A 288,358-nucleotide genomic window follows, 5' to 3' on the forward strand; every position below is an offset into this window, starting at 1 on the left:
AGAGGGACAAAAAACCTGCCAGGAGCAACGCAGGACTATAAGAACTGGGGCGGGGTTATCCCCATCTGGCTCTAAAGGCTTTCTATTAGAATTTACATAGTCCTGCCCAGGAGCACGTGACAAGGATAACCCAATGAGATACCTTGATTGCAGCAACCGAGAACAGCCAGAGATGCAGATGAATTGTGTCTGGCCCAGATAGTGTTAGAGTGTGAGTGTGAGAGTGTCTGTATGTACGGCTAATAAAAAGTATTCACATTAATGAAAGGAGAATGCTGGCTACAATCCAGTGCAGTTAATGCACCCTTAAAACCCACCAAAATCAAAAGGTACTGTTAACTTTATTTGTATTCCTCAATTCCAGCCCAAACCTACACTCTTCAGAGGGAAGACAGATGCAAAATCCCATTCTCTATCCCAACACTGACTGGCAGTGTTCAGTATATATAGCCAGAGTTCCAGATAATTCACAGTCTCAGCTGCTGGATCAGCATACATGGTTTCCCAGTCAGCTAAGCATATGGTCCCTAGGTGGACTGGCAGACATCTGTTTACTCGAATTCCTAAAAGGATCTAAACATTGACCCATCTCATGAAGCTAGCGACCATAATTTTATCTGAAGTAAAACATTGCCTTTGACACATCAGCCCTTAGAGTTGCCTTGGGGGTGTTTGTAGTCCAGTTTTACACACCATCTCAACTCCCTGCAGGAGGCACTTGGGCTGTGAATAGCAACTCGTCAAGAATTCTGAACAGGATGTAAATAAAAAGCTTAGGGCCCAAAAAGGGATTTTCATTCATAGTTTTCAAAGTGGCGACTTTAATAGTTTACAGCTTTCAAAGCAGCAACTCTACAGACAGCAGGAAAATAATATAAATGGTGGGAGAATGTAAAAAAAGTTTTCAGTTCGTTTTCAATTTCATCCAGCTTTTACCTCACAAAAGTTACAGTTCTCAAGAAGCAGCATAGAGACAAGACATATATAATACCATAGACTGTGCAATACGGGCAAGTATTTTAAATAGGCATTTTATATACTCCATGCAGCACACAGAAAGCCCTTGTGAACTACTGACATTAAAAGTGAAGCTACAAGATGCCCAAAGATAAATGATCAACAAAAATCAGGCCGAGCTGTCATCTCTTCAGCAGCACAGGGATAATGCTAACTGTATTGTTTGCTCTGGAAGTGGGGGGCAACGTTTCTGGAACCTTCATTCTCCTGTGTTGTGATTAAGTCTATAATGGCTGTCAGCACTGCAGTGTCCCTTGATTTAGTATTGTTCCAGTCCACAGGCTGTGGGTTTTCTATTTTCTCTTGTAGAAGGTCATCCAATTCTTTTCTTAAATCCTGTGAATAAAAGGATATTAGTTGGGAAAGAAACTAACAAAGCAAGTTTTGACATTATTCTATTTCTCTGCCACAGTGTCAAAACTTAATACCTATTGGAAAGAAAGTGTCCTAGTTTCTTTTTTTTAAAATTCTGTGTCCCACTAAGAATAGGTGTCTGAAAGATTTCAAAACTTAACTAGCTACATCCTTTTCTGCCAACCAAGCTTAATTTAGCACTTTTAAAAATCTAACAGCTTCTGAGAAATATCAAAAAGAACTGTTATCCAAGCTGTCCGGAGGTTTTTTGGTTTTTTTTAAGGACCCAATTTCAAGCTAAACATTTAATCTTTGGAAGTTTGAGTATAATGGATGTAATTGCTACAACACTATAGAAAGCATATGTTGATCAGCATCCCTGTTCAAACTTCCAATTTTCTATTCTATTCTAGACAGCACTTTTCATTGTAAAAAAAGAGACCAAGAAAACTGTAATATCTGAGATTTCAGAGTTAAAGCATTGGTTTTGAATAGCAAACCAATAAATTTACCATTAACTTAACCAAGAAAGCCGTTAACCATCTAGGTTAACTACCTAAATGAGCAAAATAATTTACCATGTAAATTCTCCCTATTTACCTTTACCACCACCACCACCGGACTAGGCCTGGATTGGTTGTTTCATTCTGAAAAGAATTCGCAGCTTGATATTAACCCTCTGGTACTTCTGTACCGCTCATCAGAGGGGAAAAGGTAACAAATTGAGTTCTACCATGTCTGAATACAGCCTTGGAGATTCCTTTAAAATCCCCATTCTTTTTGTGAACAGGTAAAGTAGGCCAACTATAAATAAATGCAGTACATTTCAGTTTGGTACTTTTTTGCCTGCAGTGATGGAGAGGTGAGTTAGAAAGCTTAATAAGAGGCTGAAACCTTTTTCCAGATGAACTGCTTGAGTAGGCCTTATGTGTGAAAATCTCATCTATGCCTATGCCTGAGGAGAGCCAGAGTGGTACAGGGATGTGCAAAAAGGTTCATACTCTGACCAAACAAAGCATTGCATTGGCAATGCCGGTCTGAGTTTGAACTGATCGAGCCAGGTTCGGCTTGCACAGGTTCAAGCCAGTTTGAAGGTTCTAGAGTCCATTTTAGATGTTGTTCTCCATTTTGTGTGACTTGTGTTGCTTGATTTCATTGGCTGAAGCTCTTGTTCCCCTGATTGGCCAGATGAGTCTGGCTCTCTGGTACGCTCTGCACTGTGCCAGTGAGAACTGTCACCCTATTGGCTGGGGGGGGGGCCAAAAGTGGGGGTTCCCAAAGGAGGAAGTTTCAAATCCTATTTAAAGCCAAGCCTCTGGCCTAGCAAAATAATTCTGGCTGCAGTCTTCTTTGGCTTCCTTCTGGCCTGGTATTGCTGGTGGTGAGTCTGCCTGGCAGACCCGGTTTTGTTTTTGTTAGTTTGTTCCCAATCTCTTACTCCCTTCTGCCTGTTTTTCTGCTCCCCACCCCCATTCCTTCCTGTTCCCCCCCCCCCCACCCCTGGTGTGACTATGATGTGTTTGTCTTCTCCTGCTGTTCCCCCCACCCCCAAGTGAGTGAGTGTCTCTGTGTGTGTGTCTCTCTCCCTGCTCTCCTTTGGGCCAGGGAAGAGAGAGAGAGAGACTCTTGGTTTCTCTGGAGTAAGTGCCTTTCTTTGTTAATCCTTTTCTTGCTGTACTTAGCACACCGCCTGCTCCATAGTCCCACTCTCTCACCCCCACAACTATTTTTCCCCTCCAGCCTTTTTATTTAGCAATAGCAATAGCAATAGCACTTACATTTATATACCGCTCTATAGCCAGAGCTCTCTAAGCGGTTTACAATGATTTAGCATATTGCCCCCTAACATTCTGGGTACTCATTTTACCGACCTCGGAAGGATGGAAGGCTGAGTCAACCTTGAGCCCCTTGGTCAGGATCGAACTTGCAACCTTCTGGTTACAGGGCGGCAGTTTTACCGCCGCACCATTTATTTAATCAGAGTTTTTACTTTAATTTGTTTGGGCAGGTGATTAGCTGCAAAGCTTCTCCTTCTGCCTTACCCCCCAGGCCCCTGCCTCGGCTGTGCTTGCCCACCCGTACTGTGCCAGCCTGCCACTGGTCCAAAATTCCTTCGTTTTTCTCTTGACCAGTGTGTGGGGCAGAAGATCTCCAGGACAGAGGGGGTAAGTGATTACTTTTTGTTGCCCCCTTTGTTCTCTTTATTTTCCTTAAATAGGGCCTCCTTTCGTGTTTGGGGAGGTATATTTTCTGTGTTTTTCCTTTACAGGTTGTTGCTTGTTTTCACAGGTTCCCCCTTAGTTGCCCCCATTGTGTATTTTGTTGCATTGTTTTTTATTGTATTGTATTATTGTGGGTGGAGTGGGTGGGTAGGCTTATTTTAAACAGGGTTTTCTGTGGCGAGCAAAGCTCACAGCAGAGTGGCAGGCAGAGGCAGGAAGGGTACCCAAGCTGGTGCAGGAGGCCAGGGTGGGGGGCACGGGGTCCCAGAGGTCCCCATCAGCAAATTCTTTGGCCCAGGTGAGGCAGTGGCACAAAGGCTCTCCTATCCGGAGGAGCCTGCTGCCAGCCAAACCAGATCCTGGACCAGTGGTGGGCCCATTGGGTGGTGCACCACCAGGACTAGCGCCTGGTGTGGAGCCTGGCGGTCAGGGGGCTCTCCTGTGAGAGAAGCTGCTTCTGTGGCGAGGGTGGAGGGCAGGGCTTGACGGCCGACAGTGCAGCCAGACCTTCCCTCCCTCTTGTGGCCCCTCCAATGCTCCTCTCACCACTCACTGGGCCACCCCTGATGATGCCCAGGTCATGGCGGAGTCCAGTTCGGGGTCCTCCCAGTCTGGCTCCGAGGGGGGAAGGGGACAGCCCCTACTCCAGTGAAGCTGGACCCTTCTTCTTCCACATAGGGTTGAAGGGGAGTGGGTGACAGCAGTGGGTGAGCACCAGCAGACCCCCTAGGTCCGCTGTCATCCAGAAGGCCCAAGATGGCATCCAGGACATCAGAAGCCACCCAGAGCAGTGATGTTTGGTGGCATTTTGAGGTCCCTCAAGATGCCCCAACTGCTACTCACTGCGTCCACTGCAGGGCACAGATCAGTCAGGGCAAGGATGCTAAGCATCTGGGGACAAGCTCCATGTGGTGACATGCAACAGCATCACCCGGATCTTGACTGTGCTGGCAGTGCTAGTGCACCTCATGTGCCAACAACTAGCGCTGATAAGGGCAGTGCGCCAGCTTCCATGAAGCAGGGCAGGCTGCCAGTCAAATGGTTGATGCATTCATCGGGCAAGAAGCGCCCCGATCATGTGGAGCCACGTCTCACCCGTCTCATAGGGGAGATGATGGCCACTGATGACCAGCCATTTCAGGTGATCGAGAATGCTGGCTTACGCCCAATACTTCAGCTGCTAACGTCTGACTACACCATCCCATCAAGGACCATGTTCAGCCAGAACATGGTCCCCTCCCTCTACAGGCGGTGCAGGGAGCTCGTGTCAGCCATGCTGCGTGAAGCACTGGCTGTCACCAGCGTGCATTACACCACTGATCTGTGGAACAGTGTGAGTGGGATGCATGCTGCTTTCCTGGTCCTGACTACCCATTGGTGAGGTCCGGAAAGAGGGAGGACCTCTAGTGCTGTCTCTGGCTCCAGCGCATCCCATACTGCATTTCAGCACAGGTGGGCCATCTTGCATGCGGAAACCTTGGATGTCAAGCACACCAAGGAGGAGGTGGCAGCCGTACACGGGGTCTGTAAAAATGTGGGTCTGTAAAAATGTAGGTTTGAAACAATGTAGATTTGACAGTATGTAAATTTTTGAATGTGTTGTGTTGTACATAGTTGACTTGTGGGCGGGCAGGGGTGTATGTGTGTGTGTGCACAGTGGGACTGCCAAAATGTATATTTGTAAGTATTTCAGAATGTGTAAGTATGTGCTTGTGTAGATAGAAGTGTTGTGTGCATGAGTGTATGTGTGTGCATGTGTGGAGGTTTCTGTTGTGTGTGGGTGGATGTCAGTAGTAGTAGAGATTGGTTTGGTTTGTGTAGATAGTTGTTGGTGTGTAAATATTACTGTATAGCTGCTGTATAGATGGATTTTGTATATATACACTTGTGTATATATGTATTTGTTAAGTTTGTTTATTAAGTGTACGCACCTCTCTCTTTCCCCTTTCGTTTGGTTCTGCTGACACGCACACACACATACACCAGACACGCATACATCGGCAATGATGAGTAAGTGGTCTTCTGCCACACCACATCATGTGTGGCCTCCACTGACCGGCCTCTGAGCCGAACTTTCCTATCCCTTTAATTTTTTCAGAGCCCCCTTCTCTTTTCCCTCTTCAGTCTAGCAGCGCACATACACACATGCACACTGATGATGACTATGTGGTCTGGTGCCACCACACACCTGGGGCCCCATGTGGCCTCCAGCAAAGATGTGGTGGACCAGTCACTCAGGCGCTTTTCCCCCATAGGCAAAACACATGCATTTCACATGAACAGAAGTGCAGAAGAACCAGGTGTGTGGCGTGCGTTACTTTTAAGTTCACCATCAGCGTGGTGGTGTGTTTTGCCTTTCCCCTCTTTCTTTGCAGTTTGTGTTCTGGGTTGGTTTTACTGCCTTGTGCAGTCTTGTTGCTATGTCTAATTTGTTAGTGGCTGTTATTGTGGTCTGTGGTGTCTGGTTTGGTTACCTTGGTTTTGCAGTTGTGCAGGCACAGCAGCAGGTCTGTCTCTTTGGTGGTCTTTTGGTTTTCAGCTTGGTATATTTTGAGTTGTGTCACTGCATGTTGGTGTTGAGGCCTGCTAGGGGCACAAAACCAGGGTGGTTGGTAGGCACCCAAGGGTGCCAACTGCCACCCGAATCCCGAAGCAATTGGGCACTCCTGTGTTTTTATGTGATTTTTTTTTAAAGATTTTTTTCCAATTTTTGCATTTCTCCCATAGGGAGAAATCTCCCATGCAGATTTGAGGCAGCGCAGCCAGCCTAGTGGGTCTGGGGGCACGGCAGGTTGTGCCACAACTCCCCACAGGCAGCCCCAAACCACTGGGGTTCATGGGGATTTTTTCAGGAATTTTTTTAGTTTCTGTCTTTTTAACAGTCTATCTCTATCAGAGTAGCTTCTCTGGTCTGTATATATATGTGTATGGAGAGATCTTCATAGGGATTCATTGAGAGAACTCATACAGCAGCAACACACACACACACACACACACACACACACACACACACACACACACACCAGAGAAGCTACTCTGATAGACTGTTAAAAGGCCAGAAACGAGAAAAACAATTCCTGGGGGGGGGAACCATAAACCCCACTGGCTTGGGGCTGCCTGGGGGGAATTGTGGCATACCCTGCCATGGCCCCAGACTCACTTTGGGGTGCCCTGGCACCCTCCCAAAGGAGGAGAAAATGGAGCTGCCTCAAATCCCCATTATTCTGTATGGGAGAAATGCAAAGATTGGCAAAATCTTCAAAAAATCATTAAAAATTGCAGGAGTGTCTGATTGCTTTGGGGTTCAGTGGGTGGCCTACCACTCACCCAAGTTCTGCATAGAGAATAATGGGCTGGTTCGAGTCCCCATTATACCTTATACAGAATCTTTTAGAACCAGTTCAAATTGGGTTCGACGAACTGGGGTGGGGAGGTTCCGAGCAAACCTACCCATCCTGGTTCGAATTCGAACCAAACAGGCCAAACCGTTTTTGCGTACATCCCTAGTGTGGTACCCTGGTAAACAACTGGATTAGGAACAGGGGACCTAGGTTCAAATCCCCACTCAGCCTTGAAGTTCACTTGATGACTTTGGGCTAGTCACTGCCTCGCAGGCTTACCTATCGCACAAGGTGGTTGTGATGATAAATGGAAGGAGAGAATTTTGTATACTGGCCCTGAGCTCTTTGAAGGGAGGGTGAGAGAGAACTGTAACAAGTATACTATGCCCATTTTAGAAGAGGGCCTCAAACTTCAAAGCAGCCACAAAGCAAAAAATACGTTCATTTAAAAATATATATACTATTGTTCAAAAACCACTTGGAGAAAAAAAATCACAATCTGGAAAGAAAGTGGACAGCACACTCACCTTCACTAGCTGTGCTATTCTTGCTGGAGACTGAAATACAATCCATTCATCCACAGCAATTGTATCCTGATCTTTGTCCTTCTGGATAGAAATGTCTCCTCCAAAGAACAAGAGGCAATATGGAGAGACTTCTGTGCAATCGTACAGGTATATCTATAATGGGGAAAACATTTGGCACAATATAAATTATATGCTAGATGACTAGCATGATTCGTGGCTTTACACATAGGATTATACCGGTACCTCAACATTTCTTGCTTTAAATGTATGTCCACTTGCTTTTACTCATTGTGATGTGTTAAGTGTGGTGGTACATCAAGAAGATTCAGTTTCTAGTAGATCTTCTTAACACACCAAATAATAGAGCGCTGAGCAAAGATGTTTCCAATATAGTACTAAATACAAGTTTATATACAAGCTAAAATAGTTAACAACATGAATAGCCATAAAAATTAAACCCACCCTCTTCTATTTCAGGGGCTACATTTCTCATTCTCCTCTCTTCCACTTCTTAGTGGAGGAAGGTACAATGAGAAGTATCACAACTAAAGGACAAAAGTGAAACACACATAATCTGAAATGAAAATCATAAGAATATCACTCTGCACAGCAGGCACCTATACAGAGCTTAGAAGGAAAGAAACTGAGTAAGCCACAGATTTCAGCATCTGTCAGTCACCATTCACTATCCCCACAGAAAGCTTGACTTTGTGCCACTGATAACTGCAGTTAAGTGAGGCTCTTTGGAGTCGAACCTAGAGTAAGGATGGGCTTGCTGAAAAAGACCAATTCCTACCAAGTGGAGAGAGTGCATAACATACATACACAGACATGCTTAACAGGTACTAAAGAAAAGTTCACTTACGCTGCTGGTTCTCATTTTCAAATGATAAACAAGCCAGTTGTAATGAAATTCTGCCTCTTCAACATTTACAGATTTGGGATGAATATAAACAGTTCCATCTGTTTTAGTGGAAACTTTAACCCTTTAACAAACAAGCAATCATAATTCAGATACAAGTAAGCAAGATGCACAGAGGTTTTTTCAAAGGGGAGTCCTCAAAATTACATTACTGCAATCGTTGTGTTAAAGACTAACCAGTTAAACCACAAGCTGTTTGCACAAGAATTGAATGCAACTGGACATGAGGTCACGTTAAGCACTAAACTCCTTTCAAATATCTGAAACTATTGCCATTCAAACTGACGAGCACATTAGGTTCTTTAAAATGTGCACAGTCGTCCCTCATGTATCGCGGTTTTCCCAATCGCAGATTTGAGTATCTGCAACTGGGAAATTGTGACCCTCCTCACCAGCCGTGACCTGAGTATCTGGTTTGGCAATTAAAGAAACACTGGGGTCATTTGGGGTAATTCCAGGGGAGGGTGGTCCGGGGGGGTGGGATTCCATTTCTAAACTTTTTTTCCAGTCAACCATAATTCCTCTAATCCCGTTTGCCATTGAAACCAATGGCTCATCAACTGCGAATTTGCCAACTAACTGCAAGGGTTTCCGGGAAAGGAACCTGCGCAGTTGGCGAGGGACAACTGTATGAAAAGACTTATAATTTCAACTCTCCTGTGTGTATACTGTTTAATTTCTATATATATTCTCCAAGAAATAAGATACAACATTTAAACAAAAATAATCCCAATGATGGGAGTGTGGGAGACATTAAGAAGACTCTATAAAAAGCATGTCAATTTGTTTTTTGAAAGCCAATGCATAAAACAACTATGGAACATGCATATTTGCAGGCCATTTACTCAATCAACACTCCTTTAGAGTCAGGAGACCATTGAAAGGGAGCAACAAAGCTACATCACTGAGAGAGCTGTCCAACTTAAGTTTTCATTTCCAGCCCCACCTGGTGGCAAAACTACACCAAGGCATCTTGCTCAACTGAAGTCGGGATTACCAGTTTCCATGTTTATTGTCTTAGAACCATTCATCAGACGTATTTTCATTTGTGCTTTCATCAGGAAATGAAAGTAAATAACTGCTGACACATTGCACAGTGAAATGCAGGCAGTTGGAGCACCAGTCCATGTGAGTGAGTGAGTAAACTCACTCACCCTGCTGAGGAACAGGGCAGTTCTGCTCAGACGGTAAATTGCACAAACATGGTTGGCAATGCAATGCCTGAGGAACACGTGTATCAGCGGGTCAGGGGTAGCGGTAACACCTTTTTAAACTGCTGCTGTGCGGCGGGAAGGGCTGCGGAGGCGGCCGCAGCATTCGTAAGTGGCAGCAGAGACAGCAGCAGAGACTCCTTCTCCCTCCCTCCCTCCCCCCCCAATGAAAGCATGGGCCCATGCAGCCCATTTCGAACCTCTCTGAGCACGTGGCCTGAAATGGGGTACAGACCGGCCCGTACAGTCATTTCAGAGGGAGGGGGGAAGAAGAAGGAGTCTCTGCTGCTGCCTCCATTAGGGGTGTGCATAAAACTAACAGGTGTCCCTGCTAACTTAGAAAAGAGGCACCTTTTAACATGGTGATTCTCTTTATTTAGTAGGGGGAAGAGTAACTGGCCCTATCCACCCCCAGCACAGTACCTCCAGTGACTGTTGCTAGTATCTATCTTATGTTTTTTTTTTAGATTGTGAGCCCTTTGGGGACAGGGGTCCATCTTATTTATTTGTTATTTCTCTGTGTAAACCGCCCTGAGCCATTTTTGGAAGGGTGCTATAGAAATCTAAACAACAACAACAACAACAATATTGATAACAAAATTCTGGCATCCCAGCTCCTTGGGAAGGACCTGATAAAACAAACCAGTCAATAACACCTGTCTGACTGTGCAAACAAGAAATAATAATAATAGGTATTCCTGAACTACATGAAAACAAGAATCTGAGAATAAAACTTTCAAAACCCTTACATCTTCCTCTTTTTGCTGAAGTTTGCTCGGATCTTTGCAACCTTTGGATATAAACCAGCACAGATAACAGCTTTAAGTAACTTCTCATTTTCTGTGGAAGAGAAAATGGCCAAATGAGGCAAAATTCACGAAGAAAAAACTGAATCAAGAAAAAACACCCACGGCATTGTTCCTCTTCTACATTTACCTGAATTAGTATTTGATTTGGGATCTCTGGGGCTTCTACTATTCACAAACCCAGCTGCAAGGAGATGTTCAGCAAACTGTCCTTTCATGTTACGCAGCATCTGGAGATTAACGCAGATCCACCAATAAGCTCTTACAGGAGTTTCAGACAAAAAAGCCTTGTTTTAAGAACACTTTCTGCCAGACAAAAATAACTCTCTTACCTGCAAAGTGTTTGAAGAAAGAAAATACTCCCAGCAATAATCCTTCTCACACCTGAAGCCGCGTCGCTGAGCTTCTTCCCAACCCTGGAGACAGAGAAACATGTTCACTATAGATCCTGCTAAATATTTCAAAGTGTTAGAAAAACTTGCACTATTGAGAATGAGATTACATTTTCTAGACTAGATGTTCTGATTTTTCTTTTTTTAGCTGAAGCAAATTCAACAGAGCAAGCAGGAACAAGAAAGTATTGTACAGTACATTAAGCAAATGGAATAAAAATAGTTAGAATTAATTATTTATTTTAAAAAGCCTGGAGCACAGTAATGCCTTGCATAAAGCTTACATATTTATGCCAACACATCCAGATTAGAGTAGGGGAGTGTGCAGAACTGCTTTGCACAATTCGGTCTGAATCTGGACTGGACCATGGTCCGCAAACCGTTTCGGTTGAACCAAGCGGCTGGTCCGGTTCGTCTGACCAAACCAGCTCGAACTGGTTCGAGTGACTAAAGGGGAATCCAGTGAGGATTCTCCTTTGCTTCCAAAGGGAATAAAAGGTGACGGAGGAGCAGTGAGAGAAAGAGAGGTGCCTTTAAAACTGAAAGAGAAGGTGCTTACCAGCAGGCCTGCATAGCACTCCCCGCACCCTCTCAGTGGCAGTGGCACACAAACGGCCTCCGCGCATGCATGGAGACCATTTGCACGGTCAGCGTGTTGCTGATCATATCGCAAATGGTCTCTGGCCATTTAGTTTGCCGCTGTGAGGGTGGCTGGAGTGCCTCACAAGCCTGCCAGCAAGCGCCCTCTTTCAGTTAAGCGGTGCCTCTCTCTCGCCACTCCCCCACCTCCTTTTATTACCTTTGGAAGCAAAAGGGAATTCTCACCAGATTCCCCTTTACAGGCGCTCGAACCAGCAAACCAGTCTGCAGACGAACCAGGTCCAGTCCAATTGCGGACCAGACCCCTTTTGCCAGGGCCAGTCTGTGATCGAACCGGCCCAGTTTGCTGTGGACCGTTTTGGCACACCCCTAGATTAGAGTGAGTGAAGCAGTACAAAGGTGAGTGCAGAAAAATAAATTTATCTTATTTCTTCTCCCATCAATTGTAAACTCATAACTTCTAGAACTACAATAACTAACCCTAGTCTCCAAGTCAAGAAGGAAGGGAACCTCATGGGCTGTAAACTGGATGAGATCCATGACTAAAGTTAAGTGCATTTATTATAACTGTTTTGAATGCATTACAAAGAAATTGATACAATAAAAGCTTGGAATCAAATCTAATCTATTCCTAATGTGGAAAAGTTGCCTCCACTAGTTAACCAACTATGGATTGCTAAATGAACAGTACCGTGAAGATCTCATTTCTTTGTAATGCAAGTTGGTCTAGGTAACACCTGAAGTCTTTCTTCAGGTGGCAGCTTTGTTTCCACTGTAAATCAACCACACATGGTCAACTAAAGCACACCTACCTTGAAAGCATTCACAACGGTAAGGTGATCACTTTTAGAGTTCTTTGACAGTTCCTTTCTTCTTGCATCTGCCACTTTTTCTTTACCCTTAAAAGGAAGAGGGGAAAGTCAAACAAATCTCAGTGACTCAAATACAGCACAAGGACCTGCTGACTCAAGACCAGGGAGCCCATACAGTTTCTAGTAGCCTGAAAACTGAGGCGGTTACTGCTCATGAGAGAGGCACCACTAAGCACTGGTGCTATTCTTAGGAGTCACTGAAATAGGGATGTGCACAAATTGCAATTCAAAGCAAGGTTCATAACACATCCCCTGCACCTTTAAAACGGAGGAGAGCAGATGCATACTTGCTCCTCCGCCACTTGCCACCCCTTCCTGAATCAAAGCATTCCTCCCAGCTATCTTCGTGCACAGTGACGCCCTCCCTCAGCTGCTCCCATGCGACGCTGGCCTGCACATGGCCATTGCGTGGGACCAGCTGGGGGCGAGTGCCACTGGGATGCGAAGATAGAGGAGTGCCACGATTCAGGAAGTGGTGGCAAGCAGCAGAGGAGCAGGTATGCACCTGCTCTCCTCCATTTTAAAGGTTCAGGGGATGTGTTACGCATTGCACTTTGAATCACGATTTGTGCACATCCCTACACTGAGGCTCTCCAGCAGTAACACAGTTGAAACTGTGTGGGTGCCTCACTCTGGAATCAGCACTGTATGCAAATCTGTATTTTAAAAAAGTTAAAGTTAACTGGCAGCAATACTGTCAGGCCTACAGAAGACTAATTAAAAATTAAAGTTGCAAGTTTAGCTCTGTCTTTGGATACTTTACCAAGGGAATGAAAAAAGGGTCCTTGAAGCTGAGGCTGGCTGCAATGGTGAGAACAGGATCTAAGCAACAGAATAATGCTCCAAAGAGAATCATTTTTCCTATATGTGGCTCCACTGGTAATCGGGCCAAGTGGACTCCAAGGGGAGTCAATTCTTCTTGTCTGTCCAAGGCATTCTGTTAGAAAGAGGACATGCATACGGGGGGGGGGGGGGTGGAGAGTAGAGGAAAGGAAAAATTGAATGGGTTGCTAACAAGAACAGCATTTCCAACCATGAAGACCAATGGCCCACATCCAGACTAGTACTGTGCTATAAAGTAATGAAAGACGATACACACCTCTAGGTGGTCTGTGGTGCTCCACAATGCTGCACAACTGCCAGCAGAAGAACTTCTCTGGGACATATATGCAAAATGTTGTGCAACGTGTCAACATCTTCCACGAGCACAAGCACTAGTTTGCAACAGCAGTGCCTTGCTTGGTGCATCATCACTGCGCTGTGCCCCTTATGCTAGTGCAACACCGGTCCAGCTGTAGGCCACTGCCTTTTTTGAAACAGCAGCCGTAAAAAATATTTAAAATTTCCATATGGCTTGTACTCAAATAGCTGCCACCTTTATGTATTTATTTCTATCTACTTTCACCACATATCGTACTAAAAATAAAAGCCCTTTTCTGAAGTTATGTCTACTGTATAGAGCCAAAGTGTGGCGGGGCAGACAGGGGAGTGCCAGCTAGCCAGAACCCATACCCCATGGCCACAGCCCACCCAGGTATCCCTACATTCACTGCCTGTCTGTAGAGGTCACCTCTGAACAAGGGACAGATCTTCTCTGCAACTTAGAACCCTGAACGGCCAGGGGTTGAAACAGGTTTACCACCTGAGAGTAGGGGTGGAGCAGAGCTGCGGTCCGACACTGTGGGGTGGGTTCCTTTAAGGGAGGGGGAGGGTTTACTTACCCCCCCAGCGCGCATATTCTTTGTAGTATTTGGGGCGGCAGGATACCTCCCTGCCGCCCCTTCTCCCACTTAAGTGCAAAAGGCTTGCCGGAGCCTTTTGCGCACACGCACGTGAGCTTCACGTCTCTCCGACGTGCACGCGCGTCGAGGAGACGTGAAGCTTGCGGGCGACGTGCGCGTGCACAAAAGGCTCTGGCAAGCCTTTTGCACTCAAGAGGGAGAAGGGGCGGCATGGAGGTATCCTGCCACCCCAATTACTACAAAGAATATGCGCGCTGGATGGGGGAAAGCGGCGGGAGGGGTAAGTAAACCCTCCCCCGCCCTTAAAGGAACCCACCCCACCCGAACCAAACCGGCCAGGTCCGAACTGGTCCGGACAGTCTGGAGGCCTTTAGAATGGCCTCCGGACCGGTCCAGACCTATCCCTACCTGAGAGGTACCACCCACGTCAGACAGGACTAGCTGTCATGTTCCCATTCACCCTCACAGGCATTGACAGTACAACAATAGATGAAACATCTGAAGGCAGTTAAATACTTTCTACTTATGTCATCTCACCCCGTCCTTCAAATTTAAAATTTCATATTTCATCTTAACATGATATACTTCTCCCTCAAAATTATAGCAACACACACAAATACACACTAACTAAAAGACCACCAAGGTTTCACTAATAATGTATGAGGTGTTCAAACCTGTACAGCTTCATACTTCACCACCATATAGAAGCATTCCCTGCACATAGAAAACTACAGTATGTTGGGGGGAAAGGTTCTATAGCCCAGCCTGCTCCCAGACAATCCTGTTTTCTAGGTGTAGGGATGTGGAGGATAAGGAGGTTCATGGCCTACAGTCTGAAGTGGTACAGTTAAGACAGACTTACCACTTCACATACTATTTATAAGAATTAGGCCAAAATATATAAACCGTGGATGGTTACACTATGTCAAAGAAACCCAAATTCTGTACCTACAGTTAAAACACTAAGCTTGTTTCATAGTGAATAACTCAGGCGGCTGAGGAAGGCAATTGGGAAACACTGGAATCTTGTTCATCACATTTCTGACGCTTCAAAACCATGGCTTGCCTTTCCCCCCAACTCAGGAAACATGAAGGCTAGGTACTTGCTTGCTTTTCTCTTTTAAAAAAGCATGTTATGTACTGCACCAGAAAATAGAGTTAATGGATGCCCATGCATATCAGCCATGGGCAAGATACATTCAATCCTGAATATGAGAACTGGTTACTTTTATTTCTACAATGTATATCACAATGCTTCACAGTGAAGCTGTTAAACTGCTTCAACGACAATTAATAACAAGTTGTTCTAGTAAGAACCAATCTGCCTATTTTCACTACAACTGGATTAAATTTGGTTCAAATCGAGGTCCACAAGTTAGATCTCTTGTGCCCCAAATGTTCACACTTCTGCCATCTTGGATTGGGGTGGATGACATCATTACAATCTACACCATTGAGGTGTCTCTGTGTGTCACTCACTACAACTGTACCAAATTTGGTTCAAATCGGTTAGACAGGTCTCAAGTTAGTGCATTTGTGATTTAGACTAATCAATTGAGTATTACAATATAATACCAGTTATAATGGTAGATACATTATCTGCCTTATAAGCTAAGACCTTATAGAATTTAAATATTTGGAAGTAATTTCTGTAAGAAGCATCCCAAGCATTTGGTAACTGCTCAAGCATTTTGTAATTGTTCAGTTTTAATATCTGAACAGTAAAGTACTATGACTTGTGGTAGAGACATACATCTCTAGGTGATAAATTCTGAACATGTTTATTAGTGTGGGGGTAAAGACAAATTTACCAGTTGCATGAGATGATTTATAGACAGTAACACAGCATCACGTGATGGTGGATCCAAAAGCTTGCTCAGAAAGTGAGCAATTCCTCCAAGCTTTAAAATCTGAAAGAAAACCACATTCACACTTGTTGATTATACATTCAAATCAACCTGCACAACATTAAACAATCTTTATGACTTGCAATTATTACCATGAAAATTTTACTTTTTCAATCAGAAATGTTTAAACACACACAACAGATTAGTAAATTAACTTTTAATTGTGTGCTTCAGAAAGTGACTTTTATGTTTAGCTGATAACAATGGGTTCCTTCAGTCAGTATAATGATTGCTATTTATTTTACTTTGTCTTATTTATATACTGTCTTATATAAAATCTCAGGACAGTTTACAAGCTAACTAAACAGAAACTAAAACCTAAAAATCATATAAAAGATTAAAATTACAATAAACCCTTAAAACCTTTTAAAAATTAAAATTGTATTACATAATCAGCATATTATTTTAAAGTGGTTGTTTTGAGGATAGCAAACATCACAGGTGGACATTAAAAAGGATAGCAACAAACTAAGGCCCATGTTCACATGTACTTTGCTAATCTGGATGTAAATAACTAGTTTGCATTTGCCCTGGAAATCAGAATTGTAGACCACTGTTCCCTCTAAGGCATGCTCACATGCATGCGCTCACAAGTTTTCTGATGTCTACTCAGTTAATTTTAGATTCTGCTCAGGTTGAATTAGGAAGGCCTCACTCTGAATGTAGGTGTGCACACAGTGCCTTGGTTCATGACTCATTCTGCACAGAGATGAAAAAAACTAGGAGTGACCACTGTCGCAGACTAGGGTTTAATCCTGTTTTGCAAACCTGGTTTGTAGGGGAGAAAGGAATTAAGCAGAGCATGCAAGGGACAGAGGAAGGAGTCCAGAAATGTAGGGCTTGCTCCCATAGTGCCAAATTGCAGTATGACATTACATGTGAACATATCTGTACTTTAATATCTTGTATATCTGTACTTTCAACCCCACAAGACTTATCATAAGCATCACCCTCAGATGGGTCACCAAGTCCTAAAGTAGAGATGTGCTCCAGTAACCAGAAACAAATTCTAGTCAACCTCCCCCCCCCCAAAAAAGTGAACCAGTTCTGTGCACTGTTCCCTCTAAGGCGTGCACACACTCACAAGTTTATGGATGTCCGCTCAGTTCATTTTAGATCCCACTCAGTTTGAATCAGGAAGGCCCCACTCTGAATGCATGTGCGCACACACTGCCTTGATACTGCCACCCAGAACAAAACTCATTCCGCACAGAGATGACAAAAATTAGAGGGACCACTGGTTCTGTATACTCTTTACAGGTGCATACAGAAGGTGCCTCCATCCCGTTTTTGGTTACTCCTCCCCTCTCCCTGTAGCCACCCACAGCATATCCCCCATGGCTGCCAAAGGTTTCTCAACACTAAGGAATATCTTTGCAGTAGTGCTCCTCTGGATGGCACCCAGTAACAGCAACATCTCAGCAACCAAAGTCCTTCAGAAGGGTTGAATTTTACACCGCCATTGAAAGGCGACACCAGAGCATCAGCTCCATGCCTGACTGAGAAGAAAATTCCACAAGCTCGGGGCTACCCTGCAAAACTGAACAGTAGCGGTGCTCATAAGCAGATATAGCACCACGCACAAGCAAAGTTTCCCATTGCTAGTTATACAGTAGAGATCATTGGCTGAGCCCAGGGAGTTCTACCTGCTATAAGCTGCCAACAGTCCCAGTGAACACACAATCTCAATCATAACCACTTTGGTAAATTCTGAATATTTATGCAAAATAGTTTATTTTTAAAAAGCTACACCTACAGAACTAGACCTTCCAATTCATCCAATACCACATCTTACCTTGATCTGCAAACAGAGTTCTTCCAAAGGCGTTCTCAGGACTTCTGGCAATTGATAATCATCCAGCAGGCTAGCACGCAGACCATTGAACAAATGATAGCACTGACCTGGCTGGACTCTGCAAGAACATAAATATTTCCTATTATATGCTTTCTTCTTTAACAGACATGTAATAGTTAGGAGGCTTTATGAAGTAACTACTGGCTAATAGCGTTGTTTCTATTAAAAAGCAGTGCAATCTTTTAAAAATGAACACCACTCTGGTAAATGCCACGGTGAGAGAAAGAGACTTAAGTTCTAATGCTATGATCCACCAGGCCCTCAAGGAACAATTATGAACTGGTGCAACGATCAGAACAGCATCACCACAGAGGAGCAACAAGGTGGGGCAGTGTGGCCAAACTAGTGCTCGCTTCTTTCTAAGCATGTCACAGGAATAGGAATGGGAAGGACCAAGGCTAGAGATAATTCTCGACATGTCACCCAAACATATTTCAAGCTACCAGAAGAACTCCCCACATCACAGCAAGCTCATTTGCCTGGCATAGCCCAATAGCCATTTACAAAGGGATTGCATCCAATGTGCACTAAGCCTAATAGGCTTCGTCCAATTTTCCTTATTCAGGATTCCACATTTACTACAGCCAAGTCCAATCAAAGTGCCCAGTCAATGTTATATGCATTTTTAGAGTCAAGACAAATTACAGTTTATATCAGATTCACCATAAGTTGTTTTTCCTCACTTATCAATGCATTCAACTAGCAAAAGTCTGAAATGAGTTTATATCCCAGGGACTAATCAAAGACGATACAGGATGCCTGTGTGGAAAAATATTAAGCAACTCCACAAAGAGCTGTGGAGTTTTAAAACTCAACAAAGCAGTTTTCACTTACTCTCTCTATCTATGTATTCTGGAAATGATATTCATAGAAAGGTGATGCAGTTTTGAATTATTATTTTTTTAGATGGATGGACGGACAGATATCACCACAATGAGTAATGCTATTAAAAATCCACAAGGCTTTATCACCATGATTCAAGTTACTTGTGCTCTGAGCAAGTGATTGGAAAGAAGAGGGAGGGCTAGATGGGAACACATGAAGGGTGCAAAGGCCTCTTGTTTCCTCTGCCACCCCCTCACACTGGCTGTTTGCATGTAGAAAGGGCTCAGTTGTGCCATATAAGAATCTCCATGTGCAGGTTCTGTGCCCACCTTGTGAATGGATCATGCCCTATAGGTATGTTTTGCGGAGTCCGATACTAACTAACGTTACTGTTCTTCCATTCACCAAAACAACCCATCTATCCCCTAATCAAATAGCTGATTACTTCCTTCTTTTTTAAGCATGTAGGAGAGAGATCAAGCTACTGAATCTCTAGACCTTCTAAAAGGAACGTAAACTTCACTGTGGCGTAATGTTTGCAGGCTGAGGCCCATGCTCAGAAGCCGGAAAACACGAAACGGAGTTTCTGACCAAGTAGGATTCTAGCACATGACTCAATATATTTGTCTTTGAAGTGTACAGCACACTGCTCAAACCTCAGCTCTACAGCTGAGGTTTGCCATCTATGAAAAGGACAATGACAGTGCTAGGAAAACCAAACAGCACCAAAATTACTGCAAGCAAATACAGTAGCAATCGAGAAAGGTTGAAATTCAAGAGAATAAGCTATAAAGGGAAAGGTTAAATGTCTGGAAGGTATGCCAAAGCTATTTTAACATTGAATGTCAGCATAGACACACTGGTAGCCATTACTCTTACCTCCCTGCTCTTCCTTTCCTTTGCTTGGCATTTGCTTTGCTAACCCACTCGGCAGCCATCGTGCTAATGTTGTTCTGTGTATCAAAGTTGGTTTCCTTTATCTTTCCTCCATCTATAACATATACCACATCATCTATGGTGATGCTACAGAAATGGGATGTGGAGATAAGAAATCAGCTTTTCAATATCAGAGACACTTTTAGCAGATTGAGAAGTCAACCTAAGAAAAACCTTTCCCCTCACAAGTTGCCCTTTCCTAATGTTATACAATTAAGTGTAAGAACAGCAACTGTTAATTGCTACAGTCCTGCTATTTGCTACTTAACAAGAATAGATTTGTCAAGCAATTAAAAAGCTATTAAACAACCAAAGTGGTAACCTGGCTGAACTGCTGCATGAGACCCTCCCACCAGAAGTATGCCCAAAACTAAGACAGTCAGAAGACACACTGGACAGACTATTGTTCTATACAAACTTCTACTAGTATTTGGTCTTTAATACTATGGCATCTTCCAATATGTGGCAAATCCTTGGTGAGCTGATTGAATCAGCATCACTAACTTGTCTCACTGATTTCAGTGGTGCTTAGTCATAACTAACTAGTCTAGGTGCTACTGGATACAGTAATACTAGAGACTTTTATTTATTACTTTTAAAAAATCAATTAAAAAAATAAGAATTCTATATCACTCTTCATTGGTGTTTCCAGGGGAGTTACAGAAAAATAATAAAATGATCTCATCATAACAAACAATAACAAAGCCACAATTCAAAACAATAGATTAAAAGCTTCTGTTAACACTGCTAAATGGGTACAGAGGCCCAGTTTGAAAAAGATGGTTGTCTGCTATTTTGCAGAGGGATAGCAACTGTCCCTCTTCAGTTCAGCATAGTTGTCTTTCCCAGTGGCTGATGCTGGCATCTCCCTTGTGTTTCCTATTGGATTGTGAACCACTTTGGGACAGACAACCCTATTCTCACTCCTCGCTATGTAAACTGCTTTGGAATAAATGCGTATTCTAAATAATAATCAACACCATCATAAATTAAAAGGCCACTTAGAAGAACAAACCAATTTTTTAGTGGCACCAAAAAGAGACAACAGCGTAGATGCTATGCCAGCTTTCTTGGGGAGATAATTTCACTAGCGGGACACCACAACCTCTTCTCAGTTCGTATCGGCATACTGATGTAGGACCAAGCGTTCCTTCAGACACTCAGATCCTAAACCATATAGGGCTTTAAAAGGAGAGTGCTGGCACTTTGAATTGTGCTTTGAAATGGAATGGGAGCCAGTAGAACTCTTTAATTACATTAAACTTGCTCACATGGAAGCAAGCCAATGGTCAAGGGGAAGAGCAGGCACCCGCCCCCAGTACTGCCTTCTGGATCCACTCTGACCTGGAAGGCTGCACCCAAAACATGGTGCTGGGGAACACCTGCTCTACCCCATGACCATTGGCTTATGTGGTGTTTCAGGATTCTGTTCTGTCCCCAGTGCTGTTCAACATAGACATGAAACCACTGAGAGCGGTTATCAGCAGCTCAATTTATTTAAATCATGATGTCCTGAACTGATGCCTGGAGGCCATTCTAACTGAAACGTAATCCAGATCAGACAGAGGTGCTCTGCATCCATAAAACTGATAACAAAGTAGTGAGGTAAATCTGCTCTTAGATTTACACTTCATCTGAAAGACTAAGTCCATAGCTTGGTGGTTCTCCTCAACCTGTTGCTGTTCTTGGAAACCTAGGTGGCAGCAGTGTTCAAGGAGTGCCTTTTACCAGTTTTGGCTGATGCACCAGCTGCAACCCTGCCTAAAGAAACCAGATCTGATCTCTTACCCAAGCATTATTTATATCTAGACTGAATTACTGCAATCCACTCTCAGTGGGGCTGCCCAAAGCAGTTTCCAAAGACTGCTTTGGAAGCTTCAGTTGGTTCAGAATGCTGCTGCAAGGATGCTAGTTGCTACGCAAATTGACACCTATCCTGTGGCAGTTTCACTGACTGCTAGTTTGCTATCACGTCCACCACTGATGCAGATTCAGTTGGTAGGGACAGGTCCTTCTCAGTAGTGGCCCTTCATCTTTGAAATGCCTCCCAGAGGTGCTTCGTCATTCTCCCTCCCTGTTACATTTTAAAAAGAACCTGAAAACTATTTTTAGAGAAGCATTTAAATTTGGTTTTAATTGGATCTCCTGTTTTAATTCTGTCCATTTTATCTTGTTGCCATTTTTAAAATGTCTGTTTAACTGATGTGTTTTTATTGCAAGTAAGCTGCCTGAGCAGGAGTGAACTGAAGGGGCAAGAGAGAAATATTTTAAATTTCTATATACATATATAAAATGGAATTTACCTCTAAGCAAGGATGCTTAAGGTTGCATATTTTTAAAGCACACCCACCCCATATCTCTTCATTTTCCCCTTATTACAGTTGATAAACTGGGGAAGCACTAAAGCACACCAGCAAAGGAGTGATCTCTCCTGGCAGGCTTGTACTGACTCACTTCTTCCCTTCCTTCGAAGGGTAAATATGAAACTAGACAAGAAAAGGGGCATATTAGACATACTTTTGCTATTCCACAAACCACCAACTGACAATCCAACTTTAAGCTTAGAAACATAGCCCAATCTTGTATATCCATTCCACACTAAACTCCTAAAACTCTGATTATGAGTCAGAAAGAAGCCTCAGTGTATATATTTACTTTACTACTTCTTCCATTATGAAAAGGGATCTTAAGAACCTTAAAGTTTTCATTAAGAGAACACATTTGCAAAAATTGTAATAATTATTCAGTATAGCTTGAAAAAGAAGAAGAGGATGACCAGCAGCAAGGTGGATGGACTTGATTATGACAACAGTGAATGCACCACTAAGACCTTGAAGGCCAAGTTGAAGACAGATCATCCTGGAGAGAATCTATCTATGTGGTTGCTAAGAGTCGACACCAACTTGACGGCACTTAATCAATCAATCAATCAATCGCTTGAAACATAAACAAAGATTTACCTAGTCTCAGCAATGTTGGTTGCAATTACAATTTTACGGACTCCAGGGGGCGTCTTTTTAAAAACCTAAAACAAAAACAAAAACGGAGTATGCAAAACAAAGTGAGAGAGAGAGAGAATGAAGAGGTTCTAACAATCAATGCACACTTACCCAGGAGTAAGCTCTGTGAAATACAATGGCTTACATCCTGACTAAACTACTTGAGGGAAGCACAGTAGTTTAGCCAGGATTTAAATTAATTAGTCCTTTACAATAATTTCCAATCAGTACTATCAAGTAAGTCTGGATGTCAGCCAGTGGGACCTACTGTGTGTAAACACACACACACCCTGTAAGAAGCTGTTTTTCATCCTAAAATTTGTTTACTTCTGTCAGTTAAAACATTCTGTCAGTTTAAACATGTATCCACACACTAGTCCAATTAAGACAACCCTACTCCCCGCCAAAACCAGTAGGCAATTTCTCTTTGCTCCCAGGGTTCTGAGAGCAGGGTTCTCAGGGTTCTGAGCCCTTGCTGAAAAGGATGGGTAACAGAACATCAGCTGAACAAATTTGTAGCTTACATTCAGATACAGATCCTTATGTTACCCAGCATGTGGCTCTGCTTGCCACAACTGCTAAAAAGACTAGAATTAATGTTTTGAAGTCTATAGCTGTAAATTGTAAGGCTCAACTGATCTGGTTTTTTTTATCCTGGAATGAACAGACTCTTTATTTTAGAATGCACAATTGAAACACTGTTTATGATTATTTTATTTTAGTTTTGGAATAGAAGCATTGGTTCACTTTCCGTGAAGGCTTCTTCTTGCTGCTGGAGCCGAGGACATCTCTGAGTGGGTTATCTTTCCCACGTGCTCCCAGTCAGGATAAACTGAAATTTGTTACAAGCCTTAAGAGCCCAAGCAGGATAACCCCACCGAGTTCTTTTAGGCTGGATGTGCAATTAGCACTTGAATGTATATAACTATATAACAGATATGCAAAGAGAAAACATTCATAGAATAAAGCATGAACAAGAGTATGAAGGAACAACCCCAAAGAACAAAGTGTAAGCTCGTGTAATTCCCAGGAAACCTAGAGCTCGTGTAATTTTCCATGGAGTAAGCCAAGACACTACCTGGGAGGGCTGAGATGTCCTTGGCTCCAGCAGCAAGAAGAAGCCTTCATGGTAATTGAATCAATGCTGCTTTCACTACTGCCTGCAGCCAAGGACATCTCTGAGTGGAACATACCACAGCTCTGGCCACAACACTCTCTGGGAGGGAGCGTCCTTGCCTACTCTGGGGAAGCACCTGCTGAAGAACCCTATGACCGAATGCTGCCTGGGAAGAAGCATACAAAATGATTTTGTGCTTTGTGAAAGTCAAGGGCACCTTCCATGTGGCAGCCCGGAAGTTATCCCGCACAGGAACATTTGTTGAAATGGCAGAAGATGTGGCCGCCACCCTCGTGCAATGTGTCAGGATGTGTTAATGGGAGCGCAGATGTAGAGACTCGTACACTAGTGAAATACAAGCGCATATCCACCTGGTAATAGTGGATGTTGACACTTGACTGCCCATAGGTGCTGGTAGAAAACTAATGAACAAAGCCTCTGTATGTCTGAAGCCCTCCGTAGATCTCGGATACATCTTGAGGCATCACCGAACGTCTAATTTGTGCCATTCCCGTTCCTTCGCATGTACCGGACTAGGACAAAAGGATGGTAATACGACATCCTATGACTGGTGAAAAGATGTCACCTTAGGCGGGGAAAAAGGGGGGGGGGTCCATTATGAGGCACACTGAGTCAGCTGAAAAGATGCAAACATTTTTGTGAGTGGACAGAGCATGTAGCTCGGAAAGCATGCACTCCGAAGTCACCGCTATCAAGAAAGCTGTCTTGTATGATAGAACTCTCAGAGGTAGGAGCGTATCAGCTCAAATGGCGATGCTGTAGCACTCAGTGTGTAAATTCCAAGAAGGGAACCGATGGACCACCATGGGTGATAGAAGTGTTGCTCCCCTCTGGACTTTTTAGGTGTGGATGTTTCAGTACGTTCCCCCTAGAAATCCCTGAGATGATCCCAGCAAGTGATGCAGCCTGTCGCTTCAGCATGTTAGCTTTGAGCCGCTTGTCCAAGGCCTCTTGAAGAAAAGCTATGAGATGCTTAATCATCACTGTGCCACGGGGAATGGAATGTCTGGTTGACCAATGCAGAAAAGCTCTCCACATGTATTAGCACTTTGTTGAATCCCATGTGGAAACCAACAATATTGAGGTCATACTGTCTCAATATTCCCCACTCAGTCTCCAGGTGGCTAGCTGTAACCAGCCTGGATCGTGATGCTCTACTGGACCTTGATACAGTAGGTCTGCAAACACTGGAAGAAACCATGGTTCCTCCATTGCCATGTGAAACAGTTCCAGTAACCATGGTCTCCTGGGCCAGTATGGAGCTACAAGAATCACCTGGGCCCTGAGCTGGCAAACTCTGAGTAGGAAGCGGTGTCGGAGGGAATGCATACAGAAAGCTCGATGGCCACTGTGTTGACAGGGAGTCCACTGCCTCAACTTGTGGGAATTGAAAATAAGTGAAGAACCTGGTGAGTTGAGTGTTGACAGCCGATGCAAATAGGTCGACTTGCGGCATCACGAAGCATTTCGTGATTCTCTGGAAAACCTTCAGGTTGAGCGCCCACTCCTCTGGTAGTAGCTGCTCTCAGTTCAGCCAGTCTGCTATCAAGTTGAGATCTCCCTGGACATGGTACGCCATGATTGAAGCTAGGTGACTCTCTGCCCAGCACATAATCAGTCTGCAGTGATCTTGACCTAGTCCCACCTTGCCTGTTTATGTGGGCCTTCGCAGTCATGTTGTCAGTCCTGAGCAACACGTGTTTGTGGCAAATTATGTACTGGAAAGATAATAGGGCAAGATGAATAGCCCTCAGTTCCAACCAACTGATAATATGTAATGAGTCTGTCAGGGACCATCGTCCCTGGGCTGACGTGCATAGACAATGTGTCCCCCACCCCATCTTGCTGGCGTCCATTGTAATGATGACCCAGGGTGGGTCGATGAACTCCTTTCCCCACTGGAGGTTGTAATCCATCATCCACCACTGAAGTGACTCTAGAATCTGGTGAGGTATAGACACTGTTATGTTGATCTTCCGTGCCATAGGATTCGGAAGGGGAAGCAGGAACCATTGAAGAGCTCTCAGGTGAAACCTGGCCCACGGCACGGAATCCAAGGTAGCCACCATTAAGCCGAGAGGTTGCGCTAAGGATAGCAGCCTAGCTTCCCCAGATCATATTACAGCTACCTCCTGTTGTAATGCTTGTAAGCATTCTTCTGGCAAGAGCTTGTCCTTTTGAGTATCTATTTGTACGCACAGGTGTAATATTTGGTAGAATGGAGTTAAGTAGCTCTTTTCTCTGTTTACGAGGAACCCGCGTTGGTCCATTGCCTGTAGGGTTAGCTGCAGGTCCCTTGAGGCTGCTAGAATAGATGGAGATTTTAAGGGGAGGTCGTCCAAATTGGCAAAGATATAGATGCCCTGCTTGACAGGACAATGTGATCTTGGTGTGGAATGGAATCTGCTGGCGGGGAGTGGTCCTCAGGTCTGTACAGTAGCCTGTCACAATGGTAGTTAAAACTCACTGGTCTGTGGTCGTTATTTACAATGTCTGGTAATAAGCTGACAGGCACCCCGCCACACTAGAGGTAAGTCATTGTTGTTTCCGAGTACTAATCAAGCTCTAACCCCCCGTTGTCTGTTCCACTGGGGCGTTGAGTCGTGAAGTCTCTGTCCCTCCCCCAAAAGGAGGGTTGGAACAACTGAAAGGTATGAAACTGAAAATGGAAAGGCCTCCTGGGAGGGGGACATTCCCGACAACATGGAGCTGGGGGTAGAGGCACAATTTTACGTTTGTCCTTTGACTCCACTAATACCACCTTAAGGGCCTCCTCTCCAAACACCTTCACACCATCATAAGGAACTGCAGCCAGATTTGAGGCACTGGCCCATACATAGATGTATGGGCCAGTACCTCAACTATGAGCTATGCCTTCCAACTACAGTTGCAGTAGAAGCCCCGGAGACAAACTGTATGGCATCCCCCTTCTTGCCCTTCCTGGCCCTTCGCGCCACTCCCTTTGAGGATGCCAAGGTGTCCCATATCCAATTCTACCAAGCAGGGGGAATTTATTGGGAAAAGTCCATGACTGGTATTGAGGAGGGGGGAACTGCCGGGGGGGGGACTAGCCGTGACAAGGAGGGATCTCACCGGTGTTGCTGAAGCGTCCCTCTGCGTGGTTAAAACTGCACCCCTTTTGCTCCCTGGCGGTCCGTGGCCAACAAATTAGAAGTCAGTGAGGCATGTCCTTGACTGGCAACGGCTCCCGATGTTCCTGCCAAAGCTGCAGAGCCATTAGCGCTCAAGGTGGGGAGAGCCTGTGAGTGCTCCGAAGAGCTCGGCAGAGGTGGGAGTGAGGTGGATGCCTGGCCCACACTGTCTGGAACGTTCTCCTTGTGAGCTCTGACTGAGCTTCGGGTGGGCTGGGCAGGACCCGGAACAGCATCCTCCATTTCTCCCTGGCCATGTGTTGTGGCAGTAATTCGGGCCGCAGGAGGCGGAGAGCCCGGGCTCTAGTAGAGAGTGGGAATCCTGTCCTGTTCGCTCCTGATGGGAGTAAAATGTGCCTGATAGCCTGATGCCGCTTTACAGGCACACAGAAATAAGGTGGAATGTAGAGAGTAAAGCGTTATTTTTAAAAAAATAAAAGAAAGAGCTAAGAATGAAATATATAGCTGGGGAATAGGCTGGAGTGAAGATCAGTGGAGAAGAAAAGTAATAGCTGTTAAAGGTGGAAATCTGAAGAGAGTAAGAGCTAAGTTATGGAGGTTTGCCTAGCAGCACAGCAGGACTAAAAGAACTGGGCAGGGTTATCCTGCTTGAGCAATTAAAGCTTGTAACAAATTTCAATTAGTCCTGCCTGGGAGCACGTGGGAAGGATAACCCACTCAGAGATGTCCTCAGCTCCAGGCAGCAGAGAAGTACAAGTTTTTATTTTGGAATTTATAATCTTTTTATGAAAATGGTTGTATGCAATGAACTTTAGAATCATAAACAAAACCTGAACACATCCTCTCCTTGCATGCCCAATTAAATGCAAAACCTCCTTGTTTGTTAAACAATCCCAACAAACCAGCATTATCAAACCATCTGTGCTTTCTTGGAGTGTCTGGACTGCGTCAATGTTTAAACTGCACTCCAGAACAACTAAGCATCATTTGATAATTGCAACACAATCTAGAATTAAAAAGTCAGGACAATGGATATAATCTTTAATCCCTTTAAAGCAGATAGACTGCAGAGTCAGGTAGATTCCTTGTTTAAACAAACATGATCTCCCAGTACAGGCATTGTGTTAAATACTTCAATTTAAAAAAAGTTTTAACTGTTTTAATGTTTGATTTTTAACTGCAGCTTTATTTTTGTCAACCACCACGAGACATTTGTGGGTGGTGGTATAGAATGTCATATATGCATATATTGTGGAGAGAGGAGGAAGTCTTCGCACTGCATGCAAAGACTTCAGGGGTCTGAACATACCCTTGCTAGCAGTTTCAGGAAGTAATCAGTTAACACAGCTTTTGCACTCACTGCAATTTAGTTAAAACACTGCATTCAGATGTAGAGCAAATCTAATCTACATCTGCATTCAGATGTAGAGCAAATCTGAAATTATATTATATATATGCAAATATTAAAATAATTTACTTTCAATTATACTACTTACCTGGGTCTGGTTAACAGTAGGCATCAGTGAATGCAAAGGTATGATGATGAACCTATCTGAAAATAGAAGATAAACATCATGATGCTTACATTTATTTATTTAGTTACAAAGCAGAAAAACTAGAGCTGAAAACTAAGAGGTGGCATAATTGTACGAACCATTATTGTTAGAACATTTTCTTCAAGTAGACTATAAGTGCTTTCTAGATTGCTTATAAACAATCTGAAACAAATTTGGCACATTTTTCCTTACACTAAAGCTGCTAATCTTGTGTAATTTTGGCAAGATGTAATTTTGTTTGTGTAATGTCATATGTAACGCCATGTTTACAGTGGTGACTTTTGCACTGGTATGCTTTTTAATAATCTATTAAACCGAGTGATTTCCCATCAGTACCCTGACACAGTCATCTGTTCCATACATTGACCACTCAGTGACTGCCAGCACCCCAGTTTCAGCCATTATGTCCCTTTAACACTGCATGTGCATTAAAACATGGAACGTGGGACTAAGACTCCAGCAGCCATGCAAAGGACAGAGAAAGGTGCAAGACAATGATAAGAGGGGCAGAACCTCAAAGCACCAGCTGGAAAGGTTCAGCAGAATTCTATGGACACAGAGAACGTAACCTTCCAAGACTACAAAAGCTAGAAAAATGGCCTGGCAGCACAGATATAGTTGCTCACCACTAACACACTTAAAGCAGACATCTATCTGCTGAAGATCAGATACTGTGGACCAGTGGTAGGCAACCTTGGCACTCCAGCTGCTGTGAACTACAACTCCCATCATCCCCACCCAATTTATTAGGGCTGGGTGTGATGGGAGTTGTAGTTCAACAATAGATGAAGTTGATAAGTTTGGGCAACAATTTCTAAAGGTAAAATCTAGACTACAATATACCAAAATAACACTTTTAAAAGTAACTTTAAAAAGATTATATTTTACCTGACTTAAACATAACTTGAGACATGAGAAGTTCATGTAGAGTGCTAATGTTGTCCCATCCAGGGAGAAATACCAATATTGCACCTTCCTGCATGAACACAGGGATTTTTAGAAAAATATTAATGCATAAAGTCCATAAATATAGGATACATCAATTTGCCAAGTTGCCAAGTTTGCCAGGTTGTAAAAACACATTCCTTTACCAGTTTTGCAATTTGAAAATTGTATGCTGATCAAAATTCAAGGTGCAAAATATAAATATATTTTTCAATATAAAGCTGGCCAACCTAGAGTTTTTCAATATGTTCCATAAATGCATACTTGGAGGCAAGCCCTACCTCCAAAGATGTATGCTCTAGTGAGGAAAAGCATTCACATCTTCCCTTTAAAGTTAGCTGCAGTATTTTAAATGTCTGTATACAAATCGTAGAAAACTATTTGCTGCGTTTCTTATTGTTTTGTTGTCAATGGAGTATCGTAATGCACTCCTGAACTTCCACCACAGTATAGCTAGAATGGGGAAATAAGGTATTGGCCATCAGCCCTGTTTGCAACATTGCAGTGGCCCTACCAGATAAACTGAGCACTCTTTACTAGAGCAAGAGCTGCAGGACGATGGCTATGGGTCTCTCACAGCTTAACCAACAGTGTCTTCATAGAACTCAATGTTGTATGGGAACAAAATCAAGAGATTGTTTTTACCATGTTTTTGAAAATGCTGTATGAATTGATGTGTTTGTACCTCTAATCACCAAAGAACTGGTCTTAGTAGGAGAACAACTTATTTTGACTTTTAATCCCAGTTACTTCATATACTTCTTTGAAAACTGCTTAGGGAAAGGCTGCAAAGATTCCAGGTGCATATTTCACTAGGCAATTTTGTTTAAAATACATTTCCCTCTACCAGTCCTGCTTGGAGCAGACACCTAAACCAGGTCGGACTGGGGAGGTCAGAGGGTGTCGGGGATATTCCAACCCCAACCTAGGGAAGCCTAGATCTGGTCAGAGTTATCCCAACCTGTTCGGAGGAAACTGGAGCTCTTTGGAGCTCCAAATGCTGATGAGAGTTTAGCTTCCCACCCACCCCAATTGTGGCTTGGCCCGGGGTGGGGGTGAGGGCAAAAAACCTCTGCCTTCTATCTGTCTGTCTGTCAGCCAACCCGTACATTAATTTCTATCTTATACAAACCTTTTAAGCCCATTTTTAAAACTGACAGTTTAAAAAAGCGGCCAATTACCAGGTTTCTCCCTGCAATTCTCTAGCGTTACATCACTTCCCCTGCGATTCTCTGATGTTTCCAGGTTTCACAGGGAGTATCCCAGTTACCTTTAATAATTAAGTTAAAGGTTGGTTGTGAAAATACCCGAACCCGATCCCAACCCAGACATTCTGAAGGGTCCACAGGACCCCAACCCTGACCTTTACAATCATGCACAGCCTTAACAGGCATGATTCAGAGAGTTAAGCTTTTTAGAAGTCTCACTGAGGCAAGCTCAGTCATACTTAATATCTATTAAAGTCAACTGAATTTTAGAATAGTTAACTTTGGCTGGATTGTGATCAATCTAATTTGAGGCTGGAAGGAATTAAAGGGTCTACTAACCAAATTGATACTCACCTCTTCCTCAAGAACAATATATCTGATCAGTGCCGCAATCAAATCAAGATCAATTTTATCATCATCCATCATTTCTAATGCTTCGATTGTACTTTCTGAATACCTAAAAATCATACACAAATATGATTTCAAGAGAAAAAAAAGTGGCATCATACAAGCCAATACAAAAAAATCACACATACAGCTTCTCATTTTATACAATGAGGGGAAAAGAGATAACTGATAAAATTTTGGAATGCCAAATTTCAAGTAAGTATCTAATTGTTATAAGGACAGGATAACAGCAGAATCTACAAAGAGGAGAAAGCAGCATGAGTGAACCCATTTGCCAAATACAGTACAAAGCCCTTGAGTCTGTTACACAGGGAAGCTGCTGCTACTTCCAGAAAATGGAAAATTCCTAGCTCTGGAATAACATCCTGACTAAGGAAGTGCCAGTGTATCTAGCAAGAGAATCATAACGGGGCTTCCAGATTAACTGCACTGGTGCACAAGGGAAGGGGTAATCTCCAAAAACCTTTCCTTCCCCAGAAAGTCCTCTGTACCATCTGAAAATATGTCCCTGAGGGCTAAACAGCTTTCTGGGGGAAAAGAGGCCATCAAGAATTGCCTCTTCCCTGGTGCAACCATGTGGTTAATCTGGAAGAGCTGTTATTCTGATCTTCGTGCAGAATTGGCACTTTCTTGGTTAGGATACCAGTCAGTATATTCGAATAAAAATGTTGCCAAGTATTCACATATTACTAAGACTACTGCTATTTTTACACAGAATAGTGTTGACATTTTACAGTCTTATACATACAGATAATTGAAATTTGGAAGCTGCATAAATAAAACAAGTACCACCTAATGACGCAGCAGGGAAATGACTTGCCTAGCAACCATGAGGTTGCCGGTTCGAATCCCCACTGGTATGTTTCCCAGACTATGGGAAACACCTATATCAGGCAGCAGTGATATAGGAAGATGCTGAAAGGCACCATCTCATACAGCACGGGAGATGGCAATGCTAAACCCTTCCTGTATTTACAAAAGACAACCACAGAGCTCTGCGGTCGCCAGGAGTCAACACCAACTCGATGGCACACTTATCTTTACTGGTAAGAACTAGTCTGCCTACTTTCCTTTCACTATAATCTTAACTGATATTTACCATCTTCACAAGTTAGCCCTCTTCCACCTCAAACATTTATGCATTCACTATGTCGAATCGGGGTAGATGACATCATCACAAGGGATGCCGTTGAGGTGTCCCTCGTTGTCACTAGAACTGTTCTAAATTTGGTTGATATCGGTTCCCACTTGCACCTCAAACATTAATGTGTCCGTCATCTTGAAGGGGTGGATGACATCATCACAAACTATGCTGTTGAAGTGTCCCTATGTGTCATTACAACTGTACCACATTTAGTCCAAATCAGGAGATTCACAAGTTTGCCCACTTGAACCTCAAATGTCTGCCATCTGCCATCAACATCTGCCATCTTGAATTGGGGTCAATGACATAATCACAAATGGCACCATCGAGGTGTCCCTTTGTGTCCATAAAACTGTTCCAAATTTGGTTCAAATCGGTTAGGCGATTGAAGTTAGCCCACTTGCATCTCAAATGTTTACATGGCCGCCATCTTGAACTTGAGTGGATGACATAATCAGAAGCTACGCCACTGAGGTATCCCTACAACTGTACCAAACTTGGTTCAAATCGGTCCAGGCACTGCAAAGTTGATAGCAACACATGCACGTGCACACACACACACACACACACAGAGCTGGGTGATCTCATAAGCTTACTTTCCTTAAGGAAAGTGAGCTAACCGTCATCCTACCTTTCTGTCAACTGCTTTAAATAATCTGGCCATCGTTCATGATAGATTCCTTCTTTCTCTTCCTTTTCCTGCCTGCTTACACGCCCCTGCAGAAACCTTTTTTTCCAACGTGATCGAGAATCTGTATTTTCTGGAGTGTACCTTCAGAAAGAAAGTAGTAAAATGTTACAATTAGCTATAAAATTAAGTAAAGGCCAAAAGTAAGTAAGATAAATATCACTGTGTCTTCTCAGGCAGAGAGGAGCAAGGAATACAGGTGGCCCAAGGAATTACTTATACAGGAGCAAGGAATTACTATACAGATGGAATCTGCACGAGTTCCAATCTGGGGTTCCCACAACCACAAACAACAAAACTGGTCCAGGGGTTCCAACAGGAAAAAGTTCTAGCAATTTCCAGCCTGTTCTGGGCCTCTTCCCCCTGTTAGAACCCCAGGACCAGCTGGGTGGGGTTCGGCTGAAGTTCGAGCCAAACTTCAAGTGAGAGCCAGGTGAGAGCCTTCAAACCGGTCAAGTTTGATGTTGAACTAGCTCGAAGTTGAGCCAGTTCGCAGCACATCCCTAGGCATGAGAGGAGAATCGATTTTCAGTGGATCATTAAAATCATTTTTTAATTTAAACTGAATTTTAAATTGCAATTTAAATTAAGTACAGTACTGAAATTATCAGAATTAAAAAATGTGAATTTTTAATTGAAAATAAAATTTAATCAAAATTAAAATTTAATTTATAAAAGTGATAAATTAGCATCTCATGAGGGCAGCACAATGCCACAAGAAGCGCCAGAAAATGGCTCCAAGAATCTCCACAGGAATGGCTCCAAAAAGGCTCCACAGAAATGGCTCCTGAATGCCCCCAATAACGCCCTAAGGATACCAAATGCTGTGAAATGCTACCCAAAATGGCTCTTAGAAGCACAAAAAACTCTAAACATGCAGACCAAAGCACTCCACTGTCCTCCTGAAAACTCCTCTCACAACCCATGAGCAAGTGCAGCAAGAGCACATCCATGTAAGGGCAGAATTGCGCTGCCAAAAACCATGGATATGTGAAGCTGTTTACTGATTGTTGTATTGAGTATATTTGTTACTCCTATTTCTGCTGGGCAATGGCCATAATAAAATTGATGATGATGATGGATATGTGAAGCCACGTACCATGGATAACAAGTTCGGGTATATATTGCCCGACTGCAGATACATGAAACTGAGGGTCAAAACGACAGATAACGAGGGCCACCCATATAGCCAAACTATACATTTTATTGCCATAGTGCACAAAGGAACTAGAGGGCTGTCTATATACTAACCGTAGCTTTTCAATCACATCTTCCAAAAGGTACTCCTTGACAGGATAGGTAAAGCCAGGAATATGGACCATAGGACAATTGTCTGTCATAAAAAAGAAAAAAAACACATCACTGGCACACTTGCACACAGTCTGCAGTGTGCAAAATGTCAGGACATAACATACAGCAATTTGAGGACAGGAAGCATCTCTAGAATAAAGCATTGTGCTACATTGTTTTACTGTTTTTAGTAAGCAAAAAACCTGTGTGTAAAAAAGAGACTATGCTGGTTTAAGCATATTTTTAAAAGGTGTATTTTAAAAGGCATATTTTAGCCATTTTAAAGGCGTATTTTAAAATGGATGTTCCTGCAAGCTTAACTTCTTTGGCAGGGAAGAAGCAGATCACCAGAGCGAACATAAGCTTCTTTTCCACAGCAAAGAACAGCACTGCAAGCTTCCCAATGCAATAGTATCCAAACGTTGCCAATTAAGGACTAGTTCAACTTGGTAGCAGCCCCTATGCAAGTGTCTTGGGAATGCAGGGGAACACATTTATATGGAGGGGCAACACAGGTGAACCAACATTTCCATGCAGTGTGTATGCACAATGAGTATGACTAAATAAAGTGTGCCGTCAAGTCAATTTCGACTCCTGGAGCCCACAGAGCCCTGTGGTTTTCTTTGGTAGGAAACAGCAGGGGTTTACCATTGCCATCTCCCATGCAGTATGAGATGATGCCTTTCAGCATCTTCCTATATCGCTGTGCCAGGGGCGTAACTACCATTAGACAAGGGGAGGCGGCTGCCTGGGGGCCCCCACGCCTTGAGCCCCCCCGGCAAGTCACATGACTCCCGAACACCTGCAGAGCTTCGGTGCAGTGGAAAAGCCAACCCCAAGTTCGAAGCAAAGTCGGCATGCATGCAGCAAAGTCCTTGTCTGCAGAAGCAACTCTTGAGCAGGGAGCGCTCTTCCCCATGGGAGGGTGGAGGGACGGGGTTAAAGCGAGCGAGTGGAGTTTTCTAGATAAGCTGGCATAATGGGGATGTGAGTGCACTATATATTGTGAAGTGTGTGTGTGTGTATCAGCAAGGGGCCCATTTTAAAATTTTGTCTCTGGACCTACTCCAGCCTTGTTACGCCCCTGCGCTGTGCATATGTATTAGACTAGATGGGCCTTGGGCCTGATCCAGCAGGGCTGTTCTTATGTTCTTAATTGTTGTTAGCCACCCAGAGACATAGGTTTGGGTGGGGTTTATTTATTTATACCCCACCCAAACTTATGTATAAACTAATAAACTTTATACCCCACCCAAACTTATGTATAAACTAATAAACTAAACCCAAACTAATTTATACCCCACCCAAACATATGTCTCTGGGTGGCTAACAACAATTAAGAACATAAGAACAGCCCTGCTGGATCAGGCCCAAGGCCCATCTAGTCCAGCATCCTGTTTCGCACAGTGGCCCACCAGATGCCGCTGGAAGCCACAGGCAGGAGTTGAGGACATGCCCTCTCTCCTGCCATTACTCCCCTACAACTGGTATTCAGAGGCATCCTGCCTTTGAGGCTGGAGGTGGCCCACAGCCCTCCGACTTGTAGCCATTGATAGACCTCTCCTCCAATTAAAACATATAAAAAGTTAAAACAGTTAAACATATAACACATATAAAAGTTAAAACACAATAATTTAAAAACCATAAAATTAACAAACAGTATTTTTTAATTAAAAATCTGAGAAGGCTTGGGTAAAAAAAGGGTTTTCAAATGTTTTTTAAAAATAGCCAGAGATGGGGAGGATCGTAACTCAGCAGGGAGCGCATTCCACAATCTTGGGGCAGCAGCCGAGAAGGCCTGTCTCTGTGTGACCACCAAGTGAGTTGGGGGTAACTGGAGACGGACCTCCTCAGATGAGGAGTTCCTCATAGTCTGGGAAACATACCAGCGGGGATTTGAACTGGCAACCTTCTACTTGTTAGTCAAACATTTCCTGACTGTGCCACTTAAGGTGGTTCCGAGTGTGATTGTAGAGTCCTGAAAAGTTCTGCTGTGATTGTACATCACAGTGGCTGTATGTAATGCCTCAACATTGTGATGTCAGTTTACACGATAGTGCCCAGGAGGAGTGCAGCAGAGGGGCTCTGTATGCTCCCAAAGCACTTGCATAAGAATTGCCCTAAAGTGTGTACTGGCCCTATGGCACCATTAGTTGCAATTGCAGAAAAAATCTTTATTGCTACCAAGAATGTATCTGGCAAACTAGGCTCTGGCCCACAGTATGTAACACCACAATATTGTAACTAAACTTAAAGGTCCCACAACACTTATTTTTGTCGCGAAATTATGCATTAAACTACCAACAATCCAGCAGTGTTTTCTTCCCAAGTTTGCTAAAAGGAAAGAGTATCACTTCACTACATCACCACCAACTAGGCAGAGAAATAAAAGTCTAATTTTCCTCTTTAGAAGTACACTACTGCACTGTGAAAACCTGCTATATCCCTGACAGAATACAGGGTTTTTTCCACAAGTCTAAAAAGCATAGATAATTTCACGCACCAAAATATTCGGAAAACTTCTCAGCATTCAGGGTAGCACTCATCAATATTACTTTCAGGTCTAGTCGTATACTTAGGAGATCTTTAATAATGGTCATTAAAACATCTGATTGAAGATTTCTCTCATGGATTTCATCAAGGATTACGTGACTAACACTGGATAATTGCCTATAACAAAAAAATGTGCAGAGCTGATAACCCCCATGTTTATCAGAAACAATACATTAATAAACAATTAGAAATAAATGGAAATTAGTGGGCATGGCAAATGCAACCATTCGCAGCAGCAACTGATTCACGAAATATATTCATTATCTGTTTTCAAAAGAGAAAGAGACATACTTGTCTGACTGGAGCCACTGTAGGACAATTCCTGTTGTGCAGTACAAAATTGAACCTTGTCTCCTTGGTAACCGGCTGAAAGAGATCCATTAAGAATACTTTAATACCCCTTTTTGCTGCATTTGAAAAATTACTGAAAAGCCAGAAGGTGGGCACATACTTTAAAGACCTATAATGACAGTCAACATACCTTCAAGCAACAGCACCACTACTCACCTATTAAGAATCAGAAACCAATGTATGGTTGTGCAGAATGAGCATAAAGACATGTTACCAGTAGAGGGTATTGTGGATGGTGGGGAGAGAGAGATAACAATGCTTGATATCTCTTAGTTGCCCCATTCTATGAATCTTTGCATATGCAAACAGCACACGTTATTCCCACTAGTTAGACCTTGGTTGCTCTCCATTTTTATACATATGTTACAGCCAGGCCTAACCAGACAGCAACTTAATAGAATAAATATTGTAGCATAAGCTTAAAGAGAGAGCAGTCAGATCTAAATTCTTAGGACAAATAATTCTGAGAGCTGGGTGATAAAACTAAATATGGAAGCCAATACAGCCAGCAATTCTTACAAGTCAGCATGACCCATTTGCAGAGGAGTGATTAGCAACTGAATCACGCAAGTTGCCACTCCCAAAAATGAGTTTACTATATAAAACTCTTCCTATATAGCCTCATTGCAAGATGCTATCATGAAGCTTTCATAAGAGCAACCTGCAATGTCCCTGTTCAATGAGCAGCTGTGCTTACAAAGCTGCATTTAGGGCTAGTCATTATTCCAGTCCTGCTGCTACACCACTAAAGGTTATGCTGCTGCACCTGTGCAAAGAGCAGCACAGAAAAACAGGTTGCTCACCTGTAACAGATGATCTGGAGGTGATCCGTTGTATTCATAAAGAATGGGTTCTGCGCCTGCGCAGGGACCTCGCGGACCGATTCACTAGCTCCTCGTGCCGCCTCCAACTGCCCTGCATGTGATCGTGCCTTCGTTAAATAAGGCAGTTGGGGCGTGTCTTCCTCAGTTTCTGCAGACCGCCAGTAATAGTTATTCGTACTGACAATTTCTTCTGCTACTTTGATCCCATTGCCTTGATTCTGTGGGGAGGCTGGGCGGGTATTATGAATACAACGGATCACTTCCAGATCATCTGTTACAGGTGAGCAACCTGTTTATCTGGATAGTGATCCGTTGCATTCATAAAGAATGGGTGATTAGCCAGCTCCCAGTTCCGGCGGCGGGTCATCAAGGCAGGACTCTTTTAAGAACACTATGGCCAAATTCTGCATCTTTTGACTGCCGAATGTCCAGAGCATAATGCTTCACAAATGGATGACATGTTGTCCAAGTAGCCGCCTTATAGATATCTGGCACTGGCACCCCCGCCAAATTCGCAGCCAATGCCGCATAAGCTCTTGTAGAATGTGCTCTTATAGATCCTGGCGGCCTTATGCTTTGAGAGCTGTACGCTAGCCTTATAGCTCGTATGATCCACTGAGAAAGTCACTGTCGCGTAACCAATGAGCCTTTAGCTTTTCCCCGATAAAGCACAAACAATTTGTTCGTTCTCCTTATCGATTTAGTAGCCTGTATATAGTGCAACAATGCTCTCCTCACATCCAAAGAATGCATCTTTACTTCCAACTGTGTTTGAGGGCCCTGGAAGAACGCCGGTAGCACAATATCCTCATTTATATGAAAATCTGTGACCACTTTAGGCCTGAATTTTGGATCCAAGCGCATTATGACCTTCTGTGGGTAAATTTGGGTATAAGGGCCGTCAGCACGCATCACTGCTAACTCACTTACCCTACGAGCCGACGTCACTGCAACTAAGAACGTTGTCTTTAATGTCACTATCCTCAACGCAGCCGCTGCCAGAGGTTCAAACGGTTCCTCTGTCATTGCGTTCAAAACTAACGTCAGGTCCCATTGTTGCACAGGCCGCCTAACCGGCAGGTACAGGAATTTTTTACTCTCGGGATGCGAAAACACTGTTGTACCATCCCAGCCCTTATGCTCTGCCGATATCGCCGCTAGGTACACACGGAGAGATGCATTTGCCAAACCAGACATTTTCAGGTCATCATATACAGTAGAACCTGCTTGACCATCGCTTTCCTTGGGAAGAACCCCTTCTGCCTTGCATAGACCTTGTATCTCTGCCATTTACTTGTATAATTGCGCCTGGTCAAGCGCTTTCTACTATTAAGTAGTATTTTACTCATTAACCTATTTGCCAAGCTGTCAACCTCAGCGTGTGAAGTTGAGGGTGTAATATCAACCCCCAGTCCTGGCTTAACAAGTCCGGGTAATCCGGAAACCGGTGATACCGGCCGCGGGACAGCTTTAGCAGAAGCGCAAACCATGGTTGCCTGGGCCACCACGGAGTCACTAGGATCCCCTTCGTCCCATCTTGGAGTATCTGTGACAACACCCGGGAGATCAGTGGTTGAGGAGGAAACATATAGAAAGGGCCCTTTGTCCAAAGATGCTGGAACGCATTGCCCAGTGAGTTCTCGCCATGTCCTGCACACGAACAAAACCTCTGACATTTTCTGTTCACAGCAGTAGCAAACAAATCTATCTTTGGCCAGCCCCATTTCTTGAACACTGGCCATAGGTAAATTTTGTTTATCCCCCACTCGTGATGCTGGTTCAGCTGTAAGCTGAGGCTCAGCTCGTCCGCCTGGACATTGTCTTCTCCCCTGATATGCAACGCCATGGGGAGTATGTCGTGCGCAATACACCACATCCAAAGACGCTTGCTCAGTTGACACAGGGACCGGGACACTGTCCCTCCTTGCTTGTTCAAGTATGCAATGGCGGTTGTATTGTCAAGATTTATCTGCACCATTTCTCCCTGCAGCTGGGGTCTGAAAGCCTTCAATGCCAAGAACACAGCCTGGAGTTCCAGGTAATTTATATGCTTTCGCCTCTGCTCCAGGGTCCACTGTCCCTGGACCTGATGATGGCCACGGTGTGCCCCCCAACCGCAAAGGGAGGCGTCCGTCGTAACCCAACGTGATGGCGTCCTGGGTTGGAACATTACCCCGTTTGAAGATTGTTGCGCTGGATCCACCATTGAAGTGATTCCAACACATAATCCGGGATGAGCAACAGCTTCTTCTGGTTGTCTAAATTTGGACGAAAACTGCGCAGGTACCATAACTGAAGGTCGCACATGTGTAGACGGATATAGGAAGCCATCAACCCCAGCAGCCTCTGAATGGACTCTGCCAGCTGCTGCGGCATCCTCTCGAACAAGAGTACAAGGTCTCTGATCTGCTGGAATCTGGACTCCGGCAAGTACGCTCTCTTTTCTTCGAAATTCAGCACCGCACCTATAAAGTCCACCTGCCTTTGCGGGATCAATTTCGATTTTTTCCAATTCACATTGATTCCCAACGTGCTCAGGAGTTGTAGGACCAGCTGAATCTGAGAAGTAACTTTTCTCTGTCGCTGTTCACCAGAAGCCAGTCGTACAAAGAAGGATATAACATTACACCCCTTGTTCTTAAGAATGCTACGATGACTGCCATCACCTTTGTAAACATGCGTGGGGCCGTAGAGACCAAACAGCAAAAACATGTACTGGTATGCTATATCGCCCACTGTGAAGCAAAGGTACTTTGGGTGCCTCTCGCGGATCCCCACGTGAAAATAGGCGTCCTTCAGATCCAGAGTGATCGCCCACTCTTCGTTCGCCAGGAGCTGCAGAATTGCCTGCAAAGTGATCATTCTGAATTTCTTCGTATCCACATAACAGTTTAGATCTCTTAAGTCCATTATCACCCGTATCCCGCCATCCTTCTTGGGGATTTGAAAATACCTGGAGTAAAACCCTTTCAGTCTGTCCATCCACGGCACTCGCACTATTGCCTTTTTCTCTAGTAACATCTCTACCTCCACTCGCAACACCTGAGTTGACATGGTGTACTTCACACCCTGAAAAGCTGGCAAAGCTTTGAACTCTATCGCATAACCAAAGCTTATGATTTTCAGTATCCACTGATCCGATGTTATGTTGTGCCACGTTTTGGCATGGCGTGCCAATTTGATGGAAACATTGGCTAACATGAGGCTGGTGTTGGGAGCCTCGGGTACTGAACTTGGTGTTACTATGTGCTTTTGCTGTGGATGGACCTGCACTTCAAAGAGACTGCTTTGACTGTTCCTTGGTTGTCTTTTGTCCCTTTGACTTTTGGTAATAGGGCTTATTCCTTTGGTAAGGTCTGTTCTGTCTCCTGTACTCTTTTCTATCCTGTTTATAAGAATAACGTTTTTGTTGCCTTCCATAGGAACGACTACGGGATTACTGACCAGTCGAAGATGTAGCTGCCATGAAGGACTTAGCTGTGAACTTCATCTTCTTCCACAATTCCATTGTCCCGTCCGTTGACTCCGCAAATAGTCCTTTCCCATCAAAGGGGAAGTGCTCTATCTTATCTTTCATTTCTGGTTGTAAATTTGTTGACCTGAGCCACGCATGGCGCCGCAAGGTAATGGCTGTGGCCATGGCCCGCGACTCAGTCACAGCCAGATGCTTAAAAGTACTAAGCAAATGCCTAGTAACTACAGTCGTTTTCTCATAGGTCTGTGCCAGCGCCTTCTGCAAGTCACCAGAGGACATTGAGGACGAGTCCTGGAAGAACGTGTCCCAGAGATGGTGCGCGTATCGTATCATACAGGCAGAATAATTCGCTATTTTGACAGCAAGACTAGAAGTGGAATATACCCTCCGCCCCAAAACATCGAGCTTTCTACCCTCTTTGTCGGCAGGGGTAGTGTGACACTGACCACCCTTCGTTGATGCACACTCCACCACTATGGAGTTTGGATCTGGATGCCTTACAAGATAAGTGTTCTCATCCTCTTGCACCCGATATAAACCTTCCCACTTTCTCAAGGTGGCCGTGGATGTCCTCAGAACCTCCCACGCAGACTGTGCCGCCTTCGATATAGCTGGAATCATTGGAAGGGATACAGGGTGAGTAAGCTTTGCTTTAGCCATCATATTATACACAGGATCCTTCAGATCCAATTCTGGCAACTTAATCTCTAGGCCTAAGGCCTCCGCCATCTCCCGTATTTGTGCATAGTATGCTTTTAACTCCTCTGTGGGAGAAATGGAAGTCTTCAGTGCTACCTCCTCAGGCGGGTCCGGCTCACTTGGTTCAGGCAAATTACTGCCGTCAGTGTCAGATATACATGAGGTGTCCATGTCACTGCCTCTACTGCTCATAGTATCATGCGCAGAAGTAACACTACCCCTAGGGACAAGGCCGATAGGGATTTTAGGCAAAACCCTCTGGTGATCTTTGATAACCATCTTTGGACGGCTTGTCATTCTAGCCACTTCCGATGGCGCTTGCGACTCCAATGGACTAGCGAGATGACAGATTCCCTGTTGCGCCTTCCAAATCTTGTATTCAGCATAGTCCGGCGGGTAAATCATGTCCGGGCTATGCCTGAAGCCACAAGAATGTGTGATGCGACCAACATCCAACGACGTGGCTGTAGATACATTAGCCGAACGCGCCAGGACAGGTATAGGTCTAGGCAGACTGTGCCGCTCAACCGACGGGGTAACCAGATGCCTAATTGGGTTCGTAGCAGCAGAAACAAGTCGACTCGACTCCCAAGGCCGTAATGGCGCTCTCAATGGAGACAAGGATGGAGTCCTGGGAACTTCAGCGGAAGTCAACTGTTCCAATCCCTCAACAGCAGCAAAACCTTGAAAAGTTGAGCCCAACGGCGTGCCTTCACAAGATTCCAACAGAGCCATCAGCGAAGTCCTAGCCCTTGGTAAAGCCATTTCCTCTTCCAATACTGCTTCTCCAAAGTCCATAAAGTCTTCTGGCCCATAAGCCTCTCTAGGCATCACCGCCGGAGACTGAATCGGAGTTCGTGCAGGAGTCAAGTCTACTGCCGCTCGGTGTCGTACCGCAGATTGCACTCCCCTCGATGTCGAGGCAGTCGATGTCGACACGCACAGAGCACCCGGTCCTGCTATGGCTGCCGATTCCAGAGCATGCTGCGCTGTTGATGTCCATAATACAGGTTCCATTGATACCGAGTCGAGCGCTGTCGATGTCGATAATGCTGGTTCCATCTATACCGATCCCGGCATCGATGTCGACCTCGGCGCCACCGTTGATGCCGAAATGAACGTTGATCTCGATGCCGAGGGTGACCCGTCCGACGATGGCGAGCTCTGCAGCACCCAAGGCAACGGAGTTATCTTTAGAGTAGTGTCCCAATCCTCCGCTTCAGCTTGCAAACCTGTAGGCAAAGGGGTTCTACTACGAATATGAGTCTTTTTGGACTTCTTCCTAGGTGGTGAGGAATTGCCCTCCTCATCCGTGGAGGAGTAATGGGCCTTCTTGTGTTTAAGCAACCTGAAACCTTTGGGAGGAGACAGCATAAACGCCTGCTCCGAAGTGGCTTTAGACTGCGCAGTTGCAGAGTCCACTACGGGAGGTACCGATACGGAAGACACCATCTCGCTCGACACCGACCTCGACATCGAGGGTCCCGACACCAAAGGTCTCGGCGTCGGGGGTCAAAGCGCGTCTTCGTAAAGTGCTGCTCTCAATCTCAGTGCCCGATTTTTCAGAGTTTGTTTAGAGAAAGAGCAGCAGATCTTGCAGTTCGCCGGGTTATGCTGCTCTCCCAGACATAGCAGACAAGCGTCATGGGTATCTGTAGTAGGTAACTTTGCTCGGCAGTTAGTACATCTCTTAAACGTTGTTTTAACCGCCAATTTTGACGCCATAGTTCGAACCGCCTCACGGCTATCCTAAGCCCGACGGCTTTATCTTTTCTTTTCTTTTTACTTTAGGGAAAAACAAGATACCAGTCCTTTTAAACAGTCCAATGTCTAGCACCAAAACGTTGTTCCGAATCCGTTCCAAGTCGTTTGCCATAGTATCAAGTAAAACTTCCGAGGAGCAATCTGATCCGAGGTTTAGACGCAATGGCGGTCTAAAAGAAACTGAGGAAGACACGCCCCAACTGCCTTACTTAACGAAGACACGATCACGTGCAGGGCAGTTGGAGGCGGCACGAGGAGCTAGTCAATCGGTCCACAAGGTCCCTGCGCAAGCGCAGAACCCATTCTTTATGAATGCAACGGATCACTATCCAGATCTGAATGGCTTTGCCACATCATCACAAGGCATGGCAACTACGGGGATACAACCCACTGCCATCTCCAGGGATAAATTTTCGATCCAGGTATTCAAACAGTATTATTTCCACACTAAAAACTGTCCCAGAGATAATACATGATTAATTCAAAATTTCTTTTGACATATAAAAAGTTACCCCCACCCAAAAAAATCCATACCTTTCAAGACGAATTTGATATCCTGTGCTCTTTCCATTACCGCACATTTCGGCCCTTTCTGCTGCTACTCTCTCCGCCACCTTCACATTAAAGAAAAATACCCTAATTTTAAAAATCTGGGTGCTTTGTTTGTGAACACAATCACTATGTTATTGCAGAACAGATTTAAAGTGCAAGGAAAAGATTCAGATTTCCCTTTGATACTTACAGAGATAGCACTGATCCTCCTAGGCTGGGTACATACAATCCGGCAAGAAGACCCCTTCCCTCTCTCAATATAGTCATCCAAAATGAACTGAGTAACTTGAGTCGTCTTTCCGCAACCAGTCTCACCACTTATAACAGTTACCTGACTACTGTTAATGAGGCTTACAAGTTCCTGTTTTTAAAAGGGGGGAAATGGAGAACATATCAACTACTTTGTTGTACATAGATATGAGGTCACACATTCATTTTTCTATGAACTGAACTATTAAAATAGAACTGAAAACTTGTCAATTAAGACAGACATCTGACATGTAAATTATTGTTTATGGCTTACCATTTCATTCAGCTTTTTCAGCAACAGAAGTAATCTCTGACATTTTCAATTCTGACTTGCTCTAGAATGCTATACATTTACTGATTACATTCTTATACCACCACGCAAACTCTCATGGCACTCTATATACCCAAACTAGCCTAATTCCTTCTATCCATCTCCAGGAATGGCACACAAGATGGCAACAGAGTGGACTTGTTAACCTTCTCACTACAGAAACCCAAGATTTCTGCCTAGTCTAGCAGAGTAAGATTCTTATAAGAAATCAACATCCATGGAAAGGTTTAATCTCATTCCTACTCTTGGTATTAAAAACTGCACATCTAAACAACAATAAAGGGTGGACTAAAACATTTTCACACATGCATTACTTACAAGCAAATAATAAAAACCTGACACAATAGCTCAATTCAGATGTCACACAAACCCATGGTTTAATTATTATTTTTAGCATGGCAATCACAAGAAGTTTTCAACTTTTCTTCATGGTTTAGAACAAGCCTTAACTTGTTATTACATCTGAATCCAGCAAATTTGGGCTTGTTCTAATCACAGTATGCCAACAAACCATGATACAAAATCAAGACTGAACTGGCTTGTTTGCCACCTGTTCTAAACCATAAATGAAAGATGAAAAATCCTTCCTCTTTTGTGCAGAGAAAGGAGAGTGCATGAGCCCAAGGCTCACAATAGTCATGTTAAGCCATGGTTTCACATGGCACCAGAACAGAGCCAACAATATACAATAAGGTCGTTCTCACAACCAAAATCCCTGGTGGCTAGGGGGAGAAGCAGGAATATATCTGCATTTCCCCACACACAAGCATATTGTCTCTAGCACTCCACCACGCCTCTTGCCCACGTGAGCAGTATGGCGGAGCTTACTGCATTGGGGACCTGGAGGAGCAAGTCCCACAATATGCATTGTGTAGGCAGTGGAGTGTCTGCCCATGGCAATGCTGCACCGCCTGGCCACTCTAAGTGGCACTCTATGGTTTTAAAGAAGATTGGCTGCTGGAAGCTGCAGCACACAGCCCTGATCACACAAACAATCAGGGCTGCCAAGTTAAGATGGGGCTTTGCCTCTTTAATCTGCTTTGGAGCAGCAGGGTAGGAGGCTCCACATAAGCCTTGCTATCCAGGTTTTCCCACTCCTACACTGCTGCTGGTTGTGTGAACGATCTTAGTTTGTTTGCTGACTCTGCATAGGTAGCATGAGATCCAGGCAAAAGAGCATACTTTAAACAGGAAAAATCCAAAATTTAAATCAAGACTAGCATCAATGCAATAAATGGCTGATTTGTGTACCTTATGAACACCTTCCTAAAATAAGCCACAGCAAAATGGAACTAGAGCAAACCATAAAATTTGATCACAAGCTCCACGTCTGTTTTTGCTAGTTTTCTGTCTCATCTTAAATCTTTAAGTCTAAATCTAACAGCTAATGAATTGATATCTTAAATCTGAATTCATAACTGGCTAAGCATGAAAAGTAATAGCTCTGCTTTAAACAACTGAACTGACTTAATCCAATGTCATATCACTATATGCTCTTTCCTTCAAACAAACAAACAAAAAAAAGGTCCTCTTCTATGGATTGATAACCTGGCCTTACCATATTCACTCAGAAGTAAGTGCTGTTGAAATCAATGGGGCTTACTTCCAAGTAAGGGTGCACAAGATGGCAGCCTAACAGCTCACTGCTGAGATTTTCTTTCATATCTTAGTGCTCACCTGAGTTAAGGTGAGCACTAAGTTAAACCTGTATTGATCAATTATGTTAAAGATCAAAATACAGGCAACATAGATAATTTAAAAATATGTATTTACCTTTCTCATTCCATAAGAAGGTAGTTTCTCACGAAATTTCTGCAAAATAAGAAGATACCAAGCAAAATAGAAACATTACTCGCAGATGTAAGGAGTTTATTTTATTTATATACCATCTGACTCCAAAGGCTCTAGGCAGTTCGCAAAAGTTTAAGACGACAATAGCACATAGTTTCCTAGTATCAGCGATGAACATTTTCAAGTACAGCTCTAATATGGCACTAGTTTATTATGCAACATGGTCAAATTAAGCCTATGAGAAGTGTTCCCTATCCTCCTGGTCACACTTACCCAAGAAAGCCACCTCACAGTCGAAAAATCCAATGTGACCAGCTGCAACACAGCTGCCTTTTTCACCAAAGGAAGTGATGCTCAGAAGGAATCAGCACTGCACCAGCCTTTAGCAGTTTTTGCCAATGCAAGTCCCTTGCTTGAGAAGAAGGTTGTAACATACATATGACTCTCACTGAGCACAGTGTTTCCTGTAAGAGGGAATCCCAGATGTTGTTGACTACATCTCCCAGAATCCCTAGCTGCAGTGGGCTTTGGCTGAGGATGCTGGGAGTTGTAGTCAACAACATCTGGGATTTTCTGTTAGAGGGAACACTGATTGTGCATTTTTCTTACCTTCTATAAGGACAAAAATGGGATAGAAGATGCATGGTTGAGTGCGATCTTGCCAACCAGGTCAGACTGGGCTGTCTATTGCACTGAACAACTCAAATTAAATCATAGTTTATTACACTGTTCTTAGCTGTTTTAGGTACTAGGTGTAATACAGCACTCAGGACCTCCACATGTTAACGTTTTTAAAAACAATTACACATAATTATTAATGTTAACCAAAAGTATTTCTATAAAGTCTAACAAGAGGTGACAGCAATAAATATTTTTTAAATACAGGAAAGTTGTATTTTCTTAAACTGAGCTGATTGTTATACCTTCATTTCAATATATCTGGAATCAAATTGTTTCTTTTTCAATTCTTCTTTGAGTTGCTCATCCAAATCAATATCTGGCTTATTTTCTTGTAAAAGATATGCTGAATCTTGATCTAGGGACATTTTCTCCAAGATTGGTCTAGGCTTTTCAGGAGCCTTCTCCACAACAGGTTTTTCCACAACAGGTTTTGGTTTTACAGGAGCTTCCTTTGTGTATCTGGAACAGATCTGAGTAATCATTAAGTCTTCCAACTTAAAGGAATGCACATTTTAGTAGACATTTTGATTTTTATAGTTTTGGGCTACAATCCTGTACATAGCTATGACTACATACATCCTACTAATCTTACTGGCTCCAGGAAATAGTTACTCAAATATCAATTACCAATCTACTTATCTGCTTGCTCATGTTTTCCTACCCCATTCATGTTATGGCCCTTTAGAGCTGAATCACCAAATGAGTTGGCGGTAACTAGAGACGGACCTCCTCAGATGACCTCAATGAGTGGTGGGGCTCGTAGTGAAGAAGATGCTCTCTTAAATGCCCAGAACCTAAGCCATTTAGGGCTTTATAAGTTATAACTAGCACTTTGTATTTTGTCCAGAAACCTTTTTGTTGACAGTTTAAAACCAGAATACAAAAAGATCACCACTACCAAAGCCACCACAGTATAGTTATTAGATGCTGAGACAGACATCTGGAATACCAAAGCAGTAATAGCACAAGCAGACATGCAATGCCAAGAAAGCAGGACAGGTGCAATCTGGCAATCAGTTGCTCACTTGGCAACAGCTCCAGCCTATTCAGGATGCACAATCAACTACACCGTAGGACTTCAGTATACCTAGTTATGCAAAGGATCAGTAGTATCATTTTTAAGTTACCAAACATTTTCAAGTATAGTATGTTCAACTATTATGTAAAGCAAACTACTATACTTAGGTTTAGACAACAACATACATAACCCTCTAATTACCCTTCCTCATCAGACCACCAAGACATGGCTTCTTGTTCTTTTTCATTTTTGCTCTGGACAGTGTTCAGCAACTGCACAATCTGTTCTTCTCTGCGCTCATCCATACGCACCACAGCTCTCTAGTGTGGAAAGAAAAGCACATTTTGTATAACAAAACTTAAGTTTTCCTCACTACAAAACTGGAAAAAAGTCTTAACCATTTCCCAACAAAAATGCATAGCAGTGCAGTGCCATACTCTGCAGCTGACATACCAGGTTAAAGACAGTGGCTCACATACCGTACAAAGAGCCACCAATCTAGCCACAAGAGTGCTCACTGCTTCCGAGTCCATTTAAAGCCCTGCCAACGTGGCTTGCAAAGGCAGGGAGGCTCCACAGCAACTAAGCTTCACAGCAACTAAAGAATGGAGGAGCAAACCCGCGCTGCAACTCCTGCTGGGAACAGGAATGGGGCAGAAGTGCAACGATGTACTGCTCAGTAGCCACCAAGCCCCCCCACCCGCCCCCTGTACCTTTCCAAGCCACACTGGTGAGTTAAAAGGGACTCCGAAGCAGTGTTCCTGCTAACAGGGATTCAAAGATTTTGTTGACTACAACTCCCATAATCCCCAAACAAAAGCTATTGAAGCTGAGGAATCTGGGAATTGTAGTTAACGTCGTCTGGGAACCCCTGTTAGAGGGAACATGGGCAGTGAGTGTGCCAGTTCTTTAGATCAGCAGCTTTGCACAGTGCGGGAGCCATTAGATTTCTCTTTCAGACCTTTGAGTTACACAAGGGGAACCAAATACTCCCTGCTAAAAACATGTAGAGTGTACCTCTTCTGTTAACTTCTCATTTTCCCTATACATGTGAGAATGATTAAGAGTATTTAATTCTAAACACAGTTTTGGTACCATGCCCCTAACAGCCACAGGAATGGCCACTACAAATGGTAGAAGTGGGGGGCCCTTAAATCATATCCAAGTGAGAAAGTCGTCCACATGACTTGCTAACACAGCGTTCTTAGGGAGAATATGCCATGTGGTGATTTTTCAAGATTAAAAAGGAGCAGATTTTTTTAGCCCGAGTCTGATGTGACAAGACTATGTAGAATATCAACACATTCTATTTAAAGTGATCAAAAGAGTGTGAGTGTTGCACTTGAACTTGGGAGCCAGATTCAAATGTCAACTTAGTGACATTCAGTCATTATTACTCAGTCTAACTCATCACCTCACTGGGTTGCTGTGAGGATAAAATTGGGGAGGGGGAGCATCTTGTCCATCACATTGAACTCCCTGAAGAAGGGCGAGATAAAAACATAAGCAAGAAGAAGGAGAACCAAAATATAAACCATGGACAGCTTTTTTAAAATAAAGAGCAGCAGACTAAAGTAGGCTTGAGCCCGAAACGGCTCAGCCACATTTCGGCGGGGGCGGCTCCTTAAAGGCCAGGGGAGGGTGCACTTACCCCTCCTGCCACTTTCCCCCTGCCAGTGCCCCAATTTTACTGAAACCCATGGGGCGGCAGCGTACTTCCCTGCCGCCCCTTCCCCCTTTCGTCGCCATAAATCGCCAGAAGTACTGGCTGCACACGCATGCATGGCAGACGGGAGTACGTGCAGCTGGTACTTCCGGCAACTTATGGAGACGAAAGGGGGAAGGGGTGGCATGGAGGTATGCTGCCACCCCATGGGTTTTGGTAAAAATGGAGCGCTGGCGGGGGGAAAGCGGCAGGAGGAATAAGTGCACCCTTCCCCGCCTTTAAAGGACACCCCTTCCGAAAGTTGAAATGGCCTCGGCTTCCGAAACATTTCGGAGGCCTCTACAATGGCCTCTGAAATGTTTCGGACTCAAACCTAGACTAAAGTCCCTTAAGGCACACCTGTTTTCTCAGGCTAATTAATTTTAAATCATAATTGTTTTAATCATTTTATCCTGTTTTTATTTTGTATTTTAACTTATGTACACCACCTAGGGATGCACATGTCAGAGAGTGTACAAATATGATGAAATAAAATAACTGCAGTCTTGAGTTTTTGTTTCTTGCACACAGAATACACAGTCCCTTAAGCCCTTTACACAAGCTTGAGCTGGTCCTACACACATTCATGCATGCATGCATGGAGGAGCACTGCAGCAACAACAACTTCTGTCTGCCATATATGTGCTGGCAGATTTGCAACATGCCCAAGCACATACAATGCAAATGTGCCAATGTACATCAAGGGCTCACAACCTGGAGTCGCATCCTACACCCACAATCCATTGGGCCCAACATCTACAAAAAGCTTAGCATGAAGGACATGGGCTCTTTCCAGATTAGACTCTACCACTGGGATCACGGCATATCTGCTAAGCGTGCTTCTGTACTTCCTGTGTTGTAACCCCATAGTCCCTATGCTGTCAGCGGGGTGCCGTTCACATTTCAGATGCCTTGTTTCGGATTTAATTGCTGCGATATAGTGTTAACAAGTTATATATCTTTGCCTCATAACTTGGCAGGCACATTTTAACATGGTGGTTCTCTTTTATTTAGCAGTGAGAGAGTAACTGGCCCTATCCACCCCCAGCACAGTACCTCCAGTGACTGTTGCTGGTGTCTATCATGTTTCTTTTTAGATTGTGTGTCTTTTGGAGACAGGGAGCCATCTTATTTTTATTTCTCTGTGTAAACGGCCTTGAGCTATTTTTGGAGAAATGGTACAGAAATTGAATAAATAAATAATGTGTGTCACAAAAAGGTTGCTGTATTTTCCCCATTGTAAGATTTTTTTTATTCTGGAGATCATTGCGAATACAATCCTGCCAAGATGAAGCATTGATCTTGTGGTAGCAAACATGACTTGTCCCCGTAGCTAAGCAGGGTCTGCCCTGGTTGCATATGAATGGGAGACAAGAAGTGTGAGCACTGCAAGATATTCCCCTCAGGGGATGAAGCCGCTCTGGGAAGAGCAGAAGGTTTCAAGTTCCCTCCCTGGCTTCTCCAAGATAGGGCTGAGAGAGATTCCAGCCTGCAACCTTGGAGAAGTCGCTGCCAGTCTGTGAAGACAATACTGAGCTAGATAGACCAATAGTCTGACCCGGTATATGGCAGCTTCCTATGTACCACGCTTGTCCCAGGTAATCTGGAAAGTGCCCTGGTCATGTTGAAATGCAACGTGTGAACAAAGACGTTGCAAAGACGAATAAACAAGTCAAATGTGACATGGGAAAAAGCCAGGGAAATTTGTCTACTGGTCACAGAGAGGGCGGGGGGGCGGGCTGCAGCTCCTTGCCAAGCACACCCTCCGCGAACTCGGGAGCCTAATGGGTAGACAGCCAACTCTGGAGAGCTCAGGCCATCCCTTGGGCCAGGGTAGCAGATGAGCAGGATGGAAACCGTGAAGCCGCCGCCGCCAGCAGCCTCCTCTCCCTGCACCCACCTGCTGCCGCTCGGCCTCTTTGCTCTTCTCGCCTTGCCTGCGCGCGTACCACAGGCCAATCTCTCGGCCCTTCAGGTGGGGAGGGGGACGGCCCCGACCCCCGCCTCTTCCCCCGCCGCCGCCGCCGCCGCCGCCGCCTCCCCCACGGCCGGTGGAGGTGGATGACTGAGAGGAGCGAGGCCCGGCCCCGCGGTTCCAATCCCGTCGGTGCTCGTAACTCATGTTGTCACCGGCTCTAGCCACCGCAAGCGAGGAAACCGGCTGATTCCAAGAGCGCCCCGGAAACGGAACCAGCGACAAACACAAACCGGTCCGACCGAAAGCGGTCACTTCCGACCTATACCGCCAGAGACTGACGCGCAGGCGCGCATACACAGGATGACGTAAGCTCCCCCCCTTCCTCTCTCTTACAGGAGGGAGAGGAAGGGGGAAGGGGCGTCCATTGGAAGAGCCTCTGGGGAAAAATAAGTGGCGGCCGCGGCAGGTGCTGGAGCACGAGCGGCAGCCTTTGTCCGCCTGCAGCCAATCAGCGTCCTAGAACGGGTTTTGTCTCCGTTACGTAGTGGTTAGAGCGTCCCCCTTCAGAGTTTAGTGTTTAGGGTTCTGGTCCCGCTTTTGGCTGGTACGTTGCCAGTCTTCTTCCCATGGTGCTGAAATCCAGAGGCTTTTAATTAATTAGACATTCGGCCAAATGAATATCATGTTGCAGAAGAAGAAAAAATATTCATTTATTTTTAATCAAATTGATACAGCTTTCCAGCAGCTTCAGGTAAAACAAGCTCCCTCCTTTGCACAGCTTCCCCCGACCCGCCGGCTCCAGGCAGCTTTTGTAAATTCTATTTTTTTAATTAAAAATAATAATATAAAGAAAGATAATATAAAAATATGTCTGTAATAGTAACGTAAACTACCTGGCCCGTTTGTTACGTAGCACACCTTGAGGGGCTGTTTCCCCCTGTGGTCCACATGGCACCTTTAAAGAGCATTAGTGATATCTGGGGACTGAACTTAAAACCTTGCCATTCACAACAGATCAGCTGCTGGGGTAGCAACGTCCATTATTCGTTTTCCTGCTACACTGGCTTATTGTTGGTTTTGTTAATGAACTGTATGTTTATTTTGACTGTAACCCCCTTCAGTGCTCTCCAACTGAAAAAGCTGAGATAAAGATCCCAAAATAAACAAAATAAAAATAGTGTGGTGGCAATTTAACCTAACAGTTTTCAACTTTCTGCTAATCACAGAAGCAGGAGGCGCGGGGGATGAGGTCTCATGTTCTGGCCACTGGAAATTTTGCCCACGACCCCCTTCTCTTCATATTCTGATTCCCACCCCCCAGGCATTGTGGCACAAGCTTTTTCTTAGTTGGGATTAAGCCCCTATCGGATTCAGTGGATCTGAGCAGCCAGGCCAGCTCTATCCAGGTTTACCACAGTATTCAGTAGAACTTTATTCCATGGAATTAGGTGTAGGATTGCACTCTCCATCCCACACAAACCATTTCTCAGCTGCTTGCTTTAATATATATATATATATATATATATATATATATATATATATATATGTTTTTATAATCTGAGTCATGTTTACACAGAAGTATGTCTCATTGCTTGCAGTGCATTAGACCCCTGCTAACTGAGCAAAGAGGCATTTACTCTTTATTTAGTAAGGAGAAAGCAACTGGCCCTATTCATCCCCAGCACAGCATCCCTCCAAAGGCTGTTGCTGGTGTCTATCCTTTTTCTTCTTCTTAGATTGTGAGCCCTTTGGGGACAGGGAGCTATCTATCTATCTATCTATTTAAATGTACTTTAACTTTTGTTCAAAAGCGGAATATAAATGTTTGTTGTATTCGTATCTGCACAGAAGTGTGCTTAGAGTTGCAGTCTTTAACCACACTGTATGCATCTTTATTCAGAAGTCTCACACATAAGAGTGAAGTATACTTAAGTTAAAGTGCATAGAATTGTGGCCTAAGACCCTGATCCTAACCATGTTTACTTGAAAGTAAGCCTTATGGAGTTCAGTGGGATTTATCCCCAGGTGCAAAAGATTGTCGCTGAACAACATAATGAGCTGGTTCACACAGTTGTTCGAACCTAGGTTTATTGGGGGTTATGAACATTAACATGCTTTGGTATGGGTTCATACAATCACACTAATGTTGGTAACCCACATTAAACCTAGATGTGAATGACTGTGTAAATCAGGCCAATCTTATACCGAATTAGGCATTCCTAACCCACTGGGCTTAATTATGTTTCCCTTTTTAGGAACTGGCAGCGACTAACCAGAAGATGATCTTGGGGTGATGGCTCAATGGAAATATCAACTCAAGTTTGCAGTACTGATGAAGAGAAATTTTATGCCAGATGGGACACATGCAGTGTTTTTTGCCAAATGTATGTCCGATTGGACACATGCTGCCTTTGAAGACTACTTGGAAACTTCTGTTGGTCCATAGTGGTGTAGGCCTGAACCAGACCGAAGCCATGTTACCTTTGATATATTCTGTCTGTGTAAGGGGGGCCTAGGGGATTCCTTATAAGGAGTTGCTTTTCTGTGCCAAGGAGGGCCAGGAGAGACTAGATAAGAAGGTTATGAGGTATTCACCTAAAAGAATACATGCGCAGAAGTTAGCTGGAAATTTACAGAAAGTCCAGACAAAGGAAAAGGGGCAGTACCTACGTATCATGTTCTAGGTTATAAATATGTCATGCTTGTAAATGAACGGGGTCTTGGACTTGAGCGAGAGCTATCCAGGACCTTTGCTACTATAGAGCAAAATAAAGCCTTTTACATCCTTCTCGGCTGGTGAAGTGTTTGGCAACTGACCCAGAAAAGAACCTCTCTTTGTTGGGGTACAACAATAGTACCAATTGCTAGACTATTGGCTGGGATCAAACATATGGGATATATCTCAACAGCAGCATCTTTGGCTACTGGTCAACGTCCAAGCATAATTCAAAGAGGTGTTGTGATGAAACGGTGGTTACTCTTTGCTTTCCTGGGATCTATCCTCAATAGAGAGATCCCAATCTAGGGCTACACTGTTCCTTCCAGGTAGACTGCCACCAGTTGAAGACAGCCACTGACCAGGCTTAGACATGGCTTTAACAACCTAGAACTGTCTGGCTTGGGACTTGTACAACACAGTAGGGATGTGCAAAAAATTTCGGACACAGAACGATCTGTGCCCGAAACAAAAAATTTCGGGTGATTCGGGGCCGAACCGAATCACCCCCGATGTCCGCCGATATTTTTCGGGCACGAGCCGAATCACCCGAAGTTCGGGCACAAAAAATTCGGGTGATTCGGTTCACGGTTGATTTTTGGTGAATTTTTAAAGTTTTAGTGACTTTGGGGCAGTTCGGGGGCATAGCATGGGATCTGGGCAAAAGGAGTGGGGTGGGGTGGTAGTGCCTAATGGGTGCAGGCTACCACCCCAATTTCAGGGGGATTGGGCCAAGGGCTGATTTTTGGTAAATTTCTGAAAATTTCATGTCTTTGGGGCAGATTGGGGCAGAAAGTGGGGCCTGGGGCAGAATAGTGGGGTGGGGTGGTAGTGCCTAATGGGTGGAGGCTACCACCCCAATTTCAGGGGGTTTGGACAAAGGGCTGATTTTTTGAGAATTTTTGAAGTTTTAGTGACTTTGGGGCAGTTTGGGGGCAGAAAGTGGATCTGCCCCAAAATAGTGGGGTGGGGTGGTAGTGCCTAATGGGTGGAGGCTACCACCCCCATTTCAGGGGGATTGGGCAGAGGGCTGATTTTTTGAGAATTTTTGAAGTTTGGGTGTCTTTGGGGCAGATTGGGGGCAGAAAGTGGATCTGCCCCAAAGGAGTGGGGTGGGCTGGTAGATAGTGCCTAATGGCTGGAGGCTACCACCCATCCCCAATTTAAGAGTGATTGGGCAGAGGGGGGAATTCTGGTGAATTTATTTTTATGAGGTTTGTCTTCATAAGGTGAAGTGTGCTAAATTGATTACTTCCTCATATTCATAGTAAGTGTGAAAAAGTGAAAGTGGGGTCATGAGAGTTGTTTAATTGAAAAATATCTCATTTGCTATGATAGAATGAGAATTCACACCTCAGAAGTTTTTTCTGAGGTGTGAATTCTCATTCTATCATAGCAAATGAGATTTTTTTCAATTAAACAACTCTCATGACCCCACTTTCACTTTTTCACACTTTCCTTTACTATGAATAATATGAGGAAGTAATCAATTTAGCACACTTCACCTTATGAAGACAAACCTCATACAAATAAATTCACCATAATTCACCCCTCTGCCCAATCACTCTTAAATTGGGGATGGGTGGTAGCCTCCAGCCATTAGGCACTATCTACCAGCCCACCCCACTCCTTTGGGGCAGATCCACTTTCTGCCCCCAATCTGCCCCAAAGACACCCAAACTTCAAAAATTCTCAAAAAATCAGCCCTCTGCCCAATCCCCCTGAAATGGGGGTGGTAGCCTCCACCCATGAGGCACTACCACTCCACCCCCACTATTTTGGGGCAGATCCACTTTCTGCCCCCAAACTGCCCCAAAGTCACTAAAACTTCAAAAATTCTCAAAAAATCAGCCCTTTGTCCAAACCCCCTGAAATTGGGGTGGTAGCCTCCACCCATTAGGCACTACCACCCCACCCCACTATTCTGCCCCAGGCCCCACTTTCTGCCCCAATATGCCCCAATCTGCCCCAAAGACATGAAATTTTCAGAAATTTACCAAAAATCAGCCCTTGGCCCAATCCCCCTGAAATTGGGGTGGTAGCCTGCACCCATTAGGCACTACCACCCCACCCCACTCCTTTTGCCCAGATCCCATGCTATGCCCCCGAACTGCCCCAAAGTCACTAAAACTTTAAAAATTCACAAAAAATCAGGATTTTGCCCAATCCCCCCAAAATTGGGTTGGTAGACTCTACCCATTGGGCACTACCACCCCACCCCAAAATTTTGCCCCTGGGCCCCTTTTTACCCCCCCCGAATCTATTCGGATTCGGATTAAATCCAAATCCGAACCGAATCAAGGGTGATTCGTGTGACCCAGATTCGGGCACAAAACAGAACAGGGGTGATTCGGTTCGGGTCCGAGCCGAATCACCCGAAATCCTGAATTGCACACCCCTACAACACAGCTCAAGCACTGTACAACCCAGCTCTAGACAACAATATATTATACTGGAAACAATTCAACAGTATGTATGTATGTATGTATGTATGTATTTATTACATTTATAAACCGCCCCATCAAGAGGCTCTGGGCAGTGTACAATAACAGTAGCAAATGACCTTACGAGGCACATGAGGAAGTGTTTTGCAAGTAACCCTCCAGAAACTGTTAAATCAGACTGAAGCCACTTCTAAGTATATGAACTTTATTAGAAGCAAAGGTTGCACATAGAATCAGGAATTGGGGGGAAATAGGTTGAAACTGGAAGTAAAGGAAGGCACACAGGAATTCAAAAGAAAATACAAAAAGCATTAACTAACTGACTAGCACTGAGTTTTACCTTCGTCTACGAGGTGATTCTCACAACTGACAAAAAGCGGGCTAAGGGAGCCTAGCCGGCTTTTTGGCAGTCGTGTGCTGCCATGGGAGCCGAGCGGCTCCCGGCAGCAAATCCCCCAAACCACCCCTCTCCTTTGCCCAGGTTAGCAGAGTGAGCACTCCGCTAACTGGGATTACTGGATCGTGTGCTGGTGCAGCAATTCATGAGGAGACGCCCGACCGGGAGGCCAAAAAGCAGCCCCTGGCTTGGGGGTCTCTCCAGCATGCCCTGCACTCATGCTGGAACTCCCAAGCCCCCGCTGGCTCCGTGACAGAGCCGGCAGTCATGTGGGCGGCCGCTACAGCCGCCCAGGGACGGTTGACTGATCGTCTGCGGGGAGAGCGGGCTTAGCCCGCTGATCGTGAGAAGAGCCTCAGTCAGTAGGCAAGTCCTTGGCTGAGGGGGTGTTAATTTCTATAGCTTCTCCCCAGAACACCCATTTGCAGATGGAAAAGGGTGAACCCTGGCCAGGCCTTTGTCCTCTAGCTTTAAAGCCATGATAGGGTGAGCTGGGCCCAGTGGGTCTTACACCTGTCCATAGTTCAAAGAATATTCTAATTACTTCCTTCCCAGGTGATGAGATGCAAAGTGTCGCTATCTCCTGTGTCAGATAAGATTAGGGAATTGGTGGAGGACGTGTCTATTAGATGTTGTGGAGTGATGCTCTCCCTTCAAGATGATGGAGGTTTGCATTTTGTCACAGGTGTGTTTCACCTTTAAATCCCTATAGGACACAGAGATCTAAAGGACTGCTTATTATTTATTTTATTTTTGGCGGAACTTTTGTTGAAAAGCAGTATATAAATATTCATAGTAGTAGTAGTAGTAGTAGTAGGTATATCCCATTCTTCCTTTGAGGAGCTCATGGCAATGTACATGCTTCTTCCCCATTCCCAAGTATATACCCACCAGGACCCTGGAAATAGGGCAGCCCTGAACATAAGACAGCTTCCTATGGTTAGGAACATAGGAAGCTGCCTTGTACTGAGTCAGACCATTGTATTATTGGAAATATTACCAGTATTATCTACACCAGGCCTGCTCAACTTTGGCCCTCCTGCAGATGTTGGCCTACCACTCCCATAATCCTTGGCTATTGGCTACTCTGTCTGGGGACTATGGGGATTGTAGTCCAAAAACAGCTGGGGGGGGGGCTAACATGAGCAGCTCTGATCTACACTAACTCTCAGCCGCTCTCCAAGGTTTCAGGCACACGGTCTTTCCCATTCCTACCTGGAAATTTCTGGAATTGAACCCAGGATCTTCTGCATACAACGCACATGTTCTACCACTAAAGGGCAAACTCAGAGTTCCATGTTTGCAATTCTCCAGGTTTTTCCAACAATAAGCAGCTTGTGTTGCCTGATCTGGATGCAGCCAGGGGTGTATCTAGGGGTAGGGCAGGCAGGGCACGTGCCCCGGGCACCACTTGAAGGGGGGGGGTGCCATTTTGTAAAATTAATTTTTTTTAAAAAAATGGCTGCCAAAAACAAAATGGCCACCGTGCATGCTCAAATGGCCTCTGTGAGGCTCTAGGTCATGCCAGGCTTTGCAGAGGCCATTTGAGCATGCGCGGTGGCCATTTTGTTTTCAGTGGCCTTTAAAAAAAAAAAGATTATTTTTAAAAACGGCCACTGCACATGCTCAAATGGTCCCTGTGAGGCCCTAGTGGCCAGCGGGTTGAGGGGGAATATTTGCAACCCCCCCTCTGCAGCCTTTAGGAAGCCCCCCAAAGGGGCTACAGGTAAAAATAATAATAATAATAATAATAATATAAGACACTGTACACATATTGTACATATGTACAGAGAATCAGGGCTTGTGAATACTGAGCTGACGCTTAAGAGCTAGGATTGTATTCATTTGCTCTTACTTTGCTTCTTGTGATAAGTGAGTTAAATGTGATGTCTTGCTAATATGGCTATTAATGGTGAGTTTGTCTTTGAATCAGTGTGAAACCCTTAATATTAAGGCCCACTGGGAATTTCTTGCTCTCTTTCTCTCATTTTAACTGTCTTTCTGAAAGACTAGAATATATTCCAAGCAGTGACACAGTTTACTCTGCATATCCTTTAATTATTTACAGAGTATCTGGGAAAAGTCAAATTCTCCATTGATTTTTAAAACTTATGTAATGGTGATGCTACAATGCATAGTAGAGAATTAGACAGGCACTTCTGTTTAGTTTTCTAAGTACATCTCCACATAGTATTTGGGTATTTCATGAGCCCCCACATACTGAAATTTGTAGTTTTCCAGCATTTTTTGGTCTGGCCAAGTCCACTGCTAAATAGTTTTTGAAATATTAAAAGATTAAGATTTTTGAAATATTAAAATACAAGCTTGACTTGTATTTTTTCAGCTGATATTATGGTAAAGTTATCTGAAAGATGGGTGTCAGATGCTTGGACAGGGGGTGCAATTTCAGTGTTTGCCCTAGGCGCTATTTTCCCTAGATACGCCTCTGGATGCAGCAGGAGGGGATTAACACTTTCCCCCTGCTATAGTCGCTCCTGTTAGATTGCTTCCTGAAAGCTGCCATTTGCCACATTTGAAGACAACTACAAAGTTTTCCCTGAGGGGGAAAACTGCAATTTTGGTGCAGTGATCTGGGTCAGAACAGTAGTGGGTGGCAGTGTTCCCTCTAACAGAAAATCCCAGATGTTCTTGAAAACAACTCCCAGCATCCTCAACCACAGCCCACTGCAGCTAGGGATTCTGGGAGCTGCAGTTAACATCTGGGATTCCTTCTTAAAGGGAACGCATGGGTGGGTGGGGATTAACCCCTTCTTCCCCTGTGCCACAGACTGATCTGGATTATCTCCCATCACATGAAGGTGTTTTTTTGTTTGTTCCTTGGGGGAGGGGTGCAGAATAAAGTTCCATGCAGAGAATTTTGCTCAATGTCTAACTTGCTCTTTAGAGTTGACAATTAGCCAAAAGTGATCAACAGCGTGGCTGAGTGAGGAATTGAACCTGGGTTTCCCCAGCTATACTTTCACACTCTTAACCACTCTTTATTGCAATCTCTTTGTATTTATAATTGCATTTTTGAAGAGTACCGTAAAATGTTCCTTTCTAAAATACCTTGTATCAGGCAGAAGCCAAACAAAGGCAACAGTTTTTTATTCTTGATGTGTACTAGAAATTGTCTGTTCACTGCAGATGTCTGTTAGTACTCCATATGATGAGCTTTCCACCTGACCTATCATGTAAGTAACGATTCCTCCCACCCATCCTCTTTGGTCTGTTTCGTGACTAAGTCCAGAATGGGGTTTTGGTTATTTATTTATTTTAAAAGTCACAGTTCCTGCCTGTGTATCTGTATGTAGATGTTTGTGCTGTGTCTTCACCACATTTTTAGGTGTCTATTTTAAAATGTCTTAGGAGTGTACCTTAAAATGTAATACATGGACTTAATTGGACCTAATTATCTAATTGATTGTGGAAGTAAGAGATCAGTGTAGTGATGGTCACATCAACTATGTGAATATTGAAAAGCTTTGATCTTCTGGGGGGAAACCTCTTTTTACTGGGTGGGATGAAAAGAACTGAATTGATTTCAGTGCCCATCATGCCGTGTCTTGTGTATGTGTAAAAAATTACTCCATTTTTAATATACTCTCATGGAGTACATGAATTATCTTTTCCTTATCAGCCTTGGCTGGGTTGGGCTGCCTGAGAAAACGGCTGGGATCGACACAGATCTCAATGGTGCTGTGGTGCTAAACCCAGCACTGCAGCCTGGCTCTTAGCCAAGGTTAAGGGTGCAAACAAGCCCTTAACCCCGGCTCTGGGATTTTGTGTTAGCACAAGCTGCTTGCATCATGTGCGGACACAGAGATGGGTGCCTAGAGTGGTGTGCAGTGCACTGTGGGATTCAAGGAGGCCAGGACAATGAGTCCTGTTTGCAGCTTGCACAGACACAGAGATGGGTGCCTAGAGTGGTGTGCGGTGCACTGTGGGATTCAAAGGGGCCAGGACAATGAGTCCAGCTTGCAGCTTGCGCAGACACAGAGATGGGTGCCTAGAGCGGTGTGCAGTGCACTGTGGGATTCAAGGCAGCCAGGACAATCAGTCCTGCTTGCAGCTTGCACGGACACAGAGATGGGTGCTTAGAATGGTATGCGGTGCACTGTGGGATTCAAGGAGGCCAGGACAATGAGTCTCGGTCTCTGCTTACCAGCACAGCTGGGAGCAGTGTGGAGAGTCATCCACATAGCTCCCATCAGTGCTGGTCATGTGGGCTCATGGCGTGGGCGCATGGCTTGAGTGCTGCCCAGGCTGCAAAGGGTTGACTAGCGAAAGGTTGGTTGAACCCTGCCTTCCCTTCCCCCACCCCGCCCAACTGCTCATGTGCGTGGTTGTGTGAACAGCCCCATTACGTTGTTACATTTAAAAAGAAAAATCTTGATGTAAAATGAAATGATGAACTACTTGCATCATGGCCTTTTGTGTAGCAGCATGCTCTAAAAGGAAGATGAAATATGAATGCTTTCCTTTCAGTAGCTTAAAGGGACAAAGATTCTGATCATAAAAACCAATCTCAGTGAAATACAATTACTGTACTAAGCATTTAAGATCTTCTTCCATTGTGCACTTAGGGATGTTGCAATTTCAGAAACAACTGGCCTCTTGAAAGATTCTCCAGACCCAATTAAATTGAACTTCTCCCTTTTTTACAAGAGCAGATGGCATAATTCTACCTATTCAAATAGATGAAGAGTGGGTGCAAGAAGACTGAACAATCCAAGAAGACTGAATACAAGACGACTGGACAATCCAAGAAGATGGGGGGAAACAATGGGAAGATCAAAGGGTGTGTTTCCTTTCAAATTATCTTCCACTCATAGAAGAATCATTTTACAGCTTGCATGTGAGCAGGAGTACACAACTTCAGTCCTTTAGATGTTTTTTGGACTAAAACGCTCATCATCCCCAGCCACAGCAGCCAATAGTCAAGGATGACAGAATTTGTTGTCCAGCAACAGCTGGCAGATCAAAGTTGTGCAGCTTTGCATTAGCGCATTCTGCAAGTGAAGTGAAACACTGAATCCAAATGCGCTCTTTCACTTGTAACAACTTGTGTAACATTTTGCATCAGTGGAAGCATGACAACTGCTATCGATCCCACCTGTTATAGCACTGTGTGAACTTCTGCACAAGCCCTGGGGAAAGGGTTTGGAGAATAGCCTTAGTGTAGCTGTTTTCCTTCTTCTCATAGTTCCATGAACCCAGCCCAAAGTCCTCTACAAGATGGCCTTTGAGGGTTTTGTGGGGTTTTTTTGGTGGGTGGGAGGCGTTTGCGTATTCAGTGCATGGGATTATGTCTCCATCATACTTCATTTCATCTGTAGTGTGCCTATGCATGTAGCCATGCTGCAGATATGCAAAAGAATGGGTAGATGTGCTTGTGTGCATGCTGCATACTGCAGATGTATGAAGAAACCTGCATCACTCTCCAGCTTACCTAGGAGAGCACCTTCTGCATAATCCCCACCTCACATTGAGATAATTGAGAGAGGTTCCATCTCCGTCGCTGGCTCACCTGGTGGTGACTCGGGAGCAGGCCTTCTCTGTAGTTGCTCCTAGGCTGTGGAATGCACTCCCTGTAGACATTCATGGAGGCTATTCTCACAACCTCCAAAAACTGGGCTAGGAGAGCCCAGCTTGGTTTTCGGAGGTCGTGAGCTGCAACAAGAGCTGTGTGGCTCCTGGCAGCAAACCTGCTTAACTGCTCTCACCTTTAAATGAGGTTAGCGAGTGCTCTGCTAACCCCGTTCCACCGATCGTGAGTCGCCACACCGCGGTGACTCCTGAGGAGACCTCTCGGCCTTGGGGGTCTCCCCAGAATGCCCTGCACGCTTATGCGGGGCATCCTGGGATTTCCAGGGGCCAGGCAGACCCCAATCCCCGCCACCCCTACTGGCTCCATGACAGAGTTGGTAATCGTGTGGGTGGCCGATCTGACCACCCAGGACAAGCTCCCTGATTGTCTGTGGGGAGAGCGGGCTAAGCCTACTCTCCCTGAAGAGCCTGGTTAGGCTCGACACACACATTGTGTGTAGAGTCTCATGGTTTAACATCTTTGCCAGCCTTCAGAACAGCCCTTTAGACACATTTTTTAGCCATGCTTTTAGTAATTGTTGAATGTTTTAAATTTAAAATTGTTGTTTTTAACAGTTGGTTTTATTTTGTTTTTCTTATCTTTATTTTTGTGAACTGCCTAGAACCTTTGGAGTCAGGAGAATAAGAAATAAGAAATCAAAGAATAAGAAATAAGAATGAGGAGGAGCAAGAGGAGGGGGAGGTGGGGAGGGGGGAAGAGTTTGCTCCCCCCACCCTGTGTGTGTTCAATGAATGTATTTATTTGTTTAGCATATTTGTATACCACCCAAAACTCATTGCTCTGGGTGGTTTACAATGAAACAACAAAGTTAAAAACATTAAACAAAGTTAAAACATTAAAACAATTTAAAACAATGATTAATTCTATAAGTCTAGTCAAAAGCCTGAGTGAATGCCTGGCACCCTCATTTCAGGCTTCTGAAGGGTGCTAATGTTTTCATCTTCTCTACAGTGATCACGTGTGATGTGATCTAGTGCTTAGAGTGCTGCACTAAGAGGAGGGAAACTAAGAACAAATCCCCCTTCAGCCATGCAATTCACTGGATTACTCTGGGTCGATCACTTATCTCTCAGCATAACCTATCTCACAGAGTTGTTGAGAGGGCTCCTTGGAGGAAGAGAGGGATAAATATAGTAAACAAATGTAGTTGTAAATAATAGAAGCCCTATTCAGACATTATATTTAACACTCATACAACAAGTGTACAGTCAGAGTTGCACCTAGGTAATTGTGGAGCCTGGACCTAAAGGTCTTTGGAGTCCCCCACCCCACACACACACATCATGACACATGCAGTATTTCCACCCCACACATTTCTTCCCCCACTCCTCCTCTGTTTCTAAAACAGAGGTCACGCTCAGCCACACAGCACAGTGGTGGGCCAGTGCGATCCGGAGACTAAGGATTTTGAGGCCCCCAGGGGATGTGGAGGCCCTGGACTTTGGCACAGAAATCCAGGGGTAAGAGTGCCTCTGCTTACAGTTCACATAGTGTACCTATGTTCCATGTACTTTGGAACTATTATTCACACATTGAGGCTGTTCTTACAATCAGTCAAAACTGGGCTAAGGAAGCCAAGCCTTGTCTTGTCTGACTGTAAGAATTGCCAGAATTTTGCCTGATCCCGATGGTGCTTCAGAAGCAAACCCGCCAAAGAGGCCAGCCTCTTAAACGGGATTAAGGGAGCGAATGCTCCTTTAGCCCATATCTTCAATTGTCTTCCAGGACTGGCTGCTTGTAGCCAAGGCTGGGAGATTGTGGGGCTCCCACCTGTCAGTCAGGGGATACCCAGAATGCATTGTGCATTCGGTTCTGTGACAGAACTTTCCTATCTCTTGATATCTACCTCAGAAACAATGCCTTAATCACATACACAAATCATCACTTGATCAGGGGCGTATCTAGGGTAGGGCAGACAGGGCACGTGCCCTGGGCGCCACTTGAAGGAGGGCGCCATTTTTAAAAATTTAATTTTTTAAAAAATGGCTGCCAAAAACAAAATGGCCACCGTGCATGCTCAAATGGCCTCTCTGAGGCCCTAGACCATGCCAGGCCTCGCAGAGGCCATCTGAGCATGCACGGTAGCCATTTTGTTTTCAGCGGCCATTAAATTTTTTTTTTTAAAAAATGGCTACTGCACATGCTCAAATGGTCCCTGCGAGGCCCTAGAGGCCAGCGGGGGGAGGGGGAACCTTTGCAGACCCCTCCCAAGGCCTTTAGGAAGCCCCCCAAAGGTTTAAAAAAATTAAATTTAATATACTATAAGTCACTGTACACATATTCAGTTTGGCACCTTGTACAGAGAATCAGGGCTTGTGAATATTGAGCTGAAGCTTACGAGCTAGGATTGTATTCATTTGCTCTTACTTTGCTTCTAGTGGTAAGTGAGTTAAATGTGATGTCTTAATAATATGGCTATTAATGGTGAATTTGTCTTTGAATCAGTGTGAAATCCTTAGTATTAAGCCCCACTGGGAGTTTCTTGCTCTTTTTCTCTCATTTTGACTGTCTTTCTGAAATACTAGAATATATTCCAAGCAGTGACACAGTTTAGTCTGCATATCCTTTATTTATTTTCAGAGTATCTGGGAAAAGTCAAATTCTCTATTTATTTTTAAAACTTCTGTAATAGTGATGCTATAATGCATAGTAGAGAATTAGACAGGCACTTCTGTTTAGTTTTCCAAGTACACCTCCACATAGTATTTGGGTATTTCATGAGCCCCAGCATACTGAAATTTGTAGTTTTCCAGCATTTTTTGGTGGAAAAAAAGCTTGACTTGTATTTTAGAGCTGACATTATGGTAAAGTTATCTGAAAGATGCTTTCAGTGCTTGCCCTAGGCGCTATTTTCCCTAGATACGCCTCTGCACTTGATAATGCAGTTTGTGTGAACCAGGCTGAGATAGTTCTTTTATGTTACCTCCCAAAACTAGTTGACACAATATGAGTACTTCATACAGCACTGTTTAGATTTAGGAATTTGGAAAAGAGAATTTTAAAATTCTTTTTTTAAAAGCTTTTAGCCTGTGAGCATTGTCTAATATTGTAAGATCCAGTATTCAAGGAAACAAAAAGTTCACAGCCATTTATCACTCCACTGTAATCTTGTGTTCATTATTCTGATAAATGCAGCAATCTTACAAGGTGTTTATGGAAATAATCCATTAACACAACAACAAAACCTATTAGAGAAACATGAGATATTTACAGCTAGGAATTAATTATTGATTTAGAAGGCTGATGAAAATACAGATTGAAAGGTTCCCCCAAATGGGGGTAGAGGCGCACATTTTATTCCACATCCTGCAATATCAGACTGCAATCCAGGATCAAGTTGGTGTACATTCGGCATGATCCTAAGCATTGTTACATGGAAGAAAATCACAGTGGCTGACATCCTGACTAAATTTCTCAACAGTACCACTTAGAAAGTAGTCTAAAGGACTAATACATTTCAATAGCATTTGCTCTAGAAAATTTAGTCAGGCCATTAATCACTGAGTTCAGTAGAATTTGCCATTATTCATACTTTTTATTTAATGTTAGTGGCCAGGGTTAAGCAGGTAGAGGGGTAACTTTAACTCCATATTGTTCATAATATCTTAGATATGTATTGCTAATATTGGCCAATATCCAGATTAAGGATACACCAGTGGAAGAATATCACCTCAGTCCCCTTGGCAGGGACTAGAGTACAGGGGCTTTTGGGTTGTGGCCCCTCAGCCTTGGAACACCCTCCACGAACAGCTTCATCATGCTCCCTCCCTGTGTTTTTAAAAAACAATTAAAACACATCTTTTTAAAGAGGTGTTTTAATGTTTCATCTGATTCTTATATCTGGTAGGTTTTTTAGTTTTCATAGCTCTCAGTTTTTAGCTTTTTAAAGAACTTAATTTGAAACTTTTAGAAAATATAGTTTTAATGGTGGTTTTAGCCTGGTTAACTTTACTAGTTTTATTTTACATTGTATCTATTTTATTAATGTTGTGAGCCATCCCAAGCAGCCTCGTACTGAAGGGGCGAGGAATAAATATTTTAAATAAATAATAATGTTTTCTATCACGCAAAGGAGGGGAGATTTTTGCTGACCAGCCCTTCCTTCTGCAGTCCCCTCTGCCTGCCAAAAATATGTCCCTGAAGGTTGAGGGACCCTGAGGGGCATATTTCTGGAAGGCACATGCATTTTCAGGTGGAAAAGAACTGCCAAAAATCACCCCTCCCCTCCTGCACAGTGTAAAAATTTATTCTGCGGGCATGCCATTAGTTTGGATGTTGACCATTGTTTATCTTGTTTTATTGTCCTGTTAATTCAGTATAATTATCTCTCCCAAGCCCTCAGATAGTTTTGAACCTCAGGAATGAAAAGGTCACAGAAACTAACAGAGGTATAAGTAATACAGTCACCAACTTCTGCTTCCGCTGGCTGACATACAGAGCAAGGATGCATGGGTGCAGCAGGAGAGCAGCCTAACTTCCCAACTAACTAATTCAGTGGGGAAGCGGCAATTTTTGATGCCATTCCCTTCCTCTGTGCCACCTGAAATATGTCTCTGAGATTTGTGCAGCCCTTGGGGGCATCTTTTGTGTGGCCACTTCCCTGCTACACTGGTGCAGTTGGTTGGCAAGTTCTGCTCTTTTGCAGCACCAGTGCATCCTTGCTTTGTATGTCAGTCATTGAAGTTTAGCTTTATCAAGACATTCCAAATGCTCAGGACAGTCAAGACCTGATGTTCTTTTTTATGTTCTCCAAAGACCAGCTAACTAGGGATTGAAGTCTTTGGGAAAATCTGACTATTTAAAAGAGAATATTCTGAATCCCGGGCTTCCTGATTTTCAATGTGATGTGAAATACATTTTTCAGTAGTTCAAAGCCAGTGCATCAGTACACTCAGGTGCAAGATCTCTCTGCTTCTCATATTTTCCCAAGAGTTTTTCTTCACTGGTTCAGAGGGCTAGCCGGATCTCATCTCTTTGAAGTCACCTTCAAAAAGGTCACTTTGACAACCATCCCTCTGCGCACAAATGTCAAGCCTGTGTTCTGAGGCACGTTAAAGGTCACCGGGGGAGGAATTCTAAGAGGAAAAGGATGAAATGGTTTCTCATTAGATATTTAAAAGGGCTTTAAAAATTTAAATCCAGCTGGGTTTCTAAAAATGATAAGCAATGCACAGTTTCCAGTGTTCACTAATGCATGAACTAAGAGAGGGGGAAAACAATACGTGTTCCTGAGTGCTGTGGAAATAGCTCTTAACATTTGTCCAAAAATCTTACCCAAAGCTTGAAAATGAATCACACAGGTCAATCAAGAACTGAATAGGGAGCAATTTACACAAGTGGCATAAAGGAAATTTATTCACTTTCCATCGAACAACAGCAGTACAGTACTTTACAATTAGTTCAAATTGAGGATGGCTTTTATGTCATATATGAATGCTCCTAAGTCTATCTCCAGATAAACACAATGAATTAGCATTAAAATATCATTTGTATAATGGTTTCCTACACAAAATATTGAACTCTCTTTTTTAAAAAAATCAATGGTGGAACAGGCTTCTAAAAGCAGAGATAACATCTGAAGTATATCTGGTGCCTTGGGCCCCAAACATTCTTCTACAGCCTCGTGGCCACTTCATCATTCAGAAATACTTCCTTGCTCATGACATTGTCTTTGCTGGCAAACCATCTGCTGCATCTATGAGGAGTGGAGATGCCACTGAATTTTGCCTGAAGTGACATTTTAGTATTAATTTGGAGGCTTGCGTTGGGAAGAAACATCCCAAGGATTTTGAGGGAAACGGTTCCAACAAGACAAATGGCACTCTGGCTTCAAAGATCAGTTAGAAGTTGGTAAGAAGTCTGGGAGAGGGAACTGGAGTTGTCTGCGGTGCACATGTTCCTGGTGGGCATGATGTCTGAAGCTGCCCAAGTCTTGTTCTCATCCCGCTTCTCCCAAGAGTCTGTTGACTTCTGATACCAAAGTTTGAAGTTGGCTTGACTAAAGGCCCATTTACATGTTATGTTCAGCACACTCATACAATGAGTGTACAGACATACAGATCTGTACACAGGTACAATCATGCACATGTTATGCTGAACGCAAGTACAGAGGTACACTTTCCATCTGTACCATGCATTTGAAGGGCCTGTATCCAGGTTCACTTTTAAAATGAACATAGGTACAGTCATTCATACAAACACATGTATCTATGCACAGACATCTGTTCACTCATACAGCATAATGTCTGAATTGAGCTAAAATCGGTTGAATTTCAGACAGAAGTCGGTAACTGGGCGCATCGGCAGCTTCAGATGATACACCCACTAGGAGTGTGCACACCTCTGATTCCCTCTCTCAGACATCTTATTGACTTCCAGATGATCCTGTGAAGCTGTTCAGCATTTGGAGTTTCAGCATGTCCCTCATTGTCACCAAGTCTTCACCAAAATAAAATCTCAAGTTGAATGTGGAGGTTCTGATTTGGAAGAAACATCTGCAAAATTTCAATGGAAGAGGAGTATGTTTTTCCAAGGCTAGGGTCCATGCATCCCTAACATAAAACCAAGTTTAGCCTAAAGCAAAATTCTGAGGAATAACTGGAGGTTTCAGCTTTGGAGAAGTCTAGCAAAATTTCTCCCAAGAGTTCTATCCATCAGTTGTGGATAATATTTCGCTCCCCATTTATTCCCACTATAAAATGCTATCCTTTATTTCTTGCGTACCTCTGCAGACACACTGACTAGGTTCAGACATAACACTAAACCCTGATTAAACCATGGTCAGGGCTAACCTTAGGGTCAATAGTGTCCTGGGTGAGGAGTGCCTTTGGCACCCCCAAGCTAATTAACATAAGTTCATTTTTGTAGTTAGTATACAAATAACCTGTAGAACTCTAAATAAAAGAGTAGAGACACTTCTTAGCTCACTGCAGACAGTACACTCAACAAACTGAACTTCTAAGCTCAGCTTGGTGGTGCCCCCTTCAGGTAGGCACCATGGACAACTGCCTGGCTTGTCCATCCCTAAGGCCAGCTCTTAGGGGTGCTACAGTATGCCTAAAAACTGCTTCTGGCATTATCAGAGAGTGCCTCCTGTTATTTCCAGTGGAAGACATGCTGTGTTGCTGTCTGGAAACTGTTTTAAGCCATCCTGCAGCAGTTCCAGTGGGACTATATCATTGACAGAGAGCAACCCATCATGTTGGCCACCAAGTTCATCTTATGTTTGAATAATTGTATTTGATATTGGAACTGACAATATCAACAAAAATTTCCCTAAGGTAATTTTGGGTTTATGAAATACACATTCAAATGTATAATACTACTTTAAACTTATGAGTTTTAAAATATATGGATGGACAAGAAAGATTTCTTATTGGAATACAGATGTTAAGGCTTATTTATAGGTAAATATTTGTTATTTGTAAAGTCTCTGTATGTTTTGTATTATTTGCAAGAAAAAAAATAGTGATTTAGAGACAGAGCAAGAGTGAATTTAAAAGTCCTGAAAAAAGAAGGTGATCTTCAGCTTCTGCTGAAATACTGTTTGGTAATGTCTAGTGATGGGGCCAAATGTACATCCTGGGGCAGCAGGTTCCATAAAATGGGGGCAACCACTGAGAAGGCACGCTCCTGCAATACTGCCAGCCTCACTGAGGAATGCAAGAGTTGCCTCCCTGCCCGATCAAATGGCTCAGGCAGATTTATGCAGGAGAAGGCGGTTCCTCAAGTGCCTTCTGGGGTTTTAAAGGTAAGAATCTGCACCTTGAATTGCATCCAGAAATTTACTGATAAACAATGCAGCTGACAAAGCACAGATGTTTTGTGCTCCATGTGCCTAACACCCTGCAGCAGTCTCACAGCTGTATTCTGAACCAGTTGCAGTTTCTGACGTGTCTTCAGGGGAAGCCCCATGTAGAGTGTGTTACACTAGTCTCAGATGAGAGTCTAGACTGTCTCACTAGCCAGAGTTCAGCAAATGCCCCTCTGGCCACAGCTGACACCTGATCATCTAGCAGCAATGCTCGATCCAGGAGTGCTCCCAGACTGCATAACTGATCCTTTAAGGGAGTGCAATCTCATCCAGAACAAGTAAACCACAATAAGGCCATCCCTTCATCTGAGCAACAGAACCTCTGTCTGACCCAGATTTAATGACAAATAACAGTTTGTGTTAAACCCTGAGGCGATTCTCACGCTAGGCTCCCGCTTTCTGGTGACCGTGAGAACCACCGGGCTGGCAGGCGAGCCCGGTTGCTCTCAAGTGGGTTACCCGCTTATGGAGCCCTCCACTGAGTGGCAAAGCAGTCAATGCAGACCAAGCCACACTCCTGCACCCCTGGTGGCTTGCTGCCTGCGGACTTGCACTCCCATGAGAGGGCCAGTCTACTGGGGAAGTCCTGAGGGTATAAAACTTCTGTCAGACTGCATGCTCATGAGTTGAGTAAACTCTATAAAGCACCCCTCCTGCCGGTTAGTGATAGAACTTTTACACTGCAACCCCCTCCTCCCTGGGAATCCTTGCATGGGAATCCTTATACTGGGTGCAGGGACAGATCTTCACTCTCATTCAAAATGCCCAGGTTCAGACCATTGTTGCATTGTATGCAGATCTGACACCATGGGGAATTGTAGGAGAAGGAAGCCCCGGTTTCCACCAACCCCAGGAGAGCAGGGCCGCCATTTGGGGTCACAAGCAAGGGTGGACATGTCCAAATGGGCTGACAGAGGGCACGCTTCGACAGCTTCTTGGCAGCAGTCTCCAATACAGGGAGAACAGTTACTAGGGTACCCGTCCCCATGGCTTTCCTGTATAGAGCAACCTGGCTGGCTGGCATCTGCTGTGTGGCCCCCATGGCCTGACCATCTTGTGAGAGAGTGGTCCATGGGAGAAGAGGATGTCATTCCCCAACATAATTGCACAAAAAAGTAGACCTTAGCCATTCAATAATCCATTAAACCCAACCCTGGGTATCCCCGCCCAGCCATACATTCCTATCCCTATGCTCTAATGGGGTGCCCTGCTAATGTTGCCACCTGGAGCGCTTGTGTACATACATCTTTGTTGTTTCATTATTGGGGAGCAAAGTACTTAGTGCCCGTCCTGTCATCCTTTCCCCTTTCTCTCCTGATTGCTGGGGGTGGGAAGGGGGACAAGGGAGAGAATGGGAAGAGGGCTTGCCCTGGTGTGACTTTGCCAGTTGACGGACTGACAAGCTTGGGCTGGGATGTGGTGGCGTACCTGTTGCCAGGCAACTGCTTTTTTGGACTGGAGGCAGGAGGGGTGGCGCAAGTGCTCAGAGAGGCTGTCAGCAAGAAGCACCGCAGGCATGGAGTGGATGCAATCCCGGGCAGGTTTGTGCCGCTGTCTCTATGATTGTGGTTCCAGAAACAGCACTGAACTGCAGTTGTGGCAGCATCCTCATTCAGGCATAATGCTGCGGCAGCCAAACCTCTAGTTTTGGCAGTGAACCTTTCTGTAAACTAAAGGTTCAAATTGGAGTTTGGCAAGGCAAACCACAGCCACTTTTGCCGTGAAACAGTGGTTGCACGCATTCAGATGTAACAGAGTTCCAACCTCTGCCTTGTTTACCTCCGGTTTCGCATTACATCCGAATGTGGCCCTAGAGACTGTAGTCCTCTTGACTGCCCCCACAAGCACCAACAATCACAATCACACGCAAGGAACAGAACATTTGGAAAAGACTGGAATGCAAGGATTATTTACCTAGCATTCAGAAGCCGGGGATAAACTGGGAAACAGAATTTTAATAGTTTCAATGACATATTGCTTTCAATTAGTATGTTAGAAATTTCGGCTTTTAAAGATTGTGGAGTATCTTAAGCCCTTGAGGCATTAATGGAAGGTAGGCCATAAGCCCAGTTGGTAAGTAGAAGCAAAAGTGGCAGCAGCTGAGGGCACTGAAGACTCCAGTATTGGGATTACTGGCTCCATCCCATTTTTCACACACAGCCAAAATGATCTCTGTATTGAGTCCCTTGAGTTTGTGACATTTATGCAAAGAACCGCTCCAGTAAATCAGGGACAAAAAGTCTTCTGAATCTTCTGAATCAATAATTTGAAGGGTTTAAAATGGCTTAATTGAAAAACCCCTTATGTGTTCGTGAAAATCCCAAGAGACGGGAAAGTAAATTAATCACCATGATTAAGAGACTGATGGTTTCAGCACAGATTAAAAATAGAGTACAAATGAATCACAGCCAGCCACCTGCACCTGTGCTGTTGCCATCATAAGAACATGACCAGATTCAGGATTTGTTGATTCAGGCAACTAGATATTTCCCAGCAGGTGATCACTTTTGCAGTCACTGCCTTATGGGATCCCCATTAAGTTGACTAAACTGGTCCAATGTGATTCAACAAACCCCAAGCTGTCAACAATTCCCCCAAATGTGTGAAAATTGTAATTGGAAAATGTCAAGATTTACTATAGTAATGATTCCCAGATTATGAGTCAGGACTTAATACTAGTTCATGGAAGCCATATGGCTGGATCTTCAGTTCTCATGAGTTAGGAAGAAGAATAGGACACCTTAGCATAGGCAGGATAGGGAATTCACTTCTTAATATGAGCTGTGAAAAAAAGGTTCATCCTAACTATGGTCAGAACACATCGATGCTTCCCCTAATAAAATGTTCAGGAACAACATTGCTTTTCAGTATTTTAAATCTGCCCAGATATCAGATGGCATGTAATCTCTAGGAATTGTGCACAGCAAGTGCAGACACAGGGATGCAGAGATTCCCTTGCAGAGCAACCCAGCCTGCAGTGATTTCCCCATTCACTTCAATGAAGGAATATGAGGGTGATGCACCAGTTAATTTAGGAGGATCATATTAAAAACATTGGGCACAACTGGATGCTACCCAGCATCCAATGGTCTTGCTTTGTGTTCAATGAAATTATGCATCATACAATTAGCTCTTGTTTGCTTCTTTGCTGAACTGACAAAATGTTCCATTTCTGATATCTGTAAATGGACTGGTTCACACAGTTGTTCGAATCTAGGTTTAATGTGGGTTACTAACATTGACATGATTGTGTGAACCCTTGCCAAAGTAATGTATAGCCCAAGATTCCCAGCTTGGCATGGGTTCACACAATCACATAAATGTTGGCAACCCTCATTAAATCTAGATTCAAATGACTGTGTGAAAGAGGCCAATATGTGGAGAGCCCTGGGTAAACTGCAACATTTAGATTGGCTTATCAATGTCAACAATTGTAAAATTTGGAACAGGGGCCAGCCAGTAATATGGTTCAATGAAATGCACAACAATTATATCAACATGAAAGTCACCATATTTACAAAATGTGGATCCTTAAATTTTGGCTACCAGATTTAATGATATTATGATGACATATTACATTTGAATGGTGTTCTTTTGTGTTGTGAAACCAACATATGTGTCCTACTGTTTTAGAACTGTTAACATTTCCATTCTCATGAATCTCTCAGCCCACTAGCAACCACAATTATTTCCCAGAAGCCCCCTTGGAATGGCACTACAGACTGGTTCCGACAAACTGTGAGTGGTGACCCATCATGTGTGGAGAAGCAAAAGCACACTGCTCTTTCCCCAATACCTCAGCATGTCCTTGGCTCCACATAATCATATGGAGCCAGAATATCCAAATTGGCCCTTAATTGCATACTTCAAACCACTGTTTAAATAATCTGAAGTGCCCCTCCAGCTTTACTACTGAACAGGCCAGGCCCCACTAGAAAGATGGGGAAGGAAGAGAGGGAGGGAGGAATCTTCTGTTGCTACCACCGAGCTGTAAGACGCATCCCTCAAAACCTCACAAGACCTCTCACTCACTCCTGAATTTCCCCACTATTTCATTTCTCCCCTTTTGAACCCTCAAATTCCACCAAAATGACTTCTACACAAATTTTCAGATCAGCTCTAAAATAATTAGGGATGCTGCAATACACCAGCAGATTTGATTTCTAAAGCATATATGATTCTGCTTGTGTGGACTGTGAAGAATTGACAGGTTAAGAATTGTTTATGTTTTTATAAGGTGCTTGGTCTGGGGAATGAGTGAGGTACTCATGGTACTGGGATTGACAGGGAGAGTTCCATGGATCTCAGAACCAAGGATGTTGGAAGTTAACTGCCAAGAAGGAAACTAGCAGAAAGGGACTCAGACTAAAGAACAGTAAACTGTAACTGGTTGTACTTTGAACTGTGTATTTCTCAGAAAGGACAATCTTTTGTTTTATTTCTTTTCCTTTGAGAAACAATAAATCTTTATTTCTAAAATATTCAGCTTTCTGTATTGGAGTAACAGCCCATGCCTAAAGCACTTCCCTGCTGTCAAGGGCAGCAGATATGATCAGAGAAGATGATTGAAAACAAGTGGTGGCAGCGGATACAGGACCCATCACATGGACAGTGATGCCAACCCCTCCATTCCTATTCTATCTGATTTACTTTGTGTAAAGAGAAAAAAAGCCCTGGTAACATGATGTGCAAGCTCTTGCCACAGATTAACCCATAAACTCTGGGGATCTAGATCTGAACATCCATCTGAACTCTCACCCCACTGAAAGCAAAGGACAACTTCTGTATTTGGTTATGGATCCCATCCCATCACAAGTCACAGAGAGCACCTGCATTTCAACATGCATCCCAGTGTACATTCAATTTGTGCCCACAGTTTCTAAAACAAGGATATCAGAGACACTCCCTGGAGTTTCTGTGCATATCTGAGTATAGGGCAGAAAAGTAGAACACTCCACAGAAATAAAGGGACATATTCACGTGACCCTTAGAACAGCAGAAATCTTTTACTCGGATGGGAAAATACTACCTGCTGATCCACGTTTCCAAAGATAGATAGCCTAATGATGAAAAGCAAAACAAAAGGTATTCATTTAGAACAGGGATTCTCAACATTGGGTCTCCAGATGTTATTGGACTTCAGCTCCCATAATCCCCAGCCCCACTGGCCTTTGGTTGGAGATTATGGGAGTTGAAGTGCAATAACATCTGGGGACCCAACTTTGAGAATCCCTGATTTAGAAAAAACATATTCTCCCCTCCCTATCCCCATTGGAGCTGCTTAAAAACCTTTGGCTGCAGCCCTGCACACAGTTAGACTGTTTCGATCTCATTGATTTCAGTTGGATTTAAGAAGCTTAACTGTGTAGAGCAGTGCTCTTCACTGAAAGGCCTAAAGGCTCCCCTGGAGCCCCTCCTCAGCCCTAAGTGCTGACAAATAGTTTACAGGGCCTGTGTGAAACTTCAGACAAAGCTGAATACTCTGTACAGCTGCCCTCACACTATGCAACCATTCCCACTGTGCAGTACTGGCTTTTGCCCAATGCCAGGAGCTCCTTTAAGGGAAACAGGGCCCTCTTGCTCCCCTGTATCATCTTGGAAAGCATGCACAGAGCACTGGGAAGAGTAGCCTTTCCCAGTGTGTTCCTCCTAAAGCCCTTAAGAGAGGGTTCCAGCTCTCTGAAAGGGCCCTCTCCCAGCACTGAGAAAAGGGCAGTACTGTGAGGAGATCAGCACAATGGGAAATGGCTCTCCCATTCAAGGGTTGTTGTTGTTGTTGTTGTTGTTGTTTTTGCCAAAGTGCTCCCCTCTTGAAAAACATTGAAGACCACTGATGTAGAGGATCGCCACATTTGTCACATCGTATCTGGGATCATAAATTCATAAATGGAGTGATGTTTTCTACTGGTGCATGAGTATTCATAATATTGATTTAATGTCCAAGCAAAATAAAAGAGTGAGCCATCTTCACTCAGAAGGCAATCAAAATGATTCAGATCAGACTTCTGGATTAAACTGTTTTTTTGTTTAACTACTGCCTCCGTCTTCTTCTCTTTTTCTGTATGCTTTGTTTAACATTTGTATCTCTTCTTGATAACCTTCTTTTTCCATATGTTGTTTTTTACTGTTCTGCCGGTGAGCTTCCACAGTATCAGGGATTGATATGTTAATATCGCTGTCAGGATTGTTTGATGGTATGAAGAGTGAATAGGAAGCTGTTTCCCCTAAATCACATGAGACAAATCTGTTTTCTTTCCGTGAATAACGCAAGGATGGAGATCGGACTTGGGTTGATGATTGGCTGATATTACTGATAATTGATACTGTATCCATGGCTTCTTCATTGTCACATATTTCAAGTACCTCTAAATGAATCTTCACATTTGTATCGGCAAATGTTGTCGGAGAATCCTCAGGGTTTGGCTCATGACCCACGCTCTTGGAACGGTACACCTCAATTTTCTTTGATGTGGGTGTTATTTTCTGCCCTTCTGTGCTTACCTCATATGTGGATAAAGAGAGGGTTTTTCCTGTCGGCGCGTGAAGAGATACGGTCCCTTGAAATGCACACAAAGGAATTGCTAAGGCACCTCCTGAGCGCTAGAAAGAAAACAAAACCACTATTATTTAATGTTGCTTCCACAAGATGGTATCCATTGTCAATCAGCCAATTATGTACAGCCTATTCTTTTTATTGCTGTGCTGTCAGTACACTCTAAACTATATAACTATCCTAGATGCCTTGAATTTAACTAGCAGTATGAAACATAATTTTTTTAAAAAAAGACAGGAAGGAAGCAGAGCTTTAGAAATTATAACTTTTAGTATATATGAACCCAACATCAAGAGTATAGCATTAAAAAATCCCACTCATTTATATGCAGAGGTGTAAAAATATGGGTCCTCAATTGTAACCAATGCCCGGAAAATATTCAGTCCTGGAGCTTGGGTTGATGAAAAGGGCAGGAAGCCACAGGTGTGTGGCTGTGACCACCTGCTCCTCATGCAGCCCAATCCCACGCATGTTTATTTAACAGTGCACAGAACAAGCAGCTTACTTCCGTAGTTCTTAACTGCAAACAGAAACCACTCAATGTGGATGGAAGGGGTCTCAAGTCAGGGCCAAACAAGACATGTTGGGGCAGCTGCCCATGATGTGTCTGTCCCATTCACATATAGAGCTGGGGTGGGGTGTTTGTTCTGTACCTGAAAAGGAGCACATGGTGAGGGAAACAAAACCTGCCCCCCTCCCTACCTTACTTCACTATATTCCATTCACTTCCTGTATCTGAAGTGGGTTGGGAGAAAAGTGGGTAAGTAATGAAGATGTAAGGCAGGAGTGGCTTCTTTGCCCCTCTCATGAACATTGCAAACGTTATTCAGAGCCCCTGCCTGTTTGAGAAAAATGTTCCTCAATTTCCTGTCACTTATCCTACATGCTCAATCCATTTTCTTCAGCCTCCTTGTCTCTGTGCACCCTGTGTATTAGCATTCCTACCTGCAAGGACCTATTCAAAGTTCTTGGACATCCTTATGTGAAGTTTTAATCCCAGCCAAAGTGACCATTTCCCCTTTCCTCACATAACCTGGACTGGAAATTGCTTTGTTTTCTGAAGAAATGAACATTCCATGCCATTGCACCAGCTTAGCCAATCAGCACCTAAGGCATCACTATCGTAAGCACTATCCAATGTATTTTTGGTCCTGTCAAAAAATATTCAGCAAATGAATTGGTTTTATTGTAACAATAGCTGATTATTGGATATGTATTAATCCAACTACTAGATGTAGGCTTCAGTTCTGTGCACCTACCTGGAAGTAAGTCCAAGGAAATTACTAGGAATAACATCATCAAATTTTGGGGCTATTCTCATGATTGCAGAAAATCAGGCTAGCCTCTGATTTTCTGTAATCGTGAGAACCACCGGGCTCAGCTGCGAGCCCAGTGGTTCTAGAGCGGGTAACTCACGTAAGTACCCCTGCCCAAAAAACAGGCTTGCGGAGCGAGTGCTCCACAAACATGGTTTTCAAGATCATGAGTAGCCGGGCCGCGATGCCACGCTGTGCCTACTCACAAGGAGACCCCCGGAGGAGAGGTGAAAACCTGCCTCCTGGCTCCAGGGGTCTCCCCAGTATGCCCTGCACACTCACACAGGGCACACTGGAGCTTCCAGTGGCCACGCGGCCCCCAAGCTTCCCAGCCCCCGCCGGCTCCGTCACAGAACCGGCAATTGTGTGGCCGGCCGATCCAATTGTGTGGGTGGCAATTGTGAGGGTGGCCGATCCAGGGCTCCCGCTTGCTCATGTGCGGGGAGAGCGGGCTTAACTTCCCCACTCAACTCCGCAAACCCCCACTCAACTTCACAAATCGGGTCTCACTGATCATGAGACCGGCTCTATATGTATTGATTCTTAATCCAAAAGGCTCTATGTGGTGGTTCACATGAATTAAAAACAAAATACATAACTCATTAAAGCAATTTAAAACTATTAAAAACAAATGTGTTTTTAAGGCTCGTTTAAAGGCTGCTAAAGATCTTAAGCCTCGGATATCTATAGGGAGTGCATTCTACAGTGCAGGAGTGAGAAGGTTTGGCCCCAAGTCACAGAGAAGGCCTGACCCCAAGTCACCACCAGACAAGCTGGCTGCACCCGAAGAGGAACCTCTCTCAATAACCTTAATGTGGAGTGGGGATCAAGCTAAAGAAACCAGGTAACCATGTTCGAAGCCATTGAGGGCTTAGGTAACCATGTTAGTTAGGGCTTAGGTAACCATGTCACCTTAGGTAACCAGGTAACCATGTTCTAAGCCATTTAGGGCTTTGTGGGTACTTAGTTCTAATTTTTATTTATTTTATTTTATTTAACATATTTGTATACCACCCAAAACGCAAGTCTCTGCGTGGTTTACAACAAAACCAAAAACAGCCAATAAAAAGGTTAATACATAACAACAATTTAAAATTTAAAAGGTTAAAACTATTAAAAATACCAATTAAAAGCCTGGGTGAACAAATGTGTCTTAACTTCCTTTTTAAAAGTTGTCAGAGATGGGGACCAGGGCTCTTATTTACGCAGGAAGTGTGTTCCAAAGCCTTGGGGCAGGAATGGAAAAGGCCCGTCCCTGAGTCGCCCCCAGACAACCCGGTGGCAACTGCAGATGAACCTCTCCTGATGATCGCAATGGGCGATGTGGTTCATAGCGAAGAAGACCTTCTCTTAAATACCCAGGCAATACTCAATTGCCTTTAAAAGTAATAATTATAAATATGGATAGAGTTATACTTCTAGGCCTCTTTGTTATTGGGACAAGGAATTTAGACTGAAATGTGTTAAGGGCTGGCCCACCCAGCTGAAATGAGAGAACATACTGGTGGTCTTCAGCAGTTGCCCTTCCATGAGTCAGGGTGAGGTGGTCACTTCAGGCACAGATGCAAGGTGGTGCATAGAGGGTGGCAAGTGTGGGGCTCCCGCCAACACAACACCATCCCACTGTCCACTGCTGCTACCCTTCCTTTCCCTGCTGTGGCGCATATTTCATTCCCCCCTCCTTGTCCTGCTGGGGTGCACCTCCTTTCTCCCCTCACAACTTGGGTTAGGAATGTCCTCACCACCAGGCAGTGACTGCCTTGGTGACATAAGCCCAATTTAGACATGATTCTTTACGCATGTACAGAAGTCTGTACACCCACACATGTGTTTGGGTGAGTGACTGTATGGGTGAACCTGGATATAGGCCCTTCAAATGCATGGTACAGATAGGAGAGTACTCCTGTTTTCAACGCAGCATGTGCATAACTGTACCTGTGTACTGATCTGTACCTGTGTACACTCTACACTCATCATGAGTGTTGAACATAATGTGTGAATAGGCCTATAGTCTGAGAGTGCTCAGGTGTTGCTGAGCATTGCCTCAGCAGCATGGCCTAACAATGCTAAGCACCTAGCAGATGGCGGGGTGGGCATTGTATTGCCCTTTGCCTCAGGAGGCAAAATATCTGGGACTGCTCTGGTCTTAGTAGGGTTTCCAGAAGGAAACTGAATGCCAAGTACTTGTCCCAGTATGTCGTAAAAGAGCCAATCCACATCGGAGTCCAGTCCTAAGATTGGGATATATTGTCTTTTATTCTTTCAGCAAGGAGGGAAAAGGCAAGTTAGCAATTAAGCTTGTAAAACTGATTTTTTGTAAAAAGCAAAAAAGAAAAAAAGAGGGGGGGGGAGTATCTCATCTCACAGTGGAGACTGACAAGCCAGATGGTGAAGTTGTTTAGAAATTCATTTCCAAACAATCTGTATGAGGCTTGTGTGCATGGTGGTACTCTAGACAGCCAGCTAGTGTGGCGTAGGGCCTGTTTTGCACAGCTGTCAAGGCTCCTGCTGTCACTGAGTGCTGTGAACATCTGGGGATTCTCTGCACAAAAGACCCAGCCACTGTGTGTCTAGATCATAATGTATGCAGCATGGAGCTCAGTCGAAAATCTACTTAGTACATCTTAAGTGTATAGAAAACAGAGACAAATGAAGACTGATTGCTCTAGTACTGATTAAGTCGAAGGCGAGATTATGGGTTAAGGCTTGTATAATTAGATTTCTAGAAGGCAGCAGCATATCTCACCGGCCATGTGACAGTTACCTGGATTCTTCAATGGGAGTGAATTCTTGCTGAACAGAATGGAAAGCTGTAATTACCATGGATCCCATTTCCTCTTGTCCATTGTCACTGTTCTAATGAAGACTTCATGTGGATGGCCATGAGTTTTTCTTTTAAAGCAAGCAACATTGGATATGTTTCCTTCTCCCTCCCCTGTTTGTGTTTATTACTCTTGCTTCATCCTTCCTTCCCTTAGGTTGTCTCCCACACTATCCAAATTTAAACTCCTTGGGACCTTCTTTTCCTGCTTTTGTACTGTGGCCATGTTCTCACAGTCACGGCAATCCTGGTTAAAGAGTTAACCATGATTGCTGAGCCCTGTGGAGCTGGTTGTGAGAACGTGGATTTCCTGGGCAATCCCGGTCAAATGGCTGTGGTTAAAGTGCATTTAACCAGGATAAATAACCAGGGTGCTTTCCAGACTGCAAGCTTGAGTGTGGGAGGAAGTCGTGTAAAATTTATGACTAACCCTAACTGGTTTCAAGGCCTGTTAGGGTTAGCTGATGAATTTTACACGACTTCCTCCTATGCTGAGACTTTGAGGGGGCAGAGTGAGAGAAATGAGGAGAGAAGGCAGCCCTCTGCCCCTGGATCTGCACACAGGGATCTTCCCTCTCTTCCCTGTGAGAGAGAGAAGAGAAGAAGGGGTGGGTGATGTGACGGCTTTTCCTCCCCTCCTTCCCCACTGTGAATTTGCACAAGAGCAGTGGGCTCTTGCCAAAAAAGGAAGGAAGGAAGGAAGGAAGGCCTATTGCAACTGAAGGTGGTACCACTGGTACCGCTGCACAAGATCAGCACTGGGGAATTTTTCTTTCAAATGCCAATTGCAGAGGCTGTTTGCTTTGCACAAGAGTGATCTCTGGGGATGCGTGCATTTATCAGACCAAAACCAACCTGGGCTTGCCTGGCTTTATTATTATTTTTTTTTTTAGAAAGGAGAGCTGGTCTTGTGGTAGCAAGCATGACTTGTCCCCTTAGCTAAGCAGGGTCCACCCTGGTTGCATATGAATGGGAGACTAGAAGTGTGAGCACTGTAAGATATTCCCCTCAGGGGATTGAGCAGCTCTGGGAAGAGCAGAAGGTTCCATGTTCCCTCCCTGGCATCTCCAAGATAGGGCTGAGAGAGATTCCTGCCTGCAACCTTAGAGAAGCCGCTGCCAGTCTGTGTAGACAATACTGAGCTATATAGACCAATCGTATGACTCAGTATATGGCAGCTTCCTATGTTCCTGTGTTCCTAGTGGAACATAGGAACATAGGCGGATTTTTGTTAAAAGGCTGATTTCAAAAGCTGAGAAGCAGAGAATAAGATATATTCACTGATAAGCCCCTCCACATGACTCCTCAGAAACAATGGAGGAAGCCTGCAAACTGTTCTAAAAACAAAGAAAATTAGATACTATTTCCCCATGCGCATACAACACTTTAAACCTGAATTATCAAGATAAGATCCAAATACAGGCTGTGGCCATGCAAACGGCACCATGCTGTTCCCCTATGCAAGACTGTGTCAAAACCCAGATCGTACACCAAGCCTATACATAGCGAAGCGGTTTTAAGTTGCCTTCTGCAAAGCACCCAGAAACTGGTTTAACACTCTGTCTCCGCTTCAGTCCCAATGTGAACTGGGGGCCCTGTGGATGCGATCTGATCTCGGAGAAAAGGTGTCTTTGGGCCAATGGAAGCTATCTTCCAGGGCAAACAGCAGCCATGGTGAGGTCCAATACAGATCAGGAACATGGGGAGCAGAGAATTAAGCATCCCCCCCACACACACACCATGTTCACACACACACCCCATGGTTCCAATCCATGATAAACCAATCCAGCTGCTATTTACTTAAATTTTTTAAGGTACACACGTCGCAATCACATGCTAGTTCAGGGGAGGCCTTTCCATGAGACAAGGTGGGGTGGTCACATCCAGCAGCAGATACTTGGGGCACCAGCAAGGCAGCAAGATGTACTCCTCCTCCCCATTTTCTTTTAAAGAGGGGAGAGAGGATGCATGCACAGGGGGTGCCATTTGATGTCCTACCCTAGGTGCACAGACGCCTTGAGCTGCACTGATCTAGTTTGATCCTATGGTGCTTTATATATAACAACTAGTTCCTAACATTTGGTCTCTTTCTCACGTTCTAGCATGGCTGAGAAACGTGACCTGGGTCCAGGCTATTAGGGGTGTGTGAGCCAACTCAAACTGAGTCAGGCTCAAGTTTGAACTGGATCGGCTCAAAGGCTCACACTTGAACCGGCCCGGCCCCATAAAGAGTGAAGCTGTTCCAAGTTCAGGTCAAGCCAAGCCCAGCTCGAAAAACTCACTCACAAGCTGGCTTGAGGGGTTCGAAGGGTATACTTGTGAAGGGGAATCTGGCAAAGATTCCCCTTTGCAAGGGGAGCAATGAAAAAGCTAGTCTTTACTTTTAAAGAGCTCCTCCAGCCCCCACCCAGCCGGCCTCCAAAATGACAGCCGGGCTGGCTGCGGCCCATTTCAGGCCTCTGAACATGCACAGCCACCATTAAAGGGATCTCTGCACATGCGCAGAGGCTATTTGCGTCACCATGCAATTTGCGTGTTGATGCAAACGGCCTCTGCACACAGGCGGAAGTCACTCTAATGGCAGCCACATGTGCACAGAGGCCCAAAACAAGCCACAGCTGGTTGAGCTTGTCATTTGGCAGGCTGGCAGGGGTGGGGTTAGAGGAGCCCCTGCTGCTGTCTCTGCCATCCCTACTGGCCGCGGCACACTGCAAAATGCAAAGCCTAACTCCCCCCACCCCTTGCATATACTTTATGAAAAGCCCTTTTCTTGTTAATGGGAATCTTTGCCCGATTCCCCTTTACACGTATACCCTGCCAGTTGATTCATGAGCCAGCTCGCGAGCCAGCTCACCCAGCCCGATGGCTGGACCAGGGCCCACTCGATCAAGCCCAAGTCCGAGTCAAACCGGGGAAATCCGTTCCGTGCACATCCCTACAGGCTATGCTGCTGAAGGGCTGGGGTCATGAAGACAGACCCCGGCTCAGTTTTCAGCATCTGCCCCTGAATCCTCGGGGACAAAGGAAATGAGCTGCAATCAGCCACACCGTGACAAATGAAGAACCTGCCCCCTCTCCCGAAACTGCAGTCATCAAGGCGAGGCACACAATGAGAGCGGCCACAATGGCAGTGTGTGTGAGAGAAGGGCTGGGGGGAGGGGGCGGAGATGATCTCCCTTCTCAGATTTTTTTTTTAGTTTCTTTTCAAGGTAGATGCCTGAAGGACCATATTGATTTCTCCCTGATGGAGAGCTGTACTCAGAAAGCATCTAGCACTGCTGTTTGAATGAACACTTGAAGAGTACCTGCAGCTTTGTTCTTTTGTGAGAGTCCTCACCACTGCGGGGATAGCCTTTCTGGTTCTTTTGCGCTAGGAAAGCTGCCGCTGCCTGAACAATGATTCTTCTCAGATTGAACTAATCTGCCTGCCAGGAGGGCTGAGACTTCTCCCACTGCCTTCTGGAGCATATGGTTGCAGGGAGGGAGGGCTGTTCTGGCCACCAGAAATTGTAGGGCACCATTCTCAAAACTCCACCAGTCAATGCAAAGCAGCAGTTTTCATTGCGGTTCTGGATATGATTAAACCCATAAGTAGGGTTGCCATATTCCAGCTTCCCAAGTCCGGGTGGCCTAATTTGCATAGTATGCAAATTATGTGGCAACTAATTTGCATTTTATTTATTTATTTGACAGATTTGTCTTCTTCCCCCTCCTTCTCTGCCCTCCCATGCGATCAGATCCAGAGTAAAATCTGGACAAGCCGGACAGCGCATCGCACTGAAATCCATGTAAATCTGGGTGGAATTTGGCAGCCGGGTGGAGGAGCCAAAATCCGGGGGCTACCCTAAATTCCGGGGGACATGGCAACCCTTCCTATAAACCTGATCCAGACATTATGCTATATGAGTGTAGCGATGTCTGTACATGTGTTTGTGTTAATGACTGTACTTGTGTTCATTGTAAAGTGAAGCCAGATACAGGCCTTTCAAATGCATGGTACAGATAGGAAGTGTATTTCTATACCTGCATTCAACATAACTTGTGAATGACTGCACCTGTGTACAGATTTGTACCTGTGTACACTATACACCCGACGTATGAGTGCTGAACACAACATGTGGGTGGGACTGTAGGGATCCTGATCAGAAGTAGACCCAATGGAGAGGCTCACTACCATGTGTGGATCATCCTTTCTAGATTAGGATGTGACACTTCACCTTGGGATTTTGAGATGCTGCTCAGCTGCTGTCAACCTCTGAAGTAAATTTCAGCTCTCAGCCTGAGCCCTCAAGCAACCTAGGGCTGCTGTGCCACCTTCGCACCACTATCCTTCTGTCCTCACATCCGAACTGTCAGAGGATGATGCAATTCCAGATAAACAACCAAGGTTTTGTTTGAACATAAAAACAACACTTTCCCCTTTTCCACAGAGCCACCACACAGCACTTTTCCCAACCGTTAACAGACCAAACCTAACTGAACTCCTTAACTGAGTTTCATCTGCTGTATGCAGATGAGGAGACCCTGGGGCAATTCTCATGACCAACAAAAATCAGGCTAGGACAGCCTAGCCCGATTTTTGATGGTCGTAAGAACTGCCGGGCTCGCAGCTGAGCCTGGTGGTTCTTGAGTGGGTAACCCGCTTGAGAACCCCTGTTAAAAATCAGGTTTGCAGAGTGAGCGCTCCAGCAAACCTGCTTTTTAGGCTCGCGAGTAGACCCTTGGCCAGGAGGCTTAAAAGCCACGCAGCCCCCGAGCCCCCCCAGCCCCCGCTGGCTCCGTCTCGGAGCCAGCCATCGTGTGGGCGGCCGATCGAGCCGCCCAGGGCTCCCTGCCCGCTCGTGAGCAGGGAAAGAGGGCTTAGCCCGCTCTTCCCGCTCACCAGTAAAAAACGGGTCTTACTGATCGTGAGACCCGGTCCCCTGTCTCCTCATCTGCATACAGAATCCCCACTGCCCAATCACCACAGTGCTTTTGCTGATTTTATTACCGTCAATAAAAAACCTCCAATATAACTTTAAATCATATCACTAACATAACTACAGACACATAAATAACACAAATTCCCATTTCATCTCAGATAATCCTTTCTAGGTCAGGGCATATATGATTCATCTTGTCATGTCCCTGATCCAGCTAAAGTCATGACTAATGCACACTTGCTGGGGAATAAACATCATCATCATCACCACCACCACATAGGAACATAGGAAGCTGCCATATACTGAGTCAGACCATTGGTCTATCTAGCTCAGTATTGTCTTCACAAACTGGCAGCAGCTTCTCCAAGGTTGCAGGCAGGAATCTCTCTCAGCCCTATCTTGGAGATGCCAGGGAGGGAACTTGGAACCGTCTGCTCTTCCCAGAGTGGCATCATTATTACTGCTGTTGTTTGTTGTTATTTAACATACAGAGCAAGGATGCACCAGTGCAGTGAGAGAGCAAACTGACAGAACTTCCCAACTAACTGCGCTGGGGAGCAGCAATTTTTGATGCTTCTTCCCCAGGAAGTCATCCTGCCCCCCGGAAATATGTCCCTGAGGGTTGTGCAGCCCTTGGGGACATATTTTATGGCGGCACAGAGAGCTTCCTGGAGAAGGGAAGGGCATCACAAGGGCATCACAAATTGCTGCTGCCCCAATGCACCAGTGCATTTCATTGGGAAGTAGTCACTGCTCTCGCTCTCTCTCTCTCTCTCTCTCTCTTTCTCTCTCTCTCTCTCTGCAGTGGTGCATCCTTGCTATGTATGCCAGCCAGTATTATCATGATTACAAATATTCATATATCACTTTTCAGCAAACAATTTCTCAAATCAGTTTACATAGAAAAAGGAATAAGATGGGCTCCCTGCCCCAAAAGGCTCACGATGTAGACACCAGCAACAGCCACTGGAGTAGTGCTGTGGTGGGAGTTGGTAGTGACAGTTGTTCTCTCCCTGCTAAATATGAGAGCATCACCACTTTAGAAGGGCCCCTCTTTGCTCAGTTAGCAAAGGGGTTGAACTCACTGGGGCTGACTTTAGAACAGAGGTGGCCAACCTGAGGCTCTCCACCTTTTAGGCAAATGGAGCAATACCATCCAGTTTGGTCCCTTATTTACAATCCTAAACACATTAGCCAAGGGCTACCCAACTTCCGCCCTCCAGCTGTAAATTGGACTACAACTCCCATCATCCCTTACTATTGGCCACTGTAGCTGAGGATGATGGGAGCTGTAGTCCAGCAACAACTGGAAGTTTCTCATACCCAGCTTTAAGATTGCCTTTCTTCCGGAATGGAGGTGTGTGTTCACATATCAGACAAATTTACCCTGAAGTCCCTGTGAGCTATCAGAGAGCATTTCACACACAATTCAGGTGTTGTTGTTTTTTAAATTGTGCATTAGAGTGTAGCCCAATTTATATCCAGAGTAAAAAAAAATCCACTTTTTGCATCGGTTTTGGGGGGCAACTTCGAACTTGTAATAAAGCCTCTCAGAAAACCTGTGGTAAAGCCTGCTGTCTGGGAAAGCTCCTGAAGAGCCAGAATTGTGCTGCCCTGTGTGAATACCCTATTCATGTGTGACTTAAACACAGGCACAATCTCTGTACAGTGACCAACATTCGGATTAATGCAGTGCTCATGCAGCAAAGCACAGCTGCTCATATCAGCATTTTCACCAACCTCCCCTTCTCTTTGAAGCATTCTGTGCCACCTGAAAATATATCACTAAGGGTTGCGCAGCCACAGAGAATTGTTTCTGTATTCCTTTTTAACACATTAGTCATAGGAAGCTGTCTTATCCTGAGTCAGGCCACCTGTTCATCTAGCTCAGTATTATCTGCCCTGTCTGGCAGCAGCTCTCCAGCGTTTCAAACAAGAGGCTTTCCCAGCCCTACCTGGAGATGCCAACCATGGTTTTACCAACCATGGTTAATTGTGACCAGTTTTGCCAACCATGGCCTGAGTATCCATGGCTGGTGAGGCACTGTTGTGATTTGGGGGGGGGGCATTTCAGTGATTTTGGGGGGTTCAGAGGTTCAATCTGCTCATTCCGTTTGGTGACCTATTTGGGGTTGTATTGTTGCACTGCAGCACTACAACGTTGTACCTGTGTTGCAGGAAAGCAGCAGTATTTTTCCATTGTAGGAGGGTTGCAACGATGTTGCCCTGGTGTAAATGTCATGGTGTGGATGGTTCACGGGGGTGAAACTGTCCATATCATCCCTTCCTGCTTCAATTTTATTTGTCTCTTTTTATTTTTTATTTTATTTCTCCCCCCGACTTATATTTTCTCATTTTTACACTGTGCGAAGGGGTGGGTGGAGCCTTAAGCAAGCAGGTGGGTGAAGCCCTAAGAGGCTCTGCCCGGGCTTGCTTTGCTCACCACTTTCTGGGAGCAAAGCAAGGGGGACAGCTGCCTTGACTCCCCTGCTTGTTCAAAATCCACCCGATCCCCAGATCCCCTGATTTTTATCTAGTGGCCCTCTCTGCCATTTTTTGTTTGTTTTGCTGGATCGCTTCTGCAAGGGTGCAATGCTGCAACTAAATTCTCACTTTGGAGCAGTGCTTTCCCCACCATTGTTTTTGTTTGTTTGTTTGTTTTGCTGTAGTGCTTGCACAAGGGTACAATTGTAACGGTACAATTAAAATCTTATTTGAGAGTGGTGCTTTCCCCGCCATGGTTTTTTGTTTTCTTTTGTTTTTTGCTGTACAGTTTGTGCAAGAGTGCAACACTGCAATTAAATTTTTATTTTTGAATGGTGCTTTCCCTGACGGCTTTGTGCAAGGAAGATGAGGTGGGTTTTTTTAAAGACATCATGTCATCCTCCCTTCTCCTCCATGAACCCACTGGACCAAAATGAGACAGGAGGAGGGGGCAGATAATGTGGTTCAAGGAGAATATGGACACCCCCTGCCTGGAAACCATGTTGCAGTGGACAGCAATATGAACAGCCACCAGCCTACCATGAAGCACTGAACAACTCTTTACTTGTGGTTTGCAACCATTGCACAGTTGCACCATTCCATCTCACCTTGCAACACTTCTACCGGTGCAAAGCTCATTATCTGGAAAATGCCCTGATGACTCCTGATGATTTAAAGTGCATTTGAGTGATTTCTGCAAGGTTAACAATTTTTCCGGAGGTTCAATTTGCTCATTCCTCTTGGTGACTCTTGGTGATATTAAGGGATTTTTGGTGATTTTAAAGTGATTTCTGTGCGTTTCCCCCTTTATTTTGAGGTGTTTTCACTATTGCAGTACCCCTAACCCCCTGTTTCCTGTTCATTCCTTTGTCTTGCCAATCACGAATTTGCCAACCATGGGGTTTTATGGGAACATAATCCTAGCGGTTGGCAAGGGATGACTACTCTACTACAATGCTACCAAAAAACAAACTAGGACCAATAATATGTCTGAGTAATCTATAATAGTGCCATTATTCTGTTCATTCCAATTTACTGTTTTGCTGTGATTTTACTACCAATGTCAAACAAAAACACCGAAAAAGGATTTGACTGAATTCAAAATGCAAACACCTAAAACTAGAAGATGTGCTCTTCCCTTCCCTTCCCTTCCTTCCTTCCTTCCTTTTTTGGATTTAAAAAAATCTTTTCACATTTTATTTATATTTTATTTTAATTGATTTCTCTCTTTGTGCCTTTTACTTCTAAATATATATGTAATATCAGTTCAAGAAGCATTAAGACCCTGCAAACCCATTACATACATCATTCTCCTTCCACATGATAAATATCAGATTTATTTCTCTAAAAGCATAATTATAAAGATGATTTCTTAAAAGATGGAAGGAAGGAAGAGATGTAGAATTTGATGATTTTGTTGTCATCTCAGAGCAAAAGCCTTTTGTATACAGTACGTGTGTTCGAATCCATCGGGAAAATGATTGTTTTTCACAGAGAGAAATAAAGTTTTGTTAGCGATAAACCACCTCTTTTTAATGAAAGAGCTCTTTTTGTTGACTGCTTTCCCCCTCCAAATGTGGAGCAATCTAGCACCATTCTAGTGTAACATACGCTAGTATACTACAAGTGTGGAGGAGAAAACTGGAGGCACCCAAAAAAGTGGTGTCCCTCCTCCACCCCACACCCCACTCCCACACTGAGCAGGACCAGTCTTATGTGAGCACTGGGAAGTTTCAGCTTCTGTACCCTTTCTCCATGTCCATTGTAGCCATTTTTAACTTGCAGAGGAAGGGAGAGAGGGCTCTACTACAGAAACATTGGCCAGGTTCTTACGCAGTGGGGAGCCAAGGGTTGGCCAACTTCTGGAGCCCCAAACCAAAACAAGGAAAGGAAGCATTGCACTGGTGCCCAGAAGTGGCTTAAAGTCTTTCTGCAGCAGCCCCATCACCACACTGTTGGAGCTGTTTTTCGAGTTGCACAACAACCTTGGTGGGCCCGTACTACTTGTGGGCCATCATACTGGCCACTGTTTGGGGAGAGTGCTGTAGAATCCAGAGGAAAGAGTTGCGGTATACAAGGACAAGGCAGTGGAGTAGCATCAGGAATATTAATGGTTTATTGAAAGATATATTATCTACAGAGAGACAAGTGTAGTCTACTTTCAGTGCTCTTGCTGCTGGCTGTTTGATAGCCCTGCCTCTACTCCAGGACTGGAATAAAAGTTATTTTATTTATTTATTTTCATTTCTAGCCTGCCCTATACCCAAAGGTCTCAGGGCGGGTTACAATAAAACCAATATAAAACATAATTAAATGTCAGCATCATAAAATAAAAAATACAGTAAAAGAAAAAAATACAGTGCCTGAGAGGGGAAGAACCACTACATCTCTAGTCAAAGGCCAGGGTAAAGTGGTGCGTCTTCACCATTCTCCTGAATATACACAATGTTGGAGCTTGGCAAACCTCAGAGGGGAGGGCATTCCACAACCCAGGAGGCACCACGACCAGCTCAGTCAGGCTGCTTGTCAATGGGGTGAACGGTACACCAGCAGCATCCCTATTCTGTCCCAATACTAAAAACAACCCTCCAAACTTGACCACAGAATGGATCGGTTGCCTGACAAGAGAGATAGAAGTCCTATGGACCACAGCAACCCCCCTCCCCTCCCTACTGGTCTGGAACAGTGCTGCACTGAGTTACCCGGGGGGCAAAGCTGGGTGAGACAAGGCCCACCCAAATCATCTGCCCAGGTCTCAGTAATACACACCAAATCTGCCCCCTCATCCACAATCAAGTCATGGATGACAGATGTTTTATTCCAGACTGATCTTGCGTTTAGCATCACCACCACCACCACCACCACCACCACCACCACCAGAGAAGTGGGCTGGTTGACAGGACTCCCCATCCAACTAAAGCACCATTCAAAAGCTGGCCTGGATCAAGGAATGGATTGACCAAAAACACCACATCTACCATGGCAGAGGTAGGTTGTATCCTAACCTGCCTGTGTTCAAGAAAGAGCCCCCATGCATATAGTTGTATGGATGGATGCTCTAGCCACCTAATGGTGCAGCAGGGAAATGCTTGACTAGCAAGCAGAAAGTTGCCAGTTTGAATACCCACTTCTATGTTTCCCAGACAATGGGAAACACCTATATCGGGCAACAGCGATATAGGAAGATGCTGAAAGGCATCATCTCATACTGTGCAGGAGGAAGCAATGGTAAACCCCTCCTGTATTCTACCAAAGACAACCACAGGGCTCTGTGTGCACCAGGAGTCAAAATTGGCTTGACAGCACACTATGGATGCTCTACACATTTTAATGAGCATGCCTAAGTTGGTGTGGAGTTTAACACTGTGATCCTGCACCACCCAAATGGCATTCATTCTTTCTGAATGAGCATGTGTAAGGGGCTTTAGAGGGTGGAAATTAGCCACCCAGTATCTATCTGCCTGTCTTTCTATCTAATTTCTATACCATCTGATATAAGCATATTTAGGTGAAATAAGGATCTCTAGGCAGCAAATATATGTCCCACAATATATATGAACTTGAGTGGAGCACAAGGAATGAGGTTTAGGAGTAAACATGAACCACAGTCTGAGCACAGGTTTGGTGCAGGGGGGGGAGTGGGGAGTGGGAGCCTTAAGAAAGAGCAGAGCAGGTCCTTACCTGCTCTTCACCACCCCATGCAGTTTCCTGCTGGGGTGGTGCATATGTGGGCACCATTTGCTGGCCACACAACACCATGCTGACCACACATGCGCGGACACCATGTGTGTGTGCTGATGCCACATGGGGGTACTTGGGCTGAGCACTGCCCCAGCAGAAGGCTGCATGCGGTGGCAGAGAGCAGGTAAACACCTGACTCCTCCTTCTTAAAGCTCCTGCTACCTGCTCCGCACCGAGGGAGTGCTCAAACCAAGCCTCTAAATACCAGTTGCAGGGGAGCAGCAGCAAAAGAGAGGGCATGCCTTCACCTCTTGCCCATGGGCTTCTCAGGGGCTTCTGGTGGGCCACGGTGCAAAACAGGATGTTGGACTGGATGGGCCTCAGGCCTGATCCAGCAGGGCTGTTCTTATGAGGGAGAGCTTTCCCATGACTGATCTGGCCACACAAGCTGTCCAACCCTCAGGGCCACATTTTTGGGTGACACAGGGCACTCATAGAGCCAGAGTGGCTTGTCAAAATTTGTATCCCCCTACTGTGCACCAGAGCCTGCGTGGCCTCAGAACAGCGAGGAAATAGGAATGTGCACAAATGGATTTTTTTGTTTTGATTCTTACTCGAATAAAATCACCCCCGATTTGTGTTGGGCCCAAATCTGGCCAGCTAGGACAGGGATGATTTGTTTTGTCCACAAATCTCCCGAAACAGGTAGATTCGGGTACAAATCCTATTGTACCCAAATCAATTCACACAGGCAGCAGGTGCAGGCAGTGATTCTCTCAGCAGCAGGAAGGGGGTTAACAAAAATTCTTTTCTCTTTTCCTCAGTCAGGAAAGCAGGGGGGTGGGGAAATCAGAGAATCCACTCCAGGCAGGCAAGGCAAAACAAAGCTCCTCTCGCTCTCTCTTTCGCTCTTCTCCCATGAAGCAGAAAGGCAGAATGGTGGCTGGCTGCCTCCCTTAAGTACATTTGAAAATCCCTCCTCCTAATTCCCCACTCTTGTCCCTTCTTTGACACTTCACCTGGCCAATGCGGGGTCAGTCACCCCTGGCAACACAAGATTTGAATGGAAACGAGCCAGTCTGGAACCAGGGGAGAATCACCAGCCAATCATTGCACACTGTAAGTCACCAATCTGAAGCTTGGGAAGGTGGGATTTTCAAAATATTTTCCTGACACAAAATGAAGACATCAAGAGAGATCACCACAAAATGGAAGTCTGAATCTACAATTTTTTCAGATCCAAAATCTATATTATTTGTTTTGTATCCGAAGCTGGCCAGCTAGCACAGGGGTAATTTGTTTTGTCCTCAAATTGCCCCAAACAGGTAGATTTGGGTACAAATAGTTTTGTACTCAAATCGATTCACACATCTCTACTAGGAAAGCTTTCCTTCACATGGGTGCATCTTCCTTTTGCGCTACTGGAAGGCTGCTCTGAATGTCAGCCATTAAGTTTATTTTTAGAGTGCCTGAAAAAGCTCCCTTGCTCTTTGTTTCCCTTGGTCTTCCCAGTTGCTAAAAATTACAAATGTGCATACACATCATAATTGCTGCTTTTGCTAAAGAGCCTATAATAAATTTGAAGCTGCTTGAGGAATGACAGGAATATATTAGGCTGCCCCAAATGGTTTGGAAACTCAAAGTCAGATGGACAATGGCAAGCTGTCCACATTTATATCTGGAAGCAAATCTCCATTAAAAGGAAATGTTGAGACGTTCCAAAAGGCAGCCATAAAAACTAAATTTACTTCCTGTGACATTTGCATGGGTTTGTCCTCTATATAAATGAATTTGTGCTTGAAGATATTCCAGCCTTTTTATAGCACTCTACAGTGTCTAAAAAAATGCTTCTAATCTTGGAGATTTAATATGTGTCCTGTTCTAAAGGAGTATGAAAAGTATTGAAAATGATCCTGGAAGACAAACCTCCAAGCATTCTAGCAACAGGAGGGTAATACAGACACTTTGAGGGTGGAATAAAGTGGTTTGTGATGAGAGAAGCCTTCAAGTGATGGAATTTTCCTTTTAAAGGTGCAGGCATTCCCTGAGTGTTGGATGTGGCAACTCATTCTGGTCTCCTGAGAACTGTATGAACCTATTCTGTTATGTGGGCGCTCCCCACTTTGGAGGTATATTAGCAGCCAATGCTGAGATGATTGAACAAATAAGTATAGCATACAGATACAGCATTAGGAGTGAGCTGCTTCAATCTCCAGGTCTATCAGCAGGGAGGAATGTCATTTTCTGATGTCTCTTGTAGACAATCTGGTGTACCGTGCTGCCTCTTACTTAGCACAACTGGTATTTATTACCATGACTCCCTGGCAACAAAGCTCATATAATGCGAAACAACTTTCAGTCCATCTCCAAGATGGACTGGAAGTTATGTCTCATTATACAAGACACAACATCTTATATAACATTCTTTGTTTCCTTCCATTTGTCGTGCACCGAAATGGGTTCAATGTGCGTAACAGAGCCTCTTGAAACAAGTCACTTGTGGCAGTCAGCAGATGAGGTTGTAAGTCAAGAGAACAATGGGCAATGTTTCTGAAAGCAATGTGTGGCATTCTCCATGGCAGATTTCAGCTGATAGGAGAACAGAGAGTCTCTAAAGTCATACACAAATATACTTTTGCCTGCTTTGTTCAGCTAAAGCACTCAGTTGAGGAGCTACCCTTCCACCCTTTGCAAAGCTTCCCACCTTTCGAACACCAGCTATCATTTCATCAAGTTTTGAAAACATTTCTGTTACAGAGAAGACAAGAAATAATGACTCAGTGGCAAATACAAGTCTTCAAAACCCCTAAACATATTGTACAGACTTTGTGTTGTTGTTTTAAATCCATCCTTGTGCCTTTTTCTCAACCAGTTCTTTACTTTCAGGGACATATTCATTAGGAAATAAATGTATAAATGCCAACCTCACCACCCCAGTTAAGTGTTCTGTCTCTGCAGTTGTGATATAAGAGGAGGATTTCCCAACTGGTAGTTATGGGGAAGCAGGGTCTGGGGGGAGATGTGGGGTAGGAACTAGCTTTACCCATGTCCTTCTTTGGCTTAAGTTTCACTTACGTTCACTAAACATCCCCACTAATAGAGCAAAGAGCTACCTTTCAGAAATGGTGATTCACTTGATTTAGCAGGGGGAGAGCAACTGACCCTATCCAACTCCAGCACACCAGCCCGCCAGTGGCTTTTGTTAATGTCTATCTTGTGTTTCTTTTTAGACTGTGAACCCCTTGGGGATATGGAAAGGAACCATCTTATTTATTATGTGTTTATTTTTCTATGTAAACTGTTTGAGAAATTTGGTTGAAAAGCCGTACATAAATATTCTTCGTCATCGTCATAGTAGTAAGTAGTGATACGGGTGTGGGAACCCCATTTGAGTTATTGGCTGACAGCCAGACTAATGCTTCACCAATGAACATGTTGCACTAGCTAATGCTATTAAGTCAGGAACTTGTGTGTTCCAATGCAAAAGACTGAATGCACTTGGATTATCTTATGTTCTGGAAGAACACAGACCAACAGAGAATGAAGAGAAACATTGAGAATGATATTCTGCAAACCAACCAACCATGGGACACAGATCTCTGACTATATGTGATCAGTTACTTTATCATATAGAAGTTTAAAATACAGCGAAAGAAATGCGGGAAACAAAGAACCATGAATAGTCAAGTTTCTCTTATGCAGCAGTTGTGCAGTAAAAGATTCAAACAGGGGGAAAGTCCGCAGGAGCACGTATGCGCTCGCTCTCTCTCTCTCTCTCTCTCTCTCTCTCTCTCTCTCTCTCTCTCTCTCTCTCTCTCTCTCAACATTGAGAGAGTTGGAACTGAAATAAATAAATGTGCCTGAATCAGCAAAAGTTGGACTTTTGCTTAATACTTGACTAAAGGATATGAGAATATGGTCAATTTCCTGCAAATTCAAGAAAATGTGTCTTTGAGTTTTGTGCAGGAATGTTTGCAAGAGTTTAATTTGAAAAAGCAAATAGAAAAGGAAGAATTAGTTAAAAACCAGGCCTACAAAGTTGCTGGTGGTAGGCAATGTTTTATATGTGGAACCACCTTGCATTTGAGGAATGCTTGTCCTAGTAAAGAGTAAGGGAATTATTTTCAACAGAGAAAAGGGAATAAGACTAAATTCCAAGGGAAAAGGACTTTCTAACAAACAAACTTCCCTATGCAAAAGTGAAAGCAATGAAAATAATGCTGAGAAAGATTAAAAGATTGTGCACTGCAAAAAAAATCATCTGCAGGATTGATGCAAGTCAAAGTAGAAACTAAATATATTTGAATAGTGGAGCTACTTCACATTTCTTCAATAATTTGCAAGATTTCTCTGAGATAAACATGGAACATAAAAGTCCTATATACCTTGTGAATGGGCAACACATTTTTGAAGAAGGAAAAGGGACAGTTTATCTGAAGTGTAATCTTGGTGCAAATAGAGTGAATGAAGTGTATATTTCAGGGGCATACTATGTTCCAAGTTTGCAAAACAGTTTAATGAGGCTACAAGGTGTGGATGTAGAGTTTTTTTCAGAAGGGAACATTGCTTTATTTTCAAAGGAGGAAAGCTTCTAATGAAAGGCATGTTGAATGATTTCATACAGGTCACCATCTGGTATGAAACAGATTGCAAAAGAGAACAAGCTAATGTTGCAAGTAAGTGTGCACACAAAGATTGCATGAGTTTATGGCATCACTGATTTGGGCATTCAAGCAAGGAATGCATTTCAAAATTAGTAAAGGAACAATTGTCAAGAAACCTACCAGTTTATCTATGCAAATTTGAAGTCGAATGCATTGAATGTGTAAAAGCAAAAGCAACAAGGGGAACATATTCATCACCCACAGAAAGGCAATCCAGTGAGGTTTTGGATTTGATTCACAGTGATATTTGTGGACTCCTCCCAGTAAATTTAAAGAATATATGGCTAAACTAAGCAACATGTTTGGAAGAAAACCTAAGACTTTGCACACTGATAATGGTAGGGAGTATACTGGGAAGGATCTTGAACAATACTGAAAAGAACAAGGAATTAAACATGAAAGAACAATACCTTATACTTCAGAGCAAAATGGAGGACAGAGAGAAAGAACAGAACTTTGATTGAAATGTTTAGAAGTATGTTTCTTGATTCAGGCCTGGAAAACAAACAGGGGGTGGGGGGAAGCTGTAATGACAGCAACTTATTTGCAGAATAGACTTCCAATTAAAACCAAAGGAGTAATGCCTTTTGAACTGTGGAATGGGACAAACTTAACTTAAAGCATATTGGAGTATTTGGATGCAAAGTGTATGCATATATTCCTAAATAACTAAGAAGAAAATTAGATTGCAGAAGTGAAGAAGGAATATTCATAGGTTATGCAATGAACAGCAAAAACTACAGAATACTTGATCCTATCACAGAGGCTGTTAAACTGTGCAGTGTTGCATATTATGATGAGAGCCTAAAGTCAAATGTCAGTGTGATGTCTGACTGTGACCTGGATTTTGCAATAAATGAAGAGGCTGAACAGCGACCACAGCAACAAAATGAACAAGTAATCATAGACTTTGATATAAGAGAGCTCCAATCAAGAAGGGGAAATTGAGACGGAACCAGAGAGATCCAATCAAGAATGGGAGAGTGAGATGGAACAAGTGAGATGCTCAAGTAGAATCAATAAAGGGATTCCACCTAAAAGATTGTCATTGGCAGCCAGAGAAGAGAAAATGCCAGAACCTACAGACTGGCACAAAACTGAAGGCATGCCAGATTCAGAGACAGATAAATTGCTGCAATCAGGAAAGACTGCATCACAACATAAAACAAAACGTGGTACTTGGAAATCAAGAACTAGATAATGAGAAGGGGAATGTTAGGATTTTGCCATGGACATTGTCTCAGTTCTTTGTGCGGGGCATACTTGCCTATGTTTGAATGTGTCTATGTACTGGCTTGATGGTGGAGTCACAGTCTGTCTGCTCCTTTCTTGCTTTCTGAGAGGTTCTCCCTCTCTCTGCATAAGAGACTGTTAGCCTATTTAGTGTTTTCTTAGCCTATGTTTTTAGTTAGTAATACATATCAAACTTTTGTTTCTCAGTTAAAGTTGCTTCCTATACAATTACTTATAGAGGTTATTTCTCTGCAACGGTGTGCACACATGATCAGGACAGGGTTTTGGGGAAGAACTTGGTTACCTTTTGGTTCACTGCAGTTTTACAATTGCATGATACACTCAGCACATAGGATATGGTTGAGAATACAGGAGGTGCTCATTATCTGCAGATTCTCAGATTGTGGTTTCTAGTATCTGCAGATGGGTCTAAGAGACTCAGTTTCACAGGGCCAGTTTCACATAAAGAAACAGTTTCTTTATCCGCAGTACAAAAATAGGCTATCTGTGATTCCTGGGCCACCAGAAAGGACTTCCAGAGTAATTTATGATGACATTTCTAGTTCAGAGGCAGCACAGAGCCATTTTGTGGCGCTTTAAAAAAACAACCCACTATTATTTTCAAAAAACCAGTGGGTTTTTTTGGGGGGGGGCATTGCTGGAGAGCACCTGGAGAGCAAGGCACTGTGCTTTTCTCCTCATTCTCCCTCCACAGACACTTTTTTTTGGCCTTTTGTGTATGCCAGGAACCTAACCCCTGGATTCCCATAGGGTTAGGTTTCTTGATTAATGGTTACTGTATTCATACCTATAGGCAAGAATGGAAGCCCTGTGAATAAAGAGGGCCTCCTGTATTGGCTGACATACAGAGCAAGGATGCACTAATTCAACAAGAGGAGCAATATAACAAACTTCGCAATGAAGTGCATCAGTGTAGTGGGTAAGTGATCAATTTTTATGTCCTCCCCTTCCCCAGGAAGCCCTCTGTGCTACCCTGAGGGTGGCAAAGGCAGCACAGAGGGCTTTGCGGGGAAGGGGAAGGTGTCAAAAAAGCTTCTCCACTTCACCAGTGCAGTTAGCTTGGAAGTTCTGTTAGGCTGCTTTCTCCCCACACAGGTGCATCCTTGCACCTAAGCCATTTTTTCTCCTGCTTAGTAAAACCTTTGGGCTAAGTAGGAACATAGGAAGCTGCCATATACCGAGTCAGATTGTTGGCCCATCTAGCTCAGTATTGTCTACACAGACTGGCAGTGGTTTCTCAAAGGTTGCAGGCAGGAGTCTCTCTCAGGAGTCTCTCTACTATCTTGGAGATGTCAGGGAGGGAACTTGGAACCTTCTGCCTGCAAGCATGCAGGTGCTCTTCCCAGAGCAGCCCCATCCCTTAAGGGGAATATCTTACAGTTCTCACACATGTAGTCTCCCATTCATAGGGAACCAGGGTCGACCCTGCTTAGCAAAGGGGACATCATGCTTGCTACCACAAGACCAGATATTGTACAGCCCTTTTAAATTAAAATCAAATTTTCTTCTGAAAATATGCAGGGTATAGATTGTGTATTTCTCACCACCACCACCACTTTATGCAAAGTATTTTTCTAACCTTGAAGTAACAGCCTTGAGCTGCTGATGGCCACTTCATTTAATCTGTAGTGATGACCTTCTAAACTTCAACACCTCCTCATGCAATGCTTCCTGAGTTAATGGAATATCGTCTTGGCTGCCTGGAGCTCACATAGCTTTTCTGTGATTGTTTCCTAGCACTATTAATTTTTTCCCCAGCTTTGCTTTTAGAATACGTGCATTATGTGTTGAGAACAAGGTCAAACAACAGTTCATAACTTCTAGCCTTCAAGATCATGTGACATAAGCAATTAAAATAGGTGACAATGATAAGTGTTTTGTTGTGAATTGCATCACAAAGGAAAATTTATAATGGGCATTGGAAAACTGTCTGGCTTAGGCACTTGTTTGTCAGATAAAAAGTGAATGTTGAAGAGCAGGAATTATATATCTTCTCTAATTGGCTTAGGGAAGAAAGTGGATCTAGTCACGAGAATAGTAGGGAACAGGATGTTCTTGATTAAATGAGCATGCAGATACTTGCATGAGAATCCCATGAGAGTCTATGTATTAGCCTACTCTTCCAGTCTGTGACTTACAGAACATACTACACAATCCACTATCATTCCAATTGGGATGCACAAATGCTGATGCATTCTACTCAAAAGCAGGCAGGCGCTGGCTCCATGCATCTTAAGGACAGTGTCCTCACTGTTCCAGCACTGCTCCCACTGTGAATAATAGGAGCAATGTCAGAGCAGCAATGACGCTGTGTTTAGGACACGTGGAGGCACCTTGCCTCCACAGCCAGCCCCTGAGTGATTCTGAGTAGAATGCAGCAGCATTTGTGAAACCCCCTAAGAATGATGGTGGATTGTGCATTATGTAAGTCAGTGAAATAGCAGCAACTTTGTGCTTCACTCCATGTGGTTATTGCTTTGAGATACAAGTAGGAAATGCCCTTCCTCCCCACCTCTCTCTCTGGGCTCCTTGATACATTAACTCCCTCTCGGTCCAAACTGGGGTCAGGCAAGCTAGCTGGAGGCACAAACTCTTAAGGGAAACTGTTGAACCAGCAAGGAGCAGGTGATGATTGAAGATCTTTATAATAGCAGGGGCCCTGCTTCTTTCTGAATTTCTTCTCCGGAGACACTTAGGCTGGTTCCCCTTCTCCTGAGGTCAGCCATTAGAAGAGAGGCTCTGAGCAGCCAAGTGTGAGCTTATCTTCAGAGCAGGAGCTAATTATTGGCCCAATGTCACCTCTGATCCTGGGGACCCAGGGGTGATGGAGAGGGCTTGGGGAAAGAAACCAGAGTCTCACCAGGGGGTGTCAGGTCCCCAGAGCTCCAGGACTTTTCTGAGGGAGTGACTGGCTCTGGATGTTCTAATTCTTATAGTTTTGAGAGGCTGACACCAGAAGTGAGGATCCAAGCCAGGGAGGACTCCCCATCTTCTTCAGACTCTCTTTTGAGCAAATGTCTGGGAGGATCCTCACACCTCCAACAGGAAATGCAAAGCATAATTTGGGTCCCTGCGGCCATGATCCTTCCCTTGGTCAGAATCAAAGGAAAAAATGTGCTTTCCTCATAATATCTGCCCTTTCTTTTGTCACAATTAGGGATGTGCATAAGTGGTTCAAACCACAGTTTGAGCACTTTTAGGGAAATGGGACCAAGAACTTTAAGAAAAAGACGAGCAGATCCTGACTTGCTCTCCGCTGCCCCATGCAGCTTCCTGTTGGGGGAGCGCACATACCAATAACCCCCAGTGTGGCGATAGCATGCACATGGTGTCTGTGCACGCACAGGTGCCATTTGCATGGTCAGCATGGTGTTTTAAATATTATTTAAGATATATATACCCTGCCCCTCCAGTACACTACTGCTCAGAGCAGCTTACAACATTCATAAAATAGATACAATGTAAAATAAAAGAATAATAAAGTTAAAATACTAGGCAAAAACCTCATTTAAAATTAGATGTATTTATAAGTTCCAAATTAAAAATTATTAATAAAAAACTATAAACTGAGGACTATAAAAATGAAAGAACCTGCCAGTTATCAGCAGCAGATAAAACCAGAGGCGCTCTAACACCCGGACCTTGGGGCCCCGATCTGTGGCCTCCAAGGTCCAGGGGGGCCTCCAAATGGCCAGGGTGCCTCCTACAGCCACTCTGGGCCTGCTCGCAGTGGCTAACCTATGTGCCCTTTTAAAAAAAATCAAAGCCATCACGCAGCTGAGGGGTGGCTGCTGGGGGGGGGGGTTGAGCCGAGTAGTCAACCTCCTCCCTGCTCCCTGAGGTGGTGGGGGACGGGAAGGACTGCTGGGCATGTCCTCTCGGCCCCTCTCAACATCACAGGCTTGTGATAATCTTTCTCTGAACTGTGCAGGCGCACCTCCCAGTTCACAACAGCCGCTGGGCTGTGAGGATGTGCCCAGCGTTCGCTCCCCCTGCCGCCACTGGTGGGGGGAAGGAGTAGGTTGACTACTTGGTTCACCCCATCCCCCTTCCCCGGCAGCCATCCCTCAGCTGCATGGCGGCTTTGATTTTTAAAAAGGTTAGCTACAGCAGGAAGTCCCAAAATGTAGGTTTCGGGGGCTTCACGGTACAGGGTGGGCACCGCGGGAGGGGGCTTATGATGGGCGGGGGGGGGGGTTGTGAACGGGCTGGTCTGGCTGCCAAAATTATCTAGGTGTGCCCCTGGATAAAACACGAAAAAGTCTCTTTTAAAAGATGTGGTTTTAAAAACAAAACAAAACAAAACACTGAGGGAGGGAGCATGAATGGAGCACCCTTGCCCTCTGTCAAGGTGGCAAAAGGTTGCAGGTGGGGAAGCTGGAGCAACAGGGCCATGATTTATCCATTCCTGATGCTCCAACTTCCCTGCCCTTAGCCTTTTGAATAGGCAGAAGGCGGGAACACAGTGAGGAGGCAAGGGCAGTGGTGGCTGGGCTGCCACAAAGAAAACAGGCTGGGTGTGGTGGGTCAGGTGAGGTCATCAACGGACAACTCACTGCCTGGCATCTCTGGCACCTTGCTTGTTAAAAGAAGCTGTTAATACACTAAAGCTGCCATCCTGAACTCATTTATTGGGAAGTGCCCCACTGAACACACTGACTAACATTCTGACTAATGAATGTGCTATACCAATGCTTCTGAAGAGTTCTAGACTAACATGTTACCAGTGCTAGTTTGTGTGTGAGGGAATTTTAATGATGTCTTCCTCTGGAAGTCTTCTGTGCCACCTGAAAATATGTCCCCGAGGGTTGTGACACCCCCAGGGACATTGTTTTAGGTGGCACAGAACACTTAGTGGGGAAGGGTAGGTCTACTGCCACGCCAGCAATAGCAATAGCAATAGAATTGCTAAAGAGCCCCTGGTGGCGCAGTGGTAAAACTGCCGCCCTGTAACCAGAAGGTTACAAGTTCGATCCTGACCAGGGGCTCAATGTTGACTCAGCCTTCCATCCTTCCGAGGTCGGTAAAATGAGTACCCAGAATGTTGGGGGCAATATGCTAAATCATTGTAAACCGCTTAGAGAGCTCCGGCTATAGAGCGGTATATAAATGTAAGTGCTATTGCTATTGCTAATTAGTTGAACATTTCAGATGCACTGGTACAGTGGGACTTACTTCTGAGTAAGCATCAGTATTCAAATTGCAAGAGGACAAGCAGCACCCTGGCATCCTTATCTTTTGTGCCTGCCTGCCTAGCAATTGTTTGCAGAAGGCTTCGAGGGTTTTTCAAAAACTGGGGGGGGGGGGAGGCGGGGGGGGGGCTAGTGAATTGTATTAAGATTATTCTTATTATTAGCTTGCTAACCAATGATAGACTTGTACTGTAACAATATAAAAGCGGATTCTTAAAGAAAAGCGGGGAAAGCCTTTCTTTAAATCCAAGAAACGAACTAAAACATTCACACAGAGCACAATTGGCTTTCCGTTTCTTTTGGCAGGTACTTCATGATTTGGGAAGGAGAAGATGGAGTGCCTTCATGTCTCTCTATCCCCTATAGAGCTCATTTCTAGGCCTTTTTCTCACTGCATTGAATAGAGTGCTTGCAGCAAACAAAGTACCCATGGGAACTGGCTTCAAAGAACTATGATTCCTGTGTTTGAACATCTATCTTCCCCTGGCAAAAGCAGGTCCATTTCTCCCCACCCCCACCCCCACCCCCAAGCTGTGTTTGTAACCTGGAGGAGAAGATTCTCCCTCCCTTTTGCCAGACATCACCCTCAGACCCTTGAATTTCATCATAAAGAAGCTCGGTTCTGTGACTTACGTGGGCTTGGCATTATGTGCACCTCAAGGCTAGTGCTCTGTTTTCTTTTGCATTCCAATAAGTGTGTGTGTGTCTTGCAGAAGTGGGACTAATCACTGATTCCCACCATGCAGTCATTAAGGCTTTGGAAATGGAAGCAGGGAGTCTCATTAGTTTTCCAGGATTCAACAACAGAGAGCTCTATATCATGGAAAGAGGACATCCTAGAGTGAAGATTTATTAACAAGCCTGCCCACCCCCTTTTTTTTGGTGCTAGGAATCTGTACACCATGGGCAGTCCAGTTCACATGCCAGCAATGTCAGAAGCAAAAGATTAGTGATGCAAATGGCCAGGCATATATATCACTTCCATTCTGATATGGACCATGCTTTAAGAATCAATGTGTGGGGTGTGAGAATGGAAAGGTGCAAAGATCTAGTGCTCTAGCTCAGTGATGGTCAACTTCTGTATATCCTCCAGGGCTACTTTATTCTTCAGATTTAGGCTAGAGGTTGGAACAAACTGGCCGCCTCACAGAGTATATACTGGTTTTGTAACAAATAGCATTATTTCACTATTTAAAGTGTGTGTGGGGGGGTGTCAACAACTAAAAACAGCCCACTGCCCCAACAGAAACTAACATGGGGCAGTTCACATGGGGACTATTTAAGGGGCAATTACTCACTAATCCCTGAGATCAATAGAGGCAATTAAACAGGTTGAACCTGCAATGAAGAATGTTTAATCTAAAAGTATGCGACTCCCCAAATCTCTTTTAGCACTTTTTCTGTCTATACTAAGGTTGCAGCTGCAATTGCATTTTCCAGAGGAGGGCCTTCTTCAGAGGCCCTCCTCCAGGTGTCCCTGCCAAACGTGAGGCTGGTGGCTACCAGGGAAAGGGCCTTTTCAGTGGTTGCACCCCATTTCTGGAATAATCTCCCCAGTGAGGTTCACCTGGCTTGGTCACTTTGTTCTTTTAGACACCAGGTAAAGAACATTTTGTTCACCCAGGCTTTTAAAATTTTGATTTTCAGATTGACCTGATTTTTAAACAAAATTTAAAATGAGTTTTTAAGCTGCTTTGTTTTGTATTTTGTATTTTCTTCTTCTTTTTTGTCTGTTATGATTTAATGTGTTTTTATTGTATGTTTTAATCCTCTGTTGTGAGCCACACAGAGAACAATTTGTTATGGGGAGGCTAACAAATAAAGATGATTTATTATTATTTTATTTTATTACAAAGGAAAACAGCCTCAAATCGGATCTGAAAAAGCAAGGAACAGAAATTGCTGGAAATCAAGTCTATGGAAATGGAAACTAGAATCATAGAGCCATAGCTCCATGAAGGTCTCCTCTTCCAACTCCTGGCTCAGTGCAGTAACTGCTCTAGCATCTCTGAGAGATGTCTGTCCAGCCTGTTTGTAAACCCTCCAGCAAAGGAGAGCCCACACTGCATGAGGCAGACTGTTGCACTGTTGAACAGCTTTTACAGGCAGGAAATGCTTCCTAATGTCTAGCCTGAATCTGCTTCCTCGTCATTCCAACCCCCCGGTTCAAGTCCTGCCCACAGGAGCAACAGAGGACAAGTCCACTCCTCCTTCTATGTGACAGCCCTTCAGATATTTGAAGAGCGCTCCCCTTAGCCTGATCTTTTCCAGGCTAAAACATACCCAGCTCTTTCAGCCATTCTTCATAGCACTTGGCTTCCAGACTCCTTGCCATCTTTGCTGTCTTTTCATCTCATTCTAATTGATCAACCTTCTTTTAAAATGTGGGGTGCAGAATTGGACGCAATCTCCCAGATGAGGTCTTACCAGTCCAGTCCAGACTAAAGCAGAATTTTAACCTCTCTTGGTCTGAACATTATGCCTCTGTTGATGCAGCCTGGGAATTCAAGCTCGAAAAGCAAGGAGGCTTCAGGACACAGTTCCTTATTCGTGATTTCTGTGATGTCTTGAAAATACCTATCCGAATTCCCCACTGCAGCTCGCTATCCATTTGCTTTGGGTTTGAGAGCAGAGTAATGTTTCTGCATGCAACTAAAGGTTGAGCTTCTCATTTCCCTCCACGACGCTTGTCAAAAATTGGAAAATAGAGAACTGTTAAGAATTGGCAAGAGGGGAAATGCCACATACTTTGGAATTTACAGGAGCCATAAAACCATGATGAATTGCCTGGAAGTACTCAGTTCATCTCTCTTGCCATAACCCAAGGGTCCAGCAGTCAGTTCTGCTTTTAGCACTCACAAATATATATATATTTATCTTCCTTCCCCCATTTTATTCTAAAGAACAGACATCAGAATTGTGGCAGGATGGCAGTTATTACAAGATTCAGGAAGCCAACAAAGCCTACAGACAGATGCCGTGATCTGACAGAGCATGAGGGCATGACAACAGTGCCCTGAGCTACTATTTGGAAAACAGCAAAGTAAAAACAAAATGAAAAAATATTCTCAGTTTTTAACTTTTTAAATAACTTTTAATTTGAAACTTTAAAAAAAATAATTGTGGGTTCATCCTGGTCTTTTAATTTGTTTCACCTTATTAGTCCTATTTTACATTGTTTCTATTTTATTAATAGATAAAATGATCTATTAATAAAGGAGACGCAAGCTGGCCTTGTGGTAGCAAGCATGACTTGTCCCCTTAGCTAAGCAGGTTCCACCCTGGTTGCATAAGGATGAGAGACTTGATGTGTGAGCACTGTAAGATATTTCCCTTAGGGGATGGAGCTGCTCTGGGAAGAGCAGAAGATTCCAAGTTTCCTCCCTGGCATCTCCAAGAAAGGGCTGAGAGAGATTCCTGCCTGCAACCTTGGAGAAGCTGCTGCCAGTCTGTGTAGACAATACTGAGCCAGATGGACCAGTGGTCTGACTCAGTATATGGCAGCTTCCTATGTTGTGCACTAAATGACCTATATATTATCCATGTGCCACTATAAAAGGGAACCACTATAAAACAAGGAGGCTTTTCTAATGACCAGTCTAACTATGCCTGGGCTGCCGCAAGCAGGGTTAGACTGCTCATGAGAAGCGGCAGGATCTTCGCAGATCCCTCCCGCCTAACCCTCTTAATAATTCTGGCCTTTAGCTGAGGTTAAGAGTGCTCTTGCATTCTCAACCCAGCTACCAGGAATCATGTGATTCCTTGTGCAGCAGGTAGCTTGAGGAATCACAGAGATGGATGCATAGAGTGCCCATTGAGGGGGAGGGACCCCAATGCAACATGCGTGTTGTGTATTGCATTGAAGGATGCCTGGAGGTGGGAACAACAAGTTCCTGGCCCTAGATCCCTCAGCCCTGCTTCATGGAGCTGCATGGAGCAGGGCTGTCTGTGTGGGTGCACGAGAGGTGTGCTGAAGCCAACCTGCTTGGTCATCTGGGGGGCAGGTAAGTGAAAAGCAGCCTTACCCCCGTGCCCTCCCTGCCTGCCCTGGGTGATCGTGAAAATCTCCCCTAGATATTGATGATGCATAACAACTTATTTGTTAAGATCTATACAAACTGAAATGATAGATATTGGAAATGTGCACAATCTAAAGCCAATTTCTTGCATGTTTGACGGGGTTGTGCAAAGATTGGGGTGTAAATTAGTACATGCAATGGGTGTAATGATAAACAGTGCTCTCCATATGCTCAGTCCTGATTCTACTAAGTATTTGTATATTATCATTCAGAAATAACATCAAGAATTGATCTGGAACTGTTGATACAGGCAAATATCATAGCTGTTAAGATCAATCTGTTTTCTCATTGATAGAGTCGTCACTGAAAGTACAAAGATTGACTGAAATGCTGAAATTAACTGAATGTTTACCCATCTAAGGGAAGGCAGAAAATTACTAGAAACTTTGTGGGTGGAATGGTTTCTCTTCACAAACTTTGTGAAGGTTTGGTAAATATTAATATAATAGAAAAGATCTTCTATATATGAATGTCCAAGTTAAGGAACATTCATAAGTTTTTCTATGACATGAATATTTTTTATTTAATGAGCCCTTTCTCATGATCGGTGAGAAAGAGTTCAAGGGAGAGTGGGGAGGAAGGCTGCTTGCACTTACCTCCCCAACAATGATCCCTCTTCTCTTCTTGGATGGGCGAATCACCCATCCACATGATTTCTGGCAGCTGCCAGCAGCACGAAGGGTCAGGGGCTCGGACGCTTTGTCCCAATGGCACCTCCTCCTCCTCCTCCTCCCTCCCTCCTTCCTCATCAGTTCTCGTGACTCCCAGCAGCTGCTTGCAAACTCTCGCAAGAGCTGCCACACATGGGATTAGCTACAGGTATGCCTTAGAGAATATATATATATGAAAATTTGGGATGGTTTGGACAATATTCCAAGTGATTCTCTTTAACTGCTTGAGGAGGTCTGTGAGTGCGCATGTTTCTGCCCACTTGGTGAATCATTCACCTGATCATGTACAGGGATGATGGGAGTTGTAGTTCAAGAACATATAGAGAGCTAAAGTTGCCTCCCCTGGTTTGGATGAATCACCCCACCACCACCATGTGTGATGGAGATGGGCCTTAGCTCGATGGTGGACCATCTGCTTAGCATGCAGAGGATTCCAGGTTCAATTCCTGGCATCTACAGATAGGGCTGGGGAAGTCTTCTTCCTGAAACCTTGGAGAGCTGCTCTCAGTCAGTGTAGATAGTACTGAGCTAGATAGACCAGTGGTCTGACTTGGTATTAGGCATCTTCCTAAGTTTCTGTGATGTGATTAGTTTAGGAGGTGCACCAGATGGAGGGGAATTATGGGCATGCCTACCCACACTCCTGCATGTGATTCAAGGGAACCAGTCAGAATATCATCGAGTTCGCCTGTTATACGATTTAATTGTCAACAATGAAACCTGCTGAGATGTCTTCATGTAGAAAGATGACCTCTTGATTTGAATGCATTTTTGTATGATAATGGAACTAATTAGTCACTCAGTCCCATCCAAAGCAATCAACAGAAATATCAGGAGTGGTTTTTTCTTTTAAATTAACACTGCAAATTATCTTTCTGAGGTTTTAGCTGCATCAAATGAAGACTCAAATTATTTGACTAAAAGTGCAGTAGACAGAACTGGTGTCCCAAGATCTTGGCACCTGCCCCCTCTCCCTGGTCTGACCCCCTGATGGGTAAGAGGAGGGCAGATGGATGGCCAAGAGGCAAAATAAGCTCAGGTTCCTCCATCAGGCATTGATATCTGTAGAGTATTCAAAATCTGAGAAAAATAGACATGAGTTCTGCCTCTGAATGTTGCCATCTGCCCTGGCATGCCCTTTCAGAACTTAACACGCAGAAAGTGGAATGCAAACAATATTTATAAGGGGGATAAATGTAAAAACACCTGATGTTCACTTTGGCTTTCTTTGCAGAGGTAGATGTTGATTCCAACATGTATTCCCAGAAAGGATTTAGCATTTCACCCTTAATTATTCTTTTTTCTCAGCAGTGTATCCACGAACCCACTGAGTGGTTGGCAGATAACATTTCTGCTCAGCGCAATGAAGTCCAGTTCCCCCTCTTTTGTTGAGCATGAACTGTTTTTCATCTGCATTACCTCTCTCAATATTTAACCATCAAAAGAACACAAAAACGGCCCTGCTGGATCAGCTCAAAGGCCCATTTAGTCCATCACCTGTTTCCTGTAGCAGCCAACCACTGTTGCCGATGGCAACATCCCTTCCAGGGCAAAGAGCAGCCATGGGCAGCCAATCTGGGTAAAGATGGCAATGGGGGGCATATGATTAATCCCCCTCCCCACCCCATGATCCTGATCCAGTTCACTCTCTCCCCTATAAAGGTAAAGTTGTGCTGCTGAGTCGGTGTCGACTCCTGGCAACCACAGAGCCCTGTGGTTGTCTTTGGTAGAATACAGGAGGGGTTTTGCCATCACCATCTCCTGTGCAGTATGAGATGAGGCCTTTCAGCATCTTCCTATATCACTGCTGCCCAATATAGGTGTTTCCCATAGTCTGGGAAACATACCAGTGGGGATTCGAACTGGCAGCCTCTGGCTTGCTAGTCAAGACATTTCCCCTATGCACCATTAGGTGGCTATTTGAGCTGGTACTTTTACCCATTTTTGTGTCATCCAAACCCAGTGATGTCAGGTGGAGAATGTTGGAGTCTCTCCATCATCCAACATTCTCCGCCCAACTTCAACTCTTAGTTACAGATGTTGGGTGAATATTGGGTGGTGGAGGAAACACCACATTCTCCACCTGACATTTCCAAATTGGATGACACAAAAAGGGTGGAAGTACCAGTGGAGTTTCGGACCAGCAGCCTCTTGCTCGCTAGGCAAGTTACTTCCCCGCTGCACCATTAAGTCGCTCCTCTCCTATAGCTGCCGTTTAAACAATGCCAGCACTGCCTGAGGCAAGGCCTGTGCACTGCTGGCCACACCCCCTGATGCTGATAGCAGAGTCAGGGGGAGGGACCAGCACCACCTCCCTCAAGTGCCCACTCTGCCCTTCCCAATCACCAGGATGGATTTTAACCATCCATTTTAACCAGAAGCTCCCTTTTTGCCTGTTTTGCTGCAGATCTACAGTTTAAATTCCATCCTGGCAATGGTGAAGGGTGAAGCAGGCATGTGAGAGCAGGCTGTCTCTGCACCCTGACACTGCTGTTGGTAGGGACAGAAATGGGTGGGGGAGTCAAGAAGGTGCCTAGGTGCTGGTGAGTGTCAATACCTGGAGGTGGGAGGTGGGGCAGGATGCTCGCCCTCACTACCCCATTGCACAGGTGCCTCCAGAGGCTGTTTCTTTACCTAACCTTTGGATGAACTGCCATCCTGTATTTAGGGAAAAAATAAAACAAGCGTGCAAGGGCCAGGGATGCATTGGAAATAATGTGCAATTAGGACCTTTTTGGAGAAGAGGGTTATAGAAAATCACTGAGATATGACAGAAAGCAGGTTGTCTCCTAACAAATTCCTACCATTAAGAGTGTGCCAAAGCATATAAACTGCTGCAGCGATGAAATAAAACACCTCTCCATCTGGCCAGCACATGATTGCATTTACTTACTGTCATCATGTAAATCATGTAAAGGGCAATATGAATCAGAATACTATTGCTCAATGGAGAAAATGGAGCCATCACATGCTTGAGAAACACCTATATCAGGCAGCAGTGATCTAGGAAGGTGCTGAAAGGGAGATACTGCATGGGAGATGGCAGTGGTAAACCCCTCCTATATTTACCAAAGACAACCACAGGGCTCTGTGGGCGCCAGGAGTCGAAACCAACTCGACAGCACACTTTACTTATTATTCCCTATCCACCCCCAGCACAGTACCTCCAGTGACTGTTGCTGGTGTCTATCTTGTGTTTCTTTTTAGAATGTGAGCCCTTTGGGGACAGGGATCCATCTTATTTATTTATTATTTCTCTAAATAAACTGCCCTGAGCCATTTTTGGAAGGGTGGTATAGAAATCGAATTAATAATAATAATAATAACAACAACAACACTTGGACAGGTTAGCATTAGAAAAGGCATTTTCCAAGGGGACTCAGTATCCCCCCTGTTGTTTGTAATCGCCATGATTACTGAACAAAACAGGCCTCGGATACCAAACATCTAAAACATCAAGTAAAATCAACCATCTGCTGTACATGGACGATCTGAAGTTGTATGGAAAGTCCCAGTCAGAAATCGAATCACTGCTAAACACTGTCCGTATATTCAGTAGCGATATAGCAATGGAGTTTGGACTAGACAAGTGTGCTGTATTAATAATGAACAGAGGAAAAATAACAAAAACAGAAGGAATAGAACTACCCAATGGAAGCAAGATCAAGAACCTGGAAGAGAAAGAACATTACAAATACTTGGGCATTCTCAAGGCTGATAACATCGCACACACTGAAGTTAAAAGAAAAATTGGAAGTGAATACATCAGGAGAGTTAGAAAAATCCTCAAGTCCAAACTCAACGGCGGGAACACCATACAAGCCATAAACACCTGGGCTATACCTGTTATCAAATACACTGCAGGAATAATAGAATGGACCCAGGCAGAGCTAGAGACGCTAGATCGTAAGACCAGGAAAATCATGACCATCAATCATGCTCTGCACCCCCGCAGTGATGTAGATAGGCTATGCCTCCCTCGCAGCTCAGGTGGAAGAGGAATGCTGCAAGTCCATCAAACAGCAGAGGAAGAGAAAAAAGGCCTTAAAGAATATATAAGGGACAGTGAAGAAGATGCACTTCAAATGGTCAATAACAAGAAACTATTCAACACCAATCAAACAAAGCAGGCCCTACAAGAAAGAACAAGTCAAGAACTGAGCAGAAAAATGGAGAAATAAGCCACTGCATGGTCAATATTTGCACAATATAAGTGGGAAATCAGACATCACCAAGACCTGGCAATGGCTTAAGAATGGCAACTTGAAGAAAGAAACAGAGGGTTTAATACTGGCTGCACAAGAACAGGCACTAAGAATAAATGCAATAAGAGCAAAAGTAGAAAAGTCAACCACAAACAACAAGTGCTGCCTTTGTAAAGAAGCAGATGAAACAGTGGACCACCTAATCAGCTGTTGTCAAAAGATCGCACAGACTGACTACAAACAAAGGCATGACAAAGTAGCAGGGATGATACACTGGAACATCTGTAAAAAATACAAGCTACCTGTAGCCAAAAATTGGTGGGACCATAAAATTGAAAAAGTTGAAGAAAATGAAGATGTAAAAATACTATGGGACTTCTGACTACAAACAGACAAACATCTGCCACACAATGCACCAAATATAACTGTAGTCGAGAAGAAAGAAAAACAAGTGAAAATAATCAACATAGCAATACCAGGGGATAGCAGAATAGAAGAAAAAGAAATAGAAAAAATCACCAAATACAAAGATCTACAAATTGAAATTGAAAGGCTGTGTCAGAAAAAGACCAAAATAATCCCAGTAGTAATTGGCGCCCTGGGTGCAGTTCCAAAAGACCTTGAAGAGCACCTCAACACCATAGGGGCCACAGAAATCACCATCAGCCAATTACAAAAAGCAGCTTTACTGGGAACAGCCTATATTCTGCGACGATATCTATAACAATTGACAATAAAACCCAGCCATCCAAGGTCCTTGGGAAGGACTCGATGTCTGGATAAAACAAACCAGTCAATAACACCTGTCTGACTGTGTAAACAAGAAATAATAATAATAATATTCCATTTAAACTAGAGTTTTTGAAGCTGAGACTGAAATAGATTATTGAATGAACAATTCAGCTTGCTTAAGCAGTGGGGTGATGCATGTAAATACGTATGTGTCCCTGAACACACTTGAAACAGCAGAACCAAAAGGAAATATAATGATCACGAGGGGTGTGCATGGAACCAGTTTCGGTGGTTCAGTTTGAATTCAAACTGAATTCAAACTGAATTTGAACCAAACTACCGGTCATGCAAAGGGCCCCTGCCAGTGGGGGGAGCACTGATGAGGCCTAGAAGAGCTGCTGACAACCCACTACCACCAAGGAGCTGCCGCCGCTGTGGGTATGGTACCCCCTTGCCTGCCCCCCACCCTTTCAACCAACCCCCTTTCAGTTGTTAGGATACCACTTTGCTTGTAAAGGGGAATCCTTATTAGATTCCCCTTTACAAGCATCCCAAACAGGGCTGAACTGGGCCGAACCAGTTCGATCCAAGCTGGACCTGGTTCATTTCGAACTCGGACTGGCCTCCCTTTTGTGGGGCTGGTCCAGTTCAAGCTCAAACTAGTCATACCGGGCCGGTTCAGATCAAACTGAATTTAAGAGATTAGATAGGAGCCCTGTTCACACATTATGTTCAATACATGTGCAATCTGTATGTACAGTGTACACACATACAGATTTGCATGCACACATGTACAGTTTTCCACGTCTTACGTTGCACACACCTGTATCAGCACACTTTCTGTCTATATCCTGCATTTCATGGGGCCTGTAGCCAGGTTCACTTTTAAAATGAACACAGGTACAATCATTCACACCAAAACATGTACATGTGTGCCATCACATGTACAATATAATGTTTGAACAGGGCTAGAGGGATGATGCAATGTATTGTAGTCTTTTTCTTTCTATTAAAACCATATACTCCACACACCCCCACGCCCAAATCTTTCCTCTTTCCCTCATCATCCGGGACCAAACGTGAAATTTCCATTTTCCACTGATTTGTCTCTATACAAATGCAAGGATATCAAGCAAGTGCACTTACAAGGAAGTAAGGAAGCAAGTCTGACAAATGACCCTCAAATTCACTGCCTGAAGTAGCTTGCTTCACCCTGGGCAAGACGAGGGTTGGCTTCACTTAATGCTAGCGAAGTAATTAGGAAAACGTTTCACTAAATTGAAGTACACTGGCTTGACCGAATCGTAGATGAGGCTGTTACTGCATTTCATATAAATCTTAGTAATAAAGAGAACTGAAGTGTTTCCAGACTGCTTGACTTGGAAAACTTATAAATCAGATGCAAACCAACCAACTAGCAGGGCTGTAAGATATTAAAGACAGCTCCATATTGGAAGAGCTGCTCCAAAGATAGGTTGGCATCTTTACCACCAGCAACCCTTGAGCCCATCTACAGCTGCTTCTGCCCTCTCAGTTTGGAACCAAGTCATGAGCATCAACTTCCAGGGACCAGAAGAGACTGTCATAAACACCTTCACATAACCCAAATACATTGTGGCTGATACATTGTGCAAAATTCCATCTGTCTTGTAATGGAGGATGTGCGCAATTGCGAAAGAGGGCTTTGTGCAATCAGATGAAATTGCACAAATGGGGACATGCTGTGGACGGCCTTTTAAAATGATGCCTATCCAGTGTGCAAATATGTTCACACAATTTCACATGTTTGTGCAAGAACACTTTTGCACAATTATGTGCATGCTTTGCTAAAAGGCAGGTGGAAGTTTGTGCAGTAGGTCAGCCTTTACCGTTTGTGGATTTTAATTGTAAGCTGTTTTGATCCAACCTTGACGAAAAAGTAGTGTATAAAATAAATATAAATGGATTTTAGATCTCAATGTGAAGTACCTGTCGAGGAGTCCTTTCAGATTTACTCCTGCACCATTCCCAGTCTGAGAGTTCTGGTTTTCGGCCCTCCTCGTGAGAAAGCCTTCTTTCTTGTCCTTCAAAAAAAGTGCTCTTCTCAAGATTTCTGCCCTCTTCGCTTTTATATGTTCCTATTTTGTCAGAAAGCAGGCAGTCCATTATCTTATCCTTGCCAAGATCTTGTTTCATGTCTGTTGCAACAGTTTTTCTGCACTTGGCAGTATCTTGACACATGGAGCTGTCCTCCAAGGAAATGGTGCTGAACTCGATTTTGCTGCTATCCTTTTGAGTTTCTTTTATATTCTCACAATCGTAATTGAGCAAACTGTGGTAAGATATCGAGTTGCCATCATCACTATGGTGGTTGTCATGGGATATCTTATAGATTCCATAACCTTGTTGAAATGACAGATTGAATTCAAAGCCTCTTCTTTTGGCTAAAGGAAGAAAAGGCGTTTTTGTGTTAAAATAGTTATAAGGAGGAAGGAAAGCTAAATGACAAATATTGGGATTTTAAAAACACCTAAAATATTGGATGGATGGCCTGGCATAATACACTTTATCATAACACAGAAATCAACAAATATTTCAAAAGATTGAACATCGATGCTGAGAATGGATGAAGACCAACCGAAGATGAAGATAGACAGTAATTCTAAACCTAGCAGAAGAGGTTTCTCAACATACATTAGCTCTATTCAGACATTACTTTCTACATGCATACAAATGTTTGTACACATATACATGTTTTTATATGAATGATTGTACATGTCATTTGAATGACTGTACATGTCATTTAAAAGGAATCTGGGTACAGACCCCCTCAAATGCAGGGTACACATAAGAAGTGCACCACTGCACATGTGCCAAATATCATGTGTGAATAAGTATATACATGTATACAGATCTGTACATGTGTGCACTGTATACAGATAGTATGTGCATCAAACAAGTGAATAAGGCTATTCTCTGCCCTGAAAACAAATTCCTTGGAATGTGTTCAAGTGAGAGATGTGTGAGAACAGATTTTTTTGTTTGTTATTCCTTTCATTTTTGTTATTAAAACCTTATTTATTTTTGTTAGAATTTCATTTGTTTTCATTATTTCAATGCTTCTTCATTTCCCAGTGATTTCAATTGGAAGCTCAAGTGCTCTTCTGTTGCCTTTAATGTCTATGTTTTTCATTGAATTCCATTAAGTTAGCATGGTATTTTCAACCCTCTCAAGGGATCAGACCTGCCAGATTCAGACAGATTGGAAACAGGTTCCCAGTTTATCAGTTTGTAAGTCATACAAACACGTGGATTAATTATTATCTAAACTAACTGTAAATAGATCTAAAAACTATAGGGAAGGAGAAAAGAGAAAGAATTCACACAGGCAAGAAACAAGCTGCAAATGTCCTCTTTTACAGACTTCCATAAGTCTCTCTCCTTGCCACTGTGAATTGATGGTTCTTTGTGGAAAGAAGGCCTATTAGAATGGAACTAGAAACCTATTGGGAGTTTTTGTTAAGTGTATTTGAGTTAGGGTCAGAGATGCGCTTAGGTAATTTTGGATCCGAGTCCTAAAGGCCTTTCGAGGCACACACACACCCTGCTGGAGGCTCCCCTCCCACTGCAAGTTAAGCATCACCCCCCTACACACACACACACACACACCGTGACAAACACAGTATTTTTAACACATGAGGGTATATTTATGCAAATATGGGGTAGCAGAAACATTTCAAGACACAATTTAACATTTTCCCATCCCACATTTTCCTCCCGCCCGCCCCGCCCGTCTCTAAAGCATCAGGCAGAGGTCATAATCACACTCGGCTGCCCGGCACAGTGCAGGCCAGCAATGACCACACCACCAGGGATAGTCTAAAGAGGATTTGAAGGCCCCCAGGGTTTGTGGAGGCCCTGGACTTTGGCCCCGAAGTCCAGGGGTAAGGGCACCACTGGTTAGGGTTGCAGATACAATTGAACAAGGGGGAACAAATATCCCCCAAGGGAGGGAGGCTTCCCTCTGGGTGATAGCTGGCATTTTTCTCTCCCCTCCATGCCTCTCTACTACAGCTACAAAAATTCTGAACAAGAAAGCAGGGACCCAGCTCCACTTTTTGTCCCAAGGCCCACTTCAGCCTTGCTATGCCACGATTTGAGCTGAAGCTCACAGTGTCAATATCCCTTCCTTTGCTGCATCTCCCCACTTCTTCCATCTAACCGATTCTGTTAGTGGAAAATGAAATCTAAAGTGGCTCGGAGTGAGTTCTGGATGAATAATGACGTTCAGAACTGTTCGAGAACTCTGACATTTCTTTCTGTAATAGTAATGAATGAAATGAATAGGCCACATCCTTTCCCCTCTTTTCATTATTTATGAAATGAATGCACATCCCTAGCTCAAACCACTTCTACCATGTTTACAATGTCTGTGTCTCTTGACCTAATATTAGGTTGTTCATTTCCTTAGGGGAGAGAACACTATGATTTCCAGATGTTGAAAATTGATTTAATCTTCATTTTCTGGGACACAGGACATGTGTCAGAATCTTGAAATAATTCTATGAGGACTCTGGATTTCTGAATGTCCCTGGTTGTCACCTGTAGCTAGGGATCATGGCATGCAAGTGAGCCAGAATTGTGGTGTCTCTGTAATACAGTGAGGTTATTCACACACACAGCAGAAACCGGGCTAAGGGAGCCCAGCCCAGTTTCTGCTGCTTGTGAGAATTGCTGAGAGCCGCACAACTCCTGGCGGCAGTGCAGCAACGAGCCCTCTTAAGTAACCCACCGCGTAACTGAGGTTTGGGTTTGAGTGTGCCCCCAAACTGGTCTTTGCATTCATGTGTTTGCTGTGGTTGCTCGCAGTCATGGCGGACACAGTTGGGGGGAGGGAGGTTCAGGCTCGGACTGGCTCACTGAGCAGCAGGGCATTTTCCCAGTGCACCTTTGCCTGGTGCGCCCTGCTGTGCTTGCTGGGCTCTCCCCACACCAGCTGCCTGGCTCCCCTTCCCCCTCCTCCCTGTCCAGAGAGCCCCACCTCCTCTCCTTCCGATCGGTTGTGAGAAGTAGGCTCAGACTGCCCTTAGGGCAACAGGGCATATTCCCAGTTTGCCCCACCCCACCCCTGTGCCTCAACCCCCATCCTTAATTACCCATTCTGCTCAAAACCTGGCCCCTCCCCACATTTTATTTATTACTTATTTATTATTAAAACTTTTATACCGCCCTTCCAAAAGGCTCAGGGTGGTTTACATTAAAACACCATTAAAATCACTTAATCATTAAAACAAAAATTATAAAACATAAAACAACAACTAACAATTAAAAACATCATAAAACAACAATTAAATATTCAGAACTATTTAAAAACAAGTTTTAAAAAGCTGATTTAAAAATACATTCCACCACCCTCTCAGTGCCCCAGTCTGGCCCTGGGGAGGCTCCAGGGGGAGGGGTGTATTATTGGGGCTCTGGGGCGGGGCACCACACAGTGGCGCTTCCCCGCACCCAACCCCTGGAGCGCCCAAGTGAGACGTGGTGAGGTGCAGAGAGCTGCCACTCATCCAGGCAGCCGATCCGCCCACCCAGCAACAGATGAGTGCTTGATTGTGGGGAGGGTCAGGCAAACCCACTCTCCCCTCAGACTGCCAAGAAGCTCTTCTCACTGATTGTGAGAAGAGTTTCAGTATTTCTTTGAATTACATAGGAGGTTTAAAGAGGCTATGGGCTTGGAACAAGATTCTGGGGGGCAGGGGGACTGATTCCCTGCCAGGCAAGTTCTGATCTGGAATACTGAACAAGGAACAAGTTCTAGTTCTGGAATATTGAACAAGGAAAGCCCTATTCAGACTTCCTTTTTTTTTTAAAGTGCCACTGTAATTGTGTACAGTGGTGCAAATGGGTCAGAAATCTCACCCCTTACCTTTCAATCATTGTCATGCCTCACCACTCATGCCTATAGAGGTATTTGTCTGAATAGAGGAACACCATTTCCATGATGGTGCCATTGGCCACTTGCTGTGCTGTTGCTACTTCAATTTCTGGAGGTAAATGACCGTAAAACTGCGGTACATATCCTGGTAACCTCCAGACCTGACTACTGTATTGCACTCTACATGGGGCTGCCTTTGTATGTAGTCTGTAAATTACAATTGCTACAGAATGGGGCAGCCAGATTGGTCTCTGGGACCACATGAAGGGACCACATAACACCAGTTTTAAAAGAACTGCAATGGCTGCCAATATGCTTTCAGTTGAAATACAAAGTCCTGGTTATTACATATAAAGCCCTTAACAGCTTGGGTCCAGGCTGTTTAAGAGAGTGCCTCCTTTGTCAAGAATCCTGCCGCCTGTTATGATCTTCTGGAGAGGTCCGGTTATGGTTGCCGCCTGCTCATTTGGTGGCGACCAGAGACCGGGCTTACTCTGTGGCTGCCCCATGGCTTTGGAACGCTGAATACGCTCCCTGTGAAAATAAGAGCATCTCCATCTCTTTTTGTTTTCAGGAAGACCCTCAAGACTCACCTGTTTTCACAGGCTTTTAATTAGAATTAATTTTAATAATTTGTTTTAATAATTGTTTTATGCTGTTTTTATTGTGTATCTGTTTTATGCTACTGTTTTTATTGTTTTGTGTATTTTAATTTGTGTTGATTTTTAAATATTGTTTTAAATTTTGGACACCGCCTAGAGATGTACAAATCAGGCACTATAAAAACAAGGTAAATAAAAATAAATAAATAAATAAATAAATAATAAATGGTGGGAACTTCCATAATCATGAGGGAGTGGCACTTTTTAAAAAGCATCTGAATATGGATGAAAAAAAATCTGGTGAAACCAGATTCTGTGAGCATCCCCACTGCAAATGATACACAGTGCTGAAGATCATGGAATGAGAGTAGCAGCCAATGATTAGGTTTGGGGTTGCTGGGAGCAGTAGCGGAGAAGGGATAGAACTGGGGAAACAGGCTTTAAATGTACTGAAAAGCTCAGTTCATTTTCAGAGCTTACAGGAGGAGACTCCCCCTCCTACCTTGTAGTCTGGTTCTAAAATTAACTGAGGGAAAAGAAAAGTAATTATTATACATTGTAGTTTGTTTATACATTGTAGACTCATACATCCCTGTTTGTATCTTGGGATGCAGGTCTCATGGAAGGGTTTTCCAGCCATAATGGGGATCAAGGGAGAATAGATACAGCTAGTAGACAGCAGAGAAGGCCTTGGGGTAAAAGAAGATGGCAGAAATTAAGGTCACAGACAGTGCTTTCTGAGGGGAAATGGGCAGAAAGATAAGGTGGGACTAGACCGGGGGAGCTTTAAAGGTAAAGACAAAGTGATGGATGCAAGTAAGGACTAGGGATGTGCTCAAAATGCGATTTGGTGTACGAATCGTAGCAGATCCCTTTAAAACTGAGGGCTTGACCAGCCCCTTTAACATGGAGGAAAACTGGTCCATACCTGCTCCTACTCCGTTTTCTGACACTTCCATAATCGCAGCATTCCCTGCCCCCCCAGCTATGATCGTGTGCCAGCAGGGTGTTTCCTAGCTGTCCCTGTGTGACGCTAGCATGCACATGGCCTTTGTGCATGAGCAGTGGCCATTTGCATGGTCAGCATGGTAATTGAGATTCATCACAAGATGATGAATGCAGCAGGAAATTGTCCTTTTATTAAAGCTGAAGCATCCTGACTTGTATAAAGCCATCCAGTGGCGGACATGATGATTAAATTGTTCAATACTACTACTTGGGAGTTACACAATAGGACTTCCTCTAGTAAATTTATTCAGATTGTCAGCCAGTGAATTTAGGGCTGGGGTGAAATTGAATTGAGGACTTCCGAGCTCACAGCACATTCCTTTAACTACCACATTACACTAACGTTCAGTCCAAGACTATGTAATGCTTTAAAATTAACTTTATTTTTGTTGGGAGCTTTTTCTAGCTTAAGTCAGCAGATGGTTTGGGGTTTAGCATCTGTTTCATTTGAGTGGTTTCAAACTAATTTGAATTGAATATTTTATATTTTCCTTGGTGGGTTGATCCAGAAAGAGCAATGAGCATATGGAAGCAAGTTCCTGCACATGCATCCCCTCAGAATTAAGAAGTGTATGAACAAAAATTAAGTGGCACACATGATTCCCAGGGCTGGGTCTCTTCATTCAGCACTCAGGATGCATAGATAGCTTCTGACATGGGATTTGGAACTGTGCAAACATCACTGAAGAAATTACTAGTTAGCAGCATTGGCTTTGATCATGATGGTCACCTGCCGTCCTACATCCTCATCAAAGAGAAAAGGAAATGGAAGGCCTAGATTCCAACCTTTTATCCATTCACGCAGGTAAATGCTTTTGGAGTCACAAGTCACAGCAGCACAGAAATAGCCTTATATTAAATGCACAAATCTCTGAATCAAGATATTCACTGTTGTTTATCACTCCTAGATTTTAGAATAAGGCGCAGCGGGGAAATGCTTGACTAACAAGCAGAAGACTGCCAGTTTGAATCCCCACTGGTATGTTTCCCAGACTATGGGAAACACCTATATTGGGCAGCAATGATATAGGAAGATGCTGAAAGGCATCATCTCATACTGCACAGGAGGCAATGGCAAACCCCTCCTGTATTCTACCAAAGAAAACCACAGGGCTCTGTGGGCACCAGGAGTCAACATTGACTTGATGGCACACTTAACCTTTAGGCTAGAAATATAAGTTAATTTAGCTATTATTTCTATCAAGTATGTTCATGAAAAAAAATTCAACCAATCCAGTGCTCTATTTCTAGTGCAGTATTGCTTTGGACAAATGCAATATTGATATTGGGCATACAAATGGTATTTTAAGTTATTTAATTCTGTATGGAATTATGAACTTAGTAAACATTCTCTTGGGGAGTGGGGTAAAACCCAAACCTTTAGCATAAACAAAACAAAAGAAAGACGTCAGATGTAAATGATTACTTAATTGTTATCTCACCATCTGCCACATACATCACTGTGTAAATATTGTATTAGAGCCAGAGTCATGCAATATCAGTAACAAATTGTTTCTTGACACACAGCAAACACTGAAGTTGGGAAGCAGGTTCTCAAAGATCCAGAGTAAGAATCCACTCAGAGAGAAAGTCCTCTCTCTCTGATGTCCATGGAACTATTTTTCTCTGAGATTAAATCAGGAGTATTTTAGAAATAATCATGGTTAGACTACTCTATTTCACTTCATGTGGGGCTGCCTGTGAAGTTTGTACACTTTCACAAGTTTGGAAGCATCTAGAACTGTGCATATGTGGAAAATTCTCCTCTGATTGTTTTATTTATATGATAATGTTGGTAAATGGTTAGATTTATCTATCTATATCTGATTATTATCTATATCTGTTCTCCAGGTGAACAGATCTAGTGAAGGGTTTGTTTACTTGGCTGGCTGGTTCTAGTTCTGTCTAGAACTAGACAGTAAAGTAAAGTAAAGTGTGCCGTTGAGTCGATGTCAGCTCCTGGCAACTACAGAGCCCTGTGGTTGTCTTTGGTAGAATACAGGAGGGATTTACCATTGCCATCTCCCACGCAGTATGAGATGAGGCCTTTCAGTATCTATCGTTGCTGCTCTATATAGGTGTTTCCCATAGTCTGAGAAACATACCAGCAGTAGCTCTGTTAAAAACTCAGGGGGTTGGTTGGTAGCATCCTGAAAGATCAATTGGAGGAACTCCAGAGAGGAAGTTAAAGAGTTATAACTGGACTATGATTGGCTAGTTCTGGCTGAAGGTTCCAAGGAGAGGGGGTTGTTTTGACCAGTTTCTCAGGGTGAGTCAGAGCGTGTTTGGGGTGAAACTGGGAAGAAAGCAGCTCAGGGAGGAGAGTGGGAGGGCATTGGAGCTGTTCTATGGGGAAGGCAGAGGGGGAGCAAGTCATGTGGGTCTAGTCTGTATGTCTTCAGGAAGCTGAGTGTCATGCCCAGACACTTTGCCTTATTAGTTAGTCTTCAGCAAATGAAAACTTGACAGGGGAATCTTAGGTGCTCAACCATCAGCCACTAGCTGAGAAGTCAGAGCTGGGATTGGCAAGCATGTTAGCTGCCTAGGGTGCAGCAAGCATTAGGGCACACCCAATTACCATTTTAATTATGAAGTGTTATACGTTATAGACATATTTTTAGTATCAGAAAATTCCTCCTTCTGTTGTACATATTTTGTGATGCTTCAATTCTCACATCTTAAACTGAAGACCCAAAGCCTTTCAGTGGGCAGTACCACCTGGATATTTGGCAATTTGCTGTATTGGGGGAGGGAGGAATGACTGGAACCATTACAAAAGGTGGACTACCGCACAAAAACCCCACACACCTCACCCTCCTTTCAACAGTAATGCAGTAACTCTAGAGCCTGAAATGTATGTACCATCTGACAGCTTCTCAAGAAAGCTATAAATATGTTGTTTATGGCAGGAAGAAATAGCAAGACCCTGTTGTATATAGGCTGGTTCACACAACTGCCCAAAAGTAAGAAAGAGGGGAATGAATGGGTACCAGAGAGTACACATTCTTGGTGGGCATATTGTCTGAACCCATCAACCTCTGGCTCCCACGCTAGTTCCCAACGTCCTCCTGAGACTCTCTGCCCAACTTCAAATGTTGGTGACAAATTGGGCAGAAAATCTCAGGTGCAATTTGGGGACCACTTTTGAGAGTCAAACTTGTGTACCACTACATACTTTCATTGGGGGTGTAATTTTCAAACTTTGCCTAGGGTGCACAAATGCCTTGTTCTGGCTCTGTGAAAACCAACAGCTGACTGGAAGCAGTTCAAAAGAAGGCTACTTGATTCTGAGACTTGTTACAGGGGCTCCAGAGAAGAGAGAAAGGCAATCTGGTTTGTGGGTTCAATAGGGAATAGGCCTGCCATTTAACCAGTCCCGTCAACCTTTTTAGTATATTATTTATCCACCCCTTCATCTATTCTTTGATTGAAAAATTGTGGATTTAGTGAATAAACATTACTTTTTCTTATAACTAAGATCCTAAATTTCACTAGTGATTAAAATCATGACCATGGCTTATTAGCATCTATTACAGGAAACAAGAGTCAACTGCATATTTCACCAGTACTTCATTGGTTTCCAGTTTGTTTCTGGGCACAATTCAAAGTGCTGGTTTTGACCTACATCCCTAAGTAGCTGAGGCCAGGGTGCAAGGTCTTAAATTAGGAGCTCTGGCAGGAGGGTTCTGGCACCTTACTCTTCCCTGAACCACTATAGCAGCTCCCAGGCAGAATCATGAGCTCACTGCCTGCCACAATGCAGCACCCCCACATAATGTCTGAAACTGGTACTGCAAGCCAGGTGACCTGAGGAACCAATTGGAGTCAAGCTAGCCCCATATAACCATTGTTCCAGACTTGGCTATGCAATATGAGCAACAGACTTGATCTGTCTTCAGAGGTGTAACTATAGGGGGGGCAGGGGGGGCATGTGCCCCGGGCGCCATCTTTTCTGGTCACATGGGGGGCGCCGACATGACAAAAAATTTTTAAATCTTTTTTTAATTTTTTGTTAATACAAATGTTTCCTGCTCAGTGCAGCAGCGCTGCAGCAGTCAAGGGAGCACGTCGGCAGCCCATCCCCCACGAGCGGTCCCTTCCGCGCCGCCCGCGCCCCCCCCATTGCTTTGCTGGCGCCTGGCGGCCAGTCAGTGGCCTGGCTTGGCGGCAGCGGGCGCTTGTGAGGAAAAACCTAAGTATAATGTAGTATGTTGTGGCGCGGGGGGGGGCGCGGGGGGCGCCATTTCAGTGCTTGCCCCGGGCGCCATTTCCCCTAGTTACGCCTCTGTCTGTCTTGCTGGTACTTGCGCACTTGCCTGTCTCCTCCTCCTCCTCCTCCTCCTCCTCCTCCTCCTCCTCCTCCTCCTCCTCCTCCTCTTCTTCCTCCTCCTCCTCCTCCTCCTCCTCCTCCTCCTCCTCCTCTTCCTCTTCCTCTTCTGCTCTTTATCTACCTTAGCTGGTGCTCTACCCTAGCCTGTCTGCTGCCTCTGGTTCTTTTGACCCAGTCAGACTCTTCCAACAGAAGCCTGCCTTGAAGTCAGGCCAAACCTGATAAGGGTGTGAGATGGACCACCTGCTCTCATAGAAACCTGTCTAGCTCCCATCTTGAAGAGTGGCCATAGCTCAATGGGAGTGCACAATGGGAGTGCACATGTGGAAGATCAACCTCTAGCATCTCCAGCTTGAAAAGATGTGAAAGGCCCCTCTCTGACTGAGTCCCTGGAGAGCTGCTGCTAGTCAATGTAAACAGAACTGGGCAAGAAGAATGTATAGTCTGACAGTGTACCAGGGATGAGGGCTTTTTGGTAGTGGGACCTCAGATCTAGAACCCTCTTCCTTTTATTTGCCTGGCCTTTAGGTGCCAGATAAAATCTCTTTTGTTTTCCAGGGCTTGTAACGGTTTCTATAATTAGAAATACTTAGCAATGATTTGTCTCATTGTTGCCTTTAGCGCCTGCTGGTTGTGTAAATAGATCTGTTAGTAGTTTACTGGTTGTGTAAATAGATCTTTTAGGAGTTCTTATGTATGTCTATTGGTATTGTTGTATTGGTTGAAAAATGAGGCAAGAATCTTTTAAACAAATATGAACATTAAGAATGAAGATCTGAGCTGAAAACAAGTTATGTCAATGAGAAAGCTCTGTTAGCTGTGATCAGGCTGAATGGCTGTCATTCTAGGCACACTTACATGGGAGGAGGACTCAAATGGCCCTATCCCCCCCCTGGCCCTATCCACCCCCAGCACAGTACCTCCAATGACTGTTGCTGGTGTGTATCTCATGTTACTTTTTAGATTGTGAGCCCTTTGGGGACAGGGATCCATCTTATTTAATTGTTATTTCTCTGTGTAAACTGCCCTGAACCATTTTTGGAAGGGTGGTATAGAAATCAATCAATCAATCAATCAATCAATCAATCAATCAATCAAATATGTCCTAAATCTGTAAACTGCTCAGAGATTTGTATAGTGGGTAGTATATCAATGTGAAAAAAATTACATCTGTGTTACTATGAACTTGGAATTCTAACACAAAATTCTGAAGCTTGCCAGCATAGTAGTCTAAAAATATGATCCACAACAACCAATTAATACTCCCAGCATGCTTTACATAACTGCATGATGAAGCCAACCAAACCAAACTACCTGAGTCACTTCTCACATGTAATATACTGTAATTGTACTTTAATGCTGTATTGTGTGTGAGGAGTGGTTCAGACAGTCCATCCCATTATGCAATTATGTGGCCATGGGACTGTGTCATGAGGGGTGGGGGGTTGGAGCATGTGCATTCATGATTCTCACTGAATGTGGGCAGGGTTGGTTGGACATACTGTCCAAACCAACCCACAATCTGCCCAGGAAGAATGCCTTGTTTGTGAATGTGCAAAATGGGTAGCTGAGCCCGCTTTCCCACTGCCCTACTATACTTACCCTTGCCTTCTTCTGAAGTGTAGATGTTCCTTCTACAGTTGATGATACAGCCGCAAGGCAGATGGCTCCAGTGTTCTGACAGAACAAACATTGGGGTGACAGTGGCAGCTAGCAAAGTTAGCAGAAAACTGAAGATCTCAAAGGAATGGTTTTCAATCCCGACAGTATGTTGGACAACCATTTGTATCTGAAAGACAGAACATTGCAAATAAATCAAATTGAGTCTGAGAGTTAAAGTCTTTGAGTAACAACCATGACCAACCTTGCTGAAATAAGGAGCAAACAAAGCATTTTATGTTTCCTCTCCCAATCACTTGCATTTCCCCAATCTGCACTTTTGCACCTTAGAAGCCAAGGGCATGACTGAATCAAAGGGAAGCTTTTTAAAAGTCCCATTAGTTTCAGTTGGACAAAGATCAGAATCGAGTGCTTAATTTTTGCACTTAAATTTTTTGCTTTAAAATGCTTAAACTGATTTTGCTGGATTGTTCCCAAGTTGACTTGCTGTGGCGTGAGGTGTTGTGAGAGGCAGCCAGCTTCATTAGATGTAGATGGATATAAAGGTAAAGTTGTGCCGTCAAGTCAGTGTTGACTTCTGGCAACCACAGAGCCCTGTGGTTTTCTTTGGTAGAATACAGGAAGGGTTCACCGTTGCCATCTCCCGCATGGTATGAGATGATGCCTTTCAGCATCTTCCTAAATTGCTGCTGCCTGATTATAGGTGTTTCCCATAGTCTGGGAAACATACCAGCGGGGATTTGAATCAGCACCCTCTTGCTCCCTAGGCAAGTTACTTCCCCGCTGCGCCAGGATATAGCCACTTTCAAATAATGAGTAGGGTACACAGAACAGATGGAGGGGGGAGGGGGATCACAGCAGGAGCCACTCTCCCCAACCTCTGCACTATCAGAAGAACCAAAAGAGCTTACGAACGTACAACTTGTAGCTTCTGCAGATGTGATCCAGAGCTCAGAAAAAAGCAATAATGATAAATTCTGCAGAGATTATCAGGCAAATGTTGTCATGATCATCAAAAAGGGGGGAGAGGAGAATCTGGGGGACTACAGAGTGCTGTCTGATTTTGATGCTAGAAGAGATTATAAACCAGCCAGTCAGTAGGCATCATGATAATAATACAGTGCTTAGTAGAAGCCAGCATGGATCTGTCAAGAATAAACCCTGTCCAACAAAACGTATCTTTCCTTTTTCATGGGGGTACTAGCTTAGTGGATCATGGCAATGCTGAGGATGTAATTTATCTTTAAACAAGTTCCCCATGATTCTTTGGCTAGCAAACTGGTCAAATGTAAGTTAGATTATAATACCTTCAGGTATATTCACAACTGGTTAACAAACCATACTCAAACAGCACTGATTAATGGACTATTCCTCAAACTGGAGGGAGTTTTCGAGTGGGGTGCCACAGGGCTCTATTCTGGGCATGGTACTCTTCAACATGTTTATTAATGTCTTAGACAGGCCTGCACAACTTTGGCACTCCAGCTGTTGTCAGACTACAACTCCCATCATCCCCAGTCATAGTGGCCAATGGTCAGGGATGGCGGGAGTTGTAGTCCAACATCTGCAGGGGGGGCAAAGTTGTGCAGCCCTACCTTAGATGAAGGACTGGAGGGAACCTTCATCAAATCTGCAGGTCACACTAAACTGGGAGGAATGGCTGACACCTATAAAATTCAAAATGATCTGGAAAGATAGAGTGGAAAACTGGGATGAAATGAATAAAATGAAATTCATCAAAGACAATTGCAAAGATCTGCATTTAGGCAAGGTATAGGGTGGGGGAAACAGGGTCTGACAGTAGTACATGTGAAAAGGAACTTGAAATAGGAGTAAAACACAAGTTCAACATAATGGACCGGGTCTCACGATCAGTGAGACCCGGTTTTTCCGAGTGCGTGGGGAGAGTGGGCTAAGCCCGTTCTCCCCGTACACAAACGGGGAGGGAGCCCTGGGTGGCTGGATTGTCTACCCACACGATTGCCAGCTCCATGGTGGAGCCGGAGGGGGCTGGGGATCTTGGGGGCTGTGTGGCCCCCGGAAGCTCCAGTATGCCCTATGCGAGTGCGCAGGGCATACTGGGGAGACCCCTGGAGCCGGGAGGCAGCTTTTTGCTTCCCCCCAGGGGTCTACTTGTGAGTAGCCACACCGTGGAGCCGCACCATGACTACTCATGATCAGATAGCCTGGGTTTGTGGAGCACTCACTCCGCAAACCCGGGCTAAGGGGAGGGGTACTTGAGCGGGTTACCCGCTCTAGAACCACCGGGCTCACAGCTGAGCCCAGTGGTTCTCACGATCAGCAAAAATCGGGCTAGCAGAGGCTAGCCTGATTTTTGCTAATCATGAGAATAGCCCCAATGTGTCAGCAACAGGATGTAAATGCAAAAATGGCAAATGCCATTTTAGGTTGCATTAACAGAAGCATAGTTTCCCAAGTCACAATAAGTAATAATTCCACATTAGTCTGCACTAGCCAGACCTCAGCTGCACGTCAAGAAAGATAGTGAGTCCTTTCTCGCAACCAGCGAGAAAGGGCAAGAGGGTTAGCAGGGAGGAAGACTCAAAAAGCTTCCCTTCCTGCAGACAATCAGGTCCTTCCCTCTGGGCAGGTGGATCGCCTGCCCAGATGATTACCAGCTGCTGCCAGTTGCTCCGAGGATCGGGGTGCCGGACGCTTAGTGTCACCACACCCCCTGGAGCTCCCATAATGCACTGTGCACATGTGCGGTGCATATGGGGATCCCCCTCCCTCCCAAGCAGCCATGGCTGGCAGATAACTGAAAAAATGGGGTTAGGAGATCACACAGTCTCCAAACCTCATTTTATGGGGAGCCTTCATAGGCGGGTTTGCCGCTGTGGTGCCACCGGGATTGGGCCCAATCCTGGTGCTACTCACACGCGTGCAAAACCGGGCTGAGCTTACTTAGCCCAGTTTTGCATGTGTGTGTGAATAGCTTTGCAGAAAAACTGTTTTGGGTTTGGAGAAGGGCAATGAGAATAGCTTAAGGGTCTGGAAAACAATGAGGAAAGGGCAAAGGACCTGCTTATGTTCAGCCTGAAGAAGGGAAGACTGAGGGAGGGGGGCATGATATCTCGAAGTAGCTGCCACACAGAGGAGGGAAAGTCTTGTTCTCTGCTGCTCCAGAGGGTATGGCTAGATCGAATAAGCTTCAGTTATAGGGGGCAGGTTTTGGCTGAACATTAGAAGGAACATCTTAATGGTAAGAACAGTTCAGCAATGAAACCAATTGCCTGGGGAGGGGTGGGCTCTCCCGTGCTGTAGGTCTTCAGGCAGAGACTGGACAGCCATTTGCTGGGGGCTGTTTAGCTCTGGACATCCTCCATTAAGCAGGGGGCTGGACTAGACGGCCAAGGAGGAAGGACTCCTCCAGCTCTGTGATTCTGCTCTTCTCAGTTCTTGATCGCCTGAGCTAAACCCTGACCTTTATATTAATGTCAATCATTCCCTACACATCAAAAAAGTAAGAGTTTTAATAAAAGATACAGTGGTGTTAACATTTTAAAAGGACGCATGTCTCAATATGCAGTGGCTTAGAAACACACATACTGCTGCCTTTGAAAAATTATGCCATTAAGTCTCTAAGGTGCACGTGAAGCTTCAAACTAACATCCCCGCTCCTCTGAAATCTCTCAGCTGAGCTTGGTGACTTTGAATCCTGGCAGATGCTAGAAAGCAAATGTTCTACGACAACTCCCATCTGTGTTTCTCAGAGTGCCAGTTGCTTCAAGTGAAACAATAAATATTGATACCTCCTCAGCACTACAGAGAAGTATCTCTGACCCTGAGCTATTAATAAAAGTCCACTCGAGGTAATCCAGGGAGGTGGAGATGCATCCTGGAGAAGAAGAAGATGATGATGGATGTGAGATACAGTGCCATGCCATAGACAGAATCACATAAACAAAAGCAGCAGACTCCCTCTGCAAGGAGTTTAAAGCCTAATTTCCAATAGTGAGGAGTTGACAGAGGCAGAGTAGGGGAAAAGAGAACAGGAGAGGCACTCCAAAGTAATAATGGGTGGATGTGATCAAGTACAGTGTACTTAGTCTTGGTTGTAGCAAGGGATAGGAATTACAGATCAATTCAAAAGCTTCATGGGAAACGTGAGTTTTGAAATGGGATCTGAAGAAGAAGAAAAAGAAGGGAGAGGGAGATATAGAGATAGATAGATAAATAGATGAGAGAGAGAGAGATCTCAATCACGGGGCCATTGCTCAAGGTAACACTGGATTCTTATGTGCTATATTTATTGTTATTTCTTGTTTACACAGTCAGACAGGTGTTATTTTATCCAGACATCAAGTCCTTCCCAAGGACTTGGGATGGCTGAATTTTATTATCAATATTGTTGTTGTTGCTGTTATAGATATCATCACAAAATATAGGCTGTTTCCAGTAAAGTTGCTTTTTGTAATTGTCTGATGGTGATTTCTGTGGCCCCTGTGGTGTTGAGGTTTTATTTATTTATTTTACTACTATCACAACAACTACTACGACAACAACAACTACTACTACTACTGTTATTATTACCTGGCATGATGTGCAGTCTAATAGAACTGGAAGGCTGCATGTCCGGGCTGCAGCGGAGCTGTAAGGCAGCCCTGACGCTTTTAAAAACTGGCAGCTGTGCAAATAGCATTACCGTATTTACCCCCATTGTCACACACAGGGATATGCTGCTTGCACAGCTGCTGGTATTTTAAAGTGTTGGGGCTACTTTTCCAGCTATGCTTCAGCCCTGACATGGAGCCTTCCTGCTCCATCATCATGCCAGTCATCATCAATATACAGTTTTCCAACAAAAAGTTCTCAAAGCAGTTTACATAGCAAATGCAATGAAATGAAAAAGGAGAAGACGGTTCCCTGTCCTAAAGGGGATCACAACCTGAAAATAGACAAGGGAGACACCAGTAATAGCTACTGGAAAGATGCTGTGCTGGGTCAAATAGGGGTGGTTGCTCTCCCCCTGCTATATGCCACTGAATGAGAGGCAGCCGGTGTGTATTTTTAAAGGTATCACACAGCACTTGCCTGATCTATACTCTGTACCTGCATATGTATCAGGGCACTTCAGTTCCCAGTAATCCTCAGTATTTACAAAATCATAAGCAAACATGTTCCTTCACTTCTGTAACATATTTCAATTTTATAGCCACAGGCAACTCACAGCGGAAGGGCGTACCTCTCAGTGAGGAACAGGAAAGAAATCTTTAGCACATGCTTGGAATAATTTCACCATCAACCGAGCGCCTGTTCAATTACTTGGAACAGAAGACCTTGGCCCAGCCTTCCAACCCATTTCATTTTTTGAATAATTTGGCAATGTGTGCTTGTAGAATCCTTTCACCAACATAAAACCAGAGTAATCAGAGTCTGGATTATGTATGACTATGTCAATTCCCATGAAAACATATGTAACTGCAGGTCTATTCAGCCAAATCTGGATAATCAGGATGTGCAATTCAAAGCCTCTCTCAGATGATTAAGAGTTCCTGATTGTTGGATTTGCCAGGATACTGAAAATGCAGAATTGACAGAAATTACTATAATTAATGCAGTACATCGCTAGTGGAGGATCTCTTTAACTCTTAGTAACTGATGATCTCAAAAAATAAAAAGATATCAAACAAATGAGATTATTGTAGCTGAACTAGCAAGCTTAAAACATAGGACACAAGTTTCAAGTCACACAGAAAGGTAACTACCCTGTTTGCTCTGATGGGTGGCCTGTATTTTAAATCTCACCATACCCTTCAGCTAGATCATTACAGATACAGAAAGAAATTTGTTTTGTTTTTACCATCATTGGGAGCCAAAGAATGACTTTGGTCAGAGCCAAAATGAGGGAGAAACGCTTCTGAGCAAATTCCACAGTGAAGCTTCGACTGTTGCATGGTACATTTGGCGAGCCATAGCGGTCCGGTCCACAGCTGTCCACTGAGCTTTGCCTGACCATTGGATCAGAGTTCTGACAAGCCTCTTGGAAATGCTTCAAGGCTTTATTCACAGTGTCTTCTGGAAAGAGGGACGGTGTGTGGCTACCAGTTGGAGGCGACCCAGGAGAGAAGTAGCCTCGGGCAATTTGATGATAATCATCGTAAAGATGTTGCTGCTCATCTGAGCACAACAGCTGATATATTAGAGGGATGGAGAGCACAACAAGGAGACAGAAACAAAGTGAGTAGATGACAAAGAGGAACAAGATGTAAGTACTGGTGTAGTCGGTAAGGCATCCCCAGGAGGTGGAGACATAGGTGCCCCAGCCACACAGAGGCAAAATACAGATCAGCAGACTGACAATCCAGATCATGAGAATGGCCCAGATCATGCTCACTGGCCTATTTGTCACTCTTTGGCTGCTCCCCATTTTGCTGAGAGTGTAGAAGTTATAGGAAACTACCAGAGACCCCATCAGATTGCTCGAAAAGCCCTGAAATAAGTACAGCAGCGCTGAAGTCGTGCACAAGGTTTGGGGAAGCGTCTCATTCAACCACTGCTTGAATATGAAGATGGTCATCGGCACCACACTGATCAGATCATCCACAGTCAATGAAGTCACAATCATGGAAATGGTACTTTTGTTCTGCATTCTCAGCAGAGACACCAATGAATAGATGCTACCCAGGAGGGCTGTGAATGTAATGATACAAGTCAGACAGAAAAGAAAAACATTCAAAGATTTTTGTCCTCTGGGTCCATCCATAGTTCCATGATTTTGAATTGAGTGGCTCGTCCCATTTAACGAGACATTGCTAAGAGTCACCGACATTGTGGCTGGAATGTGTGGAGTGGTGGACAGATGTTCTGCCTTCTCACCGATTCTGAGTTCCCATATGATGCCACCAAATTGTTAGCTCCACAGTGGATTTCCAGTCTTCTTTACCAAGTTTCTTCTTGGACTGCATCGATTTTTCTCTTGCTGGATACCTGCTTAGCATTCACTCAAGTACATCCAGTAAAGCTCTCACTTGAAAAAGAACAAATTCTTTTTAAAAAAGAAAGAAAAAGAAACATTAATCTTAGTACCAAAGAACAAAAGATGCTGAGCAAGGAAATCGAGCAAAGTAATTTCTTCTTTTCTTATTTTTGGTGTTTGTCTTGGTCTTTTAATCCCTTTGAGGTGATCAACTTCAGCTCTTCAAGTAAATGCTTTCAGCAGATGCCAGAAAACGTGCCGTAGTGAGAAGAAAGCAGAATATCAGTCTCACGCTGCCGGCTCAGGAGGAACTATAGCAGGGAGAAAAAATCAGAAGCTTTTTGGTTCAGTCTGCACTATTCAGAGCTGCAGGAGGGAGGAGTCAGATGCAAGGAGGATAGCAGAGAAGAGGGAAGCAAGCATTTTTCTCAACAGGGCTGCTCTCAGCTCAGAAGCAAGAAAGAGTGCCCTTGTGAAGCCACACCCATGATGCTGACACTTAAATCCAGTGCAAACAATGAGCCCTGATGCAAGCCATAAATGTCATCCCCCAGGCTGCTCCACAGCTGCCTATGGCAAGCCGAAGCACTGTCTTTCCTGTCACAGTTGCTGCGCTCTGACTACAGAGGAGAGGAAAGTCGTGCAAACCATTTCTTAATTAGATCAACAGAAATATGGGGAAGGACAGTGTTCCTGCTGTGCCAGGCCAGCTTTAGATGTGCCCTTAAGCATGTGACCAAACAGTCACAGAAGGAAAGAGACCATTCAAATTAAATGATCCAGTGGATATGCATGTCCTGCTCTATTAGCACATAATCATGCTTACCATGGGTAAGTATTACCACTTTTGAATATTCACGGCACTTCATGTGCATTAACTGGTACTCCTTACAACCACTCTGTAAGGTAAGTATTAGTATCCTCATGTTGTAGACAGGAGGCTGAGAGGGAGTGGCTTTTCCAAAGTCACCTGATCAGTTCATGGCCGAGGGAGGATTTGACTGGTTGCTCAGCCTCATAGCCACTGTGCTGCCCCAGCTCACCAGCAAGTGGTCTTATAATTGCTTCCTTAACTGCACATGTGCTCATAGGAGCAAGCCAGGCAGATTCATTGAGTGATGTTACTGATTGTCACTTTTGCCACAAAGAATGATGGTGAATTGTTTATTATACTTACACTTTGCCTTCTCTATGAAGCCAAAGGGTCTTGCCCATATATTGCTCTCCCTCTTCTTATGTGAATCTGCTCCTCCTCAGTCTCCATCACAGTTTTTAGAAAGAGTGAGAAATCTTGGCTTTTTGCCTGGCCTCTTATATGATTGTTCCTATTCCTGCTGCCTTGTATCTTGCATGGTTGTATTGCCCTTGGTTTTTTTAACCGTTCAATCAGATCTGTAGACTTGTTTTAACTTTTGTGTGAACTGTCTTGAGATGGTTTTCATGGAAGGCGGTATAGAACTGTAACAATCAATCAATAAAAATAAATGTTACACACACACACACACACACACACACACCCTAGACTGTGGTGCAGTCACCATTGGATGTGCAGGGATAAATGTTCCAGGGCTGCCAGAATCCAGGGTCCACCAGGGTCCCCTTGCCCCGCCCCCAGCACCAAGCTGGTGAATAAAGCATGGAACCAATGGGGGCTGATTTGACAGAGGGGGGTATGGCTTTAAAGGTGGGGGTGGGAGCACTTAACCCCCCCCTCCACATTTCCCCCACCGGTGCACGAATCTCTAAAAGCCTTTCAGGGTGACAGCGTACCTCCCTGAAGTAGGAGGTACGACTGCGCACGTGACTCTCTCTCTTGCTCATGTCGGGTGCATGATGCGTGCAGTCACAGCTCCTATTTCCAGCAAACATTGGCATGGGGCAGTAGGGAGGTATGCTGCCGCACCAATGGGCTTTTAGGGACTTGTGCGCCAGTGGGGGAAACGCGGTGGGGGTAGTAATAAGTGCACATCCCTACCCTGAAGTCTACTTTCATTCTAAGCCTGATGCCTATATGCTGCTGCATTCCACTCAACATTGCTTGCAAATGCACAGAGCTTCCGTGGCTCCTAAGCACAGCATCGTCACTACAGTGATGATGCTGTCATTGGGAATCATAGGAGTATCATCACTGCGGCGATAACATTGTGCTTAGGAGCTATGGAGGCTCTGTGCATTTGCAAGCAACACTAGTGGGTTTTTTTAGTAGAACGTAGCAGTGTGTGGGCATCTTGCTTGGAATGAAAATAGACTGGGCTATATATAATCCACTGTCTCCAGTGGTGTGTCTTGGCATAAGGTGGGGCTTCTCCACCTTGCGTCCTTAGATATTGTTGTTGGACTATATCTCCCATCATCCCCAGCCACATGGCCAAAGGTTGAGAACCCCTTGCATAAGATACATAAATCTAGAGAATATTGAACTGACGTCCTTCTCCTATTTCAATCTGCCTGCCAGTTAAGATAACCTTCAGAGGCCTTTCTCTGCTTCTGAGGTCAAAAGCGGTTATCAGAGAGAGGGCTTACTTTCTGTTTTAGTTTCCAAGCCATGGATCTCTCTCCCTAGAACTGTTTGCTTGCGTCGTCTCTATTATCTTTTAGGCACCAGGGGGAGAGATCCCTCATGCTTGTAATATTATTTACTGTATTGGCTATTGTTTTAATCTGCTAGTTTGCACTTTTATCCTGGCTTTATTGTTGTATATTGAGTATTTGTAAGCCATCTTGAGAGCATTCACATTAATTATTTTATTATTATTATTATTATTATTATTATTATTATTATTAGTAGTAGTAGTAGTAGTAGTAGTATCATCCTCCTCCTCCTCCTCATCAAGCCACAAGGTTTAAATTCTATAAAGGCAAAAGTAAAATTTATTTTTATGTCAGTTCTGCTGAACTCAGTGGTGCTAACCTGGCTTCAGTCCCAGTATTTCAGCCTCACAGTATTCTGGCTCAAGCTCAAGAGCCTCAAGAATCATCATATACAAGCATAGCTGGCCCAAGAAAACCCAGATTGCACCCTGGAACTAATGAGCATGAGGCACAACCCTCTGGGAAGCCCCCTAGCAAAAGCATCATTGAAATGATGAGCAACTCCATCCACTTTTGCCTATTGTGTCACTTCTTTAAGTCTCCCTGCATGTCAGCCAAGAAACAAGGAGAGTGGCTATTTAAACTTCACACCTCCCCTCGCTTCTCAGCTGACATGTGGAGAGGTTTGGAGTTTACATAGCCACTCTCCCCACTCGTGCTGCTTCATCGACTCCTGCCACAAGAATGGATTGTTTAGCTAAGGAACCTAACCTCATTTTTTGGTTAAGTCCAGCATCCCAGTTTCTGCAAACATTGATTGATTGATTGATTGATTGATTGATTGATTAAGTGCTGTCAAGTTGGTGTTGACTCACAGATAGATTTTCTCCAGGATGATCTGTCTTCAACTTGACCTTTAAGGTCTCTCAGTGGTGCATTCATTACTGTCATTATTGAATCCTTCCACCTTGCTGCTGGTCATCCTCTTCTTCTCTTTCCTTCAACTTTCCCCAGCATTCTGGACTTCTCAAGGGAGCTGGGTCTTCGCATAATATGTCCAAGTATGATAATATGAGCCTCGTCATTTGTGTCTTGAGTGAAAATTCTGGATTGATTTGTTCTGTGATCCATTTGTTTGTCTTCCTGGCTGTCCATGGTATCCTCAAAAGTCTTCTCCAGCACTAAAGTTCAAAAGCGTCAATGCCTTTTCTATCTTGCTTCTGCAAACGTTACCCCCATGATATTAGAGGGCTTCCTGAAATTCATTTCTTGAACTTTCCTAGCAGTGTAATCTGCCCAAAATGACTTTGCCGAGGCAGTGATGGGCCTCGCCTTCTAGTATTTAATATTTTTTAAAAGCAAAACTATTTTAAATATTTTGTTTAAAATGCTTCTGTTTTGATTTTATTTGCATTTTCTTGTAGTTTTTGTTTTTTGTTGTATTTTTAATGGTGTGTTGTACTTTATTGCTGTTTTATTGCCTTTGTGAGTTGCCCAGAGAACAATTGTTATGGGGCGGCAATATATATAGCATCATAATCATAATCATACTCATAATAATCATATATGTAGCCCTCCGCTGGATGGATATATAGAATTTTAAAGCATGGATAACACCAAATCTGAGAGGAGAAGCCTCACAAAGTGGTCCACAGCTAAATGGAGATTAGAATATTCTTCCAGCCTAACCGCAGTTGTTGTAGGTGGTGCTGTCAAGTTGGTGTCGACTCCTGGAGACCACAGAACCATATGGCTTTCTTGGTAAAATACAGGAGGGGTTTACCATTGCTTCCTCACACACAGTACGAGATGATGCCTTTTAGCACTTTCTTATATTGCTGCTGCCCGATATAGGAGTTTCCCATATTCTGGGAAACACACCAGCAGGGTTTTGAACCAACAGCCTCCTGCTCTCTAAGCAGGTTGCTTCTCCACAGTTCTCTCCTCTCAACTGATTAGGATCAGCTGATGCCAAGCCGATCCCTCAGCTGAAGAGCTCTCTCACTTCTAATCAGGTGGGGTGCAAACAGAGGTGCACCTAGATAATTTTTTAGCCTAGATTTAAAGGCCTTCAGAGCCCACCCCCACCCCAGCTGGAGGTCCCCCTCCCCACTGCAAGTTAAGCACCATCCCCCTATGTGTGCACGCGCGCACACACACACACACACACACACACACACACCAGGACACTAGAGATGTGCACAAATCAATTTTTTCAATTCAATTTGTACCCAAATCAAATCACCCCCAAATTGTTTTGGGTCCAAATCTGGCCAGCTAGCACAGGGGTGATTTGTTCTGTCCACAAATCTCCTGAAACAGGTAGGTTCGGGTACAAATTGTATTGTACCAAAATCAATTCTCACAGACAGCAGGCACAGGCAGTGATTCTTTCAGCAGCAGGAAGGGGTTGGAAAAAAACTTATCTTCTCTTTTCCTCAACCAGGAAAGCAGGAACAAAAATCAGAGAATCCATTCCAGGTAGCAGGCAGGCAAGGCAAAGCAAAGCTCCTCTGGCTCTCACTCTCTCTCCTCCCATGAGGCAGAAAGGCAGAATTGTGGCTGGCTGCCTCAAGTACATCTGAAAATCCCTCCTTCGAACTCCCCCCACCCTTGTCCCTTCTTTGACCCTTCCCCTAGCCAATGTGGGGTCAGTCACCTCTGGGAACACAAGATTTGAATGGAAATGAGCCAATGTGGAACCAGGGGGCAATCGCCAGCCAATCGTTGCACACTGTAAGTCACCAATCTGAAGCTTAGGAGTGTGTGTGGGGATTTTAAATAAATTAAAAAAAAATTCCTGACACAAAATGGAGACAGCAAGAGAGGTCACCAGAAAATGGAGATCTGAATCTACAAATTTTTCAGATCCGAAATAAAAAAAATAAAAAAACCTGGGCCATTTGTTTTGTACCCAAATCTCGCCAGCTAGCACAGTGGTGATTTGTTTTGTCCACAAATCATCCAAAACAGGTAGATTTGGGTACAAATCATTTTGTACCCAAATCGATTTGCACATCCCTACATGACACATACAGTATTTATAACAGGTGGGTTCTTGAGGGTACAAACAGCAACTGAACTCACAAGAATGTAAGAATATAAAACAGGTATATTTATGCAAATATGCATTAGTAGAAACATTTCAACACACAATTTAACATATTTCCATCCCACAGTTTTCTTTCCCCGCTCCCCCTCTGTCTCTAAAGCACCCGGCACAGTTCACAATCACGCTCAGCTGCCTGGCACAGTGCAGGCCAGAGTTGACCACACCACCCAGGACAGACTTAAGAGGATTTGGGGGGCCCCAGGGGGTGTGGAGGTCCTGGACCTCAGCCCTGAAGTCCAGGGGTAAGAGTGCCACTGGGTGTAAAGGCAGAAAGTTGCTGCTTAGGAAAAAGCTCAGTCTCTTGATCTCTTGGCTTGCCTCTCTCTCTTTTTCTCCAATCTTCAACTCTTTTGCTCTCAAATCTTCTTCTTTCAGTCCTCTCAGAATATCCTCAGTCCTCTCAGGATTTCTTAAGAATCTCTTTCCTACAGCAACTCCTCTGGTAAGAGAATTTCCCTATTGATTGTGCCCCAGGCCTCTGATCCTTCTGTCTCCCACTCTGCCTCCTTTAGCAGCACCCATACTTCTTGGACTAGCTACCTCACTGTAGCTCCTCATAGGGCACCTCTGCATGCAAGCTTCAAGTAGGGCAGCAAATATGAGCTGCCAACTCCAATTTCCCTTTTGTATAGAACAACATTGAATATTGTGTCTGTCCGATCATCACCTGATGAAATGCAGACGTCTCAGCACAGAGCCTGTCTTTTGATAAGAATAAATGCCTTATATTTAGTGAATGCTTTGGTGATCAAAGGGATAAGCTGACAGCACAGGCTAGAATAAGGCATAACTGCAGGCAGGTACATAATGCTATATTTCTGCCAAGCTTTCTGCTTCTCCACGCCACTGGCAATTCAATTACAGGATTTGGTTGTATCCTTAGCCTAGCAGGCGGCTTCTGCTCCATTGTGAAATGGGTTTCTGAAGCTATGCATAACAAAGTGGATCGATACCTCAAATAAGTGTTGGACTACTATCCGCATCACATTTGACCAGATATTCACAGAACCACTCAGCTGGAAAGGACTGAAAGGTCATTGTCATGTTCAAACACTTCCTTCAAAGCAACATCCTGCATGCATTAGCCCCCTTGCAAATTAACCTCACATAATCCAGGCAATGGTATGCCACAAGCAAAGAGCAAGAGGTATCTAAGGGCACCCACTACAACCACCTTGCTGAAGCCAAACAGGTATTGGTGCGGTCAGTGCTTAGATGAGAGACCCATATATGCCACCTTGGGGATGGGGGTCATAGCATCTGATTTGCATATAGAAGGTCCCAGGTTCAATCCTTGGCATCTCCAGGTAGGGCTGGGAGAAACTCCTGCCTGAAACCTTGGAGAGCTGCTGCCAGTAAGTGTAGACATTACAATACTGAACTAGATGGTCTGACTCATTATAATGCAACTTCCTATACTCCTAAGAAGACAATGGTCCAAAACCAAGATGCTGGAGGAATCCCACCATCTTCTTTCTCCCCACCATGCTCACAATCTTACCCTTCCCTTGTTGTGCAGCAAACATTAACACTCAATGAGGATAGAAGATAATCAGGTTGGCTCAAGAGACCCTTTACAACCTCTCTAGTTGTAACTCCTTAAGTGACGGGAGCCAATCAGACAACAGACAATCCCAGAGCATGATTTGGAGCACATGATGCAGCCATCTTGCTGAAGCTAACCAGTTCTAGGCCTGGATGAAAGATTTCCTGGGAAGCCAAAGCAGGCTAAAAATGTAATAAATATATTGGGAATGTGCCCAACCCCTGACCTGGGAAGATTCAGAGATTTTTTTTTATTATTCATGTTATTTGGAATGGCAGGATTTTGAAACTGTTACAGTACAGAATTTACAGATGGCTAGATGTATGCACTTCATTGTGAATATATCTCTCTGCCTTTAAAATAAAGCAGCTGCAGTGGGTCCCAATCCAGATGAAGACCATGATGCAGTGATGGTCTTTCCTCGAGCCGCATATCATTTTCCTTGAGCCACAGTCCAAATGAAAATCATTACCCTTTCCCCTACTAGATCCCGTTTGCTCTGGAAGGAAAACTGCTATTGCTGGCCATGCCTAGTAAAATCTCAGATGCCATAGAGGTATGGCTTGATCAGGATTTCCAGTGGTCAAGGCATGGTACTTTGCCTAACTCTGCTTTATCCACGGATTGGTGGTTTGCCTCCATTCCATGGCTTTTTTTATTCCATTGGTTCACACTTCCAAGTATTCCACTAGTCCTTGTGGGACTGGAATGAAGCTGTCACTCTGTGGTAGAACAACTTCTTTGTATGTCGAAGGTCCCAGGTTCAGTTCCTGGTATCTCCAGGCAGGGCTGGGAAAGAATCCTGTCTGCTAGTCAGTGTAGATAATACTGAGATAGATGGATCAATGGTCTGACTTTGTATAACTAACAAGAAACAATATAGATCCCCACCAAACTATACAATAGCCATGTAATGAAAAGTAAGCCACAACTTGATCCAGTGTAGTACTATAATTTACAGTCTAAGACAGGCCTCCTCAACTTTGCCCCCCCCAGCTGTTTTTGGACAACAACTCCCATAATCCCCAGCCACAGTGGCCAGTAGCCAGGGATTATGGGAGTTGTAGGCCAACATCTGCAGGAGGGCCAAAGTTGAGCAGCCCCCGTCTAAGATGAGACCAAACATAAATGATTGGAAAACATATCAATGAAACTAAATATGAAACACTGGAATGTTGGTAAAGTCCATAGTGTGGAGAGAGATGAGAGGCAAAACAAGTCCATACAACCACGATGGTGACCTGGTGACATCTGTTTCAGTGGGTCTTTTTCAAGTTGAAAATGGTCTTCACCTAGGTACAAAGCTACTCAAGAACCTAACAAGAACATGTTTTTCTGAGCGAATTCTTCAGAAATAGTAGAGGTGATTGCTGACATAGACTGGATTCTGGAATATGTGGGGTAGTATTTTGTGAAGAACATTTTCCACTTGAAAAAAGTACTATGGCAAAATGGAGGTTGCCAGTTTGGTGGGGATCTTATTGTTTCTCGTTGGTTTGATCTTGGAGATCCCAGTACGCATTATTTATCTTCTTGCTGACTGTGTATAAAGCAGCTTCCTATGTTCTGAATTCCTGTTTTAATGAGGAAAATTATTAATATTGATTCTGGAACTGGAGAATGCACAGCTTTCAGTTCCTTCCATTTATTTGCATCTTTTTTTCTCCCTCTGTGTTACTGATGCACAGAGGGGCATTAGTAAAACCCTGCATGCAACCCCAATGATTTCATACGACTGCAACAATATCCTTTTTGTGTGTTACTTTAATGATGTGTGCATCCAATAATCCTGTGCAAGAAGCAAAATAAGAACACAAACTGAATCTTGGTACAACTGACATACAATCACATCCTTTTTTCTTTTTTTGGCAGTACTTAATCACTCTACACAAGCACTGCACATTGGTAAAACATGGGTAAAAAAGAAACAACTTTGATGTAATTATATGTACAATCATATCATTATTGCTTTTCTGCAGTGTCTTGTCAATGTGCACATTGGTACTGTTGGACAGTGGGAAGAAGTACAGAAAGTGATAATAAACTATTCAGTATGGAAATTCTGATGATTTTGAAAACAGATCAATGGATGATTCCCAATGCTTTGGTTCCATTTTGGAGGAAAGATCAGGTATACAAAACTCCAAAGTCTGGTGAGAAATTCAGAGAATTCGGAGAATTTCAGAAACATCCTGATGAGCTTGGAGTTAAATTATTATAGCAGACTACTCACAGTCTTGGGTATGTGTAGAGTAACTAAGGAGGCAGAATAACTCTAGGTTGTTAATATGATGTGATTAGTTGAAAAAGAAAAAGAAAGGCTGTGAGTGGGACTGAAACTCTTTGATGATACAGAGAGAGCAAAAGTCCATAGATTTTGAGAAGGAATTGGCATAACATTTGCTGTACTAGTCATTTTATTTTGCAGTGACTGGTGTGAATCTTCTGCTTCATAAATTATGGCTTTATGAGTCTAATCAAAAGATGTACTTTGCTTAGTTTTAAACAGCAACATAACATAATTATGAAATATGTATTGCATATATGATGGGCAGTTAAGTTGTAGAAGTTTAGCTTTTGCTAGTGAACATAACGAAAATGTCAAATCAAGTTATTTAAAAAGTATGAGAACATTTTATTACTAAATAATGTAAGTGAAGGGAATAAATAGGAAAGAGCCATTCATGCAGAAGGCAGAGACTGTTGTGAAAATTTCTGCAAATAAGCAACATTAAATAGCTTTGGTATCTTTCAGAATTTTCAGAAAATTGCAGGTGGTTGCTGGAGTGCCTTAGTAAAGCAAAAACTTTATGTTTGTGATCTTTCCGAGGGGCATCTGGTTTGCTACTGTGGGGAGCAGGATGCTGGGCTAGATAGACCCTTGATCTGATCCATCAGGGCTGCTCTTAGATTCATATCTCAAAGGGTGACGGTGCAGTGGTATTGTAAACACACACACACACACACACACACACACACACACACACACACACACACAGCCTCTCAGCGCTAATCAAATTTAAATCTTTTATAACGATGCTAGCATGAATCAATACAGCTGTTTAGAGGGGATATCCACGTGGTAGACGGGAAACCATTGGCCGTTGTGGTTGGGGATGATGGGAATTGTAGTCCACTAACATCTGGAGACCCAGGGCTGGGAACAACTGCTCTAGAATATAGAGGAATGTCCATAAAGTATGTGACATTTTAAACTCTTCTTCTTTGCAACAACTTTGCTTTGCTTCCTCCAGCCCTTATTGCAGGATATACTTTATGGATGCTCTCTAGAGTTTAAGACTTGAGTTGAGAGATAATTCCATCTCTCCGGCTCAGTCATAAACTTATTTCAACCAGGATAGTTTCACATTTACCTATATGCAGGCTCTCCATACCCCTGACATCTCATCTCTGGATTTAAAGGGGAGATAGACAGTAGTAATAGGAAGACCTGGTACAGATAGCAGCACACCCCTCATTGAACTAATGGGCATAATTGGGGGGGCAGCCAGGGCATGTGCCCTAGGTGCCACTGAGGGGGGGGTGCCATGCCAGTGCCTCCCCCCCACCCCATTGCCCACCTGCCCAGCCCCAGGGTCCCTCAGCCACTTGCCGTCCTGCTTGCCTTGCCCTCCAGCCTAGGATCGGCCTGCGCAAACTGCAGAGCTCTTCTCTCCCCGCCTCTCAGCTGATCGGCGGGGCTTACAGAGAGGCCTCTGTGCAGGCCTCCCTGAAGCCTGAACTCGGCAGGCCCCAAGCAAGCCAGGAGGCAGGCAGGCAAGGCAGGCAGAGTTCTCTGCAGCAGAAGACCCTCTGCCCAGACCATCCAGCACAGCTTTTGCCAGGTAGAATGGGATTTTCTTTTTGTGGTTACCCCCCACATATATTTGATGGACTTCAACTCCCATAATCCTCAGTCAAAGGCCATTGGGGCTGGGGATTATGGGAGTTGAAGTCCAGTAACATCTGGGGACCCAAGGTTGAGAATCCCTGCTCTAGGACAAAGGCATGTGTTGTTTTTTTAAAAGCATGAGATGAGACAGAAAATGACACTTGGAATCCTCATATAACTCCTGACTGTTGTTCTGAGTCTTTAACAGAGATGGCTCATGTTTTCAGGTTTTGATCAACCACCATGTCGAGATGGTACAGTGTTCCTTTTAACAGGGATTTCCAAATATTGTTGATTACAAGTCCAATCATCCCTGTTTGGATAGGGGCGCAATTTCAATGCTTGCCCTAGGCGCTATTTTCCCTAGATATGCCTCTGATTGAACTTTATGCTGTATTTACAATAAGGGGTGTGCAGAGGATGCAGATGAATCTGAAATACTCCTAGTGGTCCTGTGTTGATTTCCTCATAAAAAGAGAAACTCTTGGTGAGTTCGAATAGGGCAGTTCACATGACCATAAACTGGGTAAGACTCACTCATCTCTGAGCGTGTTCCTGTTTTGCAATTGTGGGGTCCCTCTGGGAATGCTCCCATTTTTCAGTTGTGTGTTAAATAATAACAAAGTAGAAGGTTGGGAACGTGATCCTCAAACCGCATCTGGGCAGGATGGTTTTTCTGCCCACCTCCTCGTTCAGAAGCTGGGGACAGAATCTAGCTAGGTCATGCATGCTCGTCCCACCCAGCTGAGACTTGACAGCCAATTTTCAATTTCCCTGCTTCCTACCTTGTTTTCATCTGATACACAATCACGAAACAGGATCGTGCCCCATTCCCCAAACTGTGTAGGATGTATCCTACCCTGTTCATGGTCTGGTGAACTGCCCTAATGTCTTCCAACCTGTATGGCCAATTTGTATAATAAAACTTTATTAATCAATGTCACCAGGATGTTGTGAGAATTTATCATAAGAATTAATAACAGAGCACAATGGCAGTGCTATAGAAATTACCTCCCTACCTAAAGCCTGGCTGCTGGTTGTTAGCAAGAGGATTTCTATGGATCTGAGTCTGCCTTTATAATTGCTTGCCTTGTTTACTCTACCACCAACTTCCTCAAATGGAGGGATTCGTATGAAAGAGTGCAGATCTCTTTGAATGCTTTCAGCTTTATTAGTACCACTAAAAAAATTCCAGCATGACACATGCTGCAACCTACATTTTTTATTTATAACACTTGCCTAGAATAAATAAGCAGAACAGCAACACCTTGGATAAGTATGAAAATAGCAATTTCTTGAATACAAGACCCCACATTCTAGGCCTTCAAGCTCTTTAGAGCCAGTCAATCTGTTGTCATTAATACAGGACCTGTGCCAAGCAATGAACAGCACATGGACATCCCATTTATGGCTTGATTTCCATCTGCACTGCAGAAAACGCTCTCTTCAAAGGAGCCAGCTGCATTCCTCTGCTGCCATTTCACAGACCGGTATCCGTCATGTGAAATGCCTCCATTTAAGAATGCATGCAAAAGATCACAATGTTTGGCAGCCGTTATGTGTTGCAATCGAGAAATGTAATTTCAAAGCATCACTTCTGTTCTTCAGAAGTAAGGCCACCCACTCAGTTCAGTGAGGCTTGCTTACATACAAGGGAGCGTGCACAGGGCTGCGGTCTTCATTTTCACTGATTATCTTTAGTCTCATTCAGACCTTCTTCAAAAGGACTGCATACTTAAGTACACAATCCCAAGTGGGAGCAGAAGTCCCACCACACTGCTGCATCTGTCACTCCCTCACTCCCCCTCCCACAACACTTTAGCCTTTGTCTAAAGCAGTGAAGGCTCTAAGTATGATGGTGGGCGCTTCCGTGAGCTGGAGATTCTCCATTTGCATTGGGAGACTTGAATGATTGATGTGCCAGGCAGGTAAGCTTTCTACAGCCTCCTTTTTAATACAACATCTGAATGGGTTGGTTTTTCGCTTTTTGGTTTTTTTTTTGGTCTTATATTTTTCCCCTCTTCTCTTCTGCTCTGTAATGATAGTGGACACTGTGATGTGCAAAGTGGACATATTGTTACAGGAGTTTGATGATGTGAATAAATCTGAAGGGCATGACAGACTTTGACCCTCCTGAGGATGTTGGCCTACAACTCCCATCATCCCTGGCTATTGACCACTGTGGTTGGGGCTGCTGGAAGTTGAATTCCAAAAACAGCTGGAGGGCCAAAGTTGAGTAGCCCTGTACTAGGGTTTTGCCCTAAGCTGGGACCTGGTCAATGTGTCTGGGATTTTTACAAAAGATCTAATATTCCTTAATGGGCTAGGATGTGTCCTGCATGGAAGATGTCCCTAGAAGGCGGGGATCACAGATCATCTGCGCCTGGTAAAATAGCAAGCAAAGAGGCACCTTTTAAAAGTGGTGATTCTCTTTATTTAGCAGTGGGAGAGCAACTGGCCCTATCCACCTCCAGCATAGCATCCCTCCAGTGGCTGTTGCTGGTGTCTGTCTTATGTTTCTTTTTTAAATTGTGAGCCTTTTGGAGACAGGGAGCCATTTGTTAAATTTATTTGTATATATGTAACCGCTTTGGAAACTTTTTGTTGAAAAGCAGTATATAAATATTCATCATATCATATCACATTTCTGTAGTGCCTGATATGTGAATCTCTAGGCTGTGTACACAATCTAAAACACAACAAATATAAAACAGAGTAAAAACAATTAAAGCGATTTTACACAATAAAAAGTTAAAACAACCTCATGGGATAAAAACAATTAAAAGTTTAAAATTAATTTCAGTTAAAAGCCTGAGAATATAGGTGTGTCTTGAGTGTCTTCTTAAAAGCAAACAGAGAAGGAGATGCTCTTATTTTGACAGAGAATATATTCTTGCCCCAGGGTAGTCACAGAGAAAGCCTGGTCCCGAGTCGCCAGCAGACAAGCTGGTGGCAACCATAACTAGACCTTTCCAGATGATCTTAATAGGTGACAGGGTTCATGACAGAGAAGGTGCACTCTTAATTACCCTTGACCCAAGCCATTGAAGGCTTTGTAGGTAATAACCAGCACTTCATATTTCTCTTGGAAACATATTGGCAGCCATTGTAGTTCTTTTACTTATGTGTCACTTATATGGTGCCTTCGGGTTGTCTCAAAGACGAGTCTGACTGCTGATTTCTGTACCAATTGTAGTTTCTGGACTACTTACAAAGGCAGCCCCACGTAGAGTGCAGTAGTCAAGACTAGAGGTTACCTGTATATGCACCATTGTTTTAAGGTCATTTACCTCCAGAAATGGATGTAGCTGAAGCTGATAAAAAATGCTCCTGGCCACTGCTTCAACCTGAGAAACCAGAAAGAGTTTTGGATCCAGGAGCACTCCCAAGCTACGTACCTGATATTTCAGGGGATGGTCCAGAACAACCATCTCTCGGGTATTGAACCCCACAGTCAGTACTTCTATCTTATTTGGATTCAATTTTAGTTTGTTATCTCTCATCCAGCCCATTATTGCCTCCAGGAAGGCATTTAGGGAAGCTATGCCATTTCCTGATGAAGTTGATAGGGAGAAATAGATTTTGGTGTCATCAACATATTGATAACACCCGGCACCAAACCTCCTAATGGTCTATCCCAGTGATTTCATGTAGATGTTAAAGAGCACTAGACAGAGGCGTATCTAGGGAAAATAGCACCTAGGGCAAGCACTGAAATTGCTCCCCCTGTCCAAACATCTGACACCCATCTTTCAGATAACTTTACCATAATATCAGCTCAAAAATACAAGTCAAGCTCATTAATCTTTTAATATTTCAAAAACTATTTAGCTGTGGATGTAGCCAGACCAAAACATGCTGGAAAACTACAAATTTCAGTAAGCTGGGGCTCATGAAATACCCAAATACTATGTGGAGGTATACATGGAAAACTAAACAGAAGTGCCTGTCTAATTATTTACTATGCATTGTAGCATCACTACTACATAAGTTTTAAAAATAAATGGAGAATTTGGCTTTTCCCAGATTCTCTGAAAATAATTAAAGGATATGCAGAGTAAACTGTGTCACTGCTTGGAATATATTCTAGTCTTTCAGAAAGACAGTTAAAATGAGAGAAAGAGAGCAAGAAACTCCCAGTGGCCTTAATACTAAGGATTTCACACTGATTCAAAGACAAACTCACCATTAATAATCGTATTATTAAGACATCACATTTAACTCACTTATCACAAGAAGCAAAGTAAGAGCAAATGAATACAATCCTAGCTCATAAGCTTCAGCTCAGTATTCACAAGCCCTGATTCTCTGTACAGTACATAGTGCCAAACTGAATATGTGTACAGTGACTTATATTATATTAAAGTAAAAATTTTTTTTAACCTGTAGCCCCTTTGGGGGGCTTCCTAAAGGCTATTGAGGGGGTCTGTAAAGGTTCCCCCTCCCGCCGCCGGCCTCTTAATTCACCACTGCAGCACGTCCTGGGCTGATTTTTGGGCCTCTCTGGCCTGCAAAGATTGGCATGGTGGCCATTTTGGAAGATGCCACACATGCTCACATGGCCTCTGTGAGGCCTGGCAAGGCCTAGGGCCTCTCAGGGACCATTTGATCATGTGCGGTGGCCATTTTTAAAAATAATTTTTAAAAAACAAATGGCCGCCAAAAACAAAATGGCCACCGCGCATACTCAAATGGCCTCTGCGAGGCCTGGCATGGCCTAGGGCCTCACAGAGGCCATTTGAGCATGCATGGTGGCCATTTTGTTTTCAGTGGCCATTAAAACAAAATTTTAATTAAAAAAAATGGTGCCCCCCTTCAAGTGGGGCCCGGGGCATGTGCCCTGCCTGCCCCACCATAGATATGCCCCTGGCACTAGAGACCGTATGGAGCCTTATGAAACTCCAGTTCTTGCTTTGCATAGCAGCAGTCTCCAAGCGACACCATCTAGAATCAACTAGAGAGGTAGGAACGGAACAACTGAAAAACAGTGCCACCCAATCCCACCGGCCACCCAGAAGGATACCATGATTAATTGTATCAAAAGCCACCGAGAGATCCAAAAAGATCAGCAGAGTCACACTCCCTAGTTGACAGCTATCTGGAGATCATCCATCAGGCTGAATAAGGCAGGCTCAACCCCATAGCCTGCTCAGAAGTTGGTTTGAAGTGGGTCTAGATAATCTGTGTCATCCAAAACTGCCTGGAGCTGAGAGGCCACCATGCGCTCAATCACCTTGCCCAACCATGGAAGATTGGAAATTGGTCTGTAATTAGCTAACTCTGAGGAATCCAATGCAGGTTTCTTCAAAAGTGGTCTAATACTAGACCCTCAGAGAAGCATTTATAATATTTACCAGACCCTGTCTGATAATACAGTTACCAGATGAAATAAGCCAAGTTGGGCAAGGGTCAAGAGACCAGATTGTAGGATGTACAGTCTGAAGCAGTTTGTCCACATCCTCAGGAGTCACAAATTGAAAGTGATCCAATCTAATCCTATAAGAGGAGTTGCTTGACACCTCCATAGTAGACCCTGGAGTAACTGTGGAACCTAGTGTGGCCCCGATACGAGATATTTTATCTGCAAAACAATTACTGAAGACATCAGAAGTGAGTGACTGATATGAACCAAATATACATAAGACACCATAAACCTCCAGGCCTTCAAAGAGAGCTAGAATCCAATAGGGCTGAACCCCTGGAACATCTAATTACTTGGGGAAGTGGGGAGTGTGGGTAACAATATTATCAGCTTCCCACATCCAAGGCTGCACTCACTGAAATGAAAGGGATTTGAGTCTGACATTTGGGGACTAGTTAGATGGGCTGATTCACTGCACAAGCATAGTAGTATGTACAAAAGAGCATCAAGCTACTCCCACTGAAACAGCCCTCAGCACCCTTGCTCTGTCACCTATCCCTTGTCTTTGCTTGAGAACAGCTGTGCTATGCACAGATAGACCAGCCAGTCCATAAATCATAACATATCATTCTGCCTTTCTGGCGCATAGGAACTATGGAAGTTGCTGCGAAAATGCACATATCGTGATGGCATTGTGTTTTCTGGCAAAGCAGTGGATTTTAGATCAGTTTCAAATATATTGAAATAAGGACATGGTACTGTCCACTGTGCCACTTCAGAATGCAGGGGGGAGACGACATATTTTAATGCTCTCCAATATGAAAAGTTTCCTGAACTGAGAAAACATCTCAGTGAGTTCTTGCTTAGCCTCCTCCCTGATGTGCTACTTTTCCATGTGCAGGGGGCTTCTGATAGAAACTCCATCCACCTTTCTATACACAGTCACAAACCGATTAACTCATCACTTATCCCAAGATGAAATAGCGGACACTCAATAGTGTTTTATTTCCATGACGTATTTTCTCCACTTTCATCTCCTGTCAGCTTGCAGAACATGTAAATACACGTGTAAACATGTCAGAGGTTGAAAACAAGTGGAGGTGCTGTATTCTCACAGCAAGTGAGACCTTTGCAACTTGAGTTAAAAAGAAAAATCAGCCTAGCAAATGATCTTTTAAAAGTTAAGCACAGATGTACCTATACAATACAGTTGTCAGAAACTGCCAAGTCTATCAGATCTAATTATTTTTCTCTGAAGATTTAAAATCAAGGGCAACTTCAATATACAGAGGCAGCCTCTATTAAACTTAATTACTTGGCTCTGTGGTTTGCATGGTAATGTTGCATATGAAAAAAAAAGGGCTTCTGTTTGGGTAAGAGCAGTTATGAGTCAAGATCAGCTTCGCAGGAGAAGTCAGAAGAATCTGTATTTCTAGTTTAAATGCAAACACATCAAAATTCAAAAGCCGCCAATTCTCATTACTGTCTCCGTTTGTTCGCAGAGCGCTCAGGACCAAACTGCATGTTATAGCAGATCTAAGGCTGCCACCAAAATGGCATCTCCACTTCAGGTTCTCTTCCCTCTCTTCGTAACATATAGGACGGGTTTACACATAGTGGGGAACCTGCAGTTCCCCCCAGACCAAGATATGTAGGTTACTTGAAGTTGGCACTGCAGATGGTCACATATCTTGGTTTATTGGAAGTAGCTGACCGAGTTGAGCCAGAGATACACCCGCCGTCTGTATCTCCAAGTGAGGCCCTGGATGCTATCGCAGCCTGTCTTCTGCTGACCTTTGACTGCCAAGTCTTCCCTACATCATCACCCATAAATTGCAGTATATACTGGGGTTAGGAGGACTTGGCATCTTCTAGTGGGGACTCTGGGACAATAGCTATGAAGGGCGACTTGCCCTTGGACCCCACCAAATCAAGGGACCAATATATTTTTGCCCTATTCCTGGGCTCCTGTTACACCCCACAATCACCCCCAAAGTCCAAGAACCAAGATAGTGCTGGTCCCAGACAAAACTCAACATTAGAAAGGGAATGGGACTGTAGATCAGTGGTGGATCACATGTTTAGCATGCAGAAGGTCCCAGATTCATTCCCTAGAATCTTGAGTTTGGGCTCTGAATCCTTGGAGATCCATTGCCAGTCACTGGAGGCAATACTGAGCTGGATTGACCAATGGTCTGACTCGGTATAAGGCAGCTTCCTATGTTTGGCACGCACCTGATGGCAACATAGGGACTCCTTCCAGCAAGCCCTGTTGATGAAGATGAGACCCTGGCCTAAGTGCTTCCAGAACCCTGTTGATTCTATCTCTGGTGCCAGTGCCATACCTCTACTTCATTCTCCAAGATAGGGCTGAGAAAGATTCCTGCCTGCAATCTTGGAGACGCCACTGTCAGTCTGTGTAGACAATACTGAGCTAGATGGACCTATGGTCTGACTCAGTATATGGCAGCTTCCTATGTTCCTATGTTCCCAGCTACTTGCCATGGCTATCTCATAGCCAGTTCCTCTGCCCTAGCATGAATGGTATCCCAGCTTCTGGCTTCAGCGTTAGTAAATCTCCTTCACTGGACAGCTCCTCCGTCTTGTTCACAAGCCGGCCCGTGTGGATGGGAACAGCAGACTAAATAAATGTGCATCGTAAATCATCCAATATCTATTTAAAACAACTTAGTTACAGCAGAGTATAACAGTTAAACCATTTCCCAGAATCCAAACAGCAATCTAAAAAATAAAAAATAAAAAGATTTTTATTGGTGCTTCTGAAAACTCCAGACCATTGGGTGCTCTATGGGGCATTATCAGCATCTTGAAGAATGCCCTGCCCTTGAGTAATGGTGAACTGATTGACAGCCAGATTACCCCGATTGCCTGTTCTTCTAGAGGAAAGGAGCTTTGGAGAGTTAGTGAGAATCTCAAGTGCAGAAGCAGCAGGGAAGGGGTACTTAACCCTTCCGTGCTTTTCCATTTCAACCCTTTCCCTGTCCCCCATCACATTTCTTCCCCATGGGGTTCCAGTCACATGTTTGTAAGGATAAGCATGCCAAAGTAGTAGGTTTTTAAAAAGCTCTTTCCTGTGTTTGGGGGTACATATAGCAAGTGTGGTGCTTAAATGACAACCTGCACCATTGTGGACTATAGCAGGTGCAGGCCTGGAATGTAGCATTTGCTGCATGAAGTATTAATACTGAGAAATACTTTTGAGCAGTTGCCACTTGAAGGTTGTAATGTTTAAATCAGCCCACAATGTCAACCTAGTGGCCCATTTGTGACAAGATAAAAATTGGTACTGGGAGGGAAAGACAGTATAGTACTATTCCGACAGTGAAGTCATCCACATGGGCAACCCTGTGAATGGCCTGAAGAGCCCTACCTAGGTAGGGTTGCTTATATGGAGCTCCGGAATACCCCTTCCAGTCCACTCCCCGGTCATATGAATGCTCAGGCTGCCTGAAGCCCGAATGTTCATACAGCTGGGTGACAAGAGAGCCTGGCAAGAAGGAAATTCCTGATGCACCATGCTCCTTGGATTTTCTCAGGATTGTGGGATTTCTGGAGGCCAGGCTTCATTTCCCCGGACTCCAGATGGTCGTGCCGTTTGCTGCAATGTGGCTTGTGTGGGCATGCAAGTGGCATGGCCAAAAATAAGCCTCAATGATCTGGGGGGCCGTAAGAACGATCCTGCCTTCTCTCCTCCCTCCTCAGCCCCACCAACAGCAGTTGTGTGAACAAACTTAGTAGGGTGCACATGCATACAGCTAGCTGTACACATTAGGGATGTGCATGGAACCGGTTCAACGCTCCTTTTCTGAAACCCCGAACTGGTTTGAAATGCCAGCGTTCTAGCCAGTTTGGAGGCGAGGTTGGTTGCGTTGTGTGGGGAGGGTGTCCTTACCTCCCCCACTGTGTTTCCCCCACTGGCGCTGCTGTCAAAACTGCTGATGTGAGGAAGCTGAGTACCTTCTTGCAACCCTGGTCAGTGTAATACTGGAAGTGGCCAGTGTGCACTGGCCACTTCTGATATTATGCACACTGGCCACTTCTGGTATAATGCTGACTGGGGCAGCAGGAAGGTACTCAGCCTTTCTGTGCCTTAAAGCACCCACCCCCACCTCTAGGGAGTGCACATCCCTGATGCACCTGTTTTTGTGTGAACAACTGCACATATATTTCACTTTAAAAGCCTGAGTACTAGCTCCTTCAAATGCAATGTATAGATAGGAAGTGTACTACTGTACATGCCATTATATTGTTGTTCAAACAACATGGGCTGCTTGGGTAAACTCTGTCCTACCCAAACAGCCTATGTCGTCTCGGAGACTGGGTGGTCTCCTGACCCAGCAGCTGCCGCCCCAGGTAGCCCAGATCCACTACCTGGGCAAAAAGTGAGGTCGGGTGGAAAACAAGCCCCTCCTACTTCACTTTTTGGTCATCTCAAATCTGGGGCTCTGAAAACGACGCTGGGAATGGCGGCCAATCCCCCACCCTTGTTTGCAGTGCAGTCAGGGAGAGGAGCACTGCGGCATTGCAGCAGGCTGCCTCTCTGCTCCCGGCGTGAGGCATTGTGGGACATGGGAGGACTTCCTCTTCCTGACCCCATGTCAGGTGACCATCACAGCTCAACTCATGTGGGCGCATGAGCGTAAGCTGAAGAGGACATGGGTCATATGGGGAAAGGTAGGTAGGCTCCTGCCCTCCGCCCAGCTCTCCCCAGCCCCAGTGCCGATGGTTGTGAGAATGACCTGAATGTGTGAATAGATGTCATGCATACAGATCTAGGTCTGTGTATACTGCACTCCGATTGTCAATGCACTGGACATAATTTCTGAACAGGGCTCACAAGGATGGTGCAGCAATTTGCACACTGAATGTACTAAATAAATGATATATGGTTGCAGTGCCCAGCTGGGGAAAAAACCCCACCTAAGTTCATAGAAACCTGTCCATTTTTAGGACTGAAATGGTTTCTAAGAGTATCAAAATTACCTGCTTTCAAATGGTCCAAACCACCCCACCCCCAAATAACTGGAGATCAAAAAAATCAATTGCACTGCCAGTGCATTCAACTGTAAGAACGTTCTGTGTCATTTCTTAGGATTTTCTAATAATCTTCTTTCCTTTTAGTTTGTATGTTCAGCATCTTTGAAAATAGGGCAGAAGGTAAGGACACAGGATTCCATTATTTTGGTCCAAATGTTATTTTCAGTTTATTTTACATAGCAGTTCCCTCTCGCTAGGTGACTTTCATGTGAGGAAAATCCAGTCAGGCGAACGTTGTGTGGGAGGCTGCATTTGGGGGTTGGTCCATTGGGAACAATTTTTTTTTAAGAAGATAGCCAAAAAAAATCTATCATGACATGAAACCTGCCTGAAATCAAATGCATGACGTGAAACCTGCCTGAAAGAATAAAACAATCCCCTTTTAAGCATGTACAAAATAATTTACTGTGGAAGCATTTTTGTTGGAGAAACCCAGCAAATTAATTTTGATTGGCAGGAAAAGGCTACATTAACTCTGCGGATGTAATGCGTGGCTGTGCTTGAGAGGGTGAGGAAGGCAGCAAAGAATAACTGAAGAACAAATTGTTTTTCCCCCATATTGGAGCAATAATAGGGAAAAGACTATTCATTAAACATTTCAATTAAGGCCTGTTTATGAAAACCCTACTCTGCTGATGATGGTGAAAGCTTTGTGGATGATGTCAGGATAGACAGGTTTTCACCTAAAGCCTTTTGGACTGTTGAAGAATCACAAAGCTACTGGAGGCAAATAACAGAGGGTTTGTGAGCAGAGATTTCTTCTGGGGTGTCCGGGCAGCCTGTGGGTCTGAGCAGTCTGTGATAAATCTCAGTTGGAGCTAGAGGCTGAGTCATATCCAAGAGGCCAGAGGGCTGAGCCATTTCCAGTGGATTGGGAGGCACAGAAAATCCTCTCTATCGTTGTCTGTCACAGGGATTCTCAACCTTGGGTCCCTTAGAGATTGTTGAACTACAACTCTCATTATGGCTGAAGGCAATTGTGGCTGGGGATGATGAGATTTGTAGTCCAACAACACTGAGGGGCACCCAAGTCTGAGAACTCAAAGTTTGCAATGAGCTTTGAGAGTCTATTTCAGTGTACTTTGATTTGGTGTATTTGTGATTGTTTGGTGTTGGAATTATATAGACATTATTAAATTGTCATGCCACCATCAGTGCCAGGCTTAGGCATCAATGTCCAATGTCCAATCACTGATCATAGACTTCAGTAGTCTGTATCTCACCCAGTGGTATTTAGAGATATGCAAATAGGTTTGAAACCGAACTGGTTCAAAGTCAAACTTGTTTGGTTCAACGGCTTGAGACCCCCAAGCCCATTCAGGGGGTTTGCGAACAATTTACCCCCTCTGGGGGGGGTTCTCCAAGGCAGTTTGTGTGTGTATGTGGGGGGTGTCAGTAGAGGCTCCCCCTCCCCCCACCAGCCTTCCCGTCTTCAAAAACAGCCCCATCTGGCCATTCTTCAGCCCGTTTGGGCCTTTCTCTCAGCACGGTGGTCATTTTGGAGGCTGCCATGCCTGCACAATGGGCCTCTGCATGGCCTGGCATGACCATGGCCATGAACAATGGCCACTGTGCCAGGGGAAAGGCTTGAATAGGCTGAAGAATGGCCAAACAAGGCTGTTTTTGAAGGTGGGAAGGCCAGAGGGGGGAGGGGGAACCTCCACAGACCCCCCTCACCTCCTTGGAGAACACCTCCCCCATAGGGGTAAATTATGTTAAAACATTTTTTTAGTTTGTTCGCAAACCTCTCCCCCTCCCAGTCTCGCCCAGACCGGGGTGGTGGGACCAAAGAGGGTGCTGGACCAAAGTGGTCCGGTTTGGTTCGGGTCCAGTTCCTACTCGAACCAAACTGGACCAGCCAGTTCCATGCTCACCCCTAATGGTATTCTAGGCAGTTTCATGATAAACTTAACAGTAGAGCCATCCCCATGAGCTATATCACATCAAGTGACTTGAAATCAATGTAAGAGCAAACCAACAACAGAGTAACAGCAAGGAATACCAGTGAAGCATCAGTACGTTTCCATAGCTGCCTCTGAAGATGTGAGAAATCACTGGAAGCAGAAATGACAAAACCATGATGAGAGCTATGATTCACCTACAAATAAACAGACCCAAGCATTGTATAAGGCATTCCCTGTTTAAAAGAAACAATATCTTGCTATGTAGCAGGCACTGTTGTTTAATATAATGGAGCATCTCTGAGATTACTGCAGGGGTTTTCAAGGTCTCTGGGAAATGCTTATTTTATATGGTATCCCTGAACTATATTTATATTGTTATAATTAATTTAAAGTGCCATGAATTGCTTTTAAAACTTATTCTCTTTGGTTTTCTGCCTTGATCAGAGGAATCTGGAATGTGATCAGAATATACTTTCAAGTGCCAACTATAATGCATGGAGAAATCAAGGGATTCATAGAACGACACTATCACATAGTCAAGTGATGCTAATACAGAGGTGATGATGACCATTGTGGTGCCAGGCTATAGAACTCCTTGCTTTGCAATGTGACTGATCTCCTTTCTGCTGGCATTCAGACACCACGTTAAAAAAAATCTATTTTATTTATTACATTTATAATTCACCTTTCTTCCATGGTAGAACTTAAAGAAACCTACACAGGGTTCCCAGTCAGTCACCCATTCAAGCCATGCCCAGACCCAAGCCTGCTTAGCTTCAGTGATGGCTGTATCATGTGCCCCCAGACTACCTTCCGGGATATTGTTTGTGTGTGTCTTTGGCATGCCTTAGGCAGCTGTCTCTCCTTCCTTTTCCACTGCTTTCTTCAGCTGCTTTGCATTTGCTTTTTGCTGTTTTTATTCGTTTTAGTTAGGATTTTATTATACAATTGTTAGTCACCTTGGGGGTTGCTGTTTGCAATGGAAAGCCAGGTTGAAAATGTTTTTAATAAATTATAATGCTATTGCTGCTGTGCCTAGCTGAAGCTCCTCTGTGGGTTTCTCATGCCCTTTTAAGTTGTTATATTAAAACTTCTATCTTAATGATTGGTCTGCATGTCATGACCCAGAATTAGTAGACACGGCATTTCCTGCCAGTTAGTAAAAGAAAGCATTATTTCCAGTAGTAAAGAAGAAGAGGCCAGTGGGGAACCATGGTTTTCACTGAGCCAGCCACTGAAGCAAGTGGAACTTGATGCATATTCAAACCACTTGCATAGAAGCAAACTGTTTTCTGATTCCTCTCTCATTTAGGAAGCATTTCTTCCTTACTGGTGCTCAGTAGTAGGTTAAGATAATCTCAGTGTGTTGCATTCAAAACAAGAGACTTAATGAAAGGAATTATAAATGGAATCACTGTGGGTTTTGTTAAAACGGCCGCATCCAAAACCACTGCAGTTGCTAAGGGATTCCTTTAAGGCAGGGCTTCCTGTCCCCTGTTCACTGAGCAAAGAGGCACCTTTTTAAAATGCTTGTTCTATTTATTAAGCAGGGGGAGAGCAACTGGCCCTAACCATCCCCAGCACAGCATCCCTCCAGTGGCTGTTGCTGGTGTCCATTTTTCATTTCTTTTTTAGATTGTGAGCCCTTTGGGGACAGGGAGCCATTTTATGTATTGATTTATCTGCTTTGGGGACCTTTGTTGAAAAGCAGTATATAAATATTGTATTTGTATTCTAAAACGTGGGTTTCCAGTTGTTGTTGGACTATAACTCCAGCCACAGTCTGACAACATCTGGAGCCCCAAGTTTAAGAACTTCTGCTTTAAGGTTCTGTGGAACTGCCTGGCGAAACTCTTCAAGGGGTTTGGAAATTTCAGGTATTTTTAAACGTTTTTCAGGAATGCTGTAAGACAGGAGCCCTATTCAGATATTATGTGGACCACTTATATAACAAGTGAACAGTGTACACAGGTACATATTACAGTAGTTATTCACACATTATGCTGAACACAGGTACAGCAGTACACTTCCTATCTGTACCTACATTTGAAGGACGTGTACCCAGGCTCACTTTTTAAATGAGTGCTGGTACAGTCATTCACACACACAAATGTATGAGTGTACAGACATCTATACACTTGTACATGTGTTTGTGTGAATGACTGTACCTGCATTCGTTTTAAAAGAACAGGCCCTTCAAATGCATGGTACAAATAGCAAGCGTAGTGCAGTACCTGCATTTAACATAGCGTTAAATATTCATTGTATGAATATCATGACCCTATGAAGACATTACATTGTACGCGTGTACTGATGTCTGTATACTCATACATTTGTGTGTGTGTGTGAATGACTGTACCTGCATTCATTTTAAAAGTGAACCTGGGTACAGGCCCCTGAAATGTGTGGTACAGATAGGAAGTGTACTGCTCTACTTCTGTTCAGCATAATGCGTGAATAATTGTAAGTGTTCACAGATATGCTTGTTGTACGAGTGTTGAACATAACACGTGAATGGGGCTATAGGGTTACAGAAGAAGCAGCAGGAGGAAAGACTGAGAAGATCCCTTGAACACAGAGAGTGAGCTTACTGGCCTGCTGGATTACAGCCTCTGTTGACACATGTTAAGCCTTGTTCATTTGTGCACTTGTGCTTATAGCTAATATATTATATCATTATTTATTACTGTTTACACAGTCAGACAGGTGTTATTGACTGGTTTGTTTTATCCAGACATCAAGTCCTTCCCAAGGACCTGGGATGGCTGAATTTTTATTATCAGTATTGTTGCTGTTACCATTATAGATATCATTGCAGAATATAGGCTGTTCCCAGTAAAGTTGCTTTTTGTAATTGGCTGATGGTGATTTATGTGACCCCTATAGTTTTGAGGTGCTCTTCAAGGTGTTTTGGAATTGCACTTAGGGCACCAGTTACTACTGGGATTATTTTAGTCTTCTTCTGCCACAGCCTTTCAATTTCAATTTGTAGATCTTTGTATTTCGTAATTTTTTTCTTTCTTTTTCTTCTATTCTGCTATCCCCTGGTATTGCTGTGTCGATTATTTTAACTTGTTTTTTCTTCTTCTCGACTACAGTTATATCTGGTGTATTGTGTGGCAGATGTTTGTCTGTTTGTAGTCGGAAGTCCCATAATATTTTTGCATCTTCATTTTCAACAACTTTTTCAATTTTGTTGTCCCATCAATTTTTGGCTACAGGTAGCTTGTATTTTTTGCAGATGTTCCAGTGTATCATCCCTACTACCTTGTCATGCCTTTGTTTGTAGTCAGTCTATGCGATCTTTTTGCTGCAGCTGATTAGGTGGTGGTTGATGATGATGATGATGATGATGATGATGATGATAATAATAATAATAGGTCCTTGGGAAGGACTCGATGTCTGGATAAAACAAACCAGTCAATAACACCTGTCTGGCTGTGTAAATAAATAATAATAATTTGATTTCTATACTGCCCTTCCAAAAATGGCTCAGGGCAGTTTACACAGAGAGATTATAAATAAATAAGATGGCTCCCTGTCCCCAAAGGGCTCACAATCTAAAAAGAAACATAAGATAGACACCAGCAACAGCCACTGGAGGTACTTTGCTGGGGGTGGATAGGGCCAGTTGCTCTCCCCCTACTAAATAAAGAGAATCACCACGTTAAAAAGTGCCTCTTTGCCAAGTTAGCAGGGGTTATAACATATGACAGAAAACCAAAATTGTTCAAGCATCATATTCTTAGAGTATTCTCTCACCTACACAAATTAGTGCAGATTCTTCTACCCACTACTGACATCCTTTCAGATTAGTAGGACTTAACTAATGTAGATTTCTGTGGCACCATCTAACAGGGAGAAAGTAGATAAGAACAGGGCACCCAATTAGATTCCTTACTTTCTCTCGCTGTTCTTTGCTTGGAAGAATGTGGCCGTAACTATAGTGCTCTCTCATTAAAAATAGAAACATTAATATTCACTTGCCATTTCTCTCTGAATTAGCTAGAAACCTTGTGTGCAAATGTCTATTTAACAGTGTTCTCAAGCTGACTGCTGCTAAGCTTTTAGATTTTGTTAAGCTCGTTAGTGTTAGTGTGACAAATTACTTGCCACACATCTGTATTAACCGTAAAAAAAAAATAATGCTGCCCTACCTACCAAAAATCACTTGACACCGTTGGGATTATTTTACATTTTGACTTCAGATGAATCTTTAGCCCAATTCATCAGGACGGGGTCATTTTGTTTTAAGTGATGATAAGTTACTCAAGGAGAAGCCTATCAAATATACATACAGAGGTCTTCTCATGACCTCATGTCACCACTGGGGAACTCTGTAGGGAAGGAAGGAGCTTGCCTGCCTTTCCCAGCATACGAGCATCTTCATCTTTGCCTTTGCCGCATGTGTGGCCACATGAGTGGCGGCACAGCGAAGGCAAAAGCTGGGAGCAAGAGGACTTCCCCTTCCCATATCCCAGAGTGTCCCGCACCACAAGCGCCACGGCTGCTCTCAGAACAGCCGCTGCACTCGGAGCAGCCACTCTCTCCAACCGCCCCCCCCCCCAGCTCACTGCCAGGCGGACGGAAGTCTTTTTACCAGGGGGCAATCATTCACATGATTACCTACGGAGGTAAAATCTGTAAGGGAGGAATGGCAGTTCAGTCCCTAGAGAGCAAAGCAAAACTAGTTTGGTGAAAAAGCAGCAAAGCAAGTGGTCTTGAGACAGTTCTTTAGTACTGAAGAACTACAAGGATGTATTGAAAGAAAAGGCTTCAAACCAATGTGAACGAGCCTGCAGCTTGTTTCAGCTGTAGCTCATGGCTGAAGAGAGAGACCAAAACAGTCATCTCTGGAGAGACAAAATGGAGACTAACACTGGAAGAACAAAGAAGGGAGGAGTCCAGCACTTTAATCCACAACCCCAAACCTCCCCTGCCGTGGTCACTATGAAACATTACAGCTGAGAGCTGATGCTGCCAGGCAGTGGCGCTCTTATCCCTGGACTTCGAGGCCAAAGTCCATACCCTCTGCCCCCCCCCATCCTCTTCAGTCTGTCCTGGGTGGTGTGGTCACCACTGGCCCACATTATGCCAGGCGGCCTAGTGTGGCTATAACATGTGCGGGGTACTTTAGAGACAGAGTGGGGAGTGGGGAAAGAAATATGTAGGACGAGAAGATGTTAAGTTGCGTGTTGAAATGTTTCTGCTGATGCATATTAACTGCTTTGGGATTGCTTTAATGAAAGGCGGTATATAAATTTAACAATAAATACATACATACATACATACATACATACATACATACATACATACATACATATTTGCATAAACATACCTGTTTTCTATTCTTACATTCTTGTGAGTTCAGTTGCTGTTTGTGCCCTCAAGAACCCACATGTTAAAAATACGGCATTTGTCACGGGGTGTGTGTGTGTGTAGAGGGCTGATGCTTAACCTGCAGCATGGGGGTGGGGGGGCTCCAGCGAGGGAGGAGCCTCCAAAGTCCTTTAGGTCCAGGCTCCCAAATTACTGAGGTGCACCTCTGTTGCCAGGGTCCTAGCTCTAACAAAATCAACCACCGGTTTATTTTACCTCGGGAAAGCGCTGGGTAAAAAAAAAAAAAAGTCAGGCTACCCTTTTCTGGGGCAGCTGGGAGCCGTCTGTTCCTGGCACTCTGGATGACACAAGTTTCCTGAGGTAACCCAAGTGAGCCAGTTCTGCCCAGATGAGCCACTGTTTACCCAGGCAGCATGGAGGTTTGGGGGCCACATCCCACAATGCACCTCATGAGTGTGCAGTGCATTGTGGGATGCCCCCAGTAATGGCCAGACGCCCACTCCTCTGCCAGCTCCAGCTGGGAGCAGCCAGCACTGACACACAAGCAGTTAGCCTGGCTTAAGGGTGTGCTTGTGCCCTTAACCTTGGCTAACCAACGGGCTCCCTAGGTGGGTTTGCCACCAAGGTGCCGCTGGAGCCACGCAGCTCCCGGAGGTCCTAACAGGCAGCCAAACCCGGGCTTAGAGGCCCTAGCCTGGTCTTGACTGCTTATGAGAACAGCCTCCTCGTATCACATATGAAAGTATGATGCTTGTATTTTAAACACTTTTAAAACTACAACGTGCCTCATAATTAGGTCACCTTGTCTCACATTATCATTCACACATCATTGTATTCATCTACAGAAGTAAACTTTCCTAAGTAGATAACTTTATTTTTCTACCAAGTTTGCTCTTCCCCAAAAGCCTTTTGTCACCTTCTAAGAGGAAAGAGAGGCTATTAAGAGGCAGTTTTTATATCTCAGGTGAAAACAGAATTTTAGTGTAGGTGGTAAAAGGTATGTTAATGAGCCAGGGATTGTTAATTAGTATGCAACCTTGAGCAAAACCAGTGGGCCCCCTGGTGCTTACCTTCAGACACAGAAACTACTTCAGCGTCATAATGAAACCACGAATGATCAGAAGAATGTGCTGCAGTTTCTGTAAAAGGTATGGAACAAAGCATAGAAGAAACTTTCTTTTGATGCTTTACATATTCAAAATACGTTCATGAATTATAAACTACTTGCATGACCAGTGAGGCTGACCTCTGCTGTTCTATTATACTGCTGGTACATTGATTCCAACATGTTCACAAAAAGAAACCTGTTCAAGAAAATTAATGTAGGCTTAACTGACTTTCCTGCACAGAGCTTTTCAGCTCCTAATGCTTGTCACGGGAAACTGCAGAACTCCATGTCCATCCCACTGGAAATCTTGCTCAGCCTCCCCTTACCTTGACCATCAGATTCCCCCCCAAACACTAACCACATTTTGTACCTGAGCTCAGTTTGCAGCATTATGAGCCAGAAATTTGTTTCTTTTTCTTTATATTAATATCCTGCTCTTCCTCCAAGGAGCCCAGAGTGGCATACACAGTTATGTTCATCCTTACTACAACCCTGTGAGGTAGGTGAAGCTGAGAGAGAAATGACTGGCCAAGAGTAATCCAGTGAGATTCATGTCTGAATGGGGATTTGAACTCGTGTCTCCTTGGTCATAGTCCAACACTCTAATCAGTACACCACACTGGTCTCTGTGGTTCAAATATTATTCTCTCCCTGTAACAGAGTGGCCAACACCTAGGGCAGTGTTACTTGTCCGCTGTGCCCTTCAAAGGCAGCACAGAGGCTGCACAAAATGGGCGATTGCACAAGCAGCTCTTCTGCAGATTAGCCATGGTGCTGAATAGGGGATTCTGCAAAAGTACTGCTTGCACAACTGTTTGCAGACACATATAACACTGTGCTAGATATCGACTATCACTGCATTATGGGCATGTAATGCTGCACTGGATGTCAGCCAGCACTACCGACTGCACAGACTGGAAGGTCCAACTTAATAACAGATGGTTTAGGGACTCTGCAGGGCTGTCCATCTGTCCAGGGCTGCACTTCTGAGTGCAGAGGAAAAGGCTGAGCAATGGCAGCCCTTGGAAAGGGTGCCCCATGGAGGATGCCAAAATGCTGTGTGTGTGTGTGTGTTTAAGAAAAATAATTCAATTCAGTCCATTTATTGTTGGACTGAATTATTACCAAACTGTCAAAAACACTAAAGGTTCACCTCTCATTCTGCAATATGCAAACTGGGTTACAATATATATCTGAGAGAAAGTGAGACCTGGGGTGACAGCAAAAGCAAAAAAATAAAATAAATAAAAAAAATTCCTAGTAAGTTCACTTCAGTTGCTTCAAGTCTTCTCAGAGCATTGCCACCTGCAACATGACCCTTATCCACTAACAATTAGTAGACACAAGAATCAATAGATCTGCTAGGCAAAACAGAGGACAGAGAGGCTAATATTTGTTCATGGATGAATTCCAGAGAAAAAGTCACAAAAAAGAAGTATACGTTCAACAGATTCAACCTGTAAGTTGTTACATGGGCAAGCCCTTAAAGTCACTGAGATCTCAGTCAGAAATTTCCAGTTTAGAATCTGCCAGGAGTTTCCAGAGACAAATAGGAACATAGGAAGCTGCCATATACTGAGTCAGACCATTGGTCTATCTAGCTCAGTATTGTCTTCACAGACTGGCAGCAGCTTCTCCAAAGTTGCTGGAAGGAATCTCTCTCAGCCCTATCTTGGAGAAGCCAGAGAGGGAACTTGGAACCTTCTGCTCTTCCCAGAGTGGCTCCATCCCCTGAGGGGAATATCTTACAGTACTCACACTTCTAGCCTCCCATTCATATGTAACCAGGGCAGACCCTGCTTAGCTAAGGGGACAAATCATGCTTGCTAACACAAGACCAGCTCTCCTCTGACTCATTAACATACTGTTTACCACCTACACTAAATAAGTGGAGTCAAAAAAAGATATATAGGAGAATGTGATCATTTGTTAGAAAACCCCAAATTTCCTTTCTTCACTTCACTTCACCTCATCTTAGATGTAGATTGAAGGGAACCAAGAAGATGATGAAGGGAACCAAGCAGATGATGGGGCAGCAACCGTGAAAGGGCCTTCTCGGTTGCTGCCCCACTTCTCTGGAATTCCTTTCCCCTGTAGATTCGTTTAGCTCCATCCTTGTTGATTTTTAAATCTTTATTGAAGATTTTCTTTTTCGCCAGGCTTTTACCCTGTAGTTTACCTATTCCCCCCCCCCTTTTTGTTAGTTACTTTAGTTTTATTTAGAATGTAATTTTAATGCTGTCTTGTTTGTATGTTTTTGTACACCGCCCAGAGTCTTCGGAGTGGGCAGTATATCAAATGTTTCTAAATAAATAAATAAATAAATAAATAAATAAATAAATAAATAAATAAATGGTGGTGGCCAGATAAGGACCTTCAGCCATGACTGAAGCTATGCTTTACGGAACATAGCGAACTGCAACTTAAGGTAAAGAGGTAAAGTAAAGGTAAAGTGTGCCATCGAGTCAATTTCAACTCCTGGCGCCCACAGAGCCCTGTGGTTTTCTTTGGTAGAATACAGGAGGGGTTTACCATTGCCTCCTCCAGCGCAGTATGAGATGATGCCTTTCAGCAAATTCCTCTATTGCTGCTGCCCGATATAGGTGTTCCCCATAGTGTGGGAAACATACCAGCGGGGATTCAAACCAGCAGCCTTCTACTTGTTAGTCAGGCATTTCCCTGCTGTGCCACTTAAGCCTACCACAAAAACAGACAGGTACTACTACTACTACTACTACTACTACTACGAATATTTATATACCACTCTTCAACCAAAGTTTACAAAGCGGTTTGCAAAGAAAAATAAATTTTAAAAATGATAGAGTGTTTATAGCATATTTATTATCCAAAATACCTCAACATTGAGAAACAGTACAATATTTTAATGTGGGCCAACAGATTATTCAAAGCATTCCCCCCGCTGAGATTGTCCATCCTGGAACCTTTCACTAATTTGCAGTTTAAGAAATCTATATCATTATATATCATTTACAGTGCAATCTCCAAACCATCTATTCAATTCATTCAATGGAATTACTTTGATATAAAGGCTGGAGAATGGCAGCCAAAGTCACCTTATTTTAGCACAGTAATGATGGCTTCCTCCTTCAGATTAGATTAACTGAAACAACACTAACATGAGAACTACAATGATCTAATCAGCCTGTTTCACCAGTGGACATAACAAGCTTTTAATTGGCGGTTGCCAAAGCACTTCCTTACGATGTCGCCCATTTTATCTGTTCTACTGGAAGGGCAGACCAGTAGCATTTTCATAGTATAGCACTGCACATTTCACAGCTGTGGAATAAGAGTTAAGATACCCAGATTGACACTCGTAGCAGGCAGATTGACTGAGTCATCATGGAGGTTCTCCGGTTTCACATGGGTTTCACATGTATAACACAAGGGAGAGAACAGCAGGAAGAATATGTGATTGTTTCAGTTACACATATGTAAGATGGCTATCAGGGTGGCCCTTTTATGAGGCAAGGTGAGACAGCTACTTCAGGTGGCAGGTTATTGGGGCAAGATGTCCCCCTGCCATTGCCTCCAGAGCAGCTTTTTGGGATTAAACTGACCCTTGCAAACTTTGCAAGAAGTGCCCCTCCTCAAACTATTTGCAAACCCTGTGAGTAAGCATGAGGAGAGAAGAAGAGGTTGCTGGCAACCTTCCCTCCACCTTTCTTCTCCCATGCACTTTCAACGATTGCAAGGCTTGGTTTTGAAGCCCTGGGCATGGGACAAAGGTGGAATTTTACACCTCACCTCAGATGCCAAAATAACTTGGGTGAGTTACAGTACAGTAGAGGAACTAGGGTGTTGGTCCAGGGGTTTCACAGAAGAGATAGTTTGTCCCCAGCCCCCAGCCCAAGAAGACACGGAGACATTTTATGGATGAAAAGGGCCACAACTTTATTAATAAACAACAGGCGTTGCGGACTGGAACCCAGGTGATTAATCACCCTCAGAGAACAGTGCGGGCCCCTAGGCATGGGCTAGGACGCCAACGTCCTACCCATCGCCTTACTGGGCGACACAACCTGGCTCAGGAAACCGGCAGGTACGTCCCACCTAATTCCTTCAAAGCCAACAGCCCACTTTAGAAGAGGGGATCTGGATACTTCAAGGTCTTCACCCACCCCGGACCGCGCAGCCCAAAGGTTTGTGAAGTCCTGAAGCAGGTTTCATGGCAATCAATTCTCCCCGTGCCGCACAGGCCACAAAGGAGCTATTTACCACAAAACCTTTAAATATCCAAGGGTGCTCACCGATATTCTGTATCTCAACTTACCCCTCAGCCCGCACTGTTACTGCCATTGTGACCAACCTAAACCTAACTAACGGCTGAATACAGAACGGAGTAGGCGAAAAAAACCCCAACGAAAAGCCAATGTGTTGAGAGCAAAAAATTCCTACTCGGCCCCCGAGGGCGACCAGCTGCTAGACCTGCTCTGCATCAGGGAAGGGAGGGAGGTGATCGCTCGGACCAAACTGAAGAGCTGGGGCATGGATCGGCCGATTGTGGCCGAAACCACGCCCCCTAAACCCAAAGTGGCCAATCAGGCCGCTTCTTGGGCCTCGTGCGGAGCCGGGCTGGGACAAACTCCCTCCGCTCCGCACGAGGCAAAGGGGAGGGGGATTCTGAAGAAGAGACGATGACTTTGTGCAGTCTGGTATATGATGATGGCTTTAAAAATGAGGCTTTATGCACCCATGCTTTGCCTTGGTCTTTCAGTTGGACATTGTGCTGGGGAAGGATGCATCCAGGCAAGCATTTAACAGGTGCAGCTTCCCCAGTCACTTCCTAGAGATGCCTTGGATGAATTTCTGCCTGATGCATCTCTGATCAAGGCAAAGTGTGCGTGTGTGGAGCCTCATTTCGAAAGCCATCATCATATACCAGACTGTACACAATCTTTACAGCTTAAATGGCACAGAGGTTAAGATGGGCACCTTAACTTGCATTAAATCACTGATCACACAACGAATGAGATAGTGACTCCATTTGGACATAGCGTCAAACCTTGGGTAGACGTAGCTGTGGTTAATCCGTGAAGCTGGGAATCATGCTGCACATGATTGATCAACTGTGGTTTGGCAACCTCTGGCTTCTGGCCAGAGGAACCCCCCCTCTTCCTATTCCACCCAGGTTGCATCTGAGAAGCTCCATTCCACTCATGTTGCCAAAATATGTGCAAGGTGTCAGCACATCAGTAAAGCGGCAATCATTGGCTATGATGTTAAAGGGGGCATGCTTTAACATCGTGCTCTGTGCGATTGTGCCTTTTCAGCATTCATTGCTCACTTTCAGCAGGGCAAAGACATTTTAACCCTTTCCTCACACCACTTGCACCAGTGACACTGCAAGAACTTTCAAACTACATGGTCATGCACAAGCACAATTATTGACACCCCAGGATGGCAGGGGATACTACTGGATTGTAAAGGGGTCTTGGGGGAGGGACGCTAGCAGCAATTGAGAAATTGGGGCAAGGGGGCAGTGGGTTTTTGGTCAGGATGGTCAACTGGAAAAGGGATGGTCCACCAGAAAAATTGATGCCAGGTTGTTTCTGCACAGCTGCTCCTGTAGCTTAGGGTGGATCTCATGCAAATTAATTGCAGCAGGTGTTTCTGGGAACTGTTACCTGCCTGGAAAGGTGGCACCACTTTTGGTCAGAAGGAGTGACCTGCATTTTATGCATCCAAACTCAAAGAGAAGGGGGAATTTCTGCATGTAGTTTGTGATTGCTGTCTTTAAAAGGGCTGTCATAGCTCCCCTTGGGAGCAATTGTAGTGTTAAACTATATCCTGCCATTGGATGGGAGCCTACAGCCAGAAAGTGTACTCTCCCTAGGGGGAATCAGCTTGCCCTGTTGGGCTTAAACATCCAGAAAAATGGCATTTGACTTCTGGCTACGAGGATCTCTGTGTTCCCCTTGTGGGGGTCCTCTTTTTATCTCCCTGAGGAAAGATAAACTGTCTTCTAGGGATGTGCATGAATCGATTTTTTTGATTTGATTTGTTCCTGAATCAAATCACCCTCGATTTGCTTTGGGTCCAAATCTGCCCCCACAATCACCCCAGATTCGATTTGTACCCAAATTCTCCAAATCCAAATCGATTCATTTTTTTAAGGGTCCTGGGGCCAGAAGAGTGAGGTGGGTGGTAGTGCCCAATGGGTGGAAGCTACCACCCAAATTTCAAAGAAATTGGTTAAAAATAGACTGCATGAGTGTTCCCTCTACTTTTCCCCATACATGCGCAGAGTGATTTTCGCCCTTAGCAAAAGTATCGGGGCAGTGTGTGTGTGCACATTCTATCATAATGAGGCCCTCCTGAGCAAGATCCAAAATTAACCAAGTGGACATAATCTTGTTGTGACACCACCCCTCTCCCCTTACCCTCTCAAATCCCCACTTTGAATCATTAAGAAAAGACTTGATGGCCAAAGGGCCAGGAAAGGAAACCGATGATTGTTTGACAGCTGGTACTTAAAAATCAAAATTTTCACCATCCTCTCTCCCTTTCCCCTCTTCCCTTCTCAACTCTCCCTTGCTAGGTAGACTTGCTTTGTGGATAGATTACAAGGATTAGTCTTTGCTTACCAAGACCCAGCATTCATTGTAATTTTGGAAACCGATTTCCTCCAGAAAACCTACCAAAGTCAACCCTGGTCTGATTCCTTGTGTCTCCTAACACATCCACTGGCTGAGCCCTCCCTGGTTTTGACAGCCCAAGGGTACACTGGCACATCAGAGTGATTATTTGGACTATGATTCAATAGCACATCAATACCTTGGTGCACTGGCACATTGGCACATTGGTGAAGTCTCTTGAACCCCAAAGTCCTACAGTGTGTAACATAACCTGCGTAGAATACAGGTGGGACATGTGTGTGGGTGGAAAACTCCCACAAGAAAATAAAGCCGTGTGGAAGCCCTCATTCTTCTGATGGAAGGATGGGGGGACTGAGGGCAATTGAGGTGTTTGAGATCAGAAATGTGTCCAATTATTTGTGTTACTAGGGCTTAATGTGTTTTTGCATAAAGCACTGGACTGATGAATTGTTGGAGACCACTCCTGCTGTCTCCATCTTGTCCTCCCATCCTTTTTGGGGGGGGGCTGGGTAACATGCGAAGTGCAAAGCATGCAGGGGGAAGTAGGCTTTCTCCAATGTGGTTTTGCCTTTTAAAAAATGATTTCTAGGGAAGCAGCATCCCTGTTGCCAAGCAGCAGGGGGAGGAGCAAGGAGATGGCAGAGGGAAGAACATCAGCTCCACAAGGTGGCCAGAGAGAAACGTGGCCACCCTGGACCTGACTCATTTCTGGGCTACTCTGAGCTGACCTCTCTATGGTTGTGGGAGAGGCTTGTGCACAAAACTCAGGTTATAGCAGCAGCAGAATTCAGATGACACAATGGTACTTTCGAACCTCAGGTTTCAGCAGCAAAACTCACTGCCAACCAAGAGTTCAAATTCTGGTTTGGGAGCAAAAATGGAGCTGTGGATGGGTGACAAAACGCAGCTTCACGCATTTGGACAATCACTAACTCAAACCTCTGGCATGTTTACCTCTTATTTGGCATTACGTCCAAATGTGGCCTGTGTGTCAATGTTATATAGCCAATCAGATTTGAATGATGCTACAGGACTTGCCCTCAGGACAAGTGAGGACAACTGAGAATGAGGGCAAATGAGGACAATGTAAATGAATACAAAATTATTTTTGCAAGGAATGTCGGAAACGGATGGAAATGTTCACACACACACGAAAGTTTCAGCTGAGATCTAAGCCCTTTGCAAAAGTTTGGTCTGGCTACAGACCAAGTTAGTAACAAACAACCTGTAAAACTCTGAATAAAAGATTAAAGGCAATTGTTTTTTCCCCTCCCCAGCTCACTGCAGACAGTACACTCGGCAAACAGTGAGCTACCAAGTTCAGCTTGGTGCCTTCTTCAGGTAGGTGTCCTGGAGGACCACACACTTTGCCCAACCCTACAACCCCTGTTCTTTTCATGTAGAGAAGATCACCCACATCTGATACAAACAGTTAAAATCTTCAGGCAGGACTGCGAGGCATACTCCTTTATAATTCCAAAAGAAAACCCTTGAGTTCTCCCAAACCGATTTTCCATCAGTCATGTTGATGTTAATTGACACTGAAGGAAACTTTTTTTCTTATGCATTCAGTTCCTCCCGCCTTTGTGCATCTTTATTTCTTTCCCACTGTCTATTGGAACAGCAACACTGTTTCCATCTGTGTCAGCTCCCAAGTGAATTCTCAGTTATTTCAATAGTGCTACACTGCTCTCACAAAGTTGTTGTTTTCTTTGCATCTGTGTCGTCCATTTCATGTTAGCCTGTTTTCAGAGAATGGAGTCATCACATATTTTGACAAATATGTAGAATCAGATATGCTCCAAGGCCTCTGCCTGGTTTATGAAAAATATAGATTTTGTTAGCTTTTTGTCATTAGTATATTTTATCATTGTTTAGAAGCCAGCCTTATAATGATTAAAAAGATTTTTTTGTCTTTTCATTTAGAACTACTTTTAAAGGGTGGGTGAAAGGCTATAGGCTGTTTGTGTGAAATTACAAGCATATTTTACAGTAGCAAGGTTAATGATTATGTTGTCAAAATATTGCTGGTCTCCATATAGTCTGTGTTTTTACAGCAGTTATGCCTGTTTCATGAATTGTAAATCAATCATTTGAGGAGAAAGAATCAAATGATGGATCTTTTGCCCTAGGAACAGTTAATCCATGGCATTCTTAGTTAACTTCCTAATAAGTTTCAGAGACAAAGCAAATCACCATCAATATTATCCAATAGAGAGTAAAGCAACCAACACTGCAAACAATCCTAATGTTAGGAGTGTCCAGTGAATGAAATCCTATATCAACAGAATGCATTATTCATTGCTCTTTGGCTACAAATGCATACAGCATCCAGGGCTGCATATTTGTAACCCCATTCATGTAATTGGCCATACAGCTGTGCAAAGTTAAATCAATCGCCAAATCCCCTTTCTGATCAGCTGCTTGGGGTCAAAACCATTTTTTAAAAAAACTGGAACTCCTTACACAGCCAAGGTTGCTGGGCTGGACTAGGATTTGTTTATACACAAAAAGTGATGTTTAAAAAAATAACATTCTGGGTCAATCTAAGTGCCACTCATGTTTGACATGTTGTAACATGTAACAAATAATTAATTAATGTTAAAAATTGCTCAGGTTGTATGTCTGCTGAATCCTGATTAGATTGTTCATAAAGACACTGCAAATCATGTATTAATATTTGCTTCAGTCAAAATGACAAATCATCATATTATTTAATATTTAATCACATAGAATATAGACTATGGTTGACATCCAGACTAAAATATTCAGTAGTACCTCTCTGGGGTTACTCTAAAGGACTTCTTAATTTCAATTGGAGTTTGGTCCGTTGAGTAATTCAATTGGAGTTCGGTCCGGCCTGGATTGGGGCTAGGCACGGGCACGCCGTCCTCTGTCCGGGGGCAGAGGCAGATAGGGGTTGGGCAGCCCCTCCTCTGGCGGATCCTACATGGCAGCCAGGCCAGGGGGCAGAGCAGTGGCAAGGGGCTGGGAGGAGGAAGCGTGGGGGGGGAGTCAAGGGGAAGCGCAAGGGAAAGCACCACACACCCCAGCAGCACCTAGCAGCAGCCTTGTGGGCCCCCTGAGCCTCCAGGTCAGGGGATATTTGTCCCCCCTTGTCCAATGGACGGCCCATGGGTTGTTAGACTACAGCTCCAAAGGCTATTCTGACTGCAGTTGATAGAAGTTGTAGTCCAACATCATCTGGGCACCCAAAGTTGGGAGTTCCATGGAGTTCCATGGAGTTCCTAGGAATAGCATAGAGTGTCCTCATGATCGTTTTCAGAGTAGGAGATGCTGTGCGCACTCACCTGCTTTACAATTGTGCATAAAAAGCAAGGCAGAAGGGGGAAGAAGTGATCACTCTGTTAAACAGCAGCTGGGTCAGAGGGTTTTTTTTGTCCTCCCTAATTGTCCTCCCTGGGTACCGCTGCTGGGAAGGATGAAGCCCTCTGACCCAGCTGTTGCTTAGCAGCTGATCACTTCCTCTCCCTCCTGCCTTGCATTTATGCACAGGTCATCGGAAAATGGGAGCATGCACAGCTCCTGAACTTGGGTAGGATGCATCCCCTACTCTAATAATGGTCATGTGAACCAGGCTAATGCCAAAGGGAAAGTATGCAGTACATAGGAACATAGGAACATAGGAAGTGGCCATATACCGAGTCAGACCATTGGTCTATCTAGCTCAGTATTGTCTTCACAGACTGGCAGCAGCTTCTCCAAGGTTGCAGGCAGGAATCTCTCTCAGTCCTATCTTAGAGAAACCAGGGAGGGAACTTGAAACCTTCTGCTCTTCCCAGAGCGGCTCCATCCCCTGAGGGGAATATCTTACAGTGCTCACACTTCACATGTTTTCCCACATTCCCTAAATCCTATGTGGAAATCTAAGTGGAGTTCCTAGGACTTTTATGCAATGCCTAAGGAAATATATACAACACCTTATGGCCTAAGAACTTATATACCACACCTTATATGCTTATATATGCCTTATATACAATCCTATCTATCTATCTATCTATCTATCTATCTATCTATCTATCTATCTATCTATCTATCTACCTCAAAAGTTTCTTAAAGGACACAAGGGAAGGGGCATTATGACTCTCAGGAGGCAAGGTGTTCCATAAGGAGCAGGCTGCAACAGAGAAGGCCCTCCCATGAGCCTGGGCCCCACATACCTCCCTTGGGCCCACAACTCTGAGAAGGCCCACCTGAGACAACTTCACAGGGCAGATCGACGTTGGACAGGAGAGGTGGTCCTGAAGCTATACAGGCACCAAACCCTGAAGGGTTTTATAGGTGACAACTAGCACTTTGAATTGGACCCAGAAGTGAACTGGCAGCCAATGTAGCAACATCAACAAAAGTGAAACATGATCATATTTTCTGCTGCCCATAAGCAGCTGGGCCACGGCATTTTGAGCAAGCTGAAGCTTCCGAGTCATCTTCAAAGGCAACCCCAGGTAGAGCACATTGCAACAGTCCAACAAAGAGGTGACGAGGGCACGAATTACAGTTGCCAGGGCCTACAGGTTGAGGTAAGGCTGCAATTGGCACACCAGACAAAGCTGGGCAAAGGCCACAGCTTCCATCTGCTGTTCCAGCAAGAGCCATGAGTCCAGGATGACCCCCAAATCACGAGCCTGCTCTTTCAAGGGAAGCATGACCCCATCAAGGGGAACAACTGGAACCGGAACCTTGCCAGATCAAGAACTGAACAAGAGCAACTGTGTCTTGGAGGGATTAGGTCTGAGTTTGTTTTGGCCCATCCATACCCTTAAAGCCTCTAGACACTGGGCCAACACATTTACGCCATCCCCGGATTGGCCCAGGATAGTGATGTACAATTGAGTATCATCAGCATACTGATGATACCTCACCCCAAACCAACGGATGACCTCAACCAGCAGCTTCATATAGATGTTATAAAGAATGGGAGCGAGGACTGAGCCCTGCGGCACTCCACAAGAGAGAGGCCATGGGCTAGAACACTCACCTCGAATGTGAAAGGATGAATATATGGCATCCTTAGTCCTCATGGCTTTTGTCCTTATGTCTTTAGTCCCTTATGCCCCTATGCCCTTATGGTGTCCTTAGTTCTAATGGCCTAAGGACTTATATATAATGCCTTCTATACTTATATTAGGGGTGTGCATGGAACCGGCTGGCCCAGTTCGGTTCAAGTGTGAACTGCACTCGAACCTGACCGGAACAGTTCAGTCTGGCCCCCATATGAACCACCCCCCTGGTTTGGTCCAGTCCGGTACATTAAAAAAAATGTAAACAAAATTCTTTACCTCTAGCCCCTTCAGGGGGCTTCCTAAAGGCCGTGGGGGTGGTGTGTATCCATGAAGGTTCCCCCCGCCATCCTCGGTAATCACCGTCACGGCCTGCTCGGCCGCACTTTCTGGCCCATTTGGGCCTCTGTATACTGTCATGGTGGCCATTTTGCCTGCTGCTACACATGCACAAATGGCCTCTGCAAAGCCTGGCATGGCCCAGGGCCTCGCAGAGGCCATTTGTGCATGTGTGGCAGCCATTTTTGTTTAAAAATGGCCACCACACATTTTTTTAAAAAATGGGCCACCATGCATGCGCAAATGACCTCTGCGAGGCCCTGGGCCATGCCAGGCTTCGCAGAGGCCATTTGCTCATGCATGGCGGCAGGCAAAATGGCCACCATGCCGATATATGGAAGCCCAAATGGGCCAGAAAGTGCAGCTGAATGGACTGCGGCGGTGATTACCAAGGCTGGCGGGGGAGGGGGAATCTTCGCAGATCCCCCCGCTGCAGCCTTTAGAAAGCCCCCTGAAGGGGCTAGAGGTAAAGAATTTTTTTTTAAAAAATTGTGAACTGGTTGGAGGTGTTTGGTCCTGGTCTGGGCAGAGCTGGGGGGGGCGGGTTTTGGTTCGACCCTGAACCATCGAACCCCCGAACTGAACCCCCAAACTGGTTCACACATCCTTAACTTATATACAACACTGTATATACTTATATGTGCCTTATATACTTACATACAATGCCTTTTATACTTATGGCCTAAGAACTTATATACAATGCCTAAGGACTTCCTAGGACTTATATACAATGCCTAAGTTGATGATGTAATACAATTTCCATTTGCTCTTGTTTGATGCTTTGCCTTTCATCAGTGAATAGAGTTCTGGGGCATTCTATAGAACACCTGGTTTTTGTAATTGCCAGCAACATAAAGATTTCATTGTTGATATGGAACGGCTGAAGTAATTGGGAACTGAATCAAAGGCTTCTGCTTCAATTGACTCATCAGCAGATCCATCAATGTAAAGTGCTGGAACACACAACAAAAAATATGTAATGAAGCACTTGATTAGAAGTGCACTTGGGCAGCACAGAGTAATTTTTAAATTGAAGAAGAAACAAAGCACAATTTACATACAGACTCAAGATTGATCTCCTTATTTGTTTATAGCTTAACTTTTCATTTATGTCATGAATTGAGGCTTAACCTGTAAGATACAGTAGACATAGACAGTCATCTGTAGAAAGCTGCACTGTGGCTGGGGGTAGGGGTGGGGGATCAATCCACCAGTAAGTCCTCTTCACTGAAATGAACCTGAAATGAAGTTATTTTTTTAAGCAGAATTGCTCAACCTTTCAGAAGCCTATATGAGTCGTTTCCAAGACTGAAGATCCCATAAATTGCCCACAACCATCTTGAAGGTAGAAGGAGCATGGAAATCAAGAGAATCAACCCACACATGTGCCGGGATCACAAGTTAGTTCTTACATCTAGTGAGAGGGTGACTGAGACTTGTGCTTGGGTACATTGCATGGAGGCTATTTCCACAGTTGGATTAGTCAGCTTTGCATAGGCTTAATTGAAGCTGGACTATGTTTTTTTGTGTTCTTAGACAATGTGAAAATGTATTGTCCCCACTCCACCCCATCTGTTCAGTATAGCAATATCACATTATATGATCAAAAGCTGACTGTGATACTACTTTCTCATTTTCATTTTGTCTGCCACTTCTTGACTTCCTCCCAGAGCAGTCAATAAATATCAAGAGTTGTGAATGCAGATAATGTTGCCCAGTTGACAAAGGGGACTCGGTGTGTGTGTGTGTGTGTGTGTGTGTGTGCCAAGCATCCCCTCAGAAAAGTAGTTGCCAGCCCAGCTTCCCTACCCCTCGCCCCGGCCTGCCATTTCTGTTTCAGAAATCTAACAAAAACTCCAGACAGTTTTGGAAGATACTGATTATCTAGGTCCATTTCAAACTGGCCTTAGAGCAGGCTATGGAAGTGGAGACAGCCTTGGTCAGCCTGACTGATGATCTCTAGCAAGAAATGAATAGAGGGAGTGTGATTCTGTTGGTTCTTTTGGACCTCTCTGTAGCTCTTCATACAATCAACCATGGTATCCTTCTGGATTGTTTGAGGGATTTGGGAATAGGTGGTACTGCTTTGCAGTGGTTTTGTTCCTATCTCTCTGGTTTCCCAGGTTGAGGCTATGGCCAGGAACACTTTCTCTCAACTTTGGTTGATACAACAGCTGCGTCTGTACCTTGAAGACAATTGTCTCAGAACTCTGGTGCTCTCTTTTGGTAACCTCTAGGCTTGACTACTGCAATGTGCTCTACATGGGGCTGCCTTTGTATGTAGTTCAGAAACTTTAGTTGGTCCCAAATGCAGTGGCTAGATTGGTCTCTGGGGTTTCTCAGAGAGACCATATTAAGCCTCTCTTAAAGCGGCCAATAGGTTTCTGGGTAAAATACAAAGTGTTGGTAATTACCTTTCAATCTCTAAATGGCTTAGGACTGAGTTACCAGGGAGAGCGCTTTCTCTTGCATGATCCCCACTACACATTACGGTCATCGAGAGAGGTCCATCTCCAGATCCTGCTAGCTCGTCTGGTGGCAACTCAGGAGCTGCCCTTCTCTGTAGTCACTCCTGGGCTCTGGAATGCACTCTCTATAGACACATTTGTGGCTGAACAATTTTACCAACCTTTAATAGAGCCCCTTGAACACATTTTTTTTTAGCCTGGCTTTTAGTAATTTTGAATGTTTTAGATTGTTTTGGATTGTTATTTTAATAGCTGTTTTGTTTTGCTTTTATTGTATTTATTTGTGTGAACAACCTAGAGACTGTGGAGTCAGGCAGTATATAACGTGAATAAATAAAAATAATAAACAAGCAAACATGCTGGACACAGTTTACCCACCCAGAAATTCACTTTGCCTTTCCTTTGCCCCCCTCGACTGCCTCTAAATACTATCTCCAAAAGTACAGTCAATGCTCGCTCGCTCTCAATCTCTGAGGCTATTCCACGGTCAAAATCCCTGGTGGTTAAGGAGGGCTGGGAGGAAGGCAGGAGCCTAGATGGGTGATAGAGCTCCACCTCACCACGTGCCCACATGACTGGTGCAGCAGAACTGAATACATAGGGAATCTGGACTGGAGGAAGTCCTCCAGTACCCCACAATGCATTGCATGGGGAGCCAAGAGGCTTCCTGCAGTAATACTGCAGCTCCTGGCTTCCTGGCAGGAAGCAGCACTCTGTGATCCTCAGGCAGGCTGCTGGGAGCTGCAGAACGCAGCCCCGATTGCACGCAAGCCTAACCTTTGGGCTTGCAAGTTTAGTTGGGGCTTTGGGCCTTTAACCTTAGTTAAAGGGTAGGCTAAAAAAACAGAGTATCCCTGTTCTGGAGCAGCGGGGTGGGAGTGGGTTCTGAGGCTCCACATGAGCCTCACAACCCAGGTTTTCCCACTCCTGCCCTGCTACAACTGGGTGGGAGCATGACCCTTCTGTCTCCTCCCCCCACCCTTGGCCAATATTTATACAGATGGAGCAGGCAAGTAGCATGTTGGCATGCCAGGTGATTGCCTGTTTTGCTTCTATGGGTGGTCTAGTCCTGGGTTTTACATCCAAATTCAACGTAAAAACCCCTTCAACATGCTCATCTTTTCCAAATGCTAAAGCCAAGAACAAATCTTAATTGTTAACGGCAATAAAGAATAAACATTTGGGATTACAGATCTGAGTAAAGCCGTGCTTGTAATTGGCATCTGCACTCCTGTGATAAGGAACGCTGGATTCTTTTAATGCTAATAAAATGCTTTCTGTAAAATATCAAAAACTAAACAGTCTCATATTTTTGCAAATCACCACTGCACTTCTTTTCTGCAAGAGCCGAGAGGGAAGAGATGTGATTTGTGTAGGCTGATATGACTTTCTAATGTGAATAAACAAGATTAAAGGTCAGGAAGGTGCATGAATCAATCAAGGTGCTTGGATCGTATACAAACACATTTGCACTAAGAGGATAAGAGGAGGAAAATCACGCTTGTTGGAGAACCTTTTCATTTACTAACTGGGGCTATTAAAATGCTGGACTATCAAAAGCATGGTACCAAATAAGTCAAGGAAGAGTTCCCAAACAGTGCAAAGTAATTAACATCTGTATAACAAATTGTTCTAAGAAAGAACTAATCTGCCTACAACTGGACTAAATTTGGTCCAGATCGGTTAGGCAGTTCACAAGTTAGGCCACTTGCACCATATGTCTGCCATCTTGAATTGGAGTGGATGGCAGCATCACAAACTATGCATTTGAGGTGTCCCTATGTGTCCCCATAACTATGTGTTTGAGGTGTCCCTACCAAATTTAGTCCAAATCAGTTCTCACATGCACCTCAAATGTTCATGTGTCCACCATCTTGAATCAGGGTGGATGACATCATTACAAACTATGCCCTTCAGGTGTCCCTATGTATTCCTGCAGCTGTAGCAAATTTGGTTCAAATCAGTTAGGCGGTTCACAAGTTAGTCCAATTGCACCTCAAATGTTCATGTGTCTGCCATCTTGAAATGGGGTGGATGACATCATTACAAACTATACCAAACTACACCGACATGTCACTCATTACAACTGTTCCAAATCTGGTTCAAATCGGTTAGGCAGTTCACAAGTTGGGCCACTTGTACCTCAAAAGTTCACACGTCCACCGCCTTGAATTGTGGTGGATGTCATCATCACAAACTACACAACTGAGACATGGTGTGTCATGTGTGGTGTGTAGGGATGTGCACGGAACCACGGAAGCGTGGTCCGTGCCCGTTGCCGCCATGCGCGCACACGCCGTACGCATCACACGTTGCATGCACGCACAGTTTGACGTCGGCCCAGCTCTAGGTCAAGCCAGTTTGCACATCCCTACTCTGGGGAGGGCAGGGGGGCAAATAGAAAAGTAGTTTCCCCCACCTTTCTCCCATTTATGTTCAAACATGTGGGGCGCAGCTTGCGTATCCAGAAATGAACATTGTTCCTTCTGTGCCCCCCTCAGTTTTCCCTCTGGTGCTGCCACTGCCACTCACAAGGGTGCTCCACACTTGGCATGCTACTCTCATACTGAATGCACTACAGCTCAACACCCCCAACCCTTTAAATGGAGACCCCTCTTCACTGTACTTAAGAGCCTGCTCGTCTCTCATGCCCTCAACATTCAGATGCTGCCCGTCGAAGAAGCAGATAAAGCTAGGAGGAGGGCAGGGCAAGTGTGAGCTGCTGAATATTCTAAAAGAGGTGTTCCCAACCTTAGGTACATCATACCTAGCTTCAGTGGCCAAATGTGGCAGAGGATGATGGGTGTTGTAGTCCAACAACAACTGGGGACCTAAGGTTGGGAATCCATGTTCTAAAATGAGGCATTCATTCATGCCACCACCTCCATCCCCCGCTGCCGCCTCCATATCCCGCCATCCACCTCCTCCGCCATGGTCATGCCCACCTGCACAAGCAAGGAGCTCTCCTTGCAAGCTCCCTGAGTACCTGTCGCTCTGTCTGCCACTCTGTCCCTGCCACTCTAGAAACTCCTCCCTGCCGTCTGCCAATCTGCAGGCTCGAAGGGCAGGAAATTCAAACAGACGTCAGCAGAAGAACTAAAGGGAGACGCTTGGAGACTGCGTCTGCTAGCGATTGCAAAACAGGTCAGAAATTTTTTATGAAATACAAATCTTCATTTCTGAAATGGGGTCATTTCGATTCAGGCACAAAAATCTTTGTTATGGCATTTTTCATTTTCGGTATGTGCACAAAATGTCCGAAAGTGCCATCTTCAGACACAAAACGTTTTGTACCCGAATCGAAATGCACATCCCTACTAGGGAGCACCTCAGCATTTTCCAGATTATACCCTAGAACAGCAGTAAAATGCTTCGGCTTGGCAGGATAGTATTGGAAATGATCCCCCAAAACTCCGACAACAGGAAAATACACCTATTTTTCTGCAACTGACCTGCAACACTGTAGCACTATAACACAAAGATAAAATCCGAAAGAAGGCATCGGGACTGTGAATGGCATCTTGCTGTCAGCGCAGGGACTGTGGTGTCACAGCACAGGAAGTACAGAAGCACACTTAGGAGATATCTCCATAGTGATCCTGTTGTAGGGGTGAACCTGGAAAGCACCCTGGGACATTTCATTCGCTCAGAACACTTTGCTCTCATAGGCAGCTTCTCTTCCTTTGTCTCCTTCCCCTGCCAGCATCCTACTGACCATCCTACCAATGAGGAACACAGAGTGGAGGTTCACTTTTTTTGGTGAAAGGCATCCTCTATTTCCACTTTTTTGGTGATGGATATCACCAAACCTGAGCTAAATCTCTACTTCCAGCACTTAGAACAATGTGCATATTTCCCAATTCCTTTTACTCTGTGTCTGAGCAGTAACTCTCCTGCCCACCCCCTTTCTCTTTTTCTTTTGGGGGTTTCCTTTCCTTTCTTTTTGGAGGCAAAGTGAATTTGCAGTTACATGCATTTATACATTCTGATGGAGCACAACCCAGAGAATATTAAGCATGCTTTAGTCCTATTAAAATCAACAAGAAACAAATGCTTCACTGAGCAAACAAGTGCCCCTGCTAACCAAGCAAAGAGGCACCTTTTTAAATTGGGGATTCTCTTTATTTAGCAGGCCCTATCCATTCCCAGCACAGCATCCCTTCAATGGCTGTTGCTGGTGTGTGTCTTATGTTTCTTTTTTAGATTGTAAGCCCTTTGGGGACAGGGAGCCATTTTAATTTAATTTAATTCAATTTAATTTGTAAACCTCTTTGGGAATTTTTTGTTGAAAAGCGGTATATAAATATCTGTCGTATCCATTGTAAACAAGTGCTTCACTGAACATAGGGCTCCAATGATTTCAATGGGATGTAAGCCGCAGTCCTATGCCCACTTACAGCACAATCCTTAGCATCTTTACTCAAAAGTAAGCCCCTCCAAGTTAAATGGGGCTTACCTTTTAGTAAGTGTGTTTAGGAAACTGAACAACACACATTTTTAAAAAATGAATTGGGCCCAGTAGAAGTGAACTGTTGCTCATTGTTTCTTTATACACCAAAAAAGAAAAAAGTAACATGCAAATTTGGAGAGAAAGCTATTATGCTGTGGTAACATAAAAACCTAGGAAAACATTAAAGATTTTGTGACAAGCTGTCATAATGATCAGCGCTATGTAGAAGTCAGTGAGTGTGTTTCAGACAAACTTTTCTGAGCTGAAATTTTTGCTATTAAAAATAAAATTGGAACTCCAAGTATCTTTAAACTGTCAAGCTGAATTATAATGATTTTGAAAGATAATTGATTTTTTTTTGTACAGCCCTTAAAGAACTTCTTTTAGACAACTGTATTGATCTGAATCTGGGAACCTGCCTCGTTGCAACTGAACTGAACAATACAAATTTCTCACTATTTGACTGGAGAGCCAAAATGAGCAAATGAATGACCCAATCCATCTAATTACGATGACACTCACAATAAACTCACTTGCTCATATGAAGCACAGCATTAGGTGGCTTCCCAATATTGGAATTGCGTAGTGGATTAAATTAAAAATACATTTCATTTTGAAAACCCAGCAGTAATTAGTAAATTTGTGGCTGCTATGCTATAGTGCTGCATAGGGGTTTGAGGGTCTCTATAGGGGGAAAACATATGAATGTCTCCATTCCCTTATTTCTTCTGTCAAGCCCACTCCAGGTATATCCATAACTGGAAGTGACTCATCTAATTCTAATGACTTACATGAAAGCAGGCCTGCTCAACTTAGGCTCCCAATCTGTTTTTGGACTACAATTCCCATAATCCCCAGCCACAGTGGACAATAACCAGGGATTATGGGAGTTGTGGGCCAACATCTGCAGGAGGGCCAAATTTGAGCAGCCCTGCATGAGAGCCAGTGTGATGCAGTGGTCAGAGTGCTGGACTAGGACTGAGCAGACCTGAGTTCAGATCCCCATTCAGCCATGAGACTCATTGGGTTACTTTTGGTCAGTCACGTCTCTTTCAGCCTAATCTATCTCACAGGGATGTTGTGAGAATAAATATTACCATTTACACAGCTCTGGGCTCCTTGGAGGAAGAGCGAGATTGAAATGTAAAAAACAAACAAATAAATAAAGGGCTCATGAACATTCACATTTTATTCTCCTAATTATTATTTTTGTTGTTGTTTCACAATTTCCCATTATTGATGCTGGTAGTTATACTGTCATTCTTGCTGGGGGTAGGGGTGGGCATGGCAACCCTTCCTGAAATACTGAGAGTGTTACCCACTTTGCTGTTGCTTCAGGTGATAAGAACACAGGAAGCTGCCTTATACTGAGTCAGACCATTGGTCCATCTAGCTCAGTATTGTCTACACTGACTGGCAGCAGCTTCTCCAAGGTTGCAGGCAGGAATCTTGGAGGAGCCAGGGAGGGAACTTGAAACCTTCTGCTCTTCCTAGAGTCTTCCCATCCCCTTAGGGGAATATCTTGCAGTGCTCACACACATAATCTCCCATTCATATGCAACCAGGGTGGACCCAGCTTAGCAAAGGCGGCAAGTCATGCTTGCTGCCACAAGACCAGCTCTGCTCCCATGTTGGTCATACCTGAATGTAGGCCCTTTCCTCCTATTGCAAGAAACCGGGGTGTAAGTCAGAGCCTCCAGCAGCCCAGCACTTTACACGCTGTACCTCTAGTGCTGATCTCAGGCAGAAGTGGTTACTGGCCTTATCTGTGTTGTGCTGCAGTGCCACCCAGACAATGACCAGAGGGACTGCCCGCTACTTCTCAGTCCAGCCAGGCCAGGTGAACTGGTGAACTAATAGAGCCCTGACTATATCCGCCACTTCTATATCTGCCACTTGAGTCTCGCTTCCTCAATCTCTATGAGCAGATGCACGGACTCACTCACATTGCTTATTCCCTGCCCTCTCAGACTGCCACCTTTGGGAACGTGGAGAGGAGAGCTGGTCTGCAGTAGCAAGCATGACTTGTCCCCTTAGTTAAGCAGGGTCTACCCTGGCTGCATATGAATGGGAGAGTAGAAGTGTGAGCACTGCAAGATATTCCCCTCAGGGGATGGAGCCGCTCTGGGAAGAGCAGAAGGTTCCAAGTTCCCTCCCTGGCAGCATCTCCAAGATAGGACTGAGAGAGACTCCTGCCTGCAACCTCGGAGAAGCTGCTGCCAGTCTGTGAAGACAATACTGAGCTAGATAGACCAATCATCTGACTCAGTATATGGCAGATTCCTATGTTCCTAACCTGACCATCTGCCTGACCTGACTACATACCCACCTCTGGCCCTCCCCTCAGAACTCTGGCCTACACCTCACTGCTTGTCTCTGAACCCAGCCGTGGCTTGATCTATTTAGGGCTTTATCCCCAGATAAGCATACTCTCTTGTAGCTTTTCAAAAAGAATTCCCAGCACCATGCAGCTTCAGCACGGACTTAACACAAACAAACAACAAACTAACTCAACTTTGCTTAAATTGAATTAGCTTAATTTAACTTAACTTAGCTCTATCTATAACCATTTCCAGTCAGTTGAAGGCAAAGGGTAAAATGAGCTATCTGCCTAATTTATTGTTTAATTAAATACCACTTCTAGTAGTTAAATTGCAGTTCTAGAGAAACATAACTATGTTCCCTTCTTGCTTGGCAGTGTGTGTTTGTCATAACTACTTACCATTATATAAAACAGAAGGTTGTTGTATAATAGGAACAGTGTTCTTTGGCCTGTTGCATTTTTTCACTTATCTGGAGACTAAATGTATGTTCACACTTCCACTTAAATGGCTTGCAGGCCTTTCATAGAAGCCACACAAACTGGTTTGTTGGTTTGTTTGTTTTGTATTTTTGATTTTGCAGCTCCTTAAACTGTATGTGAAAGTGTAAAGTGAGCATTAGAGAACCAGGTGAAGCACTTTATATGAACACATTTATTTCATTTAAAAGCATTCAAGTTTGAAACTCTTTAAAACGTACTCCGACAACAAGACACAGGATGGATCTATATAATCTCATTTATTTCTATCTGTCTATCTGTCTATGAAAACCACTTTGAGAATTTTTGTTAAAAAATGGTATAAAAATATTTGTCGTGCTCTCTCTCTCTCTCTCTCCACACATACACAAACACAATGATATGTATATTTATTATTTATTTATTCATTTATTCGATTTATATACCGCAGGTCCAAAAATGGCTCAGGTCGGTTTACATCAAAGTAAAAACAATTAAAATCAATTAACAATTAAAATCAGAACTATAAAAACAGCATAAAACTAATTAACAGTCAAAACATTTAAACAGTTAAAAACCCTAGAGAACCAGGCTGAATGCTTACAGCAGTTAAAAAGAATTTACGACAAATTAAAACCCCAGGAAGGCCAGGCCAAACAGATGCCCCAGGGCAGCTATAGAGAAGGCCCACCAGACAAACCGGTGGTAACTGGAGACTGACCTCCTTAGAAGACCTTAATGTGTGGTGAGGATCGTGTAGAAGAAGGCACTCTCTAAGATAACTCGGAACGAAGCCAATCAGGGCTTTAAAGATAAAAACCAGCACTTTGTATTTTGCTCAGAAACATATCGGCAGCCAGTGTAACTGTTTCAAAATAGGCATAATATGGTCTCTCCGGGTTGCCCAGAGACCAATCTGGCTGCCGCACTTTGAAATAACTGAAGTTTCTGAACTACGTACAAAAGCAACCCCATGTAGAGCGCATTGCAATAGTCAAGCTGGGAGGTTACCAGCTGGTGCACCACTGTTTTGAGGTCATCCTCTTCAAGTAATGGGCGGAGATGTCAAATCAGCTGAAGCTGATAGAAAGCACTCCTGGCCATGGCGGCCACCTAAGATATCAGGGTGAGGTCTGGGTCCAGGAGTACTCCCAAGTTGCACACTTGCTCCTTCTGGGGGAGTGTGACCCCATCCAGAACAGGAAGATCTAGCTCATCCCTCAGATTCTGAGGCCCTACAATGAGCACCTCTATCTTGCTTGGATTCAGCTTCAATTTGTTCTCCCTCATCCAGCCCATTACTGCCTGTAGGCAGGCATTTAAAGGATGAGTGCCATTTCCTGATGATGAAGATGAAAAGGAGAAGTAGATTTGGCTGTCATCAGCATACTGATAGCACCCAGCACCAAATCTCCTGATGACCTCCCCCAGCGGTTTCATGTAGATATTAAAAAGCACTGTTGACAGAATGGAGCCCAGAGGGACTCCATATAACAGCTCCTGTTTTGAGGAGCACTTGTCACTAAGTTCCACCAACTGGAATCTGCCCAAGAGATAGGAGCAGAACCACCACAAAGTAGTGCCCACTATCACCAGCTCCCCAAGGTGACACAGAAGGATACCATGGTCGATGATATTGAATGCCATTGAGAGATCCAAAAGAACCAGCAGAATCACACTCCCTCTGTCGATTCCCCAGTAAAGGTCATCCATCAGGCCGACCAAGGCTGTCTCAACCCCATAGCCAGCTCTAAAGCCAGTTTGAAATGGGTCTAGATAATCAGTTTCTCCAGAACTGCCTGGAGCTGGTTGGCCACCACCTTCTCGATCACCTTGCACAACCAAGGGAGATTGGAGATTGGCCTGTAACTATCCATCGCGAAAGGGTCCAGCTTCTTAAGAAGCGGTCTAACCATTGCCTCCTTTAGACAAAGAGGCACCCTACCCTCTCTCAGCGATGCATTTATGATATTAACTAGGCCACCTCCAACAAAATCCCTGCTAGATAGAAGCAGCCAAGTCAGGCAAGGTTCCAGAGAACAAGTGGTAGGCTGCACCGCCCCAAGCAGCTTGTCCACATCCTCAGGAGTCACAGATTGAAACTGATCCAACCTAATACTGCAAGGGGGTTTGCTGGACACCTCCATCATAGATCTTGCAGAAATAATGGAGTCCAAGTCAGCCCAAATACAGGAGATTTTGTCCGTAAAGAACCCATTAAACGCGTCACAGTAGAATGGTCCCGGGAACTGACTTAAAACAGAAGGAACAGAAACCAAACTCCTCACAACCCAGGATAGTTCTGCCGAATGTGAACCTGCAGATGCAATGTGTGCAGACCAAAACCTTTTTTCACTGCACACACCACTACCACATAAGCCTTCAAATGGGTCACATGCTGCATCCTGTCAGATTCAAACCAAGTTCTCCTCTACTTGCGTTCTAGTCACCTACCCAACCACTTCAGCCACCGCAACTCCTCAGTATACCAAGGGGCCATTTTTGAAGCAGGTCGGAAGGGAGACTTAGGAGCAATTATGTCTACTGCCCTGTTGAGTTCCCTGTTCCAGGTTCCCACCAGGGCATCGACAGAATCACCAGCCGCACCAACATCGAAACCCTCCAAGGCTTTTTGGAATCCTTCTGGGTCCAGCAGCCTTTTCAGATAGACCATCCTAATAGGTCCACCTATTTATACCCTGAAAATCTGAAAATTATGTATGATCATGCATTCCTTGGAGGCCAATATTATGAATGGGCACACCCACTCCTCCTTAGCTCAAATTGGCTCAGAAATTAACTGATTTCTTCCCCCCAAAATGGAAAAACACCAGTTCATTTCCTGAGTCAGTTTGAGGCTTGGGAATTGGCTAGCTTGAAAGCCACCCCATAGTTAGTTATAGCTACCCTGAGCCTATAGCCGACAGAGAAAACTGGGAATCATTGTTCTGTAACTGAGAGCCTTTTAGACAATCTTGTGGAAAGCTCTATGGACTAAATAAACATGTTGATTGATTGATATGAGACATGATGCAGGAGATTTATGACTCCCAACATCTTTCTTTAAAACTTCAAAACAGCCGTGGGGGCCTGCTAATTTAATTGTGAAAAGCAGCACAGGAGAAGCGTTTAACCCTTTCCCCAGTGACATTTCCCTCAATCAATATTGTTCCCCTGAAGCTCCTATTTCTCCTGGTGAAGGGGAAAAGAAAGACCGATTCAGTATTGCTACTTGCCCCTCCCCCTCGCTCAACAGGGCTAATGTTTGCAAGAGCAATTTCAATCAAAAAAGTGGCATGGGGAAAATGGTGAACTCCTCCTCCTACACTGCTTTCCTGATTACATTAGCAGCCCTGCATGGTTGTTTTGAAATTAACAAAGAGATATTGGAGTTTTTGATAAGTACGCTGTGGCTAAAGTGTTGGACTAGGACCGGGGAGACCCGAGTTCGAATCCCCATTCAGCCATGAAACTAGCTGGGTGACTCTGGGCCAGTCACTTCTCTCGCAGCCTAACCTACTTCACAGGGTTGTTGTGAAAGAGAAACTCAAGTATGTAGTACACTGCTCTGGGCTCCTTGGAGGAAGAGCAGGATATAAATGTAAAAATAATAATAATAAAATAATATCTAGTTTAGTCCTGATTTTTTAAAAAAAGAAATGCATATGTTGAAAATGATCTGCTCTGAATTTTTCAGATTTTGCCTTTATCCACATATGTAAAGACCTGATGTACACCTTATGAGAATAATCTTCCCAGTATCTCCACAAACCTTCCTCAAGCTGGTTCTGTTTTGTCACATTAATTCAATAGTTAATGAATATAATAGTGTGAACAACTACAAATGCCAATCATAATTTGTGAAAATAATTTTTAATGAAACTAAATAGAAAACAAACAGTTATTTCAGAAGAGATTTAGCTATTCTGAATAGGAAAAAATAGAGCTCTGGTGGAACAGACTGCAACAACATGATTCCAAAAATACAAACTGCACATACTTTCTTTGGGCTTTTTTTCCTCCATAGACGGCTGAAAACAGGTGCTTCTTGCAGGAGAAACTGGTTTCATTTGGATAAAGAAGCAAAACGGAGAGGAAAATGTATAGCTTAATATTGCACAGCAATTTTTTCATATTGCATTTGCATTGCATAAAGGAGTTCTTATGCATTATTTATAGGTTCAGATTTGATAAGGATATAGTTTCCCCCTCATCTTCATTTAAACTGTTGCATGCTATCCATTTATTGTTCTCCTAGGAACCTACTTCTGTGTGGGATTAACCCTAGGGTTTGGGTGGTGTTTTTTAAAAAAGTGTTTACATTTTTAATTACAAATATATTGTATTAAACACAAATCTGAAGTCTTTCCTTCACATGATATGCTTAATCTAATAGATATATCTGAAGGCTAGACTGTAAGGGCAGATATAAAGGCCAGCTTAAGATATTATAGACCTCAGGTGGGAGCAAAATCTTCTACATAGCAACTGTAGAAGGGTACCCACATGTACCCACCCAATTAGGTGCAGTTTATGCTGTACATCCATGATAATGACAGGTGCTGATGTAGAACATTTAACTGATGCATGTGCAGGGATGTAGACCCTGCCTCCACTAAACATTTGATGAGCTCCCCCCTCATTTTATTGAAGACCCCAAAGACATATTTTTCTCTACCTCAAAAGTATCTTTCCTCTCCCCAAAATGAGAAGCTGCCCCTAAAGCTTTCTCTCTGTCTGAATCCCTGTGCATGTGTTAAAGAGACTTTCACATTTCATGCCTTCACATAGAAGAATGTAAGAATTGTGTTGCTAGATTGCACCCAAAGCCATCTACACCAAGTGGCCAGCAAAACGCCTATCAAGGCTCTGGGGGCATCCAGAAAAAGATGTGGCTGTAGAATGCCATGAGAGGTAGGGATGGGCCCCAACCGGTCTGGAGGCCATTGAAAAAGCCTCCGGACCGGTCTGGACTTGGGTGGTCCGGTTCGGGTGGGGGGTAGCTTTAAGAGCGGCGGGAGGGTTTACTTACCCCTCCCGCCGCTTTCCTGCTCTGGCGCCATAATGCTGAGTAATTGGGGCGGCAGGATACCTCCCTGCCACCCCTTCCCCGATGTTGCTGGAAAAAACTCCCAGCAGTCTCTGTGACGTGCGCACGCACAAAGGACTGCTGGGAGTTTTTTCCAGCAACATCGGGGAAGGGGCGGCAGGGAGGTATCCTGCCACCCCAATTACTCTTAGCATTACAGCGCCAGAGCGGGAAAGTGGTGGGAGGGGTAAGTAAACCCTCCCGCCGCTCTTAAAACTACCCCCCACCCCAGTGCCAGACCGCAGTTGGTGGTTCTGCGCACACCCCTAATGAGAGGGGACACTTACAGGTGACCGATGGGTTGTGAGTGGTGGTAGGGACAGAGGGACGAAATGGGTGAAGAACAGTTTAGTGCTACTGGCACTGTTGAGCTCCTGGATGCTGCAACTGGAGAACAGGAAGACCGGGACCTGGCTGATCAGCAGGTACTCGTGCAGGAAACCAGCAGGTACTCTCATAGGAAGCTAGCAAGAGGTGATCTCTCATGGAAGGACAACCTTACAGAGAAGCAGGGTATTGTCTGAACCCCTCCTCTGAGATCTAAGGCACAGAGGGGCTGGAGGAAATCAAGGAAATCCCTGTAACTGGCCAGGACATGCTTGGCCAGACATGTCTCTGAGTGTTCACAAGCAGGGCATGAAGATGCTGACCTTTTCCTAGCACTATGGGGGAAGTCTCCACTATTTTGGTATGAACAGTGGATACTTGCTGGACTGTACTGAGTGCAACAACGGTGAAGAACTCCAAATGGTTTTCTCTTAGAACAAAATGCAGATGACATCCTTGTAAGTAATTGCAAAATCATGCGCATATACCTGCACATTTAAGTTGATGGGTAAGTTGACCATGACTTCTCATGAAAAACATCTTGGGATGATAGCAGAAAGCTCATTGAAAACATCAACTCAGAGTCAAACTACATGTGACATAAAATGCATCATTGGCACTGATGTATTGTGATTTTCCTTGGTAAAGAGCAGCTGGACTGAGGCCCCCATAGATTAGGACTAAAGAATGGGGCAAGGGGGCGTGAAGCCTGATTTGGATTGCATGCTTATTTGTGCACTGGGCAGGATGGGCTCTGTTACATCATCCAGAAGTTATGCAGTCCTGTGTACTGATTGTTGCCTTCCATGCATGGAAAATGTGGGGATTTTCCATTGGTCAGCATCATTGCAATCAGATGAAGTTCCCAGGGATGCTATTGGAGATTCTGTTGTGGTTGCATTTGTTGCCAGAGGATGTTGTTGCTATTAACATATGTTTCTGCTAAGATTAGTGTGGATTTGATTTTACGGCTGGAGGAGTATGGGATCCTGACTAATCCATGCTCATGTTAGCTGTGGTGATACAGCAACTGGAATAGCAGATGATAGGGTCAACCTGACCATTAATGGAATAATCTCACATCTTGCCTTTTAGTCTGTGTATCTGTCATCTTGGTCGAAGCAGCAGCTCTTTCAGCTTCAGGGTCTATTAGTTTCAGCCAGACATTACTGTCTCTCCTGTGTAGTATTTTGCCCCCGCCCCCCCACACTCACACATTCCTTCCCACTTCTTGACACTGCTGTCAAGAGCCTAGCATCAATTTTAGCTCTTTGGGTAAGACATAGAGCTAGATCAGATGGCCACATCTCCCACTGCTTTGGCCATCTCTACATGTACATACAGGAATGGAACATTTGAATGCCACATACTCCAATGTCCCTGGTGGCGCAGTGGTAAAACTGCTGCCCTGTAACCAGAAGGTTACAAGTTCGATCCTGACCAGGGGCTCAAGGTTGACTCAGCCTTCCATCCTTCCGAGGTCGGTAAAATGAGTACCCAGAATGTTGGGGGGCAATATGCTAAATCATTGTAAACCGCTTAGAGAGCTTCCAGCTATAGAGCGGTATATAAATGTAAGTGCTATTGCTATTGCTATTGCTAATGTGCATCAGCTAAAATTGCATGGTTGATAAACTGAATTAATCAGGTTATCAACCCTGCAATTTTTCCCTATGCATGTTGGAGGATATACACATAACAGGTATTCAGACATACTGTGTGTACATGCAGGGCTGATGGAAACGGTGGGTCACCAGAGTGGGCAGATGCACTCATGGTATCAACCTGTAGGCAGAGAGGGCAGGCACAGAAAGGGCTCCAAGCATCCCAGGACTGCTGTGCTTGAAATCACTTTCAACTTGAGACCCTGCAGACCCAAGGGCAAGGGTGGCCCAGTCCCCCTCAGTGCCTGAGTTGCTGTATTTGTTATTATAATGTAACTTACATTTTTTTGGGGGGGGGTTAAAGCAGTGCAGGTGGCCCTTGTTATTCGCAGGGCTTCCGTTCTTGCCTATAAACACAAGTATGGAAACCATGAATAAAGGAGCCTTAGCCCTATGGGAATCTAGGGGTTAGGAAAAAATGTCCAAAAAAGTGGGAAGGGGTGGGAAATAAGAGTAGAAATGAACAATACCTTGCTCTTCAGGGTTCCAGAAATGCTCCCCACCCCCACCCCCACTCCCCTTGGCCAAATATTTGGCAAATATTCACTAAAAAGTTGTTTTTTAAAACACAGGAAGTGCCTCAAAATGGCACCGTGTTGTAAAATGGTGGCCAGAAGTGACATCGGAAGCCATTTCTGGGTCATTTCTGGCCACCCAGCAACTAGGATAGGCAAATTTTAGTCTATTTTTGTACTGGAGATTTTAAAAATGGGGTATCTAAGATCCATCCGCAGATAGCATAGCTGTGGGTGCCAGAGGTAACAAGGGCCACATGTATACAAATATATCATTATTATTAGTGGTGGTGGTGTTGTTGTGACAAAGAACTGCCCCTCTGTGCAGTGCCTTGCCTTGCCAAATGTCCCCCATCCGATGATGCTACTTGGAAATATACCAGCACTGCTGCCACACCGCAGAGTCAATTCTCCCTCCTTTCCTTTTACCCATTGATGCACTAGTACTGCTGCCACCACTGTACATTCTCCTCGTCCTCCTGCTCCCACTCCAGCTCATACTCTCCTTGCCTCCACACTTTATCTTCCACTCCCTCCCCATCTTTTTAAAACTCCAGGAGGGTGTCAAGGATATGCTGTGGTGGTGGCCGAGTGCCAGTGGTACCCCGCTGGGTAAGGGAGTGTGCTGGGGAAGCCCAGCAGAGGCAGTCAGCTAAACTGGAAGCCAGCAAACTCAGGCTGCCCACCCTGCCCATCTGCCACCTGAGTCAACTGCATCAGTTGGCCTCATGGGTAGGCTGGCTGTGCCCAAAGCTTCTGTCAGTCTCAACTTCTGAAGTCCATCTGGATGAAATGAACTTTAATTTGACACACAAATAACTTCTTCTTTTCTCTTCTTAGGAAACTCATTAATCTACCCAGCTGCTGCTCTTCCTTTTTATACAATAAATAATAAATATTTCATTCATATTTCAGTTTCTTAATACTCATTTGTCTTGAGTTGTCCTCTTTAAAAAAATAAAACCTCTTGATAAGGAATATTAAGGCAATCTTGTGGCCTTACCTTATGTGTTTAAGAAATCTATACAAAGCTAATCCTTAAATATGAGACTCAAGTGAATTTAAGAACTAATCTTGTTCTACTTCACAGCACAATGAAAATTAAATTTAAAGTTGCAAGATGCATAAATATATGAGAACACACATTCCCAGCTGGGCACAAGCTGCCGTTTTTCATTTTTGTGATATGGCATTGTATAACTCATTAGACATTTAAAAGAAATTGCTTCCTAATAATTTGTGTTGCATTGGTTTATATGTCACATCAGTAGAAGAAATAGAACCACTCATCAATCATAAATGTAATACTTTTCTCCTAGAAGAATGTATGTGAACAGAATTCAAACAAAGATTTCTATTATCAGTAGAGAGCTAAATGGCTCAGTTTATAAATATGCTTATATATGGCTATGCTTCCTAATAGTTTGGCCCTTCTGGCACAGTGTCATGAGAAGAAGATGGCTGCAGTCCCACACACAATTTATTAAATCTCATTGAGGACAATAGCCCTATTAAGAAGTTTTAAGAAAGACACTGTATGTGAATAAGTGAATGTCCCACCTCAGTCCTATCAGTCCCACCTCAGTCCTATCAGTCATTTCTAGCAGAGGGTCATAACCAGAGTGGTGGTTGTCTGAAGAGGCTAACTATGATAGGGAGGCTTGGGCACCCCAACTTCCCAGTCATGGAAATACTGGCTATCATGGATATGGCATTTCCCTCTTCAGATGAATGACGCTCTGAATGTGAGCAGCGTGCCACCAGGGATGACTGACAGGGCTGGGGAGGGACTTCCAGTCCCAATATATCCAGACCATATATCTGAATATTGGATGCCACCACATATCTGATATTATTCATTGTCCATATCAGACAAATCACAATATGTGAAATGCATTTTCTTTCTTTGATGTCTGGCAGTTGACTGCAGAAGTTTTTAGTATTTGCTAGCTATGACACTAAGGCCAGTCACACGGCCATGCAAGGCTGGGTACAAGCAGGACAACCAGGGTAGAGAGGTTTGTGTGGAGCCTCAGGACCTGTTCTTACCCAGCTGTTCTGAAGCAGGGCTACCCCATTATTTTACCTTGGTTTTAACCAAGGTAAAAGGTGAACAGCCCCTTCGTACCTCAACAGCCCCAATTGTGTGCACAATCGGGAATGTTTGAAGCAGTTACCTGGCTGGCTCTCCACCTTAGACTGCTGCCTATAGAGTGGCCAGGAAGCAGGGAGTTGCTGCATTGATGTGGGCAGCCTCTCCAGTGTCGGACATTGTGGGATACTGGAGGACTTCCTCTTCCATATCCCTTCTGCAGAGATCTCTGCCACACCAATCACATGGGCATGAAGCATAGTGGAGCGCTAGCGAGACTTTACTCATGTGAGGGAAGGTAGGTATACTCCTGCCTTCCCACCTAGCCTTCCCTAGCCCCAGGGATTTCAGTAGTGTGAACAACTTTACTTTATGCAAATATAACATCTTCCTTAAACCATCTGAATAAGGCTAATGGCATTGAAGAAACCTAACTCTGCATAGCAGAATGGCAGTTTTAATTTTGACCCAGTAGAAACTGCACAGTGTATTTCATTACTGCAAATAGAATTCTGGGGTTGGCTTGAAAATTCAATGAATTTGTACCATAGCTTCATCATTATTACAACATCTGTATCCTGCTTTTCTTCCATGATGGAACTCATAGTGGTGTGTGTATATGGTTCTCAGGTGGTTTCACATCCAGACACTGTCTAGATGCCTATCTATTTAACTTCAAGAAGGTTGCCTCATTATGTGTCTTCAGACCATATATTTGAATATTGGACTTCACCACTTATTTGATAACTATTTCTGGAATTAGTATTTTACATTGGAAAGTCAGGCCTGCTAATAGATGAAACCTGGTATCTGAAAATATTTGATATTTGGTAGGCAATCTGATTTGAAATTTGGCTGTGGATCAGTTAATGTAACCAATCAAGAAGCATCCCATTGGACAAGTAATGATAAACAATTAAGAGACTGGCTGACATCCCAGTCAGTGCTGACAGGATGCAGCAAAAAGCGGCATCTTCACAAGCAGAATCTTTGAAAGAAGCAGAGCATGTCAGCAAGGAAGGGGGAGTGATTTTCACTGTTGTCCCTGGACTTTTTGCCTTCTAGAAATATGCTCCTGAGTGTTATGCCGCTATTAGGGATGTGCACTTTGATTTGGGTACAAAATATTTTGTGTCCAAAAATGGCACTTTGGGACATTGTGTACACTTAACAAAAATAAAAAATGACAAAACCAAGATTATTGTACCCTAATTGAAATGACCATATTTCATAAACAAAGCTTTGTATTTTGGGAAGACATTTGGACCTGTTTTGCGATCACTAGCAGTCTCTCCAGAGTCTCCCTTTAGTTCTTCCTTTGACGTCAGTCTGAATTTCCCACCCTTCAGGCCTGATTGGCAGGTGAAAGCACTGCAGGGCCAGATGTTGCAGGGAGTTCCTTCCTGAGCGGTTGGGACAGGGTCGGGAGCTTGCCAGCCAGAGAGCTTCTTAGTGTGGGCGGCGGTGGTGGTGGGCACAATTGTCCCAAGGGTGGCACACTCGGCAGTTGGCGGGGTGAGAAGGTGGAGGCAGACGGGCCCTGGCAGAGGAGGCGGGCAGGTGAAAATGGCAGGGAGGGAAGGAGGGAGCCTGGTGCCAGGGGGCAAAAGTGCTGCCGGGGTGGGGAGGGAAAGCTGCAAGAACGGACAGGAGAACAGACTGGGGAAGGAACAGAAGGTGGGGAACAGACTGGGGAAGGAGAACAGAACAGCAGGGAACGGACTGGGGTGGGAGGGAGGGAGGAAGCGGAGGGGAGATAGGCAGCAGTCAATTCAGTTTTGTATTCAGAGCAAGTCAGCTCCGAAGATGAAAATTGGGGGTTTGGGGGGGGGGCTTCATTTTGGGCCCTGGCCAAATTGGGGGGGGGGGGTTTGGATTCAGCTGAAAACAAAATGAAGAAATTCCAAAATGCACACCCCAACAGCTATGCAATGGGCTCAGCTATAGTTCAGCTCAGTGGTGTCATGGGGAGTGGCAGGGGGCATGGGCCCCAAATGTTTTGGGGCTGCCCTGGACCTCTTCTGCCTTGTCTCTTGCTTTGCTCCTCTTCCACCATTATTGCAAGGACAGCAGCAGAGGAGCTAAACAGCACACTGCCATCGTGTGAATAGGAAGCAGAGAAGTGCAGGCAGCCGGCAGCCATGCATGTGCCATTTCCTGGCTGGCTTTTTGCATGCCATGCAGTGGTACACTGTTTAGTTCTGCTGCCAACATTGAGGTAGCAGCAGCAGCAGACAGCGGCAAGTGGTAGCAGTGGCAACAATGAAGGCTCTCCCCCGCCCCAGAGGAGGCTTAAAGAAAGTCAGGGTGCCATAGGTCTGGGCTGAGCCCCAGATCCTTTGGGGGTGTAGTAATGCCCCTGGCTCAGCTTAACCTACCTTGCAGGGTTATTGTGAGCTTAAAACACAGTTCTGAGTGACTTGGAATAGGAGACCAGCGTAGTGGATACAGAAACAATTCTATTCCAAAAGTATCTAATCTATCCAAATTTGCATCTTATTGTTACCCCATATTCAGGGTAACATGTCTAAAAGTAAATTATAAAGTTAAAATATAAACCTATGAAACACAGTATAAATCACATAGCTCTGGCTACTGCAGCTAAACAAATCAAATCAGACATTCTAATCTGGAGCGAGTTGTGGAAAGGTTTGGACACTGCTGTGAAATATTTCAGCTATGAAATGTGTTCCCAGATCGCTCCATAGCTCTAGAATGTCTAATGAAACTATTTAGGAAAGTAACAAGAACTATTTGATTTATTATTTATTTCATATTTGTTAGAAGTCCACAGAATCTCACTATAAGATGCTGAAAACTTACCAAAGAAGGCCATCACCTGGTTTCTGCTTGATATCAACAATTGGAATGGACAGTGGACAGCAAATATATTGTTTGTTGTAGTTGTAGTACCAGTAGCAGTAGCATAAGAACATAAGAACAGCCCTACTGGATCAGGCCCAAGATCCAACTAGTCCAGCATCCTGTTCCACACAGTAATCCACCAGGTCCCACTGGGAAGTCCACAGGCAAGATCTGGCAGCATACCCTTTTTCCTGCTGTTACTCCCCTGCAACTGATACTCCGAGGCATCCTGCCTTTGAGGCTGGAGGTGGCCTATAGCCCTCTGGCTAGTAGCCAATGATAGACCTCTCCTCCACGAAGTTATCCAAACCCCTCTTAAAGCCATCCAATAAATCCTGTGGCACAGAATTCCACAAGTTGATTGTGTGTTGTGTGAAAAAGTATTTCCATTTGTTGGTCCTAAATTTTTGTCAATCCCCTGGTTCTAGTGTTATGTGAGAGGGAGAAAAATGTCTTTCTGTCCACTTTCTCTACACCACACATGATTTTATAGACCTCTATCATGTCTCTCGTCAGTTGTCATGTTTCTAAACTAAAAAGCCCAAAGTGTTGTAGCCTTGCCTCATAAGGAAGGTGCTCTAGGTCCCTGATCATCCTGGTTGCCCTCTTCTGCACCTTTTCCAGTTCTACAATGTCGTTATTTAGGTATGGTGACCAGAATTATATGCAGTACTCCAAGTGTTGCTGCACCATCATTTTGTATAAAGGCATTATAACATTAGCAGTTTTATTTTCAATCCCCTTCCTAATGATCCCTAGCATGGAATTGGCCTTTTTCACAGCTGCTGCACATTGAGTCAACACTTTAAACGAGCTGTCCACCATGACCCCAAGATCCTTCTCCTGATCAGTCACCAACAGCTCAGATCCCATCAACTTGAAGTTGGGGTTTTTCATCCCAATGTGCATCACTTTACACTTGCCAACACTGAACTGCATTTGCTGTTTTGTTGCCCACTCCCCCAGTTTGGCGAGATCCTTTTGGAGCTCCTCACAATCTGTTTTGGATTTCACTACCCAAAATAGTTTGGTGTCATTTGCAAATATGGCCACCTCACTGCTTACCCCTACTTCTAGATCATTTATGAATAAATTAAAAAGCACCAGTCCCAGTACAGATCCCTGGGGGACCCCACTTCTTACTTCCCTCCATTGTGAAAACTCTCCATTTATCCCTACCCTTTGTTTCCTGTCCTTCAACCAGTTACCAATCCACACATGTACTTGTCCCCTTATCCCATGACTTACGTTTCTCAAGAGTCTTTTATGAGGAGCTTTGTTGAAAGCTTTTTAGAAGTCCAGGTATACTACGTCAACCAGATCACCTTTATCCACACACCAGTTGACACTCTCAAAGAACTCCAAAAGGTTTGTGAGGCAAGATTTACCTTTTCAGAAGACATGCTGGGTCTCCCCCAGCAGGGCCTGTTCTTCTATGTAGTAGTTTGTACTACTACAAGTAGTAGTAGTTTGGCCCAAGGTCAGACTTCGTGTCACACTAAGGCCACATTCTTACATTACATGAAACTGGAGGTTGCTGAACCCATGATTAATTTTTCACACCATTAATTGCATTGCAGTTGTTCATCTAACTGTGGTCCAGCAAGCTCCATTTTCAAGGCAGGGGGGCCTCTCCCTCTTCCTGGTCTGCCAAGCATACACCTGCTAACTTGGCAAAGAGGCACCTTTTAATGTGGTGATTCTCTTTATTTAGCAGGGGGAGAATAATTGGCCCTATCCACCCCCAGCACAGTACCTCCAGTAATTGTTGCTGGTGTCTATCTTATGCTTCTTTTTAGATTGTGAGCCCTTTGGGGACAGGGAGCCATATTTTTATTATTTCTCTGTGTAAACTGCCCTGAGCCATTTTTGGAAGAGCAGTATAGAAATAGAATTAAATAAATAAATAAATAAATAAATAAATAAATAAATAAATAAAGTCAAATCCAGAAATCTCCATAGTGCTCACATCCCCAGAATGTGGGCAAAGCCTCAGCACATCTCCAGGGCAGCAACTATTGGCCACAATCTTCATGGAGTGATGCTAAGCACGATCATGCCTATTTGGAATGATCTGCCTGCCCTCAGCAGGGAAAGGGGATTTAAATCCCTTTAAATGCCATGCCATGCCATACTATCAGGGATGGAGCCACCATTGGATCAACGAGTTCAAAAAACCCAGGCAGCGCCCAATCAGAGGCCGTGCTTCGCGGCCCTGTCACGCCCTCCGCATCTGATGTCAGACCCGGGGGTGCTGGTTTAGCTCCCGAACGGGGGCTTCGTGTGAAACGCTGTGTTTGCAAGGAAGAGCCTGCAGGGAAGATCCGCTCCTGGCTGTGCTGTGAACGCAGTGCCAGCAGAAGTTTAACTCCCAAAGGGGCCATGCGGCACATGCATGTGTTTACCCATGGGGAAGGGGCTGGGTTTTTTTCCTACAAGACCTGAGCCATTCAAGAATTCTTGGTTGGTGCTGCCCTTTGAAACCTGACCCCAGGTATCATCAACCTGCCATATGTTGCTATCCCTGTGATCTAAAGGGGTTGCCCTGTTTATGTTGCCACCACAACTACATGTGCTTGTGAACATACATCTTTATTGCTTCATTTTTGGAGAGCTAAGCACATAATGCCCATCTTGCTATTCTGTCCACTTTCTCTCCTGACTGCCAGGAGTGGAGGACCAAGGGACAATACGGGAAGAGGGCACGCATCTGTGTGACTTGGCTGTCTGACAGGCTGACCAGCTTGGGATGGGACATGCTGGTATTCCTGTTGCAACTTTGTTGGATCAGAGGCAGGGGTCAGGTCAAGAGGTCAGAGAGGCAGCCAGTGAGAAGGGCTTCAGGCCCAGAGCAAGTGCGAACCAGGGTGGGTCTGCACCATCATCTCTATTATTATGGTTCCAGAAAGTGAACAAAGCCGTGGTTATGGTGCTGTCTGCATTTGGATGTAACACTGCCACCAAAAAACCTCAAGTTGCAGGGGCAAAACTCACTACAAACCAAAGGTTCAAACTGAAGTCTGGCGAGGCAAACCTCAGGTCACTTTTGCCGCAAAACTGCAATTGTACATATTCAGACCGAACAGAGTTCCATCCTCTGCCCCATTTAACTGCAGTTTCATGTTATGTGCAAATGTGGCCTAAATGTGTCATTTTTCTTCAAACTTTTCTGTTTAAGAGTAGCCATGGGACACTGGGGAACAGATCCAGATCTGGGGGGGGGGGTGGAATCACTCTTTCCCCAATGCCACAATGCTGACAAAAATGACCCCCCTCTGAAATTACACTTTGCCATAGGAGGGAAGCTGCTAAGGGCTTCCCTCCTGAGGGAAATAAGAACTTCAGAGAGATTATTGTTGGACCTGTGCTACTAGTGGGAATGGTTAATCCCCTCATGCTACAGTCCCATCCCAATTCTCAATGCATAGCTTCACCCTCAGAATTTCTATGCACTTCGACAGGAAGCATCACCAAATTCACAGTTGCTCACAATAGATACTCCCCACAGTATAAGCATATCTTATACTAATTTGTTTTAAATATACTAAGTATTGGACCTGCTGAGTTAATCTGCTTTCATATGAATTCCAAGTGGCTTAACCCCTCTTTTAGGTCCTCGTCTTTATCTAAAAGAAAACCTAAATTCATAAATCAGAATTTAAACATGGTGCCATGTTATTATTGCCTCTCATTTTCAATCTTCCCTCCCTGCTTCTTCTGCTATATCTCCCACTGCAATATTACACTAAGATTATAAGCTTCTTAGGGCAAGAGTCTGTCATTTTTGTATATCCTACTTTACAAAGCACTATGCACATTGATGGGACTTTATATGATAATGCCGCAGTAGCAATAACTGTGATGCTGTGTACACGAGAAATTTACATCTGGAATACGCTAGGGTTTGTTGGGTGCTGATCAAGTGATCCTGTGAGAGTGACAGAATTTTATTGCCAGTCTTGGCAAAATTGTTTTTCATCACCCATTTATCTTAGAGTACCAGTTTGTTCATCATCCAGTTTTGATGAGTGGGGTGGGAGTGTGGAGATGTTCTAGTGCACAATTTTTGTTTATATTAAAACAAGTGCTTTCCCCATTAAATAGGAAATAAAAATAAAAACAAAACCATGATGATGATGATGATGATGATGATGATGATGATGATGGAATATATGGTCCATCTCCTGTAGTTATTTTCCTGAGGTTTGGTTATTTTGTATTTAGGCTGCAGGATCATAGCTTGAGTGGAATGCACATATAAGTGTCAGAAAAGAATAAAATGTGTTTCATTTCTGTCTTCCAGTACCCCGTGGATCAGCTTTTGACATTTTCTTAGCATGTTACAGCTTGCCCAGTTTTATAATGAAAAGTCTACCACAATTCTTCAATTTCAGTATTCTTGATGTCTACCAGCCCAATGTTCTCTGAATTTAAGGGCCAATTATCTGAAAGCCAATTCAAACAAACTTGACTTTAGTTTGAGGACAGTATGGGGTGGGAAGGGGGGATCAGCCTGAAAATACAGTATTGCTTCACCATGCTACCAAGTCCCGAGTTTCAATACTGGCTTGTACTGCATCCCAGTCCCACTTCTCCCCTTTCCTTCTCCTCCCATGGTCATATCCTGCTACAGACCTGCATTAAAATCTCTGTGAAGGAGCTGTAACTAATCCTGTTTATAAACTTATCATGTACAAATGCAACTTAATATCTCCTAGGGATGTGCACAAACTGTTTGTGCACTCCTTGGGGGGTGGAGGTATTGCTTTAAGGGACAGGGAAGGCACTGCCTCCCTGTCAGCACCCACCCCACCACTTTCCCCCCCACCGACGCTCTCCAAAACAGTGGGCATGTGGGCTGCAACATTCCTGCTTGTGCCCTGATCAGCATCACCACGCTCATGGACGACACACACAGAATGCACATGCGTTGGCCATGAGCATGATGCTGCTGATCAGGGCACAAGCAGCAATGGTGCAGCCCAGAATGCCAGTTTTTTTGGAGAACACTGGTGCGGGGAAATCAGTGGGATGGGGGCTGATAGGTAGACAGTGTTGGAGCTAGGACCCTGGCAGCATCAGCTCTCAGCTGCAATGTCTCATAGTGACCATTGAGGGAGGGTGTTAGGGTCATGGATAAAGGAGTTGGACTCCTCCCCTCTTTGTTCGTCCAGTGTTAGTCTCCATTTTGTCTCTCCAGAAAGGGCTGTTTGTTTTGGTCTCTCTTCAGCCATGAGCTACAGCTGAAATTAAGCTGCAAGCTTTTTCACATTCATTGGTAACCTGATCAAACTGGTTCAGCACTCCACAAAAGGAGCGCCAAACCGGTTCATGCACATCTCTAATATATCCAAGCTTGGGGCCAGAGAAGAACTTGGAGAGCTCATAACAGCCCACCTCACAAAAGCTGTGAATTTTTAAGGCCCAGAAATTCTTCTGTGGCTCAAATATACTTCTGACATTTTACAAATGACTCCACCTCTCTTCTACCAGCTTACCCATCACAGCTTACCTCCTTGCTAGTCATGCACCAAGCCTTGGATTGGCTTGGAAAATTATCTGACCTGCTTTCCAAATTTTGTGAGAGGAATTACTACTGAGTTAATCTTAAATGAGTGGGGGAGAGCTCTCCAGTTATTTTACCAGCCTCTGACTGGAGGCTGAATTAGTAGTCAAGGTGTAACAGACCACCCAGGCTGACATTTTACTATGCCATGACTCATCATGCATGACTCGTAGCATAGAACTGCACTGAAACAAACTGAAAAAGAAGAGCAACCAGACAGAAGAGTTTTCACACCTGTGTCACAGAACTATTAAGAGGAGTCCCCTTTAAAACCAGAGCACTCTTGATTCTACTAGAAAACACTTCTAACTCCACCTTGACATATTTGGCCACTGACAACTACCTGAAAGTTTCATTTTACTTTTCCAACTACTTGTGAAACCACTCGCTCGAGGCCCCTGAAAGATGCAGAAACTGATGGTGTAGTGCAGGGATAGGCAAGCTTGCTCTCCAGCTGTTGCTGAACTACAACTCCCATCATCCTCAACCACATGTTTTTGTGGCTGGAGCTGATGGGAGTTGTAGTTCAGCAACAGCTGGAGAGCCCTAGTGGATAACTGTTAGTAGTGGATAACTATTACAGATATTTAGTGCTGGTAAACCAGCACTATAGTGTTCACTTTTATATTTAGCAGTTAGTAGTGGATAACTATTACAGATATTTAGTGCTGGTAAACCAGCACTATAGTGTTCACTTTTATATTTAGCAGTTAGTAGTGGATAACTATTACAGATATTTATATACTGCTTTTCCACAACAACAGTCCTCAAGGGAGGTAACATAGGCACCTCTTAAAAATGTGGATAACTGATGTGAAAGTGAATCCTCAGATCCTCACGTTCCTGCCAGATCATGGCATTTTTATCCAGCCTGAAGGGCAGATAAACACTTTGAATTGTGTAGATGCACGTGTGGCATGTATTTATGTGTTTAGTTTGATTTCTCATTTGCCTCACTCTTCATTGCCTCCAGGTGGGTGGCCTGAAGTGAAAAAGAAAGACTCCTTAAAGAAAAAGCCTAGGGGATTTCAGGTGTCACAATGCAATAGAGATATCGGAGCAATCAACACCTTGCAAGAAAAACTGAAGTACTAGTCTAAGATGGTTACAGATGGAGCCATCTAGACACATGGAATTGTATTCCTTTGGAATGCTCCAAGGACTACCCTGACCTGTAAAGTTTAAGAACAGAGATACAGAAGAACTTAAGAGTTTTGTTTTTTAAAAAAATGCAATCAAGTGGCATCAAAGTACATTTCTGACGGAACAAACAGTTTCAGATTACTGACGGTCTGTGGGTGGGGAAATGGAAAGAGAGTCATTACCATGCTATATTTCCCTGACAAACAGAGGAGCCAGCTCAACATGTTGTTTTGATTATAGACATGAAGCACTGAGGGGAAATATGTGTCCAAATTGTATGCAGATCCTTATTACTTCCAAAGTATCCTTATTAATGAGCTCTGCTTATTTTGGATTACAGAAATATTGGATGACAGAAAAAGAATGACCTATTTGACTCAAAAGTATCAGAGTCGAGATGTGTGAATCTTTCTCTGGGGAAGACTGGTGAGAGAAAATTAAGAGAAAATTAGAGAAAAATTAAGAGAAAACTGACCATGATAAGGTAATGGAATTCAACCTGTGTAACTCCCTGCCTTGTAGGAGCGGGCAAGTCCTGTCCATCTTAAGGTTCTGCCACCTGCTGAATACTTTTCTTTTTCAGAAGGCGTTTAATCTCTTTGGGAGGTAAGCCAGCACTATAAAGTATTGACTCTTATATTTAGTAGGGAAAGAGTAACTGTCCCTATCCAGCATGGTGTTTTCCCAGTGGCTGTTGCTGATGTAACTCGTGTTTATTTCTAGATTGTGAGCCCTTTGGGGACAAGGAATATTCCATTTTCAATGTAGACCGCTTTTCAAAGGTTGTTTTTGTTGAAAAGTAGTACATAAATATTCCTTAATAATATTTTAAATATATACCTTCTTCTGTGGAATTCGTTGTACTTTAATATTGTATTGTTGATTGTATTGTTTTATTAGTATAATTTTTTATTGCTAGATGCTGTGAACATCCCAAAATAGGGGCAGAATGATGAAAAAAGCTTTATCAAAATGAATAGGTAATTAAAGTGGCTGTTCATGAACTATAGCCTTAACTAGTAGGCCTGTTGTTGACCAGGCAAAGTCATTTTGCATTTTCATAAAAAGGTTATCTACAGCTTTCCTCCAATATATTCTAGTGTAAAAAGTAGTGCATTCAGCATAAGTGGCAGGATTGTTTATGCAGAATTTAGTATCTGTAGATGTGACTAAGGGAAGTAAAGAACAGTTTGAAGTTTGTAGGATGTCAACTTCCAACATTATTTGTTATATTGAAATGGGTTGTTTTGAGTGCTGTGAGCTTGAACCAAAACACCCTTTAAATAAAGAGCCAGTTTTGAGCACGAAGCAGAATGACATTTCAAGTTTCATTTTGGAGGCCTCCCTTGCTGATTGGTTTTCTGGCACTGGCTTCTGATTGGCTTGTGATCTCCTTGCTTCTTGGTAGGGCATGATGGGTGCTACCTATCACCCTACCCACAAAAGAAATGGGCAAGCGGACAATTTTAAACCATTGTTTAACCTTTTCATCAAACCCCCATATAGGGGCTTGGGGAAAAGGTTGAAAATTTGCTTAAAATCACCTGCTTGCCCATTTCTTATGTGGGTTGAGTGGTAGGTAGCAACCATCATGCCCTACTACCCAATCCACTTTGGTGTCCCTAGTCGCTACCCATGGGAAGCAGTAGGGTGTTTCAAGTTTCCCCATTGTGTTCCGTATGGCCAAAACACTAAAAACATTTTGAGTTCATTCCATTAAAACAGCTGCAGTTGGCCACTGTTTTGACAAAACATTTCGGCCATTTGTGTTTCATTTTGAGCTTGAAACAGAATACAACATCTGTTCCATGCAAATCCCTATCTCTTACTGATCAGGAAATATTAATACAAACAAATGTGTACTTTCCTTGAACAGGGAATATTAATGTGTACTTGATGTTGTTGGGATTTTTATTAAACAGTTGGTGAACACTTTAGCTATGGTTAGGTGTGAATTAATAAGACACAAAAGGTCACTATGCTAATGAAAACTACACAGTGTTTAATCAAAAATGTATTTTAACCCTGGGGGAAATTCATTACTGACCAAGTTTTCATGACCACTATAAATAATGCAGTTTAAAAGCACCACTACTGTGAAACCATATCCAATTATTAACAACTGTTCTATTTTTGAATAAAGATCCTAACCAAATGCTATATGTCCAGGGCTACCCTGCGGGTTTTGATAGGGAACAGTCTTTGATTTATTTTTTTAAAGTGATTTATGGCCCAGTAATAAAGCTTTCTCAGTCAAAATCTAAGATTCAGAGAAACCTTTAGGCATCTGCAATGCTTCTCTAAGGACTGGGTTCCCAATTCTTATTTCACTCTTCAGGGTTTTTATATTGGCTTGTTTGGAAGTGTGTATGTAGTGCTTTGGGGTGGGGAGCTTCAGAAGCCCCACCACACATACAGAGACCTCCTTGGTGATTTGGGAAGGGATATCAACTTCTGTGTAAATACAATTGCCAGTTCTGATGAAAAGCACCATGCTTTAGCATTACGATACTTGATGCTTTATGGTGAACCTCAGATTTGTGTGCGGCACCTTCCCTTCCCTTCCCTCCTATTTTGCATTCAAGCGAGAAAAGTAAGTTTAAAGCTTCTGTTTGTAATTTGTAACAAATTGGATTCCCAGTCTTGGATAAATAGTAGAGATGTACAAATCGATTTGAGCCATTTGGATGTTTATTATTATTATTATTATTATTATTATTATTATTATTATTTCTTGTTCACACAGTCAGACAGGTGTTATTGACTGGTTTGTTTTATCCAGACATCGAGTCCTTCCCAAGGACCTGGGATGCCAGAATTTTATTGTCAATGGTTATAGATATCATCGCAGAATATAGGCTGTTCCCAGTAAAGCTGCTTTTTGTAATTGGCTGGTGGTGATTTCTGTGGCCCCTATGGTGTTGAGGTGCTCTTCAAGGTCTTTTGGAACTGCACCCAGGGCACCAATTACCACTGGGATTATTTTGGTCTTTTTCTGCCACAGCCTTTCAATTTCAATTTGTAGATCTTTGTATTTGGTGATTTTTTTCTATTTCTTTTTCGTCTATTCTGCTATCCCCTGGTATTGCTATGTCGATTATTTTGGCTTGTTTTTCTTTCTTCTCGACTACAGTTATATCTGGTGTATTGTGTGGCAGATGTTTGTCTGTTTGTATTCGGAAGTCCCATAATATTTTTATATTTTCATTTTCTACAACTTTTTCAATGTTATGGTCCCACCAATGTTTGGCTACAGGTAGCTTGTATTTTTTGCAGATGCTCCAGTGTATCATCCCTGCTACCTTGTCATGCCTTTGTTTGTAGTCAGTCTGTGTGATCTTTTTACAACAGCTGATTAGGTGGTCCACTGTTTCATCTGCTTCTTTACAAAGGCGGCACTTGCTGTTTGTGGTGGATTTTTTGACTTTTGCTCTTATTGCATTTGTTCTTAGTGCCTGTTCTTACACAGCCAGTATTAAACCCTATGTTTCTTTCTTCAAGCAACCATTCTGGTGCTTGAAGCCCCTGGTGGCGCAGTGGTAAAACTGCCGCCCTGTAACCAAAAGGTTACAAGTTCGATCCTGACCAGGGGCTCAAGGTTGACTCATCCTTCTGAGGTCGTTAAAATGAGTACCCAGAATGTTGGGGGCAATATGCTAAATCATTGTAAACTGCTTAGAGAGCTCCGGCTATAGAGCGGTATATAAATGTAAGTGCTATTGCTATTACTATTCTTATTTTTCCATTTTTCTGCTCGGTTCTTGACTTGTTCTTTCTTGTAGGCCTGCTTTTTTTCATTGGTGTTAAATAGTTTTGCGTTATTGACCATTTGAAGTGCATCTTCTTCACTGTCCTTGATATATTCTTCAAGGCCTCTTTTCTCCTCCTTTACTGTTTGATGGACTTGCAACATTCCTCTTCCACATGAGCTGCGAGGGAGGTAGAGCCTATCTACATCACTGCGGGGGTGTAGAGCATGATTGATGGTCATGATTTTCCTGGTCTTACGATCTAGTGTCTCTAGCTCTGCCTGGGTCCAGTCTATTATTCCTGCAGTGTATCTGATAACAGGTATAGCCCAGGTGTTTATGGCTTGTATGGTGTTCCCGCTATTGAGTTTGGACTTGAGGATTTTTCTAACTCTCCTGATGTATTCACTTCCTATTTTTCTTTCAACTTCAGTGTGTGCGATGTTATCAGCCTGGAGAATGCCCAAGTATTTGTAATGTTCTTTCTCTTCCAGGTTCTTGATGTTGCTTCAATTGGGCAGTTTTGTTCCTTCTTTTTTTCTTATTTTCCCTCTGTTCATTATTAATGCAGCACACTTGTCTAGTCCAAACTCCATTGCTATATCGCTACTGAATATACGGACAGTGTTTAGCAGTGATTCGATTTCTGACTGGGACTTTCCATACAACTTCAGATAGTCCATGTACAGCAGATGGTTGATTTGACTTGATGTTTTAGATGTTTGGTATCCGAGGCCTGTTTTGTTGAGTATTTGTGCAAGTGGGGTCATGGCGATTACAAACAACAGAGGGGATAGTGAGTCCCCTTGGAAAATGCCTCTTCTAATGCTAACCTGTCCAAGTGCCTCGCCATTGATTGTTAACTGTGTACTCCACCTGCTCATTGCTTTTTAAATAAATATCTGAATGTTTTTGCTGACACCAGTTGTTTCTAAACATTTGAGTATCCATGTGTGAGGCAATGAATCAAAGGCTTTCTTGTAGTCAATCCATGCAAAACTTAGATTGGCTTTTCTTCTCTTGCAGTTTTCTAAAATCATTTGTCAATCAGCAGCTGGACTTTTGTGCCTCTGGTGTTCGGGCAATTTCCTTTCTGTTCAACTGGAAGCTGTTCGTTAGTTAATAAGTGTTGCATCACTTCATCTGCTATTATTCCACTTAATAATTTAAACATGGTTGGCAGGCAGGGGATCGGTCTATAATTACTTGGAACTGCACCTTTTGCTGGGTCTTTCATTATGAGATGAGTTTTCCCAGTTGTTAGCCATTGTTCAACATCACCGCCTTGCAAAATGTGATTGAACTGTTTTGATAGTTGTTTATGAAGGCTTGTTAGGTGTTTAAGCCAAAAGCCATGTAGTTCATCGTCGCCTGGCGCAGACCAATTTTTAATTTTCTTTGCTCTTTCACTTATTAATTCTGGTGTTATTATTAGATCTTGCATGTGTTGGTTACATTTTTTGACCTCTTTCATCCAGCCTGCTTTTTAATTATAATCTATTGGATTGTCCCATAATTTCCCCCAGAATTGCACTGTTTCTTCTTTATTTGGTGTTTCTAGGTTTCTTGCAGTTTCTCCTTCTGTGCTTTGGTAGAAACGTCTCTGATTCGACTGGAATTGGAGATTCTGCCTGTGTTGTGTAATTCTGGCTTCATATCTGCTAATCTTCTTTGACACTGCTGTTATTTGCTGCTTTATTATTTCCAGGACTTCTCTAATTTTCCTTGAATCTAGGTGGTATTTTTGGATCAGATACTGTTTGGTGTTTTCATTCTTTCAATTTACTAGCATCTGATCTAAGCCTGGAGATTTTATTTTCTAATCGAATCTTCCATTTAGGTGATGTACTGCTTTCTTTTTTTACAGGTCCACTGATCTTATATCCGAGCTCTTGTGTTGTTGTTATTGTTGCTGCACTGTACATTAGTTGGTTTATTTCTTGCAAATTATTGGTTGTTATTTCTGCAAGTGCAGCATTGACATCCTTTAATGCCTGAGCAAGTTGTTTTTTGGCAACTGTTTTTAGAGCTGGAAGTTGAACTCTGGTGGCTGTTTGGTTCATGTGCTCAGTTATTTTTTGCTTTAGTTCTTGTTGCTTTTCTGTTAAATGGCATTTGGGTTTTTGAGGTGAAGGCAAAGGGGTGGTTGCCTGGTTTTGATTTTGAAACAGTTCAGCAACAGTGGCATCAAGATTTCCGATACCTCCTCCACCTGCACCTGAGCAACTTCTTCAGTTGGTGGTAATTCTTCTTCCATATCTTGAGCCTGTGTTGCTCTTTGCAGTTCTTCCAGCTCTACTCCTGTGAATACTTTATTTCTTATTTTGAATCTTCTCTGGTCTGCTAGACTTTGTTCTGTTATTTCTGTATCTGGATGCTTCTCTTTCCAAATTTGGTACATTATTTTAAAATAACCTCTTCTAGTTGGACTAGACTTGTAATAACAGATCATTATTTCCTTGCTGGCATTTTTTGTATATTTTTTTCGGTTAAGCAACGTTTCTTCCAGTAACTTTGCTGTCTTCAGCCCTGGTTGCTCAACTGAAGATCCTGAGTCCTGTATTATTATTATTATTATTATTGTTGTTGTTGTTATTATTATTATTAACAACACTTTTATACCGCCCTTCCAAAAAGCTCATGGCGGTTTATGTTAAAACAACGTTAAAATCAATTAATTAAAACAAAAATTATAAAACAGCATAAAATAATAATTAACAATTAAAAACATCATAAAACAACAATTAAATAATCAGAACAATTTAAAAACAAGTTTTTAAAAGCTGAGAAAGCTTGATTGAAGAGATGTGTTTTCAGAAGTTTTAAAAAAGTTGCCAGAGATGGGGAGGCTCGTATCCCAGGAGGGAGTGCATTCCACAATCTCAGGGCAGCAACTTAGAAGGCCCGTCTCTGTGTAGCCACCAAACGAGTTGGCAGCAACTGGAGACGGACCTCCTCAGATGACCTCAATGGGCGGAGGGGCTCATAACGAAGAAAACACTCTCTTAAATACCCAGGGCCTAAGCCGTGTAGGGCTTTATAAGTTATAACTAGCACTTTGTATTTTGCCTGGAAACCTATTGGCAGCCAGTGTAGCTCCATCAACAGACGAGTGGTGTGGTCTCTCCGAGAGGACACAGAGACCAACCTGGCTGCCGCAATCTGAACCAATTGAAGTTTCTGGACTATGTACAAAGGCAGCCCCATGTAGAGCACATTACAGAAGTCCAGTCTGGAGGTTACCAACAAATGTACCACTGTTTTGAGGTAATTGATCTTGAGAGACAGGCGCAGCTGGTGTATCAGCCAGAGCTGATAGAAAGCACCCCTGAACTCCGCCTCAACCTGAGAAACCAGGGCGAGGTGTGGATCCAGAAGTACTCCCAGACTGCGAACCTGTTCCTTTTGGGGAAGTGTGACCCCATCTAGAACAGGCAGATCAAAATTGTCTCTAGAGTTCTGACCCCTCACAATAAGTACCTCCATCTTATCTGGATTCAGCTTCAGTTTATTCTCCCTCATCCAGCCCATTACTGCTTCCAGGCAGGCATTTAGGGAGGATATGCCAGTGCCTGAAGAAGTTGACATGGAGAAGTAGATCCCGTGAGGGACACCATACTTAAGCTCAGATTTTGAAGAGCAACAATCTCCAATCGACACCATCTGGAATCTGTCCGAGAGGTAGGAGCGGAACCACCGTAAAACAGTGCCTCCCACCCCCAACACCCTCAGACATTCCAGAAGGATACTGTGGTCAATGGTATCGAAAGCCGCTGAGAGATCCAAGAGGACCAACAGAGTCACACTTCCTCTGTCAATTGCCAATTGGAGATCATCTATCAGGCCGACCAAGGCAGTCTCCACCCCATAGCCCACCCGAAAGCCAGTTTGAAATAGGTCTAGATCAGGGTTTCTCAACGTGTGGCTCGCAGATGTTATTGGACTTCAACTCCCATAATCCCCAGCCCCAGTGGCTTTTGGTTGGGAATTATGGGATTTGAAGTCCAATTACATCTGGGGACCCACACGTTGAGAATCCCTGGTCTAGATAATCAGTTTCCTCCAAGACCGCCTGGAGCTAAGAGGTCACCACCCTCTCAGTTACCTTGCCCAGCCATGGGAGAATGGAAGCAGGCCTATAGTTGCTCAACTCTGAGGGATCTAATGCAGGCTTCTTTAGAAGAGGTCTAATAATTGCCTCCTTGAGACAAGGAGGCTGCTAAATTGAACAAGCCATGTTGGACAAGGGTCAAGATAACTAGTGGTAGGCCTCACCACTCCAAGCAGCTTGTCCACATCCTCAGGAGTCACAAGCTGAAATTGATCCAGTCGAATTGTATAAGAGGAGTTGTTGGACACCTCCAGTTCAGACAACAAATTAATTGTGGAGCCTCCATCTATGTCGGCCTGAATCTGAGATATTTTGTCTGTGAAAAATTCATTAAACACATCACAGCGGGTGACTGATGCTTCCAAATTCTGGTTCAAGGGAGAGGAAGCAGAAACTACTCCCCTCACAACCCTGAACAACTCTGCTGGACGTGAACTCTCAGAGGCAATACGGGCAGAAAAGAACTGCTTCTTTGCCACATGTATCACCTGACCATAGATCTTTAAATGTGCTCCATGTCGTAATGGATTCAAGTCGAGTCTTTCTCCACTTGCGCTCCAGTTGCCTACCTTGCCTCTTCAGCCTCCATAGATCTTCCGTATACCAAGGGGCCAATTTTGAAGCAGGTCGGAGGGGACGCTTAGGAGCAATCGTGTCTACTGCCCTGGTGAGCAAGTTGTTCCAATTCTCAACCAGGGCAGCAACAGGATCACCAGCAGAACCAACACTGAATCCCTCCAACGCTTCTTGGAATCCTGCCGGATCCTGTCACCTCTTTGGGCGGACCATTCTAATAGGCCCCTCGCCCCTGTGGAGGTGGAAAGCAGTTGTGAGTCCAACCTTAGCCAGATGGTGGTCCATCCATGACAAGGGGGATATGAATGTGGTGTAGTGGTTAGAGTGCTGGACTAGGACCGGGGAGACCCAAGTTCAAATCCCCATTCAGCCATGACACTAGCTGGGTGACTCTGGGCCAGTCACTTCTCTCTCAGCCTAATCTACTTCACAGGGTTGTTGTGACGCGAAACTTAAGTATTAGTACCCCACTCTGAGCTCCTTGGAGGAAAAGCGGAATATAAAATGTAATAGATAGATAGATAGATAGATAGATAGATAGATAGATAGATAGGCTATTTGGGGATTTGACCTTGAATCACATTGTCCTCAAAATACAGGGCCTGATTTGGGGTTGAAGAGAATCACCCCTGATTTGATCCAGATCAATTTGGGTGATTCCAGCATCATTTTGAGGCCCATTTTCTGGGGAGAGCTGGTCGATCAATTGGGGTTGGCGGGTAGACCAGCCCTCCACTTTGGACTTGGTGCGGCTGCCTAACTCGGAGGACTGGTCTACTGGGTAGACCACTTTGGGAGCTAAACAAACTACACAGGCAGCATTCTACATGCTTGTAATGCAAATGATCACAACACCAGGAGCAAACCCTAGCATTCCAATTCATCAGTCCTTTTCAGCATCCACTGTCACTCAAGAGCACCAATACTTCTGTGCACTAATACAGAACTACCCATACTCTAAGAGAGAAAATATTAGGGATGTGCAAAACTTTGAAACATTTTGACTTGAAATGGGCTGTTTCGAGTGTTTCAAGCTCGGAACAAACTGCCTTTTAAATGATGGGCCTATTTCAAGCTTGGAGCAAAACCATCCCTTTTCTATTTCAAATGTTCTGACTTTTTGAGCGCTATTTTGGAGGTCTGTTTTTTCCTTGCTGGTTGGTTTTCTGGCGCTGCCTTCTGATCCTATGGGGGTTTAGGAAAAGTTAAAAATTTATTTATTTTTACATCCCGCTCTTCCTCCAAGGAGCCCAGAGCAGTGTACTACATACTTAGGTTTCTCCTCACAAGAACCCTGTGAAGTAGGTCAGGCTGAGAGAGAAGTGACTGGCCCAGAGTCACCCAGCAAGTATCATGGCTGAATGGGGATTTGAACTTGGGACTCCCCAGTCCAGCACTATAACCACTACACCATGCTGGCTCTTACCCATTACCCATTGCCTGTTTACCCATTTCTTATGTCGGTTGGGTGGTAGGTAGCACCAATCATGCCATACCCCTACCACCCAACCCACTTTGGTGTACCTAGGAGCTACCCATCAGGAACAATGGGGTGTTTTGAGTTTCCCCATTGTTCCCTATGATCAGAATGTTTTGAGTGAATGTTATGTTTTGAGGGTTTTTTGTCAAAACCACTGGGTTGACCGCTGTTTTGACAAACTGTCCATTTCAAGCACATCCCTAGAAAATACACTGTTGTGGGTCAGTGACATGTTTTCTCTCTTACAGAGTACTTCTGGTGTGTGGGCAGATGGGAAGTTTCTGCCACTTGTGCAACAGTGCATGTGGAGAAAGACTGGAGGAATTGTGTGCGAGCCACAATTGCATCCCCTCAGAACCACCTACTGTGCACGCTTTGTTAGATGGGATGACAGTCACTCTGTGTGTAGAACAAATTCCATCAACGGATGCTGAGGCCTCATTTACTGAGCACTGAAATATGGAAGTGCACTAAAATTTATTTCTGAGGGGTTCCCCACCCCCTATATTTTTGTATTGAGTGCAGTAAAATTTATTTCCACCTTGAAGAAATTGTCAGCAATTCATCTCAGTTTGTGATTCTTGCCACTTATCTCATTGTTGTTGCCATTTGAATGGTAAGGAAGGCAGGACGAAGAGGGCAATGGAAGTTGGGGATGGGGAGGAAGAGGATGGGGAGGAAAAAGGGCAATTCCCACATGTCTCTTTCACCAACCTTATACTCATACAGTATGTATACAAGTGCGAGCATCTGTGCATGAATGTGTGTGTGAGAAAGGGTGTGTATGTTCACAGTGGTGGAAGAAGCAACTGAAGCCTCATCCCTTGGCCCCCTTTCCACCCGTTCACATTATTATGCATTTTGATTCTGTACAAATACATTAGTCAACTGTGAGACCCTTACACAGGTATAATTCTCATATTGTGCTCCTTGCCAGGCATGATAATGACAGACAAATGAGAAGGTACTAAATGGATCCCAATACAGATGTCTAATCAGAACTGTTTCTCAGGATTGCCCTCAGTGATTGTTTGGAAATGACTTTCATGCCATCCCAAATTGTTTGTTCCCTCTTTAGTTGCAGTCTTTGGAAGAACATTGTGTTGGCTCAGGGTGATGCAAATAAGCTAGCAGCATCTTTACTGCAAAGTCACAGAGGAAATGGAGGTCATGGCTAGAGTTCATTCTTTAATCGAGTTTGCAAGAGGTGAGGAGATGAAGTATCTATCAATAATATATGCCTGTAGGAAAAGCTAAACTTCTGTGCTGTGTAGAAATTAAGGAGAAATAATAATTTTCTTGGGACTGTATCTATATTAAAACACTGTTTCTTCTAATTACAAATATCTGTGGCTCAATTTGAACCAGGGCTCAAAGTAATGTGCCTCAGACATTAAGTAATTCTCAAGGGAGTGTGTGCAGAGTGCATTTCCTTCACCCCACTGTATCCACAGAGCTTGCAATTTAAGAGTGAGGCACATGGCTTTCATAAAGTATTTGTATTTTATATTATATTACATTTTTATTTTTGAATGTCTTGTAAGCTGCCTTGGGTTAAAAAAAATACTGACATAAAACTGTAATGCACTCTACATGGGACTGCCTTTGTACATAGTTTGGAAACTACAATTGGTTCAGAATGCGGCAGCCAGATTGGTCTCTTACCCAAAGGGACCATATAACACCAATTCTAAAAGAACTGCACTGGCTGCTGATCTGTTTCTGAACAAAATACAAAGTACTGGTTATTACCTTTAAAGCCCTTAACAACTTAGGTTCAGGGTACTTAAAAGAGCACCTTCTCTGTGGTGAACCCTGTCGCCTATTAAGATAATCTGGAAAGGTCCAGTTATGGTAGCCGGCACTGTTAACTTTTTGGTGGCAACTTGGGACAGGGCCTTTTCTGTGGCTGCCCCAAGGCTTTGGAATGAGCTCCTGGCTGAAATAAGAGCATCGCCTTCTCTGTTTGTTTTTAGGAGGACCCTGAAGAGTTACTTATTTTCCCAGGCCTTCAACTGAGATCAAAATTTTAAATTTTAATGTGTTTTTAACTATTATGACTTTTATCTTTTTATGAATTTTAAATGTTTTATATTTTATATTATGTTTTAATTCTGTACACTGCCTAGAGATTTCAATATTAGGTGGTATATAAAATAGATAGATAGATAAATTATTTTTTTAAGGGAAAGCCTTGAGAGCTCTCCTTTTTGTTTGTTGCTGAGATTTTGTGGAAGGAATATGCAATGATAATGATGGAAACAGGAAGAATGGGAAATGCTGATATTAAGGCTGTTTACACAAGCCTGGGGATGATCCCAGCACTGCCCTCCTGGGCAGCCCAATGTCCACCCCCGGCTTTTACCTGGGTAGAAGTGTGCGAGCGCACCCTTCTACCAAGGTCCCCAGTCATGGATCTGCTTGGGCTTCAGGCAGCCCAAGGAGACACGGAGATGGGCACCTAGAGCACCCAGCTTGTGAAGGAATCCCCTAATGCACCAAGCTAATTGTGCAGTGCACTGTGGGATGCAGGAGGCTGCAGCCTACTTTCCTCCCACTCTCCGGGCACTCTTGGAGGCACTGCACATTGTTTGAGTGGCCGTGCTGCTCTAGCAAGCCTGAGAGCAGCTTGAGTCATGTGGGGGAAGTCAGGACAGCTCTTGCCTTCCCCCTGGCCCTCCCCAGGACTGGGTAAGTGAGGTTGTGCGAATTAGGGATGTGCACAAAACTGGTTCGCCCAGTTCGGTTCAGATCCGAACCGGGTCCGAACCAGGAGGGGGTGGTTCGGTTTTGGTTTTGTCCAAACCACCCCTTGGTTCGGTTCGGATCTGAACTGGTTCGGACTGGTTCAGATTGGTTCGGACACCTGAAAATTGGTAGGATGATAGCTGGCACCCAGGGGTACCTGTCACCCAAACCCCAAAGCAATCGGACACTTGTACAATATTTAATGAATTTTTGAAAATTATTTTTCTATGATAGCAAATGAGATTTTCAATGAGACACCATGAATCCACTCTAATATGCTATCATAGAATCCACACTCAATACCTCAGAAACAAGAGAACCCTGTACCCCATGGGTTAGAAACCCATGGGGGTGGTTGGCACCATATGTGCACTACACCACCACTCGCTCTGGGCCACCCCAGCACCCCCCATGTGCACTTATGGGGCTGCTGAAAGCTCCATTATAACTTATTATGAGGAAAAACCTTAAAGAAGCGTAAACTTCAACAATTAACCAAAAATCAGCCCTCTGCCCAAATCCTTTGAAAAAATTCAGGTAGCTTCCTTGCCCACCCTAGGAACTACAACCCACCACACTCCTCTCTACAACACCCCTTTCCCCCCCGATGTGAAGCTATACATTTGCTGCAATCCTAATTATTCTCTATGAGGAATTTAAAAATACTTTAACAATTCACCAATAATCAGAGGAATGTCCAATTGCCTTTGGATTTTTTGGGTGGTAGGCACCCCTGTCTTGTCTACCACCCACCCCACTTTTGTGCCCCTAGGTGCTCCACAATAGGGGATATGGACTGGTTCTGGTTCCATTATACTCTATGAGAAAAATAATTGAAAATATTTCAAATATTAATTAAAAATCATAGGAGTGTCTGATTGCTTCAGGGTTTGCATGGTTGTTGGCACCCATGGGTGCTCCACAATAAGGAATAATGGCCTGGTTTGAGTCCCATTATATCCTATGAGAAAAAATAAAAATAATTTTCAAAAATTCATAAAAAATCGTACGAGTGTCCAATTGCTTTGGGGTTTGGGTGGCAGGTACCCCTGGGTGCCAGCTACCATCCTACCAATTTTTAGGTGTCCAAACCGATCCGAACCGATCCGAACCGAACCACCCCCGGTTCGGTTCGGATCCAAACCGAACCGGGGGTGGTTCGGTTTGGATCCGAACCTCCGAGCCGGTTCGGATCCGAACCGGTTCGCACATCCCTAGTGTGAATGACCTTATTATGAAATACACATATTGTAATTGGATACAAGGTCACATTTACACTGGCATGAATGTACCAGTTTACTGCTGGATTTATTGGATGTGCTCTTAGCTTTGTATGGTTCACATTCAACCAGTGTTAAAAAACAGAAAGTTTATTAGGGATGTGCACAAACTGATTTTTTAAAAATTTGATTTGTGCCCCAAACAAATCACCCCTGATTTGTTTTGTGTCCAAATCTACCCCCCAATCACCCCAGATTCGAGTTGTATTTGCTTCAACTCCATTTGGAGTCAGACTGATTCAGAACACTGAATAAGGTCCTACAGGCACCAAATTTTGGTGGTGGGTAGGTAACCATGAGTGCCACCTACCCCCCAAAGTTCAAGGCAGTACGACACTTAGTTGATATTTAATGATTTTCTTTTAATTTTTACTGATTTTGAACATTTCCACCATAGGAAACAATGGGGATTTGAAGCTGGCATATCGTAACCCTAACATGGATCCCCAGCTTTCATTTTTTTAAAAAAAATCTAATCCTAGCCGCTATAGAAGTGGAGTTATTGAGCAAAATGTGCAGTTTTTATTTTTCTAGTGTTTGGATTCTTTGGTGTATAATAACCTTTCCTCATAATCAATCCCTATAAAGGATTAATTGCACACCGTCATTTCTTCTGTTCATTTTGACTGTCACTTCACAGTGCCAACTGTCAACTGCCATGTGCCAGCTACACACACACACACACACACACACACACCACCTGCATGGCAGTGGGGTACTCATTTTAATTTTTAGGAATATTGAAATTTTAGATTCTTTGGTTCTAATAACTTTTCCTCTTGCGTATTCTTGGTGTCTAATAACATTCCCTATGAGGATTCATTATATGCCTTCATTTCTTCTGTCCATTTTGACTATCATTGGGCAGTGCCAACAGTCAACTGCAACCCCCCCCCCCCACACACACACACAATGGGGTACTCAGGTTTTTTAAAAATATTTTTGAAGCGTTTAGATTCTTTGGTGTCTTCATTACACAACTTCATTTCTTCTGTTCATTTTTACCCCACTGCTTTGCAGGTGGGGTGGGGAATTAGTGCCATCCCATGTTCCAACTACCTCCCAACCCACAAGCCACTGGGTACTCAGTTTATATTTTAGGAATTTTTGAGGTGTTTAGACTCTTTGGTGTGTAATGAATCCTCATAAGGATTCATTATGCAGAAAGGTTATTAGACACCAAAGAGCCTAAACACTTGAAAAAAATCCTAGAACAAAAATTGAGTAGTACTCCACTGCCTTGCGGATGGGAGTGTATGTAGTTGGCCCATGGCAGTTGGCACGGTCGAAAAGACAGTCAAAATGAATAGAAGAAATGAAGGCGTGTAATGAATCCTTATAGGGATTCATTGAGGGAAAGTTATTATACACCAAAGAATACAAACACTTGAAAAATTGTGACCACACATTCTGCTCCATAACTCCACTTCTACAAGGGCTAGAGCTTAGCTTTTTTAAAAAAATAAAAGCTGGGAATCTGGAGGAATTAAGAGGAGGGATCCGAATCGCGAATTGATTTGAATCGAATCAGGCGCAATTTGATTTGTACCCGAATCTAGCCAATGGACCACAGGAGTGATTTGTTTTGTCTCCTAATCACCTGAATCAGCTAGATTCAGGTACAAATCGATTTGTACCCAAATCAGTTTGCACATCCCTAAAGTTTATTATTAACCTATTGCTGTTTCCCAGGGGCTGATTTTAAGAGGCAGAATAAACAGTTCAGAGTAGAGTGTAATGATTTCTACTAGAAAAGTAGAAATAATGTCCTATCCAAATACTTGGATAGGCCTTTTTTTTTAATTTTTAAGGCAGAAGAACCATTTAAACATCCACTATTTTTCGTTTCAGTCTGGGTGAAGAGAAATAGTTCAAAAATGAAGAACAGTGGTCCTAAAGTTAATGAGAGAGCAAACAAAGCTACATAGGGCTGATTTGGATTATACTTGTACAACCAACCTGAGCACACGTGATCAGGATGTGCATGCACTGTAAGTATGCACAGCAGCACTCTTTGGAACGGACCTCCGGGACAAAGTCTAGTCTTCAGCACCGGGGGCGGGGGCTCCAAATTGTCTTAACTCGCAGCCCACCTGACACACCTGCTCCACCTGCCATGCTTGCCTGATTCGCACCCACCATGCCTGCCCTCTGATTTCCTGTATTGCTCAGGGGGTGGGATTGAGAACAGAGCTGGCCTGCCTGCCTGCAGGCACTGGGTTGCTTGCAATGATCTCACCTGTACAGTGCATCTCATGAGTGTCGCAAATACATTATATCACACACTTGCAACACTCACAGGTAGTACTGCCATGGTCCAAGCATTGTCATTGGCCCAGTGACTGCAGGCAGGCCCGCTTGGCGCTTAGCCTCCCCACCATGAAGAACAGGAGATCAGCAGGCTAGCGGGCCACAAGAAGGTCATAGCTTTTTTCAGGGGATCTCGCCAGGGTGAGGGGCCTTTGTAGCCCTCTAGATCTGGGCTATTAAATTGACTAGGTGCACCACTGAGCATGCACGGCTTTTCCACCTTCTGGTGTGCCAGAGCACCTTCCCCTAAACATGTGGGTGGTGTTTCATCCAAAACACATGCTATAAATATGATCTGGTACAGTAGCACAGAAATACAAATACTACTTAATACAACAAACGGTTCCTTATATTACCAGAGAAAAGTGCTCCAGAGAACCAGAAGAGGGCAAGGACATGCATGCTCACATCATGCACACATCCTGATTGTGCATGCGCAGGCCATTTAGACAGATATCATTTGAACAGGCCCATTCATGCATTCCTCTCCCATACTTATAATGTGTGAGGAAAGAGAGAACTGTATTGGCTGGCCCTGGCCCAACATCAGCAACACTATGGGCTAATGCGTGGATGTTGCGAGGGGATATGGCTGATGGCTGCACCAACGTCAAGGACGGAGCCCCAAAACTTTCTGAATACCCCTCTACTGAATTTTGAAAAGACAAATATGAAAACACACCTTGGGCTGTTAACATGGCCAGCCCTACCCAGGTGTGTGCAGCTCTACCTGGGTAAGGCTGCTTGTGTGAAGTACCTGGATCAAGGCTGGGCTCACAGGGGATTCCCCCAATGCACCGCACTCCTCATCCTGTACATTTTGGGATTTCTGGAGGCTGGGCTGCATTTTTCTGGCCTCCAGAATGCCATGCTGCTTGATGCAGTGGAGCTCATGTGGGAAGGAAGGCAGGAGCAATCATGCCTCCCCCACTGACCCTCCCCGGCCCAGAGCACAGGAGGTCGTGTGTACAAGCTCCTTGTGTCTTCACAAGGCTTCCTTTTCATACTGTACTCGATTCATAATTTTCAGCAATGATCTTACAGGCTGGCTGCTGCCATGCTCTTTGATATTAAATGTATATGTATTTTATAAAATAACAAGAGTGACACACGACATATTGTTATTGTGTTTCATGGTTTTATATGAGTTTTGTTAAACTGCCTTACTTAATTTATCTCATGGATTTCTAGCCCACTTTTCCACAAATGCCTTGAATGCCATTGCTGTTCAAGGAAAGAATGGTACCAAAGGAGAGAATGTTTCCAACAGTAGCTGCTTTTCAGTACTAACCAGAGCTTATGAAAAGCTGGTAGAAAGGTCTTCAAGAAGGTGATGGCAGCAAATTCAATTGCAGTCAGAACAACCATATCCCTCTTTAGTAGCTAAGAGTTTCACCCACTTCCAGACAAATATTGGTGTTCTGTTGCTGCTGCTTCTATGAGAAAGATGCCCCCCAAAGATGGTTACTAGTTTGATAAGGATATTTTAAATCCTGATTATTTAGGAAGGAACAAAACCTTTTGTATTTTTCTCTTGTAGATACAAGTCATCTGCTGTACATAGCAATATAGGAAGCTGCCTTATACCATCAGATGATTGGTCCTTCTAGCTCAGTAATGTCTACTCTGACTGGCAGACACGTTCCAGGGTTTCAGGCAGGAATCTTTCCCAGTCCAACCTGAAGATACCAGGGATGGAACCTGGGGCATTTTGCATACAAAGCAGATGCCCTCCTATTGAGCTACAGCCCCATCACTTTATAATTGTAATCAAGGGTAGGTTTAATCAAGGACTTTATTGAGAAAGAACTCTATTTCACTGCTCTCCTTTCTCCTTCCACTCTCTCTTGCTCCCTCCCTCCCTCTCTACAGGATTCCCACTAGGACAAAGTTCCTCAACAGCCACCAGAGGGACGCTGTGCTGGGGTTGGGTAGGGCGAGTTGTTTTGTCCCACTAAAGAAAGAGAATCACCACTTTTAAAAGGGGCCTCTTTGCTCATTTAACGGGGAGATAGTAGGATACAACACTCCTTGACTTCTCTCAACAATGCTCCCTTGCTTCTCTTAAAAAAGGTTTTCGATTGAACTGGTGCAATTCCATGCAAGTGGACATCTTGCTCAGTCCTAATAATATTTGGAAGTAAATTCCACTGAGAACAGAAACCTGAGGAGTGCAGACAGACAAGATCATTCTTGCATGCTCAGAGCTAATAATAAGCCCAGTGGATGAAGAGGAAAACAGGTGGACATGGAACCCTCTTCTTTCTGATCTGATGTATTCCTTATGGCTTTGCAAGCACTTGCTTCCTATCAGTGGTCCACTTACCACACAGTGTCCTGTAGGCAGTTTCCATACTACCTGTGCTGCTGTGAACAATTTTCTTAAAAATCCAAGGGAGCTGTGCAAGAGTCTCTCACTTCATGTGCCTTCTCCGTTTGGGAGGTTGGTGGCCAGCAAAAGCCATAGATTGTGGTCTCTAGAATTGTTGATGATATCTTCTGTGTCCATTTCTAGTCATTTTTTCTGGTCATCCACCCATACCTTCCTCCTCCTTCCACTTGATCTTTTTCCTTACCTTTCCTTCTAGCATTAGTTGTGATATTTGATATTTTACTCCTCTGAGGATAGGTCCACAATACTCCAGTTTATGTCTCTTGGTCTTCTGTATTATTTGTTCATGTGTTTTTGGTTTTCAAAGTACTTCTTCACTTGCTGTTCTGCTGGGCGCTTTCCAGACTAGCTGCTCAACAGCAGCAAAATGCCTCTGTTCAGGCAAGTCACATTTGAAACGTAAACAGTAGGGGGAGCAGTCTCGCAGAAACGAACAACCCGAAAAAACAGCAACTTTCTTACACTAGATATATGACATCCTAGGTCTATAGCACAGTGATTAAATTCGAAAGAAGGCATTGGAAATGTGAATGACACCCTGCTGTCTGTGTAGGGACTGTGGTGTCACAACGCAGGAAGTGTGGAAGCACACTTCCGAGATACGACATGACCCCGTTGCAGGGTCTGATCTGGAAAGCGCACTGGTCCATTTAATCTTGAATATTCTTCTGAGACACCACATCTCAAAGGTGACTGTATCTGGGCAATTTTTTAGCATTTGCACAAGAGCGCTCTGTTGTTTTTTAAAATTCCCACATCAATACAGATGGTGTAGAAATCACCTATAGGGCACTGCACTTTGAACCCTTGGTATGTGGTGGGATATGATTTTTCTGACAAGACAGACAGCCTTATCTGGTCAAAGCCACCTAATGTTGCCGCGAGGAAAGGACTTGACTAGCAAGCCAGAGGTTGTCAGTTCGAATCCCCGCTGGTATGTTTCCCAGACTATGGGAAACACCTGTATCGGGCAGCAGTGATATAGGAAGATGCTGAAAGGCATAATCTCATACTGCAAGGGAGATGGCAATGGTAAACCCCTCCTGTTTTCTACCAAAGACAACCACAGGGCTCTGTGGTTGCCAGGAGTCGACACCAACTCAATGGCACACTTGACTTGACTTTAATCTTGTCAAAATTCTGCATTGTGACTGTTTATGTTGAATATTCTCCTGCAGCCTTCTGGAACTCAAATACTCAATACAGCATCTGTATTTTACACCCAAAGGTATTTGATTTTGATATTTTGCAAGATTGGAGAGGTGACCTGTAATGGCAATGTAGTATTTGGTAGTATTGATAGCTAATAGCTAATATGCAATGGTATGTTAGCTGTTGTCAAACGTCTACTTTCAGGGACAACTTTCTATATTGGCATCTGCCAAAGAACACTTGTCTGTTGACAGAGAATGCATTACAGAGGATTTGGGAGATTTTCTGGGTTACATGATGAACAATTCACATGGGCTAGTGTTAGGCCTCACCATTGATAAGGTGTCTTAGAATGCACCTCAGGGGAAGATCAGTAGTTGTGACCAAACTCTCTTTCAGCTGTTCTCATTGAAACCAGGATATTCTTGAAAACTACACCATAATTGACAGTATTTTATGGTTGGTATGTAATAGTATTTTACATTAAATAATGTTTGCTAATTAATGTGTAACAGTATTTTATATTAAATGACATGCAATGGTAAGTAGTATTTGACAGTTGACATCTCATGAGATTTCATATTTGAAGCCTTCCAGAATCAGAGCAATCAAGAGATGCCAACAATACATTCAGTTTCAAACATTGAGTTAAACATTTCACACTCATGTATGAATTTGCATTTTGTTTTGAGATTTTGCATTAAAAATTGTAAATGGCAATTTGGGAAATGTATTAATATTTAAATATTTAGGAATATTCATTTCCTCCGTACCTTACCTGGGGCAATATACTCAGCCTATATTGTGCTTAAAAGTGCCTGTAGAGTTCACAAATCTGCTTTTTTGTTCAAACAAGGGGGGAAATGCAGTGCATTATATTATAACATATACCAGCTTAGTCTTCTCTTCTGAACAACAGTGGTACAGAGTACACAAATAATATATCTTGCAATTTGTTTTTCAATAAAATTCTAGTAATGAAGTTCCTTCCAACAACATGCTTCTTGTTCAGAAAATGGTGTGTGAAAACAAAATATTTATAGCAGCCCTGATTAAGCAATGCACAAGAACATGATGCCATATTTAAACGTTAGCAAAAATACATGTGGGGACACCAAGTTCTTGATATAATCAGTTTGTGCAAACTCCCAGGGTTGCCATAACACAACTGCAATTAGAATGCAGGGGGAGTGGCTGTCATTGTACTCAGGACAAGGATTCATTGCTAGCAAACTGAAGTTGCACAAATCTTTCCTAAATGAGAGGCTGCATTCGCCCGTAACACAAAACTGGAGTTCCCTTCACTTGTGGTTTAATTAACTGTACGTCCGAATGCGGGCAACCTTAGTTTCATTCAGAAATGGTCCTGCAGTTTCCCTCTCCAAACTCTGTTTTGTACTTTCAGTTTGTAATGAGTTTCACTGCCATGAGTTTCACTGGAGGCCAGAATTTATAACATTACCCAATAATATCAGGTACAATATGCTTTTCTGAGCCAGACTGGGGATGGACACATCAGTTACAAAACTGAAAACTGAAGGTAGTGGGGTGCAGAACCAGTTCAAGCTCGAACTGGACTGGCACCCCAAAAGGGGGGCCTGTCTGTTTTGGATCAAACCAGATTGGCCTGGTTCAACCAATTCAGCCTTGTTTGTAAAGGTTAATCTGGTAAGGATTCCCCTTTACAAGCAAAGGATGATTCTCTACCTAAAATGATGTTCACGGGACAGGTGGTGAGGCAGGTGAGAGGGCACCTTACCGGTGGTGGCACCCGGTGGTGGTGGCTCTGAGGTGGCAGCAGCAGTTGCCCCCTCTGCCCCACTGGTGCTTCCTCCTGCACCATGGGCCAGCAGGCAGCCTAGTTCCAGCCTCTGCACATGCACGGAGGCAGGAAATGGGCTGCCCACTGGCCCACAGTGTGTGTGTGTGGGAGATTGTATGTGGGGCTGAAAAGGGCTGCCGCCACTGTGGAGCCGCCACCACTGGGTGGCTCCAGTAAGAGGTCGCATCCAGTAAGGTGACCTTACTTAGTAAGAGGTCACATCCAGAGGTCACATCCAGTAAGGTGACCTCTCACCCCCCTGCCAGTCTAATCAAACACCATTTTAGGTAGTGAATCCCCCTTTGCTTTGCTTACTGGATTCCCCTTTACATGCAAGGCACTCGAACTGGGTCAATCCAGTTTGACCCAGTTCAACAGCACAAACCAAACCACTAGCCGGTTCTAACAAATCAGTTTGCAGACCGGTGGTTTGGTTTGTATTCGGTTTGAATTTGAACCAAACCACCACTGGAGGTTCTGTGCACACCCCTAACATCTAAATCCTAGAATTCATTTTCTTGAGCTCTCCTTTTCTAAGTATGTATATTAGAGAATCCATCAGGATGATGTCACACTCTTAAAAATGGAGTTCTGAGAACGTTCTCAATTGCTCCCATTGAGTTCTGTGGAACAATGTACATGATGAGCTATAGTTTGACATAAAGCTGGAGAGGAACCTGCTCTCCTTCCCCAGAAAATGAATTACTGGGGCCAGATTTAACCATCACTCCAGTGATGTTCTTAGTGTGCCCTTTTATTATGCCCATACAAGTAAAGAGCTGCCATCCAACCATATTGGGAATGCAAAACATTGTATTTTGAGATGGTGGCTAACATGACAGGCAGACCTCTGTTGATGGTAAAGACACTGCTGTGCAACTTCAAAGGCAGCCCCGATGTTACAGCAATGGGATTGCTGTGGCAAAACCGCTTCCAGGCGGCAGCACAGTGCATGTTTCCATTGGAATAACGGAAAGGAGCACTGTGCTACTGCCAGGAAGTGGCTTAAATAATTCTGAAGCAACCCTGCCCCTGCACCATTGGGGCTGCTTTCGAAGATGCACCACAGGCCCAGCAGGTCCCTACTGTTGATGGAGGGCTGCTCATCATGCCAGCCAGTGCTACAGCAGGAAAAAGGTTTGCCTTCCCACACACATATCCCATTCATCATGATGATGATCTCACTCCATTATCAGTTTGAAGTAGGGATGTGCATTTTGTTTTGGATACAAAACGTTTTGTGCACAAAACAGGCCATTTCGGCTGTTTTGTAGCCAAAACAAAACACCCAATGCTCAAAACAGAAAATTTTGTAGCCAAAACAAAATGTCCCTGTTTCAGATACAAAATGTTTTGTTGTTTCAGCTGTTTTGGAACTCCATTTTGCAATCGCAGAAAGTCTTTCTCCTTCAGTCTCCATTTTTAGTTTTGACATCTGTTTGAATTTCCAGCCCTTCCAGCCCGCAGATTGGCCAGCAAAAGCACGGGCTGATCTGCTGGCAATTGCCTCCTTATTCCTTTTAAGCAAATTTAAGGGTAAATTTTACCCTCATTGGCCAGTGGGGCAGTGTGCATTTCATTGTTGTTGTTTCACACTGTTGTGTGTTGTGTAGATCAATTGCATTTTGAGCGGCGGGGGATGTGGATGTGCATGACCTTTGGAAATCTGCCTGATTTTTTCCAAAGCTCTGCTGTTGTTGATGTGTGATGTTGATGTTATTTGAGGTGGATTGGAGTCAGAAAGGGGGATTTAAGGGCAGAAGAGTGGTTCAGGTGGTAATGCCCCAATGGGTACCTGCTGCCACCCAGATTCCAAAGGAATTGGGAAAAGGGCTGATTTTTAAAGAATTTCTGAAGTTGAAATGTCTTTGCGGCAGATTCAGGGCAGAAAGGGAACCTGAGGGGCAAAACAGTGGGTTGGGTGGCAGTGCCCCAAGGAGTGCCTGCCACAACCCAGATTCCAGAGGAATGGGGCAAAGGGCTGATTTCTTAGGAATTGTTGGAAGTTTACACTTCTTTAAGGTTCCCACCCCCAGGGAATAATAGAGGTTTCAGCAGACCCATAACTCCATCTGGGGGGCACTGGGGTGGCCGGGAGTGAGTGGTGGTGTAGTGCACATAGGGTGCCAACCGCCCCCATGGGTTGCTAACCCATGGGGTGCTGGGTTCTGTTGTTTCTGAGGTGTTCTGAGTGTAGATTATCTGGTAGCATATGAGATTTTCAATGACAAACCATGAATCCACTCTCATATGTTACCAGAGAATCTGAATCTACACTCAAAACATCTCAGAAAAAACAGAACCCAGTACCCCATGGGTTAGCAAACCATGGGGGTGGTTGGCACCCTATGTGGTCTATACCACCACACGCTCTGGGCCACCCTGGTGCCCCCCAAGTGCAGTTATGGGGCAGGAATTATGGAGGTCCATCATTCCCTATGGGGAAGAACTTTACAGACATGCAAACTCCATTACATCTTCTTGAGCCTTCTGCCCAATTCCTTTGAAATAATTCTGGCAGCTTCCTTGCCCCCACTGGTGGGCACTACCACCCACCCTACTCTGCTCTGGGCCACCCCTTTCCCCCCAACATGAAGCTATACTTTTGCTAAAACCTCAATTCTTCCCTAATGGAAAAATCCTATACTTCAAAAATTCACCAAATCCCAGCCCTTTGCCCAATTCCTCTGAAATTTGGGTGGTAGTTTCCACCCATTGGGCACTACCACCCCCACCCACTAGTTTTCCCCTGGGGCCATTTTTTAAAATCCAAAATGTTTCGGGTTTGGATTTTGCAATTTCGAACAAAGAACAAAATTGGGGTGTTTCGGAGTGGCTGGTTTAGAACAAAGAACAAAATGGGGGTATGTTGGATTCGGGCCAAAAACAAAACATGGAAAAAACCAAAATGCACAACCCTAGTTTGAAGGGGGGACGACTGTGGGATAGACAATGAAGAGTTCAGAGATGAGTCCTTTGTTGCTTAAAGGACATAGGAGAAGGGCTGACAAACACCACTGCAACAGCAAGGCAGTGGGCATTTGCTTCTATAAATGTTTCATGCAAGATGTGTAATCCGTATTCCAAAACTGGCTGTGCTCTTGCTGAATGAAGGAGCTCTATTAAGTGGTTTTATATAAGCAGCTTTATAATATTGCATGCAAGTGTGGGGGAGGATTCTTCTCTTCCTGATCCTCCTGTAATATGGGGGAAAGAACTTTCACCTCTCATCACAGGCAGCATCAATGAAGTAGAAGATCTAACACATTACATATGGGGATGCTCTTCTATTAAAGCATTGGTGAAAAACAGGTTGTTCTGTTAGCCAAATGAACAAGTAAACATATGGTCTGAAAAGGGGGGGAAATGCTCTGGTTACTAAGCAAAGATTTATTGTTTGTTATAGACTGTTAGTGTTTGTTCTACACGCTGAGCAGAAGAAATAGATTTATATAGAGATATTGATCTTTTCTATTTGGTTAATAACAATGTATGCAGTACTGCAGAGAGATTTCTATACAGTTTTCTGGGTTTATGTGGAGGTTGCATGATTTTGTTTTCTGTGTTTTCTGTGGTTACATGATTTGGGGATCAGATTGGACTATAATTTCCCCCCAAAGTGAGTAGCAAGGGCCTGCTTTCCCCTTCCACCCGCCACATGACCTGCCCTTCCTCTTACATTCCTGAATGATCATACAGCAGCACAATCAAGTACAATCCATACACATAAAACCAAAGGCATAACTCAGATGGCATGATCAGGTACTGGATTTTGTATAAAGGAATGCTTTTTTGCATTTGGTGAGACTTTCTGTTCCCATTTACTATGCCCCTTGGGAGTTACTCAGTCTTGGGTTAGGGTTACTCTTTCTTATGAGTAAAGTAAAAACTGAAGATTGAAAAGGCTGTTTGGCGACCCCTTGTAATAAAAAAAGATTAACGCTATTAAGCTGGCAGAGTGGCTCAAAGAGCTGCCAATCAGGAATGGAGTCCCTCCTACAAGTAGAACCTTGAGAAGTGGGGGTGGGGAGAAAACAGTTGAGATTTGGTGGTTGGTCTTTCTGAGGGAGCAAAGTGAAAATGGATCCAGGCCCTCCCACCTTCCTCTTGGGAGAGAGAGGAGGGGGGAAGTTGAGAGCAAGCTGTTGGCACAGCCAGTGGTACCCTCTCCCTCAGGGGCTAGGTGCATTTGTCCCCTCCCTCTGTTCAGTAATAGCTATGCCCAGAGGCGCTCTGACCCCCAGACCATGGGGGCCTGGTCTGTGGCCTCAAAGATCTGGGAGGGCTCCAAATGCCCAGTGGGGGCTCCTGCAGCCACCCCGCGCCTGCCCCACCACTACCTTGCCATGTGGTACCTCCACTTTTGTTTGTTTTTTGCATAGTGGCTAGAGTGCTGGACTAGGACCAAGGAGACACTTTCCAGGACCAGGGAGACCCAAGTTCAAATCCCCATTCAGCCATGATACTTGCTGGGTGACTTTGGGCCAGTCACTTCTCTCTTAGCCTAACCTACTTCACAGGGTTGTTGTGAGGAGAAACCTAAGTATGTTGTACACTGCTCTGGGCTCCTTGGAGGAAGAGCGGGATATAAAATATAACATAAATAAAATAATAATAATAATAATAATAATAATAATAATTATAATTATAATAATAATTATTATTATTATTATTATTATTATTTAAGCTGCCATGTGCGAGACTCAGGGGTGGTGGTCAGGAGGTGGGATGGGGGGGTGAGCCGAGCAGGCCTCGCCTCTCCCCCTACCCCCGTGGCGGCAGCTGGAGCAACCGCTGGGCCTGTCTGTTCGGCACAGTGGCTCTTGATTTCAACGGCCTGCACAGTTGAACTAGATCGTCACAAGCCCATGATGTCATGGGCTTGTTGTGACAAGTTGTGACGACCGTGCAGGCGCAATCTTCAGATAAATGCCAGCTCTGAGGGGCTCTTGGGATCCACTTCAATGTTACCAGTTCTTAAACCATTTCAGGTGTATGACTCTATCCTTTCTGGGATAAGCCTGCTCTGTTGTTGTTTATATGTTTTCCTTTCATTAAATTCTGTAAGAAACCCTTTAAGAACCCAAATAAATCTGCCACCTCTACATTAGAAAGCCTTCCTTATTTTGTTTTGTGAATAGGACTATCTCCCCCATGATGATTTCCACCCAATCAACTAGGCTATTTACTTAAAAGAGTGCTCCTTTCCAGACCTCCATTGCCTGGAGTAAACAGGGAGTGGTGGCAGCTATTCTACTTCTTTTGTGATATAAAAGACCCTGTTTACCTCACTGAAGATCGTCCACAGCATACCCCTGCATTGTACATGCTGAACAGTTAAAGCTATTGTTGGGCCCCAAAATCTACAGAGGCAGTGGAGACTGGCATAGCAACAGTGTAAGCTGAACAATTTAGGTGCGTCCTATGCTACCCATTGGTATGTCCTGGATGAAACTTTTCCATCCCCCAACCAGCCCATAACAATTGCCAAATTTCTAGTGATATGTTGCAGATCAGAACCAGAAGCACTGGAAATAACATCACGAGCCACTGCTAAAAGCAGCCTTTTCAATTCCCAAACATTTCCCCCACTACTTAAATGCAATGTTCCTTGTTTCGGAAGCAGGCATAAATATAGATGGAGCCTTTCAATTATGTCATTGATTTTCCAGTCATTTAAAATTACTTTAAGAGCTCAGTTCAGCCTAAATCTAAATCTCAGTGCAAACACGGCGGAAACACATCAAGCCCCTCCTGATTCAGCTTTTTGTCGTTCTTTTGACCTGAAACCAACATTTTTGTAGTGATTTTCTTCTCACAGTGGGAATAACAGATGTAAACTCAAGTATACTGCACTGAAAGGAGATTGCAGTTTAATACAATTTCAACACACCCTTGATGACCTGGAGACTGTACAAGAACACACCCTAGAATAATAAACACAGAACCAGGATGGGTCATGAAATCAATTTGTCTGATGCTTTGGAGCATCAGTGCTACGAAGCATCAATTTGTCTGATACTTCATACACTTATCAGCATATCTACCTTCTGACCATGCTGGTAGTACAGCTGTTGCTGTTTTTTTATGCAACCGGAGAAAAACAGAGACAGGAACTCAGTTGATTTCCTCTATATTCAACACCACTACTGAAGCCAAGGATGGACACAGCATGAGCAAGAGACATAAGTACCACACTGCCTTATATACTGTACATGACAATGATGTCAGGCATGGCTGCGCTAACATCACAAAAAGAAAATGGATCATTGTGGCTTTTATATCCCATTTAGATCAGCGATCATGCTGCTCACAATTTCTCCCAGCAGAAGATTTTGTACTTATCTATTCACATTTTCTTTGCAGCTTCCCCTCATCCTTGCTAATCCCAGCTTTATATGCAGACTGTGCTTGCACAGAGATGAGCAGAATGTTTCCAGTGCCAAGAGAAGCCATGTTTCAATCTTCTTGATTGATCTTACTGGGGTTAGATTTGGTTCCAAAGCAAGACAAAAATTATACATATAGCAAGGACACTACGACACCCATTCATTTTAAAGGAGCTTGCACAGGAAATGGGAGCACTATGACCCTCATTCTTTTTAAAGGCGCTTCCTGGCAGGTTGTGCCCATTTATTACTATTACATACGTCAGAAGAAGAATTATCGCTGAACTATAGACTAGAAATGTGGATTCATAGTAAGAGCCAACATGAAAGAAAACATTGAGGCGATCCACACACGCAGCAGAAACTGGGCTAAGGGAGCCCAGTCCAGTTTCTGCTGTGCGTTTGAACCACTAGGAGCCATACGGCTCTCGGCGGTGGCATGGTGGTGAGCTCACTTATGTAGCTCGCTGCTTAACCCAGGTTTTGGGTATGAGCATCAACTGATCATGTGTCAACCGCGGCTGCTTGCAGTTGCAGCTTGCGAACTTTTGTGGGGGGGTAATGCACCACACACTTGCATGGTGTATTATTTGGGCTTGGGGGGTGGGGGGCCACATGGTGGTACTTGCCTGTGCTCAACCCTTCAGAGCGGCCTGGCAAGGCACAGGTGGCCTACAGGAGAACCACCGCTCTCCGTGACTGTCTGCAGGGAGGTAAGCGCTTTTGGGCTTCCTTCTCCACAGTAGAGGGTAGCCCTTCTCACTGATCATGAGAAGAGCTTCATTGACGGTCCTTATTTGGGATTATAATAATTTAGACTTAACAGCATATACTCAAGGCTGCATGTTTTCTTTGCTCAAAAAGGTTAAACATGTGCACCAAAGAAAGATGAATTGAGCCGTCTCATTACAAATATAAGACTGTGCATCATTTCTCTTCACTCGGCTTCTGCTGTTCATGAAGTTAGGCAGGACTCAAACTTTGCCCCATAATAACAGAAAATCTTATTCTGCAAACCCTCTAGCCTTTGAGATGCCATTGGGCATTTTCATGAAAAATAGGAGAGTGGCACTGAAAAACTAAGCCAAAATAGGCAGATTAGTAGGTTGATGCAGAAAAATGTGTTTATTGCAGAATCCCAATACATTTTGAGCTATATGCTCTTCATCAAGGAAATAACAGCTAAGGTGAGAGGCATCTTTTGGAATGCTGTTTTTTCTTAACCCCCCCCCAGAGCATTTCATTTCATTTGTTTGTTTGTTTAACATATTTCTATACTACCCCAAACTTGCATCTCTGCGTGGTTTACAATTAAAATCATTTAAACATTAAAATCAATTAAAATCCAATATTAAAAGTATTAATACTATAAATATAATTAAAACCCTGGGTGAATAAATATGCCTTCCGTGCCTTTTTAAAAGTTGCCAGAGATGGGGAGGCTTGGGAGAGCATTCCAAAGCCCAGGGGCAGCAACGGAGAAGGCTCATCCCCAAGTAGCCTTCAGATGAGCTGGTGGCAACCACAGACGAATCTCTCCAGATGATCTTAACAGGCAATGGGGCTCATGGCGAAGAATACATTTTCTTAAATACCCAGGGCCTAAGCTGTTTAGGGCTTTATAGGTAATAACCAGCACCTTGTATTTTGCCTGGAAACATATCGGCAGCCAGTGTAGCTCTTTCAATATAGTTTGAAACATGTTGGGATTCCGCAATAAACACATATTTTTCTGCATCAGGCCTTTTCAGACACACATTTACAACCTAACTTCTCTTCAGTTACTATGCTTCAGGGTACAGTGTGCACTCAGGCAGAGAAGAGATGGAAGCACACCAGCTAGCCACTCCCCTCCACACCAACATGCACTGTGGCCGTGCCCCCTGCCTTCCTTGCATTCAGTCCTTGTCTGTAAAGGCAAGTGCTGAACCTGAGGAGAGGTTCTTCCCATGAATTGGAATCCTGGCCACTCAACATTTCAAATCTTGGGACGAAACTCTCCTTGGTTTCAGCACTTGCCTGTGCAGACAAACACTGAAATGGAGGGCAGAAGGGGGCATGGCATTGATGTGTATTAGTGTGGGGGCACAGCCAGCCAGCATGCTCCCATTGCCCCTCTGCCCAGGTACAGTGTGTGGGGGGGGATGAGAGTTAATCATGACTGAAGAGTTAATAATGACTGAAGGAGGGTCTTGAGAGCTAGAAATATTCTTTCTTTCTTTTTAAAAGATAAGACTGAGGTTCTCAATAAGTTGAATTTTGAACTTCTGAACATTTCTAGGAACATAGGAATCTGCCTTATACTGAGTCAGACCATTCATCATCTAACTCAGTATTGTCTACCCAGATTGGCAGCAGCTTCTCCAAGGTTAAAGGCAGGATTGTCTCCCAGCCCTATCTTGGAGATGCCAGGAAGGGTACTTGGAACCTTCTGCATGCAAGCATGCAGATGCTCTTTCCTGAATGGCCGCATCCCCTAAGGGGAATATCTTAAAGTGCTCACATGTAGTCTCCTATTCAAATGCAAACCAGGGCAGACCATGCTTAGCAAAGATGACAATTCATGCTTGCTACCACAAGACAAGCTAGCACAAGACACACAACCCATCATGTACCTAAGAAATGTTTCTGTGTAACTATGGAGGCAGTTGTTTATAGTGGCTGACATACTGCACATCTTTATGCAGGCAGTGGAATATTACACTTGCACAGCTGAGCAAGAGTGCTGTTGTATAGGTCCAAGAATTGCACAAATAGAGTTGCCTGACAGTGCAGCCATCATATCATTATGTCAGCACTGTCACTCAACTCTGCACAATTTTTCAACTTGCACAACTGCACTCTTGCACAACTGTGGAATGTTATGTTCCACCATGTGCATAATGTTGAGCAATATGTCAGCCACTGAGTTCCTCCCATTATAGGAGAAATGTGTGGGCTATAAATGAATCAAAAAATAAGCATTAAAGCTGGTCACCTAGACAATTTAAGTGGGGAATTGTTATAGTTATTAATTACATTTCTAGCCCACTCTTCCTCCAAGGAGCTTGGGGGGTGGTACACAATCATGCTGCATCTTTAGAAGGTAGGAAGCAGGGGCATAGCAAAGTTGGAGTGGGCCCAGAGACAAGATTTTAAAATGCCCCCCCCCCTCACTGAAGCTCAGCTCATGAAGTAAAGAAATCTTAAATGAGACTGAACAGTGGTAAAAAAAGCATAGTAAAATGATAGACAGATAGATAGATAGATAGATAGATAGATAGATAGATAGATAGATAGATAGATACCTATGTGCCACAATAGAACATCATCCTAAATTATTTTTAAAACGGTTTTGTAAATTGTGGAAAATGCAAGTCATTTAATGGTACTAGAGAAAGACATGCTGTTAGCTCCAGGTCTTAACACTCACATCAATTTCAGAGGATGAATACAACTGAAGGAAGCCTGGGTGGGTGCGCGGCTGGGGGAGTCAGTCATGTGACTTGCCTCGGGGGGGGGGCACAAGGCAGTGGGCCCCCAGACAACTGTCGTCTCCCCTTGCCCTATTATAGTTACGCCCCTAGTAGGAAGGCTTAGAACGGTTGCACTTATTTGAAAAGCACATGGGTAGTGGGGTGGGGATGGCTTACCTGCCCTCCTCTGCCAGTTTCACGCACATCAGAAGCAAAAAGGGTAGAAAAATTAACAATTGAAAGGAGCAACAATGGCAGAAAGGAACCCATCACACTTGCCACCTTTCCAGGCAGACAGTTTCTGCTCCCTGCCTAGCTGCTAATGCAGAAATGATGCTTTTGAGCATGAGCAATTCCTGAGGATAATGTTTCTGAGCAATTTTCTGACAAAAACCTCCTAATTATTTCTGAGGCATAGATGGAGATGTTTACCCATCTTTAGCTGAGAAACTGAAGTCCGATTCAGAGATAATGTTGTCTCTGCGTCCAAATATCTGTACATGTTTTTGTGTGAAATGCCTGCATTCATTTTAAAACTGGATCTGAGTACATGCCCTCTGAAATGCAGTATATCCACGGAAAGCGTACTGCAGTATCTGCATTCAACATAACATGCATCTAGATCTGTAACTGTGTACATGGTGCACAGATTGTACAAGTGCTGAATCTGACATGTGAATAGGGCTTGTGATGAGCCAAAGATGACCCAGTAAATGGGTGATCAGTTGTGTGAATGACATTTAACAGCACTCAGTAAAGAATCTACATGGAACACACTCTATTGAAATTTGCAGAGTATGAATACAAAAGTCTTGCAAGTAAACTCAAAGAAAAGGCAATAATTAAATATGTCAGTGACCAGATTACCAGCAGGAGAGGACAAAGCATCATGCTGATCTCTATTATTAGATCCCAACAATATGGTGTTCTGTTGTGGTGAACTGTCATTGCATTTAGTTATTTCCCTGTCTCCTTCAGTCAACATAACATAACCTAAGAAATTAAATGACATAACAGATGTCAGTTTCTTGTTGTCAGAAATAAGAATTTCTTCTAACATAAGAAATGAAATGATACCCTTGGCATTCAGTAACAGCCATATTCCTTCAGGGCAGAACTGAGAATTTTGTTTTTAATGACCTGATTCAATTAAAACTGAACATTTGCTTCAGGTATGTAGAGGCATTTCTCCAGAAAATGTATGAGGTTACAACAGTGTCTAGGGGCAGAAAACAGTCTTGAAACAAATTATTCCAGCAGCAACTGTGCTGTACCAAACAGCTTTCAAATAGATGTTGTCCATATGTTCTCTAGATGAAGGAACAGATTTTATGTATAATGGAATGCATTATATTTCAAAAGAGAAGGAAAACTTGCTGTTCTACTACAAGCTCCCACTAGTGAGCTCAATTTGAAACCACGTCTTCAATGCTAGAAACAGGCACACAACTATACTAAATATTCTTATAGGTCAATTAGAAGGTCATCGCGGTCAAAACATTTTTCTTCACTCTCCTGAGTTTTGATTTTAATGGGCCATAAATCTTTCCTTCTGACGGTTTGTTCAGTTTTTTTTAAATCTACTCTGGGTTCTACTAGATAAGGTCATCAGTATGGATGACCCCTTGGTGCAACCCACCTTGGATTGGTTCATGACCAAGTGGTCATGACCCAATCCGAGCTGTTTTGCACCAAGGGGTAATTGCAAGTTCAAGGGGCTTCTCAGCAATTCGATATCTGGTAGTACCCCTCCTACACATGGGTGGACTCCTTCTCCTTATTATGGCCTATTGATTGATTGATTAAGTGCCGCCAAGTTGGTATTGACACTTAGAGACCACATAGATAGATTCTCTCCAGGATGATCTGTCTTCGACTTGGCCTTTAAGGTCTCTCAGTGGTGCATTCATTGCTGTCGTAATCGAGTCCATCCACCTTGCTGCTGGCCATCCTCTTCTTCTTTCCTTCAACTTTCCCCAGCATTATAATCTTCCCCAGGGAGCTGGGTCTTTGCATAATGTGTCCAAAATATGTAGTTTGATAGTTTGAGCCTGGTCATTTGTGCCTCAAGTGAAAATTATGGATTGATTTGTTCTATGATCCATTTGTTTTCCTGGCTGTCCGTGTTATCCTCAAAAGCCTTCTCAAGCACCAAAGTTCAAAAATGTCAATGCTTTTTTCTATCTTGCTTCTTCAAAATCCAGCTTTTGCATCCATAGGGTGTCATGGGGAAAACCATTGTCTTGACGATTCTAATCTTTGTAGGTGTAGACACCTCACAGCATCTAAATATCCTTTCCAGGTCTTCATTGCAACCCTACCAAGTGCTAGTCTGCGGCGTATTTCTTGACTGCTGGATCCTTTACTGTTGATGGTCAATCCTAAAAGGCAGAAGCTATCCACCACTTCGCTATCTTCATTGTCAATTCTGAGGCTGGTTGCTGTACCTTTTGTCATTAGTCTTTAGTCTTTATATTTAATAATAGTCCCATTTTTTCACTGTGCTCCTTGACTTTCATTACTAGAGCTTGCAGATCATCTGCATTCTCAGCTATCAGAGTGGTGTCATCTGTGTAGCGCAGGTTATTGATGTTTCTTCCTCCACCTTTAAAACTACACTAATCTTCTTCCAATCCAGCTTCTCTCAGTAGATGTTCAGCATATAAACTGAATAAAGAAGGAGACAGTATACAGGCTTGTCTTACTCATCTGCCGATCTGGAACCAATCTGTTTCACCATGTTCTGTCTGGACTGTGGCTTCCTGTCCTGTGTATAGGTTTCTCATGAGAACAATGAGATGTTCTGGGACACCCATTTTCCTAAGGATATTCCACAACTTGACATGGTTGGTGCAATCAAAGTCTTTTCTGTAGTCAATAGAGCACATTTTGACTTCTTTATGGTATTCTTTGGCTTTCTCAATTCTCCAACTTGCATCAGCAATGATGTCTTTTGTTCCTCGGCCTTTTCTGAAACCAGCTTGAACATTCAGCATTTCCCTTTCCACATACGGCTCTAATCTGCATTGGATGATCCTGAGCATTATTTTGCTAGCATGTGAAATTAAGGATAATGTGTGATGGTTTACACAATCTGTTAAGTCTCCTTTCTTTAGTATGGGTATGAAGACTGATCTCTTCCAATCTGCTGGCCAATGTGTTGTTCTCCAAATTTGCTGCTATAGTTTAGTTAGAGCCTTGACTGATTCTTCTTCTGTTGCCTGCCATCTTTCTGTAGCTATTCCATCAATTCCTGTAGCCTGCTGACTTGGTAATGACTGGAGTGCTGCTCTAACTTCATCTTCCCATACTAGAGGTTTTTGCAAGTAGGGGATATCTTCTAGAGTATCTTGGATGTTGACATCCCTGCTGTACAGATTTTCAGTATAATCCTTCCTTCTCTGTTTGATCTTCTCTGAATCAGTTACTATCTGTCCTTTGGCATCCCTTAACATACCAATTTGAGGTTGGAACCTCCCTCTGAGTTCAGAGATCTTTTGGAAAACTTGCCTTGTTTTTCCGTGTCTGTTTCCATCCTCAAGGTCTTTACAGATGTCATTGTAGTATTGCTCCTTGTCTCTTCTAACAGCTATCTGAAATTCCTTCCTAAGGTCTTTATCTTTCTTGACTTTTGCTTCTCTCGTCTTCTGGGCAATTTCCACTCTCTGTTCTGACATCCATTTTGCTTTCTTCTGTTTCTTGGTCTTTGGCAGTCTCTTTTCACATTCCTCCTTAACAACTTATTTGATTTCATTCCACAGTTCCTCTGGTTGCCTATCAATGAGGTTCAGAAATTCAAAGTGGTTCCTGAAATTCTCTTTGAAAATGGTGGGTACATTCTCAAGATCATATCATGGAAGCTGTATAGCTTTGTTTTTATTCTTTAACTTGACTTGGAACTTGAACATGAGCAGTTTGTGACCAGTTCCACAATCGGCCCTGGGCCATGTCTTTGCTGTTATAGCGGAGCTCTTCCACCTCGTTGTACCAATAATGTAAGCAATTTGACTTCTGTGTATTCCATCTGGTGATGTCCATGTGTATAGGTGCTGCTTTGGTTGTTTGAAAAATGTGTTAGCAATGAAGAGATCATTGGCTTGGCAGAAACTAATAAATCATTCTGCTTTGTTTCTGTTTCCTAGGCCAGGGTTTCTTGGGGCCCCAGATGTTGATGGACTACAACTCCCATCATCCCCAGCCACAGTGGACATGGCAGGGGATTATGGGAGTTGTAGTCCATCAACATCTGGGGGCCCAAGGCTAAGAAACCCTGTCCTAGGCCATATAGGCCCACTGTGTTTTCCTCCTCACCTTTTCCAACTTTGGCATTCCATGTTTTGTCAATTTCAGACTGAACTTGAGCATAAAACTCATCAACTTCCTCTTCTTCTGCATCAGTTGTTGGGGCATAGACTTGAAGAACTGTCATGTTAAAGGGTTGTCCATGAAATCTAATTGATATTCGTTGGTCACTGACCACATTGTATCCAAGTACTGTCATTGCTATATCCTTCCTGACTATGAAAGCAACACTCTTCCTTCTTTGGTTTTTGTGATCTGAGTAGTAAACGGTATGGTATTCTGACTGAAAGTGTCCAATACTAGTCCATTTTAATTTGCTGATGCCCAAAATGTCAATCTATTGTCGATTCATTTCATCTTTCACTGTGTTGAGCTTTCCCATATTCATGCTTCTTACGTTCCACGTTCCCATTATAATTCTGTCTTTGCAGCTTCAGATTTTCTTTTCCCACATGGCAACATCAGCTGCTATAAAGGCTTTAATCTAACTGCATCATAAACACCATCGGTACTCTGAGAGATCCCTAGCTCTTCCTCAGTAGCATGTTGAGTACCATCCGACCTGAGGGGCCCATCATCTGGCACTACATCGACAATCATTCCATTTTGTCTGTCGATGCGGTTTTCTTGATAAAATACAGGAGTGGTTTACCATTGCCTTCTCCCATGCAGTATGAAATGATGCCTTTGTCATTATCTCTGAAGTGATCGTCCACCTCTAGCACCTTTCTATATCGCTGCTTCCCAATATAGGTGCCTGCTTGCTTTAGTTGGGCAGCTGGGATGACCTTCACACTTTGGGTGACCCTACTGGGAGTATACCTCCCAGCGTACTTTGCTCATCCCTCCCAGGAACACCCCACCACCACTACCACCATGATGAGGCAGCGTAGTAGGACTTGGGGGGTGGGTGGCTATGGCCTATAAGGCACTGTTAAAAGAGCTGGATGGCTTGTAGAAAAGAAGACTAAGGAGAGCTGTCTTCAAGTATCTGAAGTAAAACAGAAGAAGGGCAGGGACTTGTTCTCTGTTGCTTCTGAGGGTAGGACTAGAACCAATGGGTTGACATCACAAGGAAGCAGATTTAAGCTATTCGCCTGGAGGAATTTCATAACTGTAAGAGCTGTTTGATAGTGGAATAGCCTACTTCACACAGTGGTAGACCCTCTGGTGGTTTCCAGACAGACATTGGATGGCTCTCTGTCAGGGATGTTGTAGCAGTTTTAGGGATGTTGAGCAGGCAGATGAACCTGAAGACCTCCAGCTCCCTTCCAACTCTAACATTCTTTGATTACAAGGGAGCAGTGTTTCAGGTTCTTGGTGAGCCAGCAGCAGCAGCCACCTTCTAGTGGGTAATTAGTACTTCCATTGTAAGAAACACAGGAAGTTGCCTTGTACCAAGTTAGACCATTGGTCTGTCTAGCTCAGTATTGTCTACATGGACTGAAAGTGGCTTCTTCAAGGTTTCATCTAGGAATCATTCCCAACCCTACCTGGAAATGCCAGGAATTGAACCTGGGACCTTGTGAATGCAAAGCAGATGCTCTACCGCTGTGTTATGCCCCATCCAAAGGTGGCATACATGGGTCTCCCATCCAGCCACTGACCACTCCAAGACCTGCTTAGCTTCAGCAAGCTGGCTGCATCATGTGCTCTTAGACAATGCTCTGGGACTCACAGACCCTTGTCTCCTCCCTCAAAGCTCCTTATGGCCTTGCAAAACTCTTGGAGGGGAAGACATAGTACATTGCAGTCACCAACTAAAATGCTGCCATTGCTGCTGCCAAGAATGAGAGAAATCCACGAGGCTATTCTGACGATCACCAGAAAGCGGGCTAAGGGACCCTAGCCTGCTTTCTAGTGCTCATAGGAAGCACCGGGCTCACCGGCGAGCCTGATGGTTCCAAGGTGGCTAGCCCGCCTAAATCCCTCTCCCCTTAAATGAGGTCAACCAAGTGAGCTTTCTATTAACCTCATTTATTTGTTCTTGTGCCACCGCGGCATGCGGCGACACACAAGTAGACCTCCAGAATGCCCTGCACACTCATGTGGGGCATCCTAGGACTTCCAGGGGCCGAGCAGCCCCTGATCCCCACAGCCCCCACCAGTTCCGTGACGGAGCCGGCAGTCATGTGGGCAGCCAATCCGGCCTCCCAGGGCTACATGTTTGATCATCTGCTAAGCCTGCTCTCCCCGCAAACCACTGTGAGGTGCTTCACACCGCTCATGTGAAGCACCTCCATGTCTGCTATCACAGTAAGCTCGTGTGGGGCATCTTAGGACTTCCAGGGACCGAGCAGCCCCTGATCCCCGCAGTCCATACCAGCTAAGTGATGGAGCTGGCAGTTGTGTGGGCCACTGATCCAGCCGCCCAGGGCTACATGTCTGATCGTCTGTGGGGAGACGGGCGAAGCCTGCTCTACAAGCAAACCACCACGAGGCGCTGCACACCAGTTGGGTGAAGGACCTCCATGACTGCTATCACAGTACAAGGAGGGGAGCCCATCCACTCAGTGGCATCTAGCTGTTGGCTGGGCCCAATCCTCCCCAGAAAGCCAAGGCAGACTTCAACAGTGGGCACACTTTTGTCAGCTACCCCAGAATGCCTTGTGCTGGTGCCAGGCCTGCCATAGAAACTTTCTTTTTTCTGGGTTTTTTTTAAGTTAAAAGAAAAGAAGAAAAAGAAAACCAGAAAGAAATATGGGTGTTTATTCCAAAAAAGAAAGAAATAGAAAATGACTGATGTTGCCTGTTGGGTTTAAAGGTGGACCTGGGGCCTGAAAAGGTTGGACTGCTGCTAAACAGTCGACTGAGCAAAAATGAAGGTGGCCATTCAGGATACTGTAGAAACAGAACTCATCAGCAGTCTAAATGAAGAAAGAAATTGCATACGCTTTGCTTTGGTTGCTGGGGTCATCAGGAACTATTGCTCTGACGTCACCTTTCTGCATATAGCACCCAGTGACCTATCATTTGCATTGTGTAGGTTAATCTGTATGGGCTGGGTGGTGAATATTCCTGAATCAGAATCAAAGTTTTGGATTTGAATATCTTCCCACTCTCTGGTTCCGTGAACATATCGTGAGCTTTTTAATGACAAGTCAATGAAGATTTTAAAATACGTTTTCAGCCCTGAAATGGTTAAGCTGGAATCCTCAAATCAGTTGCTTTGGAATAGTTGACCCAAAGTCAGTGGGTCTGGTCCAGAAGCAGACAGTTTGGTAGTAGTTTCACTACTACTAAGGTTGTAGTGTTAGTCCCACAGAGATGAAGAGGCCAAATAGATTTAAATCCTAATGCATTCCAGGACTATATAATAGGGATGTGCAACCGATTGGGAGCTTTGGAAAGTTCCCGATATAGACCATTTTGGAGGAGGCAGGAGAAGTTCCCAATCCAAACTTGAGGAGCCCATTTTGGTTCAAACTTCTCTGACCTCCTTGCAGGGGAAACGGAGCGTTCCAGAGATCCACATAGTGGTGCATTTGCACTTCATTTTTTGGCGATTGTGGCTGGTGTGTGTGTCGGGGAGGGGGACCCCATCTTCTGCCCTGTGTCTGCCCACCTGCCTGCATGTGTGTATCTCCTTTTTTAAAAAAAAGTTTTAAAAAAATATATCAGCCCATTTTTAACTCAAGGTTTCTGGATTTTTCCTGCGATTCTCTAATGTTATACAACTTCCCTTTAGATTTGCTGGTGTTAGACGATTTTTCTTCCAGGTTCACAGTGAGTATCCTGGTTATTTTTAAATTGATTTAAAGGTTGGTCCAATCCTGATCCTGACCCCAACCTACATTTGTGGGGTTGGATTAGATCAGGTTGGACCAAATCTCGACATTTATGTTTGTGCACAGGCATACTAGATAACAGCTAGAAAACCATCGAACACTTACAAAAATACTATCTACCCTTTACTCTTCATTCATTTAGATGTTACCCGATTCTCAACATTAATTTACAGAAGTTAAATGCAAGCAGAACATTCAGCATGTTTTTCTAATGAAACATAAAACACTCCAGGGTCCAAGAAGACACACCAACTAATGAAATACTGACAGAAGAGCTTGGATCTTATATTTCAGTCCCACTTTCCTCTCCTCCATCCCACAAACAAAGGAAAAACAAGCTGGAATTCATGGTTTAAGCCACCAGTCAATACCCTGACATCATTTTATTCTCTTCTAAGCAGCAAACAAAAGCTCCAAATGATGAGATGGGAAAAAGAAAATGTCAAAACTCCACTCTTAAAAGTATTTTTTAAAAATTGAGAGAATACAATAGAAACAGCACATTCAAGTTTATTTTAAGTGTTCTTTCCAGATGTACCCAAGAGAGGTTTCATCCCTTCCTGATTGACTTTATATAACCTAACTGAGGGTTCTCAGACAGAGACAAAAAGATGGACTTTTTACCATCTAAATGAAAGAATAGCACCTGAGATTCTCTGTGAACTCCAGGATCAAGAAAAATTTCATAGGAGACAGGGTCATCATTAGGACTATGCATGCCTGTTAGCATCTGTTCCTTTTCTTCTAGTCGTCTTCTTTCAGAAACTAGAAAAGTGTATTGTAAGGAATGTTCTGTAGTTCTGATTTGATGCTCTAACAATTTAAAATCACTGGCATTGGAACAGCTGGTAACATAAAACCTTTGGTTTGCCAAGTTTCAGGATCTGACTCGAAGCTTTTGGTTTTTAGACTCCAGCTTAGAGTGTTCTGTGGAAGTGTTCTGTGTTAAATCTCAGGGTCAGCGGCCAGAAGAAAAGGGATAAGTTATTTTAATTTATTAATGAATATCAGAGTTTACTTTTCACCTTTCTATTCCAAGACACACTCATCGTGGCTTACAAAATTATAATAAAATACATTAAGTTACAATGCAACCATTTCAAACATCTACCACAAATTAACATTACAAAACACACGAGAAATATCTTTAAAATGTCTGCTGGGATAAAGCAGTCCACTCAAAGGGTACCTGCTAAACAGTTAAGTCATGCATGCCTCGTGAGAAAGGCAGAAGAAGTGAGTCCAGTCGAGGGAGCTCAAGGCATCACCTCCTGAACTTAAACCATGAGCTCCTGAAGGGATCAGAACTGTAGGGCAGCCCAACCCCCAGCTTCTCGGGGCTTGGTTAAAATCTGTGTGTCTTGATGGAAAGCAGAAGAAGATTGTCCAGGCCAGGAACTCAAGCCATCATTTTCTGAAAGGCCAGAGACAACTCTGTTTCATCACTGGTCACTTTTTGCTGGGATTTAGTATTTTTAAAATTGTAGATCACCTTAAATGCAAAAAGACAGTGAGGCTGTTTACACAAGCAGCCTTACCCAGGCTTGGGCAGCTCTACCTGAGTAGGGCTGCTCATGTGATGCATCAGGATCGAGGCTGATCCCAGGTAGCCCAGGAGTATAACCTGACCTTTTACTTGGGTAAAAGGGTGCAAGCATGCCTTTTTACCCAGGTACAGGGTTGTGTGAATGCTCAGGTTGCACACAGCCTGAGCAGACACAGAGCTAGGCACCTAGAGTACCCAACTATGTGGGGAATCCCTCAGTACACCATGCTCATCACATGGTGCATTGTGGGATACCTGGAGGCCTCTAGAATGCCATATGGCTCATGGCAGCACCATCCATGTGGGTGTGTGAGCCATGTGTTTAGAAGTGCCGCTGGATCTTCTGGTGGGGAGAGGTAGGTCATCTTCTGCCTCCCACCCCCTCCACCTGCGTTCCCTGTCCCAGTAAAAGGTTGTGTGAATGACCTTAGTATATAAATGCAGACAAGGAGGTAGAGTGGATGAACCTCCTTTGGGAGGCTAATGCTATTCCATAACTCAGGAGCCACAACCAAAAGGTCCTCTATCTTGCATCCCCATCTGTCACACCAGAGTCAACATCAGGAGTCAGCATGGCAGTACAGGTGCCAAGGACCAGAACCCTCAGAAGAGCCCACTGCTGATTCCTGAAATGACCTCTATAACCATGACCTTTATGTGATGATGGAGAAGTGGCTTTCTCAAGGCCACCCAAGTAGGAAGGTGGTCCATAGAGGGCATGTTGCCAAGGGCCCCTTGGCACTGAAGCCAGCCCTGAACCACATTTATTGGGAGGAGGTGGGCAGCAAGAAGGAAACTGCCTGAAGATCTCAAGCAGGTTGATATGGGTGGAGGAGACTGCTGAGATATCCTGGTCCCAGGTTGTTTAGAGCGTTAAACAACCATTAAAGGCCAAAATTAGCAACTTGAATTGAACCCAGAAAAAATAAATAGTTGCCAAATTGTATAAATGTGCTCTGTCAGGATGATCCTGGTCAAAATTCTGGCCACAGCATTTGAGGCTAATTTAAGTTTACTAGTTCAAAATTTTCCATAGGACTTGTCTCTCCCATGCCCCATCTTCTCTTCCTTTCTATAATTTACTTATATGAACTGAACATTTTTCTTTGTTTTGCTCTGCCTCTCCAAATAGTTGTCCAAGGTGGCTTACATCTAAATAAAAAGTCCTTAAATAAAAGCCATAAATCAATCAGACCTTCCATCATACACAATGAAGCAAAATGGAAGGAATATGAGCATTAAAGACCAGCAACAAAATTCAAACAGAGAAGGAAAATAGAAAAAGAGAAAAGGTTTTGCCTGATGCCTAAATGTGGACAGTATAGGCACCAGGTGCACCTCTCTGAAAAAAGGGTTCCACAGATGGGGCACCACAACCCCCAAAGCCATTTCGTCAATAGCTGTCTGCCTAATCTTCAATGGCAGGACGCCTGGAACACCTCTGAAGACAAGCTCACCGAGCACATAATGTAGGTTCACATGACCCAGCTATTGCAGCAATAATTTTCCAAGGGTTTGGGAAAGGACTGTGCCTTTATATAATATTGTTCTACCCAGCACTTACAGTTTTCATGTCTTGACTCACTGAATCTTTCATACAGTTTTAATAATAAAAAACCACTGATTGACAGCCACTGCGATCCTGCAAAGCTAATCTTGTGAGAGCTGCTGCCAGTTTTCTTTTGTGTTGGTTTACTTCTATTTAATTTGCATTAATTGAAGAGAATTGTCATCATGAAGGAACACAGAGAGGAACATAAGAACAGCCCTACTGAATCAGGCCCAAGACCCATCTAGTCCTGCATCCTGTTTCACACAGTGGCCCACCAGATGCCACTGGGAGCCTACAAGCAGGAGCTGAGGGCATGTCCTGTCTCCTGCTGTTACTCCCCTGCAACTGGTACTCAGAGGCATCCTGCCTTTGAGGCTGGAGGTGGCCTATAGCCCTCCGACTAAAAGCCATTGATAGACCTCTCCTCCATGAAGTTATCCATACCCCCCTTAAAGCCATCCAGGTTGTTGGCTGTCACTACATCTTGTGGCAGAGAATTTCACAAGTGGATTATGCATTGTGTGGAAAAGTACTTCCGTTTGTTGGTCCTAAATTTCCTGGCAATCAGTTTAATGGGATGACCCCTGGTTCAAGCGTTGTGTGAGCAGGAGAAAAATTGCTCTCTATCCACTTTGCAGTCATCCCCTATCCTCCCTGCTGTCACCTTTTTTCTAAACTAAAAAGCCCCAGGTGTTGTAGCCTTGCCTCAAAAGGAAGGTGCTCTAGGCCCCTGATCATCTTGGTTGCCCTCTTCTACACCTTTCCCAGTTCTACAATGTCCTTCTTTAGATGTGGTGACCAGAACTGTACGTAGTACTCCAGGTGTGGCCGCACTATCATTTTGTATAAGGGCATTATAATATTAGCAGTTTCATTTTTAATCCCCTTCCTAATGATCCCTAGCATGGAATTGGCCTTTTTTCACAGCTGCCGCATATTGAGTTGACATTTTCAACAAGCTGTCCACCACAACCCCAAGATCTGTCTCCTGGTCAGTCACCAACAGCTCACATCCAATCAGCATATATGTAAAGTTGGTTTTTTTTGCCCCAATATGCATCTTTTTACACTTGCCAACACTGCATTTGCCATTTTGTCGCCCACTCACCCAGTTTGGAGAGATCCTTTTGGAGCTCCTCACAATCTGCTTTGGATTTAACTACCCTAAACAGTTTGCTGTCAGAACCATTGCTAAGTCTCCATCAGTAGCATACTATTAACCCAACTTTGCCCAACATCAGTGGCTAACATGTTGGTCTTGGTATTGCCAAGATTTTGCAGAAAACGTCCGGGACTCAGCTGGTTAATTCAAAGGAGTGAAAGCAAGCATACTCAAGGAGTAGCATCGCCATATTCTCAACTTGAAAAAATGAGGATATCCTTCCCAGCACCTTTTTAAAAAATTAAAAACTACAGTGGTCATGTCTATCAATTGACTCGTGTAGGCCCGTGGTGGCCATCTACCAGACTTCTAGTGCAGTGGGCAGCCAGATCCACCTATTGTTTTGTATGGGGAGGTGCCCACCCCCTCCCCTAATCAGTAGACCTGGCCTCTGGAGCAATGAAGGCCAGGTCTACCGAGGACCTCCTGCACTCAGCATGTAGACCTGGCTTCCTATGCTGGACTACTACTGACACAAAGTGGGCAGGTCTACTTGGAGTGGTAGTTCTTGGAGTCTTTCTTGGAGTGGTAGTTCTGGTCTTTAGGTAGACCTGGCTGCTTGCTTGAAAGGGGACAAGTCTGCCTCCTCACCACTTTCACTCTCCTTTTCTTTGACAGCCACCAACACCTGTCAACACTTGACTGCTGCCACGAATTTGACTGGTACCATCACCTCATCTGCCGCCCTTCTCCTCCTCACCACCTTCGCTCTCCTTTTCTTTGACTGCCACCACCACCTGTCACCTCTTTGACTGCTGCCACCACTGCCACAACCACTGGACTGCCACCACTTTGACTGCTGCCACCACCACTTCATCTGCTGCTCTTCTCCTCCTCACCACCTCCACTCTCCTTTTCTTTGACTGCTGCCACCACCACCTGTCACCACTTTGGCTGCCGCCGCCACTGCCGCCGCCACTGCCACCGCCACTGCCACCACCACTTGATTGCTGCCAACACTTTGAGTCCTGCAGCTACCTCATCTGCTGCCCCTGTCCTCACCACCACCTTCACTCTCCTTTTCTTTGACTGCCACCACCACCACCACCATGTGACGAGCCACTCCATCTACTCCTGCACATACTGCATTTGAAAAAAAATTGATGGAGAAATAGATTTGGGTGTCATCAGCATACTTGACTTGGTCATTAACTGTGATCTGGGTGGTGTTCCGTGGGTGGGGACTTCTGTGATTTCCCCATTGTCATGGATGGACCACCATCTGATTAAGGTTGGACTCACAGTTACACCCCACCTTCTCAGGGGTGAGGGACCTATTAGGATGGTCCTCCCGAGAACGTTATTGGATCCAATAGGATTTCAAGAAGCCTTGGAGGGATTTAGTGTTGCCTTTGCTGGCGATCCTGTTGATGCCCTGGTGGAAAATTGGAACAGCAAACTCACTGGGGCAGTATACACAATCGTTCCTAAGCGTCCTCTCCAACCCTCTTCAAAATTGGTCCCTTGGTATATGGAAGAATTATGGGGGCAGAAGCGGCAAGGTAGATGACTGGAGCGCAAGTGGAGAAAGACTCAGCTTGAATCCGTCAGATTACAACAGAGCGAATTGAAGTTCTATACTCAGGTGATATGTGCGGCAAAGAAGTGATTCTTTTCTGCCCGTATTGCATCCACAAGTTCAGATCCAGCGGAGCTGTTTAGGGTTGTGAGAGGCCTAGTATGTGCCCCTCCTCACTTGCATCAGAATCTGGAACCATTGATTACCCGCTGTGACATGTTTAATGAATTCTTTTGGGGGGAAATCTCTCGTATTTTGGCCAACTTATTCTGTCTCCACAATTACTCCAGTGTCTGATGTGCAGGTGTCCAGTGACTCTTCTTGTGTGGTTAAATTGGATAGGTTCCAGTTTGTGACTCCTGAAGATGTGGACAAGCTGATTGGAACGGTGTGACCTACCACCTGTTCTCTTGACCCTTGCCTGACATGGCTTATACTATCTGGCAGGGGGGTTGTTGTAGAAGGCCTGATAGAGATTATAAATGAGTCTCTGAAGGAAGGCAGGATGTCTCCATGTCTTAAGGAGGTGATTATTAGACTACTTCTCAAGATGCCTACCTTGGATCCCTCAGAGTTGAGCAACTACAGGCCTGTTTCCAACCTTCTGTGGCTGGGCAAGGTAATTGAGAAGGCAGTGGTCTCTCAACTCCAAACAGTCTTGGAGGAAACTGATTATCATCATCATCATCAGTTTTATTACGGCCATTGGCCAGCAAAAATAACAGCAATAAACATACTCAATACATCAATAAAAAACTGATTATCTAGACCTGTTTCAAACTGGCTTTCGGGTGGGCTATGGGGTGGAGACTGCCTTGGTTGGCCTGATGGATTATCTCCAATTAGGAATTGACAGAGGAAGTGTGACTCTCTTGGACCTCTCAGTGGCTTTCAATACAATCAACTATAGTTTCCTTCTGGAGCGTCTGGGGGGGTTGGGAGTGGGAGGCACTGCTTTGTGGTAGTTCCACTCCTTCCTCTCAGGCAGGTTCCAGATGGTGTCCCTTGGAGACTGTTGTTCTTCAAAATCTGAACTTTTCTATGGTGTCCCTCAGAGCTCCGTATTGTCACCGATGTTGTTTAACATCTACATGAAACCTCTGGGAGAGATCATCAGGAGATTTGGTGCAGGGTGCTATCAGTATGTTGATGACACCCAAATCTACTTCTCCATGTCAACATCATCAGGAGAGGGCATAGCCTCCCTAAATGCCTGTCTGGAGGCAGTAATGGGCTGGATGAGGGATAACAAACTGAAACTGAATCCAGATAAGATGGAGGTACTTATTGTGCAGAGTTGAAACTCGGGAGATGAGTTTGATCTGCCTGTTCTGGATGGCGTCACACTGCCCTGGAAGGAACAGGTACGCAGTCTGGGGGTGCTACTGGATCTGAGTCTCTCCCAGGTTGAGGCAGTGGTCAGAAGTGCCTTCTATCAGGTTCAGCTGATACGCAGCTGCATCCGTTTCTTGAGATAAACAACCTCGGAAAAGTGGTACTTATGCTGGTAACCTTCAGACTGGATTACTGCAATGTGCTCTATGTGGGGCTGCCCTTGTACGTAGTCCAGAAACTACAGCTGGTTCAGAATGTGGCAGCCAGGTTGGTCTCTAGGTCATCTCAGAGAGACCATATTATTCCCTTATTGAAAGATCTACACTGGCTGCCGATAAGTTTCCAGGCAAATACAAGGTGCTGGTTATAACCTCTAAAGCCCTAAACGGCTTGGGCCCTGGGTATTTAAGAGAACGACTTCTTCGTTATGAACCCCACCACCCATTGAGATCATCAGGAGAGGTCCGTCTGCAGTTGCCACCAGCTCATTTGGTGGCTACTCAGGAACAGGCCTTCTCTTCTGCTGCCCCAAAGCTTTGGAACGTGCTCCCTGCTGAAATAAGAGCCTCCCCATCTCTGACAACTTTTAAAAAAAATTTTCAAACACACCTATTCACCCAGGCTTTTAATTAAATATTGTTTTAATCATTTTAACATCATTTTAAAATGTTGTTTTAAAATTTAAAGTGTTGTAATGTTTTAACTTTTACTATATCATTTATTTTTTAACTACTGTTTTAAGTTTTTGTTATCATTTATTTTAACTAATGTTTTAACTTTTTGTTTGTTTGGTTGTTGTAAACCGCCCAGAGATGTGAGTTTTGGGTGGTATAGAAATGTGTTAAATAAATAAGAAATAAATAAATACTGATAACACCCTGCACCAAATCGCCTTATGACCTCACCCAGCAGTTTCATATAAATATTAAAAAGCATTGGTGACAGAATGGAGCCCTGAGGGACTCCATATAACCACTCTTGTTTTGAGGAGCAACTGTCACCAAGCTCAACCATCTGGAATCTACCTGAGAAATACGAGCGGAACCACTGCAAAGCAGTGCCCCCTATCCCCAACTTCCCCAGGCAATCCAGAAGGGTACTATGGTCGATGGTATTTAATACCACCGAGAGATCCAAAAGAACCAGCAGAGTCACACTCCCTCTTTCAGTTCCCCAGTAAAGGTCATCCATCAGGCTGACCAAAGCTATCTCAACCCCATAGCCAGCAATAAAGCCAGTTTGAAATGTGTCTAGATAATCAGTTAATATCTAGATAATATCTGCCTGTAGTCTTTTATTCTGCAGGCTAAACATACCCAGCTCCTTCAACCATTCCTCGTAGCACTTGATTTCCTGAGGAGAGAAACCAAACACAGAATGGAACTATGAATATAGGAACAGGCATGATTCTTAATGCCTGGGCATGGTGAGATTAAGCCCTCACCTCCATGGTGTCTCCAGCCATACCCCCTAATTGTTCTCATATAAATGGATGGTTACTTATCAGTAGAACAGTAAAGCACCGTACTTCAAAGACATGGTTGGGCTGCCAGCAAAACCTGCCTTCTACCCAGGGGCGGAGTCACCATTAAGAGAACGGGTTCAAAGAGCCCAGGCTGCCAATGAATAGGGTTGCTGGAGCCCCCACTGTGTGTGATGTCACATGTAAAGGGAGCATGGCCTGATTGCCAGAAGGCCCGCCCCAGTCCTCCCCATCTCATTTCCAGGCTTCCAGTGAGGGAGAGGAAGGGAAATAAATGCTGTCAGGTGGCAAGCACTGCCTGGAAATGAGAGGGGGAGAGCTTGCTCAAGGCTCTCTAGAATCCGGGAACACCCATGTGTGGGTGATGTCACACACTCGGGGTATTATTGGCGGGGCCGCCAGGCGGGGTGGGACACAGGCCGCCATTTGACTGGCTCCACCACTGTTTCTACCCTTGACATTGGAGAACCCTTCCACATGCATACCCTGCTTCTCACAATGGTAGGACTTTTGCTTATAATAAGTACATTTCATCTCAACATAAGCCCTATTCGGACATTATGTTGAACCTGCATTCAGATGCCTATAGACTCTTCTATGTTTTTGTGTGAATGACTGCACTTGTGTTCATTTTGAAAGTGATCCTGTGTACTGGCTGCCTCAAATGTCAGGGATAGATAGGAAGTACTCTGCTGTGCCTGGGTTCAACATAACATGTGAATAACTTACCTGCATGAAATGTAAACAGATTGTATGAATGTTGAACATTATGTATGAATAGGGCTTCAGTCTGTGGACAAAATGCAGTCCAATTCATGCCCCTGGCTAGTCAAGTTCAGGCAACAGGGGACAGATAAGAGAGAGAAATTCACAAAAGCATCCATCTTTTACCAGTCAGCTTCCTCCTATATCCCCTGTGATCTTTAGTTCACATGTATTTATTTCTCTTCCTGCCTCCACTGCTCCTCAAGGAAATAAATAAATAACAGTGGATGAGGAGCAGACTTCTGGAATGAATGTTTCAGGATTCTCTGAGGGGAATGGTGAGGTTTCCAGGACCAATTGGTGTTCCTTATTTATTTCTTACATTTGTACCCTGCCCTCCTTCCACAGCTAGAAGTGGCATTTTATCTTCACAACAGTCCTGTTCAGTCCATTAGGCTTAGAGACAGTGGATTTGCCCTAGGCCATCCTGTGAACTGATGATGGAAGATCCTTTTTTAAAACCCCCCCCCACTTTGTTTCTTTTTGTTTTTGTTCTTGTTCTTTGTTGTTCAAAACCTCCTCCATAAAACTAACTGCCTCTATGAACAGTGGCAATTTGTGAGCAGATGCGTTCAAGTATCAGTCCTGAGGCATGTGGATTTCCCCACTAATTATAACTTTCCCCCTTTGCTCTGGGAATCTAGTATTTGAGCTGCTTATCAAATTCAAAAGATGCCCTCCTTGCCAAAACATTCCCCCTTCCTTCATCTTATTGGCCCCTCTGTAGTTTCTCAAGCTATAAAGTCTGAGAGTCTAGACTCTCTAATCTTCTAAAGAAGCACAGTTAGAGCATCTTTTTCACATAACACATGAAGCCTAGCTTGAAAGGAAGTGCTGTCAATGCCAATGCCCCTGACTGTGGAAGTCTTGTAACTACCGGCAGAGCCTCTTAAATTAGTTCAGCCCCTAGAAGCTGATTGGTTCAAGGCCCCAGAATTGACCCCCCCTCAGGTATTCCTTGGGTGGGGGAGGCTTCTCTCTATGGAAAAGAGAATGATACCTGCCCTTTCCTGGGTAATTTCTGTCAATAAACAGCTTGGGCCCGGGGTATTTAATAGACCATCTTCTGCGCTATGAACCCCACCGCCCATTGAGCTCATCAGGAGAGGTCTGTCTGCAGTTGCCACCAGCTCCTTTGGTGGCTACTCGGAGACAGGCCTTCTCCACTGCAGCCCCAGAGCTTTGGAATGCATTCCCTGCTGAGATAAGAGCCTTCCCATCTCAGACAACTTTTAAAAAGTCTTTAAAGACGCACCTATTCACCCAGGCTTTTAATTAAATATTGTTTTAACAATTTTATCATGGTTTTAAAATGATGCTTGAAAATTTTAAATTGAGGTAAAGTTTTAGCTTTTACTATGTCATTTATTTTGTTTTAACTACTGTTTTAAGGGTTGTTGTAAACCACACTGAGACATGACTTCTGAGCAGTATAGAAATGTGTTAAATAAATAAATAAAAATAAATAAATAAATTGGAAGATGGGAGTATAATTGCTTAGGCAACATGACCAAGCAGCAGCTTGTACTAACATCCAGGCACACATGAATACATAGAAGCTAATTGTATCTATTTTTTAAAATTTCTGTTTTATAACAGTTTTCCATTTTATCAAGAAAATGACTTGCCTAAGCACTCTGAACTGGCATGATGCTGCAAGTTCCAGAATCTCAGTCACATTCCTGGTTATTGCTGCTTCCAGGGTCTGCACATTACTTTAAGCATGGGACTGAGACTAGTGTTTGGGCTTTGTAGCCAGTAAATAGCAGCCAGATCAGGACTATGGAATGGGGCCAAGGAGGCTTTACCTTCTCTCCCAGATAGGATGAGGTCTCCCTTCTCACAGCTGCTATTTGTGCTGGGGGAACATCCTTATTGCACCAATACGAATTTCCTCCCCAGGTTAAATATTAGCCATGGAGGATTGATCTGGATCAGAAGCATGGCAAAGGCAGATGGCTAAACCCCCCTCTTCCCTCCATGCCACAGTCCCAGTCTGGGGGGTGGGGGTGGCATCCAGCTGCTCTTTGATGAATAAAGCTCACTAGCCGAAGTCAGGTGCTTAAGATAGTAAGGCTGTTCTCATGAGCAGCCAAGAACAAGCTAAGGCAGCCAAGCCCACTCTTGGCTGCTTGTGTGAAGCAGCAGGAGGCAAGTGGCGGCTACTGCCACCACAGCAAACCCGCTTGGGGAGCCCTCCTACAAAATGAGGTTAAGAGACCAAGTTCCTTGGTTGTCTGCTAGCTCCAGCTGCTTGCAGCTGGGGCTGGGAGACTGCAGGGTCTGGCTGGCATCGGGGAAAACCCCACAAATCACCCTGCACTTGCACGGTTACATGGGGGGGGTGTTATCCCCCCAGTGCTCTGCCCTGGTGGCAGCTAGTGGCAATCGTATGTGCAGGTGATTTACCCACCCAGAAAGAACAGAGGGATTGTTTGTGGGGAGGTAAGTGCTATCAGCCTTCCTCCTCACGTTCCCTTGAGTCCTTTCATGAGAAAGGGCTCAATATTGGATGTGACTCTGATTGACCAGAACCAGCCCCCTTGCAGAGGGCACACCTACCATGCCCTGACTGCTTGGTGGCTCTGCCCCTTCCTGTTCCTTGTGGCAGCCTGCTATATTACAAGCAGACTCCTAGACATCTGAAGCAGTTGTGGATTTACCCAGCCTTTGTAAAGCGAGCAAGCCCACATGAGGGGAAGAAAAATGCTGAATCATCCCCATGATTTCTGAACAACGGCTGCTCCCCCAAACATTCCTGGTAGATAATACGCTGCCACCACACCCACATATCAACAGAGTTTATTCCCCCACTCCCGGCATGGGTGAATTTCCAGAGAAACTCTCCTTCTCTTACTATTGGAAAAGTACAAAAACCGTCTACGTGCAAGCTTACACATGGTGAGAAAACTTGGTAGCTGAAAGATCAAATTGAGGCATGTTGCACCAGAGTAGACCCCTTTCCAGCCCCACCTTTCCTGAGTTAAAAATCCACTCCAAGAGGCTGGTTAAAACTGCAAAGAACAAAAATAAAAATAAAATAAATTCAAAATACTACGGACAGTTTCCATCTGAGGCTTTCTCAGCTTTTAGTTACAGGTAAAAGAAACACTCAGTAGTTGCAAGAATGCTTCCAAAAAGCAACCCACTTGCAAGGAACAGGGATGTAGGAAAATCCAAAAGCACCTTTAAATGTTTACAGAGACTTTTGCTGCACCCTGGATGGATGGGCACAGGCTATTGTTTCTAAGCTTAGTTACATTACAGGTACACAGTCCTAGACCTGTGCCTGATGCCTGACTTCTGTCTGACCCTTTGGCTCTACCATCGGATACAAGGATGAATTTAGGGAAGCGAAAACTAAGAAAATAGGAACATAGGAAGCGGCCACATAATGAGACAGAACATTGGTCCGTCTTGCTCATTATTGTCTACTACACAGACTGGGAGCGGCTTCTCCAAGGATGCAGGCAGGAGTCTCCCTCAGCCCTATCTTGGATGTGCCAGGGAGGGAACTTGGAGCCTTCTGCATGGAAGCATGCAGATGCTTTTCCCAGAGTTGTCCCATCCATTAAGGGGGATATCTTACAGTGCTCACATGTAGTCTCCCATTCAAATGCAAACCAGGGCAAACCCTGCTTAGCAAAGGAGACAATTTATGCTTGCTACATAAGAACATAAGAACAGCCTTGCTGGATCAGGCCCAAGGCCTATCTAATCCCGCATCCTGTTTCACACAGTGGCCCACCAGATGCCACTTGAAGCCTACAGGTTGAGGGTATGCCCTCTCTCCTGCTGTTACTCCTCTGCAACTGTTACTCAGAGGCATCCTGCCTTTGAGGCTGGAGATGGCCTATAGCCCTCCGACTAGTAGCCGTTGATAGACCTCTCCTCCATGAAGTTATCCAAACCCCTCTTAAAGCCTTCCAGGTTGTTGGCTGTCACCACAAGTTGATTATGCATTGTGTGAAAAAGTACCTCTGTCTGCTGCTAAATTTCCTGGCAATCAATTTCATGGGATGACCCCTGGTTCTAGTGTTATGTGAGAGGCAGAAGAATTTCTCTCTATCCACTTTATCCACACCATGCAAGATTATATAGACCTCTATCATGTCTCCCCGCAGTCACCTTTTTTCTAAACTAAGACCACAAGACCAGCTACCAGAAGACCAGCTCTCTAGCTGTTAGCATTTGAGCACTTCTGGCCATTATCTCACTGGATGAACTGACAGTATGTTTAATAGGTAGCTATTTCTATTTCTTGGGAGACATTAGGATAGAATTTTAATATATTACCTCAGACCTTGAAGTCGTAAGAAGTAACACCAATTTGAAATCATGTTGAAATGTAGCATAATTGGGACAGTCGTCCAAAGACCACATAATAGTCTGAGAGCTCGGCTATGCACTAATCGCAGACTGTTGTTTTCCCCAGCCTCTCTCAATTTCAGTTTATGAATATTTGATCTCTTAAAATCACCTGAAAATTTAGGGAGGCATTGCAGAAATCCATTTGGAACAATTAGCCTCATTTGCAAAGTGTTGCTCTTAAATCTTTTAAACTGTTCATCTTAATGAGCTGCAAATGACAGAAAAAGCACTTAAAACTCTATATCCAGGAAATAAGTTGCTCAGATTTCTGGGTGAGTGGCTGTGCTTGTTCCCTTGAGGAGGCAACTATCCTCTCAACAAGCCAAGAATGCTAAATTCAGAAGGGACCTCGCTTAGCTCCCACTGAAACTAAGTTTCAGTGCTGAGAAATCCTGATTCAAAGAAAGTAAGAGTTTCCCCACAGATGTCAATGAGAATGTGTATAATGGATACAGATTAGGCCTGCAACGTTCTGTCAGTTAATTAGTTTAATCAATGAATTGACTGAAACTCATATGATTAGTTGACTAATATTTATTTAATTGGGTGGTTCAATGATGAGTACAGTGGTATTATCACTAATACAGTGGTAGAGCTTAAAATAAGCACAAATCCAATTCAGGTATTACTGTAATTGTGCACTGCATTGAACAGCAAGGCCGGGCAGACTGAAGGCTCCTGGGAGCTATTGGGGGGAGGGGCGTCTTTGGAGCTACCACCAGGAAATAGCAGCTTGGGGAAGGAGAGCCCGTCACAAAATGGTGGCCTCAGTAGGCAGCAGCGCTTGCAAAATAGTTGCTTTTACAAAAATGTGCATTGACAGAATATGGAGTTGTAATATATATATAAAAAACAACCCCTTGAATTCCAGGAGAAATTTGCTGCAGGACAGGAAGGAACAAGAGAAACTGCTTCATGGGGGAAGAACCTGCAGAGAAATCAATGGAAGAGAAAACAAAAGCAACCCTGAGCACCTGAAGGAAAAGGTTAAATGTGGCAGGTCCATGCCCCCACTCAGCCAGCCAAACAGATTTGCAGTATTGTCTGGAAGAAAGGGGGAAGTTAACTGAGCAAAGAAGCACCTTTCAACATGGGAATTCTTTTATATTTAGCAGAGGAAGAGCAACTGGCCCTATCCAACCCCTGTATAGCATCCATCCAGTGACTGTTGCTGGTGTCTACCTTATGTCTCTTTTAAAGTTGTGAGCCCTTTAGGGACAGGGAACTATTTAAAATTATTTGTTTTTCTGTGTAAACCGCTTTGAGAACTTTAGTTGAAAAGCACTATATAAATACTAGGTTGACCGGCGCAGAGCATCTGCACACTAGTATTGTATTGCTCTCCTCATCATAGCCCCCTCACCCCAGAGACCCTCCCCCATCCTCACCTGAACCCCAGATTCCTCCTCTCCTGCTCCTCCCCCTCCTCCTTGCAGGTCCAGAACAGCTCCCAACTGGAGCTCCAGTGTCACCCCCACCTGGAGCAGCAGTGGCGGCACCATTGCTGCCACTGCCACCGCTGACTGGGCTCAACACCTGCACGGCTCTGCACTCCTGGCACCTCCAGTGTGCCACACATGTCCGTGCCACGCATCTCCATAGGACTTTATATATAGATGGATTTTTAGTCGTAGTCATCATCGTAGTTAGACCAAGGAAGGCTGCACAACTTCAGGCTCCCAGTTGTTGGACTATAACCCTCATCGTCTCCAGCCACAGTGGCTAATCATCATGGATGATGGGAGTTGTAGTAAAAAAACACCAGATGGAGGGCCAAAGTTGTGCAGCCTTGTGTTAGCCCAACCCCCTGCAGAGCTGCTGCAGAGGAGCCCAAGAGCTACCAGTAGCTCCTGAGCAACCAAATGCCCACATCTACTGTACAACGCATACAGTTACAGTGCTGCCCAGCAAGGCTCATGATGATGTGTTAAGATCACCCCAGGAACACCCCAGTGTTCTTAATTACCGGGAGAATCTGTTCCCAACTACAGCTTTTGACTCTCTAGACCAGGCCTGCACAACTTTGACCCTCCTGCAGATGTTGGCCTACAATTCCCATAATCCCTGGTTATTAGCTACTGTGACTGGGGATTATAGGAGTTGTAGTCCAAAAACAGCTGGGGGGCCTAAGTTGAGCAGGCCTGCTCTAGACAAATGCTGTATTAGTGGTCAACAGGAGGGTGGGCAGGTGGCAGGGCTTGCTGAGTAGCATTGTAACCATGTACCTTCTACACAGTTGCAATAATGAGAGGAGAGCTGTTCTTGCAATAGTGAGCATTTGAATTGTCCCCTTTGCTAAGCAGGGTCCACCCTGGTTTGCATTTGAATGGGAAACCACATTTGTGAGTGCTGTAAGATATTATCCTCAGGGAATGGGGCCGATCTGGGAAGAGCACCTGCATGCTTGCAGACAGAAAGTTCCAAGTTCCCTCCATGGCACCTCCAAGACAGGGCTGAGAGAGAATCCTGCCTGCAACCTTGGAGAAGCCGGTGCCAGTCTGTGTAGGCAATACTGAGCTGGAGGGACCAGTGGTCAGACTCGGTAGAAGTCAGCTTCCTACTAATAAAGCCTGAATATGCCTTAAAAAAAAAAAAAAACACTACCGAAACTACCATCACATTAGTGCTATTAACCATTACTCACATGTAGTTCAGTCATATAATCAATCAATCTGTGCCATTTGCATAAATGTGTATGTGAGAAAAATAGTTTACACTTATGTATATATAAAATATGTAAACATGTTTTCTTTTATTTTTTAAAAGTGTAAAAATATGTTTACACTTATGCCTGAACAGAGCTACAGTGTTGTGTACAGAATGCTGAGCTTGAATGTTGTGTACAGAATGCTGAGCTTGGAGGAAGGATAGCTGGCTTGAAACCCGTGCTTAGTCATCAAGCTCACACAGGTTGGCCAGAAGTCAGGGTATAGCTACAGTTGAGCAAATGGGTTCAAAGAACCTGGGCCGCCAAGCTCTTGAGGGGCCCCCAGCTCCACCCCTCTGTATTTTCTTCATTATCTCCCTCACTCGGAGGAGCCACCAGGGAGAAGGGTGAACACGGGCTTCCTTTTCCCTAGCTACACCTCTGCCAGCAGTGGTTTATGTCACTTTAAATCATCCAGCATTTTACATACAGCCCTTAAGTCAGTACAAATGTTTCATAGGAACATAGGAAGCTGCCTTCTACCGAGTCAGACCATTGGTCCATCTAGCTCATGATTGCCTACACAGACTGGCAGTGGCTTCTCCGAGGCTCCAGGCAGGAGTCTCTCTCAGCCCTATCTTGAAGGTGTCAGGGAGGGAACTTGGAACCTTCTGCTCTTCCCAGAGTGGTCCCATCCTGCCCTGAGTGGAATATCATACAGTGCTCACATGTAATATCTCATTCAAATGCAAGCCAGGGTGGACCCTGCTTAGCAAGGGGGCAGTTCATGCTTGCTACCAGGAGACAGAAGCTTGTGTAGTAAATCAGCAATAGCTGGTCATGTGGTGGAGCCATCACTGAGACATCTCTTTCACAATACACACAGCATCAGCTGCCAAGGACAGTTGGACCAGACCGAAAACACCCCCTCACCTCCCAAGTGGCGGCTTGATGGTCAAGTAAACAGTTCTTTGAGGTGTTGAGTTGTAGACTAAATGGTTATGCAAGATAATGGTTCTCTCCTTTGAGGTTCTGCACAGACCCTGATGGCAAAATGTGATAAATTAACTTCTTTTCTCAGTCGCTCCCTGGTTGCTTTCTCCATTTCCACATAAAGATGTACCAAGCATCACTGGTAGTGAATTATAATTGGACATGAATTTCAGTCAGGCTTAAGAGCATGGACAATTAGTAGCCTTTTCTCTACCCTCTCTCACTCCAGTTGGAGAGATGTTTTCCCTTTCTTCCCTCCTTTTCCTATATCCTTGTGCACTTACATACACGCACATACAAAATATACACTGCTGCTCTGTCCCTGTCAATAGTGCCAGTAGCAACTACCGTGCAGTGAGAGAAACATCAATCCCCGTACCTACCATTATTATTTTTTCCAAGACCAGGAGCTGGCTGAGAGGGAGCCAGCAGGGGGTGGCTGGTTGGCAGCTTTTGAAAGAGCACTTCTAAAATCACCACCTGCTTCTGCTGCTGGTTGGCTGCTGGTCAACTTCTTTGCATAATGAATGATGAACTATATCATGAGTCGGTTGAGATACCAACAAGCAGTTGGGTGGGCAGGCAAGAAGCGATTTTAGCAACTTGGAGCTACCAATTGTTGATACAATGTTTCTCTTCTGTGTAGGTGTTAAATTACATTCATGTTATTCATATTTTGGTTTCAGTTTTCAAGAATCCAGCCTTATAACCCTGTGGCATGATCCTAGAGCATATTAGCCCTGTTCACAAGTTACACTCAACACTTGTACAATCTATATACAGTGTGTGCGGGTACAGTTCTTCACATGTGATGTTGAGCGCAGGTACAACAGTATGCTTCCTATCTGTACAATGCATTTGAGGGATCTGTACCCAAGTTTACTTTTAAAATGACCGTAGGTACAATCATTCACACAAACACATGTACATGCATACAGACATCAGAATGCAGATACAACACAATGGGCCAGTTCTCACAATCCAGCTATGTTATTTTTGCTGCTGAATGTTGGGCAGCAGAGGGAGGAGGAAACACACGGGTCTTCGATTACTGATCATCTACAAGTTGAAAAGGACTAGGAAGTGTAGGGGTGGATTAGTGGATAGGCAAAGAAGCAACTTGCCTACAGCGGCAAAATCTGAGGGGTGGCAAATTTTGCCAACCCTCTCTGGGGTGGTGATGGCAACTGCAGGGAGAGTGTGAGGGGAAAGTTCCCCCTTTTACTTTTACTTTAAAAAATGCTGCTGTGCAGAGGGATGGGGGTGGCAAGCGCAGCAAGAGCTCCTTCCAGCACCCCTCCTGCCTCCCAAAAAAATGACTGCATGGGCCAGTCTGCAGCCTATTTGGGATCTTTCTCTGCATGCGTGCACACGCAGAGAGGCCCAAAACGGGCTGCAGACTGGCCCAAGCAGTCATTTGGGAGGCAGGAGGGGAGCTAGAAGGAGCTCTTGCTGCCCCATTGCACCATGCAGCAGCATTTTTTTAAAGGGCCCTTGGTGCACCCCCCCCACCAAAGGCACTGTGGCCACCAATCTCCCAGAGAGGGGCAGCAAATCCTTGGCTGCCTATAGAAGGCAAGAAGCTTAATCCACCCCTGGGGAAGTGATTGTGTGGGAAGGGTTCATCATGGTTGCTCAGTTTGGGCAACCAGCATTGGCAATAGTAGATTTTAAGTAGGATGCCCAACGTCAGTTATCTGCACTGAGCAACCACCTTGAACTCTTCCCACACAATCACTTCCTGCTCCTTTTCACCATGCAGATTAGTGGGCATCAGGAGTGTGCACATCACCGCCTCTCCCTATCGGCTGATACTGAGTGGCATAACTAACATAGCCAGATCACGAGAACTGACCCAATGCCTGAATAGAGCTATTGTCTCAGGCACATGGAACCTAGTGCCAGAACAATTCCATAACTTACTCTATTACCAATTGCATTCCGCAAACCTTTGAAGGCCCATTGGAGTCATGGACACTACTAGTACTACAGTGCCAACTGCAACACATATATCACAACCCAAAGCAACACAGAAAACACTTTTTTCACTTTACAAAACCCTTGGGTAGCTTTCCCTATTGACAAGTCTGAGAATATCTTAAAAAACATTTCAGGTTGAGGCCAATCTATTTGCTTCTCGGCATTAAACAGCAGAACTAATCCTGCCTAAAAACCATAATACAGAACCAAATGAAGAACTCAAAGTTAAAACCTTTTCAGTTTATTTCACAACAGTGGATCCACTGCATTTATTGTGCTCCCTATACGCGTTCTCCTACATACATTAATTGTGCTATATTTGTGTCATAAACTTCTGCAGAACTGAAATTCAGTTAAAAACCATGAGATCTGGCTTTCCAGAGTACATTAGTATGGCATCTCTGAATCTAGGCTTGAGGAGCACAACCAGAAGGAGAGGCTAAGAGAGTCAGTGGCCATCTTCAGATGTAAAAAAAGTTGTTGTACACCACCCAGAGCCTCTGGATGGGGCGGTTTATAAATGTAATAAATAATAATAATAAACAATGCAGAATTGCAGGTCCATTGGACCCATGGTTCTGTGCCCCCTCCGCCCCCTCTCCCGTCCGCATTCAGATGTACTCGAGAGCATCCTCACTGCAGTCAGCAAGACTGCAGAGAGGCAGGAAGCTGGCTGTGTGGGCTTCCTTCTTTTGTGAAGGATAGCCCACTCAGCCAATAGCAGCTGGAGCAAGGGAAGAGCTTCCTCCTTCCACTCCAACTTGGCAGAAGGCTAACTGAGCTGCCAGTGTTTGGACGTAACACTGGCACTGCCAAACCAGAGGTAGAGGTGGAGAAACCAAGAGAAAACCAAAAGGTACAGAATAGAGTTTGGGGAGGGAAATAGTGGGTCAATTTTTGGTTTAACTGTGGTTGCCTGTATTCGGACATACACTTTGCAAATCCAGAAGTGAAGGGACCTCTGGTTTCATGTTACGTGCAAATGCAACCAATGAATCGGGATACCACCAAGAGCTCACTACTCTCAGTCTATTCAAAACCATATGAGCCGAAGCTGCATTCAGTCATTAGGTTTGTTCACATGACTGCTGGCAGGGTAGGAGAAGGGCCTAGCCTGGGCAGGAAAGCCAGGTGCACTCCTGATCGGCAGTTGTGAGAACAGCAAACATTAATGTAGGAGGTGGGGAGCATGATCTTATTTGAGGCGGCAGCTGGATAGGACAGCTTTTCATCCTACCTTGGTAAAATGCTAGGGATGGAATCTGGGTAGGGCATGCTCGTCCCAGCAGCTAACTCACATTTGATCATTCTCCTCGCCTCCTACCTTAATGTTTGCAAGTACACAACTAAAAATCAGGGCACTTCTCCTACTCTGCCGGTGGTCGTGTGGACAAGTCTATTGTGTGGCAAGAGGGCACATTGCCAATGAATTCAGTGCTGGGACAGAGTGTGGCATTCTTATGTGTGGTATGAGGGTTGAATGGCCACTTTTATCCTGCAAATCAGCCCCTTCCCTGTATGTTGGAGGGACTCTAGGCAAGGGAGGAAGTCTCGTGATTGTCACAGGACAGGTGGGACGGAAACACCCTGCGATGTGGCAACAGGGGCATGGCTGATGAAGCTGGAGGGCTCTTTAAAAAAAAAAGCCATGAAGCTGAAAAGTATAATCAGATAATAGATTGCAGGAAAAGAAAAATGAGACAAGAGGCAAGTAGGAGGCATAAAGTGAGCTCTGAATATAATGAGGAGTCCATATATGATGTGCTAGTGTGGGAGCAGTAGCAGCAATTACGTGAGAGCAGATTAGGACAGATTTATTAGGATAAATAGCATCATACATCAGAAAAAGTCCAATGCTTTCACAGCAGAGTAGATGTACTTTTGTGAGTCATCTGTGAATTAGAACATGAATGGAACACAGCCCATGCCTCACACACCAATGGTGCTTACGCAAAACATAATAAGCTAGATGCTACCACAAGGATTATTTGACCCCAATTATGCATATTATGAAACTGGTGGGAAGAAACCTTGTCCCTGTACCAACAAGGACACAAGGCATCAGTTGGGTTCAAAGGGCATTGGCTTAATTGAATAATTTCTTAAACTGTGTCAGGTCTAATGTTCTGAATTTCTCCTTCATCATCCTGGCCACTAATCTCAGAAGAAAGCAAGGATGGGACGTCCTTTCTTTAGCCTTGTAGGCCCTATCCTGGCCAAGTCTGGTCCTCGCTCATCCCAGCCAACCTTTTTAAGGGTAAAGGAAATGCATGCCTTTTTAAGGGTAAAGGAAATGCATGCCTTTAAGGCTGGTGGTGCTGCCAGTGCCCAGGAGAGGTCCCAACCCAATCCTCCTTGTGCTGCCTAGCCTCAAGGATTTGGTTGGATACTGCACCTCTCTGCACTCACAATGTGCCTCAGATGCTCAACCATCTTTTCATTCAGCAACGTCTTCCCCTATCATGCTGTACTGCCAGCTGTGACCCAAACCTATCCCTCTGCCCTGAATACTGCTATTCAGGAGGGAATGTAAAAATATCCTGCTTGACCCAGAAAATAATGACCAGAGAGCTAATGGCTATGTTATCCCACAAGTGCTCATTCCCAACACACTGCCTCATGCCTTTCCATACAGGGTGGCAAAGTCACTGCCCTACAAGATAAGGTTGGAGGAGCATCCATATTGTAGCATAGAATCTGAACTAAGTTCATAGCCTATCCATGGCCCTTCTGTTTGTTTGTTTGTTTGTTTGTTTGTTTATTAATCAAATTTGTACACTGCCCCAAACGTTTGTTTCTGGGTGGTTAACAATAGCATAAAACAAGTCAAAATATATACAAAAACTTAAAACAATTTAACAATTTAGGAGACAGTAATATAGAAAGTGGCCTTATACCAGCTCATACAATTGGTCCATCTAGCTCAGCATTGTCTGCACTGACTGATAGCGGAATTCCAGGTTTTAGGCAAGAGTCTTTCCTGGTAATGCTTGGAGCTGCCAGGGACTGAACCTGAGACCTTCTGCATGGAAACCAAAAGCTCTACCACAGAGCTATGCCACATCCCCATGTATCAGATGATACAGGGATATTTCTGACAGAGCCACTAAGGCAAGTGTTTGCAATGGGTATGACATGTGCCTCTCAAATATGTACATTTAAGTATTTACATATACATTTCCTTTTGCATGAAAATATAATTTTCATTATATTTTCATTCAGCCCTGCTAACTTGGCAAAGAGGCACCTTTTAGCGTGGTGATTCTCTTTATTTAGCAGGGGGAGAGTAACTGGCCTTATCCACCCCCAGCACAGTACCCCCAGTGACTGTTGCTGGTGTCTATCATGTTTCTTTTTAGATTGTGAGCCCTTTGGGGGCAGGGAGCCATCTTATTTGTTTGTTTTTTCTCTGTGTAAACTGCCCTGAGCTATTTTTGGAAGGGCAGTATAGAAATCGAATAAATAAATAATAAACAAACAAACAAACAGGACAACTGGTGCTCCCACAGAATGTAAGAAGAAAATTGCTGGACATGCGTAGATGATTATACAGGTGGACAGAGCCTTACAAAAAACTAAAAACAAAAATCAGCACATCATTGTCAATGAAGATTAAGCAAGTCAGCTGTAGATATGAGTGAAACCACCAGGCAGCTTTCCAAAGGTGTTTTGCAAACCTGGGTTTTCTATTTAGACATCTACTGAAATGCCACAGAGAGATACATCTTTGATACCTTGGGGTTATCTTTTTAACGAAAGGCGGTATATAAATGCAAAAATAAATAAAATAAATAAATAAATACCAGAGATTCTAGTTCCAGTGATATGCTTACTGGAATCCAGTGGGTTCAGAAAGTTCTGATGGCTGATGAAGCTCCTCTACTGTATTGCCATAACAGAAGCATTCTTCACTGGTGTAGGATGATGATGTCGTCATGCTGCATTGGCACAGGAGACCTTTGAACACTATGGGCCGATTCAGAAAACATCGGAACCAGCACACTGCTGGTTCCTGCAGCTCAGTGGAGAGTCCATCTTCTGGTACAGAACAGAGAGCAATATGCCAACACTGGGCGTGCCATCCAAACCCACCAATGTCAGCATATTCCACTTTACTTGCATTTCCAAAGCTGACATCTGTAACCAACTTCAGCACTTGGTTACATATGTTGGATTTGAAAATGCAAGTAAAGTGGAATATGCTGACATTGGTGGGTTTGGATGGCACGCCCAATATCAGCATAAGCAGCTGGTTTGTGTTGTATGAGCCCACCCTGTGGAGAAATCTACTGTACCACTGAATGGCTGCATTCACACACATTCACACCGCAGTTGAATAGGCCTGTGGTTCCACAGATGTTATGTCCGAATGCCGAGAACTGCAGTCAGGCCTAGCAACGAAACTGAGGGTTCAGGACTGGGACTCCAATCTGAACCTTCAGATTGAATAAAGTTTCATCACTGCTATCTGAGGTTCCCAGCACCCTGCAGTACATCCAGATTTGGAACCACAGGCTGCTGGCCCTGGGATTAGAGTTGAGGGAGGAAGCTCCTTCCTCAACTCTGGTTCAATTGGCTGTGCAGGCTGTCCTTTTGTCAAGAAGGAAGCCTGCACAGACACCTCCCCCACCTCTCTGCAGTCTCACTGACTGCAGAGAGGCAGCTCTCCTGAATGTCTGAATTTGGACAGGAGAGTGAAGGGAGGGGGTGTGGAACTGCGGGTCCAATGGACCTGCAGTACTGCGTTACATGTGAATGCGGCCAATATTTCTGAATATGTGTTGTCACCCACCACGTGCTGTTCTACCATTAGCAGAAGTGCAAATCCACCACCAAATTGTATTTGTTGAAAAAGAATTCAACAGAATCTCCAGTCATCATGCTCTTCAAAACAGTAACAGAATGCTAAAGCCAGATTGCACAAAGAAATGGAAATGCGCCAGCACATGCTTTGTGCAAATCAAACAGTTAAAAGAGGTTGTCTGTGGCCAAGGCCTGGCTTTTTCTAAGTGATCAAATGCTCCAATGAAAATTACCATGTCCCTGCTGCAACATCTGAAACGTTTCAACAGAGATAGTACAGGGTACAATTTCCTGCAAGATTGATAGTGACAGTTAACACAATGCAAAGATGCCTAAAGAAAACTAGCCAACCCTTCAAAACTATTTGGTGTTGTAAATTGTGATTAATGATATGTTGGCATGTCACACAAAAAATCCAGCATAGAACAATTGGTTGTTAAGTTGTCGGGGAGATGTTTATTGTGCCAGTCATGTGCAAAGAATGTTCTTGGTAATGTACTTTCAGCACCAAATGCAAATTTTCACATTAAAATGCTATGATATTGACAGTAAATATGGAGACACTGAGACTTTCTCTGGATCCCCATCTATAAAAGGTCTAACTTTGAACTACAGCAGAGAGACTTACAGCTTTAAACATTGATAATGCATTAGAGATGGAGGTACTAATTCCCAGTTAATTGAATGCTGCCAGCATAAAGTGTGATCAAATGAATACAAATGCACTAAAATGATGCAGTTGCATCTTTCCAATAAAATTTAGGTTTGAAACAGCAAGTGATTTGCTCAAACAGTTCTCTCTCTCTCTCTCTCTCTCTCTCTCTCTCTCTCTCTCTCTCTGGTAATTACTGCAGACTGAACTTATTTCAGAGCAATGCCTTTGGATTTAGATCCCACTATGGAAACGATTGCTTGATGGGGGCAAACAGTATAAAAACATGCTACAAAATTATAGAGAACATTCTGCACTTTGTATTATTTGTCAAGGATGCAAATATAGCAGCCGTAGCTGCAGTTGCTCTTCTTCCCTCTGAAAGCCACTCGTTTGCTTGCTCCCTCTCTGGATACTGAAGAAGAGGTGGAACTTCTGCTGCTTGTCCAGCTCCTCCTCTTTCTTGCTCCTCTCCTGCCCATCACTGACACACTCAACCACCACCTACCAATAGAGAGACTTGGCACAAGAGAACCTGAACAGCAGCATAGGGAATCTGGTGGCGGCTCGTGTGTGGCCACCACTACAGCTCCCTGGCCCCACCCCCTGCATCTGATGTCAGATGCAGGGGCTCAGCTAGCAAGGTGCGCCTGATGTCAGATGCGTGGGATGTGGTCTCCCTCCCAAACAGAGCCACGTGGGATGCTCGCAGGAGCGGGCTGCTCTGAGCATCCCTTGCCCACTTCCCATACCTATAGAGAGAGCAGGGAACTGTTTTGGAGTGTGGGGCGGGCTGTTCTGTGCCTCCTTCGCCCACTTCCAAGCCTCATAGAGAGAGAGCAGGGAACTGTTTTGAAGTGCAGGGCACTACCGGGTGGGTTTGTTTGCGAAGAGAGAGCTGGGAACTGTTTTGAAGTGCGGGGCACTGTCGGGTTTGTTGGAGAATGAAGAGAGAGCAGGGAGCTGCTTTGAAGTGTTTGTTGGAGATTCACATTGAGTTGTCCCTGCAGTGAGTCGGCCATGTGGAGGTGTCCCATAGAGAGTTGGCCGCAGAGAGTTGTCCTAGTCCTGACACTTTGGCCTGCTTGTGTCGCAACTTGTTCACTTGGCCCATCTGGTTTAAAGGAGTTGTGGAGAGGTTTCTATTAAATCAGATGGCATTATGCCTTTCTTTAATGAGGCTTTAATTATAGGGATGTGCAAACCAGCTCAGCCTTGAGCCGTTTTGCCATTGGGCTGGCCCAGTCCAAGGTCTTGCTCTTGAGCTGGACACCCTAGGCCAGCGCAAGGCCAGTTCAGGGTATGCTTTTTTAAAAATGGTGGACTTAGCACCTTCAAGAACTCAGGGGGTGCTGCTGGCACGGGGTGGTGTTGGTGTTGGTTCCCCCCTCCCCCTGCCAGCCTCCCCCTGGACTCCCCCAGACTGTTTTGGCCCATTTGGGGGCTGTTCCAGCCCTCTCTAAGCTCGCGGCAGTAATTTTGGAGGGCTGGAATGGGCAAAAAATGGCCCATTTGGCTGAAATGGCCAAAAAATGGAATGGGCAAAAAGATGACCAGAGGGAGGCTGGTGGTGGAGGGGGAACTGCCAGAGATCCCACATGACCACCAGCAGCAAACCCGGGGACTCAGAGACACTAAGTTCACCATTTTTAAAAAAAATGTCCTTGGCAGCCCCAAAATTTGAGCCAAGCTGGGCCCCTTGTTCAGGGTGCCAAAACTGAACATGCCCAGTTCCATTTGAGCACAGTTCGGGCTTGAACTGAACCAGGAAAACCAGTTTTGTGCACTTCCTAGTTAATTATAACAAAACATAGGCCACCACTTTTACCTGGCTTGTTACCACTTTCTCCTGGCTTGCCAAAAACATGAGTCAAGTGAACAAGCTGTGATCTAAGCATATCAAAGTATCTTGTCTAGGGGCGTAGCAAGGTTGGAGTGGGCCCAGAGACAAGATTTTAAAATGCCCCCCCCCCCCGAAGCTCAGCTCATGAAGTAAAGAAATTTTAAATGAGGCTGATGTAAATTGTGGAGGATAGCAATAGCAATAGCACTTACATTTATATACCGCTCTATAGCCGAAGCTCTCTAAGCGGTTTACAATGATTTAGCATATTGCCCCCAACATTCTGGGTACTCATTTTACCGACCTCGGAAGGATGGAAGGCTGAGTCAACCTTGAGCCCCTGGTCAGGATCAAACTTGTAACCTTCTAGTTACAGGGCGGCAGTTTTACCACTGCGCCACCAGGGGCTCATCAGGATGAGCCACCAGGATGCAAGTCATTGAATGGTACTAGAGAAAGACATGCTGTTCTGGTAGCTCAAGGTCTTAACACGCACATCAGTTTTGGAGGATGAATACAACTGAAGGAAGCCCAGGTGGGTGCACGGCTGGGGGAGTCAGTCATGTGACTTGCCTCTGTGGGCCCCCCCCCCAAGGCAATGGGCCCCCAGACAACTATCTCACCTTGCCCCTGATCCTGATAGTTATGCCCCTGATCCTGTCTTCCTCCTCAGGTGTCAATAACTTAAACTCATCCAACACCAGACCAACCTCCAGTATAATGATGTAGTCAAAGGTCAGAATGGTTGCAAGAAATTTTATCTGCAAAGAACTTAGTAAAAATGCCATAGATATGGCAGATGCAGATCAGAAATAAGTGAGATTAGGATATGGTGCTCTGCATCACGTACATTTACTCTGCCAAAAATGCCCATTACAAGTAGATTTTCCTTTGTGCTCTCTGGGAAGCATTTACATTATTACAGTAGAATCGGAGTTCAAGAGAACTTGCTATGGAAACTGCTGTTCTACTATGCTGTCATGTAATAGCATGAGTCAGAATTATAATGTGACTGAAAAAGTATCATTCTATTCTTTGAAACTAGTTATTGCACAATTCTACTTCAGCAGCCAAGGCCATCATAGATGCAGAGGCTGGCTTGATGAAAGGTTCTACTATAGCACAACTGAAAAGTATTAATTATGGGTTAAACTTAAAAAACCTAACAACAGAGATGGTTGAAGATGTATTTTGGATGATGATTAAAAATACATAGGACAATTCTTTGCCTTATTTAATATGTCATGTATCTCTAACTTTTTGAGAATTATATTGGGTTATATAAATATTTTATCATTGTATTCCCCGCACCCTCAAATTTTATTTTATATGGCCAACATGCTAGCACTCTGCTAGTGACTAACATTCCGTGACAACAGTGACTGACATTTCGACTAATGCTGCAACATCACACAAGGGGGGAGGGGGTGCAGCCCTCGGGGACATACTTTCAAGAAGCACAATGGGCTTCAGAGGGAAGGGAAGATCATCAAAAATCACCCCTCCTCATCACACAGCAGCACAGCTTATTGGTCTGAATGCTACCTAGCATCGCACCAGCATGGTGCTAGTCTTGATGAAAACAATAAAAAAGCAGTGTGTGTGTGTGTAAAGTATGCCATCGCGTTGGTGTCGACTCCTGGCGACCAGAGAGCGCTTTGGTTGTATTTGATAGAATACAGGAGGGGTTTACCATTGCCATCTCCTGTGCAGTATGAGATAGAGTTGTGCACGAATCTGTTTGGAGGCCCTTTTACGGGCCTCCAAACAGGTTCAAACGTGGGGCCGGTTTGAGCAGCATTAATGGAGATGCATACTTGGGGCATGGATGTCAATTCAACCACAGGTAAGTGGAGTTGCCAACCCTCCAGGATTGGCCTGGAGTCTCCAGGAATGACATCAATCTCCAGGTGACTATTGAAAGCAATTCTTGAGATTTGAATGGCTTGATACTATTAAAAATATTGGGGGGGTGTATGTGTGTGTAAATCTCCAGGATTAGAAAGAGTTGGCAATCCCACAGGTAAGATGCACCAACTTGCACCAGCTGCATTTTCTCTCTTGCCTGGCTGCAGCGCTGCTCAACTTTGGCCCTCCAGCAGGTGTTGGCCTACAACTCCCATCGCCGGCAGTAGCCAACCAAATCTGGTAGCCAACCAGAGCAAATGCAGCTGGGGATGATGGGAGCTGTATCCCAGCAGCTGGAGAGCATTAAATTGGCCATCTCGCAGTAAGTAGCTTCAAGCAACATAATAATGCAGTCATGCCTTAATTTTCCTCTAAGCAGACTGCAGCAACACAAGCAATTGAAATGAATCTTCTCCTAAGCACTCTTACTTGTGCTCAGATCCATTAAATTCACCATGATATAACCCTGTTCAAGTGTTAGGGAAATGGTGCCACATCCACAAGAGTGCATGGTACCACATCCACAGGAGTGCATGGGCAAATTCTGCTCCCATTTCAACACACTCCATCATCCCACAAGTTGACATCCTGACTAACAAAATGCACATGGTAAGAGACTCTGCTGGGATGTGATAGGAACCCTCTTGCAACGCTAGTGCACCAGTTGTGTCCATTTCTTGAGAGGGCAGATCTGGCCAGAGTTACCCATGCCTTAGTCACATCATGGCTGGATTGCTGTAATGTGCTGTATGTGGGGCTGCCCTTGAATAATATCCAGAAACTGCAGCTAGTGCAAAATGCGGCAGCTAGAATTTTACCTGGAGTTGCCTGCTGGGATCACATCATGCTCATTTTGAAAGAGCTGCACTGGCTACCAGTTTGTTTCCAGGTCCAATTCAAGGTGCTGGTTTTGACCTTTAAAGCCCTTAACGGTTTGGGACCTGGATACCTGAGGGACCGCCTGTTCCCAAAGGTTGCTGCCCACTTGATGAGGTCATCTGAGGGGGCTCTGCTCTGGGTCCTGACAATAAGGGAGTCTCAGCTGTTGTGCGCATGGGACAGGGCCTTCTCCGTTGCTGCCCCCAGACTCTGGAATGCTCTCCGGGTGGCTCTTTGCTCCTCAGTCTCCATCAAGTCTTAAGAAAGCATGTTAAATCTTGTCTTTTAACCCAGGCTTTTATATGATTATCTGTACTGCTGCTGCTTTGTATTGTTAAATTGATATATTGTGCTTGTATTTTAAACCTTTATAGTCAGATCTAGGTTTTCATATTTTAGCTTAGTATTTTAATTGTGCGATTTTTGTAGTCTTTTTAATTTTTTGATGTGAACCACCTTGGGATTGTTTTAATGAAAGGCGGTATACAAATTCAACAATAAACAAACAAGCAAGCAAGTAAACAAACTCTCCCTGTCCTCCTCTGTATGCACTGTTGTGGAGGTGGGTGGAACTTCCAAGCTCTGCCCTTACTCCAGAAGTGATCTGCAAGAGAGGAAACACATTGTGAGGGGAAACAGCTGAGCACAGAGGAGGACTGGGGGAATCATGTACGGACCTCTGTTGCATCCCCACAGAGTCTTCTGTTGCATGTACTTGGTTAGTCTAGAGCCCTGTCTAGAGCCCTATTCACACCTTATGTTCAATACATATATCGTCTGTGTACAGCCTATAAACAAGCAGATCGGTAGGCACATGCAGTTATTCTTACCTTATGGTCAATGTACATATAATATATATATATAAGCGAGATAAGTCAAGCCTTAATTTGTTATAATTGTGATGATCATGGCGTACAGCTCATGAAAACCCCAAATCCACAATCCCAGAAAATTAGAATATTACATGGAACCAAGAAGACAAGGATTGTAGAATAGAACAATATCGGACCTCTGAAAAGTATACAGTGTACTGTGCTTGATTGGCCAGCAAACTCGCCTGACCTGACTCCATAGAGAATCTATGGGGCATTGCCAAGAGAAGGATGAGAGACATGAGACCAAACAATGCAGAAGAGCTGAAGGTCGCTAATGAAGCATCCTGGTCTTCCATAATACCTCATCAGTGCCACAGGCTGATAGCATCCATGCCACGCTGCATTGAGGCAGTAATTGCTGCAAAAGGGGCCCAAACCAAGTACTGAATACATATGCATGCTTATACTTTTCAGAGGTCCGATATTGTTCTATTCTACAATCCTTGTCTTCTTGGTTCCATGTAATATTCTAATTTTCTGGGATTGTGGATTTGGGGTTTTCATGAGCTGTACGTCATGATCATCACAATTATAACAAATTAAGGCTTGACTTATCTCGCTTTGCATGTAATACGTCTGTCTCATAGATCAGTTTCACCTTTTAATTTGCATTACTGAAATTAATGGACTTTTGCATGATACTCTAATTTTCCGAGTTTCACCTGTATATATAGTACATATACATATATAGTACATATGTACACATATATGTACACTTCCTCTTCCTGCATTTGAGGACCTGTAGACAGGCTCTTTTTAAAATGAATACTTTTACAAGTGGCCCTTCTTCTTTGCAGGTTCTGTTCCTGCCAATTTCCACTGATAATGAAACCACAAATAAAGGGACATTAACCCTTTGGGGATTGCGGGGGTTAGGTTCCTTGAGCTTAAAAAAAATGCTTTCAAAAGCACGGATGGGCAGAAACAAGGGTAGACAAGCATAGTACTTCATGTGCAGCACTGGGATATGTGCGGATCCTGGCACTGCTTGCCCGCCTGGCCTTTGACCAAGATTAAGGGCACGAGTGTGCCCTTAATCCCGGCACTGGGATCACATGTCTGCTCAGGCTGCTTGCAGCCTGAGTGCACACGGAGATAGGTGCCTAGAATACCAGTTTCAGGGGGTATCCCCCAATGAACCGTGCTCATAGATCAGTGCATTGTTGGATATCTGGAGGCCAGGAGACATCATCCCAGCCACCAGAGATGCGTGCTGAATCGAGATCCATACTGCTCCAGAGTCGCACTCCCAGCCAGAGGCGTTCTTACCCCCAGACCTTGGGGTCCTGGTCCGTGGCCTCCAAGGTCTAAGGAGCCTCCAAAGGCCCGGGGGGGCCTTCTGCCAACACCCCACCCTGCTCCCTAACGCTGCCCCAGGGTATGGAACCACGGTAACAAAAACAACAACAACAACAACAACAACAATAATAATAATTATTATTATAAGAAGATGCTAGTAAATTGAAAGATATGAAAGACAAGAAGCTGACCAATGAAAACACCAAACAGTATCTGATCCAAAAATACCACCTAGATTCAAGGAAAATTAGAGAAGTCCTGGAAATAATAAAGCAGCAAATAACAGCAGTGTCAAAGAAGATTAGCAGATACGAAGCCAGAATTACACAACACAGGCAGAATCTCCAATTCTAGTTGAATCAGAGACGTTTCTACCAAAGCATAGAAGGAGAAACTGCAAGAAACATAGAAACACAAAATAAAGAAGAAACAGTGCAATTCTGGGGGAAATTATGGGACATTCCAATAGATTATGATAAAAAAGCAGGTTGGGTGAAAGAGGTCGAAAAATGTAACCAACAAATGCAATATCTAATAATAACACCAGAATTAATAAGTGAAAGAGCAAAGAAAATTAAAAATTGGACTGCTCCAGGCGACGATGAACTGCATGGCTTTTGGCTTAAACACCTAACAAGCCTTCATAAACAACTATCAAAACAGTTCAATCACATTTTGCAAGGAGGTGATATTGACCAATGGCTAACAACTGGGAAAACTCATCTCATAATGAAAGACCCAGCAAAAGGTGCAGTTCCAAGTAATTATAGACCAATAACCTGCCTGCCAACCATGTTCAAATTATTAACTGGAATAATAGCAGATGAAGTGATGCATAACAAACAGCTTCCAGTTGAACAGAAAGGAAATTGCCCGAACACCAGAGGCACAAAAGACCAGCTGCTGATTGACAAAATGATTTTAGAAAATTGCAAGAGAAGAAAAACCAATCTAAGTGTTGCATGGATTGACTACAAGAAAGCCTTCGACTCATTGCCTCACACATGGATACGAAAATGTTTAGAAATTACTGGTGTCAGCAGAAACATTCAGATATTTATTTTAAAAAGCAATGAGCATGTGGCGTACACAGTTAACAATCAATGGTGAGACACTTGGACTGGTTAGCATTAGAAGAGGTATTTTCCAAGGTGACTCACTATCCCCTCTGTTGTTTGTAATTTCCATGACTCCACTTTCACAAATAATAAACAAAACAGGCCTCGGATACCAAACATCTAAAACATCAAGTAAAATAAACCATCTGCTGTACATGGATGATCTGAAGTTGTATGGAAAGTCCCAGTCAGAAATTGAATCACTGGTAAACACTGTCCGTATATTCAGTAGCGATATAGCAATGGAGTTTGGACTAGACAAGTGTGCTGAATTAATAATGAACAGAGGGAAAATAACAAAAACAGAAGGAACAGAACTGCCCAATGGAAGCAACATCAAGAACCTGGAAGAGAAAAAACATTACAAATACTTGGGCATTCTCCAGGCTGATAACACCGCACACACTGAAGTTAAAAGAAAAATGGGAAGTGAATACATCAGGAGTGTTAGAAAAATCCTGAAGTCCAAACTCAATGGTGGGAACACCATACAAGCCATAAGCACCTGGGCTATACCTGTTATCAGATACACTGCAGGAATAATAGACTGGACCCAGGCAGAGCTAGAGACGCTAAATCGTAAGACCAGGAAAATCATGACCATCAATCATGCTCTGCACCCCTGCAGTGATGTAGATAGGCTATACCTCCCTCGTAGCTCAGGTGGAAGAGGAATGCTGCAAGCCCATCAAACAGTAGAGGAGGAGAAAAGAGGCCTTGAAGAATATATCAAGGACAGTGAAGAAGATGCACTTCAAATGGTCAATAATGAGAAACTATTCAACACCAATGGGGAAAAAAGCAGGCCTATAAGAAAGAACAAGTCAAGAACCGAGCAGAAAAATGGAAAAAACAAGCCACTGCATGGTCAATACTTGCACAATATAAGTGGGAAATCAGACATCACCAAGACCTGGCAATGGTTTATGAATGGCAACTTGAAGAACGAAACAGAGGTTTTAATACTGGCTGCACAAGAACAGGCACTAAGAACAAATGCAATAAGAGCAAAAGTAGAAAAGTCAACAACAAACTGCAAGTGCCACCTTTGTAAGGAAGCGGATGAAACAATGGGCCACCTAATCAGCTGTTGTAAAAAGATTACACAGACTGACTAAAAACAAAGGCATGACAAGGTAGCAGGGATGATACATTGGAACATCTGCAAAAAATACAGTCTACCTGTAGCCAAAAATTGGTGGGACCATAAAATTGAAAAAGTGGAAGAAAATGAAGATGTAAAAATATTATGGGAGTTCCGACTACAAACAGACAAACATCTGCCATACAATACACCAGATATAACTGTAGTCAAGAAGAAAGAAAAACAAGTTAGAATAATTGACATAGCAATACCAGGGGATAGCAGAATAGAAGAAAAAGAAATAGAAAAAATCACAAAATACAAAGATCTACAAATTGAAATTGAAAGGCTGTGGCAGAAAAAGACCCAAATAATCCCAGTGGTAAATGGTGCCCTAGGTGCAATTCCAAAACAACTTGAAGAGCACCACAACATCATAGGGGCCACAAAAATCACCATCAGCCAATTACAAAAAGCAACTTTACTGGGAACAGCCTATATTCTGCAATGATATCTATAACAACAGCTACAACATTGACAATAAAATTCAGCCATTGCAGGTCCTTGGGAAGTACCCGATGTCTGGATAAAACAAACCAGTCAATAACACCTGTCTGACTGTGTAAACAAGAAATAATTAATAAGTCCATCAAACAGTAGAGGAGGAGAAAAGAGGCCTTGAAGAATATATAAAAGACAGTGAAGAAGATGCACTTAAAATGGTCAATAACGAGAAACTATTCAACACCAATGAAACAAAGCAGGCCTATAAGAAAGAACAAGTCAAGAACCAAGCAGAAAAATGGAAAAATAAGCCACTGCATGGTCAATATTTGCACAATATAACTGGAAAATCAAACATCACCAAGACATGACAATGGCTTAAGAAGGGGAACTTGAAGAAAGAAACAGAGGGTTTAATATTGGCTGCACAAGAACAGGCACTAAGAACAAATACAATAAAAGCAATAGTAAAAAAATCAACAACAAACAGCAAGTGCTGCCTTTTTAAAGAAGCAGACGAAACAGTGGACCTAATCCACCTAATCAGCTGTTGTAAAAAGATCATACAGACTGACTACAAACAAAGACATGACAAGGTAGCAGGGATGATACACTGGAACATCTGCAAAAAATACAAGCTACCTGTAGCCAAAAATTGGTGGGACCATCAAATTGAAAAAGTTGTATAAAATGAAGATGCAAAAATATTATGAGACTTCCAACTACAAACAGACAAACATCTGCCACACAATACACCAGATATAACTGTAGTTGAGAAGAGAGAAAAACAAGTCAAAATAATCGACATAGCAATACCAGGTGATAGCGAAATAGAAGAAAAAGAAATAGAAAAAATCATAAAACACAAAGATCTACAAATTGAAACTGAAAGGCTGTGGCAGAAGAAGACCAAAAATTATCCCAGTGGTAATTGGCACCCTAGGTGCAATTCCAAAAGACCTTGAAGAGCACCTCAATACCATAGGGGCCACAGAAATCAACATCAGCCAATTACAAAAAGCAGCTTTACTGGGAACAGCTTATATTCTGTGACGATATCTATAACAATAATAACGATATCGATAATAAAATTCAGCCATCCCAGGTCCTTGAGAAGGGCTCGAGGTCTGGATAAAACAAAGCAGTCAATAACACTTGTCTGACTGTGTAAACAAGAAATAATAATAATAAATAATTCTAGCCATCATGTGTGCAGTTGGGGTGTGGGGGTGAGCTGAGCAGGTGGTGGCTACCCCACGCTGGTGGTGGTGGCAGTGGGTGGAGCGAGAGCAGCCGCTGGCCTGACTGTTCAGTCCAGAGGTCCTTGAGGACACCCCACCTATTAGGCTTCTGCATTTTGATTCGGGTACAAAATGTTTTGTCCCTGAAAATGGCAATTTCGGAGGTTTTGTAACCAAAACAAAATCCAGAATTTAAAAACAGAGATTTTTGTTTCCAAATCGAAATGACTGTGTTTCGGACAGAATGCTTTGTTCTTCAGAAAAGCATTGCAATTGAAATTGACTTCTCTGACTCTCTCCACTCCAGCTAAGGCACTGAGTGATTAGCAGAAGATAATATATGCAAAAAGCTGTTGAGCTTGAATGGTTTAGTTAAGTATGTGTAGTATTCAGTGTGATTGAAATGCAAACTGACCTTGCAAAGTGATTTGGAGAACAGCATTTTGAGACAGAAATACCCAAATATCTTTGGGAGCTCAATGCAATTCCAAAGCTCTTGCTAAAAGCCATGGTATAAATTGTGTGGAGAAGCTTTTCAAGAAGCTGGTTAGGAAAGATCTGAAATTACACAGGTTTTTCTTTCCAAAGGTTTAGAAAGACTCTCTTGACTTGTTCAGGGGTCCTTTGAAGAGCTATTTTGTTTTTCTTCTGATTTTTATGAGTTATAGTGGTGTCTAAGTTTTGCTGCCCAAGTTGAGCAGTCTAATGTAATTCAGGCCACAATGTAATTTGGTGGGACATGATGTCTAAGCCAGTGGTTCACAACTTTTGCCACTGCAGGGACAGGTCATCCACATGGGACTAAAGGAAACAAAAGGAGGGGGGTGGGGAATACCCCTGTCAATCTATTGACATCCCCAGGAATCTTAGTTGCTTCTCTCTTTCTTGTAACCATGATCCATGGTTTTGCACTTTCTTAATGCAGTGATAATAAATCTCAACAATTCTGAACCGTAGGCTGATTTGTTTGGGCTACGGATCACTCCACTTCAGTTAAATGAATATTTGAAGCTGTTCCATAGTACCAATGCAGTTCATTGGTCTATCTTGCTATCTCAAATGACCTGTGGTCACTGTTCCATGGGGAGGGAGTGTTTTTATTGAAAGATTGCTTGAATCCACAAATGGGTTGTGCTGTTGTGCTAGTGCCACAGGGACAGGCTCCCACCCGCTGCAAAATTCTCAAATAACTGTGCCAAAAAATTAAGTGTCGTTGTTGTTCATCATTCCCTTCACTCTTTCAACTTGTTTATGTGGGGCTTCAGGGGCAAAACAGTGGGTTGGGTGGCAGTGCCCCAAGGTTGATGCACCAAGATTCCAAATAGGGCAAGGGGCTGATTTCTTAGGAATTTTTTAGGTTTATGCATCTTTAAGATTTTTTCCATAGGGAATAATGGAGGTTTCAGAAGCCCCATAACTCCACCTGGGGGGCACTGGGATGGCCCAAAGCGAGTGGTGGTGTAGTGCACAGAGGGTGCCAACCACGCCCCTGGATTGCTAACCTATTGAGGTACTGGGCTTTGTTGTTTCTGAGCTGTTGCATTTAGATTCTCTGGTAGCAAATGAGATTTTTTAATGAAAAGCAAATTCACTCTCATATGCTACTAGAGAATCTACTCTCAGGACACCTCTAGAACAACAAAACCCTGTACTTCATGGGTTGGCAACCCATGTGAGGTTGGCACCCTATGTGCACTACACTGCCACTTGCTCTGGGCCACCCCAGTGCCCCTCAAGTGGAGTTACAGGACTGCAGGAACCTCCATTATACCCTACAAGGAAAATCTGAAAGACACATAACTTCATTAATTCTTTAAAAATGAGCCCTTTGCCAAATTCCTCTGAAAAAATGGTGGTAGTTTCCTTGTACCAACTGGGCACTACCACCAACCACACTCCACTCTGGGCCACCCCTCTTCCCCCCACGTGAAGCTATACTTTTCCTAAAACCTCCATCATACCCTATGGGGGAAATCTGAAAGACTCGCAAACTTCAAAAATTCACCAAAAATCAGCAGTTTGCCCAATTCCTTTGAAATGTTTGTGGTAGCTTCCACTCATTGGGCACTATAACCCCCATTCACTCTTTTTACCATGTGACCCATTTTTAAATCTGAATTAATTCAGATTCTGATTTGGATTAATTCGGATACAAAACAAAACTGAGGTGAATTGGAAGGCTTAATTTTAGACAAAATAGAAAATGGGGTTGATTCGGATTTGATACAAATAGAAACAGAAAAAATACAAAACGTGCAACACTACCAGCTATGCACATGGCGGCTAGATTTATTGAACTTTTTGGTGCTGTGGTAAACCCTTTTTTTAAACTCATGGCGGGTGGGGGAGCTCTGAAGCCCTTTAGGTCTGGACACCAAAATTACCTAGGTGTGCCCCCTCATCCCAGCAGCACTTCTTTGATAATCTAGGGCAGGGATTCTCAATGTTGGGTCCCCAGATGTTATTGGACTTCAATTCCCATAATCCCCAGTCAAAGGCCACTGGGCCTGGGGATTATGGGAGTTGAAGTCCAATAACATCTGGAGACCCAACATTGAGAATCCCTGATCTAGGGGACAAGGTTCGTTGGACTCTGCTTTCCACCCGCCCACCTGCCCACCCCCCACCAACCCAGGAGTGTGAATTGGCTGAATGGTCCTGTGAATGGGGCTTATGAGTATAGCATATGTCTGATGAGACAAACATTGTACTCAGGGACAGATTCTCCATGTGATTGGAATCAAGTCCTCAAGTACAGGATTGGTCTTCTCAAACAAATGCTGCCTGTACTTGAGGACATAGGAACATAGGAAGCTGACTTATACTCACGTCAAACCATCAGTCCATCTAGCCCACTGTTTTCTACACTGACTGGCAGTGGCTCTCCAAGGTTTCAGATGGGTGTCTCTTATAGCCCTATCTGGAGATGCCAGGGAGGGAACCTGGGACCTTCTGCATACAAAGCAGATGCTCTTCCACTGAGCTGCAGCCCCATCCCCTAAGGGGAATATCTTACAGTACTCACATGTAGCCACCCATCCAAATATAAATCAGGACAGACCCTGCTTAACAACTAGCCCTCACAAGACCAGCTCACCTTCCCATAATGTGGGGGCAGGGCTACAGAGCACATCAGATGAGACTGGGACTTGCTAGATAGCTATTTGGGGTGCTGTACTTGGACACACAGTCCATGCTTTACTTTCCAAGTGAATGCATGTATTATCAAGGCACCAATTCTATTCATTTTAGTGTGATCAAACTGTCTTAAATCTAAGTTATTGCATCTTCAACAGTGGCTTGGAATGTCTGCCAATAATAACTACAGTTTATGTTAGGCAATAACAATAGTCTTTGCCTTGTTTCCCTCCTGACCATCAAATGCAGAAGCAATATTTTGAATCGTGCTGGAAAAAGCATGCACCCAACAACAAATTTGTATTTAAGATGAAGATCTTTTGCAGAACATTTGCATTACTGCTCAACTTAAAAATGGGGGGGGGGGAGATGGGTTTAAGCTGCCAAAGTGAACATTAACAACATTCAGCTTTCTCTCAAAAAATGATGACTCACAAAAGTTTTAACAACCCAAACCATCACATAAAACAGTAAATGTTGGCTTTTTCTACATTGGAGGTGTTATTCAGCAACTTCAGTGACAGAACACAAATCAAGTATGCAGATAAAGTCTTGTTTAATACAGAAATACTTTCAAAGCTTCTTTAAAACTATATATAAGACGTTCCCATTTTCTGCTAACATATGCAGACATTGATTTCATCCATAAAGTGGCCAGACATTACATTACCCCTAACAGCTATTCTATATCGGAAATCACACTCATTCTTATTGCTCTGTCCAATTAAAGTTTAATTTCCATCACTAATTTTACTAAACTAGCCTTGTGCATCAAACATTTACAAGCACATAATTTAAAATCATTTCAGAAAGGAGATCCTTTCAAGTCTATTTTCCCCTTCATTAAAAAAAATGCATGTCATCCTTTAATAAAAATGTCCAGGGCACAAGCAAAAAACAAAACAAAACATCCACTTTGTTGGGTCCTTTGCCTTCTATGGCCTTCTACTGCTACACAAATATTTATATACCACTTTCCAACATTTATTCATTTATTCATTTATTTTTTATTTTATTTTATTTTATTTTATTTAACATATTTGTATACCACCCACTACTGAAGTCTCTGAGCAGTTTGCAGCAATAGAACAAAGCGAGAAATTTTAACAAAACATATTAAAAAATCAAATTAAAATACCCATAAAAACTTCCAAACAGCTAAAAAGCTTGGCTGAAGAGCTGTATCTTTACTTGCTTCCTAAAAGCCAAGTGATCCAGAAGGATACCATGGCCGATGGTATAGGGATGTGCACGGAACCGGCTGGCCCAGTTCAGTTTGAGTCTAGACAGTCGAACCTGACCAGACTAGTTTGGTCTGGCACCCCCTTGAACCCAACCAGGGTTTGGTCCGGAGGTGTGTGTGAATTTTTTTTACCTGCTCCCTTTTGGGGGAGCTCCTTGGGGTGGAAGGGGGAGGGTCTGTGGAGGTCCCCCTCCCCTTGCCAGCCTCTGTAATCACCCCCTCCAGCCAGTTCGGCCGGTTCTTTGGCTCATTCAGGCCCGCAGAGCCCAGCGTGGTGGCCATTTTAGACACCACCGCACATGTGCAAATGGCCTCTGCAAGGCCTGGCATGACCCAGGGCCTCACAGAGGACATTTGCACATGTGTGGTGGCATCCAAAATGAGGCCTGTAGTTCGGTGCGGTGGCCATTTTGGACACCACCATGCATGTGCAAATGACCTCTGTGAGGCCGTGGGTCACGCCAGGCCTCACAGAAGCCATTTGCACATGCACGGTGGCATCCAAAATGGCCACCATGTCAAGCTCTGCAGGCCCGAACGGGCCAAAGAACCTGCCGAACCAGCCAGAAGGGGGCCAGAAGGGGTGATTACGGAGGCCAGCGGGGGGAGGGTGAACTTCTGTGGGCCCCACCACCACCCCAAGGAACTCCCCTGAAGGATGCAATGCTCCAGAGGCCGGGGTGGCATGTCCCGACCTCCAGAAATCTCACAATGCACCATGCAACATGTGTGATGCATTGGGGGATGCACCCAAAATATGGGTGCTTTAGGTGCCCGTCTCTGTGTGTGGCTGGGCTGGAAGCAAATGGGCTTGCACACAAGCAGGTAGCCCAGGTTTAGGACCACTCACCCCCTAAACCTTGGCTAGCAGCCGGGCTAAAAAGCTGGGCTAGGTGGTGCTGGGCCACCAGGGTTGGGCCTGATCCCAGCGGATCTCATGCACAGGCTAACCCAGGCTGGGTCTCCCTAGCCTGGGTTCGGCTGCACCTGAGAACAGGTTTATTGTTCCCTATGGAAACGTAGGCTAAGACATTTTGACTTAAGGCACAGCTTTCAGGAACCAATTGTGTCATGTATATCTCAGGACTTTCTGTATCCAAGTCCTAAACACTTTAAAGGCAATAACTAACACCAAGTTATCCAACAGTCTTCATGGGTAACGATACACGAAACACATCACTGTAGTTATCATTACATGGTTAAGGCACGGATAACTTTTTAGGTTATTAGGTTTTTAACTGGAAAAGAAAGCAGGTAAGTGAAAAATGCGGTGCAGTGGAAAAATCAGTATTTGATTAAGATATGTGCAGTCAGGACCAGGAAACAGAAAGCAAAGGTTACCAATCAAGAGGATGATTGCAGAATGCAAACAAGGGCTGATCTGCCAAAATGTGTGTTTATTTGTGCTTTGGGAAGAGAAGTCACATAACCAAAATGAGCAAGCTACAGGAAACACCAAATAAAGCCCATGTGCATTGTAGGGCAGGACAGTAGACAGAAAGTTGGCAGTTTGAAACACTGCCACTATGGCTGTCTTCTGGGCAGTAGATTTCTCCAGGAACTGCTGGATCTGCAAGAACCCTCCCCAATATTATTTGATGCAATGCAGATATGATGCAGCATTGCATCCAATCGATTTTGGGTATTGGGAACATTTTTCATAGGAATCGTTTCTGGTGAAGAATGCCTTAATAGGAACTGTATCGAATCATATCCAATCATTGTTCTGATTCTGTGCATAGCAGTCCTAGAAGCTATGTCATCCTGGTTGGTCTGGCCATAGGATGTGGGTGACAGTGAGCAGGACTCTATCTATGTAGCAAGGATAGTGTTACTGGGGAAAGACAAGCCATAGAGGGAGGGGAAGTAGAAAGGCTGTGTGCAGACATTAAATGCATATCGTTTCTTCTGTTTTCAAATTGAAGAACAACCACGGGGTTGCTCAGGATCAGGACCACTGCATTAAGGTGTGGGCAGGAGCAGATTAACCCTTTCTTCCCTCATAATTTCATCCCCATATTTCATTCTGCTATTTTCTTGGAATCATAGTATCACTGAATTTTAGAACTGGAAAGGACCTCGGAGGTTTCCAGTGCAGGAAACTGCAACAGAATCCCTGGCAGATGGTTGGCTAAATACCTCTAGAGAGGGAGGGGTCACTAGTGCAGAAGGCAGATTGTTCCTCTGTCAAACAGCAGTTACAGTTAGGAAGTACTTCCTGATGTCTCACCTAAATCTGCTCCCTTGTAGTTTCATCCCATTGCTTCTTTCCCTCAGAAGCAACAGAGAACAAGTTCTCTCCTTTGTGACACGCCTTCAGATATTTGAAGACAGCTGTCATATCCCAAATTACTCTTCTGTTCTGTAGGCTAAACACACCCAGCTCCCTCAACCATATCTCATGGGACTTAGTTTCCAGATCTCTCACCATCTTTGTTATCTGCCTCTGAACCTGTTCCAGTTTATCAATGTCCTTGCTAAATTTCTTTTCCCAGAACTGGACACAGTATTCCAAGTGAAGTCTAACCAGTGTGGAACGTTTACGTCTCGTGATCTGGACACTATGCCTCTGTTAATGCAGTGTTAGGACTGCATTAGCTTTTCTAGCAGCTGCATCACACAACTGGCTCATGTTTGATCTGTGGTTCACTAGGCCACCTGGATCGTTTCAACATGTAATGCTGCCAAGCCAAGTCTCCCTCATCCTGTACTTAGGCATTTGCTTATTATTATTTTACCTAAACAAAGAAAGCTGCCATTGGTGCCAATGGCAGATCATCTCCTGAAGCAAGTAGTTCTAAGGAAGGATGAGTTTTTGTAATTAAACAGCTTCTCTCTCCTATGCCCACAGCACTCCTCTTTCTTGGTCTCTCTAGAACTTTGTGTGTGTGGATATACTCTGAAAAGAGGAAATTATAATTGGGAAGAATATTTATTAAGGAGTTCAAATTGCTAGGTCTTTATTGAAGGGAAGTGGGGGAGTTTGAATTCAACAGCAATGAACAAAGATATGTATGATAATGTCCCTATTCTACCACAGCATGGCATCCCTTCAGTAGCTGTTGCTGGTGTCTGCTTTGTGCTTCTGTTAGAAACTGAGTCCTTTGGGAACAGGGAGCCTACTTTGTATCATTTTTTCCCTATGTAAAATGCTTTTTCAGAACCTTGTTTTCTTGAGTAGTATAAAGAAAAGGAAGTGGGAGAAGGGAAAGGAAAGGAGGAGGAGGAGGAGAAATAATGTTTATTGATGGGAAAGTATGTACTAAAATTAATCAAATGAAAATAAAAAACAAACCAAAAAAACCCCAGAATGGATATAAGACATTTAAAACACATTCACCTAATTAACAAGCCCCGCGGGGAATGGATACATCAATCACATCATTTTAGCTTTCAGAACTGCACTCTTATGTCACAATAATGCTAACCAATAGATTGAGTTAATCTCTATAACAAATGTGCATCCCTACGCTTGAACAACATCAGAGCGTGCCCTAAATAATTTCCCATAAAAATGCCATCAACATATGGCTTGTTAATCCAATCTATTTCTTTAATTGCTAATGAATGTATTAACACACTAATTAATACCAAATGGTGACATTCTGATTTGGCTGCAGTGGAGTCAGAATTTGGTGAATGTGTTTTAAATGTTTGATATCTTCATCTGCTTCTCCTTTGTCTGTTGTGTCTGTGCCTGCATTGGCATTGTCTTCTTTTGCTTCATATAATGTTTTTGTGTGCACTTTTGCTTCTTCCCCTGATGACTGCAGAGTGGGGTACAGACTTACAGTGAGCCTGAGACACAGAAGGTTGGGATGATGATAAAAGAGCAAGCAGCTGCATCAAAACAACTGCTGTATGAAGCTGTCAGCCTCTTGGCCAACTACACACAAACTCAACAAAACTTCTTCATCACAAATAGAGTCAAGGGGAGGCAGAGCTACAGCTCAGAGTAGAAGGAAAAGCACCCATAGAGAAGGGGAGATATTGAGTCATCCCTGCACCTGGTCTGCCTCCCTGGGAGTCTATTGCACAGTTCTTAGTGAAACTTTCATTTGTAGGCTCTCTCCACAGCTTTGCTCCACAACATGGACAAGACTTTGGAGTCAAGCAGAAATGGCGAGTGCTTGCCTCCCTAGCAAGCAATGTGTGCGCACAGAGGCTTTTTGGT

General features: G+C 44.0%; 2 protein-coding genes and 1 long non-coding RNA gene across 5 annotated transcripts; 1 reads left to right on the top strand and 2 right to left on the bottom strand.

The window, feature by feature from the left end:
• Window positions 1-801: 801 nt before the first annotated feature.
• DHX36 (DEAH-box helicase 36) lies at window positions 802-52,266 on the bottom strand. Of its 3 annotated transcripts, XR_008319483.1 has the most exons (26): window positions 51,912-52,266; window positions 48,508-48,626; window positions 47,531-47,747; window positions 46,590-46,628; window positions 44,427-44,597; window positions 44,219-44,298; window positions 36,863-36,937; window positions 36,522-36,688; window positions 33,980-34,061; window positions 32,672-32,812; window positions 30,843-30,945; window positions 29,224-29,311; window positions 28,276-28,331; window positions 22,490-22,554; window positions 19,473-19,616; window positions 17,709-17,826; window positions 15,818-15,916; window positions 13,028-13,201; window positions 12,205-12,291; window positions 10,733-10,816; window positions 10,531-10,630; window positions 10,344-10,434; window positions 8,327-8,447; window positions 7,462-7,614; window positions 6,068-6,179; window positions 1,222-1,353 (listed from the first exon to the last, which is right to left on the bottom strand). XR_008319483.1 is itself a non-coding variant. In XM_053309693.1 (25 exons), exons 1-25 carry the CDS (start codon window positions 52,131-52,133, stop codon window positions 1,168-1,170), a joined length of 2,982 nt encoding a protein of 993 aa, XP_053165668.1. In that variant the 5' UTR covers window positions 52,134-52,266; the 3' UTR covers window positions 802-1,167. The 3 variants fall into 3 exon arrangements, 2 of the variants coding, with proteins under 2 accessions (XP_053165668.1, XP_053165669.1); XM_053309693.1 differs by lacking the exon at window positions 6,068-6,179 and having other exon boundaries at window positions 802-1,353; XM_053309694.1 differs by lacking the exons at window positions 6,068-6,179; window positions 51,912-52,266 and having other exon boundaries at window positions 802-1,353; window positions 48,492-48,616.
• A 31-nt stretch (window positions 52,267-52,297) lies between these two features.
• LOC128350868 (uncharacterized) lies at window positions 52,298-54,718 on the top strand. Its single transcript, XR_008319484.1, has 2 exons — window positions 52,298-52,680; window positions 54,185-54,718. It is a non-coding gene; the product is annotated as an uncharacterized LOC128350868 (long non-coding RNA).
• Window positions 54,719-68,430: 13,712 nt separating this feature from the next.
• Window positions 68,431-134,192, bottom strand: GPR149 (G protein-coupled receptor 149). The gene is made up of 4 exons (XM_053312891.1): window positions 132,783-134,192; window positions 126,941-127,127; window positions 115,453-115,907; window positions 68,431-77,510 (listed from the first exon to the last, which is right to left on the bottom strand). The coding sequence occupies exons 1-4, from the start codon at window positions 133,749-133,751 to the stop codon at window positions 76,938-76,940; spliced, it is 2,184 nt and encodes a 727-aa protein (XP_053168866.1). The 5' UTR covers window positions 133,752-134,192; the 3' UTR covers window positions 68,431-76,937.
• Window positions 134,193-288,358: the final 154,166 nt, after the last annotated feature.

The sequence above is a fragment of the Hemicordylus capensis genome, chromosome 3, assembly GCF_027244095.1.
Source record: "Hemicordylus capensis ecotype Gifberg chromosome 3, rHemCap1.1.pri, whole genome shotgun sequence".
Taxonomy (NCBI): Eukaryota; Metazoa; Chordata; class Lepidosauria; order Squamata; family Cordylidae; genus Hemicordylus; species Hemicordylus capensis.

What these genes read in the sequence shown, in the direction of transcription:
- DHX36 (XM_053309693.1), bottom strand. Translation starts at nt 52,133, where the DNA reads ATGAGTTACGAGCACCGACGGGATTGGAACCGCGGGGCCGGGCCTCGC. An exon ending in TATCAAATTCGTCTTGAAAG is followed by an intron (nt 36,938 to 44,218) that starts GTATGGATTTTT and finishes GATCTCTTTCAG; the next exon opens with CCGGTTACCAAGGAGACAAG. An exon ending in TGAAAATGAGAACCAGCAGC is followed by an intron (nt 7,615 to 8,326) that starts GTAAGTGAACTT and finishes TCCCCATTATAG; the next exon opens with ATATACCTGTACGATTGCAC.
- GPR149 (XM_053312891.1), bottom strand. Translation starts at nt 133,751, where the DNA reads ATGTCGGTGACTCTTAGCAATGTCTCGTTAAATGGGACGAGCCACTCA. An exon ending in TTCTTTGGCTCCCAATGATG is followed by an intron (nt 127,128 to 132,782) that starts GTAAAAACAAAA and finishes TCTGTCTTTCAG; the next exon opens with ATACAAATGGTTGTCCAACA. An exon ending in CACTTCAGAAGAAGGCAAGG is followed by an intron (nt 115,908 to 126,940) that starts GTAAGTATAGTA and finishes TTCTTCCTTTAG; the next exon opens with CCAAAAGAAGAGGCTTTGAA.